Raw genomic sequence first — 250,200 nt, forward strand, 5'->3', positions numbered from 1 at the left:
GTGTTGATTCAACAGCAGGAAAAAGACTGAAGCAAAGTAGAATTCACAATGATGGGAGGACAAATCCTGGAAAGGGAGTGATGTTAGAGTTTGTCTTTCACTTTCACTGCAGAAAACTAAGTTAAATTTGAGTAGCCTCATGTAGGCCTGTTTACTACTTGCCACATATCTTTAAGAAATACAATTACAGATGAAGAACTTTTACTGAAATGTATCACACTAGCAGGTGTTACAGAAAGGTATCTATAGAGTTTAAAATTTAAGTGACTGTTTTCGGAACGGATGAAGGAAATTACAAACTCAGTCAGTACCGACTAGTCGTGCTACCTTAAATATTGCTGTCTGACATATCCTGTGGGTTTCTCATGCTTGAGCACACACACACACACACACACGCAGCAGCAAAGGCTCTCCCCGTAACCCCCTTCTTTAATGATAGATACATGCACACGCAGACCCAACAAGAAGACAATCCGTTTAAAACCTGAGATAGTTACAACATTCCTAATCTAAATCAACATGATTTAGAATATAGTATATTTATTTATTTACTTACAAGTAAATTATTCCGTTTCTATTGGTTAATTCAAAGAGTTCGGGAGGAGTTAACAGCGAGCAGATGGTCACAGAGGGAGGTCAGGAGGTTACAAAGTTCCCGTATGATTAAAGTCTTTGTTCGTGGGGGAATTTCCGGTCACAGGAAGTGGGGAGGGGTTTAATATCAATTAATCTTTCAAACTCCGATTAAAATTTGACTGAAGGGTATCGGAGAAGACCTCCGATACTTAGAGTTCACAATTGAGGGAATAGTTTAAATTCACATTAGAGTTCACAACTGAATTTATATTGGGAACCAATCATGTTAAAAATACTAAACATGATAAGCAACAGCAATAAATCCCTTGAGTCTACAGTAGATGATGTAGGTTTTAAATACCATAGGTCACAAACGTCCTATGGGAGGAGGGGAGAAGGTCAGAAAGTTTCCATAGGGGAAGGTCACAAGGTCACAAATGTCCTATGGGGGGAGGGCGGAGGTTACAAAGTTTCCATAGGGGAAGGTCACCCATAGGGGAAGGTCACGAGGTCACAAATGTCCTATGGGGGGAGGTGTGATTTAAAGGGGGCGGGCTTTGATAACGTTTAATCCATCAAACTCAGATTAAAATTTGACAGAAGGTGGTGTATATAGTCTCTCTTTTATGGAATCATGAATGAGTTGAGGGAATAGTTTAAATTCACATTAGAGTTCACAACTGAATTTATATTGGGAACCAATCATGTTAAAAAGACTAAGCATGATAAGCAACAGCAATAAATCCCTTGAGTCTACAGTAGATTATGTAGGTTTTAAATACTGAAAAATATACTTATTTTTTAGTGATTACATTCACAATTTTGATGGAAACTTTTTTTTGCAATGTTATTTTTCCTATTTGTTTCATTTTGATAATTTTTCGAAATGTTTTATCAAAGCTGTCAGACTGAAGGAGCTTCTCCTTCAATTTCAGCCTAATACCTTCTGCATTTAATACAAGTTCACTCATTCATACATTCAAGTATTAAAACCCATCAGCTGGCAACTAAAGAACAAGAACAGATAAAGATGCAAATGTGAGTAAATGCTTAGATGAGTCAGACTCATCAGGTGACTGGTGACAGTGAGACCAAAGAAATGAAATCCAGTTTAAGAAACACAGACAAACTCATTTTGTTTTTACAATTTTATTACACTTTTCATTATAAACAGCTCACAGGAAACACACACAGGAGAACCTGCAAAAGGAAAAAAGAAGGTAAGTTAGAACAGACACCAAAATACACTACATGATGAGATGTGTGGAGAAGTCCAGTCTCCTGCTGTACCTGATTATGCTTTCTCTGCTGCTGCTGCTGCTGCTGCCTCCTCATCTCCACCCTTGGTGTTACGTGTGTAAATCAGCTGAGCTCTGTGTTTGGACACCAGTTTGATCATGCCTGCAAGACAAAACAGGAATAACTTCAGATCATCCCTGTTACAATCCCTGTGCAGTTAACCCACAATGAAGTATGAAAATGTCAGAGTAACCCAGTAGGAACAGCTGACACATTCAAATAAAACACACAGGCTGCTGCTCCATCAGTCAGCCTGACCCTGAAGTTTGAAGGTGTCAGATTTAAATGACTCATAAAGCTGTTCAAAGCAGGTGTCTGCAGGTCAGTGTGACCACTATTTCTCTCTGGCTGTAAAAAGCTAAACATGCTCGTCATTAACAGACAGACAGATGTACAGTCAATGACGCAAGCTGATTTAACGGTTATAGCTGCAGGTCTCGCTTAAAATGGGACATGACAAGCATTAATTGTTCTAAAGTCAACTTTTCTGTGTAAAACCTGTTTCCATCAAGCATTTTATATTTTAAGAGGTCAAAACGACTCAGAGGGAATAAATGTCATTTGAAGCAGGAAGAATTAAATATGATAGAAATGGCAGCTGATGAGCAGCACTGATGACTGCTGACTTATTGTCTTACAACAAAAACTTGAAAGAATGTTTATCGTCTCTCAGTAAATTTCACTTTGTGCCATCTTTGTCTCTATACTTAATGCTTCACATTAAGGACATAAATTCTGAGCGAGCGTCCCCTGAAAGACAAAGACTCTCCAATTCAAAACATTCACAACGAGGTTTCTGCAGTTACATTTTAGGCCTTTCAAGCTCTTAATACTGAAGTGCAAAACCAACGAGAAATACAAAGTTAACCTAATTACTCCAAAAATCATATTAAGCTGACTTACATCTAGAACACAGATGTAATCATCACCTTGACTTTGTATTTTGACTCTGATGTGACTGCAGTACTTTAAGCTGACCAATGTCATTGTTTTGTGAAATCACATCAACTTCTACAGCACTTCTCAAAGATGCTTCATAATGAAAAGAAATGATGCAGTGGAAGAACACACCTACACATTTCAGACAAAATTAAATATAAATTCAGACTTTGTAAGGAAACTTTTGACATACTTAAGATACTTTAAGGCCTAAAATTGACTTGACTCCAACACTTTAGAGCTTTTAAAGACACTTTTAAAGTTTATAGTTGCTATAACACCTTCTACAAACTAATTTCAGTATCTATGTCCTTCTCTGTTACGTTTCCACATAAAATAAGACAAATTAAATAGTCAAGCAAATTGAAACCATCTACATCCACTTTAGACGACATCCTGCTCATCTAAATGGACCTGCATGGCAGTCAGATATTAGGGTGTACCTTTGGCGAGCAGCTCCTGCAGGGCGTTCCTGGCCAGAGAGCCACGGATCTTCAGCCTTTCCGACACAACGGCGGGGGTGATGAGCTTGTAGTTGGGAACTTCTTTGTACAACTTGTCGTAGGTTGCCTTGTCGAAGAGGACCAAGTTGTTGAGCTTGTCCCTCACTTTTCCCTTGGACCACTTCTGCTCGGTAGCAAAGGGATCGTGTTACATTCAAACATTTAGTACTTGCTTGAGGTTTAGATAAAAGCTGGCCGCCGCTCACCTTCTTCTTGGCTTTGCCTCCAGACTTGTTGACTGGGTCCTTGTCCTTCTTGGACTTCCCAGTGTCCTTCTTCTTGTCCTGCTTAGGAGGCTGGAAGCAAAAAGCATCAAATTAAAACTCTTCACACTGACCTCATGCTCACCCTACGGATACATGTGTGCAGAGCCCTTTGATTTGATGTTATTTATTATGATTATTGGGCTTAATGAAACATCTGTTGATTCACACGATTAACATGAAGCAGCAAAAGAAAAGGAAAAGTCAATAACCAAATAACTAGCTGGTCCAGTATAAAAAGATTGCCACTGATTACTTTTTTATCTGTTTGTCCTAAATCTGACAATCTTTAAGTAATAAAATTATAATACTGTCAATGTTTAGGTAATTAGAACACAAAGCAGATCTCAAACTCAGTTAATTCTGTACAGAAACAGAGAAGCCACCCCAACAGAAACCCCTGAAGTAAAATAAATAAAATCTGTTTAAGATCTTAAATGGATTTAGTCACAATATTAATGTAAGCCTTGTAACATGATGAAATATAGCATAAACTTTGAAAACATTTGTAAGTTAATAGTTTTACAAAGAGAAGCATTTATTTGTGCACATATTTAACAAGTGTAAAGACTAATGAATAATCTTACAATTTAAATCTTAATCTTGGCAAAATGCCTATGTGCTTAATTTTGTTTTGTAAATGGATTTTAAAAAGCAAAAGTAATTTGAGGGGTCAGTGCAAGACAGGACATCAATTATTGACAAAGAAAGCTAATTGTACAAACATTTTTCGCTGACCAAAAGTTTAAATTTCAAGTCAGCAGGAAGATACTTTTACATGGAAAGAAAGCCATCACACCATAAATCAACTATAAACCTAAACGAGTAACTAAAAGATTTCTCGACACAATAAGGAAGCTTGTTAATAAGCACTCGACTTAGATCAGGTCTAAGAAAGCAAAAAGAAAAATGTGGCATCTTATCATAGAAAAGTGACAAATTATGTTAATAAAGTATTGTGAAGAATATTGGTGACTGTTGATCATCTAGATTGGAGCAGAAATACGATGGGTCACACAATCTGGTGTCATGGCCTTTTCTCCCAACCACAAAATGCTGTCGTTTTGTACCCTTACGTATCCTAACAATGATTTAGCTAGAGCTCGTAATAATTTATGAGGTTTATTATTTAAATAAGAGCTATGATTCGCGTAAATATCTTTCAGCTAGCTTTGTCGGCTCCGTGCAGATGAAAGCGTGGTGGGTCTAGCAAAGCAGCTAGCATCTTGTTCAGTACGTAAAGTTAGTTATAAGCATTCTCCTACGACTTTTATCGAAGCAAATGACCTGCATTGATCCAAAGGGTCATTCCGAAAAACCGGGGACTCAAACACACACAATAAAGTCACTTAAATGTTTTATTTTCCCAAATAAAACGTGTTATCCGTAGTCTCACCATGTTTCCTCGTCAAGATGTCGGAGCGAAAGGAAGTTCACCCGTGCAACTGTCCCTTAGACAACCCGTATGCACGGAAGTGATAAAAGGAATTCTGGGAGCCTGAGTTTTCTCATGTTTTGTAGTCTTTTTAAAAACGTAATTTTACTGCCAGACACTGCAGTGAAGATAGAATATTACTTTTGCGGACTTTTTTAAAACCTCAAATCAAATGCAGACAAGTAGAAACAAATTGCCGTAAAATAAATAATAACATTTTGTTGTAAAAAGGTACGTGTTGATGTCACGTGACAAATGGGAGGAAGTCAGACCTGGCAAAGATGGTGATTTTCAGTGTTTATGTAGTGAATAAAGCTGGGGGTTTAATTTACCAGTATGACAACTACGTACCAAGAACTGAAGTGGAAAAGACCTTCAGCTACCCTTTAGACCTGGTCCTAAAACATCATGATGAAAAAGTCATCGTATCGTTTGGCCAGCGGGACGGAATTAAAGGTAATGTTAGCATAAAACCTAATGAAGCCTTCAGGTGAAGTTTTAGGATCATTTTTTTGCGTAACTGAAGCTGTTGTCTTTCAGTTGGACACGCAGTGCTGTCCATCAATGGAGCGGACGTGCTGGGAAAAAATACAGCCGATGGAAAAGACATCCTTGAATATTTAAAGGACCCAGGAAATTATCCGGTTTCTATCCGGTTTGGACGGGCTCGCCTTAGCTCCAATGAGAAGCTGATGCTGGCGTCCATGTTTCACTCGTAAGTCACTCTGGGACTGAAGCATTGCCTGGTGCTGCCATGCACTAGATGGTATTATTTATTAAAAACACGCCAAATAAGGAAATGAGGTGTGTTTAAACCTACTGGGTCCTGAGTGGGAGCAGCAGGGAGGTGCAGCTCGCAGATATTATGGATTCTGATAACAAAAAATATTCTTACATTTTACATACTTTATAATTTTGCAACCACAAACATTGATTAATTTTATTAGGAATTTATGTGAAAGACCTACAGAGATCTGCAGTCCCTGGGAGTCATTACCCTGCAACTTTTAGATGCATCTTTGCACCAACATACATAAATCAAATGGCTAATTTGCCTAATTTCTGCATCTCATCCTTTCTTCTGAGGCCTGCTAATTAGCCATTCGTTTGATTCAGGCCGCCCTGAATGCAAGTCCCATAATGTAACATTGTGGCAGCATCATACTTTAGGAAGCTTTTCTTTAACAGAAGAAGAAAGCTGGTCAGAGTCGATCGGAAGGTGTCTGGAGCTAACTACAGGAAGAAAGAAGTCTAGAGTATTCCTCTGTTTTTCTAAAGTTTGTTAAATATTGATTTAATGTAATGCCTTTAGTGTCTTTATCTGTAGCTTATTTTTGTCTCTTATTTTTATCTTGTCTTGTAGAAGCTATAAAATCAAACAAAGTTGTCTGTAGTTTCAATTAACCATGAATGTGTAGAGTCCTTAGGAAAACAAGACCTTTTTTCTTTTTTTTTTTTTTAAATTAAGCATTGCTTCCCTTCCTATATGTGGTCACAGAACTTCCTAGTGTCATTAATAGTTTTTCTGGATTTTTGAAGTTAATTACAATTGCCACTGATGTTAACACTTGAAATTTCTCCCTAGGTTATTTGCCATAGGTTCACAGCTGTCTCCTGAAGTGGGAAGTTCAGGCATCGAGATGCTAGAAACGGATGTGTTCAAACTCCACTGCTTTCAGACTCTTACAGGTTGGTACCTCATAAAGCAGTCAACTACCATGTTAACATTATATTGACATTAAAATGCACCATCGTAGCAAATTAACAGATATTATGAGGAAAAACGGGGAACAAGTGTGACTGTTTTTAAAACGGCAAACTAATTAATTGAACCTATAAGGCAAAATGGTTTTCTTAATGAATGTTCTTTCTTTATTTGGGCGTTTCTTACGATGATTCACTGCTTCATTATGAGGTTCTGGATCCACTGGGATCGACCACGGTGGGAGGGTTTTCAGGGGTGCACCGATAAATTGGCCAGCTGATAAATCGGCCCCGATTTATTAATTTTGGGAGATCAGTAATAAACATGTGAAGACAATCTTAGCAAACCTCAGCAAAAGTCTAAACCTCAACCACTGTCCCTGCGCCCCAGGTCATGTCTGCACATTAGCATTTAACAGTAGTTTCCAACTCAGCGACTTTCCTGCCATATTTTCAACATTTCAGACAAAAACACCTGCAATCGACAAGTCAAGATTTTTAAAAATCGTCAATCGGCCAGAAAATTGAAACGGGTGCACCTTGTGTTTCTTTTTATTCTTACAATTTTATATATATTATTTTTAAATGCTAAAACTGACAGACACATTTCAAATAAATATGCATCAAAATCTGATACAAGTTTATTCATAATTCTATCAGTTTTTGACAAGATCCCTTGGTAATACAAAAAGCGATTGATTCCTTCTGAGAAACCATTTTACATTAACTTTTTTTCTACCTTTGTCCTTCATTTGTTAAATTTTCCAGATGTATAAATATTAAGTAGGTTAGTAAAGCAAATAAGATTGACCTAATATTAATCAAGTACAAGGACTGGACAATAATTAGGCAAGAACTTGCTGATATCCAAGAAAAACCTTGACACAGTGTTAGACTACACACAGCACCCTCCACATCTGTAGACACCTCTGGTAACGATGCACAGGTTAAGCAATCCATCATCTCAGTAACATGATCTAATCTGAAAACTGTAGAAAAAGCACTTTTTCCACCAGTAAAATGGTTCACTGTCAGTTTTGTAATTTATACTTTTAAAGTAGGTCTGGCAAACTAATTCTCATTTCGGGCTGCAACAAGATCGTGAATATTGTCAAATGCCGACTTGTGACTGAATGTTTAGATAAAACTACCTCTGTTGAGTTCAAGGAGTACTTTTAAAAATTACATAAGATTAGACATTCGAGTTATTTAGCACTATATAAATAAAAAATGATTTGACTGATGCAATAATATTTTAGCGCACAGCTTCCTGATTTGGCCTGGTGCACGTGAGTTTGACGCATGTGCTTTAAAGTGTTAGGCTGATCAAAATGTTTATGAGCTTTAAGTCTTTACAGACTTCCTGTTTCTCTTAGTCACTCTTCGCAGTGGAAAAGAAGAGAAAATGCCACTGCAGATTTGTGTTCAGGAAGGAAAAGTGCTACCACATCTTGCCCATCTCGAAGGCAGAATAATTAAAACATATATTACAAATTTTAAAAAAGCAGTAACGACCAACAAGGCTGCACAAAGACCTCTTGTGTTGTACAAATAAAATCTCATTGTCTGCTTTTAAACTGGGTTGTTTTTCTTCACTGTTCCATCTTTCCTCAACCAGGGATAAAGTTTATTGTGCTGGCAGACCCTCGACAGTCTGGTATCGACGCCTTGTTGAAGAAGATTTACGAGATCTACTCGGATTTTGCTCTGAAGAACCCGTTCTACTCCCTGGAAATGCCCATCAGGTATCTGGACAGTGACAGGACCGTGTTGCCTTCAGCTCAGTACTTTCAAATTTTATATTTATAATGACAGTGTAGCCTGTTAGCATCAAGCGTTTCATTAAGTTTTGGTTTATTTTTGTTTTCCTGTGTTTGGATCCAGGTGCGAACTGTTTGATCAGAATCTGAAGAGTTCGCTGGAGGTCGCAGAGAAAGCTGGAAACTTTGGAGCTGGGTCGTAAAAATCAGAGTTAACTCATCACAGCATACGATACAAAATAAATCTGACTGGAATAAGAGATTTTTTTGTTAAATTGTTACTTATGTCTTGAACGCTTCTGTTGTTTCGAATTAAGGCTGTATATACACAACGCTTTGTAAATACTTGACAATAAAACCTAAACGCCATGAATATTCGGCTGTTTGTCTGCATGTGTGCTTAATATGAATTATTTTAGATTTAACTTCTTAGACATCAAGATTCTACTGTGAAAATGACTAATTATTTTACTTTCTTGCAGCGTTGCACTTTCCATTCATGGACATGATTGGTCATTGCAAGTTTTATCTGTACAATTTGGATTCTGTTGGAGTACTACTGTCGTCTTTGAATAGAAAAATCCACTTATCCATTTGGCACATTTTATTATATGAAAAACATTTAGATTTGTTAACTTAGTGTTAAAACACTCATTGTTGCATACCAAGAAACAAGTACAAGTAAAAAAAACATAAAAAATCTTGAGTGTCTTGCACTTTAATGTCCTGTAGGATAGATAGCAGAGGTATCGGAGAGGTTGAGGTATGACGTTAATCTGCCTTCTTGGGCAATGGTCCCATAATGGTTTGGATGTTCCGCAGCAGGAAATATCCGACAGCGGTGACCAAGGAGGTCATCTCTGCTACCCAGAAAGCCATTTCCCAGCCATGGTACTTGGCAATGGTGCTGAACGGTAGTCCAGCCAGGAAGCCGCCAACTAAAGGGGGAAAAAACAAAGGATGAATATGAAAGCGGTCATGTTAAGACATCTTTTATTTAATGGTGAAATGTAGTTCAGCTTTTATACCAGGAATAGAAAATAAAACAAAAACAATCATAATCTTCGGTGTACTGTAAAGAAATGTGAACTAATAGACCACCAAGTACTACTTACTTGTTAGCTGAATAGAAAAAGATACATGGCTCAGAATGTTTTGCAAAAAAAAGAGAAAAAGTATCTAATGTGTGGAGTGCATTTGTATTCAGTCGTCTGAAATCAATACTTTGCAGTGCAGAAAGTCTATGGGAGCATACCTAACAACTTTGCATGTGTGGGAGACAAGAATTTTTGAGAAAATTTGCTCAAGCTTATTTAGGCCTTCCCACAGTAGTTAAATTATATCTGACTGTTAGTTAAATTTGTGTTTTTATTACTGACTTTTTATGTAGCAAAAACTATAAACTCCATAATGTTATAAGCTCTATCCAAAGGAATAAACTTCAACCATATTTGCAAACTTGTGAAAGAATCTGGTGCCTGTAAATGGGTTACTGTGCAGCTAGAAAACCATGTAATTTAGATGGAAACCAGTCACTAAAGATGAAAAACACACATTTTAGTTAGTGAAGTAATATTTAACAGTATAGATAGCTCAGACTATCATGTAAGGTAATTATTTATTAAACTAATTTAATAGGTTATTTTTATTATTAATTAAGCTACTATAATTAACTTCATTAAGCTACTAAAATTAAATCATAAGGGTGTGAAAAAAAAAATCTTCAATGTAGCTTGCTGAAACTTGCAGAGGTCCTGCGTTTAGGGGTATGAAAGTAGAGGAGGCTGTTTGCAAATGCACACCGCAATGTTAAAGATGTTTTTTTCTGAAAATTGTAAAAATTCTGCACCATTTTCATCCACATCAGAGAGATGTGCCAAGTTGTTGGTTTATTAGATTAAATCCTGATAAGCCTCACTAAGGATTGTGGTTGTAGTTTTGCAAAATCTTTGCAAGTTTGAGAAGAACAAATACTTCTGCAGAACATTGTACACTTACTATTCGCCATCAGACCAACTATGGCATGAGATGTCCCACAGTAGCTGGGAGGAGCAGTTTCATTGGCTAATATTCCAAACAACGCTATTGGTCCATATGAAGAGAAGCCAAAAGCAGAGCCCAAGCTCAGTATCCAAACCTGAAGGTACAAAGAGAAGAAATCATGCTGGCCGATTGTCCAGCCTCCTTTGTGGATTATTACAATCATTAAAGGCGTACAGTCATTAAGTTCTATCTATTAGGATCTTTGTTACCTTTGAGCTGTCAGCAGTCACTGTGACCCTGAACAGATACATGGACACAAACATTCCAGCCATCATACAGATCAGGATGAAGTGACGAGGATTGCCGTAGATTCTTAGCCCTTGCTACATAAAACAGAGGCAAAATGCAAAATATTAAGAAGGAATATGTAAAACATGCTAATTGTGATACTTTTTTTGTGTGTTTTAGCCCACAATATTATTCATTCATTCTTTTTAGCTATCGATTCATCAAGCATCCTTCATCAGTATGTTCATTAAAGAGTGATGCCATCTTATTTAATTGTGCGCTATTTAGTAAACAACAAAATCATAAGCTGATCTAATTTGAAACAAATATTTGCACTTGTTCTGGCCTGGTGTGTGTGTCTCGATATTTCCTCTTCTGAAGGTTTAAATAAACCGAGCAGCTGGTAAAAGTAACTTTTCTGCCATGTTTTCCGCAGAAGAGGATATAATTCAGTCAGCCTTACTTTGGCGACAGCCTTGTCGGAGATGTAACCTGCTGCCAGGCTGCCCAACAAGCCTCCAACCTCCAGGGCACTCATGTACGAGCTACCTGTGAAGAAGAAAACCGATTGACCAGCTGTCATATGCCGAACTCTCAGCCCATTTCTCCACAGACCCTGAAGGTGTCCGTGTGCCCTATCCATCGTCAGTACCCATCAGCGTGGACTGGCCCTTGTCTTGGATGAGGAACAACTGCCCCCAGTCGGTGCAGGCCGTCTTCACCCCGAACACCACCAGGTAGGACACGGACAGCAGCCACAGGTAGGGCGACAGCAGGAACTCTGAGAGGGTGCTGTCATCTACGGAGGTGCCTGAGCAGAAAGTTAAGTGGATGAAACCCACTCATTGGTACGACGGTGCCCCCAGAGATCGTGACCAGTGAGATTCAGACAGGAACAGAAACACCTCTTAACGTCACGCAGTGTTTTCACTGAGCCTGTGAAGGAGTAAAGTCCACCCAAATACCGACCTTTAGTCACAGCACCACAAACACACATAAGAAAACCATCCGGCACAACAGACAGACATTATCTGAGACAAGCCTGTGATGAAACAATGGAGTCTGTCTGAAACTTAACGCTAAATGCTTACTCGGCATCAGTCTCACCTCCTTTGCCTTTTTTGGTTGTCGCCTCTATGTTAGGCAGCCCCACGTCCTTGGGCTCGTTCTTGATCACCAGCAGGCAAACGAAGGAGACGGCCAGGCAGATCATCCCAGAGAATGACAATATCGTCCTCCAGCTGTAAGTCTGAGCCAGCACCGTGGCGATGATGGGGCCCAAGCTGCCTGCCAGGTTCATACTGCAGGAGAGAATGGCCCACCATGTCCCGAACTGAGAGGGCTCAAACCACTGAAACAACCAGAGCATCAGGAGGATGCGTTAGCATACAATACCAAATTAATGGCAACATCTACTGAACAAGTACACAAACCTACACTATACTCTGGCTCCCCTGGAAGAGACAAACTATTTTATTAAGTAAGTGGAACAACAGTGAGCAAGCAGTATGGTAAAGGAGGTAAAACAAATCTCAAAGTTTGATTGTTACCAGTAGTTATACCTAAACCGTATAACGAATACCTCTACTTCTGTCAATCACTTTTTGCTTCACCGCTATTAAATATAGGCTACTGCATATGTGATGTTGATCATTTGTTCTCATGGTTCCCAAAGCGTGGTTCAGTTTTAAACCACTGTTAAATCTCTGCAATGACACTTTTCCACACAGTGATCTTGGGGATTCACTGTGGAGATTCAGCACCAACCCTTCAATATGTGTCTTTTTAATGATATTATAACATGTCATATCTTTGATTAGTGTTACGCATAGTAGTATTATTACTGTGGTTAAATAAACATCATCAGGAATTCAAATGCGATTGCTTTGTTTTGCAGGGATGCTGCCGAGTACCTTTCGGAGCACTCTGCCGCACGGAGGCCAGCCCAGGCCCTGCCCCAGGCCGTTAAGAAACCACAGAACAGAGAATACGGCCACAGTCGAGGACCAGGAGAAGACCACATTGATGCTTCCCACCACGAACAAACCGCTGGAGAAGAGCCAGCGAGCGCTGAGCTGGTCTGAAAGCACGCCACTGATGAACTTACTGATAGCATAGGCCAAGGACTGACTGCTGGTGATCATGCCTGAAAGGAGAAACACAGAGCAGCAGCTTTTAAATGGTCCTAGCAAACATCCTGCAAGAGCAACAAGGTTGTGACATAAAAAACACAAAAGAGTCTCATACCCAGATCATCTTTGTCCAGCTTAATTTCTTGCATTACAGAAGGCATCACAAAGGAGAAAGTCTTTCTATTAAAGTAATACAGCGTGTAGCCCACAAACATGGCCAGGAATATTGTGGCTCTGTAGTATCCATAACTTGCTGTAGCCATGGTTGCAGTTTCAGTCCTTGCAGAGTCTGAGAAAAACAGAGAGGATCCTAAAGAGGGAATCAAGCGGCTGCCTATCACAGACCTGCGCTGCCTGTGACAGTGAACTTTGCTTGGGGATCCAGGGTGCAGGAGCAGCTGCTTCTACCAGGAGCTGTTTGCAATCAGTGCGGCGAGGTTAATGGTCAACTTCTCTACCCTGAGGCTGATTGAATCTGGGTTGTCGCCCTGTGTGTTTTTCGGGCCAGAAAACCACCTGATGAGATGTCACAGCTCTATGAATGCCGAGCCAAGTCCTTTCAGGAAACCCCTAGTGACATTGCTGTCTTTGTCCTTTGATGCTGTCCGTCCATGTGATGGTGTTATTGAAGGAGTCCTCTGACCGGCGTGTGTAATAATTTACCAGAGTCCAATAGTCGCAGAGCAGCTGGAGGAGGCTCCCATCCATGTGAGGGTTTGTTTTGCTCTGGGAATCATCAGTCCAGATCCAATGAGACATGCTGAAAATATAAGTCGAAATTCAGTTCAACTCCATTTTCTTATAATCGTTACAATTTACATTTAAAAGGCTCTTCTTGTTCGAAATGACTTTAAATGGCGTAAAATGGCGTTTTGGGGACCTGCTTTGCTGTAAAGAAAAAATGACGGTTGGAAAAGTTAACTAAATAACTTTGTCCTAGTTTGTTCACATAGTGTTGCAAAAAGCTGAAACATGTAGTTTCCGCATCATGTGGGTCAAATGGCGCCGCCCAGCGCCTGAGAGCCAATACAACGATAGCGTTGGCTCTCGTGGGAGAATGTATAATGTACTCCTCCACAATTGTTGAAAATGTTACTTATCATCTCTATTGCTATTATTATTGTGAGTGATTTTTTTTTGTGTGTGTGTTATTTTGTCAGTAAAGCGTTATCTATACAATCACCATAAACCACCGCGTTGTCTTTCTAGTAGCCAGCAGGGGGCGACAAAAACAATCAAATCATAAAATTATCAGCTGACGTTTTAGCAGACACTCATATTTTGTGAAATCTCACGCTAGTTTCCTGTTTTGATCAACACAGTATGAGGCAGTGTTCTGTAATTTTATATATAAGAAAATCTGTCATCCTTGCCAATGTTTACATTTAAAATAGTTGCAGTGAACTGCTTCCTGTTTCTTCTAAGTAGAATTCAGCTCTTAGGAGATTGATTTCCTAAAATGTCAGAATACAGAATCTAGTTGCTGTTTATTTTCCAGTTTGTGAAATAAAAATATTCACACTGGTTGAATATTTTTATTTCTTTGGATTCAGTGTCCTGGCGATGAATGTGTGGTGAAACACACAACGTCTGGTTTTGTGACTAACAAACTCATAAACAGCTACATCACCAACAGCATTTAATAATAATAACTGAAACTCGATAAGACTTGTAAAGTCAGTTTGACATCGTTTCAACCCAAACAACAAATAATATATTTTTAGGGGGAAAAAAGGACTCCTGACCGTCAAGAATGATCGCATCTCAGAAAAGTTCACGTCCTGTACCTTGCTCCTCCCCTTTTACTGACTGCGTTTTATTTCTATAGCAACCGACAACAAACCTGTAAAAACGTATGTAGACCAAGTGTCCGGGTATCTAAATGTAGTTTATTAGATGTGGAGGCTGCTTAGCAAACACAGAAGATAAGCTCTCGACACTATGGTAAGTTTTGCAACAACATTAATTTTTAGTTTCCTCTTTATTTGCTTCCCTTACATTTTAGGCTGCATGAGCGACCGAGTCCATCTTCTCTTTTTAATTAACGCAAATCCTGATAGATTTTTTTTCTTTCGTTCTTTTTTTTCCCCTCTTTCTTTTTTTGCGTTATTGATCCTTCCAGAAACCCGCGTCCACCTCCAGATCTTCTGGCAGGTATCGCAAGTTGGCCGACATATCCGGTGTGGATGAGGAACTGTTTGACAAACCGGTGAGGGTCACATTGACCTACCGAAGGTCGAACTCCAACTTGATTTGGAATTTTGCATTTCAAATCATTTTTAACCCGTTCAATAAGATATTCCAATTGTTTAAAAATATATATTAATTTGCATCCATTCAAGAATGCATTGCAGTCTTTATTGATTTTTGTTTCTTACTTAGTTCGTAGTAATTATGTACACTCAAATACATGCTTGCAAGCATAAATAAAATAAAATATTTCATATCCCATCCCCAGACCAGGTTTTCCTGTGATCATAACAATAGAGGGATTATCTATTGATGTTGGTCAATTCATTTTTTTAATTACAGACTATGCACAATGGAAGATTAAAAAAAATAAAGTGCAGAATGTTTTTTTTTATTTAGTTTGCAATTTTTTGGAATGTAACTACTAAAAAAAATAGATTTATCTCCATGTGTAAATTTTTTAAAACTCAAAGTCCATCAAGATATCAGCTGATCCATTCATAGGTTAAAACTTTAGAAAAGTCTTGGTGAGGCGGCAAAACAGAAGTGGTTGAACTGCCTGTCAAAATCAAATTACTTGAAGGCTGATGCCTGGTTGATTAGTTACATCTAAACCTAGTAGACGGTGACATTTTAGAAAATATATATTTTAAAGGACAACAGAATCTGGGTGATTTCCAGATGCCCGCATTCTGTTTCTATGTATTTTAAAAAGCATTTTTTCAAAATAAAACTATATTTGGAAAGGTGGAGCGATTCAATTTCTGTGTAGTTTTATGAACTGCCGCTACTGAATATTTGTTTGTTGGTTTTCACACTCGAATATCCAGAACAACAGCAAATCAATGGAAGAACCAACCAAGACGAAGCAAGAGCAGAGGATCCTTCAGATCATCACCAAAGACTTAATCCGGACTGTCAGGTCAGGTCTCAAAAAGTCTCTTTTAAATTTTCAAGTGTTCATGTTTAGTATTGCAGGTGAGGGCCATGAAAAACAACAGCGAATGGCTTTGGAAGACTGACGCTGCAGTGACATGCATAATCCACACAACATTTTACACAAATTTCCACAATGCTTGCAGAGTCCCACGGATAGAACGTATAGAAGATACCATTGCCCTTCCGTCATCTGGGATTAGAGGAATCATCTCAAAAGCTCGTATTGGTGTCAGTGAAGAGAGAGAAGCCTTAAGACAAGCTTACCTTAAAGAAAAAGAGGCAAAAATGGTAACAAATATCAGTTTCAGTAAAAAAAAAAGGCATTGCAGTTAAAGGTCAGAACTTGAATGTTTTCTTATCTGGTTCTGGTCTAGCAAGCTGCTGAAGAGCGAAAGAATCAACTCGTGGAGATAGACGAAGCTCAAAGAGAAAAACCAGAATTAACAGAAGTGGAGCAAGATGCCCAGAAGCGTTCGAAGCGGATAAAATGTCGGGCCTACGAGTTACAGATGGAGGAAGAGCAGGAGATTAAATCACTCAATAAAGTAGGCATCCATAGACTCAATATGGACGTCAAAAGTTAGATAAAGTGAAAGCCTTCTGGTTGTCAACAGTACTTCTGTTTGTGCGCTGTACAGTTGATCATGTGTGCTAAGACTCAAGCCACATGGGACGAGCAGGTTGTGGAAAAGAAAGAGATCAAGGGCCTGATGGACAAAGAGGAGAAGCGTCTGGACATTATGATGGAGGTGGAGCGACGCAGAGGTTTAGCGGATATGAAGATGATAGAGGACCTTCAAAAAAAGCAGAGAATGGAGTAAAACAACACACACACACACACACACACCCACACACACACACACACACACACACACACACACACAGACCATTCTTTTTCTTTTTTTTACTCAGCGATATGAACAGTACCTTGTAAAAATATTCACCATTTCATGTTTTTGAAGTAAAAACCACAAACTTCAATGCACTATATTGGGCTATTGAAGTAGATCAACAGAAAGTAAAGCATAGGTGAAATTTAAAGATATCCCATTTGAAGAAACTAACCAAAAATGAAGGAAGAGGGCCATGACGAGATGATGCAAAAACTGGATTTTTGGGGCAATTAAATACAATCGAAGATAAGTAAAAGTTACACTACTTTGCTGCAATGAGTTATGGTTGCAATATTGAGTTGCATGGTTGGGTTTGATGATGAACTTGGAATATTATTATACCAAGTCATGAAAAAAAATGTCTGCTTGGACCTCTGACTTCAGAATCAGATTTATTCATTAAAACAAATAAGTTTGTGTACGCAAACAGAATTTGACTTCGATTCCACTTTGCACTCAGTGAGGACTTTAAAAAACCTGGGCAAATGGGCATCTTTTGGAAAACAACAGTGTTTTACACAGAGGAAGACAAGGTTGAACCGGTGCAACTACGAGTGAAAGTTTGATGAGGACATATTTATAACCAAATCATACGTCTTGTCCGTTGTTAAAAAAGTTAAATTGGTGTGAAAACTTTGGCAAGGTACTCCATTCATATAGAAAGTTGTTAAAACAAAATTCATATTTTGACCACATTACTTTTTTTTTTTTCATACTAGTGAGAGAACAGTTATATGAATTAGTTTGATCTGCCAAAACGTCTAATGCTTGTCTTCAACATTTTAGAGGGAAGGAACAGATTTACGGCCAGATCAAAGAGCGAATGGAGGAAAAACTAAATGACAACATGCTGAAAGAGCTTGAGAAAGAACAGGTCCACAGGGACCAGGAGAGAATGAACCGGGAATATCAGGAGGTGCTGATATAAGACGGAGGTACACTTTTCTGAAGCACGGAAATCTCGGGCAAATAATGCAACCACTATGCGTGTCTTCTCCCAGGCCATGGAGAATAAGAGGAAGGAGCAGCAGCTTCTTCAGAAAGAGATCATGCGCATCAACGCAGACGTTACGAGGGCGAAGGAGAAGAGGCTAGAAGAGGAGAAGATGACCAATTTGAAAGCTATGGACTACCTGAAACAGAAAATGGTCAAAAGGAAACAATTTCTATATATTTAATCTGTCCGTTGGCCTGGTGTATCTTTTCACACTGCATGTGTGCTTCGCTCTGCCCCGATGTTCTCATGACAGGAGCGGGAGGAAGAATTTGAAGCAGAGCAAGAACGAATCAAGAAGGAGAAAGAGAAGGAGATAGCGAGGCTGAGGGCCCTGCAGGAACGAGCAAAAGATTACAAGGCTGAGCAGGTAAGTTAGGGACCGACGTGGGATCTGCTCGCTGTGACCCCACAGCGGGATCTGCTCACTTTAAAGCACACTTGTTGTTTTGAATCGGAAAGGACGCCATCCGTGCTAAGAGGAACCAGGACATCAGTGACCGAAAGTGGAGGATGCAGCAGAAAGAGCTGGCTGAAAAGAAAGCCAGAGACGAAGCCAATCTGAAGGCGGCTCGGCTGGAGCAGGTTAAAAACAAGGAGTACTGCATGATGATGGAGGCCAACCGGGAGAAGGCTGACATGGAGAGGGTGCTGAAGTACGTAAACTTACCTCTTTTTTTTTCTCCTTCTGTATTTAGCCAAAAGTACTCTTTAGACGTTTCTCAGTTGCTGCTGCGTTTCTTTTCACAGGACTCAAGTGGAACAAATAGCCAAAGAGAATGAGGTGGAGAAGAAGCATAACGAGGAAGCGCAGCGTCACGCAGCGAGCCTCCGCCAGCAGGTGAGGGAACAGGAGCAAGTTGCTCTCGAAAAGCGCAGAGAAAGGCTCAAGGAGGCCGATCGGATGTTTGCAGAAGAACGGCAGAGGAATATGCGCCTCCTTGAAGTCAAAGAGCGAAAACTCCAGGAGCTCAAGTGAGTTCGTCTTGGACACGGTTTCCTCTTATATGCCACATTTTGCTTCTCTGTCTGCGAGTCAAATGTGTCTCTAATGACTAAACCTGACGTTCCCGTTATTGTCTGCAGGGCTACAGGGATCCCTGAAAAGTATTGCGTACAAGTGGAACGAAAGTCCCGGCAAATAATAACGGATCCAAGGACTGTGAAGGCCTGAGGTTCATCCAGTCATTTCAGAACAAATAAAGAATTGTAGTTATTATTTATGAACAACACTTATTGCAGTTTATAAATATATACGAGTATCTTGTAGAAATTATTTATAATTTAGAAATCCCTGTAAGCATTTACAGCTGCATCTTAAATGTAAATTTCATGGAAACGTTCATTTATTTCTGTCAGTTTGCATTCAACAAGCACATAGGTTCATAACGCAGATATATTTTATATTAATTCTAATGAGTATGGCTTACAGCAAATGAAAACCCCAAATCCAGTTATCCCCCCAACCCCCAAAAAAGTTACTTCCTACACTAGCAGGATAAGCCGCTGAAGTTTAGTGGAAGGAAAAACTACGGAAGAAAAAGATGCACAAGCAACAGGAAGGACCATAGCCTCGGAAGGATTTTGAAACGAAGACCATTCAAAAGATTGTGGGAGATTCAGAGGTGGCGAACAATGGTATCATAATTACTGATTGGCCTCATAACTTTGGCTAAACGTCATGGGTAATCTATCATGAAGTATTGCTAAGAGGAAAATGAATAGCCTGATCTTAACAGTTCAACAGTGTCACTGGCTGATCCACCTCCATCTTACACCACATCAAAGTTAATTCAAACCTCAAGTCTTATACCATAGACTTGAGGGAGGCACTTTTCTGTAATAAAAGCTTCTTGCCTCTCATGTAATATTTTTGATTTTCTCAGAAACAGAATTTGGGTTTTTATTAGTTGAAGGCAGACATTTTCCGTCTGAACACAAATAAATCCCTTTAAATCCCTGTGTGAACTCAATCTATGCATGTAATTTTTTGAATCTAATTTTCTTTTGAGAATCTTCTAATTTGCTGAGATGCACCTGCAGTCAGTCAACGATAAAAACGGGTCAGTTTGCACTTTTACTGATTTTTAGCAGGTCAAAGGCGTTTGCTAATTGCTGCTGTCGCTAAATGGCTAAAACAGGAAATTTAAGGAAACATGCATAACAGAATCAAAGCAACCAAGTATGTTTGTGATGAAGGAATGACACAGCATGACATATGAAGCTCAAAAGATTTTCTTTTCACAATATCCTTTAAAGTTTTCATACTTCTATGACCTCTCACCTTGATGATTGCTCTTCTCTGTATCAAGGCAAAGTCAGATCTCCTTGGAGAGTTCAGACTGTCCGGAACCAGGCATCTTTTCTTCTAATTGGCACTGATCTTGTACGGTGAGGATGTGCTGTATTGAGGGTGTTCGATTCCCTGCGTGCCTCCCTGTGCCTCTCGGGCATCGATGGCTGCTGCTCTGGTTCTTCGACGATCTGCCTCCTTGTCGGGTTTGGTGCTCTGGTGTCCGTCAGCCTGAGGCTGCCTCCCCCTCGCTGGTGATGGGCACTGAATGCTCCCAGGTTCCTAATCTTTTCATCGTAACGTCTTTGCAATTCCAGTCGACAAGTATGCATGCCTACTCCAAACACAAATATTTACTAAAAAATTTTCAAATTATCTGGCGCATTTTTATCTGTTACACACCTTCATCTTCTAGATGTTTTATGATCCAAACTAAAATATGGAGATATATCAATGCTGCTCAGATCCGAGAAACATCAGTCAACTCATTTTGTTTGGCCTTTGACATAACTAGGACATTAATACTTGAACCTATCCTTTTATTTAGTGGTTATTTTACTGTTATTTTTTTTTTTCCAAATTTAAGTAATACTGACAAAAAAAGGAATCTGTTGTATTAAAACCTACAACTTTTATAAGCTGCAGAACCTCTTCTGCTACATTTACTTCTTGAATTGAAACAACGGTTCCAAAAATGGCTTTGTATGAGAAACCAACATTTTAAATCTACAGAAAACAGGATCTAAAATGGGATTTGGCAGATAAAATCTTGTTCATCTCTCGAGTAACATTTACCAGGAAAAGTCGACATATTGCTACTTCATGCCACACAGGAAACTGGAGTCTAATTTCATTTTTATTCAGGATAGTACTTCCCTTTCAGTTAGGTCATAATCTTCCATGTATCCATGACAGATCCCCTTAACTACTATTATGCATGACAACAGAAAGGAATCAAACTTATGTTCGGGTTAGGATGACACTTTACACACACAGCTTAAAGCATGGAAGGAAGTTAAGTACATCAAGGGTGATAAGAGGCTCCAACTCACGACCCTTCTTGACAAAGAGCCATTTTTTTCTTCATCTTAAATCTAAACACACAACCTACAGGAGTGTTACGGATCTTCATTAAACCGTCATTAGAACGCCACGGGTTCCACCCGCCCACCTTCTTCCCTCTTTGTTCGCCATAAAGACGAACAAAGAGAAGAGTGGGTGGGGGGCGAATAGGTAGAGTCTCCAGCTAGAAGTTTTCAGTTCGTCATGTTCACATCTGTACACGCAAAAAAACAAAAAAAAAACAAAACAAAAAGAGGTAACGGTGACCGAGGGAAACAGCACAACAACCTGGCATACACAGACCTCAGTAAGAGGAAGTTTCGGAGTAAATACACACACACACGCATACATACACACGCACACACAGTACGGTTAGGGACCCTGGGGTTTGGTGGCCGTGGTCTCGTCCTTGCACATACACAGACACAGTCTCACACAAGCACTGTACACGGCACAAGAGGTCACCTCAATATATGGAGCCAAAGAAGAGCCAACATCTAGGAGGATGGAGTGAACGGGCCTGTTCAGGCTGGGAGGAGGCTTAAAATTATTGGTCAGACCCTCGGGTCAGACACACACACACACTAACACCCTCAGTCACACAGTGACATACGTCTGTATGCATTTAAAACTCCATAAAGCTACACGCCTGTGCAGAATATACTATCATTACTTAGTGTTGCTAGCTAGAGCCATTGAAATGGCAATATTTAATATTATATGTAACCTTTTTTTCTCCTCAGAATATACAATAATGAAATGCATTTACAGACAAGACAATGGAGGCTGTTCACATGTTCAGTACATCAAAAGTAAGAGCTTGTCTACATTAATTTCTTCATGAGTGCAAAATCCGATGCTCCTCCACCTACTTCAAAGGTTCAATGCTGAGCTTTAGCAAGTCCACTTCTTCACAAACCAATAGAAAAACGAGACAAAACGTAAAAACAAAAAGTCTAAATAAGTTGTTATAAATACGGAATGTGAAAAAACAGGTGGTCCAACAACTTTCAAACAATACAAATAAATGTCCTTCAGTGCTGTAGAATATTTTCTCCTATAACAGGATGATCTAAAAAAAAAAAAGGAAAAAAAAAAGGGAAAAAAATACTAATACTCAAAACAACAGTGGGCTGTTGCTTGCTTGTGGCCCTTGCAGTGAGTAGAAGACCATGGGAAGCTGGTGAGGAACAAAAAGGAGGACAGATGGGAGGTTGGACTGTATCGGGTGGGAGGTCGGGCGTTCACATGCTGTAACCAAAGCTGGGCTGTGGCGGCTGGCCGTAGGCTGGAGCCCCCGTGTAGCCGTAGCCATACGCCTGCTGAGGAGGCACGGCCATGTTGGGCCCTGCTGTTAGCATCAGCTGCGGTGTGCCTGCAAACCATAAAAGTAGACAGTTACAGCCTGGAAGGCTTTGGATAGACAGATGTCAGCCATAAGACAACAAAATAATAAAAGCATAGATAGAAGTATGGACTGACACACAAAATGAGGACAAAAAGACTAATGGGTGAATGGATTGTTGGCCAGATGAACAAATGAACAACTGGATAGATAAAAGTCCATCCTAATTCAGACATGGAAAATACCTCAATCACACTCCTCACTTTGACACTGTCCTGGACTGCAAAGGAACTCTGAATCTGCCGTCAAGAGTTATGTTTCACTATGGGTGTGTCCAAAGTCAGAGGCTGCACCCAGCTGACCCGGCTGACCTGGCAGACACAGGTCGGGTCACTCGCCGACTGCCAATGACGGAAGTGAGCAGCTGTGAAGCTGGACGATGCTGCCTTCAGATTTATTCCCGTCTCTGTCCTTGGTGCATGCAATGTCGCCTAGCAACTGTGACGACGCCAAGCACAACCTGGTAAAAACGCAGCTCGAAATCCTGATGACCTTTTAATACCATTTAATGCTTTTTAATTAAATAATTAACTAATAAAGTTGGTAAATTATATCTTATAGGGTTTTTATGCTACCATATTTAAAGCTGCACAATCGCGGTTAATAGTAGTCATCCCTAATGCCAACTTATCTGTCGCTATATTTAGTAACTTTTCAGACAAAAAAAAAAACAAACTCCCCCCCCCAAAAAAAAACAGGATTTGTTTTTTTTTATTTGTATCGACAAGTCAGGTTTTTTAATGATCGGTGATCAGCCAGAAAATTGCAATTGGTGCACCATTACTCCTGTCCCACTCTAGCTTCCACTGTGTTCCGACATTGTTAGAAGAACTAAAATCTCCTTCATCAACAGAATGAGGGAACGGCCTTCGGTGCACTGATGGGACAAAATTGGCCCTTAAATGCAGCCGTCGAAGGAATCTGGAGACTCTAACTCAGTTAAAGTGTTAAAGCTGTTATTACCGTAAACAATGGGTTGAGACTCCGTGGCCTGCTCCTCCTGTTTCCTCAGAGACTCAGAGGCTTCGAGTTTGTCCACCTGTGGGAAAACATTACCGAGTCAGACTGGAGCTGAAGAGTCGGCGATCGGCTCCTGAAGAGCACAGGCAGAGACGCCATGTTTGTAAAAAAAAAAATAAAATAAAATAAAAATAAAACAAAAAATAAAACAAAAAAAAACTGACCTCGGGGTTATTTCACTGGCTGACGGATGGGACCATTCCTGACAGGCGAAGATCAATACAGTCCAGATTTAAGTAAATAAATAAATAAAACAAAAAACAGGCTGCCGGCGGCAGACCTTGCTCATGTGTTGGAGACCCTCTATAAGGCATGAGGATTAACTAGAGTTAAACAGGTACCGGCTACTCTAATCGAGCGTGGCTACAGGCGTCTATCAGATGGACATCCACCTATCCGTGGTAACAGTTAGGGAATTAGGAGGAAAGACAAAGACAAAGAGCTACTGGGCAATAATGGTCCCACCATCCAGCCACCCAGAACATGTATGAGTATGTAGAGAACCAACCAGGATTATCAAATGTGATAATCCTTATCACATTTGATTATGGGAAACATTACCCCCCCTTTTCCGCTGAAATATTCTACTTACTATAAAATGAAAAGTCAGTCCAAACTCCAATCAGTAATAAGGTTACTGATTAATATTGTAATACAAAAACACTCGTGATATTTAAATTATTTCACCTTAAACCAAGTCAATGTGAAAAACAAAAAATTAAAACAGCTATGAGATGTTAATTAACCCCCCCCCCCCCCAAAAAAAAACAATTTGCTTCGGCCACCTGATTCATTTCTTTCCCCCCTAAACTATTTCCTTCACAGTTCAGAAACAAACCAGCAGGGAAGGGACAAAAGAAAGCAAGAACCAAGCTGCCCCCGAGAGCCTCTTCCAACGCGTTTGGGTTCAGTTCTCTACATACGGCGACACAGAGACAACTACGGCCGATCTGGTTAAGCAGGCTATGCTGAGAAAATACAGGCTGCAGGTTCATTTGACAGGAGAAGGGTTTGAGAAACATGCTGAAGCAGCAGTTTAGTTCTGTTCTTCTTTGAGGGTGCATGAGAAAGACAGAGGGAGAGCGGGCTACAGCGGGAGGAGAGTGAAAGAGGGCGAAGGGGATGACTGTTCAGCCAATTTAAGGTTTCCAGAAGCAGGAACAGCCAGCGGGCGACATCTTTTAGCCTGGTCTGAGTGCTGCTGACGGCTACAGAGGTGGAGGCAGAGGGAGGAGGGGGCAGAGGGGAGGGGGGGCATGCTTGTTCTACTTTTCTTTCCCCAACCAACACACTCAAATTACATGTTTTCTTGCCATCATACATTTAAACTGTCCTTTGAAGAGATGTACTGTACAAATATTGGACACTTTTTTGGTGCTTTTAATCCACTTATTTTGGATTTTATGTTAACATCTGTTTATTAGCACAGAGAAATTAGGCAGTCCACGTAGTAAAAGAAAACAAATCTCTGGATAAATACGCTTTGTGGCTGGTCTGGTACGGAAATTAGGGTTCAATTTAGCTGCAGACTAAATCCTATATAGACATATTGGCTGCATCTAAACCAAACAGCTGTACGCAAGCAAGAAATAAACTTTAATGGGAGCAAATTTTGGGAAAAAAGAGAAAGAGCTGTTTGAAGTTATGAACTAATTTAGGATGTTAACGGCAGACTGCAGCCGAGTGGTGTTAACAAGTCAGCGAATCCATCTGTGACTCTGAATGAGAGGACCTGACGACAGCAGGACAGGGATCCAACCAGAGAGGAACTCTTCACACCAAGAATCTGTTTGGAAAGCCGTCTCCATGTGTGGCTGCACATCTGAGCTCACAGAATCACTAATTAAATGAGGGAGAAAAAAAAAAAAAAAAAAAACTAAAATAGAAAATATCACAGAATTCTGAGGAGCCTTCAGGTCTCCTCAAAATTCTGGCAGTAAAAAAAATGATCAAATCAAATTGGTTTGATGCTGAGATTACCAATTAATTGTGTTATAAAATGTCAACAGACAGCATAAAACAATCTTCATAGCATCTAACGATTAAATGCCAATATTTGGTGTATTCTTTATAAAGCCTTGCACAAGCCTTCATACCCCTTGACATTTTTTTGTACATCAGACACGTTGCAACCATAGACTTTATAATCTGTAGGTGTGGTGATCTACTGTATCCAGGGCTGAGTAAGTCATTACTCTGTAGAGCCAACTACAGCAGCAGGTCTGCACCAGCTTTATATTTCTAGAACTTGACCCGTTTTTTACGAAACCACAAAAAACAGCAGGTCTGGGATTAGCTCTCCTAAATTTTGCCTTACATTATTTTAAATCTCAGTCTGGATTTTGACTGAGCCAGTTTGAAATCATCAATATATTTCAGTCTTAAACATTAAATTGTTGCTCTAGCTGTATGTTTAGGGTTGCTTTGCTTGAGGGTGAACCTCCGCCGTAGTTTCAAGTCTTGTGCTGCCTCCACCCGCCAACTTCAGCCTGATCTCATGTCTCAACTCAAAAAAAAGCGTTCCCAGAGTCCTATGCTGGGGGAAAGGGGTGTTGGTCAACCACATTATATACCGATAGAATAGATTAATCTTTTTCTTGGATTTTAATCTTTTTTGAACAACCAAGAAACATTCTCATTGTATTTGAATTAGAAAAGTCTGAGCAACCACTCAGCAGCTTTCCAAACAGAGCCTTAGAGGTTGGTGAAGAGCCCCACTCCGGAGCACAGTGGGTTGGGTGGGTTGTCTAGTGGAGATTACAGTCAGAAGCGGCAGAGTGACATGAAAGGAGGAAGGGGCATGCAGTTTCTGCTCAGTTTACTCCCGCAAACTAAAGACTACTGGACATGGCAGAGGGAGGACAGGGGGGGCGGGGGTCAAAAAGAATGATTAGAAAATGGATTCGACTTTCACCTTTTCCTTTATCGCATCAACCTGGAAAGGAAATTCAGAGAGGCAACTTAAGGAGGAAAAAAAAACAAATGGGAGTCTCCCCAAAACAGAAATTGACAGAAGGAAAAAAAGATCAAACTGAAGGCTCGTCGCTAAGGGAACCACACAAAACCCTCCAAGCGGTGTGGGTAATTAACACCACTTTTGATACAAATGCAGACTTTGAGATTTTTATGGTGCAGAAATTGCTCACTTTGCATTTTAGGTAAATGCAAAACTAGATGGATTAACTGCAAGGTGGGGCAAATAAATTATGCTACAAAATTAGTCTTAACTATAAACTGTTAAAAAAAATGAGAATCTTACAACTAAGACACTTTGGCTTAAAGTTTTTCAGAAATTCTTCCCTCAAGTCTGCTACCTGTTATGAAGACAACAGCTTGTATTTCTGACTTGCAACAGAGCTATGAAGTAGTTTTCTGAATCTCCACTGCAAAACATTTGTATGGAAAAGCAGCACAAAATGGATGGAAAACAAAATGCAACATCAATGATGGAACAATGATGACAGCAGCAGAGGAAGAGGAGCGAGGACAGACAGAGCTGCTAATATTGAAGGTCTGGAGAGAAAACTTTACTGACAAACAGAATTCGCAGACACTTTTTAGCTTGCTGGTCCTCATAGGAAGGAAGGAAGGAAGGAAGGAATGGTGCAAGTTTGCAAAACTTTCTCCAAATCTTTCAGTAGGCGACATGTAGCCTCTCTATTCAAAGAGAGAGGCTAAATGTCACTCATCGTTTTCTGCTTTTTTTTAATGTTTCTAACCAGATCTCAGTGCGAGACCGCTCATACCAGCCAACCCACCTTAGACAGATACTCCCTCATGACCTGGATGAAGTATGGCATGGAGAAGTCCATGATGTTGTGTCGCCAGGCAGTTTCCAGCACCACGTCTGGCCGCAGCAGGTCGTAGCAGGTGAACAGGCAGGCGGCGAAACACTCCTTTTTGTCTTCGTACAGGAACCAGGCCAAGAGCTCCTCGGCCAGCTCCGTGTCTTTGGACTCTGAGGCATACTGCATGGCGTCCTGTGAGGAGATCACAAAGCCACATCTGTAATTTGGATTTTCGTAGGGAAGGGGAAGGAAGGGACCACATCTGGCATTTTGTATTTAAGCACAGCTTCTGGCACAAACGGTGAGACGGTGCTGCACCTTGTAGAGCTTGTCCTTCTTGCAGAGCTCGACGCTCTGCTTCCAGCGGTTGTTGCCCTTGAAAAGATAAGCTGCAATCCTCCTGAATTCAATCAGTTCGTGTTTCTCCAGGCTCTGAGCCAGTGAGATGTTGTCGAAGTTATCGTATGCGTCGATGGATGTTCGCAGAGCCTGAAAGACAAAAACACAGGATGGGGGGTAAAGTTTAAAATCCAACCATTTGACAAAGTCTAATCATGTCATATGGAAAAAATGTCAACTTTTTTGTCCTTAATTAAATATCAAGGTATTTAAAAAGCTGAAACTTGCAGCACAAGAATAGATGAACAATGACACAGATCGCATCGTACCGCGTAGTCTTCCTCATTAATGAAGAGGTTGTTGAGTGCCTCATTTACTGCCTTGTTGTTGTGATTCTGGACCGACCGCAGGTAAGTTTTAACGAGAGGCAGCTGCTTCATCTGGACACAGAATCAGATTTAAAATAAAGTTAATGAGCACCCCGACACACAACGTTTTAAATGACCCTCAGCTGCTGTCAGTATGATGATTTAATTTTATTCGGAGCCAATTTCACCTTGCTGAAGAAGATCACGGCCCGGGTGTGGTCCAACCGGGGTGAGAGCACGATGAGCAGGTCGTTCAGTAACAACGGCTTGAACTCCAGATAAAACTGGATGGCCTTGTAGTACAGCTCTACATTCGCCACCTGGAATGAGACGCAGACGTTCAGTTCATCACAGATCTGTCTTCCTCAACAAAAACACAACAGTAGTATTTTTTTTTTGTGCCTGTTGTTGTCATTGATTCTTTTTCTCCTCATTACCTTGGTGACAATGTCTTTGAACTGACCCTCCTTCCAGGCGTCAGCTGGATGGTTCATCATGGTGATGATGGCGTTGTCATATTCCTCATACTTGTCATAGAGGAATACCAGCTCGGCCCAGAGGTGGGCCTGCTCAGCTGCCCTGAGAACCTGAAATACACACACACACAAATATAATTTCATTAACTCACATTTGAAATCAGTAGTATTGTTTTTAATTTCCCAGTTTATGCATATTTGCCTGAAATGAATCACTTTACTGCCGAGTGACTGATAAAGAATCAAACACCTACTTTAGGAATGTTGACGCGGGACCAGAAGAGCTCCAGGTGTTCCCTCATTTTCTGCGGCTTAAACTTGGAATAGAGGATGGCCAGCTCAGTGAACATTCCCATGTGGGCGCGTTCCAGACCCAGAGCGGCCTCAAGCATGGTGATCAGCTCCTCAAAGTAACCACGGTCCTGCAGGAGACACAGAGGGACTGAAGGACACCAAGCAAGGACTCGCATTGACACAAAAAAATTGATTTTAGCCATTTGCTCTCCTAGCAGATATGTTTTGTTCGATGAAAAGACCATGGTAATTTCCGTGAAATTAATTCATGCCTACCTTCAGAAATCAAATCGAAATTCAAAGTATAAGATCTTTTTTTTCCATATTTGACTGAAGCAATACCTGGTAGTAGTTGATTAGTTCCTCCAGCTCGTCGGCATGGACGACTATGTGCAGACCGCACATCTGGGCAAGACGGAACTCCTTCCCATCTACACAGGCGAAACACACCTGAAGGAGCAGAAAAATGTACTTCACACACCTAAGCCAATAAATATCATATTGCAATACCAAATAAAACGAATCAGCTTCATCACCTCCTTCCAGGTGCGGGTGCTGTTGGCTTTGCGTGCTCCGTCTACGGCTGCCTGGTATTCTCCCAAATGCACCAACGTGGAGGCCAGACGGCCAAAGTTGGAGACGTTGTTGTAAAGCAGCTTGGCCGCTTCGTACATCTTGTCGTCATAACAACGATCGCCCACCTTAACAAAAAGAAACAGGAGGTCAAACCCAGAACGGACGCCTCGAGCGCCAGCTGCTCCAGATGCGAGTGAGCTCCCAGGACCTACTTGCTGAATGTGAGCGTTGTTGGGACCGTTGATGAACTCTTCCAGCTCCGCCAGACGATTGGTTTTGGCCAAAGCGAAGATCAGCTCTGTCTCAACATACGACTCCCGAGCCTTCTTGCGAGCCATCTGCAAGAACTTTACCAGATCCTCCCAGTTTCCTGCAAATGACCCATCGATTATACATTTACCAAACATAAGAAATTTCAAATAAAATAGGGAAGAGGTTTTAAAATGAAAGATGATCAGGTAGAGGCGGTCTCACCACTTTGGGCTGCAGCCTGTCCCACCTCCATGTAAGCAGATGGGTCGTCAGCCTTGATGTAGGAGTCGATGGCTTCCTTGACCATTCCCTTCTGCAGCTGGGCCTTGGCCAGCTGACTCCATACTGGAGGCTCATTGCAACGCTCGGCAAATTCATATGCCCTGTCCAAGTTTCCAATGTGCTCAATCAGAACCTACAAAGGAAGAAGATCAAAGAAAAAGCTTAAAACATGGTTATTACAGTGAAGACCAGTATTAAAATAAGACAGAAAACGACAAAACCGGAAGTAGATTGGAAGCACACAACAGTGGAGCCTGTGGCCCTCACCTGAACAGCAGAGGTGTTGACGTCAAACTTCCGGAAAATTGCAAAGGCCTCCTCAAACAGCTCGTTACTGATGGCAATATTTGCTATGTCTGGGGCATCGTAGTTGTCAAGGCGATTGATGTACTCCATAACACGAGTTCGGTCAGCTTTAATGGCCGTCAGAATGAGCAGGTTCTGCAGGTTTCTGAAAAGAGCAACGCATTTAACAGGCTATAAATTACATAAATGCCACTGTTTATTTTCTCAACTGACAAAACTAATATGGGTTATGGAAGTCCATAGAGGAAGCAAGAAACGGGTATCTGAGTAACTTGCTTAAAAAAAAATAACTGAAGGACAATCGGCTAAAAAGTCAGACTGGGGTTTGTTTGGGTTTCAGGAGGTGGCCGATGCATCACCTGTGCTCACTGAAGACAGAATTGTCCAGCACAATCTTTTCCAGCAGCTCAATGAGCTCATTGGGCAGGTCGGCCGTCATGAAAGCCTTCACTGTGACGGATACTTCCTCTGGATCCTGAGTCTCTGATAATGCTGTCTGGACCACCTACAGCAGAGGAACAGCACACGTCATCCTCAATGGCTCATGATAATTTGGTCAGTCAGTTGTTTGTGTTAATATAGAAATCAAAAGTATGCCTCCCTTTGGTTACGCTTGTTATGCATAGAGCTGAAACACTATTTGCTTTTAGTCCAAACTAAAACAGAGCAGATCATGTTAAAACATTTGTGTGAGAACCAAAATGGGAGAAAATATTCTAATAATTGCATTTTGTCACTTTCTTTTGAACTTAGATCCTGTTTTGTTGTTTTGCAGGGGTTCAGTGGATGTGTTGTTAAACCCTAGTTGTGAAAACACGAAGGCTGCGATGATATTTCTGAATTAAGGCTGCTCATCCTGAACTGTATCACAATTAAAGGTTACAGCATATTGAATTCATATTAGCTTTGGCACAAGCTGGTCAGACCTGGTCAATAAGGGGTCTTCTGTAGTTGTTGGTCTCCAGCAGGACACTCGCCCACAGCTCAGGGTTCTTGCGTCGTACAAGATAGCGGGACAGACTCTTGAACAGCGAGTTTTCATTGCACACCTAGAACATATACAGTAGAAACAAATCAGGGAAACATGAAAGCATTCCACATTTATGCCCCTACCCAATAATTTTGGCTGTAAGGAATTAGACTTATTCCATAAACAGCTTCTTATTTGTAGCTCACATGAATAAGTTCCTGGTCACACTGTCCTCTTTCGTAAGCCACGCAGGCCAGGTGGGGATCTCTTTTCTCGCAGTATTTGCCCACGACACGGCTGTCGTAGAAAGGGTTCTCCCTTAGAAAGCGCTCAGGGTTGTTGTTGCTGTCGATGTAGATCTTGGCCAAAGCATTGTGGGTAGCGGGTTCCTCGCAGCCTTCATGGATACGAGCCTCCAACCAGGGCAGCAGCAACTTCAGACTGCAGAGAGTAAAACACCGATTTAGGGACAAGACAAAAACACTCTGAGGTACATCATGTAACAGATATGTGTGATAATAGGTTTCACGTCTGAGGTAGTTTCATTCTTACCGATTTCTTTTCTCTACTTCAGCAACAAGTTCATCCGTGGAAAACTGCCCCCTGACCACCATTATCAGGTTCTTAATCACATCCTCAGCACAATCCACGTCCAATAAACCTCCGATGACCACTGGCAGACGACTTGGGTTCACCTGGAGCAAATAATCAAGAAATCGTCGTGTTTATGCAAAAATGAGAAAAGCACAACCACAACGACATCAGAAGAGCTGCCTGTAAGAGAAGAAAAGTACCTTCTGGACGTAGATCTCGATGTATTTCTGAAGGCTGTTGCGATACAGGTAGAGGACCAGGTCATGGACAAAATCAAAGCGGTCGCATACAATGATTAAAGGAAGCTGGTCAGTAAGTTTAGCCTCCTGTTGGACAAAAAAATACAAGCATTATTGGCAATAAAAACTTGTATTTTGATAAAATATGGGATAAAAAAAACTTTACAGTAGGGTAAAAGTTATACACTGCTAATTTCTAACCTTCAGGAAGTTCTTCACCCGCTCCGGGTCGTAGCAGTTACTCTCTCGACAGATTCTCTCCACCTCCTTAATCTGGCCGGTTTTGCAGGCAGCTTGAATATATTTGAAGTGGACCTCTGGATCTTGACTAAAGTTCACTATAGAACCCAGGAAGTAGAATAATCCTGGAAAAAAGATGGGGGGAAAAAACGACAAATTTTCACCATCACTTTGGAAAAATAAAAATGTTTGCAACAGCAACCGATCTCCACCTTACATCCAACTTTGAAACGCATTTTCAACTCACCTTCAAAGCTCTTGAATGACTCAAAGAGCTCAGTGAGGGACTGAGTAGTGAGCTGTTCATGGTACTTTGAAGCCACCTGCACACAGATCTGCAGGTTCTGGCGGATGTTGGCCGACAGCATGGCTCTCAGGCACTCCAGTGAGTCCTCCACTGAGAGGGAGCCGAAGAAATTCACCAACCACTGCAGGAATGATCAGAAAACATGCAGCAGATACAACTACACTCCTTGTAATCTGGCTAAATTCCTCATCAGTCAGGTGTTTTAATTGTCATTTTAAGGAGTTTATTTCAATTTGATACCTCTGGGTTGAGAAGGTGTGTGTGCACCACGGCTCGCTTTATGTCATACAGGTCTGTGTAATGCTCCAGTGCCCTCTGCAGGAGGCCAGCCTTCTCACACAGCTGTGCCACATGGGCGCGGTCGTAGTGGGTGAACATCTGATTGCCAAGGATGGCGTCTGCCACCTAAATGATATGACACATGAAAGATAAATCGTCATTAGACGCTTTACACTGGTTGGTTCCTGCTACCATTCTCACTGCTTGTAGCACTCTGTATCACAGGGTTTGGAGGGTAATCACTGATTTTACATTACTAATCCATTGTTGTTCATAATGTCAGTATTTGATTCTGAGATTAGAAACAACTATCATTGGCAACTCTGAATCAAACAACTGGTTATTTGCATCTACCTGTGGAGCATGAACCAAGTTCATTTCCAGTAAACGTGTCTGCAGCGGTCCTTCCATGGGTCTGTTGTTTTTTAGAGCATCTAGTAAGAATGAGGTGCACTGCTGGATCAGGTTGTACTCCATAAACACGTCAACAATCTGGAGAAAAACAAAATTATGTACATGTTTAATCATGTTTCTAAATGTTTTTTTTTTTTTTAAATGTAAAAGTAACACAACTGTACTGTTTAACAGCCGACACATATGTCATACCTGTGTAATATCAGCAAGAGGTTCCTCATCCTGAACCAGCATCTGGGAGAACTGGAGACCTTGCTCTGGACTGATCCGCATAACGTTCCTCAACAAGAAGATCCAGTCTGGTGTGTAGCCCACCTGCAGGACCCACAGATTATTCCTTTGGTTTAACCAACTCATAATCCTTTATCTGAACATTAGATAAGCCAAGCTAAAATCCAAACTCCTCAATATGTTTTTCTGGGTCACCCAACAAACGTAGAATACATAAACGTTCTCCATCACACACCTTCTTGGCATAAAGAACGATCTTCTGAAACTGTCCGGTCTCTGCAAAGCACTGGATGACTTTATTTGGGACATTTGCTCTGAGATACACACTGAGGGCCAGAGTGGGATCGACAGACTTCACCAGGTCTCCGAGCTCCTCAGAACATTCCAGCTGGAAACAAACACACAAAGCAAATTAACAACAAAATCACAGACCTAAGTTATTACATCAAAAGAAAAAGAAAACTGAAATTTGGTTTTTACAGTTCCATAATCCAAAAAAAGTGAATTTGGCTGACAGTGACAGACACATACTCAAACAGCACACAGTGAGAAAATCACCTAGAGACAATTGACTTTTCAAGAGGTTTTAAGTACAGCTTGACTGTTGGTAAGGAAAGGCATCTACCTTATCCTCCTTCAGCCATTTCTCCAGTAGCTGCTTGCGGCCCTGCTGAAGAACAGGCCTGCAGAGCTCCAGAGACTCAAACTTATTGAGCTGGCCTTGGTCCAGCAGGATGCCGAAGTACTGGAGCAAAGGAGAAGTCTGGCCCGGTTGTGCTGGAACACTTTGGAACCTCCGAATGGTGTCTGGAGTCCGCAGGATGCCCTGAAGCAGAAAATGGACAGTCCACCCTTTTCATCAAATATAATATATATACATCTATAAAAATAAAAAAAAGAATTTCACAGTATTTGGCTGGGGCACTTAAGTCTCATCACAAATCTTCTCCTTTGTTTGTATAAGAAATATAACCATAAACTGAGTATTTATGTGATGTCGCGTGTGCACATTGGCATGCAGAAGTACCTTAGGGGCATTGGCCGCCACCTTGGCTGCTTCCGAGTAATTTCCTGCAGCAAACAGGGTGTTAAACTTGCGAGCGAATAGTTCCTCGGCACCAGCAAGGTTGTTGCGTACAGCCATGCGTAGAGCCAGGTCTGGGTTCTGGAGCACGTTGGTGATGTATGGGATTATATTTTCTTCCTCCACACACACCGAAAGCACCTGGAGAAGAAAATAAAATCATTAACACACTATATCTGATGAAACAAAGACACACGTGATCAAAAGTTTTTACACCGCTTGATCTTTTTTACATTTGATGTAAAAGAATGTGTGTAATTTGCTTACATTCAAAATGATCATAAAATAAAATGTAAAGGAAAAAAAATTCCCAACCAAAAAATAACTGTAGTTAAGCAATGTTGCACTTAAGTACTGAACTGATTTTGATTTAAACACTGGATTACATTATTTTTTGAAAGGAAAAAAAAAAAAAGAAAAATCAACATAACTTGAACCAAAACTCAAATTCAAAATATGTTCTTGTCTTTATGCACAGTGCTAAAATATATGTCACTGTAGGCATGTGCAACACTCTGAGCAGTGTGTGTAGGACCTGCAGGTGCAAGCCAAGACAAATAACAGGATTAGGTTGTGCAGCTTGCCTAGCCAAGCTTTGCCTCCCTGCTGTGGCTGTCACATGCTGCCCGAAAGTAAAAATGCTGCTGCAGCGAGATATTTTCACACAGATTTACTCAATCAAGGTCACACCCAAGGACCCAAGCTGATAGGCAGTAAGCTGACATACCACAGGGAAAATGAATCACCAACAAATGTCAGGACTAACGCACGCACACACACACACACACACACACACACACACACACACACACACACACACACACACACACACACACACACACACACACACACACACAAAAACGTGTAAGAGTGTAGTTCAAGCATGCCTGTCGAGCGTGAGACAAGAGCCGGTTTAAAAATTAATTGTTAGGTGTTTAATTAACATCTATGATTTGGAGCTGGTTCTAATGTTTGATCTCTAGTCCTGATTTGATAAACACAGATAAATAAATCAAGTTTATCAGCTGAAAATGTACCTGTCCTTTCCTGTTAACTCCAATAATCCCAGCAGTGGGTTCATGTGGGGCAGTGACAAAAATGGTCTCCCCGCTGATCCGGTTCATGTAGATGCAAGTTCCAGTCTCCAGATCATACAGGTGGATGTAGCCGTACTTTGTGATGAGAAAAACGACATCTTGCTTGGAGCTGATCTAGACGTGCAGAAAGAGAGAAAGAGGTCATAAATGCAGCTAGCATCTAAATGTGAAAGTTCAGGTAGCGCTAGCAACCACCGGCTGGAAGCCAGACTCCCAGAGGTAGACTGAAACGGTTCATTTCTATGGTGATCCAAAGGAACGCTGACTGGGAAATGGTAGCCAATCAGAGTCCTACTATTCCCTACAAATCCTGACTTCTGCAGTGTCACAAGCTTGCTCAGGCACTGTCTGGATTTAGTTTATAATTAGCATTAGCCCAAAATTAAATTTGGACTGAAAAGAACTGCACAAATCATTTTCTTAAGTTAAAATTTGTTATGAATTGGTGCTTTATAAATAAACTGAACAAAACTGCATTCTAATGGTCACCAGCATATAGAAGCATTGTACCTGCATAGCAACAGGGAAGTCGTTCTGTGCTTCCGGAGGAAAGAAAACATCCACGGCTTTTTTGGGGAATGGTTGGTTTCCACTTGGCGGGGTTCCGACTTCAATAATATGAAGCTGGAAGTCAAAAAGAAAAGAAGACAAAGTCAGCCAATGTGGGTTTGTGTTAAGCTTCAGGTTTTCAATTTAGTACATTTAAATTGGAATCTGGATGAAGTCAGCTGTGATCTCTTTTATCTATGCAGCCGTGAGCAGGAGGCTTCGCGGCGCTGCTAAATCGTACTTTTCCTCCTGCTTGTCCCCGCACAGCAAAGCAGAACAGAGTCGATTCTTCGGTGTTGCCCTCCATCTTAAATTGTGCAAAGCCAGCAGCATGGCCTTCAATAGGCTGGGAGACCTTCCTGTCCACAGAGTACAACTGCATGGCACCAACAACACGATTTTGCTGAAGGAGAAAGAAAAAAAATAAAACCATATATCTCACCGACACTGTCAGACTCATTCATTATTAAAGCGCTCTTCTAGTGATTCTACCTGAGCTGAGATACCAATGAGGAGCAACCACTTCTGTTTGGCGTCAGTACGGTAGTTGATGATCTGGCAGCCTGCCAGGCTGGAGTGGCGGTCAAACACTTTGATTGGTTGAGAATCGCCCTCCATGCTCCAGTGGTACACGGCGTTGTCTGTGACCAGGGCCACGGTGTTGAGAGAGATCCACTTCCAGAAAGTCACGTCGTCTGTCATGGTGTGAGCCTTCATCTTGCTTTTCATCTCAATGTTAAAGATCTGCAGGGTCTTTGCAGCTGAAAACATCGAGAGAAAAGGTGACAGAAATGAATGCCGTGATCATCCGACACCATTTCAAATATTTACTTCAAATGAGGGTTATGACTTAAGGTACGACAACGCACAAGCCAAAGCAAACTTTTGGATTAAACCTACCATTGAGGCATACCTACTCCAGCTGCTGGATAGGTGCTGGAAATCAGGGACTTGACTTACAAAAACGGGCCATTAAATAAAAAATAATAATAGCCAGAAACAGCAGTAAAACAAACAAAGGCAACCACTAATATGGATCTGCATTCAATCACGCTAGATGCCACAACCTCTTAATGTCAAATTTATTTGTTAAAGTCGCAATTAACAGCTCTGCTAAAAAGGAGGTTCTGCTCTTAAATGCAGCCCAGTGTTGTATTTTTTTGCCACTTTGACAACACAGCTGAAATATGGAGCTACGTTACCATAACGGCGAAACTGGGTTGTAAAATGAGGACATATGTTACAGGCCAGGTGGATCTTTTTGTTTGTGATATACTTGCATTCATCACAAGTAATAAGATAAGCTTTTTCAGATGATTGTTCTTAAAAGGTTTTTGTCTCAAAATAAATATAATACAATGCTTCAGTTGGCGTGTCTTGTAGATTTTAATAGTCAAAATATATTTTTCTTCTCCATAATTTGTACCCAATGTGAACTAATGGCACTGTAATGTTTTGTTGATTCTGTGGCAGACGCATTTGTTTAGGTGTATTTTTTTTTTTTTACCCTCTTGCCTTTTAATGCAAAGCCAGGTATATTTTATAAAATGCTGTCTCCAGAAATAAACATTATGGCCTTTGGAGGTTAAACTGAAGACTCTGTGTCACATCTTCAGCTTCTAACATCACCCAGAAGAATGAAACTTTGGGCATGTTAGAGCTTCAGCGGCATTTAAGATGTATTTAGGTACATAGAGGGGATTCATTTAGGCTGGGTGTGAATGCAGATTAGGAAGAAGCACAAAGACAAACAGATGTGATAACAAGGAGGATGCTGGTCAGATGCACTCAAACCCATTTTCATTTCCTCCAGTTCAATCTTGTTGGAGGAAAGTGTCTGTTTATTGAGCTATGTGGAGCAAATATCCCTTATTAACAGTGGCTATTCTAAATAAGTAATCCAAAATAGACAATGAAGTATTGATATTATAAATCTATTCAAATTTAACCATCAGCCCAGCTCTAAATGTGCTGGTACATTCTTTTAAGATCAATGCCAATTTTTGGTATTCCCAGCTTGCCAAGCTTTATCACAGGCTGTGCACAATATTTTGTTGCTCTAATGAATCAATGTTTTCCTTTAATCTTCATATTTTCCTCCTGTATAATAAAGCTCATCATGACAGAGCGCCTGCTTCAGCTCTCATTTTGCCTGAATCGTCTCACCTGTTCTGTCCATAGTTCTATCAAAACATTTGAGAGCTGCTGAAACGCTAGTCAATCAATTATGATGTTTGAAGCAAAGTGCTGATGTGAAAAAGCAGAACTTTTGTCAATTCTGTCTGTAAAATTAACTGAAATGGCGTTAAATGCAGGTCAAATTGTTAATATGTTGTTTAACATGAAGACAGTAATAACACTATCAAATCACTAAAGCAATCTAATGTGGAGGAAAATAGAGGCAGTTTTATTTTTAAGAGCACTATGTGCGTTTCTGGTTTGTAATCTACTGCAAAAATGATACCAATTTTAAATTTGCAATAATAAAAAAGAAAAAATATTTAAGTTAATTTCACCCATCCTTAATTAAGGCTGAACTGCAGAAATTCTTTAGTACAATATTCTTTGGCTGCCAGGATGAACTGGTTAGTGAGACTGCAGAGCCTCGAACATCATTAAGTGGGGGAAATCATACAAAAATTATAGTAGTGGTGTAGTAGACGATGCAATAGTGGTGGAATCATACTATTTATTTTTATAACCTAGTGAAAAAAAAAAAAAAAGGATTCACAGAAGCAAGGACATGATTATACTATACCACTGAGTATTTTTTAAAATATTTGATTGATAACGGGAACAACTGTACTGCAACGCTACAGCTTGTTTTGTTTCTCACCACGGATGCAGGCAATTAAAGGTGTTTTGATATCTGTAAATCAGCTTTAACATGTTCAACACCAGCCCAGATGCAATTACTCAAAGATTTCTATCACACATCAAATAAACAAACTCAAAATTCCATGCAGGCAAAAATATTTTGCAGTCTATAAAAAGGTCTAAATAAACCCTAAAATGTGTATTTACATACTGTACAAAACAGAAGACTTAAAAATATGCTATACAGTATGTTGTGGAAAATAAGATGTAGATTAAAATATATGTACATTGTATCAAATGTACAAACACACATTACAAAAAAAAAAAGAAGATGACGAATTTAAAGCCATTTTGGTAATCTCTGCTTCTGCAGGGTTTTTTTTTTTTGTTATCTCAAGCACTGGATTAAATTACAATAAGCAAAGTGCAAACATTTTAAGACAGTGCATACAGGAACACTTTGACAACTCGGGATATGTAAAATTCAACTCACCGTCTGCAAACATAAGAGAGCAGTAAGAAATGAAAAAAAGAGCAAAAACAAGCAAAACAGACAAAGCATTTATGACAGCATGACATTTCACTATTTCTACTGCTACTTTTCCTAATAGTACTTTACATTTGAATTGGTAACACTACACTGCAGTTGTTGACAAACAAAGATGGAAATGATCTACTTATGAACATCAAAATGAAAAGCAGAATGTGAAAGCTACGTAACTGACAACACAAAGTTAATTTACACAAATGATCCCGTGACTTAGACAAGATAATAGCAAGAAATTTGACCGGCCAAATCTTAACTGTTAACTTTTACTTTTTTGGACAATGTCAAAAAAAAGAAAAAAAAAAGAAAAAAAAAAAAAGAAACCCTAAAATACTCTCTATGTCCCAAAAATACGACACGGATTCAAGCAATTGCTTACCTTTAAGGGCGATAACTTTGCTGGCGGGGTTCATGATGGCGCTGTCGGCAGAGATGGGCCGGCGGATGGGGTTGTTGGGATCGGCCATGTCAATGATGACAACCTGGGCCTGCTCACCCACTTTCTCCCTCACGCAGATGAACTTGTCAGACTCCATGGTGAGAGTGCTGAAGCCAATGTTGGCTGGGTTGATCCCCAAGTTCTGGAGCTGTCACAGAAACATGAAAACTGTTTGAGCAGCACAGCCTACACAGTCCTTTACAATTCTAGAGCAAGAGATGTAAAAGATCATCCATGGGTTGCAAGACCCCCGTTATGGATTTTATTTATAATCATGATAACTACGATTTTTTAAAAGCGTAAAAAAAAAATAAATAAATACTTTACATAACGTAAAGCAACCCAGGAAGGAGAAATGCTGGTTCCTTCCTAGCACTAATTGCTTAGAATTCATCAAGGAAATAAGACTACAAGTAAAGATGCATAACTCAATCAGCCAGAGATAATCAAATCAAATACTGAAATTCACTTTTTTTATTTTATTTTTTTTTTCAAAACAGTAAATTTAGCAAAACTGTTTCCCAATATCTGAACAAGTTTGAGTAAAAACCATAACAACAGAAATACATAAAGGTTAGGGACAAATCTGCTTTATTAATAAATAAATGACGATATCCTTGTGATTACATCCTTTTTTGTTGTATTCAGAGCAACATGCAGCACATTTTTATTCCACGTATAACAGGCCTTAGAAAATATCATAAAGTCGTATCAGCTAGGAAAAGCCTGATGGGTTCATCACTAATTGCAAGATGACCCCATTGATGCATCAAAGCGCATGTTTCGCTCTCATTTTGAATAAACTCAGAGTGAAGTGCATTAAAGCACCAGCTCCTAACTCTATCCCTCCAGCTACAACAAACCTGACTCAAATTGGTCAGTAATTGGCAGGTTCACGCTCAACTTGTTGACAAGCTGTTGAAGTAATTCATTTCAGTAAATCAAGTACATTGAGGAAAGAGCTGAAAATGCAGTTAAGTGTTCCCCAATGCCCATAGATGGAATAAAGACCCTGTTTGTTGATGTAGTTTTTAAATTTGGACTTCTGATCACCAGTCAAAGGCGATCAAGTTAAAATTGCCCAATTACGTTCATTAGATACTACTGTATACAAGGGATTGTGAAAACCTGGACGCTTGATATATGCTCACAGTACTCAATGTATGCAAAAAATAAATAATGAATAACCTTGTTATTTATGAACACAAGTCATCTGCCAACCACAATAATACTGATGAAATGTAGTGTGGATTTTGTGCTCATATCTTTTTTGTCTTTCAAAAAGTATTCTTTTATTTTACATAATGCTATATTTTTAAATAAATAATTGGAGATAACTCACTGGTAAGTTTTCACAAGCTTTACTAAAACATTAAAATGAAATCTGAGAAAAAAAAACCCCCAACAACATTTCATAAGGTTATAGATTAAGGCTGCTCAATGATGGCAGACATTTTGATGTTATGTTTATTCTTGGGTTAAGCATGAAAACTAACAGCCTCAAATTTGGCATCATTATGCTATCTATACATTAAACGTTTTGGGTTGAGTGTCACACAACCAACAGTTTTAGGCATTTTTGAGCAATACATGTTTTGAGTTATTGCTAAGAGTGCAAAGCAAATAAAAAGGGATTTAGTCCTCATTAGTTGTTCCTCATCTAGAAATCAAATTAGGAACTTTTAGCATAAGGTTTGCACATCTAGGTGTGGCAAGTTTTCCTAAACCTCTGCCTTACCACCAGAAAATCTGACCATAAAGTTAAATAGAGAACATTATGTACCATGTATAGGATTGGTATAATCAGGAAAATGACATAAATAAGCGGTTTTAAAAACCAAACTAAACTTCTATTTAGATATGAGAAAAAAATATAATCACAGTCACATTCACAGTCGGAGTTCCTATGCAAATTCAATAATCCAGCAGAACCAGAAGCTGGGAAGTGATTGAAATGTACTGCAGTCATATCTACGGGGCTTTAGGGAAATCTAAATAGTTGGGGAAAAATCGGATGCCTCATTGATTGAGTCGCTATTTTGCGTCAGACGACAGATTGACATTACATTTAGTCAGAAACGTCATTTAGATAAAACGTGCAATGCAAATCGCTAGTCGTGACACAACGCTCAGTGCATGACGTTATATGGCAATAGGTCCTGTCAAACTGCAGCTGATCGGGCTTTAATAACCCGCTTCTCTTCATCCGAAGGCCCTTGTGACTGTAACAATGTGATACAAACGTATTTATGACAGCTTTTATAAGAGCAATGCGCGATGGTGTCTGAACGGTAACTTAAATACTCCAGCGCCGTTATAATTAAATCACTCTCAACATCCCATACGATCCGCTAACTAACGGTTCAGGCGCTAACGCAAAAGCTAGCAGCTCAACTAATTAAGCTACACGTACGGCAACCATTACAGAAAAAATGAATAATTGTTTAACATGGCTATAAAAGAGTGGCAGAAAGAAATGTTTCTGGTAGAGAGAAGCGTTTTAACTCGAGTTCACAAGCGTAAGACTAATGAATGAAGATACCAGTTGGCTAAACGGGGGAGGGGAGGTCATTCATTTGCTGCGGGTATTGACGTTAGCTTGTCTAGCAAACTGTCAAACGGTTATTATACAGAGAAACAAACAAGTAATGAAAACGCTGGGAACTGTGAAGCTGTAGCGTTCCTTCGCATACCTGCAGGTGCTCCTGGAAGCGGATAGGCAGGATTTGAGCCATGGTGATTTCTTGAGCTTCTCCGGAGTCCTGAAATTCTAGCCGTACAGCTAGCTAGCTCGGCAGTTAGCACCGCGCTAGCTACGACCTCTTCACTGAGAGTGTAGGTCGGAGCCAGTCAGTGAAAACGGCTGCACGGCGAGAAGGAAAATCACTATGGCGTGTTTTTAGTTGTGTTTCCGAAATCTGATACTCGTGAAAATGTTAAATTTGTCTTCCTTTTGTGTATGCTTTCTGCACAGCATCGATGGATAGCGGCAGCTACGGCTGATCTTCTCTCTGAAATCCGCAATGGCGGCGGAAACGGCTCAGTGTTCCCTCTCCGGAAGCATCCAGGGAGCTCTGGAAGGACACTGGCTCTTTCCTCGTGTGAAATCTCTTGAGATTTAACCAGTTTTATTACTGATTGAATTAACTGTTACAAAATAAAGCCTTGCTGTGCTTCAGCCACTTGCGTTAGTTAAAAAAAATAAAAATAATTTCATCTCAAATCATTCCTATAACGGTTTATTTTAATTAAAAACCTCTCCAAAATGTTTAACAGTTCAGATGATGCAGACAAGATAAATATAAATAAAAATCAATTTAACTGGAAGCCATGGATACAGCCTACACATTTGTACTTTTATAGTGATTATTTTTACACTTAATCTTCCTCAGATCGGATCAGAGGTTATAAGCACTGGAGGTTAATGAATGGCTCTCTGCACACCCCACATTATCAAACACACTCACTTCACATAGTCTTTATGCAGAAAACCTTCTTATGATTCAGCATTTCAGACACGCTATTGAAAGATACACTTTTGGAGTATGTTTTATATTATAGACATCTACATTATTTTTTTAGGATGCATTTTTTAATCAAAGGTTGTCTGACTGCCAGAAAATATGCTTTTTAAGGTAAAATATAGTAAACTTCAATGTTTTTAAACAGGGATCATGTTTAGTGTCATATGCAGCCTCCACCACATTGAAAACTTCCGCTAACATAGTTTAGTAAGAAAATTACAATTTAGGAATCAACATTTTCTGCAATATTTGTTCGGCTTAGAGTTGTCTTCATGACACCAGATGAAGCACCGTTTCATCTGAGAAAACTATGGAGCAACAGTGTGCTGACCCTCCACCACCTGTTTCTGTACACAGACTGCTATGCAGCTGGCTCTCACCATTTCCACTCTTTTAAAGCAAAGCTTTCGTCTGTCTTAAAACTTTAAATATTCTCTAAAAATCTGACTTACAAAGTTGGGATCACAAGACAAAGTACAATGTTCCTCTCAAGAAATTAATTTAGTTTCATATTTTAAACACAAATATATGAAAATAGCATACTTATGTCCTTCCTTAATTTGCTTATTTGTAATGTTCGTATACCTCACCCAGTCAATATGTTATTTTGTTGGTTGGAAGCTAGAATGTGTGGCACACACTACATGTGAAATTTATGTCTCAAATGTGTCAAATAATTTTTCTAATACCAATCAAATACACCAAAGCCAAGGCATTCTTTTCATGTACCACAACCTGGATAACACCAACATATTAGTGGTACTGTTCAATGGAAAAAATGCTTAATTCCTAGATTAAAAATTTTCCATAGAAAAAAAAGACTCGTCACAAAGTGATGAATTTTAAGAAGCAGCTGTATTTGACTATAAAGGCATTGCTAGTCCAGTGTCTAAGCTGTTTTCTTTATATTTCAGTGTAAAAAGTCTAGACTATTAGAAAAAAAAGGAAACCCCCCCAAAAAATGTCATAAGAAAAAAACAATCATTGAAAAGAAAAGGAAAAAGAAATCCCCACTCACCAATTAAAATAGAAACACCATTTCAATTTTTGCTAACATTTTCCCTCAAAACAAATATATATAATTCCTTATATATAGATATATATATATATATATATATGTATAGATTTATTCTCAAGGCAGTTGGTCACGGCCAAATTAATTGACCTCATTATGGCCATTTTCTCACGTTTCAAAAATAATAAAAAACATATCTTGTAATGAAAGCAAAATAACTGGCGGAAGCACAGCAGACAGTAGGACCACCACTGCATTGGCCGACAGATAATGTCTCGTTTTGAGTGAGAGGGGATAGTCTATCAAGGCAGTGTGGCGCAGACACACCTCCTCCAGAACAAGTGCAATGCAAAGAGAAAAAGTTCTCACAAATGATAAAACTACAACACACTCTTCTTTCACAGCACTCGGCTCGTCCAATAGATTCCCTTTTGCTCGACTCCTCTTCCTCAAGTGTCTCTTTGTTGCAGCAGTGAAGGCTTTTGAGTTGCGTCCTTCCTGGAAGGTCAAAGTCTTGAAGGAGATGAATGAGTTTGATATCCAGATCCATCCTTGAAATTCAGCAATTCCAACTTAAAACTACTAAGTAACCATAACATTTTAGTAAAAATGATCCATTATTACAGTGAAGGGAAAAAAAAAAAATTAAGTAAAACGTTCCCTGAATACTGAAGAGTGCTCTATCAGTAATAATGCATCTGACAGCAAGGGAGTGGACACAAGTAGCATCATTCGAAGTGCTGGATAGTGACATGAGGAAGTCCCTGGGTTATATTTTGACATGAAACAAAAGTTTTTGTTTTACAAATAACCAAGAATGCTCTCTTGTGTTTAAGATTGATAGAGGAAAAAGAGAAAAGGTGAAGGAGAAAGATGAGGAGAAATCCCTGGGCTACAGCGCAGGAGTTGTTGGTGGAAGATGTGGCGAAGCTTCCTCACCGTATCACAACCCTCGCTTCAACCAGACAACTCAGCAGAACTATGTGCTTCTCTTTTGAAGTTCCTGAATAAAGGCTGTAAGACAAGAAATGGGAAACAAACAGGTAAATAAATACAAGAATTTTACAATACCATACAAGAGCAGTACTCAAACATTTCCATGTCATTTAGTCTTTTCTATGAAGGCTTAAATGTTTGTCAGAGAACATCATTAGTGAACAAATGGCACCATGAAGACTAAAAAAAAAAGCACGTCAGGGAGAATATTTTGGAGAAGTTTAAAGCTGGATTTGGCTATGAAACAATATCCAAAGCTTGTACGGAGTAGACTAAGGAGAAGGTGCTTTGATCAAATATAATCAAAACTGAAATGTTTGGCACACATGCAAAACACTGGTGCTTAGACAGAAATAGCATGGACAGCATAGTTGGTCAAAGCTGGCGGACGGAGCTAAACGCAGGACAATGTTGCAAGAAACTTGCTGGAAGCTGCAAGACTTAAGGCTGTGTGGAGAGGTTCCTCTTCCAGCAGAACAAAGAGCCCAAACATCCAGGCAGAGCTACAATGTAATGGTTTAGATCAAAGCACATCCTTGTGTTAGAATGACCCAGTAAAAGTCCAGAGGCAAGAATCTGTGGCAGGTTTTGAAAAAAATGCATGTCTATAAACTTTCCATTCAATTGAACTGAGCTGCAATTTTTTTTTCTTCACAGCTTTACAACTGTGCAATAATTTTTGTTGGTCTATTAAACAAATTGCACTCAGGTTTGAGTGAAACAACAATGTGAAAAATATTGTGGGGCTATGATTTAATCTGCATGCTGATATAGCCTCACCTCCAATAATTTCCTCCTTGACTTTTTGTAATTCTTTCCGCACCTCCTCCAGGATCTCCTATAAGGCAACAAACACATCATAGCGACACGGTCATTGTTCACTGTCAATTTATGGCAACTATTTATACAGCAGCCAAGCTTTAAATGAGGAACTTGCAAAATCACAGACTGTAAAGACGGATGAACAATCAGACGGATTGTCAGACACAATTAGATGGCAGAATGACAGAGCTAACAAATGGAGAAATATGGAATAAAGTCATTTAAAAAATTCAGTGCGTGTCCAGATCTGATAAGTACTTGGTAAGAGTTCTGCTGTTGGTGAAATACATTTTTAGTATTTTACTGACAGACAACACAGATTAAATGTTCAGAAGATAAACATGCTTCAGAGCCAATGTTGGACGCTTGCATCTGAACCTACAAAAAAAATGAGCCAGTTGGAATCCATTTCAGCTTTAAGGTGGATTTAAGGACACAAGTTTGTAATGGTTAATCTGCACTTTGAAAAAAAGAAGAAAAAAAAAAACAGCTACATGATTGAATCTTTGGAGGCTTCCTAAAGCAGATGTGGTTTATTACTTTGTCAGACTATGACATAAAATAAAAAATAACATGCCAATGTCAGAATTCATTTCTTTTACATTTTCAAATATGATAATCTTGCTGATAAAACACAAAAACAGATCCAAAGCTCTTTTTAAATTCTCCTTTAGCAGTTTTTTAAAAGGAGACTTTTCTTTTTAAATATGCTTCTCATATACTGCAGCTGACCAATTAGTGCATTAAAACAAATTTAGCACTAAACCTGATGTTTTATCTATCAGGAGCTCCAATCACACTTCAGTGCACGTAATCATAGTCTTGTAGTGGAAAACTGATAAAATGAGCGTTTACCTGTTTAAGGTTGTCTAAATCAGAGCCGTCAGCCCCACCTGCATCATTATTATTGCTTGCACCCTTCGCCCTATAAGACAACAAGGAAAAGAAAAAACTATGTTCGGTGACCGCATTTCACAAGGAAATTATTCATTGTTGGAGAAAACAAAATATAGTACAATGAGGATAACAGGACAGTGAATGGAATGTGACGAGATGCAATGAGGGTTAGTATATTATTAAAGAAAGTAGTTAATCATCAATTTTGTATTTGTCGGAGTTCATCGACAGAACATTGCCTTGGTAACGTTTTCGACCACAAACCAAAATTTATTTTATTAGTATTTTATGTATTAGACAAAGTAGTGCAAACCTGGGAAGTAGAATGTGGTTTTCAAAATGTTGTCACAAAGTAATGGATTGGTGGGCTTAATACAAAAATCACACCTTGAAGATTTCATTAGTTTAATAATTTTCTATAATCATTATAGCTGTAAATCTTATGGAGTTTTTATAGTGGGTGATTCAAATATTGTTTTATAACCCAACTCTGCTTTAAAAAAAAAAATCTAGCTGAAAACCATGCAACCTTTTCCTTTCCCAACTTTGTGTTGGATAATTACATAAACATTCCATAAAATACCTTAGAACTCCATGTTTTAACACAAAAAAATAGGAGGGGTATTGGTAGTTTTTAAAAGTGCCACGTATAACAAAGCTGTGTTTAGATGAGGCATAGTTTACCAGAAAACAATGGAATAAATGCCTACGATGAAACCAAAACTAAGTATCGTTGTCAATCAGGGTTCCATTTCATGTGGTTTGCAGCTCTAAAAGGATAAGGTAGACCGTCAATAGATATCTTGGGTGTACACATGCATGCCGGGCTCTGATCCAATAGATGGAGCCATCAACTGCACTATTTGCTACCCAGGTGTGTAGGCAGCAGCAGCAGCAGAGAAAGTGAAGGCAGGAGGGGAGCGGAGGAGTGGAGGGAGGGGAACAGCATGTGTACCTTGGAGCTTGGGACACGGGGGAAGTGGTGTCCATGCTCTTGGGGATGGAGTTATTCCTGTTAGTGAAACACACACATACACACTCTGCTCTTAGAATGAATATGAATGACTTTTAGACACAAAAACACTCTTAAGGAGAGATGTAGATGCAGAACCAGCGATAAATAGACACACACACTTTGATGGAGGACTAGTTTTGAGGTGACTTCAAATATGAGACACACGTGAGCTAAAATTTTACGGATGATGCTTAGACTGAAGTGAGTTCATCCGAGATTACCTAATCATGGACGATTTCTCCCAAGGTCTTCTTAGTGAATCTAAAAGGGAGAACAGACAGAAACACGAGCCTCTCAGTTCAGCTTTGCAAAGCTGCTACTTAATATTGGCCAGAATGTGGGCGGCATGCTATGAATAAAACGGTTCAGTTCTCACCATTTTGACCTTGAGGCTCTGAATCATCCTGTGGAGAAAAGACAGCAACTTCTGTAAACACTGAGTCACACGTAGCCATTTCCAACCTTTAATCTATCAAACTTCTTCCTCTAATTTTAATTGATGTAGTCAGTTAATCAGAAATACTGTAATGGGCGGACTCTTACGTTATCTTGCGTCTTCACGGGAGGCTTCTCTGCTGTATCCGCAGCTTTTCTCCTGAAGTAAAATTAAATTGTTTTATTTTAAATGCAGTCAGTTTACAGAGACGTGTCAATATTCTGTTATTGTCGACTGATTTTAAAATTAACAGAGGGCAGCAAAGAACTATATTGTCAAAACCTTTGTGAACATTCGATTTGATACATGACTCTAAACCCACCTGCGTGCCAGAATGGCACTCATTTCACCCATCAGACCCCCTCCTCCTCCTCCTCCTCCTCCCCCTCCTCCTCCACCACCACCGCCGCCGCCGCCGCCTCCCCCTCCGCCTCCCATGGAGGAATTGCTGACGCGGTTCGACTCTGTTCTGGCTGGTGGAGCTGCAGAACCACCATCCTCCTGCTGAGGGCAGCAAACAGCAAAAACGTGAGTGCTCTGATACAACTGAAACCAAACATTGTATACGCTGTATAAAAACAAACATAACTGTTGTTTCTCAGTGTTTGACACTAAATCAAACTAAATGTTTCGGTTCATTTAGAATTTTCAAAATAATTTTTACTTCCTAAATGCCAGATTATTAGGATTTTTATTTTTTCAGATTTTTTAACTTGCTTTCTCCAAATTCAGCCCAAAGATAACCTTTTTTTTTTTTTTTTTAACAATTGAGGAAAATTCAGACGATGAGGTCAAGGCTTTTCAAGTTTCTAAATTCACTGTTTTGGAGTGACCATCATAAAGGACTAATCTCAGCTCCAAAGAAAACTTGTGGGCTGAGCTGAAAAGTTTGTAAACAAAGTGGCTTAAAAACTTGACTCCGTTACACCATTTCTGCCAGGAGGAATGGACCGCAATTCCAGCAAACTACTGTGAGAAGTTTGTGGAAGGAAACCCAAAAATGTGGCTCCAAGTCAGAGTTCACATCCAACATGAAGGAGGTAAATTTCTAAACAAGGAGGAAAACTAAAAGAATTATTTTCTCTCTCAATTCTGGCAATTAAAAAAACATCTAAATAATGTCTCAAATATAGATCACTTAAGCCAGAAAAGGTTTACACAGACTTAATGTCAGACACTGATTAAAAAAATGCAAGTATCTTTTTATACAATAAATGTTAACGTTTGGTTTATTAACGTTTGGTTTATACTGCAACATGGTCTGGGTAATATGGACATAGTTGTTTCAATGCAGACATGTCACATCATTAGTGCAGAAACTTAATTCACTCGATAAAAATAGCACTAATTACAACATCTGATACTAACCTTGGACACTTTGCGGAGTTTAGCTCCTGCAAGGGCAGCTGCCAAACCTCCAGCTCCTCCTAATCCTCCACCGCCACCACCGTCATCTCCGCCACCACTACTGCCGCCTCCGCCTCCACCTGGAGCAGGCAGTGGTGGAGCTGGTGGCGGTCCTGTTGGAGGCGGTCCAGGAGGAGGAGGGATGCCCGCCGCCGGGGGAGGACAGGGGGGCGGTGGAGGAGCTGGAGGAGGAGCTGGACCTCCAGGGGCCATTGGTGGAGCAGGAGGGACATGGACTGGAAGGAAAGACGGAGACATCACTGACAGTTCATTAACTTTTTTTTTTTTTTAAGAAAAATAATCTACTGAAAAAAAATGCAAGTCATATTTCTGACATATAAGTGGAAACATTTTTTAGTTTTTTCCCCCCACCACCTGCAGGTTATGATGGACACAAGCTTTAGATAGATTACTTCTCTGACATAAGTAAACGCAATAAAATCTGAAAAAAGATCAGACAATCTCAGATCTAAAGAAGAAACATGCAGTGGAACGACTTTCTCCATAACCTGGCTCAGAATGAGGGAACTATGAAATAGTCTTGCAGAGGTTGGAGCGTATTGCAGCTAAATGCGATCATCTGCAGCACACCAGGTGTTTCCTGACCTGGAGCGGCTTGTCGTTCTCTTTCCTGCCGCTCTCTCTCCTGTCGCTCTCGTTCCTGCTGTTCAAGCCTCTGTTGCTCCAGCCTGTCAACACACACCTTTGTTAAAATGCATGTCATCCTCAGAACTAAAATTTCTTGTTTTTAAAGTTACCAAAACCTACTATTATGACAAAGCTGTGCTGAGCTTTGTGAATCAAAATAGATCAAATGGAAAATTTTACACAAGTTTACAGATCGCATTAATATTGACCTGGCATCCACAAGGACAGTTCAGGTTATTAATTAAACCGTTCAAATTAATATTTCCATGCAGAATTTTCATGCATTACATTTGAAATATAAATAGCGAAAACCTTTGCTATTGCAGTATTGAACCTATTAATATTGCAATGATGGTCGTGGTTTAAAATATTGTGCAGCTCTATTCAAGTGTGATATGAAGTGTTAGGTTTCCAACACACAGTCAACTAATCACAGACCAGAAAACACATTTTTGGTCTCATTTGGCCAGAACACCTTCTGCTTTTTATATTCTACAGATAAAAATAAAAATTCAAAACCATGTATCCTGTTACTTTCATTTTTACAGATATACAATTATGTCTGACCTTTTGAAGACCTATCGCAGAATCCAATACAACAAGAAAATAAAGTACACGGGTCAAGTATCTGCCAATATGTCATTAAGATAGCACAGTAATGGCTCTCTGACACAGGATAAAAAAACAAAACAAAAGTGCGTATTCAAGTAAGACGCATATTGTAAATTGCTCCAGATTAATATACTTAGAAAGGAGAGGCTTTGCTAGATAAGAATTCAAACACTAAGTATATCTCAATGAGCTGTTTTGCAAAGTTGCAAATGAATTCCTTGAAAAAAACAACCAAATTTGATTTTAGTTTGATTTTAAGTTTTTCAAGCTGCAACATTCATTTTTTAACACAGTCACAAGGTGTAAGGGGCAATCTATTCATTATCTTTAACTTTGTAACCGTTTTTGAGAAGTTCTGACACGACAACTTCTCTTCCAGGATTATGAAATGAAATACGAACAGGATGCCGATAGTACATCATTTCATCTCAAGTGCAGGCAGCTGCATTCTTTTGGCTAAAAATGTATACTTTAAATTGTTGTCAATTCAGAAGATATTTAGGGCATTTGAAAGACATGTTCCCAGTTTTAAGCTGATGTTTGACATAATAATAACCAGGTAAACTTCCCCTTGCAATACACTTTGGGTTCAGGACTTGATGAACATGTTCTGCTGAAAAACTAGCTTAGTCATTTTTGATCAACATGTTAATCTTGCTTTTGATTGTTGCACAAGTGTTTTACAACACCTCTGGCCAAAAGCGTGTTTTACCATAGGAAAGGAAGCGTCTGTGTATGTCGATGCTTTACAGGATATTACAAAAGAGATAAATGTGAAGTTCATAACCTCTCATTAGCTTTCTGCTTTAAAAAAAAAAAAAAAAAAGAAGTCCTCAGCTGGGCAAAGTGGCCTGATTCACATTAGCGTCCCCCCGCCCCCCAAACACATCTGCCACAGAACAGATGTGTTGCAAAAAAACAATGTCTATAAACAATCATAATGCAGAGAACTAAACATGCACTCAGACAGTCAGGGCTGATGTGACTTAATGCTCTAAAGCTCATGTTAAAATGTTTTTTTTTCCTTCCAACAAAACAAATTCTGAGAATGGTATTTAAAATGATGGGCATTTATTAAAAATCCTCCAAGCACCTGCATTACTGCTGGAGGTCAGAGGTTTTAAAGAGCTTACTAAGCCACAGCATGCCGGCAGCAAATGGAACAGCTACTAATTTAACAGACACTCCCTGTGGTCACTGTGCACCTTTCGGGCTAAACGGGATTAGAAGGTTAAAGCCTATTCTGTACAGGCATGCATGAAGTCACCTCAACAGGTTTCTCCGGGGGGTAGATGTGAGAGGCTTGCTATCGGTCTGACCTTTGACCTGACTCAAGGGTTGATTGAGGGTTTAGCAGTGTCTGCTTAATGCCGGTAAATCCTCCACATATGCCTGTGCGCAAAACTGTGCCAACTGGACGTCTGCAAAGCCAAGCCAAGCTTGACTGTAAACCCAGAAAGTGGTTCACTCTGGTCTGGAAACAGATTGAAACGGCCCCACGGGGGACAACACCCTTCTGAGGAACGAGCTGATAAAATTATATTCGCCACACAATCCTGCTTCTTATCGTCAGCATAGAAACCAGTCAGGGTTATTCAGATTGTTGGGACACATTTTTTATCTCAGTGAGAGCAAGCAAACATTTAGAGGCTAGCACAGCTAAAATGTTATTTTGCGATATGTAAAGTAAAGAAAGGGTTGGTTCAGAGGAGGTCTGGAGATACCTCCGCTGCTGTTCAAGCTCTTCAGGAGAAGGTCCATTTGACACAGGGCGGGGGAGGGTTGCATAACCTGCAAAAACATGAAGGGAGATATTCTTAGTGCGCATTAAAGTATCTTCAAAAATAGATACCTGTGTCATAAACTGGCTTAATTGCACTTCAATAATCATACCACCCATGTTCTTTTTTTCATCTGCACACAGTTTTGCTGAAGAGTGCAAAGTCTGTAAGCAACCCTGACAGGACGAAGCATAACAACTCATTTGTAAAAAACAGTAACATTATTAGTGAAAAAGGAGCTGAATGAGGCAGCATAAACTGTATAGATAGTTAGGTGGAGTGAGGGTGAGCACAACTCTCTGTAAGACAAAACAAGTGTGTATTACTGGCAACACAACAGGATGTGCATGGCCAAAGCAACTCTGTCCTTTTTTATTCACTTAAAAAACAAACCTGCCTTATTTCTATTAAGGTTATGTTTAGCTCTAAGTCACATGCAGTTTCTCAGAAATCTATTCCTAACCATGTGAGAAATTTATCAGCAAACCAAAACCAAATGCTATAAGCAGTAATCAGGATATAGCAGTCACTCTGATAAGAGCACCAATGGTGGAGTGCAGCTTCTACATGCAACATGTAAAGAAGTACATGTTGATACTCTGCCAAAATAAAAATCTAAAATAATAAAAGTCAAAGGCATGAACTGATTTATCACTGAAACTAATGATTATTTTTGTAATTGGTTATTCTAATGATTATTCTGGATTTTTAAAAAAAGGCACACTGCAGATTTTACATTTAACCACTTATGCTAATCTTAAACAATATTAGAAATACATTTAAAATGCAAATAAATATTACTAATATTAAACATTAGTTTTTTAAAATAAGAAAAACATGTTAATGCCTAAAATGTGATCAAGCATTTCTGCAGTGTACGCTTGATCATTTGTACCAAAGGATTAATCTGCAGCTAAAAAGATACTTTTTAGCTGCAGATAAAAGATACTCAAGACATGAAAAGTTCAGCCCTTTCTGCTAGACTTGGCGTCAATACATTGTAGGGCTAATCTGCTGATTAGTTTTTGGATTAACATATTAATAATTGGATAGAAAAAGGTGCTTAATAGGAGTTGTTTTAAACAGACTTTGAACCAGGTGAAGCTAAAACTGTACCACAGGATTAGTTCTGGGTAGAACATATTAACAAAAAGGTTTGTTTTGTTTTTTTTAATCTTAAATGTAAAATGCATATTTATTTTGTACATTTTTGACTGAATTACTGCTCTGAGTTTGTGGTTCTTTCAGCAAATGGCCCTTTTTCAAATCTTTACACTGCAGCTAATGATTAATCGCTTCCTAAATCAGTTGACAATTATTTCCGCTCTCCACCGATTGCTGGTGTTAAAGCACGTTTTGTTTTCTTAATTACGATTTTATGGTCAGTCTGCTTTTGTTGAATACCTAACACATAATAGACATTGCTTTTAAACTGATTAAACAAATGAAAATGGCACAAACAATGTTATCCATAATTCTAATGAAACATCTGCAGAGTGATGTTTGTTCTGGCAGTTTTTCGGAGCTGATTTTACTGTAAAATCTCCAGGGTCCATCACAGATGAATGCGAGCCGTTCAGCAGTGTTTCACAGGTGTACTAAGCTATGCTGTGTTGTGTGTGCTGCTAAAGGTGTGCTGAGCAGGACCTCAGCCATGCTGACATCTTAATAATACCTTCGGTCAAGTGAGTGAATAATTTTTGTGGCAGAAACATCAATAGAGATGTTGATGTCCTGTTTGTTGCTCAGCTGACTGACGACTGGTGACAATATGCATTTATCTGCATGTAAAACAAGGTTATTGAGATCTGATCGCCTCGGTGTGAATGGTGAGGCATAGTGGGGTCTGCTCTTATCTGAATCAGCTGGAATGGACACTAGAGTCTGGTCTGAGCAGTTTGAATGAGGAGTGATTTACCTGCATCTGCCATGGAGTTGATGACATCCAGAGCGTGAGCCATGCCATTGGCAAACAGAGCAGCATCTTCTTTGCTGCCAAAGTTGAGTCCCCAAACTTGTCTGGAATCTCGCCACTGGTGAAAATTGGGTGTGGCCTGGTTATATTTGAGCCCTTTTACAATGGGACAGTTTATAACCACCTGAGGATGATAAGACGGTGAGGTGATTAGTCAATATTCACCAGCAGACTATTCTGGAACAGCTGTGACCGTGGGAAAAAAAATAGTTAGAGTGCCTGTAGCCATCAGCATCCCATTTTCTACCCGTCCGTGATTGCCTCAGTAAGTTCCTTTAAAAACAACCAGATCTCAACAGTGTTTCAAACACATGTACAAAATATATTAAAAACCGGTAGCATCTGTGAGCTGCAGCCTTTTACAAGAAAACTTCATGTAACTACATCCCTGCCAACGCCTAACCTAATGGCATGCTTTATTTTTTTTATGGATCCTTCTGGGTTATATTCCACTCAGCAGGTGGCACAAAGCCCGTTTAGTCTGGGGTGGAAAAAAAAAAAAGCTCTGTGCTCAGAGTGCTGCTTGAATGTGCTGACACGCCGTTTCAGTATTTGTTTAAAAGCTGTTGAATTCCATTGAGCCGAGGGAGGAGTCGAGACGCCGTCAGAGTGAACATCATGGGAGGAAGCATGCACTGAATGACAAAGGGCAGCAAGGTCAGCCTCCACCGCAGACAGTAGTATTTTTCGAAACGACTCTAAATCTTATCAGAACGCAAATAAACACTAAGCGGCTGTGGCAAAGAGCGTGTCAGCCGGGCGACCTCGACATCGTCCATGTGTTTTGAAGGCAAGGAATACTTTAGGGAGACAGACTCAAACCACAAATGTGGCTGCAAAGAAAAATAAGGGAAGCAAATAAATAGCTGCAAAATGTTCCTTAAAACGTACGTCTTGCTGTTTTTATTTGTCACCAGAGGAAGCAGTATAGCGTCTCCATAGCGACCTGCTGGTATCAAGCCTCTTTTTAAAAATTGTCACAGGAAATGGTAGAACAGGCTAACTATCTCACAGGAAACATCCTCCACTTTAAGACTTGTCTCCAGGGAACACTTCAGCATGCTGAATGTTTAAAGAAGGAGAGAGGCTTTGGTGCAGCAGGGGAATAAAAAAAAAAGTTCAAGTCAAGAATAGACCCACCTAGAGTCAATTTTACCCAGCTTCTCAGTCGTGGAACACTTTTGTCAGCAGGGGAGCCACAATGAGCAAGATAATGGCATTGAACCATCTTTGTCTGAAGGACAACGTGATGCTCGAGACTCCAAACTCTGATCTTAGACACAAAAATATTCGATAAAGAAGAGATGTTGGTTGTTTTGATGAACATTTTGTTCCATTTGGCTTAGTTTAAGGGTCTTCATATTATCTATAAGAACGTCCTGTAACTTATTGAAATGCTTTTTGATTGTGTGATGTTTTGGTTAATTCTCTTTCTAGTAAGTGCAGCAGTGCGCAATGTTTACATAAAACATTTGAGCTCATCATACATGTACTGTATTTCATCTCCATATTTACAGAAGAGTAAAGTCCTTAGATTTTGTCTTAAAGTGGTGAAAAATGTATACACTACATATACACAGGCTCTCTGATGGATGAAATGAGTTTATACCTGTCAAAAACAATTTTGGTAAACTAGTGCCATTGGCTATCCCAGTTATGGATGTGATACTAGGGAACCGTCCATCCGCCAATATACCGCCAATATATCTATGAAAGTTTATTTTGAAAAGCTTTGACATTCAAAGTGGTTGTAGTAGAGATGCACTGAGAAACTGTCTGGTGACTGGAATCTGATAATTTTCTCCTTCAATGTCATTTCAGCTTTTCAGAATGAAAAAAAAAAATCATTTTCTGACCAGTGAATACACCACACCAAAGCACTAAAAATTGAGCACTGACAATGATGATGTCAATTTTCTGCACCGTGTTAGAATTGCAGTTTGCCTGTGGTTGGAGTTTGGCAGTGGAGGAAGCGAGCAAAGCTTTTTAGTCCATGTTGGCTTCCAAATATTCAGCTTTTGTAGTGCAAGCAAGAAGAACGTTTAAAACATTTTATTGCAAGCAAAGATGTCATGGTCCTGCTCTAAAGCCAAAAACATGTACCTGTTGATCCGTCTGCATCTTGCGTCCGACTATCCGGAAGGCGTTGTTAGAAGGGTTGTGAAAGATCTGGACTCTGCTGAAGGCTTGGGGTCCGGTACCTGCCGGGAGCCACTTTTTACTGCCATCATCGTAGATCATCACAGTGGCCCGAGCCTGGCAAATACTCGACTCACTGCAGAACACAGGAAAAGATGGAACAACACACAGAATGAATGTACAGCACTGATGGTGCAAATCTCAAGAGAACAAGACTCTTAGAAGAAAACAAATACTTAATTTAAGGTGTACGGTGCAGGTTCTTAACTCAAGCTTCATGGTAAAATTAATTTCTACCTGCAACCTACACAAGACAAGTCTAAAAGTAAAAGAAACTTATACAGAACTTTAGAGTTGAGTCTTTTTATGAGGTGATGAATCATCAGAACTTTGTATATCATCTGCATTTCCAATGCACTACATTCAACTATTAATACACATCTACTTTGGATATAGTGAAGGATGTTATTCAGCTATCCTCATCCTGTTTAGCCACTAAACAGGATGAACACACATTTCAGAGGCACCATTTATTATGTAAACAAAAGTGGCGTTGTGAGCATTCAAGATGTGTCAGTTATTTTTATTACTTATAACTAATAAAGCACTGCACCAAACACACGCTCTTGTCACACCTGATCCCCATTTGTATGTGCTTGTTTCTTTAAATGATCTATGTTCCATTTTTATTTGTTCATTTTATTATCAAAATCTGTAGTGCTGTAGTCTTCATCAACATTTTTAACTTTTGCTTTAAAATTCTTCATGCTGAATGTCGTGCTTCTGGGAATCGGCTAAAACAAAAACAAAAAAAGTAAATATAAGGGAGGGAGAACGGAAACTGGAAACACCGGATGGACAAACGAATGAAAAAACACGGGATTCTAAACAAAAACAGATCCCGTCAAAACCAGTCTGGTCTCATTTTTTACCTGCCCTGTCATGTCCCATTAGAGTTCTCCTGCCAGTTAATTCAGGTTCTAACAAAAACCAAATGGCATAATCATGAGCTAATCCACATAGTGAAGAATAACTGATATACAGGATGGTATGCTAGACAAACAAACCTAAACTGCTGCCAAGTGCTGATTTTTTGCAGGAAAAAACCGTTTGGTTTGATCCTAAACGAGAGGAGTAGGTGAGACAACAATGGGGAATGACAAAGACAGGAAGCTGCGCAGAGTGCCGGCAAACAAAACAAGGTCCTGGAATCTTCCACCTGCTTTACATCATCGCTGAAGATGGTAAGAACACAGTTGCTTCTCACTGGGAGAGGCAGCAAAAATATTTGTGCATGGCTTTCTGCAGGCAGGATCCAGTTACAAATCATTCATTCCAACTAAAGTTGTGCACATATTCTGTGCCAAATAAGAAACCCTAACGCACAACATTCATTGTCGCATGCTATTTGTCGTCTTTACCATTTAAAAACAGCCACAAACCAGGTAATTTTTCAAATGAGCGGAAACGAAATAAGGATTAAGTAATAGTTGTAACATGAAAGAGAACGGGAAGTGAGGAGCAAACAGTGGCTGACTGTTCATTCCAGTTTTCTATCATTCCTCCCCCTCATCTCCTTGATTACTTCCCAGGCTCTCCCTACAGTCTCCTAATCCATCTCTTCCCCCTCTCCCTCCATCTGTCCCACCCTTGATACAATCTGCTACTTCCTGTGACAAAGCACCAAAGACACAACCCACTTCCTGCTGCCTGCACTGCCTAATAAGGACTGCTCCAGTCTGGGCAATCGATGCCTGCAGAAATACAGTGGTGCTACATTTCCATACAAGTTAAAACGCATAAATCTGGTCAGTATTAACCTTTAAAGGCGATCTGGCTTCGTTGCCAACAGCAAAACTAAAACTGTTTTATGCAGTGTGAATAAGTGTTGCATCTTAAGCCAGGAAAAGGTTGGATGCTTACTTCAATTTGTTGCATTGAACAACATCAGATGAGTTTAAAAGGTTAGCACACGGGAGATAGTTTTGGATTTGCTGTAAATCAGAAATGAGCATTATGTAAACACCAAGCCCCTTCCTGTGATTGTGATGTTTGGCACTCGCCTCACACCGTGCCCACAGGCCTGAAGAGAGCTGAAACCTTTTCCTCCCTGTTCAGGTTAGCTAAGGCCCGTTTATGCATTTCAATGTTTACCTTAACTACTGTAAAACAGAAGGAAACGGCTTTACACAAAACATCAGCTGTTATCAAATAGTGAATGCACAAAATGAAGATGTGACACAAATGTTAGCAAGCTGCAACATTTGATATTTTTAAATCAGTACACAACACTTGTGAAACTATGGGTTTATTTGCCATCTTGTCAGATGTTCACTGGAATCCAGCAGTTTGCTTTATTGATCCACTCAGAACTAAGGTACCCTGTGGACATGGAAACTGCAATATATATTGCTGAATGAGTTATTTATAGATTAAATTAATAAAAAGTAAGAGTCAACTGAACTCTTATTTATACAGTTACCAATCAAGGTGGTCATCTTTAAACAGCAACAATAAATATTCTTTACCCTGAATATCTGCTAAACTAGATCTCACAACATGAGTCACGTCTTCACTATATCACTGTCTGCAGTGTTGCATTCATATTTGGATGCAACATTTGGTAGAATACCATGTTTCAAGTTTCATGTGTTCACACTCTGCATATTGGCAACAGTAACACAATTACATATTTTTATGATATTGAACGGCATCAATTTTGAGGAAATATCTACTACTTAAACTATTAGTCACAAACCAGGGAGAAAGCAAGTCCAAAAACTTGGCTGTATTAGCGCTATATTCGGTGCAAGTCATTTCCCTCGCCTACACATTGGCTTCTTCTTTTCTCTTATCCATTGTTAAGCCTGTAGTCATTTAAGCAGTCAAACAATCTGTCAGGTCAGAAAAAATGTCCACCTTTTTACTGTTTCACAGTTTGACATCACACAGTCTAATTACTTACACCTAGCTCCCACCTTATATAGCATTTTTCAGGTTTGAAATAGCACCGGCACTGGACACCAGTAAAATATGAGCAGCCTTTCAAAGGGCACACTTTTGACCACAATTTCCCTGAATCCCCGCTCCCCAGCTGAGCTGGCCGTAAACCTAGTTGATGAGTTTTTTGGCCTAAGACTGTCAGGAATTAGGAAGAAACAGTTTATGTCTAAAGGAGGATGTGGGAGACTTTGTCACAAAAGCGACTAAATGTTTCCGTCTTAACAGATTTATGAAGCTGTTAATGTTACATGATTTCTTTCAACATCTTGTGGAACATACATGTGTGTGATCGTGGAGAAAATCTACTTTTAATATTGACCAATTTCAACTTTGATAATTTTAAATGAAATCCAGCTAATGAAAATGAGTTTGTGGTTAATTCAGCAATTGTTTCATATTTTTTCCAATAACATTCATAAAAAATATATCACCTTGCATACAGCTATAAAAGCTCACACTTCCTGTCTCGACCACATTCACATCCTTTCTCGTTTCAGGCTTGTGTGTTATCATGAGAAACTGCAGCCAGATTTGCTGCAAATCTTGATTCGTCAAGTTGCATGCACCAGTAAATAATATGATAATGTGTACCAGAAGCTCTTCCGTCTTTCAGTCGACATGTCTGAAGAAAATTACTTCCACTTTGTTGACACTGTGTGACCTTTTTGTAACCTGATCAACAGTGCTCAGGTAACAAATCTAGGTTTTTAAACATGCAAATATTAGTATAAATCAGCACTGGTTGCCGTCTTGTTTGTTCACATTGTGGTATAGGATATTTGCTTTACTGGTGATCAGGGGAATGATAGAAATCAATTGCAATCCATTTGGAAATTATAGCCTTGAATTATTTCTTATTCATCATTATTATTTGATTATTACCATGTTATTAAAAAGAAAACATTCTTTCAAAGGAAGGTATGAAAAATGGTTGAAAAACTTAAAAACTATCCAAGATGTTTCTGGGATTTTGAATCGCTCAGCAGAGAGCATCTCATCCATCCGACAGGAAGATTTTAAAATAGAAAAACTTCTGCTGAATAAAACATACATCAAACATATAGGCAAACTGTAATTTCCTCTGGTCTCTGTTACATCCAGCATGTTGTGCTGGAAGGGTAGATGGGGTGTATGGGAATTGGGAGGGGACAGAGACACTGGACTGGGAAACAGATGCATATTTAATGGCAGAGAAAGCATGGGCTCAGGAGCGAGGCTGAGTGGCCGGCTGCATTATTGATACAACTAAGGACACTGAGACTCTAAAAGGCTAAGTGGCACTAGTGCATGAAGACATAGACTTGCACACACTCTCACACCTGTCATCCTGCCAACATGTGTGTCCGTGCTGACCCCGTCGACTCCGTATGACTATGACGGGCTGCAGGGGGCCGGTGGAATAAATCACCACAGCCAAAGTGATAAACAGGCTATTTTTTGTACTTCCTTAAGCCAAGACTGAGGGCAGCTGTGAGCAGTTGACTCAAGACGATTTCTCATAGGCACAGAGAGTGCGCACACTGATGGCCCAGAACAGATCTTGGGCACCAGCTTTTAAGGCTAATAATTAAAAACAGGCTTTATTTACAGAAAATACATTTAAAAAAATAGTAGGATTATAAGCAAGTTGTAGTCCGTATTTGATTAATCACAGCCATAGTGAGTCTCTTCAGTTAACGAGGGGTTAACAGGAAACCCCGGCGCAAGGCTAGAACACGTGCCCTGTAGAAAATGTCTGTATAAGGCTCTGCTGTCAGAGCTTTTCTCCAAATGAGCTGGCAAGTACAGTCAGGCCCAGTGGCTCTTTTCTAACTCCTCTTACCTGATGCTCCCTCTGCCCTTTTTAACCTCTTAAAAATAAAACAGTTTCAGACCATATAAAAACTTGAGCAAAAATACTTTTGACATACCACACAGGTCAGACAATTAGAAAAAAAGAAGTTTAAGAAGTTTTATCTCAAATTCTACGCATCCTACACAGAAATAACAGTCCTGTTGCAATGTAAAAAGTGTGATGCAGAACTGAATGTATGTACCTATGGATCTCACACTGAATATTCTGAATATATGTATTCAGCTCTGCACAATATATGTATTTGCAATCAGTATTGCACCAATCAAAATTGCAATCACAAACTGCTTGAATGCAATATTTATATATATGCATCAACGCAATCGATATCTCCATAAGATGAAGATATTGGCCTATTTAGTGCCAAAATGCACTCAATAACTTTTGACATTTGCTATTTACTGCCCTTGATTTAAAGTCCAGATATGTACTTTTGTGGGTCAGATGCATAACCGCATGGAGTAATGGGGAAAAAAAGGGTAATGAGAAAACTGTGGATTGGAAGTAATCAATATCATCATCATTGTAATCTTCAGTAATAATATTGCACTTTTGTTTACCGATATTGTACAGCTGTAGTCAAGAGCTACCGAAGCATGTCTGTCTGGTTCAGTTGACAGGCTGGGCAAAGAGAGCCTTAGAGAACTCTGGAGGAGCTGCAAAAGTTCACAGCTTAGGTAGGAAACCTTTGTTTCCTATCTGTGTGTTAATGTACACACAAACTATCAGTCATGGACCCCTCACACCTGGCCTTACTGTAAGAAAAAAAGTGATTGTTGAAATAAACTGGTAAGAAGTTCTCTTAGCATTTTGACTCAAGTAATAGTGGAAGAAATGTGTTTGAATCTAAAAAGAACACGTTCTAATTCTTTTTGACATGTGAAATGACGGATCTGGCAGAAACACTCTGCATATCTCCAATGTGAAGCATGGTAGTGGCAGCATTATGCTGCTACCATCATGCTAGGTTTTGGGCTACAGGGTACTTATTTTCATCTTAATTTTGTTCAGATTTCCTTCTTAAGGTTTTACCTAACAGACAGCCAAGGTGAATCAAACAAACAGCAGAACTAGCCCTCCATCAACCTCTGTGTACGTTTTCACAGCTCTGGTGATTGATTCAAACACAACTCAGAAGAAAATGTAGCATTTAAATGGGTAGATCTTGCATAGCTGTCATACACCTTCCATGAGAAACAGTGATCTATTGTTCCTTGGCAAAGTATCAGACAACCCATTCATGCCAGAGTAAAGACAGACAGCATGTCACTATGTATGTTTTTGTTGTGAAAACTATGAGGATACTTCCACTTCATCCTGGTGGCTGTTAAACATAAACTATGAACTTTTCCTGAATTGATAGTCATGTCTTATATGCATTAATAGGCTGGAAGACGAACAGGTGATTTGAGAATGAAACCCAGCTGCCCTTAAGCTGATAATATAGTAAAGTTTACTCTGAGCACCCATTCATGTTTATGTGAGGAAAGGCGCTTTTGTTTTTCACCACAGCACCTGAAGGGCTGCCAGCAGGTGAAGCCGGTTTGGCCACATTTGAAACAGTCTTGAGTGTAAAAAGAAGTGAAACAGGGAAGTGCTTTAGTTAAAAGAAGTAACTTGGAAAACCCAGCACTTCACAGCACACAAATACTCATTTGAGTAAAGTCTAAACCACGCAAGCAAAGAAAATGTTTCCTTTTTGGTCAAATTACAATAAAAGCAGAATCCCTATATTGCAACTGTGTGTATTCTACCATAGAAAATAAGATGCACTTGTCTTGGTATGAAACACACTGAACTGAGGTCATGGTTAAGGATGCAACAAATTATTTTGGCAGTCGACTAATCTGTCAAGACTGTTGCGATTAGTCAAAGATTATTTTAATCCACCTCTGGTTTCCAAGCAGTAACCTTCTGTTCTCAGCACTTTTACATGTCTTGCAACACTTTCTCGAGGTCTCCATGTCAACATGGAAATTTCCACAGTTAATTCAAGTAATGCCATAACAAATATGCATCTTAAAAAACTTTAAAATTACTTTAGTAGAGGGATGTTTGAGCATCATTTAGCCATCATTGATAAGCCCAAAGTCTGAAATACTTAAGTTGGTGAAACTGGATAATTCCACCCTGAATTGAGATTTTAAAAAGGTAAAAAAAAAAAGCAATCTTACTGTTATAGAGCACCTAAGATTTTGACAAGGTTAAAAACTACAACCGATTAATTAAGTGGATAATTCTACTCTTAAAATTATAACAAAAGGTATATTAAAGAACTGCACAATTTATCAAATCACAATCATTATCATTGCAATGTGACAATGAAAACAAAAAAGAACGTGGCAATGAGGAGTGCATTGGAGTGAGCTCTACTGTTGAACAATTCAGCATCAGTTTGACGTTTGACTAGAGATAGTTAGTGCTGATTACTTAAATCTGTAAAAAAAAAAAAAATACTTTTTACAAATTCCTTAAAAGCTCCATTGTAAAATCAGAAGCTGACTCCTGCTAATAATTTTCATCAGCGAGATCAACTCGCTGATGAAACTCGGTATTTTGTTTATTCGGTTGTCAAGTCCCATCCTTCAGTCAGCTAGCTGGTTTACGTGAAATCAGGACAGCAATCAATAGAAATAGGGTCAAATATGAAGCCTTTAGAAAATACAGATTGAAATTTGTTGGAAGAAACAAATGTGAGTAACAATGGGGAGAAGCAGCAAATTAACTCCAAACCATTTCAATGGTGAAGTTCTTGTTCTCTGATGCTGATTTGGGTGAAGTAGTCACATACAAACACCGGTTGACTCTAGGCTGAGTCATCAGACTTTACGTCATGCTCAAGTACTCTTCAGGCCATGTTTTCTGATTAGTTTCCAAACTGCAATGTACAGCTGTTTATGGCTAAATGCCCAAACATTGAACAAACTTCCTCCGATGCAGCTTATAGTCTTTTAATCAGATTCACAAATCAATACATGAAAGTAACAAGAGAAGTGGAAATTTAATGGACTACACTTGTCTTTTTTTTTTTTTTAGGAAACGGGAAGGGTGGTGTTTTTTCTGTTATTTTTATTCAGCTGTTTAGAAATGAAAAGTGACAGTACATCGGAACTCACTTGTCTGAAGATGAAGTCAGCTGTTTTTGCAATAACCTTTAGTAAGAATCTCATTTAAAAACATGGAAGTCATTTCCGGGCACTATCCAGCCCTCTTAGAGCAGGTTAACGGTTTCTAAAATCTACACATCTCTGAGACGCCCTTTACTGTTGATACTATTTAAAGTTCAGTCTGTCGTGCTATTTTCCTAATATCTATGTCATCTCACACTTGGCAACTTGCTGCAAAATTAACACAAGCACACTTTCGCACCAAGCTACTGAATCAACGACACAAAACAGGCATTCAGGCCGTCTCAGCTAGTCGTAAACTGTAAATATCTGAATGAAAATCAGATGCGTTTTTGACCTTCCTGATTAAAAAAATTAAAACAACCTTAAAGCATTTCCTGAATGCTGACTCATCATTCATGACACAGAAAGGAGTTTTTGCCAAAATCATCAGGTTGTTTTTTTGCTTGACCACTTGAAGAGCAGAGATGAATTCCTTCCTGCTTCTGATGCGGCCAAGGCTGTGTGGAATGAGGGGGGAGAGGGGGGAGGGCAATAGAACTGGCACTCTCAATGCCCATATTTGGAATGAAGTTACCTCTGTCCTCTGCACTGAGCTCAATTCCTTTTACAGGTCGGAGCACATCCTCCCCGACCCAGGCCAAGGAGGAGGAGAGCTCCCTCTTAGAAAAGAAACAACAGGAGAAAACTCCCAGTTTCAGGCTGCCCTGACTTGCACGCCCCTTCCCTTTCCACTGAATGAGTAAAGAAGATCCCTTTTCCTGCTTAATCATGCTTCCTGCAAACGTGGGGGTCTGAGAATGTTGATGTTGGCCACATTATAGTCGACTATCACAACCATGGTTAGTTTTTTGAAGCAGGAAATTGAGCATTGGCCGATGAGATTCTAACTGTATAACTCAGACTAAAAATGACGTTGGTAACACAAATTCCAAAGAAAAATGTATAACACCATTTGACTGCTTTCCTTTGAAGGCAGCCTCTTCACAGCTAGTTAGCTAATTTGTTGACTGTGGTTTGACAACAGCACAAAATTAATAATAGAGCTGTACGGTACATTGAATACTGCAATCAGAAATGACAACTTGGATGCAATGTTTGCTAGGATTTCAAGTTTGTGAATTTTTACACTGTATTGATAATATATTTGGCCAGTTGGCTGGACTAACTGCCCTGAAGCCAGAAGGCCAATATTTACATGTACATTTTTTAGGGGTTAAAATGCTAAAGTTCACAGAGAATGTCGGGAGCATTGTGTAATGGTAAAGTAAGCGAATAATATCAAATTTCCTAGTGTTCTGTGCCCTAATTAATAATAAAATAAGAGGCGAGTGGAGCAAGCAATAACTGTCCATGTTTTTAGTGTAAAACAGCCTTTGGCTTAGCCAGCTGACAGATAATGTGTAGCAACAGGTAGAGAAGGGCTGAGACTGCTTTAACATGTAATTCATAATACTAGACTGAACTTCTCTAACTTCAACTCTTTTTCTTGTACACTGCGTGGACTTTTTGAAACAGCATTACAAAAAGTTCTAGTGGCTTTGTACCAAACCTTTTAAGACCTTTGTACACTTGACACTGGTAACCAGTCATCAACTAAGGTTTAAAAAGTATCGCTGGTCAAAAATATTTGCGTGGGAAACATAAATATCCCCTAAGTGGAAGCATCAGTACACAAGATTATTTCTATCGCAGTCAATGCACCAAGATATGTTCACATGCAGAAATAGCTAATCTTTTAACAGAACAAGTAGACAGACAGGCCTCTGTTAAGCGTGTCCTTTCCCGTGTGGCAATAAACCTTTAGTCAACACTAGGTCAAAGTCTCAAAGAAAGCCGGCAGCAGAGCCTGAAGCAAGCTCAAGGCTTCCTCTGAGTCTGCTCTTTCTGATGCAGCCTCTGTCCATCAGCAATCACCATCTTCCAAGATAAGAGAGGCTGTGATCTAAGGACTTGAGTGATAGGAATGTTAACAATGGCTGGCAGCATAAAGCTGTTTCTATACTAACCGGGTTCCATTATGTTCCATTAAGCAGCGGACCCCAGATGAACCCTCTGGATCTTTATATCCATTAGCAGTGCTGACCATACAGAACGTCCATCCCCATAGTTAAGCTTTCGTTTCGCTGGAATGTTAGAGACAGACTCAGTCAAACCAAGAAGATAATGTTCCTCCAATTTATCTGCAGCGGGGAAGATTCAGATATCTGCAGTTATCTCCACATGATGATACTCTCTGTTCAGTTTCACTCAGTTTTTATACAATAAAAACACTTCACTCCTTTCAACTGGCCAAACATGATATTGGTATATAGAGTCTGGATGCAACACCCTCTCAAATATTTAATTGAAGTAGTCCTTATTGTAAATTAAAAAAGGAGTATATTGTTCCCCGTCTAATATATTCAGTGTCTTAAGTGAATGTGGATTTTAGCTACAACTCAATAAAAATCCAAAGGGCCTACAAAATTTCCATGAAAGAATGCAAGGTCAGGTTCAGTGTAAGGCGACACCATCTTTTACAAATGTATTTTTATTGCTATTCATGACACAATATGACTATTACGAAGAACTGTCTAGACTGCAGTAAGTGTTGACTTATTTAAGCTACATAGATCTAGACTGGAAATAGTGAATTTTATTTCCTTGTTTCAGGCAGCTGAATCCTTCCCTTCGATCAATGTTTGCTATAAACTACAAGTTTAAAGACATCAACATTCATTTGTTTAGTGCTGTAAATATTCATCACAATATTCACCAAAACTATCACATTTTTCTAATATCCTATGGCAAACTGCTCCTTCAAATGTCTCAACACAGGGCTTATCTTAACACATGTGAGTGCGAGACTTTTTTTAAGGAACAGAAACCTTTTTCACACGTTTGTTTCAACTTGGGGGAGTGGTGGGGGGAGGAAGAAGAAACCTTTCTGAAGCACTTCTGTAGTAATGCACTCGAAACACCAAGCTACACTGGTTAATTTTGTGCAGACACGAAACAAGACGACATAGTGGAATCATGTGGGCGACTGTAGTCATCTTTGAAATCCTGTGCTTTATATGCCACCTCAAATGTCACACCAGTTCAGTTCTGTCGCTTCTTCAACAGTACAGTGTGGCATAGTGTCAGTTTATTAAATGTGTTCTCCTCAGTTCATTTTAGTAAAATTAATGTGCAACAACAGTGGCTCAGGACCTGCTTAAGAGGTGATGTTTAAAAGGTGACAAATAAGACATTCCACAGTGAAAAGAGACTAATGGCAGGTAAAGGGCATTTCATCCGCGATCTATGAAGCAGCAGCTAAATACTGGATCACATCAGTTCTGGTGAGAGGTTGCTTAAGGGTTGGCATGATATGTCCATTATATACTTTCCTTGTTGAATAATTTAATCAATTCCTAGCACATGTAATTATTTTTCTTATATATATATATATATATATATATATATAGCATATTTTAATACATCCAAATCAAACTTATTTTAATGTTTTGGAAAAATGTCAAGTAGTAAAACTGTCCTACCACTGAAGTCAAAATGATGACGATTATAAATGGAACTTTAATGGTAATGAACTTAAAATAATGCTCTGGTTTATTCCATTTCACTTATCTAAAAGCTTTTACATAAACCAAATTTTACAAATACCAATAGTTGTGACGCTATTTACATAATTGAAAAACTTAGAAGTTTTTATGTTGTTGAATGTCACAAAAATGTTCAAACTTATGTTCCTGTCAAGAAGCTTTAAAAAAAACTAAAGACAAAAAATACATTATGTAGCTCTCTTAATAATAACAGTGGTTTGTCAATTAACATATTACTTCCTCATAATTAATTTTGTAAGGAACTGACGTGAGAAACTTGTGTAGTAAAAGGGGTAAAAACTGACAGGGCATTTGGTCAGCTTTTGGATTTTATGAACTTGGCAGACAGCTGGAACTAAACCAGATGTGTGCCAACTGTAAAATAGGCCTTAACAATAGGAGAAAAACTACGTTGGCGACTGTCATTCTGACCTCAACTTCATAAAATAAAGAAACACCAAACCTGAGTTTGCAGAACTGAGAATCCTTTCAGAAAGTATTTGGCTACCACTTAAAAAAAATTAAAAATTAAGCTATTTGAGTTTACATGAAAGTTGGAGAAACGCAGGACAACATACCCAGTCTTTTGTTCTGGATATACTCAACATGTTAGAGTTTACAGAAATGAATACAAATGCACATTGCACTTTTTATCTGTAAACAACTTTGTAAATGGTGTATCATTTTCCTTCCACTTCTGCAGCACTTTATGTTGGTCTATTGCGTAAAACACTTATGAGTTTGTGGTTTAAGTGAGAAAGTTCAATGCGTATAAATACTTTTGCAAAATGTAGCACATACAGCTCTTGAAGTACTAAGCTAAGCTATAAAAAGGTATAAAGAAGTTATCTAACGCCACATTAAAAACCTAACTTTCTGCTGGTTATTTTACATTTTAGGATACAGTGTTATAGTATGCTTGCTTACTTCTTTTTATAAATTTCCTACATGTAAAAATATTGGCAACTTTTGAGTAAAATCATCCGTTTTGCAGCCCCGACTTTGATTTGGATTAGGCAAGAGATAAAAAAGCACAGCTGGATTTGAAACTGAGTAACAAAAATGTGCTTTCCTTTTGTGGCCATGCAACTGTGTGCATGGGAATCAGTTGGTCTTTATTGAAATGTTTACTCTCCATTTACATCTGTAGCAGAATGGACTTTACCATCAGCTACTAAACTACTTTACACAAATCCTACAGCTTACTTGCAGGGCTTTAGTTGAAGTACCAACTATGATAATTTATTTAAAGATGGTTGTCTTTCTAATGCTCTGGTTTAATAGTACTGTACGAATATTTGCTTACTGCATCTAATATTAAGGTTTTAAAACTAAGCGAATAGACAAGCATTTCGCACTGGCAAGCAAAAGCCAACAATATAATTAACTGTTTATTTAAACTATAAAATAAAAAAATATATATTAAAGAATAAATAAAATTTACATGAAAAGTAGATGCAGCAATCTAGAGGCACAACCCCAAAACAGCAGTTTCCACCAAGGAAAATGGCTTTGTCACAAAGCAGACAATGGAGGATTTTGTATATTGAGCAACTTGTGTAGCAAAGCGCCTAATCCAAGAAGCAGGCCAGCATAATGGCCTATTTATGAGTATGAGAGGTGGGAGGGCCAAGAGGGGTGAATTGTTTCAGAGAAGGGGGTAGTAGTGATTGGGCATTGTGGGAAACAAACACTCATGTCAGGACCATTTCAAATAACAGTGTGTGCATGCAGGGTGATCCTTTCGACACACTGTCACACCAACTGTACAACAACACACTGAGGGGGTCTTTTGAAGTGTACATCAACATGCAGCTCCTTTATGATGCATGAAATGAAACCATTATTCTTTTATTTTCTTTCCATAATGGATAAGAATTCCCACAAGCACACCCCAATTACCTCAAATTGGTATTGCTTCTGGGGTGCAGCACATTAAGATGTGTTTGGCAAAAAAGAAATGTGCAAGAACTGCTAATATTTTTTTATTTTTTTTTTACAAATTCTCTTTGTGCATTAACAGAGAAACGGATAAAGACAGTGACTGATGATGGAGCTTTGCAGGACAACCCAAAGTGGGTGGTGTCCTTTGCAAAGACATGTTCTCCCCCCCAAAAAAATCAGCAGTTTTGACCAATTATGGTAATAAATGACAAGAACAACAGACGTCAGACAGGCTGAAATTTGCTTGTGCTGCTTACATCAAAGAAAACAATCTGACTGTGCAAGGCATGAGGCAAACAAGTGGAGACCTGAAATACCAACACCAAAACATTACACAACGGTGCAGCAAGAACATGCTGCTGTTGCAACCCTAAGGAGTTGCATCTCGGCATCCTTACAAAGGCATAAATGTAATAACGCTGGTGCATTTCTTAAATAACAGCTAGTGGCCTGTTGGGACATGGGCTCAAGAAGAAGCGGAAGACGATTACAGCGAATCCGCTAAGGTCACAGTTTGAACCGCATTCCTATCGAGCTGATGCCAAAGGAGAGAAATGTGGTGTTAAGACACAAAAGAAACAACCGGGCAGGGCAGAGGGTGGGGTTGAAAGGGAGCGTAGGGGGGTAGTCTCCTCCTCACTGCTTTTAACACTGATCAATAAAAGGCTCTTGCAAGGTAGCAGGCAAGGAGTCCGCTCCGGAATCACTTCCACTTCATGCAGCGCTTCTGATCCAACTTCAGGATGCTCAGCAGACAGAAAAACAGCGGGTGAAGCAGATGCATTACACCTGTTTCTGTGTATTATTTCTTGAGCCCGAGGCAGACGCGAGGATGGTGTCAGACGGGACTGCACTTTTCAGTCAGAGACCAATCCACAGAGTCAGCGTGGGAGTGGAGAGTCACCTCTCTGACAATAAGAGTGAATCACGATGCAAATTGATGCACTTCCTGGGCCACCTAGCCCCCAGGATAGGAATCTGAAAGGCTGATGCAATGATCTGAACAGAGGAGTTATTGTTCACTGAGACAGTAATCCAAAGATAACAACAAATGCTTCTAAATCTGATAACAGTGAATCAAGATGCTCGGGATGATCAGAACCAGTTTCAGAACTGGGTCAGTAGTTGAACTATTGACCAACTGCCTGCACTTCTGTGTCAACATTTACATTCCAGAGCCACAATGAGCACTAGCGAAGCTGCATACCAGTCATTACCCATTATGCAAGGTGACATGAACCCCTTTGGCCGCAGCGGGGGGCCAGTCAAAGCCACAGTCATTTAGAGGAAGAGCTCCATTCACCAACCTAAACAGGAACTTCCTAACGCGACGTTAAGGAGGCTTCGGGTTAGCAAATATGCCTGACATGTGCGGTAAAGTCACAGGTATGTTTGTTTTATGGTTGGGGAAGTACTGCGCTCCCCGCCCCACAGCTTCTCCCCTTCTAACTGCAGAAGAGCAACTCAACAATCAGGCGGTTAGCTTATCTTATTGCACCATGGTTTATAACTTTATTACACACTGCTTGGGCAGAACAGCGTGCTGTCGCATTGTGTGGTTGGGTCTCTAGAGCCATGCTGTCTGCGTCATGCAAGGTTCCAGCATTTCAGAATGCCAAGGTTATGATGCAACTTAGGCACACACAATTATCACTGCGCATTATTTTAAGCAAGAGCCATGTTAAATGTGCACAGTTAATGCAACTCGGTGCAAGGATTTCAGGTCGTGCCAGCGGTCCCAGAGAGAAATGTGTGTCAAACAAATAGAAAGACTGCCCCGGACCTGTTGTCGCCATCAAGGTTTAGGAATGTTTTGAACGGATACAGTTTTTATGTGTCTAAAATGTTGCATCGTTTTGTTCCTACAAATTGGAGTCCTTTTTTTCTGAGACACCAAAGAACATGTTGAAGTACTTCCCTTCTCTCTCACATGTTGCTGTACACTGGCATCAGCTGGCACAAAGAACGCTGATATGCTTTTCTCTCTCACATACAACAAAACCAAATTGGGCCATTTGGAAATACTTCTGGTTGTGTAAAACACACAAAGTGATTAAGCTGAAAACAAAAACAAGAATACCCGCACCTTTTAAACCTGTTTGAGTAGCCTGATAGGCCAGCTAATTACCAGGCAAATACCAGCCTGTTATATTTGTGTTATTCTAAAAATAGCAGAACTGCAAAACAGCATAATATTTTTGCACATGAAGCAGTCTAGAACTGCAACTAATTTTAACAACTGATTAGTCTGCATTGTTTTTTGGATCTGAAATAAACATATTGTTAACAGAACAGAACACTGTTATAACAAATAATCGCAAGTCTTAGGTTGAGATCAGCAAAACAAATAGAAAACACAGGGCCAACCCATGAGATATATTGTTACAGATGGGGCACTGTGAAAGGCTGAACACACACAAAAAAAAAAATCTTAAAAAAAGAAAACTGGTCACTCAGGTTATCCCTACCAGACTCCAGTTTCTCAGTGTAACTCTCAAGGACATGCACTTTGAAAAGACAAAAAAAAAAAACCCAAACAAACAAAACAAAACTGCACACTAAACTAAGTGCTAGTGGTGTTTAAATGTGAGATCAGAGCAGCTCCAGCCCAGGAGTAGAGACTTCCAAGCTTGTAATTGCCAGCAGGCGCAGGCTGTGACAGGACATGGAATTTGTGGACATGAGCTGTGTGCCTGTGGGTCTTGTTCATGGTGCTAAACTCTGCTCTCCCACACGGAGGCAAACTGCAGCTCAGGAGGGGGTAGCTTTAATGTGTGTCTATGGAATGCATGATGATGACGATGATACTAACAGCACATGCTGCAGATTGGCCACAAGAAAGTGGCCAATCTACAGCTCAATAAGCTCACCCCCTGTTTTGGATCTTAGCTAGTCACCGAATCCTTTGTTATGCCTTATAAATTAGACTGACCTCAGTAGTTTTTTTGCACATGAAGATGTTTAAAATCTTAGCGTTAAAATATAATCTACAAAATAATAATAATTTTAAAAAAAAAACTAAAACGTGTTGATGTGAATCAAACTGCTTAATCTCAACCCAAAGACTTTGAACAGGTAGAAAGCTGAAGTTTCAAGAAAGTTACTCGGTCACACACACAAAAAAAAACTTCCTGCAGTTTTAGCTGAGAACAAAAAACAACCCAAAGCCCAGCTGTGTGTTTCTGAATGAGAAACGGGACTTTAACGCGTTACAAAGCACTGCTGTCGAGATTAAACAAGCAGCTCAGACTGTTTAACCAGCAGCCCATGAGAAAACTAGCAACAGAAACAGTGAAAAATGCTCGGCTGGAAACACAATGAAACATGAAGGGATCCGAGCCGCTTTACGCACCTCATTGTTCGGCCAGAGTGGAGCTCCTCTCCTCGAAGGCAACTTCGGATGACTTCAGTGGTGAAGCCCGGTGTTTAAAGAATCCCAGCGATGAAATAAAAACTACACCGTCCAAAAGCGGAGAGGAGGAGGGGGTGGGCGAAACAGCACATCTAAAGCCGCAAACAGGGTAGTGGGGATAAAGGAGCACACCTCGACGATTTCCTGGTTCTGTGGAGCGGGAGAGGAGGAGGAGGAGGAGGAGGAGGAAGAGGTTGAGGAAGAGGAGGGGGTAGATACAGTAGTGAAGCGGGCTTGTCAACTCCAATAACTCTCCCACAGTGGGTTTCTACGAGAAAAAAAAAAAGAAGTGAAGCTGAGAAAATAGCGGCTGCCCAGAAAGCTTCACTTCCTCTTCTCTCACTTTCAGGTGTTTTTATGTTTGCAGCTGCGCTAAGAAAGGTTGAAATGATATACCTCCGCGGGGCTCTTTTTCGTTCACTGCGAGGCGCTGTCGGGTCACGGCCCTGCCGTGTGAATTCACGGGAGTCTGGCCCAACCCGCCAGCTTCAAAGTAATCCCAGGACGCATTCAAGTGTGCTTCGTAAAATTCCCTTTCATGAATCTAAACTGGGTCTTAGTTAGATTCATCTTTAAAGTCAATTTGATGTGTTAGTGCAGATGTAGCTACATAAACTAGAATGCCATCGAAGTAATAATTGATTTCAGCAATTCAAATAAAAAAGTGAAACTCATATAGATTTATTACACACATGTATGTGTACCTTCTGTATGACTTGCATCTAAAGAAAAAAAGCTTTTCAGAAAATTAGAATATTATGTAAAGCCAGTGAATATATTTTTAATACAGAAATGATACGGCTAATATAGTGAAGGAAAAATCTCGGAGTGACGCCCTCCACAATCAGGGTAAATTTCTACAAGAATCAGATGCTTTAATGTGACGTTTCTATCTTTTGTGATGATTCGAGGAACCAAATCATCCGATGGTTTTGGTTCAAAGAACTTTAGGAAGTTAAAGTCAGCAGAGCCGTTTACCAGCAATTTGCAGAACCAATGCTTTCTTCCACTAAACTTTGTAGAGCTGCTGATTTAATATTCTAGCAGGCCTTTGCTCATGTCCAAAACTATAAATACTTGTTTTAAAGGCAATGGCATCACTGTGCCTGACTTTAACTCCACAGAGAATTGAATCGGCCAGGGGCACGGTTAGGCCTCTCGCAAAATCATTAAATCAATTTATTGCTTGATAAATTAAAACAAGCTCAATATTTTCCATTTGCGCGATTTATCGTGCTTCTCATTTCTCTCTATCTTTCTACCAAAAACTGGATGACAAAAGTCTCGAGTCTGGTGCACTGCTCTCAACTAGAACTAGCCCTTTTTTGGAAGGACAGTTTTGTTTACAGAAACTTAATAATTCCTTTTATTTGTTTTTTGTTGTTGTTGTTTGTTTATTTTGGATATTTAAAATGTCTTCCTGTTCCAGTGTTAAACGCTCATTAGAATTTAAAGTTAAATGATATTTGTGAACGTGTTCTTTCATTATTATGCCATTACTATTATATTACTTGAAAAGGGTATCCAAACAACACTATTATCATTTATCGTCCAGCAAAATTTTTTATTGTGACAGGCCTAGAAACCGTTTCTGAGAAGAGCTGAAGACCACTGCTAAAGTTGTCTTTGCATTTGTTAACTTGACTTGTGTGACACTTCTAGTGGTCTCTCCAGAGCCCCCTATTGATTTTGGGGCTTTTAGCAGCTGATTGAATTGCTTATGTCTTGTGCTGAGCATAATAATGTGTTTTAAAATGAGAGCAATAATATCTCCCACATACAAATTAATTAAAACAGCACAGTACCTAATCTGTGTTATTCTTTATATTTTCTAACCTTGATGACATATAACATTTTTGGTTTAGCATATATACTGTCAGGATTTCTAGAATTTATGGTGAACTTAATCTTATGCATACAAAAATAGCAACTATTGGTCAGCACAGTTTTAAATTTTATAGCATAAGTCAGTTGCTTCACTGAGATAATGGTCGTTAAAAAAGTTATATTTATGTACCTGAAGCTCACACTGAGTCAACTATAGCTGTGTTGACCATCCTTACTTCCTGTAAACAATATTGTTACTTTATTACAAGTAAATTAAAACTAATGGCACAAGCAAAGTATCTACTTTCTCAATTCTCACAATTCCTTCACGAATGGGCACCCCAAATTCCAATAGCACATGAAGGCATCATTACATGCGCGCCTGAGCCATTATACACTCTGCACATCACCCTACTGGCTGTTTGTGAAATTTCAAGTTTATCTTTTGTGGCTCTTAAATATTCCTCAGAAATGCTATCTGGTAGGAATCTGGATCATGTTTTTTATTCGACAAAAACATGATCTCAGTTTGACAAGTAAAATAAGAAAATTAAAAAACGTTTAAATATGCTAAGTTATATTAAAAACAGACGTCAGCAGCAATGACTAAAATAGGATTCCTCTCATGACCCAGTCCTCAGTGCTGAGACAATGCCTGATGTTAATAGAAGTGGAAAAGGGGATGTGAAAGGCGAGCATTACGTGTGTGGCATGTGCAAACAAACTGAAAGCTAATATGCCCAGTTTCACTACAGGCGCACTCTAAGACATACAAGCTTAAGGAACTGCTGGTATTTTTTTTTTTTAAAGCCATGCGTCCCCTGTTAGCTGAGCCAAGAATTTCAAACAAACCCCCAGCCGTTGTGTGAGTCTCTGCTCCCATGTGTGGATGTGTTTGTGTGTTTTGTGGTGGCCCAGACTCAACAAGTTGGTTCTTTTCCCAGAAAGTGGCCTGTAAAGAATCAGAAGCAGACACACAGTAAGCTGAGGTTTCTCCTGAGCTCCTCCCTCTTTGCCACAGCAGTTTTATTTCCACGACTTGACGTCAGTTGGTCAGTTTCGTCTGCAGGATGTGGAGGAATGTTAGCACATGATCAAAACTGGTACATTGAGAATTTACCAAAGCTTGGCTATTAAAGTTCACCTCTGTACCTTTATTGATTTGATTTTTTTTTTGTTTTTTTTTTCGAAAGGCTGTTACAGACTGCACTTTAACTTACATTAAAAAGAGAGTACAGTCTGTTCCAGAGCCAGTGTATTACCAAGAAAATACAGATAACTGAACCTCAATCAAAGAAACAAAGCTCACTCTGGATCTGATTTAATCAGTATAAGCCTGGGAAAAAAAGGAAATAGGAGTTTTTCCTGACTTAGTACAGCTCCTTACAAAAGTTATAACAGCCTTTGAACTTTTCAAATTTCCAGATTCACAATTGGATTTTTACAGGACTAAAACATGAATATGTTTTTGATCTACTATGTCATTGTTTAAAAATGTTATTGAAGCTCTGGCTATATGTGTAGGAGATTTTGTCATAATGCAAGATGTCATATTTTAAATCTTGCAGCTTCATACAGGGTTCTTCCATAATTGTTTTCAACTTATACTTCAGTCTTTTCTCTGCTGAAGAAGACACTGTCCTCTCATTGCAAACATTTGATGTATCTTCTAGACAGCTTGTGGCAAATAGGACTCTTCCTGGTAACACTTTATTTGAAGGGGTGTGTATAAGACTGACATGACACTGTCAGAAACATGACATAACACCTGTCATGAACATAAAGAAGTCTTTATGAATGTTTATGACAGTTGTCATGAAGTGTCATTCTGTAAATAATGACACTTTTAATGGAAAGTTGCTCTAAAAGTTGCATTGAAAATCCATTAAAAATGCCAACTTTGCATTAAATTATCATAATTTACAAAATCATGCAAAGTTGGTACTTTTAATGGACTTTTAATGCAACTTTTGGAGCAACTTTGCATTAAAAGTGTCATTATTTACTGAATGACACTTTATGACAACTGTCATAAACATTCATAAAGACTCCATGTTCATGACAGGTGTTGTGTCATGTTTATGACAGTGTCATGTCAGTCTTATGCACACCCCTTCAAATAAAGTGTTAGCCTTTTCCTTCCTACATTTTAACAATGGCACACCTGAGCTGTGGATCTCCGCAGCTCCTCCAGATTTCTTGGCTGTTTCACTATTTAAAGCTCCCCTCGTCCATAAACTGAAGCTAATATGCCCAGTTTCATTGGGCACACTCTAAGATAGACTTGTCCAGCCTTTCAGTTTTGCTGGCCACATCTTGGTGGGTCTCAAGTAAGGCCGTATTCTTTTTATTGTCAGATCAATCATTGTTCTGTAACCTACATGTTCAAAGCTCTGAACTTTTTTCTGTAGCCTAGTCTTTCTTAAAATTTCTGTACAAAAAAAAACAAACAGTAGAGGTAAAAGGTATTTCACCCGAGATCTGTTAGCCAGGAGAGCAAATAAAAAACAGAAAGTGTTACTTTTCCTTCCCATGATTGGTTGGAAGGGTGCAAATATCGTTGAGCTCCGCACATTACATTTACATTCCAGTAGGTGGCACCACAGCCTAACAGAGCATGTTGAAGACGCCGTGGCTAAATATCAAGAACAGCAAATTTAAAACTAAAATAAACAAATATTCATATTGTAAATCTGAACCTGTATTTCACCCATAAAATATTTTGCATGGAATAAAATAAATATTGACATGAAATGAATATGAATAAAAATGAGCAAGTTACAGTATATTTGAGTAAATACAGGTAAATGCAGTGTGAGTCAATAAATAACATTAATGAAGATTGAATACCATATTATAAACACCTTGGGGAATCTAGAGTGCATATTTTGCAAAACCTACTTAAGTTTAGCAGGCATGACCTGTATGACCAAAACCAAGTAATTTCACTTATTCTGAATTTTGAGACAAAGATTTAGATTTCTTATAATTAGAGGAAATGTATTGTATATTTGACTGCAGTACTGCTTGGTAACTGAATAGATACATTTAGTATTTCTATATTTTAAAGCCCATTTAAACTGTACAAAAATTTCAGTACTAAAATATGACTATTTTCATTTTTTTAAATTATTTTGTTTTTTGCTATGTGTTCTTCTAAAAACTGGGATTTAATAGGCAAACACGGGCCTCAGTTGATTATGTCTTTGGCCTGGTGTATCATCAGTAATGCAAAGTTATTAATTCAAACAGCCTGAATAAGACCAGCAATAAGACAAGAGCAGATTCTCTGATTCTTGTTTCACCCTCTTTCTCAGGTGGAGGGGTGTTTGTTTGGAGACCAGGTCTGGGGGTCCATACCCCTGATCCCTGTCATTTACTTTGCTGCTCTGCGTCTGTGCACTTTATTGTGATGAATGAACACAGTGTTTGTGTTTACAGAACTGACACCTCCTTCTCCCCCCCGACCCCTCCACCTGGTCCGGCGGCCCCGACACCCGGACCATGGCTCTGCTTGAAAACAAACTGTGACGGCTGCTCCGGTTACAGGAGCCCGATCGATGCACTGCCGGGTGTCGCGTTGCTCGAAGGGGATGAGTATCGCTGCATGGCCGATCGCTATCATAATCACACTTCCCCTCCGTTATCGCTTACCTACTGAATAAAACATCTGCCTTCCTGCCTGTGGATCACCCACCACCCCAAAATCTGGAGGGATGGCGGCTTCTTCTTTGAGTGTCTTTGAGATGAGTGAGGTAACTTGAGGAAAGTGGACAATGATACCCAACAAATTAGGTCCCCAAAGTTGTTTTCATCACCGGCATCTCCAAATAGACCCGACCGGCTTTCGACAGGGTTTGTCTCAGGATGCTGAAGCGTCACGTTTCATTGTTGAGATGTGTCATTTGACCCAAAACAACCTTTAGATGTCCAGTTTTTGATAAAGTCACTCAAAAAGGCGCCTCTCATCGGATGAGCTCAGCCAACATTTGGATCGCACGCATAAAGCAGTGACCAATTTAAATAAAAAGGATTTTAAACACAACTCTGTCATTGTTTATATTTTTCTGAAGACTTGTTCCCTTTGTTTTTAAGTTTTCTGATTGTTTTCTTTCTCTGACTCTAAATTCTGTCAGGTTCTTCCTCCTTCCTTAGGGTTTAATTTTTCTTTTCCTTTTCATATTCCTGAAAATTAATGTAGATAATTTTATCATGTTTATGCTTCCTGTCAGTCCATATGCACCCTTTACATTGATCTTGTTTCCATGTGTCAGCATTTTCTCTTACAGATGTCCTCTGTTTTGGTCACAGTTTTGATGATGGTTTTATTTCTTAAGTGAAAAAAATCTCTGCAAATCATTGTGGTGTGTGAAAAGGTATTTTCCTGTTTTATTAAAGGATTTATTATGTGGGGCTGGTGCATGTCTTCAGCAGTCACTGGGTGAGAGACAGGGGACATCCTGCAGAGGTCACCAGTCCAAGGCACGGCAACACGGAGACAAACATAAAAAAAAACATACACACACTCCTAAGGAAAATGCAGAGAGGCCAATTTACATATTTCTTTCGAAGGAAGCCAAACTACCAGGAGAGAACATACATACAACATGCAGCAAGATCCCAGACTGGGATTTCATCTCAGCATCTTCTTACTGTGAGGTAACAGTGCTAACATCTCCGCCAGTATAAAGGCCATCTTTTGCAGTAATTAATGTTTTCAGAAGGCTGAGTTTTGTTTCAGTGGCCACAAACTGGCCTGATTACTATTTGGGCTGTAGAACCGAGAAACCACTTGCACAGAAACTTTCTGACAACGTGAAGAAGGCCAAGCAATCTCTAAACATGACATCACATCACGCATCAGCATCCCCTAACATCTGGTGTTAAACTAAAACTTTACAGAAAAGAAGCACAGCAGCACATCTATCTCTGAAGAGGTAACAGAAAAAGTTATGGAGTGGCCTATTTAAAGTTTCACTAGTCACTCCTTTGACCACTGGACTAATGTGGGCACTGCTCAGGTCCAGTTAATGCTTTGACCCTCTCCATTTCAAGAACAAGGATATAAATGACTGAAATGAGCTTCTTCCAGAAGTTAAAGAGCTCCATCATCAGGAAAAGCTGTTGTTTCTCCTAATTGGATTGAGATGATTTGACTGTCGGATGGGAATGTCTTCTCTACTTCTCTGTTTGCAGGTTTCCTAGACCCAATGCAGGAGAGCCCTCACTAGACCCAAAATCTACTTTAAGAACTGCATATGAGCTAGAGACTCTGGAGAAAAAGATGTCTGGTTTTCCCTCCTGGACTTGCTGCCACCTAATCTTGAATAATTGGAAGATGATGGATGGATGGTCTATTTTAAGACTTATTTTAAGCTAATGTTTTGTGTGATCTAAAACCAGTCGCACAGTATCAGATGTTCTGACATTCTCGTGGTTTGCCTTCATTAAGTCTACATTCCAACGACACATCTCTAAGGCAAATAGGCTTGGATCTCTCTTTTTAGCTGACTCAATGTTAAATGTGGAATGACAAATTTAATTCTAAAAGTACTCAGATTTTTCTAGCAGGACACTTAAAAAAAAGCAACTATATTTCCCCCCAAAATACTAAGTCCCAAAATGTTAAGCATTTTTTTTCAGGATGCAAATCATTTTGTTCCATTTTTGTATAATATACGGCATTAAAACAATTAATCCAGCATTAGTTCTCCAGTGCTATGAGTACATTTGTTGATCGTAAATAATATCCTTTTTGTGGCTTCCACAATACTTGCGAAAAATCCACATTACAGTCTCGTATTTACCAGCTTTCCTTGGGCAGCATATGCAACAACTTGTTTCCCAGCTCATGCTACATGATCTCCTAAAATGCCAAAGACTTGCCGTGAGCATAACTTCAACAGACAGTCATGTGGGTTCAATGCGTTTGAATCTAGTGCTCAGACTGGCTCTACTGATGCAGTCCTCCCTCTGGCAGGCCTCACCTGGATGCTGTAAATCAGCTAGGATATGTTGCTCACACACAAACACTCTACAGGTGCTAACCTCATGGGCACCCCGGTAATGTACGGGTCAAAGATCTGCAAAAAGCTGAAAAAACTTAAAGAGTAATCATGTAATTGTTAGTAGAAGAATACACTGATTGTGGACACATATAGGTAATAAATAAAAGGCCTCCAGATAAAACAGGGCCAACACAAAGACCAATTCAGCAATCAATGCTCAAAAGGTTTAAAATACACAAGCGCTTCATTTATTTACACTCAACCACTGAATCTGAGAGCACCAAAGCGTGGAGGTTAGACGCCAACTGCCAAAGGAGTAAAGCGACACTAGCTGTTGAGCTATTAGGCCAATTAACAAAGTGGTCAGAAGGGGCCGGGGTGGCAGAGGAACCGCCTGAAACGGAGAGATGAGGGTGTGAAGTGACAGTCAGCACATCTGGTCTCATCAATAATGCAGTGGGTCTTTAAACGGCAGTTTGTCGCATGTTGAGCGCTGCAGACTGAAATCAAGCCTGACACCCAAGATGTTGTCAGGGGAGAGTGGAAGAGAGGAAGAAAAGAGGGAGAAGGAGGGTAAGAACCCTGGAGGGGAAAAAAATAACTTTTCGCTATTGTTTTAATGCATTCGTGTGACGTTATGAACTCTTAACTTAAATAAACCCATATTGATGGAGAAAGAAGAGTCAACTAAAAAGATAAACACCAACAACTTCAGAATTTATCTATCATTTTTATTATCAAAATGAAAAAAAACAAAACAAATCGAAATAATCAGCACATCCTGCACCTAACCTCTTGAGACACTGTTGTCAACAGTTTTTCTGTCTCAACAGTGTCCACCATATCCAACATGAAAAAGGAAAAACAAAAAAGGTGAAAATATATCAAAACCTTCCTACAGGTGGAACCCTTTAAAAGTTCATTTTCCTGTGATGAGAGGATTTCTCAGGACAACAATCACAGAGTCTCCTCTGAGGAACATTTTAGAAATGTAGCGGTCCTTATTGACGGGCTTTGACTTCTTCTTTCCCTTCCCGCTTTTGGGAACCTCCGTCCACATCTCCTTCACGTTCTCCAGCACCATGTTACAATGCCTAAAGCGACAGAGTAGACGCAGAGTGTAAAGACCTCCTCTTCAAAAATTAAGCAGGATAAAAAAAAAACATTTTCTTTTGCACTGCCGGACCACAAATTTACCTAAACTCCAGAAATGTATGTGAGGGTTTCAGAAGGTTATGGTGCTAACCTAAAAAGTTCAATTCATAAAATCCCTACAGTTTAAAGCCTCTTTGCTGAGAGGGCAGAGAAAGTAACAATCTCTCATGTTTTCTTCAGCTAAATAGCATGCTGCCCTTCCCCCATCTGTTGCTGCACAATACTGATCAAATGGCAAAAGAAGGCTCCTACACCTTCCCATTACTTACACGTAATACCAATAGCCATGAAAAAGAGCTATGGTGTAAAATTAAAGACACACCACCCATGTGCTAAAGCAACTGTAATGTAGGAAAAGCATGTTATTAGCACATTGAAGTTCCCACAGAAGCAGCTAGCCTCATTAATATACATGCGCCTATATCAAATTTGTACTCTTCAAAAAAAGATGAACAAGAAAAATATATATGCTGTACATTAAGCACTTCTAAAAAAAACTATAGATTAAATCATGTTCCATAATCTTGTTCAAACGAAGTCTTCAACAGTCATTTACTGGCAGCTTTTCCTCCTTTTATAAATTGGTTTTATGTTTACAAGATTTTTCTTCACGCTCCAACACCTTTATCCCTAGACTTCTGCAGTTCTTGCGCAATCCTTAAACATTTTTAAGCAGGCACAGTTTGTACCCTGGGGCCTGTTTTGTGAGTCACTGGGTACCTGTCAAAGGCTTTGACTCTTCCAAGCAGTTTCTTGTTGTTGCGACAGTTGATGAGGACCTGAGTGTTGTTCTTCACCGACTGGGTGAGCACCGACAGCGGCCCGGTGTTGAACTCTTCCTCCTCACGTTTTTGGAGCTCCTCGGGGGTCATCTCCGATTTGGGCTTTGTTAACAGACTCCTGCAAAGGACAGCACACAGTAGTAGCTATTTCAGACCAACTCGGAAAACTTCAACAAATGACCAAGGTCATGTGGTTGCAGGACATACGTTTGACATTTTGTGTGAAATCGTATGCCCTGTGTGTCTTGTGGACACACCGAGCAGAGTTTTTGTGAAACCCTCCTGCTGCAGTGCGCGTCATGGGGTTTTGTCATAGGTGTGGCTTACAACAGTATAGTAAACACAGCAGTCAGGGCAGAGAGCATCACCCATTATAAGAAGTTCACAAAGTCGGAGGTGGAGGAAATAATAACTGATGAGTTGAAATATTTAATTTTATTTTCTATGTTGGCGGAAAACAACAGAAAAAGAACAGAATGCGTCAGTGGGACGTCCGCCCGCTGCATCGGACCAGAATCAAGCTGGGGAAGTTCAGTGTTTTGATCCAACAGTACATACTTCCTCAAGGCCTCAGAGAATTGCTCCTCGAAACTATCCACCAAAATCCCTAGCTTAAAAAGAGGCTACTGAGAAGTTGAGTAGTTCTATGTAAACACACCCATGACCAATCAAAAGGTAGTTTGGCATGCAGAGGGCCCCAAAAAGTTCATCAGGGTGTTGTGACAAGAAGTGGACGACATGAAGCTGAAAACAAAATTACACGATTTTCAGTTATGTAACTGCAACAACCAGAACTGATTTCGGCACTTCGCCCCGACCATGCTGGGCCCTTTGGCCCTATGATTTTAAAATGCTTTTATTCTCTTAGTTTTGGATCTAGAACCATCATGAACCACCGATACGCTGTCATTTACATAGATCACTAAAGGGCTGGACAATATCAAGGACAAAAAAAAATCCACATTTTCCTCTGTTTGCCAATGCAATGCTTCCACCTCTGCAACTTTTAGCATTCTGGGAACTATTCTCTGTGTCAGGTTTTGGTATCTGCTGCTGACGTGAAACTCTATCCAAAAGGACAAATAAATAAGTATTAAGTGTTATTTTAAAATTTCTCACCACTTACAATATTCAGAATATAACACAGAACAAATATTCCTAACAGTTCTCTATAGTACCAGTCTTGCAAAATCTGATATTGTGATGATATATTTATGAAAAGTTGCCCAGTCTTAGTTTACTACTCTTTATTCTTTTAATTACAATTCTTAAGAGTCTGTATTAAAACTCCCCATCTAATTATTCCAACTTATTTTAATTTAGTTTTATGTTCTCAGTTAATTTCTGTTTTAAACATTGTAAATTATGTCATTTGCAACTGTGATCAAATACTTCCTAATCAAGTACCTATTTAATGTCTTCAGTTGAAAGTTTGGTTCATCTAGGTAAACTGCCAAGAACATCTGCAAGTTAGAGTTGTAAATACTGCAGTGGTGATATCAGCAGCAATATTTGCCCATTTTCTTCTTTCCTCTCTTTCTCATCTGTGCTTCCATCACTATGTTACCATTTGCATTTTGGGCAATGTCATTTGGGTCCAGTGTGAGGATCTGACTTGATACAAGTAAACATGCTTAATTACAGTATTTAACACTTTGAAATAGAATATAATCCCTTTTTGGCACAACGCTCTCAGATTAAAACAATTTCAAATGAGCTGTAGTAAACATGACTGACTGGCTATTACGAGAGAATTACCTAATACTTCATTATCACCGTTTTTTTTGTACCTTTCACTGTAAAAGAAAAATAGTTTATATTATTTGGGATTACAACATTTCACGTGTTTTAATGTTAACGGGGAAAAAATTACATTATTCCAGAATATAGGTTTTATAAATGGCTATTAAAAAAAAATCTCTTAATGTTCAAAGTACACATGTTTTATTTCTGACGGAATTACATTTTTTAGGTTGCTTTTCTGTGTAAAGTAGTTTGTTCTACAAAATGAGCATGAATTCTCTGTGCCTTTCTAGCATTAACTGAGCTTGCTACCGGTTGACTGAACAGAGATGTATCGTTCCAGTTAGATACATTTGCTCTGTACTTTAATCTGAGCAAAAGATAATGAAATGAAATCCATTTTCCAATATCAAACATTTTTATTTACAGTTATAGTTAGGTAGATAAGACCTAGCTCACCCAACAACACAACCAGCATTTAGTCGAGCTAACTAGCCTCTCTGCTGAAAAGGCTAACTTCATTAGCATTAGCCTAACTGCAAGAAGTTACTACTCATAGCAAAAGCTCTTGGAAAAACAATAGCATTTTACTAAAGACGACTTGCTATAAATTATACTTACATTATTGAAAGACTATAGAGTCAGTCTCTAATTAATACAGCGCTAATCTCCACCGGTAGCTTCGTAACGACAACGATACAGCCTGACTCGCGTGTTCGAAGTCACTTCCGGGTTACTTGATACGCGCTTGAAGCTGTTGGTATAACTACCGGGTTGCACCAGATCGCCTTTCATTCAAGAGCACACGACTCTTTTTTTTTTTTTAGACTTTATTTGGTGTACTGAGTCCCGACAAATGTTTTTAAATTTTTCAGTAATTATGTGGATGCTCTTTTTATACACTTGGGCTTTTTGAGTTATTAGACAACAGGTGTTGCTTTTTTACACATCAATCGCATTTAAGATGAAACTAAATTGTTTTTCGACTGTAAAGTCTTAAATGTACCTTACTATACTGCTACAACTACTAGTACTACAAATGACATTTTTTTTCATTGAAAATTATAACAGTGACTTAATTTATTGTAATTTATTCATTAATAAAAATCAGCCTTGAATTTGAGTAGATTTGTTTAGTGGAGAATGAATGTGAACGAATAACTAGGAGGGGGAAAAAACAAATCACTGTTTTTGAACATAAGAGAGAACAATCTTTGACCATTCTGTTTTGCATACCCAATGTCATGTGGCTCCTTTCTTATGCTTTCTTTTGTCCTCATTTCACTAGTGTGTTTAATAGCACATTTGTGAAGGACTGGTTGAATGCATTATTTGGTAGCATACAATATTGTCTGCAGCGTTTTCCACATGTTTACTGTGTTCCCTATTGCTTGTGGCAAACCACAAAATGGCTTTTTGAGAATAATGTTTTTTTGCCACTGTGTAGAACACAGTGCTAATGTGTTGAGTGCACAACTAATAGTTGTTTAGTGGAAAGATTCTCCCATTTGAGCTGTCAAACTCTGCAACTCCTCCAGAGCCTGTTGGCTACTTTCTGATTACTACTGACCTCCTTTCCCTACCTGTCAGTTTTGGTTGGTTCATACTTGTGCCTTAGTTATTTAATTTTTAGATAGTGGGTTGAGCAAATTCTCATTAGATGTCGAAAGCTTGGGATATTATTTTCTAAGCTGACCCTGCTTAAACCTTTTCCACAACTTTGTTCTTGACCTGTCCACCGTACTCCTTGGTCTTCATGATGCTGTTCACCAGTGTTCTCATACAAACCTCTGAGGTCATCACAGAAAAGCTGGATTGAGGTTAAATTGCATGCAGGTGGTCTTTGTTAGTCTGAATGCCTTGGGTAGGACTGGATTTAATTTGTTAGTAAAATAATGGAAAGGACTGAATACATATTCATGTCAAATCTTCCTTGTGCTGTATATTTATACACTTCTTTTGTTTCACACACAAAAAAAACTGCTATTTGTTATTGCAATATGAAACAACATCACAGTTTGAGTGGTATGAAGGCGCTTGTGCCCCATTATGTTAAAAATAATAAAAAGATGTTTAGAATCAAAAGCCGAATTTCTCTATTTTCAGTGTGACATCACGAAACTGCGACAAAAGATGAATTTGACTTTAAGACGTCTTTACAGAGGTGTTAATAAAAGTGACAAGGATTTCTAAAGTAAAATGTAAGAAAAAACTAATCAGAGATCTTTATAGATAAACAAGAATTCACTTCCAAACAGTGGGGGGGAAGAAAATGAAAACAATTCAGAGTGAAACAAATGCGCAACTTTTGTATTACAACATTTGGACAGAAAATGAATTGATTTTATCTGTCAGAAGTTTTCTTCTCCTATTCTCAGGAAGATTTCACATACGAAAGACAGTGTTAACAGTTTGTAGCTGGTCAATGTGTCAAACATAACTTCAGGCAATTAAGTTCTGTGACATTTATTTTAGATGTTATGTTCTAAAGCCACTATGCAGATTTGTCTCACATTGGTAGAAAACACTTACCAGGCCTATTATTCCAGTGTTAGCCGAGATTAATTTTTCGAGCGTGAGGACATGTTTCAGAATGAACCTTTTCTGCTTATGAACAACACAGAGGAAATAAATAAGGATGAGGGAGCAGCTAGGTTGATACTGCAATCCAAACAGTTAAGCCTTTGTTATGCTCTTTAACAGAGTAACAGGAAATCGTGAATGTGAGTGTGTCTGTTAGACAGAGTGAGAGAAATGGGGATGTATGCTACGGTGAAGCAATGAGACACTAAGAGATTGGCTTTCTGGCAAGAGACAGACAGACGCCTATGGGTGCACAACCCACCCACCTTGTTCCAAAGGTTACACATCTACCTGAGGAAATCACTTACTGCAGATAAAGGCAGGCTGTGTGTTGTTGAAGGAGGTGAGTGTGTGGGATTGATTTTCAGGGTGCACGGTCCTATACCTTTATGAAGCGCACCATAGCCAAGAGACTCAAATCTTAAGAAGTGGAGAGCTCAGCGTTACCTTACAGCTGATGGGACAGCAGAAGCTAATCTGGAAACACTTTTCAGCTGCCTAATTAAGAGAGCAACAAGCATTAAATCAGATGGGCCAGACAAAGATTTATTCAGCAGAACTATCGACATATGACACAACCTGGAAATCATGTAGGATTCATTTCAAAACTGGTTTCCTGCAGAAAAAAAAAGAAACATAATGAACTTTTTTCTCCAGCATGGATTAAATTTACAGAACTCTCACTGTTACAACATGTTTGCTTGGGTTGGGCAGAGGGGGGGGGGGGGACTGCTGCAAAAATCTGTCTATTAACTAGACCACTATTTTTACCAGTTGAAATTTCACAATTATCTCAATTTGGAACTGGGATGAAGCTGGAATCTATGTGATTGGAAGCATTGATTTGATTTGAATTTGAGCAGACTGGATTCTCAATGACTGCACCGTGGTGCAGTTTGTCCAGTTGCTTTGCAGCAAGAAAAGTCCCGTATTTGAATCCCGACCAATGACTTTCTGCATGGAGTTTTATGTCACTCACAGTCAAATACGTGCACACAAACATGCACGCCCTACTTTTACATTTTTTATTTGTGCAAAATTTTTGAACCGTGTATTTTTTTTCCATCAACCCTTATAAAAGACTGCAATAGAAGATTGAAGTTAGAAATTTTACCTTAAAAAAACAACAACAAAAAAAACGTAAAAAACGCTAAAACATTTGTCAATTAGAGTGACCCATATGCCGCTGCACTTTTCAGAACGCAACATAAACATTTTTGCTGTTTTGATGTGCAAGGAGAACCAGTAACAACTAACTTGCTATTTCCGTCATATTCCCTGTCAGCACAGACATCAGCACCAAGCTCTGTTCATGAAACAATAATTAGCTCAGTATTTACGTTTATCAGGAGACCTGTTACAGGAAGGTGATTAGCAGAACCAGAACCCAAGTCTGTTACATCTGCTTTTGCAATTAAAACACAGCTTACGCCTATTGATTCCCACCTCTGCTCCCCCCCCCTCCCGCCGCCACAATTACTCATACCACTAATGAAAATATTCACCTGCATCTATCTAGACAGCGAGTTTGCCAACAGTGAAGTTACCTGATCCAGATCCGTCTGCCTTAACCACAGAGCGACTGTGACTGACGGGCTGATGTCTTTCCACATAAAAGAGCTTTTGTTTAAAGACGAGGCAGCCGTCCAGGGAGAGGTGCTCTAATCTGTTTCCCCAAAGATCTCATTTGTTTTTTTTTGTTTTTTTTTTTTGTATTAATTTGTGGAGGATGGGCGGCGGCGGAGGGAAGGTGAGGGAAAGTTTAACAACCAGTGATGAAAAGACACAGCCAAATACTGATCAAGAAGATCTGCACCACTGGAAATGTCGTGTTTGATCACTGTCTCCTCACAGTTTCAACAACAACAGACACTATAATAATAATAATAATAATAATAATAATAATAATAATAATAATAATAATAATAATAATAATAATAATAGACAGACATTTCACTCACAGGCTGCTATTCATATATTATTTTAAACGTGTAATTTAGTCCATCTGTTTCCCTTTTGCGGGCTCAAACCTCCAGAGTGAAACGCTTAATAACGAAGCCAAATAGGAACAATCAACAACAGCACAAGGCTTTAATGAGGAGGGAAGAAAACACAATTTAAAATGCATTATTTATCGTTTAATTACATGTAAAGTAATTAAAGTAAGAATGCAATATAGGTTTTTTTTTGTTGCAACAACGATGAAACCGAATAAGTGCAGCAAATGAACAATTTCAAATTTCATAGTGTTTATGCAATCAGCAATCTTTAACTTTACAATAATTTTTTGGCTCTTTTGAGCTAATTCAATTGTTTTCTTTGAACTACAGACATTTTTCTTGCTGCTTTGTAGTTTACATTTAGCCTGTACTCCTTTAAAAACAGTATTTATACCTGAAATATGTCGCTGAGCAGAAAGGAATCACTGCAACTGAACATTTTCCTTACTTATGTCCCTTTTGCATCTGTACACCAAACGTGCGCACAAAACTTCGAACACACCCAAGCGAATGTGTGGGAAATAATAACACAAAATACACGATAACAATGTGTGTTTCAGCTAGAAAGTGATGCACTATTAGTTATTTTTCTATTTTTAGATCATTTCTATGTCTCATTTATAAAGTCATTAAATACAATTTTGCGCATTTGTTTGGAGATAAAGTCGCGCGTAATCAGTTACTGAGGCACAACTTAATAAGTAGTGTAAGCACCAGGAGCCTGTTTTATTTACAACATATTGCTTGGCATTAATAATCAAGGAGTTGCATTTCCATCTCACTTAAAATTAACGCAGGTTATTCGTTCATAGCAAAACTTTCAGCAGACATACACTTGTCAGTTTAGGTTGAGTTGGTCTTTTATTTCTTCAATTTCTGTTTTCATGAATGCTACATTGATGTTAATATTTTTTTCTTCTTCTTCTGACGTATTCTCATTTTTTATATCCCAAAAGAAGGGCTTGAACTGACTTGAGGGCAGTAATTCGGAAAGTCAGTACAATATCCTCCCAGTTCTGAATGCCCACTCTTGGATAAAAGTTGTCCAGTCTTGGAAGCACCGCACTCCTCCGGACACGGACTAAATGCTGCTGCGCATGGTATTTGGTGGGAGTAAAAGTAGCTGGCCTGTCCGGAGATCATGTTGAATGAGCACGGGTCCGACAATGGCAGGGGGCATGCGGGGATTGACGTGGCGGAGAAGGAGCCGATCTGATGGCGCCGTGACTGCGCGCAGCTGACTCCGATGTAGGACATCTCCTGGCGCGTCCGCACGAACCTGTCGGCGTCTGCAGTGCTTGTTGCACTCAGCCGGGTCTGATGAGAAACCACCGAGGCAGCGTGGTTGGACAGGCGCGGCTGGCCGCGCAGGTAGGTCCCCGCGCCGACATGAGCGCGCACGGGTGCTTGAAGAGGAAGGAACGGCGGCACCGGCCAGTAAAACGAGCTTGCTGCGGCTAATGTAACACTGGCTGCCGTGTTGGGGGGCATCAGTCGACCTCCCCCTCCTCTCTTCAGACCAAGTTTGCTCCTGGAGCTGACCGTGGCTCTGCGCCGGAGTTTCCCAGACGTGCCGCCGATGAACACATCGTCACTGCAGGGGTCCAGCATCCAGTAGTTGCCCTTTCCGGGGTCGTCGTAGTGCCGCGGCACCTTAACAAAACACTTGTTCAGACTCAAGTTGTGTCTGATTGAGTTTTGCCACCCCTGTCTGTTCTGTCGGTAGTAAGGGAAGTTATTCATGATGAACTCGTAGATGCCGTTGAGCGTCAGCCGTCGCTCCGGACTTTGGCGGATCGCCATCATGATGAGCGCGTTGTAACTAAAAGGAGGTTTCTCGGGTTTGACTCTTTCTTCCTCTCCTGTTTTCTTTGCTTCCCTTTTATTTTCCTCTCTCTTCGGAGGTTTGATATCCTTTTTAGCGCTTAGTTTGGAGTTTCCGCAGCTTTTGTCGCTGTCCAAGTTCTCCTCTTGACAAGTTTTCTCAGAATGAAGGGAATGAGAAGAGGGCGAGTCCTGGTCATCCACCATCCCTTCTCTTCTCCACAGCAGACTGCTGATGCTGAAGGAGGACTTGTGGAATAATCGCTCCGGAGTTTTTAAATCCCCCATCTCCGTCTGTGCGCGCAGTCACTGCCTACTGTCGAGCTGCCCGTGAAACTGCGGGAGGGCGCGTCACTGAGCGCGTATGGAGCAGTGATGAGCGGATTCAAAGTGGTGACGAGCTGAGGACGCGCTGACCAAAACTTGCCAACACATGCGCATGATAGCAGCAGCACCGGCAAAGCCGGGCCAAGGTATAGGCAAACTAAGCCCATGGCGAGTGTGTTGCAATTAAATCGATCTTCTAAATCAAAGATGAGCCTTCGTTTTAATATCTTTATGACAACTTCATAAATAGTGGATTTCACTATCGATTTAAATGTAAATATTAAGAAAAATAAACAGCGTGAGAAATGTTTAAAGGGGAATCTTGATAGGGTGATGGTTATGCTCAGGCAGTCACTGATGCTACACGTTTAGTGACTTTCAATAATTATGGTTACATTTTCGGCACTCTGGTTCCCATTTATTAAACATTTGTGAAAAACAAGATCGTTTTAATGCTCATTCCAGGTCGGAAGACATGTATCAATCTCACGCATGCTTTCAGATTTCCACAGGTTTGAAAGTCAAGCTGCATGTCTCAGAATTACACTGATGTGAAAAGATCACATCAGTGTAGTTAAGTGTAACATTTGTTCTCTCTGTCTTACTTAAAGATCGTAGACCAATTTTTATTTTTGCCAGCCATTATCAAGGTAGACACAAAATCACTTTTCAAAAAATTTTGGAAGAGCTATTTCTAAGGCCCTGGGACTCAAGTGAGCCACAGTGAGTGCAAGCATTCATAAATGAAGAAGACATGAAAGAGTGGTGAAGTATACCTAAACCTCACCAATATTCTTAAATACCTTTTTACAGTACTGAGTTAGTCAAGACTTAAGCGTAACCACATATTTTTCTGTTTATTGGTGTTTTTTTATTTTAAATTAATGATTTAATTTAAGCAGTTGAATTTGAAGATCACAGAGATCGATAGGAGAAATGTTCCAATAGCTGGCGTTAAATTGTATCATTGGAGTGACTTTTACGTTAAATATGAGTGGAAATTTACAAAAAGGAGAATAACTTTTGAAATCAGAAATGTTCTTTTTCAGCTTTAACTGAAAACAAAGTTGCTGTTTGATTCTGGACTTTGTTTGAAATAAACTGCTGACCAAACATTAAATACTGCTGTAAGTGTTTGTGTGTCACATGTGACAGATGTATTTTTTTTTTTACTATCTTTTGTTTTTTGGTATTGTAAATTCTGTGGTTGAGGCCATCCAACTTATGAAAAGAGTATGAGAAAACATTTACATCAAGACTATTTCAAAGCATCAGATCTCTGTGAGAGTGTTTTCCATGACAACTTTACACCCAAATCTCCCCCAGTTTTGATATATGAGGCCGAGTTTGAAACAATACAAACCCAAATATTTGTGATTTACGATAATTGTTCTGGAGAACAACTAAGTACACTTGGCCTCCTCCTTCTTCACTTACAACACTTTACAGGTCGCACAATTGCAGGAGATGCACGCACGCACGCACACACACACACACACACACACACACACACACACACACACACACACACACACACACACACACACACACACACACACACACACACACACACACACACACACACACAATGTGAAACGGATTTGAGTGTCACAAAAAACAAATTTGTTTTACAGCCAATTTCAGGAATTTGTTAATTCATTTTTCACACTAATTAACTATAAAACAAGTTGTGTTAAATGCAAAATGCGCCAATGATAATACACGGTCAATTCAAATAATAGACTAGAATTGCTTTGGTGACTGAAGCAATGTATCCAAACCTAATTTAATAGCAACATGAAAAATAACACATACCACAACACCTAGCACAAGTTGCACCCAAACTGTAAACCAGACACTACAACCTGGAGAGAAACAAAGGTTCATGCTGTCAGTCTGCATGACTGATTGGTGAACTCTTAGTTGTAATTATAACACTTGTGATGAGGTGAAACTCAAGCCCTTCATACCCTCCTCTCCCCGGGGCTGGACTCACCTTCTCCTTATTTCTCCATTAGCATAAGTACATCAGAATCCAACTATTCATGATGTTACTGGTAATTTAATATGTTGTGAGCTTCTTGTACATAATGTTGGATTTTAAATAGTTTTACAACCTTATTAACACCAAATCATACAGAAAACCTGAGACATATATATATATATATATATATATATATATATATATATATATATATATATATATATATATATATATATATCTCATGACTGTATTTTGAGATATGTACATTTTTAAATACTGCTTCACAGTTAAACTGTTCATACTACGCAATTCGTAATTCTGAGATGAAAAGGTTTTCGGGGGGAAACATAAAGTTATGAGATCTTCACTTTTAACTATGTGTTGGCATCGAACTGCTTTGGAGGCTCTAAGTCACCTCCTGTCGCGCCCATTTTTGAATCCTCTAAAACACATCCCTGGATTGAATTAAATTTTGCACACAGTTGCATAATTCTCTATGCAAAAAACTATTTTTTGTGAGCTTTTGCGTTTGTTCAAAACTTCAACTCCTGCACCGAGTTACCTTTAAAATATCTGAGAAATAAGACCCAAATGAGCTTTTGAAGATCTGAAGAATAGATCGGGATAGATTACAAGACACAAGAAGCGCAAATATTTTCATTGGGTGAACGATGCTACAAAATCATTTCTTTTGTTCTGAAAACAAATATGCAATATAGACACACATAAAAAAAAACCTTATTTATACATCGCACCGAAACTAGATATAATCAAGAGTGTTTGCTTGTTTGTTTCCATCAGTCAGAATCCTTGTTTGAGTTTCATCATGCAGATATCATAAGGTTTCCAACTACATGCTATTTGTTCCTGCTGTTAGTCACGTTGATACGGAGGCCTCTCTGCACTATCGCCGCGCTACACAAGTGAGCACTTGTCGGGAATGCTTTTGGCCCTGCAGAAAAGGCGCAGCGTTGCCCCAACAGCTGTGATCCTCTTGGATGTTTTTCCTCTATCGTATGAATTCACGTCTTGTTTAGTTTTGAATGATCTCAGTGACACCCTGAGAACAGCATCGCTCTTTCCTAAGATTTCTTTAAAAAAAAAATATTTAGCTTTATTTGTGATTCAGATGGTGAAAATTGAGCACTGATGTTTTTGCGTAGAGCCCTAAAGTAAAAAATATAAATAAAATAAAAAAGAAACACATCCTGCAACAATCTTACAATATGTTTTATTTAAAAAAATATATATACATATATGAATTCATATTTGCCGGCACCCATTATGTTAGAATCAATAATTAAATAGTATTTTATAGTCACATTGTAGCTGGACGCAAGTAATTAGTCAAGTTAAAATAGCACAAGAGAAAACATTGAGGTTTCAGTGTTGCAGATAAGTCTCATCCTTTATCATTGCTCCCTCTGGTGGAGAAACACAAACCTTACAGACGTCAAACAGGCTGAGGTATGATTCACCGTTTGGGCATTACATCACGACTAGAGACAGGAAAGTCAGTAACACATAGAGACAGGAAAGTCAGTAACACAAATAATCTCTTCATCACAGCACTTGTTAGTAGAACTAAGATCTTAAACAGCAAGAGAATGTTTTTCCTTAAAGTTGATAGGCCTCTTTTGCCACAATAATACGCTCTGTAGCAAAACAAAAGCTGTTCAGGACTAATTTGAGAAGCAAAAAAACATGCCTGAGGTATTGACTTGGCCTCCAGATTCCTCTGATTTCAATTCAATTAGCACTTTTGGGATGTCTTGCCCAATCTCTGGAGTTCCCACCTCACAACTTACTGAACTTACAGGAAAGTTTCAACTGCCAGTCTATTAGTGTCACGGGTTACTTGTCGTTGGCATAAAACGATCTAGGCATTTTGACAGCAGCAGATAAAAAAATAAAAAAAAGTTCTACCCTCATGACCCTGGTTAAGTGTCAAAAGAAATTCATAGCTTAGTTTTCCCTTTCCTCTCTTTCCCTCAAGAGTTTTTTTAGGTTGAGCTTCTCAGTTGAGATAGTGCAGCATAAAGATTTTCTCCAGGGCATTGCGTAGCTCCTAAATCCTTGTGGCCGTACAGGGCAAACTCTGGTTGGATGAAGCCTTGTAGAACTCCAGACATCAGCAGCTGTTTGACTGACAATATTGCCTCTTTGCTTGGTGTGTCGTCTGAAAGTGCAAGAAGAAGAAGGCGGCCTTTATTATCCACATGGTTTAGAGATTAGTCAGCATTTAGTGCCTCTTTTCTGTCCCACTGTTGATGAATCCAAAAGGAGTGCTTACTGTTGAAATTGCCCATGAAAGCGATGCCCAGGGAGTCACCGTTGTGACCTTTGGTATGCGCTCCCATCACACCCCAACCTCGGCCCTCAAACAGACTCCCGTCTCCTCCAACAAGAAAGCTAAAAATAAAAAAAAAATTGCCACAACATATGTTCACGTCAAAAATTATGTTTCCTTAACGTTCAGAACAATAAAAGGAAAATACACTCACTTGTACCCAATGTCATCAAAGTGTCTTTCGTCCATATGAAGCTTCTGGATGCTCAGAACCCCATCTGTACACTCTGCCAGGCCTTTGCAGCTCTGGAGGGCAGTGTGGTGTATCACAACTCTCTGGGCTGGACCTTCCAGACTGTCCTTTTGCTTCGGGGCCACTGCTCCCCACTGTTGCCTTGAAACTATGTTCACTGAAAAGTAGTTTAAAGATCGAGAGATGATTAAAATTACAGGTTGGTTTTTGACTAAAAATGAATAAATACATATATCCATATATATATATATATATATATATTATATATATATCCATATATATATATACCTGTTTGTTCCATGAGGCTGAACACAGCAGCTTGTAAGTGTGAAGACTAACCAGGCAGCATACTGCACGTCTACCTTATCAGAGTTTGTTTAAGAGGGTGTGGTTATGGAAAGTACACCTCACATGTTCTTTGTTTTTGCATGCAAACAAATTATGCAACAGATGTAGCTGCCGGAGTCATAGTCATACAGTTGCCCAACTAACTGGTAGAAATAAAAATACTGGAACTAAGGAGGAAGCGTAATTAAAACATTGGCAGACTGTGACACACTCAGGCTGAGAAACTGGCCGTTTTGTTCCAGCACATCAGACAGGATTTCAAAAGTTCTTTGGAGTTTTGACAGGAAATCATTGGTGGCAATTTTGAAATGTTGATTTGTTTGTTTTCCCAAAGTGGGAAATTGGACATGACTTTTTTAATGAGTAAGGAGTCAGAATACCTTTGTAATGTAATAAAAAATCATGCAAAGACCATTCAGGGAAAACATTTTTTTTTTCAAAAAGAATAGTGAAATTTCAGAAAAAAAGACAACATTTTTCTTGTCTTCAATTATTTCAAAATTCAACAGTTTGTAGCCCACAGTCATCATTTCTGAGATTCATCATGAGATCTGCCAATGTTCTGTCAAATTACCCAGTGATGATAAAATACATGACAAAAGTACTCCCACTCTTTGGATTTTTTTATACTTTGCGAGGTTATAACTGAAAACTTCAATCCATCCTATTGGGATTTTATATGATAAAGCAACACAAAGGACTGCAACACTGTAAAATAACTCTAAAGTTAAAGCTAAATAATTTTGAAGACTATGTATACTTTCAATCACCATGAACTCTTGATTGACAATTATCTGCTACTTTGTACACTTAGGGTTTGTGGTTTTATTGTGAAATACATGCTTTTGCATGACATTATAGATAACTTCTGCATGTGTGCAGGTTGAAGTGAACAAAGTGAACCAAATCAAAACAGTTTTTTTATTTGCAGAAAATTTAATTGCAAAAAAACATGCATGCAACATCATTCTGGCTTTGGTTTTTTTTGAATCAAGATCTTCCCAGACTTCCTTTTTTCTGCATCTTTCTGCATGATGATAATTTTTTTTATTTGCTTTTGGTAAGTGAGTGGAAAGTCATAAACCATAATTACAGGAACAAAGTCCTTTTATATCCAAACCAGATACCCTCAGCCATCACCTGCTAATTTTCCTAATGCAGAAAAATCCAGAGTTTGTACAGTCATTCGTGCTTAGTGGGTTTCTACTGGAACTCCAAACTTTCCTGGGTTGTATCGTCTACGTCTAGATTTAGTTGATCATATATTCGTTCAATGTGCCCACCACATATTGTGCTACATTTTAGAAAACTTAATATATACTTTTTTCTCATGTGCATTGAGTTTGAAGATAAAAAAACGTTTACCACTAGAAATCTGTAAGCATTGCCCATATATTAAAACAATGCACTGCCAACAGATTAGAGATATTCAAAATTAATTTCAGACTTTAGACACACAAAAGAAAAAAAATTCCATGAGGACTTCCAAAATCTACTGATCCGTTTGGTGTGAATTCTCGCCGTGATTTCACCATTTGCAGTAGTGCTATTTTGGCAATTGTACTCCTTCCGTATTAAATAACATGCAATTGACCACATGGAAAATACATTCATTAGTCAAGATAAAGTACTGCGTCTTGATATTTGTAATGAAATGCATTACAACAGCGTTTTGGTTTTGGAAAAACTGGAACAACGTTTCACGTCGACACAAACGAGGAAGTAAAATGTTGCTGCTTAGTTACAATCTAAACAAAGGATTCAGTGGGTAGTATCACCAACACTGAAACTTCAACTGGGTTCAAAATCACAGTATCTTTTTTTTTTTTTCCAAATCAAGACGTAAAACTAGTAAAACGACATCTAACTCAAGTTTAAGAATTTTCCAATGAAGGCAGCACATTAATATTTGATTCTGTTGGTTTGTTGTTGAAGCAGCTTATCCGTCTAAATCTAAATAATTTCCCCCACAGTGATTCAGAGATCAGGACAATCCATCAGACTTAGTGTGAGCTCTGACTTTAGGAAATAACACAATCATAAGTGCTGAATAATGGTGAATGAATCCTGTTAAAGCAGAAATCTGCCATTCATTTGGCTAAATCTTTGACTTTAAAATAATTTCTGTTAGTGCAGAAAAAGGTTTATCACAAAGATCTAACAGTAGATATTAAAAGAGGAAATACAAGAATACTGTGGACTGTACAGTATAGCTGAATTTACTGTTAATCTGCAAAAACCTCATTGTCAGCAGTTTTCTTGCAGTCACAGGACTGAAAGCCACAACATTTTAACAGAGCTTTGAGCGGCTCAGCCCAGAAACTCCAGGTTCACCACTTTTATCCATCTCAAAACCAGTTTAATGTTTGTGTTCATCTGACTTTTAGAGACCCAAACTGTGTCAACATACAATTTTAAGGAACTAAACGGGAACCACGAAGGTCTGCAACCTACCAAAAACTGTCAAAATGGGGCTTTAAAATGCAAGAAAAACATTGTGGTGGCAGCATCATATACAGCAGATGATCTGTGCCACTAGTGGTACTGGTACACAAAGTTGACAGACTGCTAAAAATGAAGGAATGACTTTATAATATTCTACTTTTCAAACAGCTTGAATGTTGAAATGTATACAAAGTAAAAGTGAAAACTCTAAAACTTTTTGGATTACACAAACCAATTTAAATGAGAATCAATAATAAAGCAATTCAAATATTCAAGCAGGATTATGCCAGAAGTGTGATGATGGCTTAAGACAAATTGCATAGATTCATGCACCATTTTCCCCATTGTTTAGTGGGGTATATGCGCAATTGCAAATCTCTGTGGATTAGAGAAAATCTTCCATGTTCTTCTTCTCACAAAAAAAGTTTAAATTCAGAACATAAGCAAAGCTGGACCCCATGGTTCAATATTTTAAATAAAATGCCCTAGATTTAAACAAATGCACTAAGAGAGCTTTGTGAAGAAATAATACAATCTGAACTTTTTAAATTTTTTTAATAAAAAAGTTTAATTACAGACCAAACCTAAAAACAGATTCTACAAATCTAACAAAATAACTGAAACAACACATCCTATCCAGAAAGTGGTTGTCAATATCAATATATATATATATATATATATATATATATATATATATATAAATCCATCTCAAGTTTCCTACTTGGACCGTTTGGGACTTGTCCACATGCTAGGGTAGAAACCCTGCTATTAGATGCAAATGATGGACCTCTTCATGATTATACAGGCGCTACTCTGTCCACCGGTGTCCACAGTGAGGGGCCGTGCAGACGTAATACAAACGCATAGCATCCTGGGAAGGGCAAAACACAGAATAATATAAAACATATACACTTTGTATTTATAATAATCATTTCAATTAAACCTTATAAAACTGCAACGGTTGTTTAATTTAGTAAGTTAATGTTAAAATAGTTTTTCGCATTAATCAGTTTTAGTACTAATTTTTCACTTCAAAAGCTGATGATCATTATAAACAGGTACAATTGAAACATTTATTCAGCTAATTGTCTCTTCCCTGATTCGGATTGGTATTTGAAGAATAGTAGGTTTGTGGTGTAGCTCTGAGTTTTCTAGGCTGCAATAATGAAGCCATTGTAGGTCATTTAATCGGGTGTGCAAAAACATTTATGTAAACATTGTTTTTGATCAAATAAGTTCAAAGTATGTCAATAACATCCAATGAGGAACAACGACCGAAAGGTCATAAATACCTCCTTTAAGGGGAATTCTTACCTCAGCCTTCATACTGTGAGACTGGAAGAACACTGCCTCCTTGTGACCGCATCTGGGAAGTAACAAAGAATCACGTAAATGTCAAAAATACAAGTTGTTGTTGTCCAAACCTGCCATGTGAGGAAGAACAAGAATGTCAGGCTAGTTCTTTATTCAACAGGAAAATCAGACGAAACATGTATACTTTTTTAAAATTATAAAAGCAAAGGAATCTTGAAACACTGTACATGCTACACTACTCCTAAAGACATGAAGGGAAACTTAACTAGGAAAGGAAGGGATCTGGCTGATGGGAAAGACATAAGGTCTGTTCAGTGATGCAGATCTTTGTTGTTGTTTTTTTTATCAGTTACACTCAGCAAATACAAACAGAAATTACGCATTATGCTTTTCACTGGCATATGTCAAAAGTCAAATAGAGCAATATCTTTGTCACTGTCTAGTGATTTTCAGATACTTGTAATAGAAAATGTTAGTAGTAACTGCCATCAATATTGCTATAAAGGCCATTTTCTGTCCATTGTTTTTTGACTATGAGGTCAAATTGTAAAAAAGATGGAAAAAGACATCTTAGGAGGCAGTTTCATGCATAGTTTAGCTTGACACAAGCTGCTTTTAAATCCAGTTTTCAAAGGAGAACAGTTCTCTCAATCATTTGGTATCAAATCTGCTGCTGCCTGCATAGTTTGATTGCTTTAGTGCATAAATATATTTTTTTAGCTTTCTTGTGGGAAAGTTAGTCACTTACGCGTAAATGTTAACTCAACATTTCCAGAGAAAAATGGAACAGACAAAGAGAGGACTTACTTTGGACAGGGGTGGTCTTCTGTTCTCGGCAGCGTTGGATCCTGGGCTACATCAGCAATGATTTGTGTCAGTTCACTGAAGAGAAATCACAAGATTGTTTTAATGAGCAAAATTGATCATTTCAGACCACAAATTAAAGATTTGTAACAAAGCACACTCTCCCTGATGTGGCATAATTAAGAAAATATTGTTAAACACGTGCAGTTGTTAAATTTGTGTTATTACAAAAAAAAGAGAAGCTACTGTTGGGTTTGCATTTTAAAATCTTTTGCTATTTTTCAAATACTATTTTATACACCAGAGCTGGTGTACTAGTATTTATAATTAAAACAATAGAGCAAAATCAGCATTTTTTTTTTTTTTGCTAAATAAGGTGCAGAGACAAAACAAGGTGCACATTTAAAGATAGATAGTAGATATGACAAAATCTTTATTACATACTCAACTTCGTGGGTGATCTTGTTGACATAGATGCAGCTGTTGTCAGCCTCCTGCTGATAGTCACAGTTTCTACACTGTAGGTTCAATGAGACAGCAAAATGTAATAAAGTCTATTAAAAACTGTAAAACAAGTGTCAGTATTTGCTTTTACTCTTTCCATGCTAACAAATGGGCGACTAGTTTCTGACCAAATACTTACCGCATACAGCAAGATGCGGTTCTCTTTGTCTTCCTTAGGGTACAACATGTTGTTACTGAGAGAAGAATGAACATTGTCACCGTGATATTTATTTACTGTAGCTAAAACCAACATCGTTATGTGGAAAACAACTTGGTAGCACTTGATATAGCTAGCATGCTAATGACACTTCCTTTAATTTAATTTCTGTCTAGGGCTCACCATTCTTGACAAAACCGTATTCCAACAAATCCCGGCTCGTATGTTCCACCTTCTAAATCCATCTGAAATTGATTTACTGAAAGACAGAACCCGAAAATCAAGATAAAAGGCGCAACGTCTGTTTATGTAGTCGCTACCATTCAAAAACAGCATGCAAAGCGGGGTGACGGTTGTGCTGCTTTCAGAAACAGCGCCTCGCACTGGAGGGAGGACGAACTGCATTATGTCTGGGAGTCATGATTGTGATTAACAATTTTCTCCAAATGTTCCGACCTTTTTATTAAAAAAAAGGCCACTCAACATTTTTAGTAAAATGCGTCTCATATTTTTATTCATATAAATATGAACACAAAATAACAACACAAACAAGTTTTTAAAACATAAAATACGTTGGATTTTAAAACAATACATACATGGCTCATAAAAAATGTATACATTTGCATTCAATCAGGCCTTTAACCTCCATATTCCCTATGTTCAAGCACATCACAAGCACTCTGTTTTCAAAGTTAATAATTTCAAAAATACCACTGATGTTTGCTTATATCGCTTAGTGTATGTATGGCCTAAGATATTTTTTGTTACACTAAAGATGTGTAAGAAGGCTTGCAAGAAAGAAGGGGTTTCTTTTAAATATCTCTCAGTATACCACATAACACCACACAGATCGGCTCCAGGAGATCTATATTTAAACCTGTAGGACCTTGTTTCTCGAAGTTAGCAACACTAACAGTTGTAGCACAGAGCTTATAATCATATTCCATGAACTGAAATATTGAGAAGCTAATATTTTTTAAATTATTTGAGTTACAATGAAACTATAAAGACTGATTAATCAAGAACTAATATTTTCAAGTCTTTTTTTTATTCACCCCCCTTTTTTATGTTATCTTAGCAAGATTAGAGTATTACATAATACCAATAAAAACAAACAAAAAATAATAAATAAAGTGAGGACTTAATAATAAAGTATGTTGTTTCATACTAGATAATGTTCTTATTTTATTAGAACCCATGATCTAACTTACTGAATATGACTGTAATTACAAAAATAATAGTACAAAATAAATCTGAAAATTCTGCAAATGAAAAAAAAAAGTTAAATGTAGCTTTGAACTCTTTATTTAAATTTAAATTTAAATTGGACATACAGACTCAGTAACATCTTTTAAAGAGATCATGAATATTTGATGACAACTGTAGATGGAAAATGCTATCTGCAGTTTGTGATTTGTTTTTCACTAATTTAAAAAGTCATTAAAGTTAAAGAGAAAAAACATGTTTTATGTTGCATTATCTTTGTTCTGCTTAAGGTCTCTTTACTTATCCTACAGATGAGATTACATCTTGCCTGTTTAGCAACAGTTGCTGCCTGTTTTATATATATATATATATATATATATATATATATATATATATATATATATATATATATATATATATATATATATACACACACACACACACATCCCATCCCCTCCCCACGCCTGAGCCCTTGATCCTCTGAGCTAATTCCATGAATTGTCCCAATCTAAATCCACAGATGGAGGGATGCACAGTTGACGACACAGTGAGAGTCTTGATGATAATGATGGACAGATGGATAAGAAAGACCCATAGACTACATATAAATGCCAAGCTCCAAGTGTCCATCTTGTTGTCGTTTCTGCTGAGTTTATCTATGGCTTCATTGTTGTGCGACCTCTCTTTGCAGATGTACGAGTGACCCAGTGTGCCAACTCATCAGAGGGGATGGTCAAGCCAGACTGACGTCACCCATCAGCCTCTGTAATCGAAAGAGACGCTAATCCGTCTCTGCCCCAAAGCCTTGCAGTTGGTGGGGAGGAAAAGGGAAACATCCAGAGACAGAGAGAGAGAAAGAGAGACGAAACCAAGCGAAGTTGGATACAGGAGAGAGGGGAGCACATGTGGGCAGATGGGAGGACATATTGACCTGGACCAGAGAAGCAAAGGGCTGCCTTGACTGACCAAGGAAGACCAAAGCCTCACTCGCAACTTGATCTTCTATCAAGATCTGGTATTTCTAAAGGTCTGGAAGCCCAACTTCTTCCAGGCTTCGCCCTGGAGGCCACAAGTTCCTGTGGAAGGACAGCAGAGGGGGAATGCTGTGGGAGCTGCTCACCCCCTCATGCACCCCCTCTGGTGTCGCCTTTGCTCACCGTGGAGGAGCCAAGCTTCACCACTGTGGAACTATGCCAAGACGGACAAGACATGCACCTGACTGCTAAAGAAGGGTAGGAAGCATGGTGTTTTAGACACCAATTAAACCCTAGTTAGTAAAAATCGGCTAAATTAGCTGTCATATTATAATCACAACTCCGCAGTTCAAGGAAGAGTAATGAAGATATGATCATGAAGAAAATAACTTCAGGCTTTGCTAGAATAAAAGTTCCCATCAATGGTAAGAGATAGAAATTAACTGATAAAAACATGCTAATATGTCACATGAAAGTGTTTTACATTTATCAGTGGATACACACTGTATGCTTCAGAGGCACAGCGATTTTTAATTTAGGCCTGACTCACACCAAACAACTTCTTCTCAATGCAACATGGTTTAGACTAGAAGTTTCTTCCCAGGTTTTTTATATGGTGTTTCAATCTATTCACTTCAAGTTTCATAATTAAAGCTTGAACACTGTCAAATACCTGCCAAAACAGTTTTTTTTATTATTATTCATGCTATAAGAATTAGCAAAAGACTTATCCTGTTAAAAATCTGTTTGTGAGAAAAGTTATACAATTTTGAAAATTATATTTTCAAAATATAATTCTTCAACACAAACTCAAACATTTAGAAGTAGTGACGTTTTTAAAAAGTAAAAAAAAACATTTAATGCAGGGGAGGCAAATTGAGCATCCGCTACTTAGTAAAATCCAAAAGATAACATCTAGTTAAAAAATGGTGAGATATTTGCTACCTACAGTTGCTGTTATTCTTATCTGCACTTCAGATTAGGTTAAACTTTAAGGGCTATTTCCCCCCTCATTTCTCATATTAGTGTATTAGAGATTAAACCACTAAGTGCAAGATAAACATAAGAACCACAGAAAAAAGAAAATGAGGTGAAAATTAAAGTGCTCTATAAAAATACTGAAAAACACTCCCCAAAAGCTCAGAGTGAATAAGCAACTGTATTTGTGACTGAAATAATATTTGCATTAATGCTGTAAAAAAAATCCTCATGGACTAAACTTGTTATAAACCTGAAAATCAAGCAAGTTAAACACCTCATGATGATAAATGGTAAATGGACAGAATTTACGAAGTGCCTTTCTAAGCATATTGACCACTACTTTAGGGACCCCAAAAGCTTGGGGTCTCAAGCTACTCTCCCTTGTTAAAGTTCTGGCCATAATCATAGTTTCAATCATTGACAAAACCAGCACCACAAAATTCAAACTCAATTTACAACGCTATATAGAATATTTCCTGTCAACATTGGCTTTATGAGCTATTCATTGGTCATTAGCTGGTAAAAGGAGTTAGGTAAGGTGAAAAAACGTGTTTTCTAGTGTGAACTAAAAGTCACACTTAAGTTTTTATCAGTTTTTTTTATTTGTATCATTATATAGCATAGTTTCACCAATTCTTACTTGATCCTATGAAATATTTTCAGGAATGTTTGTTTGGGCTGATGTTTAGTAAAAAATGGAAATCTGTCAAGAGTGATGAGACTGATGTCATATAAGCACTGACATGTAAATATATACTAAAGATTCCTATTTTGTGTATATATTGACAGGTTAAAATCTGGCTCCATCAGACAGATGAAATTCTTCATGCAGCTAGCATGAAGAATTTTACACAAAATGTTCAAAATACAATCCTTTTTATTTACAGGTAGCAGAAAAATGGACTGTTGCAATTTTTCTCCAGAGTGTCCTCAAAGCTTGAGTTTCACCGTTGCAAAACAAGAGTGTGTTGTCAAGAAACATGAGTTCCTCATTGAGTTTTAATCTGCTTTGACTCTCAAAATGTTTTGGAAATAACAGTTGAGGAAATGACAGTGGCAAGACAAACAGAGGTGTGAGACAGGTTTTACTGTTTTTTTCAGTTTTTGTTGTACATTCACGTTATTATTAGTAAATTTTTAAATCAGACAAATATAACTCGACTAAATGCAAAGAGTATGTTTTTAAAATAATGAATATATTTATTTGGGAAAAGAGCAATCCAAGATAACCAGCCCCTAAGTAAAAATGTTTCCACCCCCTAAACGTAATAAGTGGTTATTGCCATAACACACACTGAGTCTTTTACAGCTGCATTGGAGCTGCAAAAGCAAAAACAAATTCATGTTCGAATTGTTTAAGCTCATACAACAGCACCTTAACAGGAATTAAGTCCACACTTTGACTAGACCTCTTAAAACCTCTCATATAATTTTCATTTTTTAGCTATTTGGAGGTCAAACTTGCTGTAGCACGTTGAACTGTTGTCCTGATGCATAATTAAGCGTGCTAAAGTTTAAGGTGCTGATGTAGAACAGCGGAATATATTTTGTTGTAGAAAATGCTGTGTAAGCTTCATGCCAGATGTATTGGGACACACAGTTCCACTTTTGTCCCATCAGTCAACAGAACTGTGTCATTTGGGGAAATATGAGTCAGACTAGTTTCGTCCTTATTGAATCATAAACACACCATTCTTAACTGAGACAAGTGAGGCTGACAGGGCTTTAACTGTAGTTCTGGGTTGTGACCAAATATGGTAAATGAGTTGTTGATTGCACTAAATTTTGTAGACAAGCCACCCTCTGAAGGTCATACCTCAGTCCAATGTCTCCTTCATTTGTGCGTGACAAAAAATGACTACATGTTGGCAAGTGAGAAAAAAATATCTGATTGCGATGTGGAAACAGGAACTACGTATATATATAAACGCTTAACTTTGTTAATCATAAATGTAAAAGATGACTGTTATCATTCACACCATCGTCTCACTAACAACTTTATGGCCAAATTTAATGTGGTGTAGATTTGACATTCAATCATGTTAGACACGGACTGTTCTCTGTGCTAACAAAAATCTATCATTTAGCATGCTTTTCTTGTTTGTCATGTATGAGACAAGTGTATTTTGTGGATGAGTTCAGTCAAATGTAGTGCAATCCATCAAGGAGGGGGGGGGAGAAGTGAGGGTGACTGTTGACTGAGCTGAATCAATGATGAAACAATGATGCATGCGAGGGATTACACAGAGGTTAAGCTTCTTCATCATAATAGCTGCTGAAAGTTTCCATACCAGGTGGCACACAAACAGCTTAGCATGGAACACTTGTCAACAGCACAGTATCAGAAATTGAAATGCAAAGCTGCACACGTTCACAAGTGGGTCAAACATGATAGCATCCTCCCAAAGCCGATCCTGTTTGGACGAGGACAGGGTGCCCTGGTTTTGCCCATTGTGCAAACTGGCTTAGTGTTTGTGTATTGCTCAAAGTGAACAATAAATATAGTTGTACAGAATCATAAAGCCTCCCATGATAAATCAAACAAAAAGAAGAACATCTAAAAATCTGTTCAGCTCCCCCACACCCCCTGGTTAGGTGGATCTCTGAAATCTCCTTGCTAAAAAATGACATGTTGCCTTGTAAAAGAAAATGTGATTAGCCTCTGGTTTCTTTACATTTGCCACATTACCATAAAGTTTTATTGTGATTTATGACAGACAATATAACTAGCATATAACGAGAGGAAAGGGATGTATAGGTTTCAATGTTCTTTCATAAGATTCCCTTAAATAATATAGAGTGCATTCAATTAAATTTTATGTCATTGTAAATACTGATGTTAAGAGAACTCCTCAGGATGAGGAAACAAGTCCACGATGACCAAGGAGCTAAGAAATGAATCAGTTAGGTTATAAAATATTATTTCTTGCCTTGAACATTTGACTGAAAACTGTTCAATCCACCATCTGATCACACCCAGTGATCAGATGGACAGGATAATTCTCAGTTGGGCATTTTACATATCTGGCTTTTATGGAATAATGGCAAAAAACAACCAATTTTGTACATTACTCTGATCATGCTGTCCCCACAATGACACAAAGTGGTGGCAGCATCATGCTGTGGGGATGCTTCTCCTTATATGAGACTGAGAAGCTGATCAGAGCTGATGGCAAGATGGACAGAACTAAATTGTGGCCAATTCTGGAAAAAACCCTCAGAAGGATAACAATCTTAAACATGCAAGCAGAGCTTACTATTTGCAGACAACCTCTTAGCAGGTACTAAACATATTTTCATTAAGACCACGTTAAAAATGTTTTTTTTATTTATTTATTTTTGGTCTTTCGTCATATTCTAAATTTAAATGTTATGTCTTCACAGCGGGAAATGATTATAATAAACAGAAATAAAGTCATTCAAACTTCTATCTCTGTGTAGTAAATCCATGTAATGTGCTTAATTTTGAAACAAAGTTCTTGATATTAATTGGATTTACAATAATATTCTAATTTATTGACTGGGTTTGGACTGTAAATTTGGCTCCTGAGAAGAGTGACTTCTCTGATCCTATAAGCAGACATTTGTGCTTCTGTTATTTACCAGACCACAGCGCCAAATAAAAGTGTAACTGAAACTGAAAAATTAGGTAAAAATAAGCACAAAATATGTTTTTGTGGACCAAAGTCCTATATTAATAAGCACCACAAATAAGTGCAGAACAACCTTCCACTTTCACCTCCTCCTGTTCCCAACCAAAAGTCACACAGGTCATCTTTTCAGGGAAGAATTCACAGAATATTTTTATTGCTTCACTACCTAACAGGACATTTATGTAGCTGTGATTTGCTAATAGAACCCAGAATAGAATTTAGATTGCATCAGTTTTTAAATGGACATTTAATTAAAGAGCAAGACTTAGGAGGTTGGGTCACTGCCCGTGGGTTATGCACTGAGTGGTTCTTATATGAAGCAAACAAAATGAGAAGCAGGGAGAAAAGCAGAAGCAAAACATGAGAGAGGAATAAATAGAGGATTGGATTCAGCTCTGCAGGCCTTTCTATTTCCCATCAGCCATTCTGCAGGTGGGACATTCACAAACACATCCATGTTACTGACAAAAGAAAACCCAATCAATTATTTATAGGAGCTCGTAGGCCGGCCAAAATGAAACAGAGCATTTGCTCAGGCAGGTTGCGAGCCAGAAAATCAAATAAGGGGGAAAGACTACAGACTATGATCCATTTTAGTTTCCAACCCAGTTTGAACTGTGTATTAATCTGCAGAATTAATGTGTTTCACTTTGTGTGTGGGAGTCATGCTTTGCACGCATCTGTACCAGGATTGGGCAACGTGATGTAGGACAGAAAATACATAAGCCAATCAAAACGCTGGGTTTCTCGATGATGATGATGATGATGTGACTCTGTGGTAACTGAACTTTAATTCTGACTCACATGGTGGCGATGGTGAGGTCACATGGGAGACCAGATGATTTGACTCAGTAGAACAAACCTTCAAAACACTTCACCCAAAATCCTCCTGAAACCTCAGCATTTTTATGGTAATAAACAGAACTAAAGAAACTGTAAACTACTGCAGATTTGCACACAAATCAAATAAAAGCATGAAGTGAGAGTTACACTGATGTGAATGCAGCCATCATTCTGAATTGGTATTTACATTATTATGTAACATTTGAAAAACCATCATGGTAAGCTTTAAGGCAAATACTTTTTTCCACTTGCTGCAGAGAATTTAAAGCTATTTTTTCTTGTTATTTCCCTAATTTCCCTCAGTTTAATTTTACTCTCTCTCTGCAGGGGTGTGCAGAAGATGAGTGATCAAGATCCTAACTGTGAAGATATGCAGAAGGACCAAAGACTGCCATTCCAGGTGGGCTCTGTCGTCATCATAGTACTACAATGTTACAAGGTTACCTAAATATTTCTGAATCTTTTTTGAATAGTTCATAATTCTGCATAGCTATGACTAGAATACTCAATGTCTCAGTTTCATACAACATACAACACAGAGATCTACAACTGAATGTCATGTAAGGCATAAGAAATATAAAGTGTTTGAAATGGGCTGAAAGAGTGAATAATGAAGAAACCCTAAAGCAGGACCTTGTGGGATACCACAAGCAATGGAAGAAGAGGAAGTGAATTTAGAAGCAGCAACAGAAAAGGATCAAAATATCCTTTTTACTAATTTACTGGGGAGAGAGTGAACCCAATAAAAAACATTAAATCAGGTCTAACATGAGCAATACAACATTCTCCTGCAGCAGTATGCACCACTATACTACTGGAGACTTGAAAAAGAGCAGTATCATTAGCATAAGATGTTTGGAAACTAGGCTGGAAACTCTAATTGAGGTTGTTTGTCCTAATCATCTGTGAGCTTGAAGAAAATGAAATGTAGGTAATCCTTCAAACTCCATTAAAATTGAAGCATACGATCCTAAAGCTGAATAAATAATGTTATATTTTGTTGATTTTGTAATCTGCAGGAATATTGACGTTGAAAAACAGAGAATTTAATAGATGACGACCGAGGTATTTTCAAGCCTGAGAGCAAGATTATTTAAGTTTTCAATTCTTAAACAATAATTCTTCCAGATTTTCCCAGACCCAATAGAAATTGTCTTGGGCCCAGAGGCATCACTCAACAGTCCAGATCGGGACAAGGAGCGTCTGCCTTCCATCGTTGTGGAGCCCACAGAAGTGAGCGAAGTGGAAAGCGGCGAGCTGCGCTGGCCTCCCGAGAACATAGAAACAGAAGACGATGAGGAAGACCTGTTCCTGGAGCAGTGCATCCCCCCAGCCAACATTGCTGACTGGGGAGAAGACGAGGAAGAGGAGGAGACATCAATAATACTGCAGCAGCAGCCGGGCCTGACACTCCTTGGTGAGCTGGTGAACATTCCCCCAGTTTTGGACTTAACCTTTATAGTTGCAAAAATTTGATTTGAATCTATCATTTGCACACAATAAAAAAACTGTGAGTCTTCACAATGATGTTTTACAGAAAATATAATTTACGCATCAAATATTAATTTAATGTGGAAAACAGTGGTGCCTTAAAAAAATAACTATTAAAAAAATCCAATTTCTTAAATGTTTAGATAAAAATGTTATTCTGTCAAAAAATGTTCAGTAATATTTTTACAACAGTTATGAAATCTTACAAAATTAAATGTTCACATAAGTTTAAATGTTATTGTTATATATTTAGATTTTTCGGTGTGTAAAAGTATTTATGAAAAATAAAGCAAAGTGTTCTTAGCAGCATTAGCCAATATTGAGGGCCACACATGAATATTTTAATTTCTGGAAGCTTTAGCAATCAAGCATTTTAGGGTCTTATTTACTCCACACCAAAACATATTATTCATAAATTAATAGCTTTAGAGAAAACAAGCTTAAGATTAAGTCCAAATGGAGCAAACAAAGACTTTAAAGAAATATGCTCATATTAAACTTCTGTCTTAAATAGGATGAAACAAATATAGAGGTTTCATATCACACTGCTACTTTACCTGTAAGCATTTTTATTTTAAACTATGTGTCCCCTCACATAGGAAAAAATGATGTAATATTTTGCAAGGAAGCATGAATAGAACAGGAAATTTGCACACAACCTCATTTCCAAACAAAGCTGAAATTTCTCTTCGCGTTACATATGACACTTTCTGTAATTTTTCTGATGGCCTGGGGGAAAAAAAGCAAAAATATAGCTAGTTCCTTTTGAAAATGACTGAAAGTATGCATTGTACATTAATAATTTTTTTTTTTAAAGACGACAAATATAAAGTAACAAGGGCAGTTTCGCACTAACTGGGGTACTAAATACGTGCAGCCAGAACAACATCAAGCCAATGAGACCATAGCCAATGCAATAATATTTGTAAACCTAATAACAAAAAACTGCATATTTTTTAATATTTAGAAAAGTAAACGCAGATCCGTTCTGTAAGTGGTACAATAGGACAATAGGACAGCTCTAACGCAGAAAACAAATCCCTCCATCAATCCAGTTTTCAAAGACAGCTGTGAAATGTTTCAATCTGTTATTTTTTCATTAGTTTTAAGCCAGCCCTTGCAATTATTTGATTAGATACTTACTTTGCATAAAACAAATTCCTAACTGAAAATTAAAAGCCATTATCTTCTTTTTTTTTTTTTGCTTTTTGAAACTAGTTTTAATGCCCAGAATGAGGGATTGCTGCAATGTTACCCACCTATTGCAAACAACTGCCACATCCTTGTTGGGGTGAAGTAATTGCTGCAAAGCCCGTCACTCATTTGAAATAGCTGGACTTCATTTGAAAGAAAGCTTGATGAAATAAACCGAATTTGACTGCATTGTTTTATAACTAGGACTTTGAAACTGTCTAGATACCAGGATTTAATTTATCATATATTTCTGTACTTTAACTGGACCTGATTGTTTTGTAAAATGCTTTGAGATTACTTTAGTTTTGAATAGGTTCTATGTATATAAAAAAGTAATTTGCGGGTCGACAAAGACCAACACAGGACAAACAGGGTTAAGGCAGAGAACCCATGCCTGCTTTTGAAGGACGTGCAAACTCTCTGAATTTTGTGGTGTGTAGTTTTGCAATGCTTTAAAGCTAAATCAAAACTTTTTTCTTTCTGCAGACCTTCAGTCTGATGCATTTAGAGACGACACCCCGACTCTTCCTCCCAACAGTGCCCCCACCTTCCACTAAGAACGCCGCCTCTGCTGACCTGTGAGGAAACATCTTGAGATGAACTGTGGCAATAACTGTTGGGATGAAAAAATTACAACAAAAACAGCTGCAAAGCAGCAAACACGTTATCATGATAATAGTTAGGTAAACAACAACAACAGCAAAAAAAACCCCCAAAAACAAAATGCATCATAAAACGACAAGGCAACCGGGACATTTTGGTTCAGTGTCTTTGACTGAAAGGATTTTCATATTTTCTGATCGGGGAAGATAATCATCCAAACACAAATGGACAGATCTGTTTTTTTTTAAGTTTATCTTAAGGCAACATTTAGCTGAAATTGAAGGTTTTGTGTTTCATTTCTTTTGGGATGGTCCATATTCTCAAAAACCCTGATGTCGCAAATTTTTTTTTTTCCTTTTCTGCTCCTTTTCCTTTCACATTGGGTAGTTTGGTTGAAATATTTATGTGCTTATTCCTCCAGTATGTAGGATGTAGCAAATCACAGTGCGCTAGCTGCCTGCTGATGGTTCATATAACTTGGAACTGCACAGAACTTTGACGTGTTTTTTGTTACAAAGGTTTGCTTTCAGCAGCAGAAAACCAACAGTTCTTGAAGTAAGATAAATGTTTGAACAGATCAAACCCCAAAAAGGTTTTTGTTTTTGTGGGAAATCTGCATAAACAGACATTATTATTTTTTAAATTTTAACAATAAAGTATTTGTCCTCTTTATATGGGAAAGATTAGGGTTGTAGCATATTTAGTATTTTAAATATTCCGTTTACTTCTTTGAAATGTTGTTAAAGTTCTTCTACTTAGGGGAAGATCCAGGCACTACACACTCCATTAATGTAAAAACATGCAAACTTGAAGTTTTTCATGTAATAAGAGCAAACAACTGAAGTAAAATTAAATAATGTAACATGTTATTCATGTACTTTAAATGTCGATAAATTCTTTGAATGCTGTATAATTTCAATGTGTGAAACACACCTGAGGCAACATTTCTCCCATGGAATAAATTCTATATCTGGTTCCCGTGTTAAGGAAAGATTTCATTCTGACATGTGAAACCTAAACACATTACTTTTGTTTTACATGCTTCAGCTTGTAGTCATTTTTAATTGTTAAAATTCCTCCTGTCATTATGTAAAAAACATAGGAAACCCCTCAACATTAGGAGGGATGTGTGTGTGTGTGTGTGTGATGTCACATTTTGCTACACAAGATTTTCATGTGTTTTACATTTTTTCCATGGAATTCCTTTTCCATCTGTCTCACATTAGGAATGTTTCCATGTTACACATTTTTTCTCATGTAACAACAATTTTCACATTTAAACCATCATGATTTTACATTTGGAAAGGTTTTCCTCACAGGTTTCACATGTTGTACAAACTATAAATTTACATATTTGTTTCAATGTTTTTACATAAGAGTATCTTTGAATGTAAGACGTGGGAAAATGTTTCCCCATGTTGTTCTTCATGTTACTGCACAATATAATTTATGTGAAACATTGGGAAAATGTTCTTCATTTCAAATGTTTCCTCCAATGTCACAGGACAGCATCATTCCCACAATAAAATGTTCAAGTGTTAAACATGTAGGACAATGTTTTCTCAAGTTCCCTTTCACTACACAATATGATTTTCAAGTCAGAAAAGTTTGCTGGGAAGCATATCCATGTGTAAAACACGCAAACGCTAGTGTGATATTATTATGTGTACCTACTTTTTGAAAATGTCTATTTTGTTTGAAAAAATAAATGTTGCCACCGACCACTGGTCAATGAAACTCATAGTGGTAAAGTTGTTTGAGTTTCTGAATAAAATGGCTGGATTACCTCCTCAACAATGCAGTCATGTTCTCCAGAGTCCTGCTGACGACATAATTATTTCATTCAGGTGTGTTGGAGCAGAGATGCATCTAAAGGTTTCGGGTCACCAGCCCTGAAGGACTGGAGAACACCTAGCAAGACAATGAGATTCCTCCACAGGACATATGCTTTAAGTAGTGCAATAATCCTCAGTTTGTTTTTTTTTCTTTTCTAAGCAAAATTCTCAAGTAAAGTAAAATACACTCAAAAGTAAAACACAATAATGGCAAATAAAAAACTTTTCATGATATGTGGCAAAAAAGTAAAATTCCTGTTTCTTAAATATGTCCAGGAAATGATAAAAATCAGCTTGAAGGAAACGGAAGTGTCACAACGGAAGTGAGAAGAGCCAGAATCATGAACAAATGAAAGTATAATCCTTCATGAAAAGGAAAAAACATTTTAAAATATATATAGCTGTGAAGAAAATTGTGCTGAGGGTTTCTATGCCTTCTATGTTTTAAAACATAGAAGTGTGACAAAAAAGGACAAAATAAATCTAAATGAAATAAAAATAATAATAATAATAATAATTCTTTGTACTTGTTGCACTGTGCTTCCTGTATAAATAACGCCCAATCGCTTACAGGAGCACTTAAACACCTTTTGCTGTGATTTAACTGTTTCAATTTCCTAGAAATTCATTAGCATGCACAAAACACTACGTTATCATGAAAAATGTCAAGGAAACCCGCGTGTTGCCAGAGTGTCATAAACTTTCAAAACAGGGAAACTTGACATTGTGCAAAATGTTCATGTTGTTCAGATTCACAGATTCTCTACGTAATCACTCTGTTAAGCTCTCATTGGACAAAACTGTGTAGTGACTCTTGTGCAATTGTGCTGATGGGTGTGTACATCCGTGAATGTGTGTGTTACGGGGATTGGAGTTGTTAAATGTACTCTTCAGTGCAGTCGCAGCTTCATAACTTTCTGTTAAAGAGTCAGGGAGGAAGTCCAACCAAGCAATCGACCGTAAGTAGGCACATTCATTAAATCTAATAGGTTTTTATTAGTTTATGTTTTTTCAGAGGTAATCTACATACTCTTATGAGAATGTACACTAGATTATTGTCTCTAAAATGAAATTAGACAATAACTAACTCAATTAAATGTTGTCTTCACTTACAGGTTTAATTTACTATGGATTCAGAATTTTCCGACAGTTTGGACTCTTTCAACTTCTCTGAAGATTTATACACTGACATCTTTGGGAAGAATTTCACAGAGTTTAACTTACTTCCTGAGATTCAACCAATACAGATAGTGTCTCTGGTCCTCTACGCCCTGGTGGTCCTGCTTGGAGTACCTGGTAATGCGCTGGTTTTGTGGGTGACTGGTTTCTGCATGAACCGCTCGGTCACGTCTATTTGGTTCCTGAATCTGGCGCTGACTGATCTTCTGTGCTGCCTCTCCCTCCCTCTGCTCATGGTGCCCCTGGCACATGATGACCACTGGCACTTCGGCCCACTAGCCTGCACTCTAGTTAAAGGCCTTTTCTATTTGGTGATGTACTGTAGCATTCTGCAGCTGGTTCTGATCAGTGTGGATCGCCTGTTGCTTGTTAAAAAAGCCGTATGGTGCCAGAACAACAGGCGACCCAAGCAAGCTGCATGGGCATGTGTGGCTGTGTGGTGCTTGGCTCTGCTAGGCAGCATCCCTCAGTTTGTCTACGCCAAGGAGATTGAAAAAGGGGAACATAAGAGGGAATGTGTACTAGCATACTCCAAAGGAAGCGCTTGGCCCATCGCATCCTTTCGGTTTGTGATGGGATTCATCCTCCCCTTCTTTGTCATTGTCATCTGTCACCTGGTTGTCTACAGCACCACCCAGAGGGGAGTGTCACGTGGTCGGGCCAGATCCAAAAGAACCCTGAGAGTCATTGTTGTTGTGGTGCTGAGCTTCTTCTTGTGCTGGCTCCCCTTGCACATCATGGACTTTATCGAACTGGCAACCCCTCCGCATTCTTTCCACAGTCCAAGAATCTACCTGGCTCAGGTGCTGGCCGTCTGTCTGGCATACTTCAACAGCTGCCTCAACCCTCTGATCTACGTGTGCATAGGGCGAAGTTTCAAAGACAGCATGAACCGCTCCCTGCGTCACATCCTCCACTTCGCTACTGAGGACCCAGCCTCAAGGGGGAGTATAAACGACACCAAGAGCACCTGCAACGAAAGGGTGACGACCAAAATCTGATGGACTTGTGTTTACAACCAGCGTACGATCTTTAATTCCCAAGGAGAAAATATGTGAATGTTAACTCTGTGCAAGTTTCTTGGCTATGAACTTAAATTCAGTTTGGAATCAACTCTGAAATTTATGCCGTGTTAGTTTTTCAAAGAGAACATGCAAAACAATAGCTGACCTCTGCAAAGGCAGCTGTTGGGTTGGGTTCCCCATTAGTTGCTAATCAGGATGTCTTGCACAATCTGTGATGTTCCAACAGTTCCTTTTCATGTATTTAAAACAAAACAAACAAAAAAAAAAGGCCCACTTCTTCTTTTATAGAAACATGATTTTTTTTTTAAACTTTGTCTTGCTTTCACATGTTACACTGCTATAGAGTATTTTTAAAATAAATATATTCTCTCTTCATGACATATATTTGTAGGGAGGGCAGTTTTATTATTTAAGTTGCTGTTCCTATTACAGACCGCAAGAGGGAGACATTTATAAACATCTGAAGATAAAAAGGGTACATTGCTTGTATTATATTTTATTTAATAAAATGTAGCATTGATAAAACTGATTCTTTTAAAATATTTTTTAACAGTAAACAATTGTTCTATTAAAATAATGATTTTTTTTGTTTGACCTTTACATAAAGACACAATTTCATAAGAATTACAGTGCAAGTTTTCAAATATTACATACCTATGTTGCTTCTATTTTTAAAAATTGTATTTCAAAACACTGTAACGGTAGCTCAAACTTTTCTTTTTTAAAACAAGTGAACATGACAGGATCTTCTATCATTGCTTCGTGAAATGTTTTGGAAAATATGTAAGCATATTTTGTTTGACACTGTCAGTGGTGTATTTGAGCTTTTAAATAGTAGTAATCTTATACAAAATTAAATACCCTTAAATATTTATTCTTCCAACAATTTACTATAATATCATTTTTTTTCTTTGGGACTCTGCATGCCAACAGAAAAAAAGACAACAGATTTGATTACTAGTCTTAAGATGTTGAAAAAATGAAGCACCACTCGCATTGGGAAGGTCATGTTTTTTTATTATTATTTATTGAATCATAAAAAAGTAAACAAAACCAACAAAATGTGTACAAAAAAAGTTACCAAATAGAGACAAAATTACAATTTACATACTACATTCATTGCAAACAAGGCCACGTGATGATATATACAAAAGCAAACATGTACAAGTGTGTGGTTTCCTATGTCTGTGTTTTTATTGAGCTTGTGCACTTAGATATACTTTAAGCACATGCATATATGCATACTGGTATGGTAACATGGTATCTACTGGACATTGTCACTCAGTAATCTTAATTTTTGCTCATCCGTAAAATAAAGCGGTGGTAGTCTCTACATATTGGCAGATGTCAACATTAAACCACAAGTATGCAGAGTTGAAGACAGTGGCAGTTAAAATAAATCTCCGTGCATTCAGTTTCTATTCAGGGTTTCACTATCAGCAAGTTCCCCCTGACACAACTTTGAAACAATGACTGAATATTTGTGCTGATTTTAACTGTTTAATTGCTAACTTTTTCTCCTTTCAACAAATGCTTTAATTTGGAATTGAAATGCCTGTTTGGACACGACATATGATTTATGATGATTCTCCTAAAACAAGTTTATTCATGGGGAAAATAGTAGGGGTGCACCAATAGCAGTTTTCTGGCCAACCGTCGTTTACTAATCTTTTAAAAGCCTAACTTACCGATTCCGATTTTGGCCGATACCAGTTTTTTGTCTGAAATGCTTAATATATCAAGAAAGTTGCTGAATTGACAATAATGGGGTGACTATTGTTAACTGTAAATGTGTAGACATGACCTGGTCAGCCGTTTTGTCAGTCAAACCTTTCTCACAGGAGAAAAGAAAAGCACAGTGGTTGATTTTTAGACCTTTGACGAAGTTGATAACATCAGTGGATAAGATTGGCTTCACATGTAAAAATCAGCCAATCCCCGATCTCCCAAAATTAAGGAAATCGGCACCGATAAATTGTCTGGTCGATAAATCGGTTCAACCCTGGAAAATAGAGAAGTATTCATTCCCAGGTAAGACTTCGAGTTGGCTCCGAGTTGACCTTCAAATGATCCAAAGAGTTTAAAATGTACTGACTGAAAGACACTGAAAAGACATACATGTCTTTTAACAATGAAAAGTGAAACAAGAACCATTATCATGTAACCAGAAGAAAGAAAGAAGAGGGGACTTAAGTTTTCTTTTGTTACTAGACACCCAATTACTTTTTGTCTCTTGACATGTTTCAGCGTTCTACTTCCCTCTTCGTCAGAGGTCTCCCAGCTGTTGCTCGTTTGATGTTTGAAACAGTAGCTGGGAGTCCGCTGACAAAGACGGAAGTAGAACGTTGAAACATGTCAAGTATGTCTGAAGACACAAAAAAGTAATTAGGTGTCCAATAACAAAGACTCACTGAGACTTTTTACATATAGATACAGTGATTTTTATTGGAACATGAAAGAAGTTGGCTACAAAGAAGCAAACATGGAGAGTGGATAATTAGATTAAAGTAGGTGAAGTAGTGAAGTAAATATGTTGTGTTCAAGAGGAGAATGAATTTTATTTGGTAGCACTCATTGAAGTTCATTGGAGTTAAAATAAATAATCTCTAACCTTACCCGGACAAAGATCACAGCCGGAAGAAAATACGCGAAACTCCAGTCAATAATGATTTGGGGTTGTGAGACCGACAACAGGACAAATAAAGTGGAAAATGTCCTGTAGGAAATGCAACTCATTGTCACGACCAGCAAACAAATTGCAATCCAGTTGGCAATACACAAAATGGTGCATGACATTGTTCAAGAGATTTCATCTACTTCTTCTGCAAAAATTGTAATTAACTAAAATAATGTTTATTGTTTTTGAGGTACACTTTACATAGCCAGAATACTCTGTGATATTCATTAAATTAATTTTGTGTCGTAGCTTTAAATATTTTTCATGTATTTTATGCAGGTAATAGCAAATTCTAGAACCCCACAGTCCAGCTCTGATTAATTTAAAAGGCAATAAACAAACAAACAAACAAACAAACAAACAAACAAACAAAACAAACAAAAAAAGCAAGTTCAATTGCTTAATTTTATGGTTGTTTCTGTTAGCACAGTGTAACATGAACCAATGAGAATAGGAGGGTGCCCATCATTTTAGTATCTGATGGTTGTCGAATTGAAAATTATTTCAACCAGACAGAAAGTGGAGGTCATGCTATAGTTTCATAATTTTTCTGAATGTAAATGCATTTCATCAGGGATACGGAAGAGGTAGGTTTATTTTAATGAATGGATTTTATTATTTAGTGTAGGATTTGTGGCCAAAAGCAGCAGCCATGAAGATGTTCAGAGCTGTTTCATACGTTCATGATACAGGTTGCGTGAGATTAGACTCAAACAGTGGTCATGACTTTTAGTGACCCTGTTCGGAATCTGAGTATCTTCTTTTTGAGAGCGTGGGAGGCTTTGATCTTGACGAAGGCCTTGGGCTGAGTCGCAGCACTGGCAGTAGCTTGCGGAGACGCAGACGATGATGAAGAGGTAGAAGCAAGGCGAGGCGGGAGCTGTTGGGGCCACACGAGCCCCCCACTCTCATCCGAATCGCTGGACAGCGAGCTGGATGGCGGGGAGTACACCTCGCTCATACTGGATTCAGACTCTGCGGGGGCAGCCCCGGCGTAGCCCTCCTCGCTGTGGCACAAGGGGGCACGGGCCTGAGAGTCCTGGTGCCAACGCTGGGCGTGCTGATGGTGGGACTGGGAGCAAGAGTGACCGTGACGAGCTTTTCGAGAAGATCGTTTATGCGGCTGAGCTGCATTCTGGATCTCTCCCTCATCCTGGCTGAGCTCCAGGTTGGAGCACCAGCGGCGGTTTCCACTATGGCCCTTGCTGGCCACCTGGGGTGCAGTGACTTGGCTTTGGTTCTGGGCAGGATTGGTTCGTCCTGGACGCCTCTCTGTGGTGCTGTACCTCCTGTCAGGAACCACTCTCTGTCCCGGTAGGCTGTTTTCAGAGTGGGATCGGTTGGTTTTGTTGTTTGCCTTTTTGGATTTCTGTCGATCGTTGTGATTTTTTTTAGGAGCTTTGGACTTTGAATTGGACTGATCAGGAGAGGCTGCTGCTCTATTGGCCTTTGCCTGTTCAGGTTTGTAATGTCTGGGGGACCGTACAGGAGCATGACAGGCTTGTCCTGGGATATACTGAGCACTTACTAAATTGTGTACTTGGTAAACAGAGGGCTGTGGATGTAGATAATGTTGGGGGGATGGAGGTTCACAGCAAAGGTCAACGCCACAGTTTGGCTCCAAGGAGGGCAGAGGTGATGGCAGTCTCCCTGTCAGGGGGTTTGGTCTGGGCTGGGGGTAGGAAAGAGGCAAATAACAACCTTCCTCAAAAGATGGGGCCTCTGCCCTTCGGGCTTCCCCCTCAGGCAGGTCACAACCCCATTCCTGACTCTTAAGTTTTGCCGATAGGTCAACATGGGGCTGACAATGGGGGTCAGGAAGACGTTGCTCTGTGGTTAAAGAGGGAGTTCTCCTGTGTTGGGAGCTGTGTCCGGAGGCCCCGCTGTATGTGGGGTCAGGGGTCAGCGTGGTGCGAGGCTGACATGGCCGCGGTAGAAGAGCGTAACGTTGGATGAGACTCAGCATGTAACCTTCCACTCTGAAAGCCTGCTGGTAGTCCTCCTCTGTGATCTGATCCTCTGCAGGCTGCTGCTGCTGCCAGGTGTGGCTGGCAATGCTGGAGTCCCACTGCCAAGAGTCCCCAACTGAGCCCTCCTCTACAATGCCCTCTAGTGGTGGGTGAGGTGCAGAGAAGGAACGAGGAAGGCTGGGCCGAATAACTGGTACATCAAATTCCCCATTCAGCATGAAGTTGTCTCCTAAGCATCAAGAGAAGCAATGCATGCTGTCATACTAAGCTAAAATTTTGTATGACTATAAGCACAAGCTATGGTAACCGTTTGAAACAATAAGAAGGCTGCTTAAGCTTAACCTCCTTACAGGTTAAAGAAGTTGGCCTACAGGCTAATAATCCTTAAATGTTTATAAAATAAAGTTTGCATAAACTGCTGTGAAGTTCTTAAGATTGAAGTTTTTTTAAGACTGTAGAAGTCTAATTTCTACTTTGCCCTTTGGACTAGCTGTTGGCTTCAACCTCTGCAACAGCAAACTAGACTAGACATAAATAGTATAATCTACAGCTTGTATCTAACAGAACATTGTTCCAAATAACCTTGGTTGGTAGTTTTAAGAAGAGCTTATTCTGAGGATAAACCACTTCCCATGTTTTCTTACCTAAAGACTTTGGTCTGTCATTGGCGTAAGTCCAGGAGGAGACAGGCTCAGTGGGCTCTGCTGAGGAGAGTTTTCCTTTTGGCGATTGTCCCTCACTTGAATCATAAAAACCTAGAATCACACCAATCACACCAACACAAAGCATATGTCTCATTTATCATACCTTCCTGTTAACCTCTCGAAAATATCCTGCTGGGTACTAACAACTTCAAATCGCATTTTGGAAATAATCCACAAAACTCATTTACCAGCTCCCAGATTGTGAATAAACAAGACTAGCAGAAGAAAATGAAACCTCATTATCACTACAGTCTGAATAGTTTCAAGATAATTGTTTTGTCTCATAATTATTTTATTCAACACCATGCTTAGCTGCAGTACTAAAAATTATTCAATCACAAGGAGCTGTTGAATTTGGAAAATTCTTAATTACACGGCTGACAGATTTGTGGGGTCAGGGAAGCTTTTAAACAGCGGGAGTTACCAGAACTCGGCCGACTGTCACCGGCGTCTCGTTGAGCTCCCTCACAGCAGCCGTCATCGATGTCAATCTTCAGATCTTCTACCTGCTGTTCCAGCGCCTGCATGAGGCCCCATGGAGCGCTGTGGAGAGCGCTCTGCAACACAAACACATGCAGATTGTTTAACTGCTCTCTCCATTGTTCTGCACTGCTGACATGTGATCTTGCTACAAGGATTAAGAAGCAACACAAGGCAGTTCAGCTATCAAACCAATACTTGGAATGAAAATACTTTAAGTTCCCGGAAGAGGCACAGCTGTATGTTTTCGCTGCATGCTTTCCCAGCTGCAGATCTTATTTAGTTTGACACTTATCTGTTCTGAGTGTTTTTGCAAAGCCAAGTTGTGTGTCCATTTATTTGATAGATATGAAACAACGAGATGAAACACAAAAGAAGTCATCCTTTTTCCAAGTTGCGTGGGCTGATAAACAAAAGGTCTTCCTTAAATGATTTGGGGTTTAGCTTGCTTTAATCTTATGACAAAGAAAGAAAATGGCAAAAATGAATCAAGACTAAATGTCAAAACAAATAAAAGAACAAATCACATGTATATTTTTGTGTACCCAAAGTACAAATATGGTCACTGCAAAACGCTGCTGTGCATTATTGAAGTGAATCCATATGGAGCAGCGATATCTGACACTATGGGCTCCAACATCCAAGGGGGCTCAAATGGAGGGCAGTCAGTTGGAACATGAATAATTCAACGATGTCTGATGGGTAGGGGGATGTACTTTAACTTCGCTGGGGGCGTATGCGCACACACACACAAGCAGATAATGACTCATTCTGTTTAAATAGGCAAATGTGATGAATGACGAGACAAATTTATGATGTGAAACTCATTTAAAAACACTCATTATGTTCTTGTTAAAATTTAGGTTGGGTGATATGGACTTAAATGTTTGTCAGAATATTTTGTGATACTTCTTTCAGCTAACAATAACTGATAAGCAGTTTTTGAAAATCATTTGCTGTCTTTTATGGCTGGGACTGCAAGTCACTGCCAGCACACCCCTACAAAAACACAAATACTGTTCTTATTTGATAATAACAAATGACAAAGGTTACAATAATTGCTCATTCATACCTTCAACAAGATCTTGACTATGTATTATGAAGATACAACAGTGTTATTGCATAGTATGAGAACATGTATGCGCTATATATGTAGCAGACAAGTTATTTTTTTTACACAAATTACTTAATTTTCTCTTGAGGTCTTTTATGTTGTTTTTTATTTCCAGTGTGTGTTTTTATTGAAATTTTAAATGGCAGACAAACAGAAAGAAAGAAAAAAAAAACTAAAACAAAGAAAGGAGAACAAAGGAAAGGATGAAAAAAAAAGAAAGAAGGAAGGAAGGAAAAAGAAAATAAAAGAAGGGAGGGAAAGAACTGCACTGACAGGGAATCTAGACACGCAGCTCCTGTCAGCCTTTATGTTGTTGCCAGGCTGGCTCTGTCAGATGGTGACATCATCCGACACACACTCTAACATCTGTGGACACTTGCTCGCAACCTTGTGTATCTGTGACTTCTGAGGATAATGCATTGACCTGTAATTCTACAACAACTGCTTGGAAAACCTTAAAACCCACCAGGTATTAAAAAATCCAAGGATTTTTAACCTCATTCTTTTTTCCTCCACAAAGTGGTAACATCCATACTATATGACTGTAAAAACAAACCTAGGTCTTACGGGTCTTTCGGCTTGTTGGGGCCAATGCCGCTGACACTCTTCTTCTATTCCAGCAGGTTGAGCATGTCTTTGTGACAAGGTGACACTATTTACACTGTGGACCTTCTGTAATGAAGCGTCTGCTGCTGTCTGTGCTCTCCTGCACTTCTTTGGTCACTGTCTTTGTTTCCCAGGAACAAATTAAACACTGCTGTGAGGAAAGTGATCAATACAGTTGATGAGATATCACCAAAAAGCTCATTAAACAAGCTGAACCGAGTTCTTTTCTCTTTCACTTGGAGATGGTACACTATTTTAGAGCAGTCACTTGTTGGATTTGACATATTTTGCATACAATTTATACAGACACTGATGTTTCTGACAGCAAAAATGTTAAGTCTCAATTTCTGGATAAAAACTATTTTCTTTGTTAAGTCGATTGATGCCCAAACACCTGCAAAAAGGCATTATTACTTAATAAGGTCTTGCAGTTTCTCATGTCTATGTTTTAGAAGATTTTGGTACTCATCAGCAATATTTCTTAAAATAGAAAGTCACCACCATATATGGATGAAGACGTTTTATCTGGTTTTATATGTTTTTAAAACCCTGTGTAAGGTCCATTAGGTTCCCAAGATAGTGCTTTCAGACAATACTTCTTTTGACGTCGTCCTTGTCACTTCACCTTGTGAACTCACTTTTGAGCTACAGTCTCTGCCATCACTGCTGTCATCAGGACAGACTACGTGTGTTATGCAGCGTCACCGCTAACAGACAACTTTAATATTAGCCATTCTTTACTGCCTTGTCATTGCTATTTCTCAACTTGAGACACGAAAATGAATAAAGTGCCACGAGCTACAAAAACCCATAAATAGCTGAAAGGGAAAAGTTGTAAAAATGTTTACATGTGTGCTCTTCAGCCAAGCACTCTAAAGTCTATTTGTCCTGCTTTTGTTTCCATATGTGCCTCATAATGCAAATAACTGCTGTTGTACGGCAAATAACCCAAGCGATGCTTCCAACATGACCTCCTGACCCCAAACACTGTCTTTCTTTGTGTCGACAAGGCTGCTTATTGTCTTACTGTACACAAAGCCCCAGCATTGATGCATCAATATGTTGTGAGTGGAGAGCTTCACTTCGGCTGCTGTTAGGACGTTTGGGCAAGGAAATGGCCTGGAGGAAGGGACGCTATTGGAAATCTACTAATCAATGATTCTGTTTCATGCAATCAATCTCTCACCACCTCTTTAGGTACTCGCACATACACAGGGACTCATGTTGACACACTTAAATACCCTGGATAATGCTGGCTCCAAAATAATAATCCTGCACAAACAAACTAATCTTAGTGGAAGAGGAGACTGTGTGGTTCATATTAAAACAGGGTTTGTTTTCTCAGACTCACTGACAGACCTGACAGATCTCACACTGGCATGCTGACAATGCGTGCACTGTAGCACTGCTGTTTTACTGCATCCTGTGTCCCACAGAGGTGGGGGATGTGGGAGACAGCGGACGCAGTGAAGCCAGACTCTCTTGGAATCAGAGCTGCTACAAAGCGGGCAAACAAAACATCTGGGATACTTGTGTTTCAAATGGAACAAGTTCACAAATAAGTTTCACTTGACAACAGAATCATATAAGAAGAAATAAAGACTGAAAAAGACCAAAGAGTTGGATGCTTTATGTTCATCAGCATGAAGGCAGAATGAAATCAGCCAGATGCAAGAATTTATGCAGGTCAAAAACAAAACAAAAAACATAATGGGGCATTTGTCTTTTAAAAATATGTGTAATAAGTTAACAGCATTGGAATGTTTGGAAATTTCTCCAAAAATATGTAGTGATAGCCATGTTTGTCCAGATCTAAAACATGTCATTGACACAGGACATACTTAGAAATTTTAAAATGACAAAGCATCTATAGGCTGCTGTTTTGTGCAGTGAACCCCTTATATCCCTTAATTACTGATGTGTAACGCTACATATTACTTCTGATCAAAATCATGTGGTTTAATTCTTAACTCAATAGTTTAAAAATTAAAACTGCCCTTTAGAACTAGAGGGTATTCAGAAAGGTTTAAGGAGATTTGGAAACTAATTTGTTGAATTTTTGGGAGCACAGTTCCAGGGTGATACTGTAAGACTGCTGCTTTTTTAAGCACGGGTGTTTCGGTTAGCAGGTTTTAAATTTAATATACATATAGTAGTAAATGCATAGCGTTTCTCGTCTCCTAAGGTAGTGGAAGGTCTTAAAAGTTCTATGTTCCTCTTCCTCCTTTGTCCTTCCATCCTAAGGACTAAATGTACATGGCTGCTCATTTGTGCTGTAGAACAACTACAACATGGTCTGAAATAAGAACACTTTCAGAATGCAGAGAAGAGGGGAGACAAGGCATGCAGCCAGCAGGCCCGACCCTATGTAATTAAAGCTATGTTGTGACTGGATCCACACAGAGAAGTCTGTGGGAGGCTGGATCCTCACACAGGCACACGTATGCGCACGCACACACACCGACCCTACCCCCAGTTTCACTAGTTGACTCAGCTTATGATCTCTTATTTTCATAAGCTCATGGTCATATTTTAAATCCCTTATCTCAACAGTGTAAATGTTTCTTTAAGATTCTTTCATTCCAGTTTGACAGAGGGGCTATTCTGAACAGATGCGGTGTTTATAGAGCAGAGTCCGTGAGTACACTCTTGACTCTGTTCTACAGCGGTTGGTAGGAAGCAGGTTGAGTTTAAAAGAATCCCTAAACAGACACGAAGCGAGCTCAGTTTATGTGTTAAGAGATTTTCAACCTACTTAAGAGTCCACTTGAAAGTTGTTGGATACATAATTTGACTATTTTCTGCAGGAGCATAATTGTCTGAGTCTAAGCAGGCAACCAAAGTAACCCAAGAAACTGAATGCTAGAACGAAAGCAACAGAAATCAGAGAGCAAAACGCAAATTGTTTGTCACTGATGACTGATGTGCTGCAGTCTTAACACCAGAACACACACAACCTGATGGCTCAACACACACTCCTGCAGAGTACGGCAAGCAATTCATCATACAAGCCAATAATAACAATACAGAATCTCTAAAGCGGATTTCCATCATTCTCTTCTTCCCAGTCATTTGTTTGAGGTTTCAGCTCCATAAATCAACAGCAACTTTCTTCCAATCTGGAACAATCTGATGACAAATAGAGATATTTCTATAAATTTATCTCCTTGCTATACAGCTCCACAGCTGTTGGTTACAAGTTTCATTTTGGATGTCCAGACTAAATCAACAATTCACCTTAAACACAATTCAATGTAACAAAAATCTGTAAAGCCATCTTCCTGCATACCCTTCGTTTAAAAACTAGTAAAAAGTGTGTTCAACTTAATGAGTGGAGACGACTTACTTACAGTCTTGTTTGATTACATGTTACAGTGGGCTACCGTACATGTCTGCATTCACAATCAAAATGTGGATTTTATTAAACCCTTCAATCCACAGAGTTAATTTGAATGATTTGACTTTGGCTTCAAACATCAAGATCTCATCTCCTAATTGACGCATGTGTGTCACACATTCATGCAAAATTCATATAATCCCTTCCACCCTCTCCAAACTCTCTCAGCAGGGTTGCTCAGAGGCAGGTCAGAGCTCCATGCTTTCTCAGCTGCTGTCTGGTGTCCCGCAGCTGCCAGCACCTTCATCACCCCACACACTGTATCCAGGAAAAATAAGGCCCCCTCACTCTGTCTGGGGACCCACTGTCACATCGGAAATACACACGCACCAACAAACACTAACACCCGAGCGGTCTCCAGGGTCAAATGTTTCTCTGCCTTGCTTTACTGGCTTGGACCTGTATAGAAGATGAGACTGGAGGTGGGCGGGGGTCTCGGGCGCAGATGGTGACCTGATATTTACGAAGTCTCAATCTGAGAGACTTCAGCTAAATTAAAGTTGTGCAGAAATTCCTCAGAGGAAATTCCAACTTAATTATTAACACACATGGGTGACCAGAACAATTGATAAAAATCAATCAAGACACAAGTTGACCTGTTTATTTATTTAGTTTTTAGTCTGTGCTCAGATGTGGGGCGCAGAAACCCTGGTGCGCATTGGAAACACATGCCCGTCACGTAGCCATTTCTCAAAATTCAATTTGTACTAATCTTGTTTGGAAAGACAAAGTTCTGATTCGGACGTGGAGTCAGACCTCAGAGACTGCGTCATGGCACCGGATACAAGGCCCGCTTATGCGCGCCTCGTCATCTGACTGAGATCGGCATGATTAGTATTCTGCTCCATATGCGTCTTTTGTTAGACCACCAGCGGAGCAGGGGGCGCAGACACAGCCAGGGAGGAAGGAGGTGTGGAGATTAGATACTCTTTTTATAATGTCTTATTTTTATGACGGCGCATTGATTGAGAAACCCCCCCCCCAAAAAAACATAGAGCCTAACCCTATAAAACGGAATTGATAATTTGCATCTATTTAAATTGGGTACCTTCGAATCTGCGTTTTCAGTACATTCATGTTAGATTAACTGCTAAAGAGTCATTTTAAAAATGCATTTGCACTATTAAGATTCTCTGTTGTGTAACGACTTAAAGTTTACACAATAGCTAATATTTGCCAGAAAGTGCCCTAATATCTAACTGGAAGTACAAACAATGTAAACAAAATAGATAATATAATAGGACAATAAAAGGAATCTCTGTTGGGATCCAATTGTCAGTATAGAACCAGGAAGGAAACCTTCAATGTTTCCTTGATAGTCTTTTTCTGCTCTCCATGTTAAAAAGGACAAAATTGGGTTTGATTAAGACATACAGTGTGACTGAACTTTTAAAATGCGTTTTAAAAGACATAATGTGAACCTTTTAACTGACAACCACAGCTAAGATGTTTCACCACAGGGTTAAAAAGTTCACTGTGCTACCAATTTATCCTGTAGCAACCTTAGTTAAAGCTTGATACAGGCTTTAATTCCTTCACCAACAAAGAAATTTTATTATTAAATCTCTTAATTTTTTAGAAGTTGATACATGTATGTAAAATATTTCCCCCTCACATTGTTCTGATCATCCAGTACATTTAAGTTTCAGACAGACTATCTGAACAAATACAAACAGGAATTTTTAAATGGTTATTTAATTTATCAAGATTAAATAGCTATCCATTCCAAACTGGTTTTATGTGAAAAAGCCATTGCCCCCTTGCTAATTCATAAATTGGTTGTGAATATCCACATATTTTCAAGAGCCAAGCATATTTTATGAGCAATATACAGATACAAATGCCCCCTGACCTGTGCAATCACGAAATCACTCAAGTAGAATTAAGTAGAATAAAACAGGGCTAATGTAATCACCCAAGTCTGAATGATGTCTATTGTGAAAAATAACACGATTCTGTACGTTACATGACTCAGGCTTGATGCATGTTAAGACTCTTATCTCGGTCACGAAATACCTCACTGCTAAAAATATATCCACAAGCTAGCAAAAAAAAAAAGGTCTCTAGAAAGTGTCTTTGTAAAGGGGAAAAGGTACCTTGAAGAGACAGAATCGGAGTCTGTGATGTCCCCCCCAAAAAGAGAAAGAAGCTACATTTAGCATACAATGCTAATAGTCCTACTCAAAATATGAATGTATTGCGACCTGCAATTTTGGTAAACTAAGCCCACTCTGCATACCATGTGGCAACAGGCTTTCTAATGAGGCAATGAAGTCTTCAAAACTGCCCTAGATGGGACCGTCTCGCTACAAAGAAGCAGGCGCAGGGCTCTCACCGATTCAGCGTTATGGTGAGTGGTATTTTTCCTATGCTTGATTTGTTTTTGTGGTATATCTCACTTTAAAGACTTATTTAAATGTTATCACAGTGACTAGCAAGCATTAAGGAGCAGAGAGGATGTGACTCATGTTTGCTGTTTGTGCAGTGTTATAGGGATGCTGCTAATAAAGTAACTACACATTGGATTTATATTTATTATTATATTTTAAAAACACCCAATTTTTATGCCAGATCTTAAAGGCCGGTTCATGAATGTATTGTCTGTTATTCAACCGGTTTATGAAAAGGTTACAAAGCCATTTTATTAAGAGTTTTAGACTACAGAAAACTACAGTGAGAGTCATTTTCCACAAAGAAAGGCAACATGAAACAGTGCAGAATCTTTCCAGGAGTGGAGAGCAAACCAAAACTACTTCAGGGTGAATCAACCTCTCATCCAGGAGGCCACAAAAGAATCCAGGACAACATCTAAAAACATCCAAACAATAATGAGACAAGCATGACATCCAAGGAAGAGTTATGAGACCAAAATCTGTTAATAAATTAGAACACAAAGGAACAACTAACATTGTTTTTAAATGTCCATGATTTTCAAGATTTTCCTGGTATTCTGTGAGCTGATGAGACAAATTTGAAAGGTGTGTGCCTCAGCATCTGGCATTAAACTAAAACAACATTTTAGAAAAAGAAACTCACAATATGATGAACCAGCTGGATACAGTGTGATGAACTGCTTTGCTCCTTCCAGATGTGGCCATTTTTTTTTGTAATTCATGAAATCATTAATTCTGCTCTTCAGTAGAAAATACTGAGGAAGGATTGCCTTTGTTTGGTTTGTGACCTTAAAGTCAAGCAAACTTGCATGATGCATCAGGACAATAATGCATACCAACAAGTCCACCTTTACACATCTTAAAAACACAAAATTAAATCTTTAAAACGGCCTACTCAAAGTCTGGATGTTAATCAAATGCGGATGCATGACTTTACAAACACTTGATTGTAGTTGTTGGATGGCACAATTAGATATTAGTGGTTGATTTCTCCCCCCCGCCCCCCGTGATTTCCCCATGAAAAAATGGCTAATTTAAAATTACTTTCTGTGCTTCTTATATTAAAATTTGTTCAACCATCACATTAAAGTGCGACCCAACATATAGAACGGAAAAAAAAAATCTAAAGCGGGCAAATTCTTTTCACAGGACTACATTTATTCATAGTAACCCATATAACCACAGGGTTGCCAACTCTCACTAAAGCTTTCCTTTTATTTGCCTCCTTTTTTCCATGGTCAAATGTCTCTCAAGATAAGAAGAGTGTTTTTGCCAAAAGGGAAACTCTTTTTCTGCACTGCATCTTGTGATCAGTCATTCTAAACCACTGAACTTAGATTTCTATGAAGTCCTGATCTGTGTTTTTTTCTTTGCACCTGCTCAATTTGGGATCTATTCTTACAAAAAATAAAATCCTTTCAGCATATAAGATTTACCTGCCCCTGACATGCCCCATCAACTCTCATTTGATTGTCTTGATCTACAGGCTTGCAATGTTATGATATTTCTGAATATCAATGAAAGGGGAACAAAGATTATTTTACACAGACCGAGTTGTATCTCACACAAGTTGCTTACTTTGGTTGCCTAGAGCCATGCATCAAACAGCATGCAGCAAACCTGGGACTAATTATAGACACAGATTTTCATATTTTCAGAAAGGTTTCCTCCATTTGAGACAAATAAGACTTAAACTAGTTTTCTCAAGCATTACCTGAAGAAAGTAGCACACACTTTTATCTCAGTTTGTCTCAACTACTGCAATGTACTTTATACTAGACAGGCATCACTTTCATTTCTTCAGCTAGTTCAAAATAATAAAGCTGTCTGTTGCTTTTGTTGTCTTTGAGCACATCTCACGGATTCTTTCCTTTCTCCAGTATTAATTTTAAAATCCTGATGTTGGGTTGTAAATTCCTGAAATGGTCTTGCTACCACTCTGATTTGCTCTAGTATTATCTTCCCAGGAGCAGCAGACCAGCTGCTTTAAGTTGTCTGAAAAACTAGACAGAAACTTAAGAGGGTGAGATTTTCTGCTGTGGCTTCCAAACTTTTAAACACATTACCTTTAATTACTAGACAGTCATCTTTTTATTTTCTTGTTTTCAAGCCTCTTTTAAAAGGTACATATTTACCCAGTAGCAATAGGCCCATTGTGAGTTGAGCGGTTGCTACTCTTTTCATATTTGTTTTATTTCTTGGCTTTTACATTTTCTTATTTTTACAGCACATTGTTTTTTTTTTAAACATATTCTATATAAATAAATTATCCTGGAACTCTGGATATGCCTGGCTTCTAATTATAAAGATCGCATTAGTTTCCATAAAGCAATAACTTCATGACGTCCAGTCATGATGCGGTGGTGGTGGTTGTTGTTGAACCCAAATGGAGAGACAGAGGTGGCAAACGGATTTGGAGATTTAATGAAAAATAATTAAGAACTTACAAAAACCACTGGGAACCAAGTCAAAAACACAAACCAAAACAAATCCATAGGAGACCAGCAGGGAGACACGAGGAGAACACGCAAGTTTGTGGCAGGAATAGACGAGAGGATCCGGCGAGTGGTGAGTAAGAATGAAGTGCTTAAGTACTGGGGAGGTTGAACGCTGAACAAAATACCTAGGCTGATGAGCTAACAGGTTGCAGGTGTGAGTGGAGGGAGAGACTGACAGACTGAGGAGAGGAAGAGAGAGAAAATGGCACAGAGGGGAACAAGGGAGAGTATAGGCAACAGGAAATAAATCTAACACTGAAGAATAACTACTAAAGAAACAATTCTACTAGAGTGACAGAGAAGAACTAGAAACAAGAAATAAACATGATAAACGAGAATCACTAAAGAAAAACTGAAGTGGAAACAAGGCAGAATTAATAGAAAAAACTAAGGAATAAAAAAAATGACAAAACCCAAAACCAAACTCAAACCATTCGAGATTCTAACACATGCTAATATATTCAATTTAACATTTGAACACCAAAGCCTATTTTCATATTGTCTATTCAAAAATGCAGTGTCATCCCACTGTTTGCTAAACACTTAACTACAATTGTTTCTCCCATCAAATTTCAGTCAGAAGTTGGCAACTCTGACTAATCTAGGCCATTCTCTGAGGGTCACTGAGGGACATGACGAATGAAGAGAACCAACATTTTCATGTAAACTCTAATCAGATTCAGATTGTTCAGGTATAATTCTGGTTGATAAAATGTGAACAACTTCAATGGCTTGAACTGAATGCCTTTCAGAATTCCTTTTTGCCAGCGCATGAAGTCAAATGGTTTGTTCTTCATTTTTAAAAGAAAATTGCTTTACGATTGAGGCATAAAACTCTAGTTAAATAAATGAAGCCCACTTTGCCGCTGGCAGAGCATGTCAGGCTCAGTTTTTCTTTCCTCTTGCTAATATGTACCCTCCTTATCCTCTTGGTTTTCTTATATCCTACATAGCTGCAGAGAAAAGTTTGAACTCTGTGTGAGAGCACAACATGGATTTCAGGAACATTTGACAACAACATAACACAAGCAAAGTGGTTTGTGTAGGAGGGCAGAGTGGGATGGACATATTTCATTATCAAAGATCTTCAGGGATCATTTAGAGTCAAGCTGTTGTAAAAGCTTTACAATAAGGTCAGTGCATTCCATTAGGATGACATTAAAGCTTTTAAGATGTTTCCTGCAGAGCAGCAACAACCTTGGCCAGACTTTGAAACAAGCCTAATTCTTTCACTTCGCCCCACCATGCATGCACAAATGTGACTATTGTACATCTTTTACAGACATTGTCATGCATGGGAGCAATCGTCATGGCACAAGTTTCCTCAGTCAAACTCTTGCTCAAGCACCTATGCTAAAACCTTTTGCAGCTTGTATGCAACTCGAATGTTTTTGGACTCTGATGAAATCTGTCTAAAGTTGCTTTTCCACCAAACTGTTTACTGACAAGGTAATTTTCTTGATTCTTCTCCCTTTTCTGACGTCATTTACTTACACACACAGCAGTGTATATAAGTCTCCTGTGGGAAACGCTCTTCTCCCGTACTTAAACTTTTGCTTGTCTTGATTAACCCAGTTTTCTATTCTTATTATCCTGGCATTGTCACAGAAAGGCAGGCGCAACTTTACAAAAGCTTTGCGTCAAAAAAGTAAAAAAAAAACTCTAAAAGACAATTTAGCGTGCATTTTCAGCAGCTTACGAGCGTAGACGCGAATTTTCTTATTTTATGATGTGCAGAAAGCACAAATGAGAGCTTGTTAAGGGGTGAGACCTACAAAAGTCTTCAACGAGGGAACAAAGGGCCATTAAATAGAGGGTCTGTGCCACAAGCGGCGGCTGCTCCTCCCCCTGATTTCGCTACCCACAGGCATAAATCTCAACCCAAAGCACAGAAACGCATTACAGCCTTTCATACAGAGAGCCTATTTATCAAGTTGGGTAACTTTTTTGCAGTTAGAGGTCATCTCAGTACAAAAGGCGCTGGCCCAACGGCAGAGTCCATGCAACGGTCAAGCAGCTCACAATGGAGATTGTCTGCGGGCTTTCAGATATTTAAAAGTGTGTAAGCACTACAAATGACATGACTAAAAGAGGGGTAAATTAATGTTGTTTGGGGCTAAGGGGATTCAAACAGTAAAAAAAAAAAGACGCTCAGTAGAAACTTCTTACCAGCTGACGCCTGAGCGTCAAGTTTTCCTGGCCCCAGCTGCTGAAGCATTCCAGCTCTCCTCTTGAGCCATCCTGGGCTGGAGGCTCTCCCAGAGCCAGCGCTCCCAGCACAAGACACTCCTGCCTCTGTCTGCGGAGCTCCAGCTCACACAGCCCGGCCAGACTCGCCTCCAAGCGATCCTTGGTTCGACTGCGCTCCACGGTTGCTGGAAACGAGAGCGCACGCTGCATCTTCACCCAAAGAAAAATCCGCTATAAGGTGCAGATTTTTTATTTTTTTTAAATAAATCAAACCGGGTCAGATTTTTTTTTGTTGGTCTTTTTTCTCGTCTTCGGTTGGTTCAGATTTAGGAGAGCAAACGCAAACTACAGAGGGTCAAATTCCATCCCATTCCTCGTGACTGCGCGGTTATCTTGGAGCAGCGGCATGGTTCCTCCGACCTTCTCTGAGCTGCACATTTTTTTTTTTTTTGACTCGCAGCTGTCAAATGCATCCTTGGAGCCCCGCCTTCGGCAGAGCGGCCACGCAGGGAAATTGGGGGAGTCATCCCGCTTCTCCCCCTCCACCCACTTTTGTAAAATCAGTTTCAGCAGTCATTGGATCCTGGAGGCTGGGCTGAGGTGCGGAGCTCTAAAGTGTCCCATCCCCCTTGATTCCTTACAGTGACGCGTCGACCTCACCCATCCCAGGACTAATGGACTTCCAAGAGGGATGGCTATATTTCCATGATTAAAACACTGGGATCTGGAAACATTTCTTGTGTTCACATGAAGGTAAAAAACAACAACAACAGAAGCAGCAGAAAAAATAAAAAAAAACGCCAGAGATGCGCCAAGTTGGACTACCAAGAGAAAACAATTTTGACAGATTTGTGTTGCGTGCATGACATTGTTTAAATTATTCAGTTATGTTTTTCACTGAAATAGTAATTAAGTTATTTTTCTAACCTATTCCCTCTCCGGTTGCTCCATATCGTAAAGGAAATTGGAGCACATTCAGACTGCAGTGAAAGAATGTCTAGATTTCTAAGTGAGTCCTGGACGATCATTTAGTTCATTTTCTGCCTGAAAACATAAATAATGCATTCATAGTCAGGTACACATCTTCAAGGTACAGTCATATCACATACACATTTACACTCAGTGCCAGACAAGACAAGCACCCAGAAGGAATGGTAGATTAAATATTTAATTTCCAAATAGCTGCCATGTCAGACGATGGGAACCATGAGAACTCAGGCCCATATTCTTATTTCTTATATATACGTGTGTGTATGCCATTAGGAAGGTAAAAAGGAGCCAGTGACACTAATAACTAACTGTATTGACTCCCTGTCTGTATCATGTTACCTATTCTGCACATTTTCCTTGAACAGCTCTTTTGTGTTTTAGAGAGACCTGCTCAAAGAACAGCTAGACTTTGGCCATTATTAAATTTTATGATTAGTCAGACGCACACAATTAACTTGAACACCATTGAGATATCTTTTGTGTCAAATTCGAGTCATATTACAGGGGAAGAAATACGATAATGCAAGATATCACTTCAGCAAAATGCTCCAAGTGCAGCAAAGGCTGCAGCTGCCTGCTCATGTCGAGTCAGACATTTCTTTAAAGAAGTGATAAAACCATGAGCACTGTAGGTGATGCCTTATCTGAACTTTATATCTGCTTTCACAACCTGTCAAATCCATGTTAAAGCAACATATTTCCAGCAGAGATTCTTGTTGGGGTAAAACGTGTCAGGAAAAACAAATTGGAGAGACTGCTGATTTGCGTCACTGGTGAGCTAAGTGGAACACATTCACGACTCGTGTACAATGTAATGCTAAAGGAATGTAGTGTGTTATTTTACTGGGATTATATTCAGTACATCAGAATATGCTTTCTAATGAGGCACGTTTGTCTGAAAAGTAGCTTGAAGAAAGTTATAGCTTTACTTTCACTAAGCTCGCATTTATGTTAAAATGTTTGTTTTTATTGGTATGATGTAATACTCTAATCCTAAATGTCATATTTTCATTAGCTGTAAGCAAAAAATCTTTAAAAAGTCTTAGATGTATCACCATGTCTGTAATTAATGTGTTTGACTCAGTGAGTTGAGTTACTGCATTAAATTAATTTTTTTAATAATATCCCAATTAACTAAATCTGGCTCTATATGGCTTTGATATTGATAATGATACAGATTTTTTTCCCGTAGCACATCTTGTGTCCATCTTAAATGTTTGAAAGCTTATTTCTATTTCACTAAATGCAAATAGAAAAAAAAATAAAAATAATCAACACATTGACATAGTAATTAATACTTAAAAGTTAACAGCAGTACAAGTAACAACAACAAGCTCATCTTCACCAGGCAAGGTTATAAAAAGCTTCAATTCCCAAAATAACAGTGCTTTCAGAACATACCATGAATTATCAATCAGTTTTCATACTAAAGTGCAGTGACAGATGAATATTTCATATTGATATGCCATGCAATCTGTCTTTTCTATTCTTCGTAGAATCTCCTCAGACGATGCACAGTGCACGTTTTGTACGTCTTATTGTGGAAATTTAGCTATTCTCTTGAATTTCCTGTAACCTAAAGAGCTCTAAATAGAAACCTCCCATCCACACAACAAAAACCAACAAACAAACAGCAACACAAGTTGATTGGATTTTTAAAAATCTTTATTCATACTTCCAGTTTCTACTTCACATGAACCAGAAAGCCACTTCTGTTGTTTTCGGTTTCTCTGAGGCAAAGTCATCAGCAAGTCAAGACCCACGCGCAGCGCAGGCCGGATTCTTTTGTCAGTGTGTTTGTGTGCACACTGCAGAAATACACAACATATACTTAAAGTATATTCATCTTGTGTATAAATCTCACTAAAAGTCTAGAGATGAAAACATCTTCTAGAATAATAATAAAAAAAATACAGTAGAATTGCTTTTAAAAAGAAATACAGCAGAACATGTTATCTCAAGACACACTTGTAGAAGAGTGTTTGCCAGGAGTTTTGATCAGTGGTCGTTTTCAGGAGGTTGCGCCTGATTCCAGTTGGGTTAACACAGTGCCGCAAGTTCAGCACGGCGGACTCGCCGTGCCGAACTGGGTGCAATCACTGAACCACGCAATCTCTTAGTTATCACTGATATAATAATAATGAAAAATAATAATAACAACAAAACAAAAAACCCACTTGGGCCACCTGTGTTACACAGCAGCAAGAGCAACCATACAATCATTCATTTAACACAGGTTAACTGTGCGAGTGCAAGCTAGAAAAGAGAGACTGAAAGCAAACAGGGATTGATTGTTGCTTATGCTTGTGCAAGTCAAATTTTGCATAACTGTAGCTGGAAATACATTCTGACAACTTGTTTTATCCAAATTGAGCTGTGAGAATAGGCATGGACCGGTTACAGGTATTAAGTTATACCAAGGTCAGAAAACCAGCTAAAAAAAAAACTTTTCGTTGAGTCATCCCTGCAGTTTAAAGTCAGGAAATGCCATAAAAATTGTTGGGGTGATCAGATTTTCTCCAGTTGCTTGGAGAAAACTCTGAACCCTCCACCACCTGTTGCTGTGCACTGCTGGTTAGGTGGCTGAAATAAAGGGTCCTTCACTTTCCCCTCAATCACAAGAAACACCAATTTGCTTGGAAATATTTCAAGTTGCAGACAGCCACGGAGTAAAGACTCAAAGGGCTCTACCCGTCGTTCCTTTTACAGGAACGTTTTAAAAGCTACAATCTGCGAGCTGCAAGTGCCGTTTCTGCAAAGCAACCAGTGCAGGCCCTACTGGAGCAGAGAGCCCCACTAACAAGCCTGTTAATATCAGATTGTTATCCTCATGTTGCTCTATTAAGAGCGCAGCAACAAAGAAAAAAAAATTTATTACTTACTTAAAAAATGCACCTAAATTTAGTAGGTGGATATTTTTTGCTTATCAAAATTCAAATAAATTATTACAACAGTATTAGTATAAACTATGTCATTTTAGCAGCAATAAGAATGATTGCTTCTTTTTTGCTATAAATCAACAAAATTCATATTATACAATTATTTTTCTTTTATGTAAATACCATAATACTGTAATACTGAGATACTGACATTACCAAACCACGAGGACAATAACCCGGCCCATGCCTATCTGACGATATTTAAAATTCTAAATGAAAAACACCTGCTTGTGTAAAATGAACACTTCAAATACCCCTTTAAAGACAAACCTTTAAAGCATCTCGGCCATATTTTTATTTGGAAAAAAATATGACATTCCTTCACCATCACTTACATGAAGCACAGCTTCTCTGTTAACCGTGGTAGTCAGGACTTTAAAAGTGAACCCTAAGGAACATCATTTCACATTCAAACTTCTAGATTTTCCTCTGATATCATAACTTTGTGACTTTTTAAAATTACATTAAGCATAGCAGAAATCCAGTTAACGAGCTTCTCTCCAAGTTTCACCATGCCCACCATTAAAACACAGAGCGGGGGCATCCAGAATTCACTTTTCCCGTATTTAGCCTGAAAACATAGAGACATCTGATATTTTTCATATTCGGGATGTGTTTAGGAAAGATCTCAGTTTCCAACAAAACACGTCAAATGAGTTTGAAAGTTGTAAATCACCAGTGTAGTATTTCCTCTACATTCATCTCTAAACGCAACCATTATATATATATATATTTTTTTTTATTCTCTACCTGAAAAGGCCTTAAAGTGCTTCACCGTTTAATGAGGAAATCTTTTCTTTCTTCATTTTTGGAAGTGCTGTACGGGGGGGTCTTTGCTAAAGAAACTCTCCAAAGATGCTCTACAGCGCATCTCCTTTCTTACATATAGATATTTATATATATATATATATATATGTATGTATATATATATAGTACATGACATACATGATGAACACTCCATTTAAAACAATGTGAGAAACTGTGATGGTGCAATTCTACTCTTTACTTTTGGTTCAGTTTAGTTGTGTAAAGTTTATTTTCATGCTTTTATTGCACCCAAAACAGACACTTGAAATAAGAAGAGGGAAATTACAATAATCTGGATTACAGGGATAGTTTGGCATTTTGAGACGTGTCATCATTAATGCATTCACTGTTTTTGATCAGTTAGAACTTAAATTTAAAGAGGATTTGAAGGATTCCGTTTTTATTTCCAAATTACTATCTAGTTATTTGCAATTCCAGACATAGAAGTGGTTCAAAACATTTAGTGCCTTTCTCAAAATGTCAAAAGATTCCTGTTCAGCAAAGAGAGGTCAAGCCACCGGAGTGGTGACGACAGAGCTGCTTACAGAGGGCAAAGGAAGGGTTTTCATCCAAAATATTACATATCCATTTAAATGAGGAAAATCATAACTTTCTTCACTCAATTGGGACCTTCTTCTAATAAATATCCTTTTAAAAAATGTGTTAACGTCTACAACCAATCACTTTTTGCAAAAGCAGGAGTTCGTTTTGTTTTCAGATTCTGGATACATCACTTTGGAACAAAACTCTTCTAGTGTAAACTGGACCCCGGTGGGACAATAATGCAAGGCAGCATCCAAAAACACGTCAGCATTCGAAATAAAATAAAGGCAGTCTGGCTGCAGGGAGCCAGAAGAGGAGAAAAAGTAAGAAACATACGAGTGTGGAATGGTAAAAATGTCACACTTTCCAGCACACACGTGTAAGCACACACAAGGACCAACACGCACTCTTTCTCACACACGCACACACACACACACACACACACACATAGGAGCGCGAATATAATCGCGCAAATGCAGAATCATACTTGCACACTGGACATGTCACAGACATATCTGGCATGCATTTCGTAGAAGAAAACACTTTTCAATAGAAACTCTAACTTGTCTCGAGCTCTGAGAATTTCTCTATGTACATAAATTAACAATAAATATAGGTCATGTATTTATATATATTTATATTGAAATATATATTAAATAGTGAAATATTCCTATATATTTCAAATATATTCATAGAATGTTTTCCAATTTGAAACATCTGTAAAGAGATTTCATCACAGTTTAGTAATAAAACACGTAAGAATGCAGTTCTCCCTACTGGCCCGACTGCAGAGTCCCCCAATTTAAATGTTACATTGTGTTGAAGATCTGATCAAGTCCTGACAGACTAATACATTCCACTTCATCAGGACGAGGAGACGTAATTGTAAGTAGTGGTTAGTAACGATCTGATTGGTGTTGTATGCTGATAAGACCAACTGGGTTCTCGGCAATATATGCTTACAAATGTTACAGATTTGTAACATTTTGACAGGCCGGTCTGACAGGGAGCCAGCCCCGACAGGAACCATGTAGGCCAGGTTCAAACAAGGCGAGGGGTCAGTAAAGCTGACCTCCTGGCTACGATACCAGTTGTTTTGTTTGAACCTCTGCTCGGGATCACCGAGAGGTTTGTTAAAGGGACGCTACAGCATGGACGTTGAGGGAACGATTTTGTTTTTTGGAACAGTCAAGAGATGCTTAAGACTCAAAAAGACACCCATGTCCTTTGACTGGGTCTCTCCTTTTCTGGTCTTTTTCTTCCTGACGTACATCAACTGAAACTGGACCATATTGACACTGAGGACTGTTGTCTACATGCATGCAGTAGTTCCTTCTGTATCTCGGAGACTCTCCTGTTGACATGGCTTACAGTAGGATGCACTTGAAATTAAAAAAAGAGCTGAATGGAAACATTTCCCCACTGGTGTAAAGAACGAAAATGGTCTCACGTCTTCCCGCGATGCCTCAGAGATGTTGGGAACACCTCCAGTGCTCCCCTCTCTGGGTGCTCCAGAAACTACTACTGTCCTTTCCTCTGTGTCTTTGGACCCGCTCACCGTTGGTCCCGCCTCCCTCTCTGCCCTGCTGCTGCCTCCATACCTCTTGACAAACAAAACAGGTCCTTATATTGCACTGCATGCCCTTATGGCCTTGTGGTGGTGTGTCAGTGGTAGCGGATTTTCTTCTCCTCGGTCTCAGAGCTGTAGTCCCTCAAGCCAATGCCTCGCTGGAGGTTCAACAATGAGTCTTTCATCTGAAGATGAAAACACCAGTGTGTTAAAGACAGGGAAAATATTATGAAATACAAACATCTTTTAAAATGCAATGGTCAAACCGCATTTGAACGTGTCTGATATATGGATGGTATTGGCAGAATTACTGTCTTTTGGGGTCTCAAAGCAGACAGATTACAATGCCTTTCAACAGTTTTCATGTGTTTTGCGTTGTGTTAAGTTACAACCATACGCTTCTAAAATCGACTGAAAAAAGCAGCTCAGAGTTTTTGATGTATTCCATGGGAACTTTCTTTGAGTAATAAAGTATTGGATTATTGTGAAGTGGAAGCAAGACAAACTTGATTCCCAAACTTCTTTTCAAAAATAATCTGAGAAACGTAGACACAGGGGATGTTTGCATTCAGAACCAATCATTCCTATCATTGAATCTTAATGGTTTCTCCAAAGCATCATACTGCCACCACATGCTAACACTGTGAGGATTTTGTATTCAGGCTGATGTATAGTGTTAGTTTTCCTCCACATATAGTATTTCGAATATTAGCCAAAGAGTTTTGTCATGTGACAAAATTTAACTCTTAATTTATGGGGGTGGGCCCCATATGGTTTGTGGTAAACTATTGACCTGTCAACAGGCTCTCTCACCCGAGCTGTGCATTTCTGCAGCTCATCCAGAGCTGCCATGGACCTTTTGGTTGCTTTGCTCATTTATTCAAAATATTGTGGTTGTAACAAGAAAAAATCTGAGAAAGCTCCAGGGGTGTAAATAATTTGTAACACACTGTAATTCAGATATAGCCTCAACTGATTTGTCAAAATACTTGGAAATGTGAAATGGCAAATTTTAATGAGCTGCAGAGAAATATTTTCAGCTTCATGCATCTAAGATTTTTTTTTTTTACATAAAAATATGCAGATTAATGTTGTCACTAAATAAACCTTAAGTTGTGCTTAAAATAGTTATTTTCAATGCTAATTTTATGCAGTGTTTATAATTTCTTCTGTCCAGTGTTATTTGTTTAATGTGTGTCCAATAATTTGCAGCAACTGGTCATCAATCCTTGTTGAACTTCATGTTTCACATCATGGATAATCTGAGCTGCAGCATTTAGAAAGTAAAGAATTTTCAACTTTAAGGTGCAGCAGTGAAGTAATAACAGGCCTCCTGTCTCATATTCCTCCACCAAACTCAAGTCCATAGAGACTTCATGTCTAGTGAAGGGGCCGTTTAACCCTTCAGCTCCAGTTGTGTCAAATTACAGCAGCGCCGTGCCGTGCGTTGGACGTTTCTCATGGTTTGAAGCCCGTGAAACCCCCTCTTTGTGTTGCAGTACCTGGTCCAGCAGAACTACTGACGACTTTATGATTTCTCTCCACTTCTGCAGCTCGGCGTCGTGGTAACGCTGCTGCGCCTCCAGAAGTTGAGCCCACTCCATCTGGGTCTGAGGCAGCTTACTGGGAAACACACACACACACACACACACAAACACACACACGCACACACACACGCACACGCGCGCACACACACACACACACACACACACACACGCGCACACACACACACGCACGCACACACGCACACATTTAGGGTGAAGCCGCTGAAGCATGATTTCCATTTGGAGTGACTGCCAATAAACAGTTTGGTAAATTGTTTCAGTAAGCCCAAAGCTATTCAGGGGTAATTTTAGAAACAGTGTTTTCCTGTCACATGAGCGGCCATATGGATATAGTTTAGTCTGTATGTCTGAGAGGGAGTGTATGTATGCGCGTGAGCTTGCGTGTGTGTGTGTGGCAGCCTTTGGTGAAAATAACAACAGCAGAACTCTGCTCAGCCTCTTTGCGGATTGGGTTTTGTGTCTCTCCATGAAGACCATTAATCACTTCGCACTGCTTTCACAAAAGACTCCTGCGTAGATAATAAGCATGAGGGGAGTATGGATCCACGCCGACGTACCTCTCCTGAAGCCGCAGGCTTTGCCATGTTGTTAAGGACTGGGCTGAGTACTCGAGCATCCAAAGCTTATAGAAGAGCATCATGTTGAGGAAGACCAGCAGGACCAAGCTAATGAGGACAAGAAGAAAGGAGGAGCGCAGTTAAAACTCTGCTTTTCGTTGGAGCATGTCACGACCAAGCTGAATCATTGATCTGAGCCGTGTGAGTTACTGAGAAATTAAAGCTCTGTGCAAAAGCCTCAAATCATTTCTTGTTTCTCTATATTTTTTTTCCAAAGAGAGAAGATGGGGGACTGTTGATCCAAGCAATTTAGGTTCGGCAGAAGATCTGCCTCCTTTATCTATCAAATTGATGTGTAACATTAATAATGCGTGAAAGTAATCAGTATCATCAGGGAAGAATTTAGTCACATTAAGGAGTCAGGAGATATTAATCAATATTAAAGTTTATTTCATAGTTAAAATTCATTACACTTACAGTATTTAGGGGTTAAATTTATTATAATTTACATTAAGGTATATTTTCTAATTATTTATTTAATAAAAATAATAGGGATTCAGTGAGGCATAGTAGTGAGATCCTCACCTTTCTGCCCTTCTTACCTTGAATAAAGACCAATAGTGCCACAAAATAAAAAAAAGCAAGAAACATAAAATAAAACAAACATTCTATCACTAATTCTAAAATAATACATTTTAGAATTAGTGCTTAAACTCATGGGCCTTAATTTTTTTGAGTGAAGTACACAACTTTATGCACGCACGCACGCACGCACGCACGCACGCACGCACGCACGCACGCACGCACGCACGCACGCACGCACGCACGCACGCACGCACGCTTCATGCCTCATGATGAACTGTAAGGTTCCAACAAGGAATCGGGCCTTGAAGACACTCAACTTATATAATATAATACACACATATTTGTCTGAATTTGTGAATTCACACTGTAGGATCTTTATTTTAAGAGGTGCTTTGACACATATTTACAGACATTCAGACAAGACTTAATAATAAAAGGCACTGTTAAAACTAATCTAAAAGGTTCGTCAGGGATATTTACCCAGATCTCTTGGAAGAGATCTGGGTGTTTGTGGTCACTATTATTGGAAGCAGAAATATAAAGAAGCAAGAGCTGTTATTTTTTGCACAGTATTGCATGTGGCCCTGGCTAACAACAAAACATTATACCTGACACAGATCCTACAGATGGCAGTGGGAGGAAAGGAGAGAGAAGTTACACAAAGTAAAACAGTGATAACAGACATTGTGTGCAACACCTCTACATAAGCATTTGTTTGAATATGCAAAGTGTGCAACGTTTTTAGGCAAGTGAGTATTTTGACCATATAATCATTTTTAGGTATATATATATATTTTTTACTTCAAGCTGGATGAACTGCAATGCTTATTGTATTAAAGCATAACAGTGGATGTGTTATCTGTGCAATGAAGAAGGGTCGGGCCTAAGGAGATCAACAACCTATTAAGATGAGCATAATTATTAGGCAGCTTCTTTTATTTAAACAAAATGGGTCTCAAAAATGAGATTTTGAAAAGTCAAAAAATACCCAAAGTCTCTCAGAGGAATACAGCTCTCTTGAAATTGCTGGAATGTCAAGTGGTGATCACAGAACCATCACATTTTTTTATGTTTTTGGAAATGGAAAGAAACATAAAAAAAGATGTAAATTTACAGCCAAGAATTTGAGAAGAATCGAATGTGACGCATCCAGGATACCATCATCTTACAGTTCTGTCATGTCCCAGAACTGCAACCTATCTGGAGTCCCTAGAAGTACAAGACGTTCAGAACTCAGAGCCATGGCCAAAGTACGTAAGTCTGGAACCCAACCACCACTGAACAAGACGTAAAAGCTGAGATCTCTATAATATAACAAGTTCCTCTTCCTCATCTGACCTGAACCCGTTTAAGAACTTGTAGGCATTTGCTAAATGGCACATTTACATAGAAGCAGTAAACCTCTGGGAGGCCAAGGTTTCTGCTGCAGAAAAAGATGATCGTCAACAGCTCATGAAACTGACATACTCCGTGAATGGAAAGGTTATCGCTGTTATTGAACAGCAGAAAAATCAGAGCCTGTGTTGACCACTGATTTTTTTTTTCTTTTAAGATGTCATAAATGTTTACTGGAAATTTTTAAGTTGTTTGTTTATAGTTGTCACTTAAAAAGATGAGAATTAAAAAAGAGAGATGGGGGAAAAAAAGTGTGAGTTAAAATGTGAGTTTTGTATTTAGCAATAGTGGTAATAATTTTGGGCAATAGTTGCACAATAATTGTGCATATGTAGATATTTTCTTAAGAAAGCCAAAACCCAACTTTTACTTTCTTAAACTTTGGGTTCATGCTTTAGATTTCTTAACATTTTAATTAACTAAGAGCACTGCAGATCTTTTTTTAAGACTTACCTAATAATGGTGCACAAAGTGCTATGTGTGTGTGTGTGAGTGTGGGGGGGGGGTGCGTGTGTGTGTGTGTGTTTGGAGCATACACAAAGCTGATGATGAGCAGCAGTTTGGAGACGCTGTACAGAGCCAGGCCTCCTGGCAGGTGATGATGTTCTGGACTTTGGTGCCTCGTCTGCGTGGAGCCCACCACATGTTTGATCCTCTGAATCACTTCCTCGTCTGTCGGCGTGGTAACAGGACTGAGGGCCTCATCCAGGTGTTGGCTTCGCATGTGGGGGAGAGGCCTCTTCTTCCGCCTCACCGTAGCGTTCTTCACCACCTTGGCCTTCGGAGACAGCTGGTGGGTCTCCATCAGGAGCTCCTCCAGCTTGGACAGCTCCACCTCTGAGGGGAGGTAGAAAACCTCCGTCATTGTCAGGATGGGACGCGATGTGACGTGAGGTGCATGGGTTCTCTGTGGTTTTATTCTCTCTTTTTGCTGTCAAACTTAGCAGCAACACAGAAACATCTGTGTCCGTTTTCAGGGAAGAACTTCATGCGACTGTAACTTAGTGGTGTCTGCAACTCCTGCCTTACTCTGGTGAGCAGCCCTGCGCTCTAATTAAGCAAACCAGCAGTTAACTGCAAGTGGTGTTTAAACATGCGGCTTATTTGTCAGAAGTGAATTAATGTACTAAGCTTGTGCCTCTGTCTGCAGCATAGGTGGATATTTGTCTTGCTGCCTGTCTGTAATCGTTTACTCAAGCTTATTTGCATTTGAGAGCAAATAGTATTTGAACATCAAATCTGGATTTATTTATCCGTGTAGGTTGGTTTTGCAGAAAGGGCTTGTCATTATTTCAACATCAAGCAAGGCTGTATTTCCTCCAACATTAGAGCAAAGCTAATTTTAGTTCTGTAATGCTGATTTTTTTCTTAGATTTTTCTAAGTTGATACTGTTTCTTTTTGGTTTTTCTTGACTGTTTTCCTTATATTCACCCAAAGAGGAACAAACGTTAACCCAGTTTCAAGTTGCTCTCTGTTTGACTCAGCTTGAATGTTATGTTCATAAAAAGTTCCATGCCTCTAGAGCCTTTTATTTTTCAACCACTACCTTCAATGCATTTTGGAGGGATTTTATGTAATACATCGGCATAAAGTAGAGCATGACTGTGAACTGTAGCGAAAATAATAAACTTTTTTTTTGTAATTTAGTTCCTTTAAAGCAATCCCCTCACAATAAAACTCCCTTAAGCTATAACCTCAATACTAGTTTAAATCCACAACAAATATGTGTCAAAAGGTGCTTTTGTCACAAGAGAGCAAAGTTAAACTTTATGACCTACATGCACAACTTCCCTAATAACTAACCCAGCATATCACCCTAAACACACCATGGTGAAACATGTGATGGCAACATGATGGTGTGTGGGTGTATTTCTTCAGAGTGGTAGAGGCAAGATTAGTTTTGGGAGGATAGATGAAGCAAATTACAAGCAATATTAGAAGAAAACCAGGCTGCAAAACACTTGAGACAGAGGCGGAGGTTCAACTTTTAGCAGGACAATGAAACTAAACGTAGCCAGACCTGGAGAGGATTCATAAAAAAAAAAAGATGTGTTAAAATGATCCTGTCAAAGTCCCCAAGCTACCATAAATCCAAAAATCTGCAGCAAGACTTAAAAATTGATTTTCAAAGAGGACTTGTTCTTTAATGAGACTGTTTAGCCATTTTTTGTTGTGACATAATCAAATCAACAAATCAACTATTTAAAGAAGGTTTTTCCTTTCACATCCACCCCATTTCATAGGGTATCAATCAATGTTTTGTGAAGGAATGACTACAAAACAAAAAGCTTTACCTAGTTGGCGAAAGTTCTCTTCGAGTCCACTCCAGAAGTTTTTCTCAATGAATCCTTTTACCAGCCCCCACGGCTGCTTTCTGTACCGCAGCTCTGTTGAAACACTAAGAGACAGAAACACATTTTTCTGGTTATAAGCTAGAAATGTAGAAGCAGGGCAGGAATAAAAGTCTCCAAAATAAACTGAAAGTGCCCACCGTAACCGACACTTGTTCTTGGCCACCCGTGTGAGCATGTAGCGGTTGAGCGTGTAGAAGTAATCGTGGTAGGGCACGTCGTGCGTGATCACCTCGGCGTCGATGATGTAGCACTCACTTTCCTGACTGGCTTTGTACAGAGTCTGACAAAACCAGAAATGTGTGGGTTGAATTTCCTTCATGGGGAAAAAAAACCTGAGAGTTTCAAGACAAAAAGTCTCTGCATCACCTGCGTTTCTGTGACGGTGGCAGTTTTTGGTGCCAAAGGGTTAGACAGAGAGATGGTGTACATTATCACTCTGGTCTGGTTTCCTGCCTCCTCCTTCTTCCACGGGTGGTACACAATATCTGGATCCAAAAACGACAGTTTTCAGTTTTTTCCCCTCCCTAAAATAGGTCCATCAGACAAGTTAAAGACAGGATTACTGACCTGAGAAGCGCCTCTGCTCCATGAAGTCACTCATAAACTGAGACTCTGTGAAGAGGATGTCGTAGAGCTTGTCCACACTGAACTTGTACACCTCGTTGATATGTTGCCTGCCATTCAAGTCTTCATGGAAGGCCTGCACCTCACCTACATAGCAAAGGAACGCAAAAACAAAGACTTTTACACTTTTGTGTTGTGTCATGTTCTTTTTGCTGAAGGGAAAACCAGGTTCAGTTCACTACCTACCCTCGTCGTGAGTTTCTGAAGAGTCACTGAGCTCAGTGGGGATGTCCTCGTTGTCGTTAAAGTCCAGCGAAGGTGAGGGGACGGGACCACCAGGCCCGCTGGTGTCGTTCTTGTCCTCCACCACTAGGGGCACCGTCAGCAGCTCAGCGTGTGGTAGGCAGTCTGCAAATTCTTCTGCGGGAATTTCAAACTAAAAGGAGAAAAATGGTCTCGTAGCTTAAAAGATGTTTCACCCCATCAAAAAGTTCTCTGACAGACTTAAAATAATGCTTTTGCTGGTGGTAAAACCCCATCAGGGACTTACAGTGATGGTTGTGTCATGGTTTCCAGGACTTGGGAGGGAGTTATTTGGGATAACTTTCTTGTGTAGTGAAGGAGGACTCCCCTCAGGCTTGGCGTCTGCACTGTTCTTTGTCAAGTTGTCATTGTTTATCTCGTTCTCTTCATTGGGAATCTCCTCACTGAACCTGGGGGCAACAGAGAGCTGTGATTTACTCCACTCACTTCCTTATCTTTGAAACATCAGCTTCTTTTAAAATCCACAACATGTCCAAAGCTGCACACAGCCCTCTTGTTTTGTAGAATCTAATCGAGGAGACTGAACCGACTTATGAGGAGTTTTGAAAGCTGTGCTTTTCAGTTCCAATTAGAAGTTATAAACAATTCATTTTCAGCCCACACATCAGAAATGACCCAGAACTCATGATTCATTTACTTCAGTTAAAAGTATCTGACTCTTCTTTTGTCCCCCACACAACCCGGTGTGTGCCACTGTTTATTTAAAATGGGGTGGGATTGATATGATAAGACCATGAAGACGAGGACAAAGAAAGCATGGAGAGCTGGACCAGGCCCTATGTTTCAGTGATTTTGTGGACAAATGCAGCTGAAAGGCTATACAGCACTCTGTTGTGTTATAAAAGTCTTCTCTATCTGTTCAGAGGAATCCAAACCCTTTGATTCATCTCCAAATAAAATACAAGAACCAAAATGTAAACCATAAATAAAACGGATTATGAAGTCTTTAAACAAAATTGTCCTTCAAAAAGTAAAAGTAAGAATATTTCAGTCCAGGTTTAACTTGTCCAAATCTGGTTTTGTCTCATTCTAAAGTGATCAAAACACAACAACAACAACAACAACAACAACAACACAGTTTTACTCCAGTTGTTTCTAAACAAATCAGTGTTCAGAATTGTCCAACTCTTAGTATTTCAGTTGTTTCTTTAGCATTGTTAGTAGCTAATGGTTACCCAGTCAGTGTTTTCACAGGGCTCACAAATAATTCATATCTTGTCTGACACTCTGTGATCCCTTTTTGCAACCAGACAACCAACAAAGGGCAACATAAAAAACCTGAAAGTAGTTTTGCAAATGAATGTTATTAACCAAAAAAATAATTTCTCCTTAGTTAAAAAAAGAGATATAGAAACAACAGAGTATCAACCTTAAAACACTCTCCTCCATTTCCAGGATCCTATAATAAGGGAGATGTCACACCAATTATTGCTCAATATTTTCTTGCTTTTGGGGAGTGACGACGCAAGATGGAAATATTTAGAATGGTGGCAGCAGTTTTCTGTGTAGTGTTGTAGACGTACCCCATGGTGTTGAAGTCGTCATCAGGAGGGACATAATCCTCGTCGTCACTGGTTAGGCCTAGCTCGTTGCCATAGCATTGATGGACAAAGTGCCAAAGTTCTTTCGGGCAAAGAGGCTGCAAAAGATGCAAAAATCCCAATGAGGGATGTGGGGAGGTCCGTTCACAGTAACACATGTGAGAAACAGCAGTGCAAAAAGTGTATGGTACAAATGTTATGAATAAATAATGTAACTTATGTAAAAGTTCAAACATGTTTGAGACATTGGAGCCCTTGGCAAATAATGTGAAATTGCTACCTTCAGAGGATAATCAGTCATTTGTCTCATTTCACAGTAAAAAGAAAAAAACCCTGAAAACAAACAAAATATTAAGTATGTGATTTCAGTGCTAAACACACTGGCTTTGTAAAACATACCAAAAAGAAAAATCCTTTTCAGATCAAGTTGATGAAGCATTTATGTAACCGCCGCATAATATGTGCGCCTAAAACAATACCTGTGTTAGGCTGACTGACAGGAAGCATGGCCCCAACAAGAAAGCTGTCAGCTGAAACAATGGAAAGCATGATAAAAATCCTGCAAGAAGGTAAACTGACACGAAGAGTGGCAAAAGAGCGGCGTCTGGAAAACTGGAGCAAGTGCATATGAATTATGCACTTTGCACAGGAAAAGTATCCAGCATATATATATATGCGACAGACTGGCGACCAGTCCAGGGTGTACCCCGCCCCCGCCTCTCGCCCGGAACGTTAGCTGGAGATGGGCACCAGCAACCCTCCCGATCCCACTGAGGGACAAGGGTGTCCCTCAGTGGGGTCGGGATATATATATATATATATATATATATATATATATATATATATATATATATGTGTGTGTGTGTGTGTGTGTGTGTGTGTGTGTGTGTGTGCGTACGTGTGTGTGTCAATGAAAATCAATACAAATAGGAATAAAGATGAGTCTATATTTGAGACTGAACCATATTTTGAGATTTTTAGAAGTAAAATATAAATTTACAAACTAGAACCATAATTACCAGCAGGGTTTCCCCCAGTGTGATATTTTCAGTGTGATAGTGACTCCATGCACTAAGCTGGGTATATAAAAGGCATTTAATAACACTGCCATCAAAAAGTCTCAACCATGACTAGAAAAACTTAGAAAAAAATATTCCTGCAAAGCTGACCTGTTAATTGCTGAAAAATGATTGATGGAGAATATAATTTGATTCATTAGTCAATTTCTTAATCTGCTTTATCTGAAAAGAGATTTGCCATTTATGATTGAGGTTTTATTTTAAAGGTACATCTTTCAAAGCCAGGATATTCAGATCTTTCTTTGTGATTTTCATTTTTGATAAATCCCCCCTGAAACCCTCACACTAATAACTAAAAATGACTAAAGCTCCTCTGAGGTTTGCAGGTCCATATTATATCTTTACCAAGGCTTTTAGGATGAAAAAGTGGATATAATTTATCTACCTTCTCAAGCAGGGCATTCTGCCAGAGTCTGAACATCATCATGTACGTCCTGTCTCTGGCTCCAAATGAGGTAAAGAAGTGCTGTAAGGCATAGAAAAAAGACTGTTAACGCTCTCTAAAGACATTAGTTAGAAAAAAAAAAATCTAAAAAATAGTTACATTATTTTTCAATCCCCTTGTCAGCTTAGGTTTTACTCTTCGTTTGTGGTATTCTAGACTTGCTAGGAGCGCCTATCAGTGTTTATAACATGCCCCCCCCCTACTGGTGATAAAATGCAAATCATTGTGCTCAGTATGAATGAAAACGTCCTCACCTTCTCACTGTCTGTGCAGACCTGGATGGCATTGGGAATGAGACGAGCAGTCTTCTCTTTCGTCATCGAACAGATGTCCTTTAACCGCACTGTCAGCTGAACACACAAGCACAAATTATACATCTGCATACACACCCTCGTTCCGTCGTATTGATGATAAAATCACAAAGACGCATAAACAGTGTTCGGTCGTACGAGAGTTTCCCAGCGAAAGATGTTGCTATAAAAACAGATCCAGTTCTCAGAGAGGTAGAGCCGTCCCTGCAGGAGGATGTCCCGCTGAAGAGCACAGGAGTAGTCTACAACACACACACACACACCCGCACACACACACACATGCAAGGGTCAAAATGTCAAAGAAAAGACATTGCTGTGTAAAGCAAACAAGAAAAATAATGCTCAGTAAAAAAGCAACTGAAATTCAACATACAATAATTCAACAAAGGCAGACACACAAGAAGCTAAGACTTAATTTTTATTAAGTTTACAGCACAGCCATAAGTCACTATTCTGCTGTTGTCCTGCTTGATGGTGGCTCTCTTTACCAGGCTCACAGTTTTTAACAAAAATATATTTATTCAATGATAAATATTTTTTAAGTATTGGATTTATTTTTGTAACCTAATCTTGTTTGAAAATACTTCCAACATTTTGTCCCTGACCCGTCTGTTGTGCTGTTTGGTCTCCATTGTGCTGTTTGTTCAATAACCTTCTCCAACAGATCCCTCAGAGCTGTGTTTATTCTGAGCTTACTCTACATCGAGGTGGAGTCTATTTAAAAATCAGGTGAATCCTGAACCAAACTGCTTGCGCTATTTTTAATTTAGGGATATTGGAGGAAAATGACCACCACAATTTCCAGGTTTTTAGTGTAAAAACCTGGAAAGTGTTTTTCCTCTTTCCAGTAAAAACCAATACTTTTCCTTCCACTAACTACTTATGTACTATTTTGTACAAATACATCCGACAGTTTTACTGTATAATCATGTCAAATAAGGACCTTAGATCAGGGAATGTGTCTGTTGAGTGAGGATTTATCATGTTTTAATTGCTGGGTGCACCCTGACAGTCCTCAGATGGCCTCAGTGTGTGCTGTCCACTCACCCACAATGAGCCTCTCTGTGTCAGGGAGCTGCTTGAAGAGTTTCCTGAAGTCCTCATTGCGCTGCTTGTATGTCGGGCTCAGCACCTGCAGCAGCAGCAGAAACACCACACAGACACACATCTAAATGCTTCCCAAACTCTCCCTCTCTCATCCTCATGCTCAGTCACACGTGGCTGTTTGCTTCTGCAATACAAGCGTGTGAGACAACCTGTGTTAAAACCACCCACAGCTTCCGTAAGGATGTATGCCTTTATTTAGTAACGCCTTGACTTGTCTGTCTGTGGGGGATTTTTACAGGTGGAAGAAATGGAAAGATAGTGAATGACAATGGCTGAATGCTGCCCAAACTATCTGCCAAGGCTGCATGATTCTTGATGCTGAGGAACAAGGTGACATAACGGACAGACTGAACATACTCGCCAGGGTGACGATTGTTTCACAAGTGAGTAAAGTTTTCAATTTAAAAAGCTAAACTGTCTGATTTCTGAGAAACAAACGTCCATGAATGGGGCTTTTATTCAGTGGGAAGTGGACGCAGAATGTCAAACATTGTGGCCTAAAATGCACAACAGTTTTTCCTCCCTTCTAGGAAAACTATCCTCTAATCCAAGCCTGTGTGAAATTTCCAAATGTGCTCCATAGAGAGAGTTCCTGGAATCTGTGCCAGAGGCTTCCCATTTGGCAGGAAATGCTCAGGAAACCATCGCTGACAATGGAGGAAGGAGAAGTTTACTCAAACAAAAGAAAAATAACTTCCTTCTTAGGAGGGATGCACAGACCCTTTAGCCTGAAATAAAGACATATCTTTGGTTATTTATTTTTCAGCGTGACGTCTGAGACTAGGAGGCAATGTAAAACACTGCTCTGATAGTGTGAGCGATGACTGCCTAATGAACTGCACACACCACCTTTTCTGGAGCCTTTAAAAAAATGCTAAACGCTCGTAACACAGTTGGAATATTAAGTCAGCAACACAGCAACCTGATGATGTCTATTAACAACAGACCTCTGAGCTCCAGCAGGATTCCAGCAGATATGACTCATAACAAACCCAGTGGTTTTATTTAGTGCCTGGGAATCAGTACTGAGAGCCGTGCTTAAAGAAGTGAAGACAAAGCTTGTTTGCTGACTTAATCTCTTGTGACTATGTCCATTTGGAGCTTTTGTACTAAAGCCAAAAGAAAAAAGGTACATTTCTGCTTGTTGCTTACAAGCGGTGGTCAACTTACAGCAGGAATATCCTCATTGTCCCACTCTGGATCCTGGAAGTCCGACGCAGCCCATCCCCACTCCCAGCCCCACTCCCCTCGAGCCGGACCCTGCAGGAGCCACCCTGCCAGCGCCTCATCCAGCTCCAGCACGGCCTCCCACTCCGACGTCGTACCATCCTCATCCGTTTCCACATTCATTGCGCCAGCTCAGTTGTTCTGGGTGTCTCAATGCAACAAAGTTGTGGGTCTCCTCTGTCACGTACAGCGGTAGAGTAGAAGTCACGGTGTCCGCACCCTCCCACCCCCTGCTTTTCCTTTTGGTACCGATCTCCTTCAGCACTGAGAGGTGGACGCTCAGAGCTCCAGTCGTGTATTACTCTGTGGTTCTGCGGAGCGCTCCCGCTTCCTTTCACACACACACAGGGAGAGGAGTTATGGCCGTTGCCCTCTAGTTACCCCAGCCAACAAGTCCTTTATTATCATGCCGCGAGCGTTTTCCTTTTTTTCCTGCCTACTCTCCCTTGTGAGTGTGTAAGTAGAGCGTGTGCGCGTGCGTGTGTGTGTGGCAATGTCCGTTTGAGTGCTCTGTAATCATTGTTTACAAGCGGCAAAGAATGATGAAAGTTTACTTTGTGGAGAGGTCTCGCTCAGGAAGAGATTCTGCTGGACATACAGGAGCTGGGAGGAAGGAAAGCAGGTCAGAGAAACTGTTTTCTGGCCGTTATGGTATGTGTCGAGTCCATTTTGGTGTCTGCTCAGAATGGTTGAGTTACTGAGAACAGATGTGAGCATAACCTACAGTTACCTCCATGTGCAAAACAACACCGTCAATCTGAACAGGGTCTGGAAAGGGGTCATGATCCACAGCAAAGCCAACCCTTTTATAAATACTGACGCATAGATTCAAACCAAAGCCAAAGGCAGTGGGGGTTATAAAAGTGTTTCTTCCTGCCTTGGAATTGATAGAATTCCCTGTTTTCCTGATACTTGACACCCCCTCTGAGAAGATCTAGGGCGCTCACTGCTTCTAATTTTGGCACCCCTTCAAAACAATCTGAGAGGCTGTAGCCCAACTTTTGCAAACTTTAAACTTTTCAGTAGACAGGAAGGCATGGAATAACTCTGTAGGTCTCAGAGGCTCTTACAGAAAGACCAAAAAAACAAACAGTTCCAATTGCTGTGCCTCCTGCTGGATGAACCAAATGTATAACCCATATCTGCATAACTGGATTTTTTTTCGCTCCCACATTCAATTGGACAATGAATAAAAGACTAACTTAAGTTGGACGATTGCTTAAACTCCTTTGCGTTGGCTAAATTTGTCTGTGAGGATTCATTTCTCAAAAGTTTGGGGTGCTGCTTGACGTCTCATTATTTCTTTTCCTCTTCTTTAATAAACATGGCAAAGAAAGGGGCCGTTGTGACAGACGCCATGTCCAGAATTCAAGTGACTGCGCCAGCAGAGGGATGACGTATATGTGTAGATACATAGTATGTATTGATCTGGTTTATTATTAACCTGCTGAACAAACAGTAGGGGATGCAGGAGACTGGTACTGAAGTCCAGGGCGTGTACTGGAGGATCGTGTGTCCATCCCAATAAAATATGGGAATGTGCTTCAGTCAGTAAAGAAGGTTTGTTGATTTTATTAGTGCAGATAGAAACTGCTTTCATTAACATTAAATTCTAGTCTCACTGGTTTTACTGCTTGCTGGTGTTTGCTGTCTTGATGCTAACATTCTGGTAACCAGGGAAGTCCCTGCAACAAACATGTGTAGATGCCAACCAAACGAAGAGGAGAGAAATGAGGTGATATAAAATTTTAGAACATCTGGCTGTTTAATCCTGAGGGTAAAAGTGATAATGGAGGTCATTAATGTTGAAAAGTGGTGCACTTGCAAGCATGCACACACAGGCTGACATGCAAATAAAGCACACCGTTTATAGACCTAGAGACAGAACGTTCATGAATATGATAGAAATTGAAAACATATATATATATATACATTAACAGTAAAGAAAAATGTGTGTCTTTTGATACAAATTGTCTGACTTTAAAATAGACTTTTTCTATTTGAGATTATTTAGGAACACCACATTTGCTTTGATTTGGTCAATGCCAGAATTCAGAGCAGATTTTTATTTTTTATTTTTATTTAGAAAAAAATATTTTATTTTCTGGATATTCAGAGGTTCAAATACATTTCCTCAAAATTCGCTACAAAGACCTTTAAACTGTAAGACCTTACTAAAGTGTCTGGTGTATCTTTCTACAAACTTCACATAGTAGTTTGTTTGAATTTTTGAATCTATGTGTATATCAAATGGCACTCTAAAAAACATGTTTGAGTTCAGAACCATACACATGGTTGAATTTATACAGGAAGAATTAGGGTAAAATACACATATACATACAGTATACATAGACTTAAAACCAAGAAAGCTAATTTGTTCAATTCACAGGACTTAATTTGAGGTATTTGTGAATAATATAGTTAGCCAGAGCAATTAATGATGTGAAAAATTGAAGTTAATACTAGTTACAGAACAATGTTAGAAGTTGTGTGGCTTTTATCAGAGGTTTAGTCCAATTAACAGCCACTCTAATTTGTATGTTGCTACTTGCTATACTATTCAAGAGTGAATAAAAAAGGAAGAAAGAGAAGTCCATGTTCTGAAGGTCAAGTCCTCTTGCAAATTATCAGTGGGAAGACTTCTGTATTTTCTTTCTAACACACCAAGATATTTTTGTGTCATGTCAATCTGGATGGAGACAAGCCTAAGCTCAAACCACCATGCATCATTCCGGCGGTTCGTCTAAAAGCCCTTCTGGCAATTTGCCGAATTGTTTAGTACAGCAAGGTGCTCAGTGTGTTTGTCGCCACCTGTTGCATGCCACAAATAGAAGGTTGGTTGAAGACAGACGTTCAGGCGAGTCCAAAAGACCTTCATATACAAATCCATTTAAAATACTATATTTTCATTAGAAAAAGAAGTTGCGCAATTAATGTAGCTTTTGTTGGAAAATGGCTTAAGCCTGTTTTTTCCAACATATCCCAATAACTTCCTCCAAATTGTGGCTTGCAGTGGGCGGTAACAACGCTAAGCAAATGTGGAATGAGAAACAGGAAGTGGGGATATGACAATTCCCCTCAGCTGAAAAATAGAGACAGAGAAAGATATCTGGGTTGCACAAGAATACAAGTCATGCTTACTCTCATGATGTGCTGTCTTTCATGCTGGGAGAGAGAGGAAGAACGCACACACAGGGAATAAAAATAAGGAAAATAAAAAGGGGAAAAAATTGCAAAAAAAACACTCCTGGATAATGTATGACTTACAACTGTCTAGAAAATGGTTTCACACCCCTTCAACACATTTTCTCACATTACAACGACTTTAGGAAACGAACAACGTATTTCATCAGAAACAACACAAAGTGGTGGATAATCGCAAAGTGTAAATTTCCTCACTCGTGGACTTTCAATTTCTAGGTACAAAGGAAATTCAAACAGCGAGTCACAACTCCAAAGTTCCATTTAAATTAGTCTGAGTCATTCTAACACATGACAATCCTTTAGGCTAAAACCTATTATTGTAGCTCTGGCTGTATGCTTTGCGTCTTTCTCCCGCTTACATGTTTTCTTTGAATATTCCCCTAGTGATGCTGCCACCATCACATTTCATTGTGGGTAATGAATACTTAGAGTGATGTGAAGAATTTGATTTCCAACCCGCACAGCAAAAATATATAATTTCTCTTCCATTTTGCAATCATGCGCTACCTTATGCTGGTCTGTCACTTAAATGCAATTAAGTTTGGGGTTCTAACAAGACAACATGTCAAAAAAGTTGTAAAAAGGTGTGAATATTTTTGCAGAGGACTGCAATATTGACAGAGCTGATCAGTCTCATACCTGTTCTGGCACATTGTCTTGACCTAACTATCGGTCTTCTTTTCAGAGTATAAAATTAGAGCAGTGTGAAGAGTGGCTGTTCAACAGAAGACAAGGGAATAGTGTCAAAACTAGCTTTAGCACACCACCTAGTGGTCCAAAATAAAACCCAGATAAAATCTATTCGGTTATTCAAGAGGAAGGCTGGTAGGCAGGATACCAAAGATGAACTGTTGTGTTTAAGTTGCTGTGCTCCTACAGCCTTTTCATGTTGTGGTTACCCTGCATTAAAAGAACACCTGTGGCTCTTTCTAAAGCCATGTTAATCCCTATCTTCAGGACAAGTAAGCCAGTAGTAGTTTGGTACTTGAACTGGACTAAGCACAGCAAACTCGCATAAAGGAAACTCTCCATGCATGACGCAAATACGTACACACGCACACACACGCACACACACGCACACACACGCACACCTTAAAATGATGAACACGCACAAGTAAAAACTGTACAAAAAAAGCAGGAGATGACTTACGTTGTACCAGCTTTGGCTCTTCTGTGAAGAGAGAAAAAACAGGAAAGAATTCAGGTCTATTAGTTAATATCAAAACAAATTAAAGGTTCACTTAAGTACCACTGCTTTAGAAGGGTAGATTTTCTAGCTTTGATGTATAGGAGAAATCAAATAATTTTGCTTAAAAAAAAAAAGCCTATTAAAACGCGCATAATGAAATTTGCAATTTGCATTGAATTTTTTTTAAATGTTTTTTTGAAACAGTGAAAACTTGCTTTTGTCAAAGAAAGATTTTAGACTAAAGAAAGATTTTCAAGTTACATCGCTTTTTCCTCAACAGCTTTTTCTATAAATATCGCATGACATTCAACCATGTAGTGCAGAAATTATAATTTATGTTCTTTGGCTGTAGTGAAATATGGAATTGTACAGAACCAGTAACTTATACTTTATCCTCTAACCATTCAGTCCGTTACAGTTTTCAGACAGCAGAGGGCAGCAGAGAAATCTCTAACAAAGAACATGTGCTTTACATGTTACAAACCGCACATGGCTTTGCAGTAGAACTACCATAAACAAAAGTCCAAGAGAAAAAGAAGCGGCTTATCATGACAGAAAAAAACACGTGAAGGACTGCACATGGGGAGAGGAAAGGGAATTAAAGGATGACGTTTTGCATGACAGACGACTGGTAATACCCGTGTTCATTTCTCCAAAAAGTTCAACATAGGCAAAATGTTTTCCAAGGTTGGAAAAAGATCTCAATCTAGAGTTGGAATTTTTACACAAGGGTCAAAGTGACACATTATAGTTTGCTGAAAACTTAAACTGGACTTATTACTTAATATGACTTAAAACATGCACTGCTAGCTGCACAAGGCTAACAGTTGCCATGAAGTCTTGGTTATTTTCTGTTGGTGCCATAAGAAACAGTGAGCTGCAGCCTCTGGCCTCAGGCCTAGCTGTGACGATCGCTGAGATAATGTGGGCTAATCTGATTTGAAGGTGACAGAGGCATGAGAGTGGAAATACTTGGAGGCCAGTGCAGGGGAAAGATCTACGTTTATGTTAGAGGGAGACCGTTTGATTTTGTGTTGCCGAGTGTTATTTAACCAAGAGAGAATAATTATATTGTGACTGAGTATAAGTGGTCCCTTTTAAATGAATTAAACTGATAATTGAAGAAAAACATCTCCTACTCAATAAACAAACAGAAGAAAGTTCTTTTAGGGTGGGTTATGTGAAACTATTGCAGTATAAATAAGCCCTCGGTTTATCCTTTCATATACATGTGCTATTTGACAAAGAAAAACAAAGATAATTGATAACTGGTACAGCAAGTGGCAAAGATATCCATTACTGATGTGTTGACAACATAATAACACTGTATTTGTTGGCACTGGACACAACAAGTTGTACAATAGGAATGGGTGGATGTAACTTTTATGCAAATATATTTCGTGCTGTTTATTTCAATGACAAAAATGATGCTAAAAAAATTTATATAAAAAAATCTTCAAAATCTTTTCAGCCTTTTATCTATCAGTGCTGATAATAGGGTTAAAAAATAAGTAGTGTGATTATGAAGCTAAAAAGCACATGGTAATTCCAATCAATCATATTATTTAAATATTTTTTTTTCTCTCATAAAACCGACAGTGAAAATAAAGTTCAAACAGCAACTGTAAAATTTTTTAAATAATTATAATCAATACAATAATGTTTATGTAGGTATATCTTAGTGTTTTGCAGACTTGAAATTCTGTGAACTTTGTGGCATTTTATGACTCGGTAAGAGAAACTTTCTGTACAATGGTTATTAATGATCAACATAAAAGCAGGACTTAAAAGCAAAACTTTCAATGGAAAATTATAAACACATTCATTTGAATAATTAGTATCCTAAATGGCTAATAAAACATGGACCATAATAAAAAAATCAATGAATAGATTGATTCATTTCTATTAAAAACGTATTGGCCAGACTGAAAACCGCATTGTTCTCCCCTTAATCAGCTTTGATTAGTAATGGGGAGATTAAATACTGACCATCTTTGTCTTCATTCATTATATGTATCAAAGCTGAGAATTTCCACCATTTTCTTCTGCAGTAACACATCAACCGAAGGCACTTTGATCCACATTTTGTGTGGTTACTGTGTAATTACTTTAGTTCAGGTCAAAACTATTACTGCTATCAAAGAACTTGCAGTCCCTTTTTCTCTTTTATGTGTTAGAGCTTTTAGAAAATCAAATTAAAATCAGACATAATCAGTATCAGCTGGTCAGTCCACAAAGACAATTGGAAATTAGTACTATAGAGGAAAAACCAGTTTGGTGAATCACTGGTGTTTACCTTCATTTTAAAGTAATACTTTGCTGGATTATTTAAGTGCTATTTTCCCCTATCAGCTGGATGTGTGGCACTAAAAGTACCGCTTTGTGTGGAAACATGAACAAGTGGAGATTTGATTTTAGCTATGGTTCAACATATTTTTGTTCTACTCTGTAAGAATGCTATAAACATTCTTCATCATTTCACCTGTGTTGATAAAAAATGACTATGTTCTTTGCTGCTTCTTGGTAGTAGTTGCCTGTAAAGTTTACAGGTAAACACATTAAACATTTAAAACTGAAAATAAGTAGTCTTTGGGGGGAGTGTTAAGAAGTTTTCTTTCCCCAAAACTGGAAGACAACTGGATAACCACCAGGTGCTAATGCCATTTCTACTGGCTAGCATTTCAAAGGTGATAGGAAGCGCTGGAAAAGACAGAAAGGAGTGACACTGTCAAAGGGAAGTCTTTGTAGACAGAGCTACACTACAAAGAAAGAGTTGGGCTGGGGGATTTATTAAAGGGACAGCAGGATTTTTTAGCAGGTCAGGTGAAAAAAGATAAAATCCTTACTTTAATCAGATTAAGTCTGTCATACTGAAAGGAAATTACAGAGAAAATCAAAAGTTAACCAAAGCAGTGAGCAGGATGGACACAGACAGACATGGAAGATGGGAAAGTAAAAGGTGAGGCTTAAAGTTTTTATGCAACTCTAAGGATAGAAACTACAACTGAAAAGAAAAAAGAAAAACGCACCGGTCGACGCAGGAAAATCTGAGCGCATAACTAAATTTGACTGTTCATGTAGCTGGTGCCGTTACATGAGAAGTCTGATTGATTTTTTGCTGCACCACTGTCACTCCTATCATCATTAATCCATTCTCATGGAGAGGCACAGACTGTCTGTTTCTGCTGAATGCACTCTCATTTGGATTGCATTAGGGTTAGGATGATCGGGCTCACGTTGCCAGGATGACCTCATGCTTTTATGGGTCATCTGACCACCACAGTGGCCCAAAGAGGTTTTAGTTGGGGTACTGCAACAACACAGCTTTTGACTGTAGCACAGAAAATGAATATGTGTTTCGTTAGCACGTGTGCGTGTGTATGTGTGATAAGAAGACTTTCCAAGTGCACGGTCACAAACAGACCGCAATGACCAATATTAGCAGGACACCTAATTTCAGTATATATATAGTACAAAGTTATGTGACAGGTTTCTTGAATGAAGAGATTATTTCTTAACCAGCAAATACGTGATCTAAAATTATAAAGAGTAAGACACTGCAGACCTACTAAGACTTGAGCTTTCGGGGAGGATTGCACATAAACCTAAACACATTGGTCCAACTGTTAAACATGGCAACATCACGCTATCGACTCCAGGAAACTGTTAAGTAATGCATCCCATACTTGCATTAGCAAAAGCATCATTTCCCCTGTACGTCACACTTATTTGACACTTTGTTTTGATCTGCTCCATAAGATCCATAAGAAATAGCTAAAGTTTATGATTGTTGTGCAATCAAATTGGAAAAAGTTCAAAGGGTCTGAACATTTTTGTGCAATATTGTAATTTAAACATACTGAAATATGGCATGGTTTTTTTTGTGCCTTTTCAAGACAGATTTTTCAACAATATGCTACTAAAAACAGAGCAAATTCCTCATGAGGTAACATCTCGGTTTCACAAATGATGTAATAGATTCTTAATAAATATGTAGATTTTTTTTCTAAGATGTTGGATTTGCAGGGTCAAGATTTATATGGTAAAGAAGTTATACATCTTTAATTACCAAAAAAGTAACAGCGATTTAAGTAAGTCAAGAGAGGTAAAGAAAAACTGCAAAACCAGAGATGGAGAAGAAAAGGTATTTGGAGAAATTTATACTGTGGATCTGAAAATGTTTAAAATTCCACCTTCTGTACAAACATTGATCATATTACTGTTTTCCTCTTCCAATTAAATTAGCATGAAAACACAGATTGATCCAGAAATAGTGAAACTTCCAGTTTACATTCCAAACGCTAAAGATATATAAAGCAGCATAAGACAATTGCAAGATATCCGTACAGTGATAAAGAAAGGGAAGTACAGCATCAAACAGAGGAAAACGAAAAGTTCCCCTGCTACAGTTATGGACTTACAACATGGGTTAAGGGTAAAGAGGTGAAACACTAGACATTTTCACAAGACGTCACACGACACAGGTGGTGTAGGAATGGGCATAGAAAAGTTGGAGACAGAAAAAAAAGAGTAATGCTTACTTTGGAAAGTCGCTTGTGAGACTAGCATGCAAACAAGAGAAGAACAAAGCAAAATCAGATAGAAAAATGTAAGCAAAAAAAAAGAAAAAGAAAGCAGAAAGAAACAACAGAAGAGGTGAGCAGTATTTATCAGATGAAACATGTTATCATGTGACATGGAGCAGCAGCAGAGAGGCAGAGAGAGAAGAAGCACATTGTGTTGAAGAGGCAACAACAATTTAAAGAAAACACAATCAGAGAGTGATTTCTAACATCAGTGATGTCTGAGGTCAGGATGGATGAATTATGCTTAGAATTTAAAGGTAAAATGAGAAAACACACAGCATGACCATGGATGGCTGTTAACTTATTTGCAGAATGATGTAAATAAGACAAAAAGTGTCATTTTGTATCGTCTACATGTTTTCCTTATGTCTTTGAACTTGTTCCTTCGAGGATGTTTTGACTTTTTATTCATGGTGTTTTCTGAAGTCAAACTGTGACTAAAGCCCTCTCCTCTTAAAAAACAACATCAAATACATATTCCATCAAGACGCATCCCTTCTGGCAACACAAAGGATCGATGGTAGCTTTTCTTCTTAGGACAAATGATTCTGCAGATAGACAGTAACTGTGCACAAGTCAGAGAGGATTTAAGCCTGACCTTGTGGGGTGTTTTTTGCACAGGATAATATCCCAATATCCGTAAGAAAACAGCTGCAGATATTGAGCAAGGTCTGTACTGGCGGCGGTACTATTCTGTGTCATACTCCTCAAGAGAAAGTGCTTGATGGACATTCTTAGACATACTGAAATCTTCTATTTAACTTCACTTTCTTTCAACCATTGAGAGTTAAAAATCTAGAGCAGCCCCTGTAAAGCTGCTTTGTGTTAAACAGATATAAAGAGCTTGAATGAATGAATCAACATTTCCATCCCTGCAAAAAACATTTAATCCTGACAGTAGTGTTTGATAGTATAGTTTGTATATAGCTACTGTCTGCCACAGGTCGCTAAAATAGTGCCTGGAGGCATATTGCCCTCAGTGGGCGCTTAACACCCCCCCACACACACACACACGCACGCGCGCACACACACACACACATACATATATATATATATATATATATATATATATATATATATATATATATATATATATATATATATATATATATATATATATATATATATATATATATATAGCCTTTCTTTGATGAAACAGACCTTCTCACCCTCCGTGGGTGGTCTGTTTCATCCTCTGAGCTCGGGTCCTCTACCAGAGGCCTGGGAGCTTGAGGGTTCTGCGCAGTATCTTGGCTGTGCCTAGAACTGCACATTTCTGGACTGAGATGTCTGATGTTGTTCCTGGGATCTGTTTTAGCCACTGCTCCAGTTTGGGGGTGACTGCCCCGAGGGCCCCGATGACCACAGGCACCACTGTGGTCTTCACCTTCCAGGTCTTTTCCAGTTCCTCCCTGAGGCCCTGGTATTTCTCCAATTTCTCATGCTCCTTTTTCCTGATGTTATAATCACTTGGTATTGCTACATCCACCACAACGGCTTTCCTCTGTTGTTTATCCACCACCACATTGTCCGGTTGGTTCGCCATTACCATTTGTCTGGATCTGGAAGTCCCACAGGATCTTAGTTCGGTCATTCTCCACAACCTTAGGGGGTGTTCCCCACTTTGATCTCGGGGCTTCCAGTCCATATTCTGCACAGATGTTCCTGTACACTATGCCCGCCACTTCTGCCATTCTTAATCCATGGGGTGATCTATACAGTTGAGATCTGGACTATGTTTTCCTTTGAGTTAAGCTTATTAAGGCCCCTATTAGAGATTATTCTTTCTAGGGACCACACCACAAAAATCACAGTAAAATCACAATATTACAACCATTACAAGAAGAAACATCACAGATAACTTGCACAGGCCAGCCAAATGTAAACTAGCTCATGACATCGTGAACCTCAGGTTGTGCACCGATGCACAATCACAATGGAGCACGATGGAGCCATCCCCATATTGCTTACACAAATTTAGGAGGATGAATCTGTCCAAAATGTCTCAGTGTGCTGGACAATCAAGAGCCCCTATCACTGCAACTGAGGGTCTAAGTCCAGCTCCCGAAATACAGGCCCACACCATAATCTCTTCTGAACCAAACGGTAAAATCCAGTCATAAAAGTGTTGTTCTGGTAATTGAGAAACCCAGACAGATGCATTGGATTGCTGCACAGAAAGGTAGGATTCATCACTCCAGAGAACATGTCTCCATGCTCTGCAGTCCAGTGGTGGTTTGTTTCAAACCACTGACAGTAATGCTGTACATTGGAGCTGGTGATGTAAGGCTTAAGTGCATCTGCTCTAAGCCTAAGTTTTCAGATTCCATTCCATGAATCTGAAAACCTCTAGAAGTTTAGATATCTATAATTACTGACTGTTGAAAAAAGATGTTAAGTTAACAGGAATGTCCCCAGGACTCACCTTGGAGTTCTTTCCACCACTTCGCGCTGACTGCACAGAGTACGTTCTCTGGACGACCTGCTCAGGTGTGGAGGGGGACTTGTCGGAGGAGTGGTCTGAACCCTTCTCCACCATGTTCTCACCCTCCTGGCTCTGTGGTGTTGGAGAGCGCGAACGTTTACGCAGGACTGGTGAGCAGGTGGGCGAGCTCTTGTTTGAGTTACTGGCAGTGCTGAAAAACAAAAAGACAAAAAAAAATCTGTTTATATAATGTTTGTTTTTTTTGGGCTTTTTTATTGTAGAAAAAGTATGCAAACCATTATAAATAAATTGTCATTTCACAATTAAATAACATTGATAGGCCAACTCAAAGTAGCATATAACTGTGAAGTGAAAGAAGGAATGCATGATTTCATTTGAAACGAAAAGTCACAGGTTGAGAAGGGAGAGCATGCATCAGAATAGCAGCCAGCAGGCCCAAAGGCGCCTTTGGAGGAGCTGCAGACTCTGACTTACTGACTCTGCTGCACACCCTAGAAGTGCTCGGACAAGTATGCATGGGGAAATTTGAGATTGCCAGTGCCAAAAAAGGATGAGTGGTGTCATATAAAATACTGTTGTTCTCAACTTACAAAATTAATATTTTTTCATCCTTTGTCTCTCACTTTGTTTAATAAGTTAAACATACCTAACCAGACTGATATCTACTCCAGAAGCAGATCAAAATCAGAAATTTGTAACTGACTCAATACTACCTCTCACCCAAAATCAGATCTAAAACAAACACCATTTTCTCCTGACTTACTACACATCGCTTTAAGCTTAATAGGCTAGAGGAACTGTGTGCTAACCATGCTAATGGGATCTAAGCAGAAAAAAGAAGTCAACAAAAACAGCTGTGCAGTAAAACAGCTGAGAAAAAAAAATTAATAAGAGAAACCTAAGACTTTTTCTCACTACTACAGATAAATGTGAGTTCTTCACCAATCAAAAGACTTGGCACAACATCAGATTGTGTTTCTGTTAAAGTCAAATACTATAAAATAGAAAGTCTGGGAATCATTTTACGTCTTTCTTTTACCCCAGCGAATCATGAGTTACACTCGAAGCCCCTGTGGACGGTGCAACAAAGATTAAGACAGAGATGCTGAATTGTTCTAATACAAATGATAAGCAATGGCGTGTGCTTTTAAAAGGCTTAGTTTTTTAACTTAATAATTTTGGATATGTTAAGATATTTATCTTAAAACATGCATGATTAATGATCCATAAAAAACTGAAAGGTTACCATCTGCAATTCAACAATGTCTCTGTTTATCAGACACCTACAATCAACCGCAACTATAGCTTAGCAAGAACTCGTCCAGATCCAGAGAGAAACTAACAAAAGCCACTGTAAGTGGTCTGTGTGACAGCAGGCCTGCCAGGACCCAACTTCTTGGCATGGTATTATGCAAGCCCTTACGTCACTGTTGACTAGTGGCTGCTGTGACTGGTCATGAATTACTGATCTGCTCTACTTCAGTGCAGATCAGAACCCTGAATTATCAGGAGCAGAGCTGGCATCTTCTGCCTGACTATTACGGTCTGCAGACAGCTCATGGACTTCGAGGACACAAAGACATAAAGAGCTCAAATAAGATATTTATGAAATACATACAATATAAACTTACTGGTTCCTACTCAAAGATTTTTTTAACTGTATATTACAAGTAGTTTCCACAGACATGCCAGTAAATAGGAGGACATACGTTAAGAGCAAAACCAATGTAACATTTTGCAAACATGTCAACTGTCTTAAAAAAAATTTTAATTGGCTTTCAAATGGTTAAGGGTGTCTCTCCATTTCTGATGAGCCTTTATTTATACATCTCAGATATTGTTTATAATTTCTTACAATAACTTCTGCATTCGTGGCTTACATCGTATACCATAACAGAATTACTGTCAAGACAATTTGTTTACCTTATATTTATCATGCAAGAATGTCTGAGCCAGAAGAACAAATGGGATTTAAAAAAAAAACGACTCAACTAGCTTAGTTGAGTCTAAGCTAGACTCAACTAAGCTAGTTGAGTCTAGCTTAGAAGTTGAGTCTTCTAAGCTAGACTCAACTTCTAGCTTAGAAGTTGAGTCAAACTTCTAAGCTAGGTTTAGATTATATGCACCGCATCTTGAGCTCCGCCCAGGCAATAGAGAACATCTTGACAACGCTTAGGATGGTAGATAAATCTGTAAAATTTCTTTTTGCAGAAAATTAATTTGTGAAGGCCAATGTCAAGTTTTAGTTTTGATGGACTTCTTTGGAAAACATCCTTCATCCAAAACTTCAAAACTACAAGAGAACACTCAAAGTCCTTTTGAGATGCATATTCTTTGTTCTGTAAAAACAGCTGATACCAGATATTTACAAAGACTGTGTAAAAAGATATATAACTGTTTTGCATCACTGTCTCTCATTTAATCCAACTAAACATTACACTGACATTACTATGCTTTCAGGAAATTTGGGAAAGCCAAACTAGTTATGTTTGGGCTTCTAACATGATAACTCGCAACATTTGAGTGAAACGGAAGCGCAGCTGTCAGCATATTTTAAAGCAAGGCCTCAAACACAATCAGGTGGGATCAGTTATCATATAAAGAAGAAAACTGCAAACTACCAAAGGTCTGTTTCATCCTTAACATACTTGTATAATACAGAAAGGCATGTGGTCTGATGCAACTATAATTTAAGTGTTTGGCCATAAAGATTATGTTATATTTGGAGGAAAAGGGGAGAAGCTTGCAAGCCTGAGAACATCATGTGAGGGAGCTTTGCTGTGATGAACTGGTGCATTGACCAAAACAGATGTCATCATAAAACAACTTTCTATGGAATTAATGAAATAACACCTAAAGATGATGATAACTTTGGGGCAAAACACTGATTAATTACTTAACTGACAGTTCATCTTGGCTTGTTATGTACAAAATAAAAGAATATATTTAAATAAACGTGACAGTTAAAGCACCTTTTTACTGGCTCAACTGTGCACTTTGGGCTATAGCTAACAAAGCACTCGTAATTCTTTCGGGTCATGCTGACAGACACGTGTCCTCCGGCACAGAAACACCCACTTGATTTTGAGCAGGAGAGACATTTACAGATCACCTCTCCTTTCCAGCAAACAATGGAAACACAGATCCGTCATCAGCATATGAATGAGTCAACCCGATCAGTCATTCACACAACAGTTTGCTCTTTGAACCAGCAAGGTAAGTGTGGAGAGAGCGAACATGATGCTGACGCTAGCCTGCAGCAGCGCAGACAAAAGCATCTATCACAAAGGCTTTGCTACGAACTGCTGCAGGAAAACAAAAACACCGACTACCTGAGTTGTTTTTTTTTTTAGGTTTTTCTCTGGACAGGTGGTGGTGGAGGGGGGAGGGGGGATGATAATAACAAATAAATAAGATGTTCTGAAGCTCTAAAAACTGTACATAGCTTCCTCAGTGCGGCACCCGCATGTAACAATAAAAATATGACATAAAGGTCATTACTTGTTTGCTTCCTGCAAAATTAAAAGTTAGAAAATCTATTAAGCAGCTCTCCTGTGTGCTGTAAGAGGTCTAGAGGTGTAATAACTAACTGACCTGAGGGAATTGGAGGTTTTAATACTTAGTGTGAGAAACACATGCTAACAACGACCAAATGAAGTGCAGAATTGAATTGATATCACTATGGCAACAGTGAGATAGACAGACAGACAGTCAGACAGACTCCACAATTACTTGTTACTGATAGATTAAAACAAAAGAAGAAAATTCATTCAGTAATTAAATGTAACATTTTAGGTGTTGTAGACTGGTGTTTTTATAAAACACATTACATGAAAACACAGGTGACCTTATTTGGACCCCGGTCTTTTTTTACAAAGTCTGGAAAAAGGATACAACAACAACAACAACGCCAAGCAAAAAAGAAACAAAACAATCCAGACAGAAATCTATTGATTGTAGATTTCTGAAATATGGTAAGTAGTTTTAAAGAACTTGAAGACAAAAGAGTAACAAGTAAAAAAAGCTCTTTAACCTTCACCCATTCATAAACTATCCTCCGCTATTTTTTGTTCTGTTCTTTCAGAAATAGTTTATTTCTTGTGATCATAGGTATACAGACATCTTAATTGAAAGCTTTTCTTCATGTTTTAGCCATTTTATTTTACCTGTTAAACCCTGCATTTTATGAGAGTGCAGTAGTTGCTCTGCAGATGTTTGGAGCAGATGTTCTCTGCCAAAACACTGAGGACATTAATTTAAGGAATTAATCAAATGTAATCTTCACAAAAATATGCGGTGTCTAGAAATGAAAATTTATGTAGCAGTTTTCTAGTAATACCCACAATACAAACCTCATTTTACAGCACAAATCACATTCACCCATTCTTAAAACACACATACTGGTAAGAAAGTGGGCCCCCTGACTAAAGCTATTTCCCAGTAGCTGTTTTTTTTTGTATTATCTCTGTTCAAGTTTTTTGTTGAACTAACAAATCTGAATTTTCTCTCACTGCCTAAGTGTCCCTCTTTTAAAGCAATTTTCATAGCCAAAGTGAAACACTTAGTACTAGAAAGGTATTCATATTTGAATTGAAACATTTGTCATTATTGCATGTCAAGGCAAATTGTGCTTTTTCATGAATCAGGAGAAATTTTTCCAAACCTCTTGTTCACTTACGATTAACCTGAAATGAGCACCATTTTAAGACAAATGATCAGTGAGTCATATGAAAACACAGTGAGATTAGCCTAGTGCGTCAAATGAATACATCAGTAAGGGCAAGTTTTGAGCTTATTGCAGACTAATGCTGTACGTGTTGATGTGTTGAGATATTCCTTTATGGCCAAATAAAAGAAGTTATGTGCATCTTAGGTGACTTGTTTACAGAAAGAGCTTTCTTTAAAGAAGTCAGTGTATGTTAGAGCAATGTGTCCTTTACAAACTCCTGGTGTGAACAAAATATCTGCGGCTACAAGGAAAAACAAATAAAGAGACTGCGGTGTCCAGAATGTCATTGCGAGGAAGGTAACGCTAAAAGAAGTCATCAGAAAACTGTGTGACGCTGATAAAGTGAAATGTGCTTTGAGTTTTCAAGCTTACATTTGCAACTGATTTGTGGTGATTCTGTCAGAGCTTTAGTAGATATGCGAGAAAACCTTTGGTGCAACATGCACAAAAATGTGACACTTTTCTCCTCCAAGGGGAGAGCTGTGTGTGACCACAGGCACTGTGACGCAGACAGAGGCAATCACTGTTGTAACCCAATAATCAAATAACAATAACAAATGGATCTCCCAAAATCTTTAGGCTCTTTTTGTCAATCGGGGGCCTCTAGATGGGTTTACAGCAAAGACAAAGAAATGAAGTTGCAGCTTAATGCATTGTTTTTCTTCTTCTCTCTCGATTATGCAAGTAGGTAGAGCTGAAATAACAGGCCAAGTGACTTTAATTTACATGACAATTTTGTTAGCTGTTGTGAGGCAATTAAATTGCCAAAATTGGGCCACTGTGGGCTCAGTGAGTAGAGTAATTATCTTGGAATCAGAAGGTTGTAGGTTGTGGGCAGTTTCCTCCTGCCACATGTCGATGTTGGCAAGGCACTTAAACTCCAAGTTGTGTGGGTTTGCGAGTGTTAATAGTGAATGTGGCTCCAGTTTAAAGTGCTTTGAGTGGTTAGTGTTACTGGTAAATTCAGTCCATTTACCAGTCACAGGCATTATCTAAATAGACTGATTGTGAGTCAGAATTTACCATATTTTGTTTTACAACAACAAACACACCATTAACATACGTGGATGAGAGCAGCTGTTTTAGGAATTGATTATACAATTTGAGTAAACAGAAAATGGGAGAGAATTAAACATATAAACAAGAATTGCAAACCCTAGAGTACCAATACCACAAATGACAATCTATATGAGCCGAACCAAACCCTAACAAGAACTAGTTTAGAGCTAATTCTAAACATAGTTTATAGTGATTATATCATCAACTATCAATATGTATTAATTTTCCTAACTTGGGAAAGCAAGTTCTTGCTAAGGGTGTACTGGCATACTGGTCCTGACATATCCTATATCCTTTTACACAGTGTGATTGACTTGGGTCCCAAAATCTATCTCGGGTACAAAGCCCAGATTTTTACAGAGGAGCTTTCAAGCTTTCAGTCAGAAAGAATCCTGGCATGTTTTGAGTCATTAAAATGGTCAAGTTCTAACAAACAAACCTAAAAAAAAGAAAAAAAAAAGGGGAAAAAAACAACGTCCCACTTTGTAACAGTCTTTTCATTAAATAGGCTGTAAAGCCCTAAATCCTGCCGGCTCAGTCTGTCCAAACGTTCGGCTTCACAATGGAACAGAGTTCCGGGCCTTTCCGAGGGCCCCCAGTTGTTTTCACAGTTTTGCTGATCCTGGAAAATACCCATCTGGCACTTGTCGTTCAGCTCTGCACCAGTTTGAAAAGAACCACGAGGTGCGCCATGAGCATGCTCACACAGAGATGCATCGTGCAGCACGGGGGCAGACATCAACATGGATGCAGAGGACATGCGCCCACATATGGCAGAAACGCATCACGCCTCACTCTGTCTCAGTAAGTGGATAAAATTAGCAACATCGTCTGGATTATTACCGAATTGCCACTTCATTTAAAATAAGTGCAAGAACAGGTCAAATTATATAACCAAGCCCATCCCACTCCACCCATTCATTCTCCTCACATTCAGGCAGCCTCTAACAAGCACGTGAGGGAACGTCATACCCTTGGTGAAAAACACAGTCTCTGAGAACCTCGCCGTAGCAGCCCTGGTTAGCCGCCGTCACACACTCGAACGCGACCATGTCCTCGTAGGCAACTCCCTGTAATGAGCTGTTCACCCAGCGGATCATCCCGCGGACCGCGCGGCTGTGTTTTCTCACGAGGAGTAAAAGAGAAGAAAGGTAGCCAGATAGATAATGGAGAGGGAGAGAGAGAGAGAGAGGAGCTAGAAAAGGCAAGGCGGGGAGATTTTCTCCAGCAGGCTTAGGGCCACTGATCTTCCCTGGCCAGCTCTGATCTCCTAATAACCAGCTTACATCGCCCTTAACACCACCTGCCAAAGAAGAGACACTGGTGGTCTGCGATGCAGCTACCCCCCACCTACCTCTCCCTGAACTCACTTCCTAAATAGTACATGTTGATCTTTCCAGACAGGGAAGCTAATCAATGCACGAGTGGCCACTGCTTAACTGAGACTGAATGCAGACAGGTAAACAGGCAGCACTAACCTGCTTGTAGCCATGTAGAGAGTCGCTCAGCAGCAACAAGCTCCTTTCACACGGCTTCATTCATACGGCCGGAGCATCGGATGATGCACGGGAGGAAGAAAAGGAGATGGGGGGGGGGGGGGTAGAGCAGGGAGGGAAGAGCGAAATTGAATGATGGGCGCGTTCCGGAGCATGCCAGACGGATGAGAGGAAAAGCACAAGGAAGCAGGCACATCAGAGGAAGAGATCCAAACAGATGGACTCTGAGGCTGGATTTCACACTGCGTTTCTTCCTTTTGATTTCATTTACTCTTTGTCTATTTCTGCCATAATGAGCTATCGTTTTCCTTTTCCATCTCTTCCTCCTCTGCTCCTCCAGCTGCTGGATCGTCTGCCTGTTCACTGCTTCCCCCCAGAGCCCAGCCGATCCCGTATCTCGCGATTTCTGCTGCTGCTCTGAAGAATTCACGGCCGCACGCGACAGCACACAGACAGAGACTGAGGGAGAACATGCAAAATGAGGTAAGGGAGAAAAAGAGAGGGAGGGAGAGATGGTGAGAGACGCAGACAGAGCAAATGAGAGAAGAGATGGCTTTCACTTTGCATTCCACCTCAACTCAGAGCCGGTACATCGAGGCTGGGCTACCTCAATTATTCATGTGTTTCATGAATGGAGGGGCTGACATCATTGGCATCCAGGTCACCTTACATTCAAAGCTTGTTCTAAATCACACTGAAAGGAGGTCCAAGTCTTTGCGGTAAACACAATTCATGGTCTCACACAGACACACACACATGGACACAACTCTGGGTATTTGATGCATTTTGTGTGTCAAACAGCAAACAAGAGAGCAGAAGTTTAATTTAAACAAAAACTCATCTTTAGAAATCTGACATTACATTATTAATATTTAGCTGTTTTCTCAAAGTGAGTAAAAGTCTATCATCAGTTCATGAAAAAATGTTTCCCCCCACAATTACAAGTTTCTAATTGCGGTTGAAAAATTTAGCACTTTTAATTTTTACAGACCCACAACTTCCTGTTTCTCTGCAGCATATAGGCGAAGTGGCAGAGAGTTATTTATTTTAGTCACTCTTCTTCAAAGTAGGGAAGGCAAAGAAAATATACCAATCAACTAAGGCAGATGCTTAATTAGCTTTAAAGGTCTTAAAATATAAAAAGTAGACCTGGATAAGACCCAGGGGTATCTTGAAACCACATAAATGATTATTCCCACGAATAAGGCTGGAACAAAATAGCAAACAAGCAAAAAAAACAACATTATTATGCAGAGCTTGGCAACAAGACAAAAACAAATGTAGTTTTTTCTTATCTTCAATTTTCTATGGAATTTTAAAAAAAGAACAAACGATCAGAAATAATAAATGATATGAAAGTGTTAATCCATGACAGGTGACATTTGCTATTTTGCTTTTGAGTAACAAATACTGGGTGTTTTCTGCCTCATGATCTTAGACTAACAACAAAGAGCTTAGTCAACAGACCTGTTACGTAATTGCTGGAGTTGTGAATGTTAATTACTAATTTAAAAATGTTATGACTTTTAAAATCCTGCAACCAGTTAAAGCCTGTTTTACCAACTTGCCCACCAGTTAGGTGGGCAAGTTATTGTGAAGAATCAACAAAATTAACGAAAGTCAAAATGACAGAAATTGCTACTGTATGCTACGCAAACAATTTCAGAACAAACACCTTGAAAATGAAAAAAAAAAAAAGCTACAAAACAAAACCCAGTGGTTATTCAAACGTGCCAGAAAGGGCAACTTACGGCTGCTCTCAGACGTACACCCACTCACACGTAGCAATCGTAACACTGAGTAATCACATCTTCAAATCTTTAAGGAAGCAACCAGAACTCTTAGCAGTGCTGCTTTTGAGGCTTGACCCCGGGTCTGGGAGGATGCTGGCGGTTTCTGTGGGAGCCCTCAGCGGAGTCGCTCTGTGGAACAAAGGGAGCTGGTCCACTGAGCCGGACCACTGTGTGCCCAGATAAGCCTGCCCAGCCTCAAACAAGCAACTGACCTACTTAGGGGTCCTCTGTTCTCACTGTTGTTGTACAAGGGGACACGCTAATGGTCAAGCTGACCACAATTTCATACCACTTTCATGTAGACTCCAGTGACTGCACAAGTGCATGTGCTTCTTGCGCTTTTGCCACATTGCAACCACCAAACTAAGTTTATTTTATTGGCATCTTATGAGATACACTAGACCAACGCAAAGTAGTGCATAGTTATGGAATGGAAGAAAGATAATAGTTGAATTTTTTTTTTTTACAAATCTGATAACAGTAAAATACTTATGTTTTTAGCCCTTTTCAATCTGATGAAGACGAAATAACACATGAGGCAGGTCATGTGGTACAACGTACGTTGGTTTGATGAGACCAAAGTGTAACTTTCTTCTCAACATACAGCACTGTATTGAAGAATACAATTGTTACCAAATACACCAGGCCCACAGTAAAACAGAGCAGTACTGGCAGTGTCATGTAGTGGGAATTCATTTCTTTAAGAGAAGCAGGGAAGCTGGTCAAAGTTGATTTTGAAGCATATAAACTAGTTGGTTCAAAGAGAATTAAAGTTTTACAAAATTCCTGTCAAAGTTAACTAAATTGGAGGTCTGTGGCAAGACTTGAGAAATGACAGAAGAACTTTGCCAAATGTGACTGATCTTGAGTTATTTTTCAAAACAAAACAAAAAATCATTAGTCTGTAGATGTACAAAGCTGCTAGCAATAAGCAACAGACATCTAGCTCTGCCTGCACCAAAATGAACTTCCACAAACTTTTTACTTAAGGGGTGAATGCATAAACATGTATATCACACTTTTTGGATTTGTAAATTGTTTTAGAAAAACATGTTATTATACACTACTTTATGCTGAGTTGTGGGTAAACTTTGACATGATGTCAAAAAGTAAGATGGCATGCACATACTTTTTGCACTGCAGTGTAAAGTAGTAGAATCCCAGCATGGTCATAAGTTTACCACAAAAGACCTTTTCCCAACTCAGCCTTGTGTAGAAGCAGACAGATCACACCTCAAAATGAAAAAAAAAAAAAAAATTCTTATTGGATAGCTTTTTTCGCATTTTTTTTTAGGAAAATGTTACATTATTTACAGCGTTGCCACAGCAACGTCATTATGGTGACGCCTGGCTGGGTCGGAAATGTCTGTCAGGCCGACAGTGTGGGGCGTGCAGTTACCATGACAGCATGTCAAGCCATTCATGTGCACTCAAACTGTTTTCAGCTACCGGGAAAATGAAAGAGCTGGAGGAGTGTGTTTGTGTGTTGGTAAGGGGCCAATGCTGCTGCATAAAACATCCTCACACACGATTAGTCATCTACAAAGCAACAGAATTTAAGCATACTTTACTGTGCAACAGCTTGTAAGAAAAAAAAAGAAAACTGCTTGGCAAACAGAGACCTGGGGATCATAGATAAAGTATGTCAAGGCGTTTATTTTATCTATTTAAATCTAGTCTCACAGGCGCAAGTGAAATTAAAATACTCATCCTCGGTCTAAGAGGACCTGACACTGGCAAACCTGTGACAATTTTTGGACTCACATTGGAAGTTGTGACCTACTGCCTAAGGCTGCCAAAACCCGTTTTCTTAAAGCAGATATAATTTAACACACTGATTAAAATTCAAAAGCAATGTCAGTATGGTGAGGGGATTTAAAAAGATCAAGAGAGGGAGCAGGAGGAAACAGGAAACGGGCAGCAGAATTAAGCAACAGTGGGACATTTAGTCCCATGGGACCGGGCACAGTCACTGTCATCTGCAGGGGACCTACAGGCATAAGGGGACAACACAGAGTGTGAAGACAAAAGATATAAAAAATGAAATAGTTGAGCAATGAAAGGCCAAAATAATTTTCGCATCAGTTCACCTGACGTGAACAGCGCTTCTAACTGAAAATGCAAATATTACTACACGAGTAGAAGTCCAGAGGGTTCGGCTGACGTACACCAAGCAGATTTTTGTCAACAAAAGGCTCTCTTTCCTGTGTGTAGAGCAACGACCCGGATTTATTAAAGGGCAGGAGAGTGGGCCCTTAGTGTTCTTTTCAACATGCTTAATGGCTAAATGGCTCTATTGTTTTGGTCAAACAAGTTGATGTTAACGCTATTGTGAGAATCAAACATCTCTTACAGAGATGCACACATTAACAACCACAAATGCAGTTTCCAGTCCATTAAAAACAAAGCAAACAAAACCCAAAAGGATTAAATATTCCATCCTTCCTACCATGACATTATCAAGGTTTAATAATCAGATGAATAGTTATTACAGCTCGCTTATTCAAACTGCAGCAGTCATACATCCCTTCTGAAATAGAAAACAGGTAGGATGCAATGAAAATGTTAATTAAATCAAACAAAAACTGCACTGTTTTTTATATTTAGAAACCATAAACTCAAAGAATTCAGTATGTAGGTTTTATAGCAGAACATAGTTGTCATAACAAACTGTTTAGTACTATAAAATGTTGCAGTTTTTCATCTAAAACAGAAGTCAACCTTTTCAGATTTTGTATTTTCCAAATGCTATGCAAGTGTGCAGCCAAATGTAGTTCTTATTCTTTTGGAAATTCGCACACGTCTTGATCAGTGACAGGTCAGAAAAAAAACAGGCAGAGGAGCTCAACCTTTTTGTCCCCAACCATCCCTTTGTAATGTGTGCTGACTGCGGTTTCACATTGTCTTCTTGAAAAATGCATGGCTGTCCTTGGAAAAGACCTGGTTTTGAAGGCAGCATTTGTTCCTTTAAAAGCTTAATGCAATTTTCAGCATAGAAACTGGCATCATAGAGACATAGGCTTAATTTGTCACCTGAATTTACACAGTTCCCCAGCCGAACCTGGTGTTGTGACTTACTACTATTATAGAAACCTATTTAGCTTTTCTTTTTTGTGATTTCCATATAGCTTGCACTGTTCATTTTTGAAAAGCCTCTTGATAACTAATTAAAATTAAAACATTTTCACTTAAATGCCAATGGCACCTCTGTAAAGATGGACACTCTTCCTTACCTTGTTATGTAACGTGGCCTCTCTATGGCTCTCTCTCTCTCTCTCTATATATATATATATATATATATATATATATATATATATATATATATATATATATATATATATATATATATATATATATATAAAGAAGAGGCATATTCTGTGAAACATTTTTTCTTTAACATAGTTAAGCATTACACTGTCAACACGTGCCTTCAAATGGTCAAATAACAATTTGTTGAATCCTTTATAACGTAGGTTCCGGCACATAAACTGGAGGTGCTCTCAGCATTTGAAATGCTGAGGTGAGTAAATGGACATCAGCATAAAATAGCATGGGACTGTGCAACGTTATCATCGGGTTATGGCTGAGAGTGTTATGGCTATGCTCAAGCTGCAGCAGTGTATATTCTATAGCAGAGAAGGATATATGTGGCATCCATCTAATGTTAGAGTTGCAATCACCTCATGTTTGGAATTTGTCAGCATGTCGAAGCAGCATGTTGCTGTGCTTCATGCAGATTTCCCAAAGTAATAAACCAACAAAAACCACTGCATTCATACTGGTTGTAAATTACATTGTACACATTGTCCACAATGAACACAAATAATCTATGCTGTGTTGTAGTTTTATGTGGTGTAAACTATTTATGTTTCTTTGGGGCTGATTCTTTGATTACTATGTGCTGTGAGAAGGCACTGATTATATAGATCTGTGTAAATTACAAGTATGTAAGATTAGTTATTTTTTAGTCGCACTGCAGATAAACGAAAAATAAAGCTAAATAAGTTTTGTACATTAAACATAGCCATAGTGGTAAAAACACACAGAGTATAATCAGGGATGACAAATGACTTGTGGGCAGGACACAGTGAGAACCAAAAAACCTAAAAAACCAGCAGGAAATAGAAGCAGAAACAGAGAGATAATAAACTGAGGCCATGAAGGAAACAATGCCGCAGTTTCTCCTTACTGCAGAGACCCTTCTGCGAATTTAAACCCTACATACATATTTATATATCAAAGGCTGCACTTGGGTTCAAAACCTGGCATTTCAATCCTGACTTTCACCATTTTGTCGATTTAATCATCACATCTGATAGCCCTTATATTTTTGAGGACCAGCAAAACAGCCAGAAAGTCAAATAAAAGAAAACTCTTCAGCGTACGACTCTTTGATGTCATTCAGATAGGACAATTATTATTCATGCTGCAGAGACCTGGGAGCTACAATTTTAAATTGAGCTTGAAATAGTCAAGAGAGACATTAGTGGCTCAATGTGGGGTTTTCACTTAGATGTCTGCATGAGGATGTGACCGTACACAGATTTATTTTTCTTTTGCTGGAATCCTGGTAAAGATCAATGATCTTTGATGTTTTGTTTTCTTGACTCTGCATGTGTTTGTTTGTGTGTGTGTGCGTGTCTAAAGCTGACTACTGCATCCTCAAAGTACCACAAAGGACTGATAGGAAACCTAAGAGTACAGTCTATCCCTGCAATGTTCACTATGAAACAAACATGAAAAATGCATTCTTGTAAGTAATATTTCATTAAGGAGGTAAGATGGATGCAGTGTTGTAATGCTTAGTTTGTCTGTCAAACTGTCCAGCAGTAACGGGAGGCTGGTCCACCGTGCCACGTGCAGCCAGAAATCTCTGCCTCAAGCCTGCTGTCAGGGCCTTGGTGTTGCTACAGCTGCTGATGCTGGCTGTGAGTGCACATCTGTGACTGAGCGCTTATGTGTGTGTGTGTGTGTGTGTGTGCGTGTGTGTGTGCGTGTGTGTGCATGTGTGAGTCTGTGTGTTTGTGGAGATTTAAGTCACACCAAATGTCATACCAAGAGCAAATATCCATACACTGGGACCTTAGCCAAATCCTTACAAATCTCCCTGCTCCCCTTGCTGTCACATACACAGACATGTGCAAGCTGATTTCTTTCTTCTTCTTTTTTTTTATTGCTATCTTAAAAAAATAAATGATGCAAAAATAACAAGCAAAGCACTCTCGTGCATCACAGCTGTGCAAATCTGTCTTTAAAAGAACTGATGTCTCACTATGATGTGTAGTAAAAGTGTACACAGCAACACAGTCAAAATAAATCCAAATTCTACTAAATAAGTGGGACAATAAATTAGTCATTTAATGGATTTTTAGTTAATTATTTATATATTAATTTATGGCATTTATGACTCTGCACTGTTTACATTTATTAGAAGATTTAAAACTGCTCACTATTTTTGTGATAATATAATTATAGCCTGCTGACTCAAAGAAGATTATGACTGCCAACATCAAGACAACTATATGTAAATATGACGATAAACAACTTGTTATTATCTAAGTTGCACATCCTCTTATGTCACATCAGTAATTGCACCGGCTAATCATCTTGTTCAAATAATAAAGTATACAAATGATATTTAGCGACTCTGCAGCCGGAGGTGATTTATGTCGCTTATCATCAGAAATGATCTGAGGTCATTTAATACAGGATTCAACTGGAGACGTGTCCATGTGATCATCATTATGGAGCTTTAACCAACGTGAATGTTTTGTTGGAAACAGATAATTTTGCCATGATCAACAAATATCAATGACTAACCACGCAAAGTCAACCTCTTAATATAAAACATGAACATTCAGTGTATCACCTGTTAGAGCACCTTACACACCTTCTTGCTTTGCCTCCAAATTAACCAAGACAAAGACTGTACATGACTTCACTTTTGATTATAATAATAAAACATCATATTTTCTACACAAGAGATTGTTAAATGTACTGGATTAAAAAATGCACAGGCAGTTAAATAATTTCATTTATATGTGGCTTGTCACCAAGACAAGTCCTTTCCAGGTAAAGGACCATGTGATGCCAACAGATGGCTGTTGAGTATAAAGTAACATGAAAACAGATTAACTGAGGACGGACTCAGGTTTAGCAGTGTTTCTACACTACAGAGTAACTATGGCACAAGCACGACACCAACGCTTATATTTAGGTAGCTACATAACCTAGGTAACCTACACTTTGCACAGGGCATCTAATTCATCCTAATGGGTTAATAAATAACATTCAATGCTCAGTCTGCACTGGAGAACAATGACAGCGAGATTAGTTCATTTCCAAGATATGTAAGATAATACAAGAGGAGACAACAGATGGGTGAAATTAGGAAGGGCACGTACAAATATAGAGATAATGAGAGAGAGTCAGGGGCTTTAGGGAAAACCAGAACTCCTGTGGGGAAAGAAGAGGTCCTCATGAAATTGAAATGGGAGAAAGGAAGCGGGACGCACGTTGCCGAAGCTGCTCCCCATCTATTTTTTTCTTTCTTTTTCTTTTTTTTTTTTTTTGCAGTGCTCTGTAATTCGCCTCTAAAAATACCAAGCTAGAAAAAGAGGAGGGGCACGAAGAATCGCAGGGGGTTGGGGAGGAATAACAGAGAAGATAAAAGGATAGATGATGGAGCACTTTGACAAAACATGTCCAAAAAAGAAAGTGAAACAAAGTCCACCTGGTTGTGTGTATGTGTGTGCGTGTTTTTTGTACATGTGATATGACGAGGAGACAGGAAAACATGCGAGTGGGAATGCCAGGGAGAGACAGACGGAGCATGTGCCAGCTCTTTTCCAGGCGGCCACGTGAGCGCTTTTCCTCAGCTGGTCTGCTCACACTGAGCCAGCCAGAGGGGAGCTGTGTGGGGTCGCTGGAGTCACAGTGGAAAAAGGCATGCTACATGGAGCTCATACTTGATGTGCCCAGCCTGGTCACAGCCCACCAATTCTCACCTAACCCTCATTCCAAACCAGCATGCTCTCTGCAGATTGATAATGAGGACGCAAGCAGAATTACACAAACGCCCGTATTGACCGTTGTTCAAAGGATACATGGACATTAGGCGGAAACGACACAGCAGGAAGCCGTCCCATAAATCTTGCCCCTGGCTTAGCTGTGCTATGCATACGTGACAGCCTTAAAGCTACGCACAAAAACAAGTGCATTTTTAAAATCAGTCAGAGCAACACATTGCATCTGCCTCTGCCGCGCTTATTCTTACCAGGCGAGCTTGAAGCCTTTCATTAGTACAGTGATGATTGTCTGACGTCCATAGCGCGTTGTGGGCACAGGGATGCCCGTTCACACCGCTGCATGATGACTGACAGACCGCCAGTGCCTCACCTCCCATACAAAGCCAGAGAGATGCACAGAGGAGGAAGGGAGGATCGGAAGCAGAGACTGATGGACGGTAGAAGACTGAAGTCTGGGAAGATGATCCTGCGCCTCCTCCAGCCCATCTGCTACATTCTTCTGCTTGAATCAAGGTGCCGCAGTGCTCAGCACTTGTGCCAGAAACTCACACCTCCCTGGGCTTCTTTGGTTTTCCCAAAAGAAAAGGAGGTGACCTGCACTGCAACATTCGCAGCACAAACTGCAGCATGCCGCAGAGGCAAGGAAGGTTTAAGGACTGCAAATAAATGCAATCATGGCTTGTTTCTGATCCTTTCTGACTGCTTCCCTTCAGGTCGTGCTCCACACTGTCCCTCCGAGGTTCTCTTTGCTCAGTCAAACTCCGTCTGTATCAGCTTCAGCCTCCGCAGCGGATGAGAGCTGCACTTGCTGTGCTCACAGTGAGCAGGCGCAGGATCCCTTCCCTCCCTCTCTCCCTCCCTCCCTCCTGTTCACTCTGCCCTTTTCCCTAGATGGCTCCCTTTCTCTATTGCACTCAGAGAAAACCTGGCAGATCCAATGTGAGAGACATGGTGGCTGTTTCTATGTGTAACTCTGTGCAATGACCTGCAGCCCCCACCTCACACATCACAATGATGGAGAAACACAATAGGTGAGAGAACCTGCAGTACTTTCATAATTTATTCAACTTGCAATCTACTTAGTTAATTTAAGTTAAGGTTCACTTATGCAGCGTGGTGCATCACTTGCACATAAACACAAATAAAGAGGGAATGTGAATGACAAGGTTGGCTTGCGATTTAATTATCTTTTTTTATTTTAAAAAACACCGTATGAATAGGGAAGAAAAAAAACACAAGATGTGCACGTTTGGTGAACTACACGGTTTCCTTTATGTACGGTTGATATCCAAGCTTCTCACGTTCATGTTATTGCTTCAAATCAGACTAATTCTGCACATATGTAAATTTTGCTTATGTAAATAATCACCAAAGTACTGTGGGCTCAACCGTCTAAGAAAAGGGAGGATCTCTTACCATCATCCCAATTGTGTCTAGTGGCAAGATAAACTCAGGTCCTTGTTATTTGAATGAATAACTTTTAAAAAACTATTTAGGGCAATTATTAATAAAACTCATAATTTAGAAGGAGGGAAGCATTGCAGGGACAGTCTCTATCCAACTGGAGAAACCTCTTGTCACACTGGCCCTTTCTCTCGCATCTAAATGAAATTTAAACCAAAGGAACAGTTTCATGGAAAATGTTAGAAAGTGTTATTTTAAGACCTCATGTAGCTCGATAGTAGCAAAGACTGTCAACTCAGTGATCCTGCTCACTATGAAGAAATTAGTGGATCTTTGAACTTCATGCCACCCACAGACAGTGCAGAGGATGCTCACATTATATTTCTAGGCGCCACTGTTGATTCCCTGAGGTGCTGTGAATGTGGCTCTACTGGAGGAAGAGAAAGAGTGGGAACCAAGTAGAAGAGACATAAAAGCTCACCCTAGAATCCTCCCAGGGTGCAGCTGTAAGTGCAATAGCCTGTACTTCATTGCAGCGATGTGACAGCAAGTCATCTCACACACAGCCCATCTGGTGCTCATTTACTCTTGAACTAGGACGAATTTCACAGACACAGTACAAATAATACTCCCACCTGCGATGCACCAATTGTTAGCATGAATTATGCGCTCAGGATTTCCGGAAACATTCAAGGAGCTTACAAAGTTCATCTATAAAAACATGGCCAAATGAAAGCAGAATGTCTTCACCCAGCTCTCCCAGCTAATTAGCATGATGCAACAAGGGGCATGATCTGCTTATTTCTATCAATATTCTTAATACAAACATATTTAAGCAGATGGACGGGTCAGTGTGACATTCCTTTCATTCTAAATCATATAAAAATAAAAGAAATATATATATATATATATATATATATATATAAAAAATTCCCTTCTCACCCTCCGCGGGTGGTCTGTTTCATCCTCTGAGCTCGGGTCCTCTACCAGAGGCCTGGGAGCTTGAGGGTTCTGCGCAGTATCTTGGCTGTGCCTAGAACTGCACATTTCTGGACTGAGATGTCTGATGTTGTTCCTGGGATCTGTTGTAGCCACTGCTCCAGTTTGCGGGTGACTGCCCCGAGGGCCCCGATGACCACAGGCACCACTGTGGTCTTCACCTTCCAGGTCTTTTCCAGTTCCTCCCTGAGGCCCTGGTACTTCTCCAATTTCTCATGCTCCTTTTTCCTGATGTTGTAATCACTTGGTATTGCTACATCCACCACAACGGCTTTCCTCTGTTCTTTATCCACCACCACAATGTCCGGTTGGTTCGCCATTACCATCTTGTCTGTCTGGATCTGGAAGTCCCACAGGATCTTAGCTCGGTCATTCTCCACCACTTTTGGGGGTGTTCCCCACTTTGATCTCGGGGCTTCCAGTCCATATTCTGCACAGATGTTCCTGTACACTATGCCCGCCACTTGGTTATGTCGTTCCATGTACGCTTTCCCTGCCAGCATCTTGCACCCTGCTATTATGTGCTGGACTGTCTCAGGGGCCTCCTTGCACAACCTACACCTTGGGTCTTCTCTGGTGTGGTAGATCTGAGCCTCTATTGCTCTGGTGTTTATATATATATATATATATATATATATATATATATATATATATATATATATATATATATATATATATATATATATATATATATATATATATATATATATATATATATATATATATATATATATAAAACTGTGATTACACCACTCTGGATTTTAGAAACCTGTTTATAACATGATCTGCAGACATAATACATATTTTAAATAGAATCTATCTTACAGTTGAAAGACAAAAAAACAACAACACATTATTAGGAACAGTATAAAACAAAGTAATTAAGAGCTATCAGACTGGAAAGGTTTACCTGAGGCAGCTTGCCTCAGGTAAGACCAGAGTTCAACAGCAAGAAAAGAGACTAAGCAAAATGGTCCCTAAAGGAGAGTCCCAAGGCCAAAGCAATTGCTGAACAAAACAAGCATAAAGGCCAGCCTCACCTTAGGCAAATAAACATCCCAAGGAATCTGGTGAAATACTCAGTGGACTGATGAGACAAAAGTAGAACATTTTTTGAAAGGTTTGTGTCTTTTAAAGCTAACAGAACATTTCAGAGATAGACCATCATACCAACCGTCAAACAGAATGTTGGAAATGTGAGGGACCGCTTTGCTTCAAGAAATGGGTAACTTTAAGTTTTGGAGTGGCTCTCTTGAAGTTTTGGACTTAAATTCAAATCACGTCTAGTATGACCTTAAACATGTCATTCACACTCAAAACCCCTCTAACATGGCTGTATTAAAACAGAAGAAAAGTAGAAGATTCCTCAGATGATGTTAACATTTCATTTCTAGTTATTACACAATTACTCTGTTTTTGCTGCCAAGGCTTGCACAAGTAGTTGCATGTGTGTGTGCATGTGTGGGTTTGACACCACACATATTTTTGATAAATTAAAGAACTGTTTGTCATGTTTAGAGAAACAATGCAGTCACAGGATATTTTTGTTTCTGCATTGCAGACTGATTTTTAGATGAACATTAGTTAAGCTAATGTAGGAAAATGAATTACCTTCATTTATAATTTATAGCCAAAATGTATTCGCTATTGCTAATCTCCCTGCCTTTGAGCTGTGACTGTACCTGAGTGCTTGTCAGGGCCGTGTCCTGAAATCTGTTGCAGAATGGTGCTGAATGGACAGCTCCTTTCAGTGTCAAGTTCAACAGTCAGTGAGCTGCTTATTCTCAATGATACCACCTGCTGGCTAAAGTAATAAAATGGACTAGTTTGTTTTAAGTAAAAGGACAAGAGTATATGTATGGCACACTGTAATTATCCTATGGAAAGGTACATAAACGTTTAATTTAATTTATGTTAATTCTGTTTGTTTAATTTAAAAAGAAACAAACATTTATATCAGAATTTCTGATTTTACTCCTAAATCAATTACACAAGACAAAACACAAATTATTTATGTATTACAAAAAAAAAAATCAGACAAATTCTCACTTAATTCTCTTCAGCGTTCCCTGCATCTTTGTCTGCACCAGAGAGTTTTCATTTATGTCCAAGAATAGCATTGGCAGATAATCTGGAATAATCCCTCCATGCTGCTTTGTGGGATTGGACAGGAGTTTGGCTCCCCCATTCTGCCTGGTGGACGTTCTTTGCTCTTTAACATAATGCAGATTAAAATGTCAGCTGTATAACAGTTTAATCACTACTTCCAGAATGATGGTTCTACTTCTAAAAGTCTGTTTCTGCTCTGCTCAGTGAGCATCAGCTTGCTTTCAATAAAAATGACATTATGGGAGGAAAATTTCATGTTAATCCAAATAACTCATCTCTGTCTGAGTGAAACATTCTCAGTGCCTGTGGCTACAAGACACTGAAGTTTCTGTCATATTCCTTGGTTTAATGTTTTTTTTTTTAAACTTACTTCATGTATGCAGGCCAAAACTTTTATTTACAGAAAAAAATCAATAATTTAAAGTTATGTTTAAATGTTTGGTGGTTGACGGAAATTATAGAAAAGTTCAAAATATGCAGCCTAAATTTGTACTTAATGTTTTATATCTAAAACCACAAACAATTACCTGCAGTCGTTCAGAATTAACAATACACGTAGCTACATGATGATCAGCAGATTAACGTTTAGCTTTCCAATTCGGACGTAAATGTATTCTCCAACACTTAAAATAGGAGATATTCCCATTAACTTCCTAAGATTGGAGTTGGCCATTTTTCTGTCTGTTGGCTCTGATTGGTGATCGGCAGGCCACTACTGCCCAGATTAAAAGATAAATAAATAAAAATAAAATTCTTAAATGCATCAATGCATACATACATCAAAAATATGTGCAAAAATAACAAAAGTCAAATAAAGGACATATGGTTAGTTGAACATCCTGTAATGCATATATGTGGATAATCTTGTTATTAATTATTTGACTACTTGATTTAAAATAACTATCTCAATAAAAGATCATGTTGCACAAATATCATAATCTGTTCATATTGAACATAGTAGCTCCAAAAATAATTCTGAACTCTGAATAGTCCGTCTCTGCTTAAAATCCATTGAACAAAAGGGCACAAAAGCATAGTAATCTGACCTGATAACGGCTCTTTGTTGTCATAATCGTAGCATAAAAACAGTCATCTATTCATCCATTTTCTATACTTGCTTAATCCCGATAGTGGGAGGATAGCATCTATCTCCTGTGATCAAAGCACAGGAGGCAGAGTACATCCTGGAGAGGTTTCCAGTCCATCACAGAGACACAAAGGACACAGAACTGTTTACACAAAAAGATTTCAAGAGGCAACATATAAGTCAGGCAATTATGTGACATCTACCAGAAAGAATAAACAGACGCATACATCAAACAGTGATATATAACAGACATCAGCTCTGGGTGCAGCATTGGCAAATCTAATAGTATCTCAAAGATACAAGATTAATATTTGAAAAATAAATAAATAAATAAATAAATAAATAAATAAATAAATAAATAAATAAATAAATAAATAAATAAATAAAAGCAGTGAAATGATTGGGTAACAATAGTAAACAGTGGCAGAGATTAAATGTATATTCCAGAGCAACACTGTGAGGGCCAGGTATATTTAATGTTAAGCTGACAAACACTGCTTCCTCCTCAATCAATCAACAAATCAAATTTATTTGTGTAGGACATTTCAGCAACAAGGCGGTTCAAAGTTCTATAGATTATGAAAACATAAAAAAAAGGGAAAATCAGCAAAATATATTGTATTTGTCAAGTGCCATTGTTAAAATCATCAACACACATCAAATAAATTGGTCAATGTTTCATTTATTATGCTTCAGAAGCAACTCTAAACAGTTTGGTTTTTAATCCTGATTTAAAGGAACTCAGTGTTTCAGCTGCTGTGCAGTTTTCTGGAAGTTCATTCCAGATTTTAGGTGCATAGAAGCTGAATTCTGTTTCTCTGTGTTTGGTTCTGCCTTTCAACAACAACAACAACAACAACAAAAAAGAAATTATAATACAGATGGGTTTCTGTTAATTTGTCATATGTGGTATGAAAATGTGAGCAAAGTAAAATGTGTTAACATTAAAGGTTGATGAGAGACTAAATCATTCAAAAGACTTTTAAGTACAGATTATTCTCTCAGCCAACTCCTTTCACATGTTTTCCAGGCTGTGGCGTTAATGAATTAATAAAATCTATTAGCTGAAAACAACAAGAATGACATTTTCAGTTCCAACTGGAGTGGTTGTTATGAAGCTAGACGTCAGTGACTCATCGCCTCCCTGACCCTGGGTTTTTCAAGCAGTGCCCAGCTGCCTTCAACAGAGAAATGATGCGAGACACAGAGATCGAATTTCGCTGATCTTTCAAGAGTCTACAGTCAGATCCACTGTAACACGGCCCGTTTGCCAGAGTTGCTTTTGGGAAGCTTTTACCTGTGCTCACTGTTCAATATTAAATGAATCATCTGACACTAAGTTTCCTCGCAAATCTGGTCATCATAAATCATTCACAACTCTAAAGAGGTTGAAAAAAATGTTTCTGTAATAATAATAAAAAAGTTGCATTAAAAATTATGCACGTGTGCCTCAATAAGTTAGGATTTTAACATGTTCATTTATTTCTGTGATTCAGTTGAACGGCTGAAACTCAAACATTACACAGAATTATCACAGGTAGTAATAGATTTTCATCATTAATTTCTGTTACTTAATGATTACGATTGAAAACAAATAAAAACCTAAACTACGTTTTCTCAGAATTAATGGTGGATGACGTAATGGACTGAGATCACAAAGGACTTGAAAATGCTGACGTAAGGCCATCAAAAAGGCACATTCTATGCATTATAGTTCTATGCTGAAAGTCAGATGAATAAATGTGATTTTTTTTTTCTTTTCCTTTAGGGTAAAGTACAGCAAGTACAGCAATTGTATACTATTAATATAAGTAGATAAAATAGATGCCTTGTGTGTTGCAAAAAAAATGTATGCTTCAACTTATAGGTAGTAAAAAGAAATTGTCGGTTGTACAAATTATTTCCAATTAAAAAGCTTAGCTCTATATCCTTAAATTTATCAGTAGCACGGATAAGGCAAATGTTTTTCAGCCCGAGGGTTAAATGAGGAAAGCTTTTATATTAAAGGTTTGGCTTAAGAAGAATGATGAGATGAGAGAACGGTAGGAAAGATATTGATTTGACCCCTCCATCCAGTAAGTCAGAGCTGTTGCCTCAGAGATGGTGCTCCAACCATCAAAGTCAGATGCAGTCTGACCTGCTGCTTCACAGACACATGCGGTTCTTTGATGCAGTTTTCAGCCACACATAAATATTAGCGGATAAAAACCTCAATGCTATTACAAACCTTGACCTCGACGCAGTCTTTACAATTAATTGTTACTGGCCCTGTTGCGTTTAACAAACTCCGTATTGCCGTTGCTTTTCTGATTGCAAAGCCAGCTCCGTGAATAAAACACGACATGAATACGTAAGATCAAACAACAAAAAACGAGTCGCATGATAGGACACTGGTGGTCAGAAGGCAATGCATTCACCATTTTATATCTTCAGTCCGTGACGTGGCTAAACCCAATGAATTATAAAGGACTATAATCACAACGTTGCTTGTACAATTTGCAGCTTCTGGTCTCGTCTCTTTGAGGTTAGACTATTCCAGCATTAATACAATGTTGGGGAAGTTATATGTGTTTTTTTGACTACTGATGATATAAAGTTGTTGTTTTTTTTCTTATCTATTTCAGGCCAAATGTGGTTTTAAACACCAATTTATCACACACACACACCTATTTATCAGCAGGTGTATGCTCATAGTTACTTTGGTTTGCCAAGGCTGATAATTTGTTATATTTTATTTGAGCCAGGTAGAACAAACAATAATCAGAATACGTATAGTTTAGAATACCCTGCTTAACTCCCAGGTTGTTGTGATGTGACAGATTAGATAATTATGAATAATTTCACAACTTTTTACATCTCTAATGTATTCTGCGTTCTGTGTTATTTAAACTGGAAAAACAAACAAATCTGCGAGACGTATTTGGCATTTACTTATTTTATCCTTTAGCTGAAGCCATCATTTGATGGGAGATTAGAATGGTGTGAGGAAGAAAAAGGTTAAAAAAATAAAAGAAAACTCACAGCCTAACATATGTACCTGAGCACAGCAAAGACAGATATGAATAATCAGAAAAAATGAGGACCTGAAGAGAGCACATTCTGAGATTTAGCAAATATTGCTAATTTATGATGCTGCATCCTGATAGATAACCAGTAAAGAAGACTGAGTGCTGAAATTGAATCAATAATTTATTAGTTTAAAGATGTGTGGGTTTAAGCAACACGGTTGTTGATTTTTTATTTATTTATCTCAAAATTAATCAAACAATAATTACATAATAAGAGAAATAAAGTGCTACTCAATAAGTACATAGGTATAAGTTGAGTTGTATATAGTGTGCAATGATTGAAGTTAATGTTATCTAACAAGGCAAGTCAGGTTTAATATGATATATCAACGTTTTGACAAGACAAAATGAATATTGTAAACAAATGGGATTTTTCTGAATTATACTCTGTTTATTTTGCCAAAAGTTTTGTAAAACTAGTTTGTGTTTAACTTTTCTTGTCAGTGGATTTTGTATTTTGTGGAAATGCTGTAGCTTAATGATCTAAATGCATTTCTGTCTTGACTTAGCAGAAACTTGAATGTTGTGGCTATGCTCTCACACTGTAGTTCATCCATGCATCCAGGTACAGATCCATTCAATTTCAAGTAAAGAAGCAGTTTTACACATCAGAGATGATCAACCTCTCTGTGCTGCTCTTTCTTCAAAAAGCTCCAAGCCAGTCTTACCTGACATAGAATATGATTTTATCATTTCATGACTTTGGATCATAGAGAGAAATTAATCTTGCAGCTTTACTTATCACCACACATTTTACTAGTCCAAGCAGTTCTTCATCAGTTAAGATTTCCATCCAGTTGGGCGTCAAACTGAAGCTAAACCAAGCTCAGATTCCCATTACGCAGATGTGCTCACGCAAAGGACAATGCCGAGAGCATATCAGTGAATGATGCATCAGCAGATTTGCTCGTGGATCTTGTTCAGTGAAATTTGAGGCCAGGAAGAAGTAGTTGGCAGAGGGTTTATTCTAGGTGCAAAGCCAAAACTGCTCTCCCTCTCAGTGGCTGTCAAAAATACATTCTCATAAAAGATGGCACAATACCAACGCATTCTATACCGCATAAAAAACAATAACAAATGTTCAATTTAAATGTAACAAGTCACAGTATGCATCTTTAATTATCTGTAATGCAGCACACTCACATCCAAATTAAGCCGTCTCTGCTTTGTGAAGTGTCTTATGCTTGTTGAGTTATAGCCTACCTTCGAGGTTTCCATATCACTTCCTTCCACTTCTTTTGCTTGGCCTATCAGTAAAGGTAGAGAAGAGGAAATAAGTATCTCACCTGCTTTGAGTGTTCATGATGTGATTGTCTTTAAGACACCTGCTCTTAAATGTATGTATCTAAAAAATAAAAAAAAGACAATGAAAAGTAGCACTAATATTTTTTTGGTCTCATGATAGTGTTTTAAAATCTGTAAAAAAAAAAAAAAAGTAATGGACGTGTGCATCAGCTTGTTAGAATTGGCCGTATTTGTGTTATTTTAATGTCATTTTTAAGCCCCTAATGTGCAGAGCATAAAACGTTTTTGTTCCTCTGCTCTTTAACAGATATAACCAGATGATATTAGCTTATTCAGACTATCTGCCAGGGTAGCCAGCCTATGAGGAAAGAAAACAAATCAAAAACCTTTTGCGACACATAAAACTTAAAGCTGTCTGAATACAGAGTAAAAAAAAAACATTGGGCAGTCCTACCCTTTCTATTGTTCCTAGCGACTCACAGAGCACCCACATGTGCCATGAATCACCGCGACCCTGAAGTTCTCAACCACTCCTCCGCCTATACAATCAATTTATTTTGGCTGTGGCACCTGTTAATGCATTGGCTTCTGCAGTAAGAGCAATTTCTTCCCACTCCTTCACCCCCCAGCTGAGTTTCACTTCAGCTGTCGAGAAGTACCTTCTGCAGCTCCCGTGCTGCTCGGTGAGCTAATCAAATTTCATATTTTCTCACTGGCAGAATTAAGTGAGGAATTACCTACTGAAAGTAAAGTTCAATTAGCTAATGCCAAAGCCACTGCTTAATGGAGTTGAAACAAAAGCAAGGACTTTAAATGTTGCATATTTAAAATATAGAAAACAACGAGCAGAGGAGCTGAGGATCCTTTTAAGTAAGAAAGGATTATTTTATTCTTTTAGAATAGTTTTATGTGAAATTAATGACTTTTGCTATGGGGTAGATAGATTACACACATAAAAAAACTCAAAAACAATAGCTTTGGGTAAATAGTTGTATTTGAGCTTGATATTAAAAAGTTAATGCACAGGCATATTATCAATATGAAATTATTCCTGACTCAAACAGTCAGGGTCAGAGTTTTCTCACTCCTAGCATATTTACATTTAAAATTATTTAATCAATACGCTGGTTTTGGACAGGAATTAAGAGAAACATCTATCAGTAGTAAAGTAAAAATGAAGATGTTTTATTAAAATTTTATCAAAAGGGGCATGTTAAAAATAATTTAAGTCTTTCTCATTCATTAATGGAGAAATCTTCATTGGCATTAGATGAATAAAACTCTTCTTAGAACCGCTTAACTTTTTTATTTTTTTGGCATTTTTCCACTGGTATTTAGTCTTTAAGACCAGAAGATCAACTTGTCATCACCCTAATCTTTAAAACTCTGAATATTTTATTTTTTATACGATTAATGTAATGCAGTCTAAAGATATAGAGCAAAAATCCATACATGAACTGCACTGAATAAAAATAAATAAATAGATAAAAAACAAAGAATAAAGTGCACATCATGCCAAACTAATATTATGTAGTTCCAGTTTCACACCGGTCATCACAAGACTGCAACTCGGACAGAACGCTGCGCAGAGCTGCATAGTTTCTCACTTCTTCATTACGTCCCTGTTCCTGTGAGAGACGTCCTGCTTGCAAGGCTGCTAAAATCACGGTCATTCGGCTGCAAAAGTTGACGCATGTGTTCTTGGAGCTGTTCAAGATCAAACCCATAATTACGCTTCTCCAGACTGACCAGCTCTCTGATAGCAGACGGCCCGTCTACTGCTATTTTATGGGAAATGTTGTTAGGAGTTTGGCATGACAGAAATCACGGGCCAATCAACGAATGCAACATGCTGTCAATCAAATCGCTTCCACGCTCAACTTAGAATGGCTTGTACAAAAAATGGAGAAGAGCTGTGCGAGATCTGCTCAGGGAGATGGAGCTAGCTGGGGCGGACTGGGGCAGAACCGGGTAAAGCCGCACTAGTGGAGAAAACAGACCAGGCATACTGGTAAAGATTTAATGAAATTTTATAAAAATTATCTCTAAACTACAACAACATTACACATTAGCTGTTTCCTTTTAGACTGGTGTTTATCTTTAGATGGTCAAGAGGGATAAGAATTAGAATTTTTCATGGTTTATTTATTTTTAAATAAAATAATAATAAAAGTTTTGATTACCAGTGTGGTAGTTTTAAATTTTTTTTTTCTTTTGTCAGCTGTTGTGATGCTGGCTCATCATTGGTATAAAGAAGGATTTGACATGAATCGCACAAATAGCACAAAATCACATTTATTTTTTTAAACAGGTAACATAACATGTATCCCGAAAAATCTTTACAGTAGCATGGTGACCTCAAAGAGCGACACTGGCCTTAGAACATATGGGAACCACACAAATTATACAGATATATATATTGTGCTATAAAAATACTTTGCACTTTGCCTAGTAAATAGGTGTCTTCTAAAGGTCACTGGTTGCCTTGGATTGTATTTAAGAGAGTGCAGAGGTTTGAACTAAAATGCATGCCATATGTATATATGGCGTGTATTTTATATATATATATATATATATATATATATATATATATATATATATATATATATATATATATATAGACGTCTATATATGTATTAAACATGCTTCATTGCTTCATTTTATCCACTGCACAATTATATGCTGCTTTGTGTTGATCTATCACATGAAATCTGAATAAAAATACACTGAAGTTTGCATTTGCAGTGAGATGTGGCATGAAAACCTTCATCCAGTATGAATATCTTTGAACTTCGGTATACTATTGTAATGCTGGTGAGCTGACCGACAAATTCAGTGGGATTCTTTTTGCTAATGAACATATGTGCTGTATGCAGTGAGTCATCGGAACCGCCGCAGTTAGTCATCAGTGGTGGCCTGCTGGGTACAGACGCAAGTCCCACTCACATACAGTTTGCTTTATTCAAAGTGACGTGAATAATCCAGACATACTGTGCATAATTAGGTTTAATACGTCTGGTTAGCCGTCTCTGAAGCAATAACCACGTACAACATTCTAGATGCCTTAATTTGCACTTCACGTAATAACTGACAGATTAATGACTTCTTTGCAAGAACCCCTACATTTTTTTTCTATTATTAAACCTGTGTACAAAAAAAAAGCTAATTTGGCATCAAGTTCAGCTCTGACTGCAGACAGAGCTGTTGAAAAACAAAGAATGGTCTATATTTAGTGTTTATATCATTAAATGGCATATGTGCCTGGCACATATGTCCTTGTACAATGCTGCAGTGAGGCAGATGTCCACCCAGCATGAAAACAAGCCCTTTACAAAGGCAGTAAGTGGGTGTGCCAATGACAGACAGATCTACAGAGAGGAGTACATAATGAACCGCCTTCAGCGTGGCTCACACAGCTGTCTTAAAGTAGAGCCAGTGATATTACAACAGGACATTTGCCACTTGGGTTCATATTGTCTTATAGAAAAAGTTTATAATTAAATGAAACTAGTATAAAGAAAATAGGCTTTAATTTATTTAATTCAGTTCCTTGAAAACCTAATCTTTTGAAGACAGTGACAAATTCACTGTCTTACATTTGGTGTTATAGTGATAGCAGTAAATACACGGAAATTACGTAAGATTACAAAAGTTTGAATAATTACTAATTAGAAAATAAGAGATGAATTGAAGGTTGGGAATAAAATGTACGAGCAATAAAAAAATGACACTTTGTCTCATGCTGTAAATAAAGTATGTTGTAATTATTCTAATTTACCATTTGTTTTCCCAATGAAGTACTCGGAAACCACAGATTTTATTGAAATCAAATCAAAAATGGAAGTAAAATTATATATTTTTTCCATGTTTTGGATAACAAACAGAGGTGTAGTGTTAGTTTTGTTTTTTTATCTTGAGAATTGTTGAGGCACTTCCTTTGGCAATGAAGACCATCATTTAGAATTTATTATTAAGGAGCTTAGAGACGTTTGCCTGAAGGTAAAATAAATTAGCGTTAGGGCCGCCCTGCATCCCCTTGACAGCCTCAGTGAATCTAACTGAATTGCCTTTAATGGAACCTGGGAGCAGAGAGCACATCAGGGACTAAAAGGCTAGTTGGAAAATCCTCGCTGCACAAATGTATATGTGTATAAGGCGTAGTCTGGCCCAGGACATCCCCTGCATTCATCTGATTATAGATGACTGATGCATTTATAAATCAGTTTGACTCATTTTTTCCAGTACATCTAAGCGTAAGCTGAAAAAAAGGTACGCTTTCTGCACAGAATAAGAATAATAAAAATGATGCATTGTACTATCACAATACTAATAACCAGATTTGGCAAAAGCTAATCCAGTCATTTAAATGCTAAAGAAACTTTAGAAAAATAAAAGGTATCTAAAAGGCTATAGATTACAGAGATAGAAGAACAGGTCAAATAAAAAAAAAGGCCACAGCTGGGTAACAGTAGGAGCATGTAGATCAACAACTCTGGTTGGAAAAAGCCGCATTAATATCTGCATGCTTATTTTTAATATTAGCCAACAGATAAACAAGAATAATCCACAATATTAAACTTATCTTGCAAACCTACATTAAATTTGTTTTGATATTTTGGTGACTGAATATGAAATGATTTGTGATTAATGTTATGCATCCGGGTCTGTCATGCATATTATGTTCTTTGAGTTAAGAAAAGCAGCTGACCTTATGTTTGTGCATGGTGAACAGGCAGACACCATCCTTGCCTCTCTCCTGGCTCTCATGGTCTCTCTTCAATCACTGTCTTGCTGTTACAGCATCAAACTATAGTTTGTCCCACATGCTTTGTCATCATCACTGCAGCTCAAAATCTTCCCGTTGCATCTGATCTGCAGCGCATCCAAGTTGAGTCGGGGGCAGAAATAATATCTTAGACCTTCGCTAGCACATAAAACTGCTCAGAGAGCACAGTTTTGTTTAGGCTGAAATGATGATAAACTTCTTTTTCCTTGCTAATAATCCCAGCTGTGGTCAGAGTGCCGGCTTTCCACGCAAATGAAGCACACCCAATTTTCTGCTTTCAGTCGAGGTGGTGCACAGGCATGCATCCTACTCTTTGACCTCACTACTGCTTTGCTGAGCCATGGATGAGCAGTTGTACAAGGGAGGATGGGTCACCGCTGAGAGCGCTCTGATTGGCTGTTCGGCCGTGGTGTGTGTGTGGGAAGGCGCATTTGGTAGGCTCCCTGAGAGTGACTCTGCTCGATGAGGGCGGGCCTTCACATCTTTTCTTCACCCCGCCCCCACCCTCGTTCACCATCACTCTCTCCATCCCTCCTCCTCATATCTATATGCTGCAGGCATGTTTTCATGCGCCTGCATCACAGCATCTCTATGATGAGCCACATCAGCGATTCGGCGGCAGCGCCAAAGTGTAGAAATATGCACAATAAATATGGAGAAGAGGTCACAAAATGAATTCATAACACCTTGAAGATATGACGATCGACTGCAAAGTCGATGACCTAATTGTACAAAACAACAACAAAAATCACATAGATCATCACAATCTTTATGGGGAGGCAATGTGCTTTGCATGGATGTAGCTGGAGCTGATTTGATGCAGGACATTATGAGGATGATAAACACACTAAGAATAAAACTGGGCTCAAAGCTAACATCATCATCTCAGTTTATAAATGAATATAATATTCAAAATGAATGACACATTAAACGTTGAGAAAATCTTTGCAACGGTCTTTTCATAGAATGCTGAGACCCATTCACAGTCAGAAATTGACTTATGTTGAGGATATCATTTAACTAATATGCTAGATCCCTTTTCAGCAGTTGTTCGCACAAAGTTAAGAGTAGGATCATATTATGCCGATTCACACCAGCGGGGCGGGGACTAATATCTCAAACTACAGACAATGATCAATAATCCAGCAACTGGGAAGGCAGAACAGTAACGATGGCATAGAGCATAGGCAGAGTACACACACAATTATTGACACTCATGAAAATTATGACCCAGACAATTCTGCAAAGTCTCTAACTGCAGTAGTACCTTACTCCCAAGACAAAGGGATTTTTACATGCATATTTTACAGTTTATGTGAGTAAACATTGAGCTTGCACATCCTGTGTGACTCTGAACAAGGAAATACCTTAGATGTGAATAGAATTATCAATTCAAACAGCCTGAAAAAAAACACAAGAGGGAAAAATTGGAAAACAATAATGAACAACTGTGGCCTTAATAGTTAATTACAATTCTACATTACACTGAATGAATTAACTTACCATTAGCTTTCCACAAAAAGTTATACTCATTTAATTCCATCAATTAAACTATTATCTTAGTAATAACCCATCTGTAAACTCTGTTGGAAATTTCTGGAATGCTTTTGCATTTTATTGTTCTGATTGATTTACTTAGAGATGACTCAAATAGTAGATTGGGAATAAGACATAGATGTGTAAAATATTGAACCAATCCAAAATAATACAGCAAGTTTTATTTTTTTTTATGGTTTATAAGTTTTATGGTTAATTATTCCAAAAAACAAACAAACTACAAATTGCATTGCATTTAAAACATGGGAAAAAGAAAACAAAGGAACAAATGCATATTAGTATCTTTGTAAAATTAGATCATTTTAATCTTTTGCAATCTCTCTGCCAACTGTGGCATTAGCAAAATGATAAAAAAAGCAAATTTCAGTGAAACACTTTTCTGTCAGTTAAATGGTATAGTTTAAAATATTCTTTATGACTGAATATTAATAATACTGACTAGTGTTTTAAGACTAGTGTTGATTTATGCGAGCAGGTATAAATTGGATTTCCAGAGGAATTTTACTGGATATTTCATATTAAAAACAGTGTTCACTTAGTCAGCACATTCTATTTCAATTTTAGAGGAAAATGATTTTTCCTGGTTTAATTTTTTAATACTAAAACACCTTTCTGTTTTGTAAGGAATGTATGCACTTTTCATATACATTATATGTACTTAAACATTGAGGCCAACAATGTTTAATTTGCTGCACTTTAGATCACATTTGCATTTTATCAGCACCTAATTTTTTATCCAATTGGTACAAAAACAAAATAATCAGCAGCTTTCTGTATCTCCATAATAATAAACAGCCAAAATTCATCTGTTGTTGCTTATGCCATTAAAAAAAATATGAACAATTGAATTATTTGAAATAAAATGGCAGTAACCCCTTCCAGGACTCAATATAAACTATACAGGCACAGCTACTTGCTTTAAATAGAAAGCGCTGGACTGAAAGGGCTACAGAGACTCCTAGTGGTTTAATTCAAGACCGGTGGGAGAGTCACTCAGCTCGCATGACTGAACATCTAAAGCATATCAACCCAGACATACACAAACACAGCCCTCCTCACAGACACAACTACAACTCAGACAACCACGTCTCGCAAACAAATATAAAGACGCGCACATCAAAGAGAAAACAACTTTCATGCCCTTTGCAGAAAAACAAGCAAATTCTCAGGTTCTAAAGCAGGTAGCAGTTATTCGCCTCAGCTATAAAAGACACCAAACATAATGCCTAAATATGCAACAAGGAAAAGGAAAAAGAAGCATTTAAGAGACGTGGCATAGTTCAAGTGTACATCATGGGAAACAAGATGGAATAAAAAACATGAAGAGATTGAAAAGAAAGCTTAGGATGATGTTTCATAATTTGATTAAGACAAACTCAGCCCATCGAACTTTTTCCAGCAATATTATTCATGACTATCACTTTCTTGTTCCAGCACATCTCACGCACAACTTAAAAGTCTTAAGATGCCTGATATAATCACACTCACCCTCTGCAATGTGTGCCTTCAACTTTTTTTTGCATAAGATCAGGCACAGAATCTCATGTGGCAGTGCTGTTTTCACATCCCAAGCAATAAAGCGTCTCTGCCCACAGCTTGGACACACAGTGACCACTGATATGCCATCGGCTGACCGGCTGGATGCATAAAAGCTCCACAATGGTGTCCCACTCACAAAGCCCTGTTTGTGTCTGATGTTGTTTGTCCCGTAAAAGCAAACAAAAGCATTCCATGGCTTGCAACTGTATTCACCGATGGCTTCTCCGAGTGCAAAACCGTATTCAGATACCTTGGTTTGTCAGACAAAGCCACAAATCTGTGTCACATGCAAGCTGGGCGAGTCAGGGCAAAAGGGCGGACAGCGAGCCCATTTGCACCACATGTAGCAAGCAGCATGAAGGCACGCTCCGCACTTCTGCAGGTAAAAGAGGAGAGGCAGAGAGCAGGTTTACCTGATTTTGTCCGCTGCACTGTCAGACCTGAAGAGAAGAGACACACACATCGGTTATTCACTGTAAAACACCTGGAGAAAAAAAAAAAATAATAATCATTGTCAAAATTAAACTAGTACCAATACAATAATTGTGTGTACCAATACACAAACTTATTGGAACACTTGTTAGCACTGTTGCCTTATATGAAGAGCTTCCTGGGTTTTAATAAAGGCCTGTGGCTTTCTGCAGGGAGTCTGCAACCTGTCCTGGGTGTACCTTGCTTCTCACCCAATCACTGTTGGAGATCAGCAAGCTGGCAGCAATAAGCAGATAAAAATGTTGGATACACTCTGGCTACTTTACTGCATAAATAATAAAAACTCACCTACCTCATTTTTCTTTTACTATAATAAAATATCTGTTGCTTACTCTCACATGAACCAAGTAATGTTTGTTATGCATAAATGAGTATTTTTACTAAGTTCAAACACATTTAGCTCTTACTGAAATTCATTAGTATTTAATAAAGATGGTATATTTCAAGATTTAGTTGTTGGGCCTTCTTTGTTCACTTAGATAATTTGAGGGTGTTTACATTTAAATATTGAATTTATCGTATAAATAGAAAGAAAGGCAAAGTGCCAAAACAAAGTTAATGTACTATTATAAATGTATACGTACAGTATCATCCAAACGTACTAACAACCTTTGGACTGTTGTACATTTTGTCACAGAACTCTCATAAACTTTAATATATTTCACTGGGATTTCATGAGGTTGACATGTGTAGCAATGTGTGTGTTGTAACACAGCACTTTGCCCTAAACACACAATTCCCAGAGTGACCAGTGATGGTGGCAGTATCATGCTGGGCAGTATCATCAGGGATAAGGGACTTTCACTTTCCAACAGGACGGGAAGTTTCAACATTAAACCAGAGATGCAATGGATTAGTTCAGTTCAAAGCAATCTAACGCTTTGGAATGGTCCAGTTAAAGTACAGACCTAACGTCTAATGAGAATCCCTGACAAGACTTGAACAATACTCTTCAGTCTGAATGAGCAGTAGCTATTTTGAGAACAGAAAAAAAATCAATTAATGGGTGTACAAAGTTAGTGAAGTGATACCTCCAGAAATTCCCAGCTATAATGAAAAGTTGTTCCACAATATATTGCATTTTATTTGCAACAATTTTTCAGGCGCCTTTTGGTAAAGCAACATATATATTTTGCCTACATCCAATTTATACACTACTTTATTTTGGTCGGTCACACAAAAGCCAATTAAAGCCTTGACATTTGTGGTTGCATAATGACAAAATGTGAAATTTCAATGGGTGTGAAATTTTTATCCACAGTAGTTATTACAACTATTCATAGATTATAGTCATCAAAAACCCTCCTAGTTATTGTGCAGTATACCTTTAATATCTTCTAAAAAAATTGTTAGACCCTTCCATGCCATTAATAGCACAACATAGTTTAAGATATAGCATAATCTTTAAATAATAGACTGACAAAGTGATTGCAAGGTGATACAATGTTGATCTGTGACTCTCAATCTTGCGTTGCATCATCCTCAACGATGACTCACATTACACTCATTTAGCAAAGTCACATTGCGATATTATATAACGCTATCTGCAGAGTTGCTTTTAGTAGAAACATTTGAGCCAGAAGTAGGGCAAGAAAGATTTTTTATATATATATATATTCATCATCATCTCATCAGTTTTATAAAAAGCCCCCCACCACAAATATAATTAATTTCTGGCACAGGAAGCTAAACATTACAGCTAGAGACTCATATTAGCCGACAGCCTGCTGTCTGCTCAGCAAAAATGCACTCTGAGGAAACTGCAGCATAATCTACGGATCGTCAGATGCAGGGAGAAGGGAGAAAAGCAGGGATGACACAGATAAAGACAGTGGCACAGGTGCGGTATGGGACAGGCAGCGGTGCAGCATCCATGCAGAAATGCAGCTGGCTTTACCTGCAGAGGAGACATGACATTCCGTGCCCTCTAAAGCCGGCTACAGAACGCTGCTCCCCTCGCAGCTGCTGCAGATGCCCCTCGCAAGCTAACACCAGCACAGCAAAGAGAAGACGAGCAGAAAATCCCATAGGTTTGACAGGAAGTGTCCCCAGTTCAGGCAAGTGGAGACACTGCCAGGAGACACTGCGCGGCAGTGAGAGCGGGAATCGGAAAGAGAGTCAGAGCAAGGTGTAGAGCACAGCTCACGCAGACAAAGATAGTGAACTCAACAATTACCAAAAGCCCACAGAAGAAGATGTCACTACAGAGTCTCTAATTTTAATACAATATATCCACATTGCAGTTTGGGAAAATGGCATCTCCTGTCGAGCAAGTCATTTTTGATTTAGACAGCTCATTTTTAGGTGGATCAAATTCTACTTGGTTGTAAACAATCACAGAAGTTTTATTTGAAAAGCTCTTAGATTTACAGCTATCCAACCCATGACCACACATAATTTAAGTTAATGCACAAGTAATCAGATTTGATGTTCATCATATCATATCATACATCATATGAGATCAGATCAGATCATACATCAATATAACATCTGGCATGAACAAACATGTCAAAAAACCATTTCTAATTCAATAACGGTGCCTCATACTGAAACAAGGCAGTGAAGTAATATGTTGCCCTGACACCTTCCTCTAGATTAAAAAAAAAAACTTCTGATAAAAAACATAAATTCTAGTTAAATACTTTTAATTGCAACATTTTTTTTTTTTATAAATGTATTTCCTTGATTTCTCAAAAAGTTGGTTTTGGGCTTTGTTTGGCAAGGGTACGTGGAGGTTTCTGCAGAGACAAACATACAAGAAACACACACACACACGTACACACGCACGCACACACGCACGCACACCCGCGCACACACACACACACACACACACACACGCACACACACACACACACACACACACACATACACATACCCACCTCTCCTCTCGGATCTGTGGTGTCAAGAAGCGAGTGCTGTCATCTTCATGGCTGCTTTGCAGGCTGCTCTGCTGACTGCTTTGCTGGCTGCTGCAATGTGTAGAAAATAACAAGATGTCAGGCAAAAAATAATACAGCTGCTGTACCTCAGAAATAAAACTGCATGAAAATGAAAACCAAAATAAACAGAATCTGGAGTGTGTATTTCACAAAGTTGAATCTTCACCGGGTTTACTTAGTTTTTATCCTACTGCTATTATTCAGCATGATGTGTCAAACGTCATGTCATCTGCCAACATTTCTTACTAATTGTCTGTCAAACATATACAGCCTCTGACAGTAACACTATTTATAGCAACACTCAGGTTTTGCTCCTGTCCATGCACATATTCAGTGATGACACTAGATGGGGCTATATGACACTGTCAAGCAAAAGTTAAAACTTTTTGTTGATAAACAAGATAGATTATACAGAAGATACACAAATAAAAACTAATAAAAGAGAATGCATTCTCAGGTAAGCTGACAGCTTTATCATCTGTACCCAGGACAAGATGGGCCCCCTAAAAACTACAAGGATTTATACAACAGCATGTTATTTGTTTCTAAATAATTACACATTTACAAATCTCCTCTACTTCCTGTATTATATATACACAGTTGAGCTCTGCTCCAATGTGCACAGAAACTTTTACACAGTAGGCAAGAATCACTTACTGCTATCAATATATAGCACAAGTTAAATAAGTTGCAGTTTTGAAACCACAAATATTTCTCATTTTAATGGTTTAAAGTCCCCTTTAATAAAGTGTCAAAATCAGTGTGAGCTGAAACTCCTCTGAGTGTACAAGCAGAGTTGATTAGCCTTCCATCCTCCCTTATTTCTTTCAGCACCCATTGGTCGCCGACATGTTTCTCATGTTTACAAGACATAAGGTTTGTACTATTGAAAGCCATGGTATAGAAATTAAGAAGCAGTGTCTATCAATGTTATTAAAGAAATGCTCTTTTGAAAGTAAAGTTGACATGCATGCAGGCTAGAGTAGGATGTCAGTCCAGCAGCAGGATGCAGACTAAGCAACCGAGGCCATACGTCAATTACGGTGCTGGTCAGGGAATGACTTGGGATTTCCCCCGGATAAGCGGAAGATGAGAATAAATTCAACATGTTAGACAATGTTTTCTTCCCAGCTCAAAGAAAGACCAACATAAGCAATTATTTTAATTTAGGTTTTACAGCTACTGGATGCCTGATCACTATCATATAGCACTCACTACAACTGCAGGAGGCAGATCTGGGATGATCTGGGATGATCACGTTGTGTCGTTGACTTTACAGAAGTCCTTGCATGCATGTTGGCAAATTGGCATCATTATCTTCCTCCTGCTGCTTTGAGATGGTTGGAAATTCCTAAAACTGAATCCCAGTGACATGTCCAAACTAATGTTTTTTTTTTTTTGTTCTGGCTTTGTGAGAGTTTGTAAGTCTGAAATATTTGATTGCTTGGATATGGCAGAAGAGCGTGAAGCAGAGTGAAAACTACTACATTGCTTTCCTAAAATAGCTATTGTCTTATCAGGCTGTATAACAGTAGAATCCATAATGTCTGCAGGCTTTCACTGCACTCAGATGAGCAATCCTTTAAACCTACAGGGCACAAATTATCTGCACCATGCAGGGAACACTATGTTTAATTTATGGAAGTAAATGGTGCAATACTGAGAAAAGAGATAAATAGCAATGAATTCTACATGGAGAATGTGTTACTTGGATTGGGATTTGTGTAAGGAAAAAAAAAAAGAAAGAAGACAATGTTAATCTGTTTTGCATCCTTCACAAAATCTCCAGGGTCAAGTTAACTGAAAGGTCTGTCATGTTTGTTTATTAACAAGACTATTACGCCACAGGTTTCACTAAATAACGTGTGAACAATTATAAGGAAATTCAATTATTTTACCACTAGGGTACTGCAAATTTTCCTGGAGTTATAAATCAAGCACTTCTACATTTACAATTATTAATCTGTCCTCAGTGTGCTTTCCTACACATTAAGCTCCCTTTATTATATAAACTCCAAAATGTACTGACTTTAAATACCTTCTAAAACCAGTCATAACTTCAGCATGGCCTTAACCATGCACATTTTTGATTTCAAAGGAATTATTTTTATTTAGTGTATGTTTACTGCAGCAATGTCCAAAGTCGGTCCTCGAGGGCCGGCATCCTGCATAGTTTAGTTCTCTTCATGGTTTAACACACCTGGATCAAATGATGGCTCATTAGAAGGTCTAAGAGGAACATTGACATGCTGACATTGTAACTTTTACCATTTTAAACACTTTAACTTTCAGAGGGGACATTCAAGTGATATGACCTTTACTCAAAAGGCACCAATACTAATCTCAGACTGGAGTAAATCACAGAGACATCAACCATACAGGAAGGAACCTATTGATTTTGTTAATCTTTCTATAGTGTTGTCAGACCAACCTTTTTTGTCTCAAGCAATTGAATGAATCACTAGTATCTCCTTGACCCTCCTATTTCAACAAACATTACCTGCTGTGTGAAATATTACCAGGGCCGCAATCTGTCGAAAGGGTTAACCTAAGCCCAGAGGTCTACATTTAGGTGACTCTGGACCCCTTAAAGACCTTTGCAATTAACAGGTTTATTATGAATGTGATCTGAACCTACACTGTGACCTTTGACAAATGGGATTCATGAGAATTTATCTATGAAATATATATAAAAAGGTAGCTAGAAAGGTAGCTAGGAAGTTAAACGTGCAGCAACAAGCGAACTCAAGCATACACCAGCTTAGAACTTTCAGACTGTAATACATTGATTAAACTGATTGATCAGTGGTTCCATGGCAGCAAAACAACTCTATTAATTATAGTAATATTTTTACATTAGCAGAGATTGAGTGTAAGAACAAAATAAAGGTGTTAGGATAGATGAAGGGAGAAGAGGAAATGTGAAGAAGAGAGTGGGCCCATACCAACCTGCTTTCACTGCCTTGCTCCTTCTTCTCTCTGACCTTCAGCCACCTTCTCAATAGAAAGCGCCTGCGTCGAGGAGACGCACTGGGGGTGGAACAACTTGACCAGGAAGATGGGGCATCTTCATCACTGGATGGTGTGATCTCAATGGAAGGCAACTGCAGGTATTCCTTGGAGCTGGACCGGGATCTGGCTGTGAGCTGAATGCTGGTGAGCTGTGCTCTAGTGTTCTCCCTCTCGCTTGGCACATTCCTCATGCGTCGCATCTTGAAGCGCTTGCGTCGAAGAGTCGGGGTCGAGGAGCTGGATCGCACAGAACCATCTGATACGGCATTGTTCCCTCCATCAGAATAAGCCGGGGCATCTTTTGGGACACTCACCTGGAGCGAAGGAGGTCTCAGAGTGTCACCCATTGCTCCAAGTCTGACAAAGTCCAATCAGCCCCAAACAAAGTTCCTTCAAGAGACCTGGATTCTCTAGTTCTGTAGCTTGAAGTTTTAGTTTAGTCCTTGAAAGATCAAGCACAAGCCAGTTTTTTTAAAGTCCTCACATAGCCTTTTATATTCTTAAGTCCATCTTGAGTGCTATTCAGCGGTTATAAAACAAGTCCAAATATGTTAGACCAGACAAAGTTCTCTTCGTGCTCCTTAGCTGCTGAATATGCATCAGTTTGGCGTCTGGCTGACAGTCTGTGAAGAACAGTGTTGTTGCAATAAACTCATTCACTCAGGCTGGGAAGAAGAGGGCTAGATTAGATAACAAAAGGGGCTTCTGTTCTGAGAGCAGCAGATGAAACATGCATAAGGCCTGTCAGAGAGTGTAACACAACTCCTTTGCTGGTCCTCCCCAGAGACTGACAGGCCAAGTTACAAACAGTGGCTATGCTACTAACCAAGGAGCTGGAGTAGGTGCCTTAGCTGCTTTTTATGTTAAAGGCAAAGGCACCAGATGTCAGCCCTTGAATATTGATGCTGTGGTTCGGATTTGGATATTGTTCTCACTTGGTTCTTATTCTGGCATCCCTGAGGCAGAGAAAGACACAGTTGGGCTCACTTGTGCTTGTTCTGGTTGTTGAGGTCCGTCCTGGGCTCCAGCTCATTGCTGTTTCCACCAAGTTACTGCCTACGGGCTAGAGGAAGGTGATGGGGCTGCAAGGTACAGGTAAGGCTCAGGGTGATAGAGTTAAACAAGCCTCTCACACACATCCCATACACAAACTGCCACACAGACAGACAGTGGGACAAAACATTATGTACAGAAACACACACAGACACAAGCAGAAACCAAGATAACAGGCCACAGTAAACAAGCCAATCTTCAAAACATACACTGCACACTCACCACCATGCATCAGCCTAAGTTTATCCATTCTTCTGACACTCTTAGTTCCTATTAGGACTTTCCTAAGATAGTGTTAAGTCTATATACAAGACCTTTAAACTTTCTGTCAGGATGCACAAACAAACTAGGGATATCTGCAGACACATACAGCAGGTATCCAGGACAACTGTGCACATTAGATATTCGGCAGGAAGTAACTGGTTTATGTGATAATGGAAAATCAAGGGAAACCAATACACTTTTCCAGTCCTATCAGCAAGTTGACTGTATTTGTTAGGGGAGGCAGAGATGGTTTATGGTTTTTGAGTCAGGTTTTACTTTGACTTAGTTTACCTTTGTCTATCTAAGTTGTCAAATACTACTGATAGATAATCCACTATTTAAGAAATCGTTTTGCTTTAAAGATTCCTTAAATTGCTACACAGAACAAAAATGGTTCATTGCCATTCTTTGGCAAATCTTAAGAAACAGAACATGTTTCAGATTAACTGACATCTTTTCCCCAATAATTCATGGCTGCTTCACATGCAAAGACTTAAATTACTGAAATTTAGAGACTGTATCAATCAAAAATACTGATGTTGCTTGTACAATAACTGAAAATAAAAGAATGACAATGGCTTCTGTTTCAGTAATGGCTCTAATTGTGCACAAATTTCAAACCCATTATTGTTTATGTGCTGCTTTATGCAGGGTTGTACAAGGTGCCATCCCATCTTAAAGGTAGCAAAGCTCTGTGAAAATAGAAAATAACTGTGTGAGACTAATCAGCACAAATGCCTGAAAAATCTGAAATTGATCTATTCATACAGTTGAAGCATTTAATGTTATTAATGTTTTTTGTCACTAATTTCAGAAAATGAAATAAATATACTTTATTTTATTAGAAATAGAATAAAATAATTCAAACCTTTATTTTAAATAATTTAGATTAATTTGGCTTGTACATGATAAAACTCTCAAATTCAGTGTCTCAGAAAATGTAAATTTTGTGAAGATGTTATTGTGTAGTTATAGAAAATGAGTAAAAGAAAAAGGTTTGGGGAAAAAAGGTGCCCTATCAACAGGGATAACTGCAGCCATGACAGCAGTGCCATGCAACATCCTGTCAATAATTTGTAATTTGGGGGAGCTTTATAAGGATAGGACTACGGCTGGAGTCTGTGCATCAAGAGCCACTGCGCACAGATGGTCTACCAATGGTACACTTCTTCTATCAACTCACTCAACCAGAGACAATGTTAGAAATGTCTTTCATCAATGGAGAAAAAAACTGACCTTTCCTGCATGTCTTTCCCCTCTCTCATGCTCTGCTTTCCTGTATAACAGCTCTCACCTAAAGGCCACCACAGCCAATAAAAAAAAAAGCTACAAACAATGGCCTGTTTCTGTTTTAATGATAGTCCACAAAACAAAATATAAAAAGGCCAGTGCAAAATGGCGAACACTAAGACAGAATAGCTTGCTTAACCCTTGTGCATGCGAGGACTAAGGCAAACGTAGAGGACTGTGGAAAATGATACAAGTTTTACGTGTGTGGGGTCAGTTGGACCCCATTTCGACATACAAGGGTTAAGCGCAAAAGAGATGCTGCAAACATTTGACACCCGTCACACAGTATTAAGTTTACACTTTTATTTCCCACAAAAGTCCTCACTGGTAGTATTGCCTGTTTCCCTTATATGAGCCTAATGATTAATATATGTTTAAGGGCAAGTTTCTATAAAGGGACTTCATAATCTATTTTATTTGTTTATTTATTTTGCATATTTAAAAATTTATATTAATTTCATTTTAGAAATTAGTTCATTGATCTTAGAGAGGGTGCACTTGCATTATTATGCCATTACTGTTATATTGGTTCAATATGGTCTTAAAATGACAACGTTATTGTTTATCACAATAACTTCTTATCATCCAACAAAATCTGTTATCATGAGAAATTAGTATCCTCATACACTCTCGTAGGAAAGCCATGACAAAACAACTCAGAGCTTAGAAGACAATGTTTGTGGTGTGGGAATAAAACGTGCCAGAAAGCACAGGTGGACCATTGGGTGGACTATCAGAAAGGCTGCAAGCTTCACATCTAAAAACACTACTTTGTGCTGAAAAAGGTTTTACTGCGACATCTCACCAAAGATAAATGAATGCATAAGAAAAGCTGCATGACTCTCACCAAGGTGCACTTCAAAAGGCGAGTGGAGAGCCTCTTTCTCTTTTTTTATTTTACTATCTCATCCTTATGAGCACTCTGGTGCAAAGATTCCAAAATAGCTGGTTTTACATTAGTCTGGGTTCTGTATAACAGAAGAAGATTTATCCTTTAATAAATCCTTAAATAAAACAAAGGAACTTCCAAAGAACTGAAACGATACAGATATTAATGAAGATGCACCATGTAAATTATTTACTTGACAAGATACAAAATTTAGACAAGGAAGAAGTAAAGCTAGTAATAAAGAAGATATGAAATACAGAAATTACTGATAAATTATAGTAATTTCTGTTGAAATGTAAAGTTTTATTATATTTGTGAGTAAATACAGTAATATAAAAACATATGGAGACATATTCAATAAATTAGAATATTAATGAGAAGTTTATGTAGTTCAGTAACTCAACTCACAAATAAAACATATTGTAGAAACTACACAAACACTGATGTTTTACAGCTTTTATTTCTGTTGCTTTTATTTATGAATATTTCTTGCTTAGAATTAAAATGCAACATTTAAGATTAGAATATTACATTAGAGCAATAAAAAACTTTCTTACTCCAGAAATGTGGCTCTAATGAAAAATACGTTTAATACCTGAGTAAAGGTTTTTATTTTTGAACATGTACATCTAATCTGACAAACAGTCCCCATAGAAACGTATATTCTAATTTAATGAATATGACAAGGAAAAATGTATAGATCTAAATACTACCCTCGCGGAAAGATATACAACTATACAATTTATATTATGTATGTATGTATATGTATATATATGTATAGAATATATGAGTCATATTCTAGCATCTCTTATTCAAACATCTTATACTGTAGCATACATACAATATCTAAGTATATATCTTAGATATGTATATCTAAGGCTATTTTTTGTCCAATTCTTTAGGAATACATCAAAAAAATTCAGTGGCATAACTTCAAGATTACCCACACTACACACATTTCATATACTACACATATCCAGCACTGTCTCAAATTTCAGGTAACTGCCATGCCAACTTTGCAGCAATGCTCTAATAATATCACCATATACAAATGCTCTGTCTGGACTAATGAGGTTTCACTTAACCAGGCCTGTTGAATGACAGAAGTTGCTTGGCAAAGCAGGGTAGGGGAGGACTTCCCTTATATTTTCTGATTAGGCAAATAGCCGCCACCAGATATGGCCACTCATACACTATGAGACAATTTTGGGCTGAAAGAATTAATGTTCAATGCTTTTAATCCAAAATAGTCAAGTAGATAAAACAAATTATGTGTTTTTTCTTACAAATAATAATTAAATTGATGTAATCTGTCATATTAAAGATCATATGTTGTTGAAGGACAAACAGCAGAATGCTAAAAGAGGAACTGGTGTCATTAAATACCAGCTGTCATTCTATACAGTGTGAAGTCCGGCCTCGTTGCACACAGGCACAAAGACTTGGAGTGTGGAACATCATGGATTAATCATGAAAAGACAACGTTTCCTGTTACAGTTTGACACGTTTCAACATTAGCACATCGGGTCAAGCTCTGTCACTGCTGGGCTTAATCCAAGAGCAGAGTGAGCAATTGTTTTTTTTTTTTTTTTTTAGCACAAGGGCAAGACTGGGACTTTGTTTAGAGAGTATTGTTTCTAATAGATTATCCTACTCAGCTCATTACTGCCTCTAGTGTATTCATTAGATTAGTGAATAGACAAAATTGCAATGACACTTCTGGTGAGAAAAGGTGGGACACCATTTTTTTGCATGGTAAAACTCGCCGGTGACAGGAAATGTTTGCAGTTTAATATAGTTATTATTACTCTGCCAAATTGTCCTGTCAGCTATTGGGAGGTTTAACAGGATTCTAAGTTATGATCATAAACAACGTGATGCTTGGATCAGAAACGTCAGCAGAGTTTGTCCTGAAGATCTATATGCACAGGTTTGCATTGCATGTAACTGCATCATCTCAGTTACATGCTGCACCTGCCATTTGATAATAAACTCACATCCACACTTCTTTGATTCAGCTTCGGCATAAACATTTCACAGGTACGCATTATTTATAAATGACTTGCAATATTTAAGATTTTTTTTATTATTTTTTTTAGTTCTAGATTGCATTTATGATGTTTATCTGTTATAGTATTGCGTGCAACTGTCTTTTATACTAACAAAAAGTCTAGATCATTTTTTTTTAAATCACTGTCTGTTTAATGTTAATAGATTCGGCATTGAGCTTTCCCTTTTATTTTGCTTTACGTTGATCAATTTTAATTATTAAAGTGGCATACTCAGTAGAGATCAAGATCACTTGTGTCAGCTTTCATTACAGCTGGAAGGCCTAAAAACACAGTGGCTGGATGATTGAAATGTAATTTACAGTTAAATATCTAGAACAAAAGTTTTGCCCAACCAGAGTTCCTTTTTCCTATGCTGTGTTAGTATTTTACCAAAAACAACTATGTGTTGGCGGCGATATACTATATTGCCAACATATCGATACCACTGATATGTGGTATTGATACTGGATGGTAAATATGTTGAGACACCTGCAAACTCCAATGATTTAAAAAATAAAACTCAGAGAGGACGCAACGGGAAGGCCCAAAACATCTGGACATCTTTTGTAGGGTGCACTTTGTCATGCGTTCATTAGAGGAGTCAACAGATGGACCTACCACAGAGGGGACTCTGCTGTTACAGCTGAGACAGAGAGCACAGTTTTCCATCTCCGTAATGACTTGTACACAGAACAGAACAGCCATGTGATTGCTTGCCTTTCACGCATCATTACTGACAATCAAAGTTCACCCCTATTGTTCGCTGTATCTCTATTCTTAGCACCATGTCCCTGTCAGCAGAATGTCAAAGACTGCGGACAGATTACGGAGGAATGCAGATGCTGATTAACAAACTCTTAGGATAAAAATATGCAGCACAGATTAGTCAAATGAATTCTGAACAAGGAAGCCAATAACACAGCATGAAGGACATGGAGGGAAATTCACAATGGTTTACCACGCCTGAATTACAGACACATGTTTATGTCATTAGGTATCATTTTTCCTGTCTGTCTATATTATGATTCTGAGCATCAACTTGAGGCAGTATACTGTAGATCTGAAGTGCAACTGAAAAAATGTTGATGAGGCAAAATATTCTTGATTGTGTTTTGTTCTAATAACCGTCACTTGTTATACAATAATAGATGCATTGAAACCAAACATTGATCTCTTAATTATTGCACACATTTCTTTACCTCTGGCAATGCTATTCATTAGCTCGCCATGGCATGAAGAAAATTTGTCCACAATTCAAACAACTGAAGAAAAGAATGCTAACATAAACTGATGACAAGTACGGTATATGGTTATGGGATTACAAGATTTGGCATTTGTCCTTTCACTGCCATTTTATTCTTTGTCGCACATATATTTTAATATACTAGTATAAAACTGTGCAACAGTAGATCAACGAAGCTCACGAGACAAAACGATGCACAGGACTGAGTTGATGAGAATTAGACAAGGTGAGATATCTGCAACATTTTTTGGGAAAACTATAAATCTATAATTACTGTAAAATAATCCAGTTCAGGTTGGACTATAAATTTGTCCATGTAATTAAAAGGCAAAAAAAAAGCATTATTAATACCTGGGGAAAAAAAAAAAACTTTAATCTGGCTACCCAAACAAAATGTTATATTACTTAGGTCACTAATATCAGTTAATTATAGCATTATATTACAGTCATGCCTATGTTTTTTTTATTATTACAGTTTGCCTTCCTTATTAAACATCTATGTCTCCATTATAAACTGTGACACCAACCATACAATGTTGCAATCCTTTATAAGCCTGAGTCTGACTGAAAGAAAGGGAGTGTTAACGTAACACTTAGAAAAAAGCAAAGTGGCATTACACCCTGACAAAAATGAAAAATGTTTCAGGTCTTCATACATTTTTTTATGTGTTAATCAGCATAAATCCAACCAGTGCTCCAGTACAGTTGTAAGAATTACTGTAAAATGAAAAAAAAAAGGAAAAAGAGGAGCACTGCATATGACTGCATGGAGAAAAGACCAATCTTGTTGGAGTTCAAATCCTCCACTATTTTATTCCACAAATTAAACTTTATAATGCTCTATAAATGACCTTCATGAATTTAAATTCAGAGGCAGGATTATCGTTTTGTTTTACGCTATTGAATATTCACACAAAAGTTGTACTAATAGCTACTAGGCTGAAAAAGCCTGCTGAACGTATCCTCTGAGGCATTCTCACAATGTTAAGGCATTTATTTGCCTTTCATAGCCAAACTGCATACGTCTTAACTGAAGCTGGCAAACAATCCTATGTCCCACAGCTATCATCATGGAAAATGGGTTTAATCCCTGTTCTCTTTAGAGACTAGCAGAAGTGATCAAAACCCAGGCTTTCATCTCTTATTCAGAAACACTGAGTCCTAAAAATAGCTTTGTTACACTATGGAAACAGGCGCAGCTCCACGGCGTGCTATAAAGAAAAAGCGATCACAAAAGGGTTCAGAGTCAAGAGACAAATGTAGACAAATTCATGCCACCAGCATCAAAGAGTGTGGTTTGTTTAAAAAGAATCATTATGTTAGCTATTTAGTGATAGTGAGTGAGCCGGCAAAAATCAGTCACACCACTGCAGAATGAAACATTAGAAGTCAAAGCTGGAGTTTTTAGGGATTTCCAAGCTGCAAATCAAAACATTTGAATTCAGTCCTGTTGAATTACTGAAGGATATGTTAGCATTCTATTAAATAATGCCACTGTGTAATTCCTAAGTAAATTATCCATTCATTTATGAATGTGACATTAATTATTTCCTTTACCATTTAGTCTATAAACCACTAAATTATTTTTACACTCAAAAAACCCAGGAGCTTTTGGGCATAGAGTGGGAACCCCAATGCACAGATGCATATTAAATCTTAATGAAGCCGTCTCGTTTTTTTGTTTTGTTTTTGTTTTTCAATTTAATTTATTTTACCAAGTAAGTGGGTTGAGAAAAATTCTAATGTTCAACAATGAACTGGCCTGGGTTCAGTTCCCAACCTTCGGTCTTTTGTTGCATGTCTTCCCCCACTTCTCTCTCCTGTCTCTTGTTAGACTACTGCAAATAAAGGTTACTCATGCCACAATTTTTTTTTTTAAAAAGGCAGAAAAGAAAGACCAGGAGACAAATCTGACTCTAAGCACTGTGACTTATTTTCAATTAGAGGTAAGAAGACATCCCGAGAATCAAAATGAGCTACCAACAAAATCAGAGCCTAAACTTAACAATCAACTAATACAAATCTACACAGTTATTGATTAGAAACAGAATTAAAAAAGCTATTCAACCAACAAAGAACATTCAAACTATAATCTACTGAGAAGCATCAAATGGGTCTGAAATAATGAGAGAATGTTCAAATGATTTTTGAAAAACAAAAAAAAAACTTTTATATAATAATACAATGAAAATATCTCCACTTTTCTGATTGGTATCTTGTCCAAAAAAAAATGAGACAAAGGGTTTAAATTTCTATCTCCCTCGCATGTGCTTTAATCCAGTTCCAAATAACCTATTCCCATCTGATGCACATGGAGACATCAGTTCTGATCTTACAGTTTTTATCTAGCCTTGGAGAGTAGCAGCACAGTATCTTTTCTTTCTCTCTTCTAAGGGGTTTTAGCTATTGTCTCCAAGACTGCCCTGGGTCATCTCTAAGGCGGGTGAACGGGCAGCAGCTGTCTAACAGTCAAGGATCTCTGGGTGGAATGGCTGTTTCGGATCCAAGTCTGGACCCAGTTTTAGTATCATAGCTGACAAATGAAATGTCATTTGCCCGAATGTGCACATGAGGTTCCCCAGTTGATAAAGACAGACAGTCTCTTTAGGAGACACATTAATCTAGTCTAGAAGGCAGAGGTGGGCCATCATGGCCTGCAAGGCCTTCTCTGCTGACCTAAATACTAATCAGAAACCCTAACATACAACCGTGCTTTCTCTTCTCTTCTTTTCTTCCTCTTCCCCTTTTAAAGTTAATAGCTCCACCTTTCTCCCTGTTCTTTCCTTTCTCCCTGTCATTTTCGTCTGTCTCCTTTACATTTGAAATAATCCAAAGCAATACACACATATACACATATAAATCATCATTGCATGTTCTTGCCAGTTGTCCATGTGTTATGTAAAATCACCAGAATAATGATAAACACAAGCCAATTCTCCATCTCAACTAAATTCATTTCCTGTGGGGCGAGGAAACATTTTTCCCAGGCCTAACAACAACTAACCACTTTAGGAGAAGAGGGATTGTCGGAAAAGTCGGAGACATGCGACTGTGAGCTGCATTCAAAGCAACTTCATTCAGAAAGAGCCGGGCGCCAGCAACTCAGCATATTCACAGATCCCGCTAGAACATGTTGTTCCCATTGAGCAGAATGTCGTTTTTAAGACTATATTACATTCAAGGTTAGAGTACAGTAAAAAAAAAAAAACATGACTGAAATACTAACACCTCTTTTGTTTTATTATGCCAAGAATGGTTTGTACATTAAGCAAGTGAGTTGTTGAAAAGTTTTACAATTACTGCCATAAGCAGCGATAACATTTCACCTGGCTGTTCACTTGGTATTGACAAAAGGCTTTCAGGTTAGGGAGACAAGTTCTCTTTAATTTGAACATGTCCAGTGTTCGATCTATGGAAACTGAAATATACACGCTCAAACTCACAGACACTGAACTGAGTTCGCTGTGCCACATGGGAATAAATTGCATATTCAGCTGCAAGCGCCCTGAAGATTTCCTTTCTCACATGCCGTCCTGCATGTGCACTGCACAGCAGATGTGTCCTCTCAAGAAGATGCAGCACCACATTCTACGTCCAACCAACCAAGGATTGTTGCCTGTCAGTGTTGGTTACACAACATTTTCACTTTCCACAACATGTTTATGTATCCAAATCTATTTTTATCCCCACTCTCACTATAGCGCAGCAATTTTTCAGCGTTGTGTACAGTATGTTGGTCCGTACGCATTTGTATCGAAGTTACACAGTCCTATCTTAAGACTTTACTAAAGCAGAAAGTTTACTGTATGCAAAAAACTAAAGTATGTAACCGTACATCCATCCAACCACATAACTTGTAAAACTGTGCATATTAGCAACAACAAGAGAGTATGGCGACCACAGAAAAGCCAGAGACTTACGACTCCTTACAATAAGTGGGTTAAAACATCCCACAATATATATATTTTTTACAATAAAATCACAATGACATTTCTATCACGATTTTCCTACACAAAAGCAGAATTCTTAAAGAAAAACAAATAATGGGACAGATGGCCAAAGTCCATTTCTAAATGTATTTGAGTGTGCACAATTTTGCCAAATTCTGTCAGGCAGCATAATTGACATTTGATAACTGGATTAAGAGTTATACAGTCTTAAATACTCTGTCTCAAAAAGTACTACAGTGATCAATGAAACATTAATCATTTTAATTGTGATACAAAAGAAATATGTTTATTAAGGTGAAGGAAAAGGAGGAAAACAAAACCGATGTTTCTCATCATCATCATAAAACTGGAATACTTAGCATAGAATAGATGATCCCATTATCTCACTGCTTTGAAAGACAAATAAAATGAACAAAACTAAAAAAAAGTCTAAGTCCAACTGCAACTCGTTGGTGATACATGGAAAACTGGATATTCACTGAGGTGGTACTTGTTGTGAAATAGTTTAAGAACCACTGTTCTATAAGTCCAAGACTGAGTAAAATTTTGTATAGACACATCATTTTCATCTAGCATTGCAAAAACAATCAAGACACACCATGTCTTTGCTCACTGCGGGCAGTGTTTCTATCTAACCTAGTGAGGCACTGAACATACCAAGGTTCCCATTTCCATCAGCAACTTCTAATAATTTCCCTTCAGAAAGCTGAATCTCAATCAAAATCAAAATTTCACTTTAGCACTTGAACAAAAGCAAAAATCAAATGTCTAGACATCAAGGATGCATGTGAGTTACAAAATAGATTCCTGAAAAAGTGCATGGAACAGTGGCTCAAAGACAGAAGAGAGCCAAAAGTAGCAAAAAGACAACAGAAGAACAACAGAAGAGGCCATTGAAAGACCCCAGCAAAGTTGCGAGAAATGTTTCCATGTGTAACACAACTTATGTAACAAAAAAAAAGTACATAACCAAACACATTGTATCAAGAAACGCAGAAAGGTTCTCCCATGAAGAAGCTGCTAAATGATCAGAATGTGAGAACAAATTAGAAGAAATTGCTCATAAATGATGGTGATCATGCTTATCTAAGAGCTGCTGATCCAACGTAGGTGCCACTCAATCATTAACAGACATGTTTCCGCTACATTAAGACAAAGGCTGACACACAGTGGCCTTCCATCCGTCTGAAGCGGCAGACAGCAGGAGGAGCTGGACAAGTGCAACACAGCCGCTCTCAGCGATGCAGGAAATTACAGCCCGCAACTCACTGCGAATCGTGGCAAGTCTGCGAGTTGGAATATTTAGAAAAGTTAATTGGAGCTTTACAACATCCTCAGCATCGTAAATGACAGTGAGACAAAGTTTAATCTATCTGGGGTTTTTTTATGTATCGACAGCAACTCACGTCGGTCCGCGAAAATCCGAGATTTGTTTTACAAACGCGAAATAAGCGGCGTTTCATTTCTCAACTGAGCGGCCAACATCAGAAAACCACTGTCATGGCTTCATCTGCTTAGAAACAGGATAATTTTACCTTAAATGGTGGGGGGTTTTTTTTGTTGTTGTTGTTTTTTTTTTGCTGTCGTCGCCACAAACTTCCACAAACTTAGTCGTCCACACGGATCAAGCATGGGCAGATCCAGGGAATAAGTTCATGACCTGCTTCCATCCATGATGGCAGATGAAAATAGATCCGATGAGGTCTGTAGCTTCGTTTGACCGAGCGGAAAAAAAAAAACAAAAAAACACCAACGTGAAATCAGTGCATCTTAGAGGAGGCGGGAGCCGTTACTTCACGGATGAGAGGCGCACACAGCAGACCACTGAGCGGTGACCTATCAGTGTCTGGACAAACACCACCAGTCGACTCCCCGCTTTTAACCTCTTACTGCCCTCAGTCGTGCCTCATGGTCGATCTTTATTTATTTTATGGACTACTTATTTACCTATTTGTCCTGGCTCGTCGTCAGTGGTGTGTTTTAATATCTAATACAGAAAGATTTCAATAAATAACATGAGAGAAACGTTCAGTAATTCAAGCAAAATCAGTCTTGGTATGTTTATTACACAGATGATGAATGAAACAAAACTTATTTTGTTGGTAAATTCTAATACTAAATATGGCCTAACAAAAAATAAATAAATGAAATGAATACTTTGAATCCACTATTGTTATTATGTCCAGGTTATGACCATGCTGGAGAGTTGTTCAGTCATTCACACCGCCCAGAGGACAAACCACAGAACAGCATTACTACTGTTAGGTTGACTGGTCACTCTAAATGTTCCTTAGGTGTGAGTGTGTGGGTGCATGATTGTCTTTCCTAACTGCCTCCCGTTGAGTGCCGGAGACAGATAGCCGCCTTTACCCCTCTCCAAGAGTGGATTGCTCCTGTTTGTTTTTTACCCCATTAAGAGCAGAAGTGCTGCCGCAATTTTCAAGAGGTACCAGTTTATAGTTTTTTGTAATTGTTTTAATTTGTCCAATGTTAGTAATTCGTTACAGTTCAGCTTACACGTTGAAAACATAGTTGCTCCATCAATTTATGAGAATCTGCTGAAATTTTGATAAAAAAAATTAACACAACTAGTTCGATTCATCAGTAGAGTAATCCCGGAAGTGTTCCATGCAACAGGAAGTGTTCCTCTTTTATATCATAACAGAAGTATTACAGCCTTCGCTTTAGTCATTTCCTCATGAATTGCAGACTGTGTTGGATTAACACTGTCTATTTGTACACATTTTGATGCTCTACATGACATGTATGTTACTCGTTCAGCACTGTAAACTGCCCAAGTTATTGAGGAACGATGAAGAGCAAATATATCAGTGCTCAGCAGCTTTTTTGTCACAGAGCATTAGTTCTGATCCTGTCAGAAATCAGATTATAGTTTATGGGCAAATTTTCAAGGAGCATTTGTGTACTTCTGCATTTATGTCAGTCAATAAGTGCAACATTTTCTGGAGAGTTTGTTCGGTAACTGTGCTAAAGACAGCTGTTTGGCAGAAACAACGTGCTTCTTGGTGTCTGCTTTGAAAAGGAACAGCATCTCTATTCAATGAAGCTGACAAAGAAAAAGAGGCAGACAGTTTAACAGATGAGACAAACACATCTGCCATTTCCATCAAATCCCTGTTGCAGTCTATCAAAAATATTTTTTTACGAGAAAAATATCTTCTGCAAGTCTGACTAAAGACAAAACACCATCATTTTTTGAGCCAAGCAACAAATGACATGCAATTTCTGTACAGCAATTCTGTGCACAAATTAGCCGAATGTTTTTTTTTCTTTTCCTTTTCGTACTTGAAGTCTCCCAACTCCTATTATCTTACGTCAAACATTGACTCATACAAATTTACAATTGTTTTTAAAGATATTTTTATTTATTTATTGCCAGGCATACAATTGTAGCTGTTATTGGATTTTCACAACTATTATCTATGTGGGCAAGGAGAACAAGATTATTAAATCAAATGAGTCAAATGTTTGACTTCAGTTCAGTCAGTGACACACAGCAAATGCACATTTAGTACTTGCAACCCTGCAACACAAACAAGAATCAGCAATACGATCACTGCATGTGTAAACCTTAATACTAGTAGTTTAAAAACTGTGACTCAAGCTCACAGTAAGAGCAAACTCAAACTGAATGGATGAGTTTTACAGAAAAAAAAATCACAAAATTGTAACAAAAAATATTTTGTTACAGTTGTTACACTCACTGCTTGGATTTAGAATCAGATGTACAGTAAAGCAAACCTGAATGCCAGGGTCTGAGTGAGCGTATTTTTGATAGGAAGGTTTGCAGCCCTTTTTCTTGTGCTCTAGAATGACGCAGCTGTTGTTTGATAAGAATCCAATTACGCTGTGAGAGTGCAGTGTTCCAGTATCTGTGTGGTTGGAGGAACAGGAAATCTGTGTAGAATCTCCCATTGCAGTGTGCAGTCATTGAATGTAATCCATCAGCCACACTCAGTGACAGCTCTACCATTCGTACACACTGCAATGTGTGCCAAATTGGTGGCCTGTAATGCGTAAAGGATTGTCTTGGTTATCCATTGACCCTTTCCCTGTCTCTCAGTGTTTTTGCTTATCAGTAGCCAAAAAGGAACATGTCTGGTGTTGACGCAAATGAATGACTAGAGTACTAACATTATTCCGCTCCCATTTTATTGTAATTGTTGGTCTTTTTAGATTGTAAGGAAATCCATAAGATAGGTAAAAGGAAAAAAAAAGATTTTAAAATAAAATTATTCTTAGAAACACACTTGTTATTGATAGGGAACAATTACGCTGGAGTTTTCTCTCAGAAAACTAAAAAATGCAATTTACCTTTGAAACACTTTTTGACGTAGACAAGCCAGTGATTTCTCAGATTCTTGAATCATGGAAACTCTTACGGATTCCATGATTTCTATTGATGTTTAACACTATTATTATCTATTGACCTGTATGCACAGGTCAATAGATAATAATATTCACAAAGACATATTGTGTCTTTGTGAATTTCAGAGTAGAATATAATGTCTATCCCATTACAAAGCCCTAATAGCCTAGCCCCCATCTTCTCTGAAAGAGCTTATTGTTCTCTATTATGCCACTTGAACTGTTCTTTCACCCTCAACTTGCCTACAGCTTTCAGAGTTTCAAGATTCAAAATTGGAGGCATTATTTTTTTCCTTTTTTAATGGTGTCCTTGTTCTGTAGGGGTATAGAAAAGAGAAAACTGCAAAGTTTCAAACTAAACTTACCAAACCTATTTGGTATCATAAAGGAGGAGTATTAAGTAAAATTTATTTTTTTAAGCCTTATATCATGCTTTATATCATGCTATAATGTTATTCCCTCATCGGCTTGTCTGCCTCCGGCTCATTAGCTGAAGGTAGAGTGTTGGAAAGAGCAGGAGCTTCTCAAAAAGACAGGCCAATTTCAAGGTGAAAATCCAAAGTCAATTTTATTTAAAAGTTAAGTTTGAGATATACAGCATTTTATAACAAGTGAAGGTAACATTATTGCTTGATTGTGCTATAAATGGCCACTGTGTGCCTGGAAAGAACAAAATGTTACCCTTTTAAATGTCATTCTTCTGTTACTTTTTGTATATTTCTAATTTCTCCTTTTTTCAAACATAACTCGCCACAATGTTAATCTGAAGCAATGACATACCAGGACAAAAAAAAAACAAAACAAAAAAACAACAACTCGAGCATGCCCACATGTCCACATGCCCAGTTTCCTGAGGACAGAAACATTATGTCAATCTGTTAATATGCGGTCTTGCCTTGCTCCAGGTAGACACTATGAGCATGAAATTCCAATATACCTGTTTACACGACCTGGCCTCAGGTTTACAGTCTGTTTGAATTGTAGTGCTGTATAGTTGAACAGTATAATATACCAGGCCTTCTAGAGTGCATGCAATTCATTTAACTGCTGCACACAGCTTTACTACTGTATGATTTAATGCAATGTAAGTGTAAGAATGGAAGTGAAGGAATAAAAGGAGTGTTAAACTGAAAGAAGGAAAATTTAATTATTGAAATGTTGGGAGAAAAAGAGGAACACAACAGGGGAGAATCCACAGGGTTTGTAGCAGACTTGGTGAGGTAATTACAGCGTGCTCCAACTTTACATCCATCTTCAGCTGCACATATGGCAGTTCTAGGCAAATGGACAGAATCTGCAGCTGTTCATTATTTTCTGTTTCTAGTCCTTCTGCCTCTTTTAGAAGAAGTCTTATACAGATTTGGAAGATATATAGGCCGACACATTTATTACAGAGACACAGAAATTCATAGCGGAGGTGGGAATATCAAGATGTAAAATAGAACAATTATTTTTCATAGTGCCGCAAATGTAACTTTACAAGAGGGTAGCAAAAAGGAAGGAAGGAATTTGAACATCCGGTTTAAAGCATAAATCATGAAAAGGACAAAGTACATGTGTTGAAGAAAGGGGGAAATATTTTTTTGAATGACAATATATGCAAAGTACTATATGCAGCAGAAAACCCCCCAAACCGCTTTTACCGCATGGTAAAATGCTGTGGTGGAAACACAGCAGATGAGAAGATGAAACTGACAAAAGCTGAACATACTTGAGAACACAATCTCACCCAGAACTTTTTCCACTTAGACCCCAAACAAACAAACAGCTACAAAGGAATGATTTAGATCAAAACGTATCCATGTTGAAATACGTTTTGACCTGAATACGATTGAGAATCTGTGGCAAGACTCTGTAAAAAAAAACAAAAAAAAAACACCGTTTACAGATGTTCCCCATCTGAGGTTGAGCTGTTTTACAAAAATGTAAAAAAAAAAAAAATTAACTTTATATATTTTTCTTCCACTTCAAAACATGCATTAATTTGTGTTGGTCCTTCACACAGGATCCCATAAAAAATATATCAAAACTTGTAGTTCCAACATGATAATATAAAAAAAAAAGAAAAAAGGTCAAGAAGCATGAATGCGTTTGTGAGACATCTCATTAAAAACAAGATTTGTACTTTGCTAAAATAATACAACACAATTCATAATGATGATTTAATTTAAATTTGCCATCATTTTGTCTCCAATAAATACTCATGTACTGTGACTGCACAAACATGTTTACACACACAAGACATGCAAATGAATGAAAATATGTTTCTGAAATCTGATTGTGACTAATATGATATTAATGTGTGAAACTCACAAGCAGTTCTGTGAGCGTGGGTTAAAGAAAATCAGATGGTAATGGTATTTCACTCACAGATTATCTGGATCAACTTGCCAAATGTCCTTATCTGCTAAATCTTAGCTGCACTTGTTGCCACTTTTCTGAAGTGGCAAGAAGTGGAGATGAGTGGGCTGAAAGGAAACATGTAATTAATTTGTGCTGTAAGTTTTCAAAATGCAATTCGTTTATCAACACAGCTGAAACCTTGACAGTAAAAAAAAAAAAAAAAAAAAAACAGAACAAAAACAACAATTTCTCTTGCTTCTCAAAGTGAACAAATTTTTATGTAGATGATTCTATTATTCGTCTGTTCATCTTTTCGACATACTGTTAATCCTCCTCTGAGGGGAAAAATACTCACAGTGATACCAAACCTATTTACTGCAGAACTTAGATACCGGTACATAAAGTGAATAAAGCAGAAGTATCAAACGTGCCCTCCGAAACTTTGACCTCTGCTGAACAGCTGATATGGTTTAAGTAATAATGATTAGGGCATTAAAATAATCTGATGCAAAATCTTCAACATATTGACACCCATTTTACATCGTGGTCGAATTATGTTTTTGCTCATGAACAGAAGATGAAAATGAATATTCTTAGCACGTCATTATCTCATCAGCAGAACAACATGTACTGAATCAGTTGCAGATGAAATAGCACTCCGACAAATCCAACTGCATTTTCCCCAGAACAGGAGGAACAAACTACTTTATCACTTCATGTTCAGGTGTCAATGTGTCAAGGGTGAGGGTATAGCATGAATGACTGATTTATGTGTCGTTCCATATTTTTCTTCCCTTTGCACAGCACAGTGGACTGTAGATCATAAATCCTTGACATTACAGTAAAATGACATTCTGATGTTATGCCCTGCCATGGTTATAAATGAACAAGCTGCGTGTCACTTGCTAGCAAAAGAAAATCTATCACTGCTTCTGTTCAGTGACAAAGCCAATATGTTCTCACAGTGGTTTGCCAATGAGTCAGTGTCTTTGATGAAACTTGACTTCACAAGACCAAAACACAGTGACATGTCTTCAGAACAGCAGGAAGTTGGCAGACTTTAAACCCACAGTGTGCGATTTGTGCTTGTGTGACTTACAGCATCAAATCCCACAACTTGGGAGTAGAGATGTTATACAGTTATTTACAAATGGCGTGTTAACGTATTTTAATACTACATTCTTTGCTGAAAATCATTTTCACATTACTTTTTCTTTTATCTCTGTGATTAAATGGCTCTGAGATGAAATGCCTCTGCACTGAGAAGCTAATACTTACATGAATTCATCCAGTGTACAACACTGACAGTAGCAGTTCACACGTTTTTACTCATATCTATTCTGAGTGAGTTATTTAGAGAAGTTGTCTTTTAATTGGTCAGTCCATGGGACAGGCTTTGTATGTGTGTAAGTCTCAGTTTGATAGTCAGGGTATGCGAACCTTATTTTTAAGGTTCACAGACCCTTATTTATGGTTTGGATTCTTCTTACAACTTTGACTAAACTGCTGTAGCTGCTGCTAAAACATGATGCAGTCTTGCTACCATTTCCCACAGTGAAAATGCTGTGCATAGTTGATTTGCCATGTCAGGATCACATCTTATTAATTTTACCTCTAAACCAACGACTGCCATTTTGGTCTTCTATCTTCTATGACTAGTGTAACATTTTTAGCATGTTGGCTTTGTGCCCTAAAAGGCTTAAGGCAAACTGTACAATTCATGTATTTTTTCAAAGGTGGCTTTCTGTCCCTCTTGCCTTAAGTTTTGATTTGTGAATCAGACAGCTGTTCACAGATTTATTGTTAGGATGAAAATCCTAACAATAATTAGTTCTCTGCAGCTCCTTAAGTGCTGCCTTTTGATTGCTCCCTTGATTAATGCTCCCCATTCCCAGTTAGATAAAGGAGACGACCTTGTCTTGGTAGACATACTCGTTCATCTTAAGACAATGTATTGGACAGAGTTCTATGAGATATCACAAATTTTGCGTTGTCTGTAATCCATCCCACTCCAAATTTATCCACAACTATATCCTCACCTGTTTGGTGTTTTTTTTTTAACTTTACAAAATCTCTGAGACCTTCACATAACAGCTGAATTTATGCTGAGATTAAATAAGTAAAAGCATACAGTGATCTGAGTTTACTAAGACTCAAATTAGGGGATTTCTAAGGGCAGTTGGTTGCACTTGATTTTATTTGGGACTATCAGAGTAAACAAAACAAATGCATGCTACTTTTCTGACTAACTTTGTCAGAAATTTGGTATTCTTTTCCTTGTACTTCAAACTTTGATGGTTAGGGTTTAAATTATTGAAGTTTGTGTTTGTAAACAGATATTGAAACTGCATGAATCCCTTTGCGAGGTGCTGTGCATGGGGAGTAATACGTATTTATCATGGAATTACTTGCCAATAACAGTTTCTTAAAGGTTCTGACTTACTCATTAACACTGCTGTTAATGAGTAAGTTCAAATGGCATAGATTTAAAAACATATTTCCTGGACTTTTTTTGTGGAGAAAACAGTTTTCAATGTCTTCCGAGCAAACGTTATTAGCTAAGTTAGTCATTTTATACGTGAAATGTGAACTAGCAGCACAACTAAAAATAATCCTGTTTTTATACTTCACTTCAGATTTTCTAATACAAACATGGTAAATGCAGTTGTTCAGTTAATCTCAATGTAGTTTTATTTTCATTATCAGGTTGTTTGAAGTAACCCCTTGATGGTTCAGTGTGAAGAGAAACAGAGCTATGGCATTTCATTAAGAAGCAATCAGATGTAAATAGCCATCTGGAAACAGCAACGACTAGCTAATTAGTGCAAAAATAACAGACATTTCCATCTGACGATAAAAAAATAATGTAGAATTCAGCTTCTTTAAGGCTCGGAGCTCAAAGACTGTTTTGGCAATTACTAAAATGTTTTTTCTTTTTTGACACTATGGAGAATCGTGATGAATCTTTCTTAAAACTTTAGTAGGTAGATTAAAGTTTTAGGTAGATAGTAGATTTATAACACTATTCAAAATAGCTCAGGGCTTACACATACAGAGAATAGTAAAGAGAAAAGACAAAATTAAGCAACAATTAAGAAACCTTTTTGAATAATACAAAAGGACTTAAAAGGCAAGAAAAATCTACATTTCCCACAAACGTAAAAGGTGTCAGTAACATAATTTAACAAATCAATAACATTCAGTACTGAAGTACTCTAAGACATTATGCAAAACCTAAAGTTTAAAAAGCATCTAAACCTTTACTTCTTTTTCACAATTATTCATTAGTGTGTGTACTTCTCAGAGAAAACTATGAGGACGTTTGTATTTGCATCCTGATAAAAATCAAAACCAGAAAAGACGCAAGCAACACAAACGATTTAAAGTCATTCAACATTACGCTGATTCTATTATTTGTTTCTAGTTGAACACTATAATAATGACCATATGTTTCAGTCACAAATGTTCAGACGTGGAAAATGCAAAAAACTCTTGTTAAAATGTGTGTAGTGATGGATGCTAAGTCTAGGGTGGCCTTTAGGTTCCACGGGTTCCAAATAAAGCAAAAACATTTTATATTCACACGCCTGCCCCTACATTTGAGGTAGCAAAATGCTAAAACATTAAAACATTCTGTTTTTACACTACAAAGCCATGCTGCTTCCTGTTATGTAATAACATTGTTTTTGACCAGCCTCGGTCAAAGAGAATAATATATGATGGTGTAAGATTTTTAAAGGAAGATCACAGGGATTAGCCACAGGCTCTTTAACAAACATGATGGTCTGAGGTATGTCATTTTTAAAAGGTTAGTCTTCAATTATTACAAAGAAAAACTTTTCTTTCCCTGAATGAGTTGAGCAATTTTCCTTAGCTTCCTTGGGAGAAAGAAATTAAGAAATTCTTCATGTTTCATATAATGAGAGTCTCATAAATTGTAAACTCCAATTACAACCCACTGCACGAACTTAATTTGCTGGTACAGATCTGTCAGCAAAATAAATGCCCTCTGAGACAAAGTGAAAACATGATGATTGCTTCCCTTTGATCTCAAATGCATATGAATGCATCTGCACTGCGCAGTCAAGCAGAGTTTTCGCCCTACAGCCAGAGACATCCCATAGTTTTACTGTGATACTTTCATATGGTGTCAAACTTTATCGAAAAACAAAAATAACATCTATCACAAATACAAAAGTCAAAGATCTGTAGTGTTGATATTAAAAAAAAACAAAAATTCAATTTGCATTTGCTTCACAATTTTGTGAGCACACAGCACTAAAGATTTAAAGGGAAAGTTAAAATGAATCTGTCATTGTGGGAGTAAGATCTCATAATGAGTAATTTTGGAGAAGTTAACTCCATAATTTTCCTTTATTTAGTTAGGCAAGCAAATCTAGGTTGGGAAATGAATTGTTTTTTTTTACAGAATAAATGTGAATGAAGCATTTTAGTTTGTTCATGTTAACCAGACTATGGAGAAAATTTAACCAATATTAATCTGTCTGACTGTTTCTTTAAAATTATAAAGACAAGAGAACATGTCACTCAAATATGGCAGATATGTACTCATCAAAAAAATCTGAAAGTATTGTAATGAGGTATGACACTTGATTCATGCTTGATTTTATATGCACTTCACAATAATAATAATAATAATAATAATAATAATAATAATAATAATAATAATAATAATAATAATAATAATAATAATAATAATAATTTAAAAACAACTGGAACTGTGACAAACAGGTCAGGACAAGAAGTCACACACCGTAAAGAGTGGCTCCTTGCACTCAGTCTAGGTTACAACAATTTAACCTTTAAGCTTTTTGCACATCTTTATCAGTAATGGCAATAATTTGGAGAACACACAGATGTACATTACGCATTCAAGCTATATTCGGAAATTGTGATGACAAAATTAAGAAAACTGCGTTCTCGTTTCACTGTATTAAGTAACTACAAAAATAAGTCATTCATCGCTCCATGGATATATTCTGTTCTGATGAAATTCTGATCCATCTTGGTCTGCTTTGAGAGTTGCAATCACCGCACATCAAAAAGCGACAAACCAGACCAGAAACTGATCCTAATTAAAATGAAAAATATATTTCCCTTGTAGATATCATTAGTACCAATGGCAATGCATCATTTATCATTTATTCAAGTAGGCAAATAGTACTTTTGTTTAAGTATTAAAAATCCTAACAAGTACTCCCTGGTAATACTTAGAGAGTTATTAGGGATGTCCATGTCAGATCTTATGTATTGGCTTTTATGCAAGACGTATTTGATGGTCAGAATCCAGTCCAACAATTTTCTTAAACAATATTCTCATTCTTAGGTGTCTGAATATTGATTCTGATGAATAACAGTTCTGTCTTCACTGCATTGTAAAACCACTGACTTTTGAAGAAAAGTTTGTGGCTAAATTAAACTTGATATCCTTTTGTGTTTATATCAAAGTAGGCATCTACATCGCCTATTCTTCAATGACTCAAATCAGCATTTGACAAAAAAAAAGAAAAAAAAAACAATCTATCTCATATGTGATACCTTATGCAACATAAAAAGTAACAATCAAGTGGAAAAGGGAAAATTTAGAGCCAGCACTTCAGACATTATAGCACAGATGACTTGAGGATGTTTTAATATTTTTAATTACAAATTATTAATGAATTATATTGGAAAGGGATCCATAGGTTATTTTGAAATAATTTTAATTTCTTGATTAGAGAAAAGTTTTGCTAATGTATTTTTAAAAGTATATTGATGGCAATATCTTATTAATGATGTGAATGGCCAATTTACAAAATAGTACCTCTGTTAGACACGTTTTTATGTTGCATATCAACCTTTATCTCACTTCAATAGCACAGATATGTGCAAGTTTAAATAAATGATAGCGTTAAAAAGGCTATGCTGGAGCTTGTTACGAAATGTGTTCTCTAATTGCTGCTGCCACTAATCTGGAAGAGCTGAGTAGGGAAGGCATGAGGGAGGCAGGGAGGGAGGGAGGGAGGCAAGGAGGGAGGGGTGCTCTGTGAGGTGAAAGCCTCACTACAAAACTACAAAAATGTATTATTGTTGTTAATATGTCAACAGGAAAAAAAGGTAGCTTAGAGGAAAGAAAAATCTCTATATTTCTTCTGCCATGCAGGCATCATGTTGACAATTTCTAATTACTGCATGTGCTGCGCAAACCCCCTGCTTGTTGTTTTTGACGCCCTCTTTCTCTGGAGTGACAAGCAGGAAGTGACTTTTGCTTGCTGGCAGTTCTTTAATTTCCCTCAGGTAATGTAGTAAAGTGATTTCATTGCATCACCTAAAGAGTCATTATGTGTCATAACTTCTGCTCTAGTATGTTAAAGACAAGATTGAATAGAAAGAACAAAGAACAAGACACAGATCTGTGATCAACAAACCAAACAAAGTCCCCGATTTGAAAAGAGATACAGGAAATGCACCTAAATTAAAACAAAAACCTGCTGAACCTGCTGTGCCATGGATAAAGCAAATATACTGTTAACAGTACATATCACTGTTCTTTACCCTGTTCTAAAATATTTACACAAACTAATGTAGGTATTGGTTTTATAAGTGAAATTAATATGTCATTAACTGCACAAATAAAGCACTTTGTAAAAGTTTGCATTCTTCTTAACAAAAAGAAAATCTGGCTTGCAGTAATACCTTCTAATACCAGTGAAACATGCCAAAAATGCAAACCCCCTGAGTGCATGAGGCTTATTAAGAAGGGAGCAAGAACTTGGTTTTGAATTATGAAGGAATAACTGAACTGACAGGGACAAAATTGCATTTAAATCGTATGTTACATTCCTAAAAAACTAAGAAAGAACTAATCAGTCAACTAACCACTTCACTTAAGCAGAATACAAGTTTGGGGCCCTTCTTCCTGTTAAGAACATGACCAACTTCAACCAGGGGAGTCAGAAGCTTGGGGGTAGGGGACAGACTGAGTAGGACAGGAGTGGCTGTTCACCAGCCGCTGGTGCCTTTTATCACTCTCCTGTACGGCTTGTGGCGACTTGACTGGCCTGTCATGGTTCTTATTTTAACTGAAGATTGAGAAGTATTTTACTTTGAAAAATAATTTGTTTTGGAAAAAACAAAGTCAACTTCTGCCTCTGTTTGAATTCTTTCCAGAGAAAGTTTAAGAAAGCAGTCACTGATAATTGATTAATATTTGCTGAGACGTCTTTGTGAACAAACCAAGCACAAACACAAATATTAAACTAATTTTATGAATCTCTATCGTGTTACGAAAGTTTATTTCTAAAGAGCTTTGTCTCTTACATGTGCCGTCCTAAAAAGGTTCTGTGCAGTCTTCGAGGTAATGTGACTGAATAGGATCTGTCATCCTGTTTGCAGTTTTAACTAAATATTTGATAAGCCAAAATACCATTTTTGTCAAACTCCTTAATGCACTGGCTAAGATTCATAATGCTTCACTAGACTTTACTTTCTATAACCAGACATGACTAAAACTGAATTGGAAGGTGTTGAAAGTTGCAGTATGATTCGACATCCTCCTATTTACTAACAGCAGTTATTTACATAAGTCTCTGACCAGGAAATCCAGTTGGTGATTCATTTTATTACTAATCCTAATATTAATAGCTTAATGCCTTTAGCATTCATTACATTGTTATAAATTTTAATACTTTGGCATTTCAATATTTTTTATATATTTGTTGACTGTTGGTACAGTCAATGTTGTCCATTTTAAAAACTGGACCTGGAATTACTCACATGAATATATAATTTGACTACTTACATTGACGTTAATTTGACTCTAATTTATTCAAATGACTGACTCAAATGGGACATGCTAGTTCAGTATTTCAACTTCCACTCAGGAAAATGCCTCTCCCTACAACACTCTGAGAATTAACCTGCAAGAAAATCTTGAGCATGTTTTATTTATTCACTCAACTATCATTACTCTGTAGCGACAAGGACTATTTTTAGTGCATCAATTTTCATAAAGCTATGGAAACTTTTTGCCTTCATAAAATCTATTATTTTTATTTTAACATTTTACACTTGGTATGTCTTACATGAGATGGGATGAGATCTAAAATCGGTACAATAAGACAAAAACCTCTACTCTCTTAATGCCAAACTTACAAGGTCAAAACATTTGTTAAATCTGATATTAAACCACACAACACAGATAAAACAAACATTAGTTTGCTTGTTTCTTCAAGAGTTCAAAAAATAATTCAGAATTACAATTAACAATTATTTGAATCATGAAGACAGAATGAAAATGTGTAAAAAAAAAACAAAAAAAAAACCAACTCCCCCCCCAAAATACAATGCCTTATATAGTATGTACAAAATCCAATAAGCAGATTTTCATCCTTTTGCTGGCTCGTCTGACTAATCATCTGTCATTCATACATTAAGCCTCAGAGCTCTAAATCAGCAAATCCTCTCATAAATCTATTGTACCAGTGCTGTTGCAACCTGGTTTGCAAATTCAGAGACGGTAATAGCAGCTGGTTGACTTAAACCTCTTAACACATCAGACCTTTAAGAAATCATGGGTAAAAGGTATTAAAGAAGAAAATTAAGTAGTTTAAAGGTGCAAGTCTTGCTACATCTTTAATGTGTGTACTTTAGAAGTACTCATTGTAAAGTACAAAATTAAAAGTTTTTAATCTTCCTTAATATGTAATTTTTATCGTGCGGTCACAGCCTTGTACATTTCTTGTTTCCAGTGTCACATAATTCTCTTTGACTGCCCCCAACTGGGTAAGACAACTGGGCAAAAAATAATCAGAAAGCGTCATGTTACGCTTCAAGCATTCTGCATGCTCAGGTGAGTGAGGTTCACAAAAAAACCTCACTCACCTGCAGGTTTTCTGCACAGAAAATATTAAGTACATTTTGGATTAAATAATGTTCTCATTGGGCCTTTGTTCTCATTGACGTCTCAGACACAGTTGCATTTATTCTGCAGTGGTGGTAAACATCTGTCTTATACATAATGCAAGCAGCAACACTCATGGCACAGAACTTCTCAATATGCCCAAGACATCTGTGGCAGCGAAGCTTATCTTGTGAGTGGATGATAAAGTATAGAAAGCACAGAATCACTTTTGGTTGAGAAAATAAGGGACAACGTAAACAACTGTCTTGCGCTAAAGTTATGTAAAAATATTTAGAACAGCCTTTGTTCAGCCTATTTAAAGCTTGGGTTGTTACAGATGATGGAAATTCCTTCAAAACCGAGGCTTGATTTAAGTGGCCTTTTATGATTTCCCTATGAAACTATTTTAAAGACTGCAAATAAGGGATTAGCTACTCTGCCGCAAAAATAACAAACTGTAAATTGCTTTTAATGAACAACTTGATCTGAACATCTTCACTTTTTCTCATCATCAGACTCACGCTGAAGTCAGGGGGCCTGTCGAGTCGAGAAACTGCATGTTTATGTATACGTGTCAGAGAGAACAGCTGAGCGATTTATTACAAAGACCACACTTGGTTACGTGGCCATTGTTCCCCTGACAAACTTCCCTACATTCAATCTCAGGTTTTCACTAAGTATTACAGTCTCTCATCTATTTTTCAAAGGAAATTTAAACAATACAATCCCAACAGTGGTGGCTTCTTAAGAGAAGTTAGAACATTCTGTTTAGAGTATTAGTCTTGATAAAAAGGGCCTGTCCAGAACAAGAAATGGCCAATAACCAGAACAATAAGATACATACTACGGTACAGACACTTCAAGTGAAGAATGAATGTAAACAGAAACAAAATAATTTTGAAGTTCTTTCATTCAATTAGGGTTTTTACCCTAGAATTTTGGCTATTAAACTGAATGTATGAATATATTCACTACCATCAATCGTATAGAATCTAACGAGGCAGCAGTCAGGATATTTTTTTTTATAGATTGTAATTATTCAACCTCTCCAAGTGCCACAGCACAAATGCAATTTAAAAAAAAAACAAAAAAACAACACACATCTATCAGTGTGCTATTTGGAACACAACACCTGCTTCTGTTGCTGTTTGTGGCTCTGCGATTTGTTAAGTCTGCCAGAGCTGGTTGAAGCAAAAAGAGGAGAAACATCAGTTTTATCTGGGAAGGGAAGCTGAGCGTGAGGAAAAAAACAGAAGTGCAGGTGGTTGCAGACGTAAGGGAGAAAAAAAAATGCTGGCTGCAAGTTACTGCCTGACTTCCATCACCAACCCTGGACCTTAGGCTGACACTCAGTCAGATAGAAAAATAAAGGCATAGCTCTAGTGAGGAAGACAACTGAAAAACTAAACTATGTTTAGAATTTTGACTCCAACTAATGCTGATGTGGTGGTGACTGAGCTCACACACAAACATTTCAGTCATACATGCATACACTCTGAGCTGTCGTTTTATTCACGCTCAATCACTCACATCCAGTGCAAATAATGCAGTAACAGTCATGTGTAAGCATGCGGTTTTTCTGCAAACAAAAAGGAAGAAGAAGTTGACATACGCTACCTCAGTGAGCGAAGTGAGGTATGGTTCCCGGGAGGGAGTCAAAGATCATCCTGCCGGTGCCATCTGTCAAGTGGGCTGGCTACAAAGGCTGTAGAGGGAAGTGTCCCTCTCCCTCCCTCCTCTTTATCCCCTCAGTTTCAAAACAAACTACTGTCTTGGATCAAAGCAGAAAGCCATGCTCCAGGAGCAGGGGTATCCTCCCCCAGCCTTGAAGCCAATCTGAAGCAGCTTAAATCCCCAAAGAAAAGAAAGAAAAATGCTCCTCCCTGCCCGACTTGCTCCTGTTCTATCTGCCACCGCACAAAACCGTCTGTCCGTGTGTTTCTCCCGTCTGCTCTGCTTCTTTCCCTCCCCTCTCCCCTTTCTGATCCCGCTCCACTCACACATTCCGCTCTCTCGCTCACTCTGGCAAAGCACACTGTACCCACTGAGGCTCGCACAGACTCACAAGCCCCGTCCTGTGCAGATAAACATATGCAAATATCACAGATAAATAAACACATTCACACAGACGCACACATTCAACCTCTACAGGCAGGGTTTTGTGGTCTGCGAGGTTTGCTTCCGCCCCCACTGTTGTAGTCACATAAAGCAAAAATATCATAGCTTTATATGTGTTCCTGTCAATGACATGATCTGGAAATGAAAACTGAAAAGCCTCTACAGCTAAGAGAAACACATGGTTGCAGCTTCGGTTGCCAAACGATTCTCACACATTCAACCAGGAGAGTTGTGTGTGTGTGTGAATGCATCTCAAAGGAAGTGAGGAAACTACTGCTGTGATGTAACAACCGATATCATGACAGACTTGAAAGATTGTGTTGATTTCTAGAGAAAATCCTATTTTTTGTCATGATTACATAAGACAAGCCACATTGTGTGTGTGTGTGTGTGTGCGTGTGTGTGCGTGTGTGTGCGTGCGTGTGCGTGTGTGTGTGTGTGTGTGTGTGTCTTTGTGTGTCTTTAAGAGTACAGAGTAAAGCAACACTAAGCGTAACTGCACGCTCTCTAAAGATGTTCTATTTTCAGCCTCCTGTCGTAATGCACAACAGAAGAAAGAGGACAGCAAGGCTCTATTATGAGAATCTCCCCTAAATCTGCCCCCTCCTCCTGACACCAGCGCTGCCTCCACCTTCTTATCTCTCTCCCTCCATGCTGAAAGCCTCCACACTTACAGGAGAACAGCAGGGGGTGGGGGGGATGCCGTTGTCAAAGAGATATAAATAGTCTGCAAGTGACCTGATCCATTGATGCTCAAGCAGCTAATGACAGGTAGAAAGTAAACTTTAAGTGATATGCTGGGAATAGTTTGGAGTCGGGGATGGAGAGGAGTGGGGGGGGGGGGGCATAATCCAGTAACTTGTGGTGCCTTCATGAACAGATTTACTTTTTCAGTTTAATTAAAAATGGATTTGGACCAAGCTAATAATGTGACCTTTATCATATAAACTAACCATATTAGTGCAGATAAAACTGTGCAGCACACTGGCATTTTGAGCCACGATTAAATTGATAATGAAAATCCAGAGACTAACATAGTTTACAAAATGACAAATCCAAAACTTATTTTGATTCTTCTCTCCTTGTCCTCGTTCACCATGAATAACAATGACTATATACAAATATTTACTGCTTTGGAATATGGAATAAATGAAATACAGTAAAATATGCTTTACTGACGAAAAGAACTGATGACATAACCTACGAAATGAAACATTGGAGGTTTCTGACAGCAAATTAAATTGAACAAGTCAATTTATTTTAGCACATTGAAACTTAATAAATACACGGTCTTCCAATCTTGTTTTTCATTGAAAAGAGGTGTAAGAAATTCCGTATCTTTATGCAAAATTGTATTAAAGGAATATGTTTGCTGAGGTGTGACTGATGGGTCCAACTTTTTCTCTCAAGCTTTTAACACTCTGACACAATTTTTCCAGGAGGACACTAGAGCCTTATTACTGGCTCATGAGGGAAAACCTTGCTATAATGCCGTGCCAACTTGATCATGTGACCATTAAATAAATAATATTATGAACCCAGGTCCATGAGAGATTTAATGCAGATCATGTGCATAATTAGACAATTACCAATCTATGTTTTATTTCTCACACTACTTTGAAAAAAGAAAATGGTCTTGGCGCTTTGTGAATATGTTTAAAAATAAATTAGTTTCTATATTGTGTTTGATTTCAAGTTAATTTTTTGCTCCATTTCCTCAACAAATGATCTTGCTTCTGATTATCCTGATTATCAAGCAGTCACAATAACCCCATGCTTACAAATGTATTATGAAGCACAGACAACAACACTTTCGACAAACTCTGGATTTATTTCAATTGATTTTATTTATTTGGTGAAATTTCAAAGCTAATGGAAACCTAGAGGTCTAGTTCATGGTCAATTATGAAGAATCAAATGAGGGGAAATTCACTTAAAGTCAGTCCAATTGATTTACACAAAATCCTGACATATAGTCAGATTCAGATCCATTTATGCGCAGTCCACGTCTGTCCAAATGATGATGCGGTCAATTTCAGTTAAACTTGAATTGCATGTTGTTAAACGTTATGTAAGGAATCCATTCAGTTATTCTCTTTGTACCCATCTCTCATTGAGGGCAAGAATGCATTGATAATACTACTAACCAATAAATTGTTAAAACAGTCAATACACATCAACTATGTTGATAAGGTTCCATTTATTATGGTTCAAAAGCAACTCTGAAAAGAAACATCTTAAATGTATTTAAGTGCTAAGCCGTTCAGTGACTTATAGACTAATGGAAGTATTCTGAAGTCTTTTTGTTTCTAATGTGTAATCTACAAAATAGAGATTTGAAATAAAAATATCAAAAAGGGGCTAATATCTAAAAAATAGTGACCTTAAATTATTTCGGTACCATTTACAAACAGATCAAAGGTATGATTGCCTCTTTGGTAGTTTATATATGAGCTTGCAGTAGCACCTCATTTAAAAGGGAAAGAAGCATTTATTATGTCAGGTTGTTTTACGGTGAATGTTATTGTGGACAGAGATATATATACATATATATATATATTTTTTTTTTATTTTAAATAAAGATAAAATAAAGACTGCACAGAAATGCAAATGAAAATGTATTTTTAATATAATTTTGAAATTGAATATACTCTGAAGCAAGGCTGAATCAAACCATATCCATGCAACCGATTTTGTTTGGTGTGCAAACTTTAACTAATGTAAGAAAATATTGGTTCATAACACAAAAGTCAGTATCAGCTTGACTTTTTTCTGTGTGCTAATTTGAAAAGGTTATTTCAGTGTTTTTAGTAAATCTAGCAACAGTTATGCAACAAAACTGTTGCAACAAAAACTAACTACATTAGAGCCAACTTTGGTAGATAAAGTGGGAATCAGTTCAGTCAAGATAAAACTTATTTAAAAAAAAAAGTAAATATAAACAAGCTGTAGTTGCAGCATGTAAAGCTACACAGCTTTTGTGTTTTAAATATGAGTAAAAATCTGCCTTAGAAAATGTGTTAGCTAAAGGCAATAATAATACCAAGAGAAACACATTTGATTTGCATATGTAATTATTCTTTGACCAAAAATGGAAGCACAAATAAGAACCAGTAGAGACCTTGATGCTACACTTCAATTGACTTATGTTGGTTTATTAGAGTGATAACTGAAAACTGCTTGGAATGGTCATCCCAGTCTTAACCTCAGCTGTGTTTTGTTACTGGATTTCTGTGCAAGGCACTGAATGCTCATAACAAATAAACATTTTCAAGAAGAAGGGGCTTCATTAGTGAAATTTGCCCCAGGCAACCTTGGGCCAAACATTGGTCATTGATTTTATGTTGCAATACATATTGTATGCTTTGGTGAAGAGATGTGCAGAGATGCCTGGTTGTACGTTCGGCATGATGGTAAGGCAAAATGTCAACTTGTGTCACCTGGAGAGCAGAGAGTAGAGCCTGATATTGAAAAGAACGTTTTAACGTGGTTCAAACATCTGATTGGAATGCCTCCGGGGTGCTTTTCAGGCCACATCTTCCTGGGAGTAAACCATATATTATATATGATGGGAGAGAAATGTCTGGCTCTACCACCTTAGCTTATTGCCCCAAGCTGCTCGACTTTATATAAGAAGAAGAAAAACACATAAACAAACAGATGGTGTCAGAATAAAAAGGAGTTAAATGTAAATGCATGTAACTCTTTTGCAATTTTTAATTGTGAAAGAAATTGTAATGCATGTGTCACTTTTATTCAACTTCTAAATTGCTTGCACCTTTGTGTTAGTTTACTATATAAAATCTTAATAAAATACTTTTAAATTTGAGGCTGTAATGTGAAAAAAAAGGTTTGTGTATGAAAACTATGGAAAAGTATTGTATTTTTTGGGTGGGTGCACTAAATGGACAAAGCAAATTCTGAGCCACTGCAGAAAGGAGTTTTCAGGTTTACTTTGGTTGTATAATGGCCGCACACTTCCAAGCACAAGACAGAACAGTTAAATATTTTATATGATTCTTCCATGCTGTTGCCCGGATTCAGAAAATTAATAATCTGGATGTGATTTCCTACTGTAGGGCTTCTGACAGTTAAAATGTTCTGCTGTATTTTTATTTTTTTTATTATTCGGCAGGCATGTAAAACTACTGCACTTCCTTTAACTAAGCTTGCTTAATTTTATTTCGATTTATTATTCATGGCAACAAGGGAGTGCACTCAAAGCATCTTCTCATTTGTAGTCTGTGGCATGTCTGTCCCTTGTGAATGCGGTTAAAAAGCAGTTTTAATTTCCTTTTTGCTATTTTCTATTTATCCTTCGGAGCTAGGGTCCATACACTCTTCTCTGTGTGTGTGTATGTGCTGAGTTGTTTGGTTTAGCTAAAGTTAGGAGAGTATTTCTCAGACACATGAGTTAGACCCTGTCCTGATAACGACCCAACTTCCTACCTCTGCGATGAAACAACCCTTTTCATCAAAACCTGAGTTCTTACAACAGACAACCTCACAATAATTTATAGGAACAATGCATAGATCCATTGTGCCACCATGTGGACATCAAAATGCACCACACCACAGATACAAAAATGGAAAGAAATGAGGAATAAATAAGAACTTTTATGAACACAAAATTTTGTTTATTTTAAATACTTCCTGTTTAAAACTAATACGTTTTTCATTGGTTTCCACTTTCCTCAGTGGAGAGGAAATATCCAGAGAGAGTTTGACCAAGCCGCAACCCGGGGAGTTTTTTTTGTGTTTTATCTTCGAACTGCACCAGATGCAGAAAGCGAGGTGGAGACTAAATCAATTTTAGCTGCATCGTCTCATTAACTAGGGCCCTTGGGTGAGCCGGGCTCCATGGTGATGCCCTTGCAGGAACAATGTGGTGTCACTTACAGGAGAAGCGAAGCAGGAGACTAGAAATGTAATTACAGGTGTTAAAAATCCCTATCTTTAGCTTAGTTTAAAGCAAAATGTCATCACTTAATATAACCGCTTAATATTTATTGTAGATTGTTACCAACGTCATTGAAGAGTCTTGCTTTTAAATTGATCTTTAAACCTTCAGCCCCACCTAAGAAGGCTGCTGCAGTACAGCTTACAATTCTGTGATAAAAGATAGATGAAGATGAATATGCTTATTCAGGTTATTAACTCAAATGAATAATTTAAGGCTTATTAATAAAAAAAATATCCTAAAATAACTGAAGACAGACTTATTGTGCAATCACTGATTAACCTTCACCACTTGCTGCTGAAGAATATGCTATGCCTTTCCTGCCTCTTAGTACTCTTAGTATTGTGGAAACATAATTATATTCATCAAACTGATGGGCTAAAAATTTATTATAAAAGCCTACAAGTACTGAGATAAAGAATTAATGGTATTTGTTATTTTCTGATGATTCTGACATGTAATACAGGAGATTTTTTTCGTGTGCTCGTTAATCTGTAGAGAGATTTCAATAGCTACACTAAAACCATAGACAATAATTAAAAGATCTACCTATTTTCAATTTCAAAATAGTTAAATGTTTTGCTAGATTTAGCTATCCTGCAAACGATAGTAAGATAATTAAATCTTACTATCTTTTGTAAGCTTTACAAATGATAGTAAATCTTACATGAATCAGATTTTCTATTAAATCCATAAATCTGTAATCCACTGTAATTACAAACACCATTCTTGAAAATATGCATGTATTATAACTCCTTGAAAATGCTAATTTTGTTCCTTTACACTATTGTCATCATAAGGTATTATTTACTGAATAAGTTTGCTGGAATATTTGGCTACATAAGAGGCCAATGCATTGGCAGCTATTGAAAGAACTCCTATCTGATTCATCATGTGCCTAACGACTGGAGAAAAAAAACCATAAAGCCCTACTAGTAGTTTATTTGAAAAGAACAAGGACTTCAGCTTCTCCTTTTTATTTCTGGAGTGTACATGGTGCAGTGAACCTGAAGCTCAGGACAGGAAACTACAGAGTACAAGAAATCTCTGTGGCACTTCAGCAAGGTCAAATGTCTGCTCTTCTGCCTCTGAAGGCTGCAGTCCCTTAGTGTATGTGTCACCCTGCTGTGGATGTTTAATTAGCAATGGTGTCTTGTGCCTCTTTCTCACTTGTGTCCTGTTGGGTCAAAAGCCTGAAGGTGGATGAAGCCAGAAGAAGACTCAACAATCTTATTTGGTTATAGAAGAGTGGAGAATGTAAAAAAAAAAAAAAGAAAATTGGATACAACAGAGAAAATTCTTAATTTTACTTCATCATGTCTGTAACCCATCTTTTTACAGCTATGACAGAATGATCTGAAAGAAAGTCTAATTACAACCAAATGTGGAAATCAATTCTTTTTTTCAAAAATTTTAAATATATTACTCATAATATTTGAAATTTCTTTAGATTTGATGCAAACAACTATTACAAAACCCATAAACTCGTTTGATGAATAACATTCCAGACAGCAAAGTCCAGCATTGAGTTCTTATTCAGACATATGGCATAACATAAGTGAGGGTAAACTTGTTCCCAGTGATCCAATAAACAGCTTAGTTTTCTAACCTCGGGGCTTGCGGTTTGTAAACAGGTCTGCCAGTTAAACACCAACAGAGTGCTGTGAATTTGAGCAGGATTATGTTGTTTTGTTGCTTGGATTATCTGAATCTTATTATCTTGGAGGAGAGCTTAATGGAGTCTCTGGCTCATCGCCTTCTTGGTTTTCTGCCTTGCTTGTTTGCTATGGAAACATTTATAGACTAAGCTGACCAGTGGAAATTTATTAATTAAACTCTTTCATTGATTCTCATTATTATCTATGATTCTGACAATCCTTAATTCATGCACATGTCCCTGGCAAAGATTTAGAGTTTTAAGTGAATAGCACTGCTACAATCTGTTTACCTAAACAGACATTAACCAAGAAACATTCCTGAATTAGCCCTTGACACAGCTTCAAATGTTATAACAAATAGGATCAGCTATGCCAACACGCTATAGCATACAACCCCATGCAGAAAACAACATCACCATCTCTCTGTTAAGGTGTCAAAGAAAGATCTCAAAGAAACATTATCACTCAAATACATTTTCAACCGATCCTCCTGCTGTTCATTCTGACAGGAAGGGTCAGAGTAGACTCTACTTGCTGAGGAGTCTGAGGTCTTCTGGACTGCAGGGGGCGCTCCTGAATACCTTTTTGACTGTGGTGGCATTATACATCTTCTAATGTGCTGTCTGTTGGAGCAGCAGCTTATCTACCGCTGAAGATAAGCTAATCTAGAAGATCAGCTCAGTGCTAGGATGTCCTCCCCTCACACCTCCCACTCCCCCCAACCCAGTACAGGTGGTGGGAGATAGAAGAATTCATCACTTTTGGACAATGTCTCCCACCTCATGCATGAAGCTGTTGCTAAACTGAAAAGCTTGTTCAGTGACAGACTGGAGCATTACAGCAGGTGCTTCCTCCCACCAGTGGTTGGGCGTTAAAACTACCAGTTTTTCCAACAACTCTCGAGTCTAAAAAGCTGTTTTCTGGGATGTTATCTCAGATAACATTCCTTCTGTTATTTGGGTATCTCAGTTTCTTGCACCAGCTTTTTCATTTCCTGTGAAGTCAGATTTCTATATATTTTTTGCAAATATATATTCATGCATATCTTGTACATTTCTCCTACCTAAATTATCTTATTCAGCGTCACATTACTTTTAGTCTGAGTGTGGAATTTTTAATACCTGCACATTATTACTTTTCTTAGGTTGTAAATTTTACTTACTGTACAGCCTGTTATGTCTGTCAAACTCGGGGATAGTCAAACAGCAAATTAAGATCTTGATTTAATTATAAGTAAAGTGAGCCAGAGGAAGTCTGATTATTGTCATTCTGTTTTTGAATCATTCAAAAACAGAATGACGGATTTTTTCAGTTCATCTGAAATGGTTTTGTCTTCCTTCCTTCTTAGTATTTAATTTGCAAAAGGATTCAACTTACTGTACTGCTTCAGCCATTAACCCTCCATCTGTTTCACTAATTAACAGAAAAAGAAGTTTAAAGAGTAAAAAATGAAAAAAGGTTCATGGGTTCCACAAAAGTTTCACAAAGCATTCATGCAGGAATTTAAACGTCTCTTTGGAATAGGTGGGTCATCGGTTTGATCCTGGCTCCGTCCATCTCTGTCGACACTTTACCCACCTTACCTGCTGCCTGGTGGTGGTCAGAAGGCCTGATGGGGCAATATACTGTAGCTGCCTCGCTTTTGTCAGGCTGCCTCCGGGCAGCTATGGCTACAGTCCAGTAGCTTGCCATCATTGTGGAATGTGAACATGTGAGTGAATGACAATGACTGATTTTATATAAAGTGTCCTGAAAATCACCCTTTAAGTCTGACGTAATTTAATTTCATTCAAAGAAAACAAACACATCTTTGTGTTAGTTGAGATCGAGAAACTTCATACACGTTTTCCTTCATTGTGAAGTTACTGTTTGCAACCTCACAATGAACAGCTTCTCACTGTATCCAAACAATCTCAGAAACCAGAGCTTCACTGCTCAGATCTCAGCTGTTTGTGAATTATTACGGAGGACTGGATTCAGCTGGAATAATGAAATGAATACATTTGTGGGACTTAAACTTGGCTGTGGCTCATTTTACAGTCACAGCTTTTGGACTGTGTCCTCATTAGCATCCTCATACATAAGCTGGCATCCATTTAAGGCACTGCAGCGGAGAAGAAGGTTAGAATTAGCCACAGCACACAAACTGCCATCATTTAATAATTTAAATCAACTCTGTCCCCATTTCACACAAACACACAAACAGCAGACAGGTTTGTAATTGCAGTGCAGAGAATGCATGCAAGCATAAACTACATCATTTATGCTTGCATGTTTTACTTTGTACACTGGCACCATTTATCCGCCAACCATTGACAACAGGATTGTTTTAACTCTGTGAAGTCTAAGCTAAAGCATAGAAATTATTTACACAGATCAAACAGAATTCATGCATCGCAACATGTAGGCATTACGCTGGCAACAGCGTTTGTTCTAAAGTTTACTTTCAGTCATGATGGGCACAAATAAATACCAAAGGTTTGGCCGTTGCAATGATTCGTTTGAGCCATTGTTTTTCTGGGCAAGCAACAGGCTGAGATCAGAGTTGTTTCTGATCGTTAATGTTTAGCTGGTTCCATATTTCGGATTTTTTCCATGAACCAGCAAGGCTCAAGCCAATCAGCTGGAACACTGGCCCCCATACCGGAGTGAAGTGAGTTTAACGTCAACATGTTAACTAAAAGGGAGCCAGCAATGAAGAGCCAATCGTGTAAGAACTGCACCTTTAAGCATGAGTGAAATTTGCTGCTTTGCACACGAGAAAATTCCTTTTGGAAAAACATCTTTAATGTCAGATGACATGAAGAATTGGCAATATAGGCAAAATTGCATGTCAGTCAAGCATAGTGGTGGCAGCATGATACTGAGGGTCTGTTTATCATAGCACAAGGTGGTTGGAGAAATGAACGAAGAAGACTACCTCCAAATTCAACACTATTTTATATCAACTGCTAACTGAAGCAGGACAGTGTTGTGTTACATCAGGTCAGTGATTCTAAGTGCTGTTCAAAGCTGGTTTTTGGATTCAACCTATTAAAAATCAGTGTACTATGGCTAAAAGCTCCGTCTGTGCCAGGAAACAAACCAGCTTAAATTAACTTTACAAAATATTGGCCAGAATTATGCCAGTATTATGTTTCTGGCTACAAATGGTATGTTGTTTCTCTGCAATTTGATAAGAAACAGTTAAGCAAATACTAAGGGGATTGTATTTATTTACTAGAAAGTGGATGTATATTTTAGACCCTATTAAGATTATAGGAACTTCCTGAGAGTAAATGCAAACTTGTGCAGCCATTTCTTGTTCTGAAAGTTACTGGATACATGCATGTTGTATCATCATTTCAAGCTGGGAAAAAAAAGAAAAACTTCACTGCTTCACCCTAACTCTGCCCCATCCCTTTCGTGACAACCCAGCTTATTAAAAATACACCTACATGCACACTTTTTTTTCCATACCGGATCTACTGAAATAATTTTGAATCTTAAACAGCAGGACATCCATCTCAAAAGTAACTTTCTGGCTTTAGGGTTCATCCCCTTTGTAAGATTGCATGTTGCCGCATCATTATTTGGTCAGTGATAGCGCTTGTATTTGCGGCCAATAGATGTCACGGATATCCAACTTGCCCTTAGCGAGATACAGCAGCATTGTGACGTTCTGAGCTGCAGTGACATTTTTATTGCACTCTGCTGCCACAGACACTGCCAGCAGGGCTGGCACCACAATTATATACAACCTAAAATTATGCCCTCTTGAGACTAGCTCAGGCACCTGACAAGTGAGCCCATTCAGCGGAGCTCCCAGTGTCCTTCAGCTCACAGTTTTACAGCTAATGGCTGTCATCCACATTCCCTATTAAAGAGGGATTGTATGTTCTGGTAATGACAACCTTCTCAGTTTTTTTCCTGACGTTTGCAACAGTGAATCACACCACTATAACTTAGAAAATGACCTGATAATTCACTCTGTGCATTAAGGTTGTCTCTGTGACGTGAATGGAGAAAGAAGAGGCTGGTGTGTGACTGGTTTGATTAGAATAAGCTGCTGGGTGATGTGGGAGCAGTCATTCAAACACAGAAGACGCAGCATTGATTTCTGTCCCTGTTAACACAGTTGCAGAGCGATAGAAACCCAAACCTTCCACCAGCCCCTCAGGGCACACAGCAATCCTGAGAATTTCATCCCACACTGAGGGTATGACATAAGAAATCTGGCACATTTCACTCTTCAGGTCAATCTCATTTCAGTAAAGAATAAGGATTTTTTTTTTTTTTTTTTCAGAGACTGCTGTCTTTAGATCATACCACATCATTAGACAGATGCCCCTGGTTCTCGAAACACTTTCACTGAGCTGTGTAATTTGGCTCTGACACAGTTGGCTCTCATTGCTTGTACCCAGAGAAAGACAGATTCATGACATTGGAGGGGCTGATTACTGTTCAACAGAGGAAGACATGGAGGCCTAATCACCATACTGCTGTGGCAGCCAATAACCAGGTTTCATATTCTACAAAGCCACAATTAGAGACTAATTGTCCCAGGTGAAGGCTTCCATAGCAACAGGCAGGGATGTCTACTTTATCACAGCAATAGTTCACACATAGCTTGTGTCATAAGATCTGGAAACAACAGGAGCAGTGATAAGTTTTCCGACACTTGGAATGAAGAAACTTGGAATTTATTGAATTTTGGAAGTAGTTCAGAATCACTTTCATTAAAACTTTTAAATATATTAATGGGTTTAGTAGAGACTTTCTGTGAATTTATTAATTTTCCATTTTAAAATGTAAAAGTTAGTTCTGACCTCGGATCCCCTATGCAAAATGTTTAAAAATCCATGTAAACTGGTTCTTTCTGCTGTTTCACACATATGGTGGCTCCACAAGTTTGTTCAGAGTCAACCTAATGTGTAGCACACACAGGTTTTACAAGAACCAACATGCACAAAACCTCTGGGCTTTTGGACTACTAGTTGTACTTGCAATTACACATTTAAGACTTTCACAAAGTACCTCTTAATCATAAAGTGAAAGCGACAATATAAGACGTTCATTTTTTTAATAAATATTGAGAAGGTGTGGTAGTTGTGCTCTCTGTACTCTGATGTCCATAAGTAAAATCAAACGCAACCAATTAACTGCCTTAATTTAATGCAGTTAATTGTCAATAAATAAAAAGCCCATTTGTTTGTAATTAGCAGCTGTTCTGTAAATGCATTTTGCTGACGACTCTCAGCGATCAAACAGCATCATGAACATACACATAAGGCTGTGAAGAACTTTAGACAAGGATTGGGTTATTAAACAAAATCTCAAGCTTTACGCATCTCACAAAACATTGTCCAATTCCTACAAATGTTCAAATGTGGTAATCTTACACTAATTGTTTGTTCAATAAAAAACAACAACAAAAAACATTTCTCCTTAACTGTTATGTGATTAATATTTTGGTCTGCCACAACGACGTTTGTTCTCGTAAACTTATTAATTGTGCAACAGATTGGAATGCTGTTGCAAGATATTGTAGTCTTTCACTGCAGACAATTGGAGGGAAAATTACAATGGCTTTGTTTTGTTTGCTTTTTTGGAAAACTACAGCTTGACATTCTTTCAGTGAATAGTGGTTTTGCTTAAAGTAAAAATCCATACGCTATGAGTCAAAGCAGGACATGCTTTGGGGTAAGGTTAGATTTTTGATTAGAGTGGCTGAGTTTTCTTTGTCAGGTGACAAAAGAATGAAAAATGATCACTAACATTTTGGACCTCAGACATATCTATTTTTTTTTTGTCAAAATACATTTCTACTTATACAACAGTCATTTTCTCAATTTAAGAAACACCACAAAATACATCAACTTACACTACTTTTTACCGTATTTAGTGCTTTTGTTGAAAAGGATGATGCAATCTCATACAGAATTTCATTCAGACTAGTTTTTGCCTGACTGTTACCTGACAGCAGCAGAACTGTACAAATGATTATGATGATGAAGAGGAGGAGAGAGGAAAAAACAAAGCAGGAAGATTACTCTGTGATGAGACTGATGAGGATTAGGTGTTGCAAACAAATTGTCAAGCTGGGATCTGGAGGAACACAGTCACAGAAATTCTCACACACATATATCTTAATATATATTAATATGATTAATATTACAATCACTTATATTATTCAACAAGCAAAACTAATAGCTCTCCCATTCTGGATACTAGCTTTATATTCATTTTCTTCTTAGTTTATACTGAGACAATGTGAGTGAGTGAGTGAATTATACTTTCTAGATGGAGCATTATTGGATAGACTAGCAATTATAAAAAACAGTTACCTGATGTGACATAAACACACATCTACTACAGGATACAACTCGCTCTTATTTTATGTTTTTCCTCCAAATGGGAAGTTCCACCAGGGGGCGCTTTAAGCAAAGCTTCACAAGAGCTGCATCCAAGGACAAGTTTCCACCTTTGTCTGGTTTGTGTTGCGGTTCTGTTCAACTTAGTTTCATTCCTTTGTATATTTAGATGTATGTTTTTTATTTTATTTTATTTTATGCACATTTAAGGTTTTACGTAATAATTAATTGTAGCTTGTCCACATAATCTGGGTTAACAAAGGTTTCATGAGAGATTTCAGACAACTAGTCTCAAGTGATGATGTTTGATATGCTATTCAGGATTTAGCCAGTCTCATTTAGATTCTATCTGCATCACAGATTACACGAGAGCTATCGCCAATCAGCACCAGAGGGTGCAATTATTTTGGCGACTTCTTTCACAAAAACCTTTGTGAAGCAATCTACTGTTATTTATTTTGCAGATTACAGAGGGACGCCTAAAGAGAAATGGAAATCTGTAATAACCGAGTAGAAAAGCCACCTCAGAGCCAAGAGATTCTTTATCTCTCCTGTATTTGGCCCTGTTAGAGAGTGAATGCCCTTATTTCTGACTTAGTATTAAACCTTTGAATGATTTTTGTAGCCAAACACAATTAGACTCTACTAAATGGGTGATCTAAGAAGACTATTTAATACTGTATTTTTTTTAAGAGTATCACAATATAATTTTATTGAGCTATTTTGTGCTGATCTGTAAAAATTAATTCTCAAACAATACAGCAACATTTGTGGTGGTAATGAAACAACATTTGAAAAGGTTAAAGGGATATGAACACCTTATTTGTCAAAGTGATAAACAGACGGTTGAAAGAAGAAGGTCGCCAATACAACCAGCCAAAATTAGTTTCCTCCTCTGGGTGTCTGGACTCACCCCTAGAGATAGGACGAGAAATTCAGTCATCTGAGAGGGACTCAGAGAAGAGCTGCTGCTCCTAATTGTCAAGAGCCATTTGAGGTGCTGAGATGCTTCCTCTACACCTCCCATGGTGTTCTGGGCCCGCCCCATCGGGAGGAGATCCATAGGAAGACCCAGGACACGTTGGAGGGACTATACTTCTTGGCCAGCCTGGGAAAGTCTTGGGATTCCCGTGGAGGAGCTGATCCAAGCGGCTGGAGAGACGGAGGTCTGAAGCTCTCTGCTTTGACTGCAGTGACCTGATCACAGGTCAAGTAGGAGACAATGAATGAATGGATGGATGATTGTAGTTGGACATGACCCAGGTGAAGAGGAAACTGTAGGTTGAAATCAAGCGATTTAATAAAATAAAGAACTTACAGAAACACATGGAACATGGAACACTGAA

The 250,200-nt window shown here is 38.5% G+C and overlaps 14 protein-coding genes and 1 long non-coding RNA gene across 39 annotated transcripts; 5 read left to right on the forward strand and 10 right to left on the reverse strand.

Annotated features, from left to right (window-relative positions):
- Positions 1-1,709: 1,709 nt before the first annotated feature.
- On the reverse strand, positions 1,710-5,122 carry rps25 (ribosomal protein S25). The gene is made up of 5 exons (XM_008425908.3): positions 4,977-5,122; positions 3,524-3,613; positions 3,258-3,441; positions 1,867-1,977; positions 1,710-1,776 (listed from the first exon to the last, which is right to left on the reverse strand). Exons 1-4 carry the CDS (start codon positions 4,977-4,979, stop codon positions 1,871-1,873), a joined length of 384 nt encoding a protein of 127 aa, XP_008424130.1. The 5' UTR covers positions 4,980-5,122; the 3' UTR covers positions 1,710-1,776; positions 1,867-1,870.
- A 136-nt stretch (positions 5,123-5,258) lies between these two features.
- Positions 5,259-8,852, forward strand: trappc4 (trafficking protein particle complex subunit 4). The gene is made up of 5 exons (XM_008425909.3): positions 5,259-5,471; positions 5,556-5,730; positions 6,601-6,704; positions 8,338-8,464; positions 8,604-8,852. Exons 1-5 carry the CDS (start codon positions 5,297-5,299, stop codon positions 8,680-8,682), a joined length of 660 nt encoding a protein of 219 aa, XP_008424131.1. The 5' UTR covers positions 5,259-5,296; the 3' UTR covers positions 8,683-8,852.
- A 329-nt stretch (positions 8,853-9,181) lies between these two features.
- slc37a4a (solute carrier family 37 member 4a) lies at positions 9,182-14,718 on the reverse strand. Its single transcript, XM_008425910.3, has 9 exons — positions 14,628-14,718; positions 12,998-13,642; positions 12,664-12,896; positions 11,858-12,101; positions 11,403-11,561; positions 11,214-11,299; positions 10,732-10,845; positions 10,478-10,616; positions 9,182-9,417 (listed from the first exon to the last, which is right to left on the reverse strand). Exons 2-9 carry the CDS (start codon positions 13,143-13,145, stop codon positions 9,251-9,253), a joined length of 1,290 nt encoding a protein of 429 aa, XP_008424132.1. The 5' UTR covers positions 13,146-13,642; positions 14,628-14,718; the 3' UTR covers positions 9,182-9,250.
- cfap45 (cilia and flagella associated protein 45) lies at positions 14,718-19,117 on the forward strand. 2 transcript variants are annotated; one of them, XM_008425911.3, is made up of 12 exons: positions 14,718-14,826; positions 15,005-15,091; positions 15,903-15,994; positions 16,155-16,299; positions 16,386-16,556; positions 16,650-16,828; positions 17,691-17,820; positions 17,906-18,052; positions 18,155-18,268; positions 18,361-18,554; positions 18,649-18,873; positions 18,985-19,117. In XM_008425911.3, the coding sequence occupies exons 1-12, from the start codon at positions 14,824-14,826 to the stop codon at positions 19,070-19,072; spliced, it is 1,575 nt and encodes a 524-aa protein (XP_008424133.1). In that variant the 5' UTR covers positions 14,718-14,823; the 3' UTR covers positions 19,073-19,117. The 2 variants fall into 2 exon arrangements, with proteins under 2 accessions (XP_008424133.1, XP_008424134.1); XM_008425912.3 differs by lacking the exon at positions 15,005-15,091 and having other exon boundaries at positions 14,736-14,826.
- A 1,917-nt stretch (positions 19,118-21,034) lies between these two features.
- On the reverse strand, positions 21,035-43,280 carry LOC103474743 (clathrin heavy chain 1). 5 transcript variants are annotated; one of them, XM_081615111.1, is made up of 34 exons: positions 42,860-43,280; positions 40,107-40,314; positions 36,856-37,124; positions 36,605-36,766; positions 36,325-36,438; positions 35,755-35,928; positions 34,661-34,858; positions 34,259-34,459; positions 33,869-34,021; positions 33,595-33,717; positions 33,343-33,480; positions 32,950-33,114; positions 32,650-32,830; positions 32,364-32,527; positions 32,124-32,249; positions 31,882-32,024; positions 31,536-31,770; positions 31,286-31,408; positions 30,719-30,864; positions 30,321-30,504; positions 29,994-30,186; positions 29,732-29,889; positions 29,480-29,644; positions 29,286-29,393; positions 28,904-29,071; positions 28,611-28,760; positions 28,362-28,493; positions 28,135-28,245; positions 27,785-27,955; positions 27,437-27,658; positions 26,593-26,613; positions 23,843-23,880; positions 23,622-23,697; positions 22,490-22,628 (listed from the first exon to the last, which is right to left on the reverse strand). In XM_081615111.1, the coding sequence occupies exons 1-33, from the start codon at positions 42,899-42,901 to the stop codon at positions 23,667-23,669; spliced, it is 4,917 nt and encodes a 1,638-aa protein (XP_081471237.1). In that variant the 5' UTR covers positions 42,902-43,280; the 3' UTR covers positions 22,490-22,628; positions 23,622-23,666. The 5 variants fall into 5 exon arrangements, with proteins under 5 accessions (XP_008424136.1, XP_008424139.1, XP_081471239.1 ...); XM_008425914.3 differs by lacking the exon at positions 23,843-23,880 and having other exon boundaries at positions 21,035-22,628; positions 42,860-43,279; XM_008425917.3 differs by lacking the exons at positions 23,843-23,880; positions 26,593-26,613 and having other exon boundaries at positions 21,035-22,628; positions 42,860-43,278.
- A 1,246-nt stretch (positions 43,281-44,526) lies between these two features.
- On the reverse strand, positions 44,527-74,825 carry vaspb (vasodilator stimulated phosphoprotein b). 4 transcript variants are annotated; one of them, XM_081615114.1, is made up of 15 exons: positions 74,756-74,825; positions 74,300-74,627; positions 57,398-57,569; positions 55,238-55,418; positions 53,263-53,329; positions 50,885-50,967; positions 50,240-50,514; positions 49,194-49,375; positions 48,979-49,030; positions 48,812-48,839; positions 48,657-48,696; positions 48,376-48,432; positions 47,379-47,448; positions 46,482-46,539; positions 44,527-45,719 (listed from the first exon to the last, which is right to left on the reverse strand). In XM_081615114.1, exons 2-15 carry the CDS (start codon positions 74,302-74,304, stop codon positions 45,685-45,687), a joined length of 1,305 nt encoding a protein of 434 aa, XP_081471240.1. In that variant the 5' UTR covers positions 74,305-74,627; positions 74,756-74,825; the 3' UTR covers positions 44,527-45,684. The 4 variants fall into 4 exon arrangements, with proteins under 4 accessions (XP_081471240.1, XP_081471242.1, XP_008424142.2 ...); XM_081615116.1 differs by having other exon boundaries at positions 44,527-45,218; positions 45,645-45,719; positions 74,300-74,794; XM_008425920.3 differs by having other exon boundaries at positions 74,300-74,793.
- Positions 74,826-82,904: 8,079 nt separating this feature from the next.
- snrpd2 (small nuclear ribonucleoprotein D2 polypeptide) lies at positions 82,905-86,630 on the reverse strand. Its single transcript, XM_008425921.3, has 3 exons — positions 86,496-86,630; positions 84,070-84,249; positions 82,905-83,288 (listed from the first exon to the last, which is right to left on the reverse strand). Coding segments are annotated over exons 1-3 (357 nt in total). The 5' UTR covers positions 86,498-86,630; the 3' UTR covers positions 82,905-83,113.
- A 2,352-nt stretch (positions 86,631-88,982) lies between these two features.
- foxg1c (forkhead box G1c) lies at positions 88,983-92,726 on the reverse strand. The gene has a single exon (XM_008425922.2). The coding sequence runs from the start codon at positions 92,567-92,569 to the stop codon at positions 91,400-91,402; it is 1,170 nt and encodes a 389-aa protein (XP_008424144.2). The 5' UTR covers positions 92,570-92,726; the 3' UTR covers positions 88,983-91,399.
- Positions 92,727-95,804: 3,078 nt separating this feature from the next.
- pglyrp5 (peptidoglycan recognition protein 5) lies at positions 95,805-100,334 on the reverse strand. 2 transcript variants are annotated; one of them, XM_008425924.3, is made up of 4 exons: positions 97,424-100,334; positions 97,097-97,292; positions 96,886-97,004; positions 95,805-96,771 (listed from the first exon to the last, which is right to left on the reverse strand). In XM_008425924.3, exons 1-4 carry the CDS (start codon positions 97,434-97,436, stop codon positions 96,596-96,598), a joined length of 504 nt encoding a protein of 167 aa, XP_008424146.1. In that variant the 5' UTR covers positions 97,437-100,334; the 3' UTR covers positions 95,805-96,595. The 2 variants fall into 2 exon arrangements, with proteins under 2 accessions (XP_008424146.1, XP_008424145.3); XM_008425923.3 differs by lacking the exon at positions 97,424-100,334 and having other exon boundaries at positions 97,097-97,404.
- A 130-nt stretch (positions 100,335-100,464) lies between these two features.
- On the reverse strand, positions 100,465-103,089 carry polr2i (RNA polymerase II subunit I). Of its 2 annotated transcripts, XM_008425927.2 has the most exons (6): positions 102,891-103,086; positions 102,690-102,744; positions 102,491-102,564; positions 102,050-102,124; positions 101,243-101,294; positions 100,465-100,799 (listed from the first exon to the last, which is right to left on the reverse strand). In XM_008425927.2, the coding sequence occupies exons 1-6, from the start codon at positions 102,950-102,952 to the stop codon at positions 100,737-100,739; spliced, it is 381 nt and encodes a 126-aa protein (XP_008424149.1). In that variant the 5' UTR covers positions 102,953-103,086; the 3' UTR covers positions 100,465-100,736. The 2 variants fall into 2 exon arrangements, with proteins under 2 accessions (XP_008424149.1, XP_008424148.1); XM_008425926.3 differs by lacking the exon at positions 100,465-100,799 and having other exon boundaries at positions 100,905-101,294; positions 102,891-103,089.
- A 1,353-nt stretch (positions 103,090-104,442) lies between these two features.
- Positions 104,443-115,393, forward strand: lbhl (LBH regulator of WNT signaling pathway, like). 2 transcript variants are annotated; one of them, XM_081614914.1, is made up of 4 exons: positions 104,443-105,145; positions 110,692-110,764; positions 111,493-111,781; positions 113,536-115,393. In XM_081614914.1, exons 1-4 carry the CDS (start codon positions 105,123-105,125, stop codon positions 113,604-113,606), a joined length of 456 nt encoding a protein of 151 aa, XP_081471040.1. In that variant the 5' UTR covers positions 104,443-105,122; the 3' UTR covers positions 113,607-115,393. The 2 variants fall into 2 exon arrangements, with proteins under 2 accessions (XP_081471040.1, XP_081471041.1); XM_081614915.1 differs by lacking the exon at positions 104,443-105,145 and adding an exon at positions 105,193-105,312.
- A 938-nt stretch (positions 115,394-116,331) lies between these two features.
- c5ar1 (complement C5a receptor 1) lies at positions 116,332-118,565 on the forward strand. Its single transcript, XM_008425929.2, has 2 exons — positions 116,332-116,446; positions 116,603-118,565. The coding sequence occupies exon 2, from the start codon at positions 116,615-116,617 to the stop codon at positions 117,665-117,667; it is 1,053 nt and encodes a 350-aa protein (XP_008424151.1). The 5' UTR covers positions 116,332-116,446; positions 116,603-116,614; the 3' UTR covers positions 117,668-118,565.
- A 122-nt stretch (positions 118,566-118,687) lies between these two features.
- Positions 118,688-136,362, reverse strand: LOC103474749 (dapper homolog 3). The gene is made up of 4 exons (XM_008425928.3): positions 135,700-136,362; positions 123,467-123,599; positions 122,983-123,093; positions 118,688-122,567 (listed from the first exon to the last, which is right to left on the reverse strand). The coding sequence occupies exons 1-4, from the start codon at positions 135,928-135,930 to the stop codon at positions 121,078-121,080; spliced, it is 1,965 nt and encodes a 654-aa protein (XP_008424150.1). The 5' UTR covers positions 135,931-136,362; the 3' UTR covers positions 118,688-121,077.
- Positions 136,363-138,357: 1,995 nt separating this feature from the next.
- gramd1bb (GRAM domain containing 1Bb) lies at positions 138,358-235,715 on the reverse strand. 14 transcript variants are annotated; one of them, XM_017308230.2, is made up of 24 exons: positions 235,383-235,715; positions 207,329-208,473; positions 204,320-204,409; positions 201,362-201,388; positions 167,029-167,239; positions 164,559-164,579; positions 159,979-159,999; positions 158,766-158,789; positions 154,338-154,422; positions 153,429-153,532; positions 153,234-153,329; positions 152,920-153,000; positions 151,438-151,553; positions 150,141-150,303; positions 149,837-150,026; positions 149,594-149,737; positions 149,393-149,511; positions 149,164-149,306; positions 148,967-149,070; positions 147,208-147,508; positions 145,885-145,896; positions 144,692-144,799; positions 144,072-144,192; positions 138,358-142,754 (listed from the first exon to the last, which is right to left on the reverse strand). In XM_017308230.2, exons 2-24 carry the CDS (start codon positions 207,736-207,738, stop codon positions 142,665-142,667), a joined length of 2,781 nt encoding a protein of 926 aa, XP_017163719.1. In that variant the 5' UTR covers positions 207,739-208,473; positions 235,383-235,715; the 3' UTR covers positions 138,358-142,664. The 14 variants fall into 14 exon arrangements, with proteins under 14 accessions (XP_017163719.1, XP_081470374.1, XP_008424165.1 ...); XM_081614248.1 differs by lacking the exon at positions 201,362-201,388; XM_008425943.3 differs by lacking the exon at positions 164,559-164,579 and having other exon boundaries at positions 235,383-235,714.
- Positions 170,464-174,830, forward strand: LOC145554474 (uncharacterized). Its single transcript, XR_014090437.1, has 2 exons — positions 170,464-173,641; positions 174,674-174,830. It is a non-coding gene; the product is annotated as an uncharacterized LOC145554474 (long non-coding RNA).
- Positions 235,716-250,200: the final 14,485 nt, after the last annotated feature.

The sequence above is a fragment of the Poecilia reticulata genome, chromosome 13 (genome assembly GCF_904066995.2).
Source record: "Poecilia reticulata chromosome 13, P_reticulata-male-v2, whole genome shotgun sequence".
Lineage (NCBI taxonomy): Eukaryota > Metazoa > Chordata > Actinopteri > Cyprinodontiformes > Poeciliidae > Poecilia > Poecilia reticulata.

Excerpts from the sequence above, each read along its gene's own strand:
- rps25 (XM_008425908.3), bottom strand. Across the intron at positions 3,442-3,523 it reads GAGGCAAAGCCAAGAAGAAG|AAGTGGTCCAAGGGAAAAGT; the intron begins GTGAGCGGCGGC and ends GCTACCGAGCAG. Across the intron at positions 1,978-3,257 it reads GCAGGAGCTGCTCGCCAAAG|GCATGATCAAACTGGTGTCC; the intron begins GTACACCCTAAT and ends TTTGTCTTGCAG.
- trappc4 (XM_008425909.3), top strand. The coding sequence starts at position 5,297 with ATGGTGATTTTCAGTGTTTATGTAGTGAATAAAGCTGGGGGTTTAATT. Across the intron at positions 5,731-6,600 it reads CTGGCGTCCATGTTTCACTC|GTTATTTGCCATAGGTTCAC; the intron begins GTAAGTCACTCT and ends ATTTCTCCCTAG. Across the intron at positions 6,705-8,337 it reads CTGCTTTCAGACTCTTACAG|GGATAAAGTTTATTGTGCTG; the intron begins GTTGGTACCTCA and ends TTCCTCAACCAG.
- slc37a4a (XM_008425910.3), bottom strand. The coding sequence starts at position 13,145 with ATGGCTACAGCAAGTTATGGATACTACAGAGCCACAATATTCCTGGCC. Across the intron at positions 10,846-11,213 it reads CCGACAAGGCTGTCGCCAAA|CAAGGGCTAAGAATCTACGG; the intron begins GTAAGGCTGACT and ends TGTTTTATGTAG. Across the intron at positions 9,418-10,477 it reads AGTTGGTCTGATGGCGAATA|TTGGCGGCTTCCTGGCTGGA; the intron begins GTAAGTGTACAA and ends TTCCCCCTTTAG.
- cfap45 (XM_008425911.3), top strand. Across the intron at positions 16,557-16,649 it reads AGATTAAATCACTCAATAAA|TTGATCATGTGTGCTAAGAC; the intron begins GTAGGCATCCAT and ends TGCGCTGTACAG. Across the intron at positions 16,829-17,690 it reads CAAAAAAAGCAGAGAATGGA|AGGGAAGGAACAGATTTACG; the intron begins GTAAAACAACAC and ends TCAACATTTTAG.
- LOC103474743 (XM_008425914.3), bottom strand. The coding sequence starts at position 42,901 with ATGGCTCAAATCCTGCCTATCCGCTTCCAGGAGCACCTGCAG. Across the intron at positions 36,767-36,855 it reads TCATTGGTATCTCAGCTCAG|CAAAATCGTGTTGTTGGTGC; the intron begins GTAGAATCACTA and ends TTTCTCCTTCAG. Across the intron at positions 33,115-33,342 it reads ACTTGGTTCATGCTCCACAG|GTGGCAGACGCCATCCTTGG; the intron begins GTAGATGCAAAT and ends CATATCATTTAG.
- vaspb (XM_081615114.1), bottom strand. Across the intron at positions 53,330-55,237 it reads CAACTCCATGGCAGATGCAG|GTTATGCAACCCTCCCCCGC; the intron begins GTAAATCACTCC and ends ATGTTTTTGCAG. Across the intron at positions 50,968-53,262 it reads GAGCTTGAACAGCAGCGGAG|GCTGGAGCAACAGAGGCTTG; the intron begins GTATCTCCAGAC and ends GTGTGTTGACAG.
- snrpd2 (XM_008425921.3), bottom strand. Across the intron at positions 83,289-84,069 it reads AGAGTCAAAGCCTTTGACAG|GCATTGTAACATGGTGCTGG; the intron begins GTACCCAGTGAC and ends CTGTCGCTTTAG.
- foxg1c (XM_008425922.2), bottom strand. The coding sequence starts at position 92,569 with ATGGGGGATTTAAAAACTCCGGAGCGATTATTCCACAAGTCCTCCTTC.
- pglyrp5 (XM_008425923.3), bottom strand. The coding sequence starts at position 97,374 with ATGGATATATGTATTTATTCATTTTTAGTCAAAAACCAACCTGTAATT. Across the intron at positions 97,005-97,096 it reads TTTGATGACATTGGGTACAA|CTTTCTTGTTGGAGGAGACG; the intron begins GTGAGTGTATTT and ends TTTTATTTTTAG. Across the intron at positions 96,772-96,885 it reads TTTCATGGGCAATTTCAACA|ACGACACACCAAGCAAAGAG; the intron begins GTAAGCACTCCT and ends TTGCACTTTCAG.
- polr2i (XM_008425926.3), bottom strand. The coding sequence starts at position 102,952 with ATGGATTTAGAAGGTGGAACATACGAGCCGGGATTTGTTGGAATACGG. Across the intron at positions 102,745-102,890 it reads ATACGGTTTTGTCAAGAATG|TAACAACATGTTGTACCCTA; the intron begins GTGAGCCCTAGA and ends TTCTTCTCTCAG. Across the intron at positions 101,295-102,049 it reads GAAGACCACCCCTGTCCAAA|ATGCGGTCACAAGGAGGCAG; the intron begins GTAAGTCCTCTC and ends GTTACTTCCCAG.
- lbhl (XM_081614914.1), top strand. The coding sequence starts at position 105,123 with ATGCACCTGACTGCTAAAGAAGG. Across the intron at positions 105,146-110,691 it reads CACCTGACTGCTAAAGAAGG|GGGTGTGCAGAAGATGAGTG; the intron begins GTAGGAAGCATG and ends CTCTCTCTGCAG. Across the intron at positions 110,765-111,492 it reads ACCAAAGACTGCCATTCCAG|ATTTTCCCAGACCCAATAGA; the intron begins GTGGGCTCTGTC and ends TAATTCTTCCAG.
- c5ar1 (XM_008425929.2), top strand. The coding sequence starts at position 116,615 with ATGGATTCAGAATTTTCCGACAGTTTGGACTCTTTCAACTTCTCTGAA.
- LOC103474749 (XM_008425928.3), bottom strand. The coding sequence starts at position 135,930 with ATGCAGCGTGCGCTCTCGTTTCCAGCAACCGTGGAGCGCAGTCGAACC. Across the intron at positions 123,600-135,699 it reads TGACGCTCAGGCGTCAGCTG|AGCGCTCTCCACAGCGCTCC; the intron begins GTAAGAAGTTTC and ends TTTGTGTTGCAG. Across the intron at positions 123,094-123,466 it reads TGACAGTCGGCCGAGTTCTG|GTTTTTATGATTCAAGTGAG; the intron begins GTAACTCCCGCT and ends GTGTGATTCTAG.
- gramd1bb (XM_017308230.2), bottom strand. The coding sequence starts at position 207,738 with ATGGGTGACACTCTGAGACCTCCTTCGCTCCAGGTGAGTGTCCCAAAA. Across the intron at positions 201,389-204,319 it reads CCACAGATCCGAGAGGAGAG|GTCTGACAGTGCAGCGGACA; the intron begins GTGGGTATGTGT and ends TCTTCTCTTCAG. Across the intron at positions 153,330-153,428 it reads TCTTTCGCTGGGAAACTCTC|CTGACAGTGCGGTTAAAGGA; the intron begins GTACGACCGAAC and ends TTGTGTGTTCAG.